The sequence below is a fragment of the Mesoplodon densirostris genome, chromosome 11, assembly GCF_025265405.1.
Source record: "Mesoplodon densirostris isolate mMesDen1 chromosome 11, mMesDen1 primary haplotype, whole genome shotgun sequence".
NCBI lineage: Eukaryota > Metazoa > Chordata > Mammalia > Artiodactyla > Ziphiidae > Mesoplodon > Mesoplodon densirostris.
In genome coordinates this window covers 67,244,795-67,458,004 of record NC_082671.1, presented here as the reverse complement: position 1 = coordinate 67,458,004, position 213,210 = coordinate 67,244,795, and the positions used below count along the sequence as shown (strand labels likewise).

Sequence of the window (213,210 nt, the reverse complement as noted above, 5' to 3'; positions counted from 1 at the left end):
ACAGGTTGTGGGGATTTTGGACGTTACATTAGTTTGCTCTAGCTGCTATAACAAAATAATACAGCATGGGTGGCTTAAACAACAGAAGTTTATTTTCTCACAGTTCTATAGACTAGAAGTTCAAGATCAAGGTTTTGGCTAATTTGGTTTCTAGTGAGAGCTCTCTTCCTGGCTTAGAGATGGTCACCTTTTCACTATGTCCTCACATGGCCTTCCCTCAATGCCTGCACATAAAGAGAGAGATAGGTCTTTCTCTCTTTCTCTTTTTATAAGGCCTCCACTCCTACTGGATTAGGGTGTCACCCTTATGACTTCATTTAAACTTAATTACCCCCTTAAAGGCCCTATCTCCAAATACAGTCACATTAGGGGTTAGGACTTCAACATCTGAATCTGGGGGACACAATTCAGTCCACAGAAGACATGGAGATGTCTTTTTGAGGGTCACCATTCAATCCATTACATGGATTGTTATGCAGCAATAGATAACTAATACAAATGTACCCAATTGTAATAATTTGCTTCTCTTTCTCCTTGACTAGTTCTAGTTCCTTGAGGACAGGGACTGTCTCTTGCTCACTTTTGAATCCTCTAGATCCTAGCAGAGTTCCTGGCTCCAAATTTTGTTGAAAAGAATACATAATTTGTTGACATTAAAAAAATAAACATAGAATAATGTTTAATTATATGGAAGATGTACATGATATATTTTTTCTGAGAAAAGTTTACACACCTTTGTATGTTGCTGTTGTAAAAAGGTATAGAAAAAGACTAGAAGAAAATATATCAAAATATTATTTTTTCTTCTATTTTCTTCACTGAACATATATTACTGCTATAATATAATTTATTGGTGTTGAATAAATGTTTGCTTATTTATTTTACATACTTATGTATATAATTCTGCATCTTTTGTACACTTAGCATTTTAACGAGGATTTTTCCATGTTAATATCTACTTTTCTCAAGAATCAGTTCGTAATACTCCATTAAAAATAAACCATTGTTTTCCTAATTATTTTGCCATGGAAAGCACTTTTTCTACTCCGTCACACTGCTTCTGAATGTAGAAAACATCTCTTGAACTTATCTCCTTTAACACTAACCGGTTGCTGGGCACTTTGGCGCTAATTAAATCCTTGTAGATAGACGGGTTTTGTTAATACACTTAACAACAAACTATTTTTTCTTCAGTATACCTTCTGCGCTCACAAAATCGCAAGTACTGTGCAGCCCTCTGTGAGACGATATTTTAAGGGGACCATCTTAGAATCTCTGAAAGAAAGGTGTCACCTTCGATTGTTTGAAAGGTGCCACGTAAATTTAAAATAATAGTGCTGATAGTTTTTCGATAAGAATCCCTGAGATCGTTTACTTTTTAAATACCACAAATAGATTGTTTCCTTTTCTTACTTTTTCCAGGCTAATAACAGAGTCTTTATAAATGCTTTTCAACCTTCCGCGTGGTAAAGACGAATTCCTGCAGGCTCCAAGAGCAAACAGCTTGGGGCTTAGAGGTACGCTCTTCCGACTCCTGCGGCGCGTCACCCACCCACAGGGGCCTCTGCTCTCCTGAGACTGACTGGCATTCGGTTCGCGCAGGCGCATTACCCTTCTCCCCACGCGCCCGCGTCGAGCTCTGTCAAGTGCGCTTGCGCGTGAACTACGCGGGAAAAGGTGCTGCCGTGGTAGAACGCGAGCGGAGAGATGGCTGTGAGGGAGCCAGCGGCAGGCCTTCCCGGGCCCGGGAGGGACGAAGAGGCGGCACTGCTCTTCGAGAGGGCCCATTACCGGCACGACCCGCGCTGGCTGCTGCCCGTGCCCCCACGCCTCTGCCTGGCCTGTGCGCTGGAGCTGCTGCCGGAGCCTAGCGTATCGGTGCGAACTGGCATTTACCTCACCAGCCGGGCGGGAGCAACTCCCTTCAACCCGACGCACCTTCCCCGAAACTAAGCCGGGCCCACCCGCCTCGTTAAATCTAGCCCCTAAACAGGCCCACCCCCTTACCGGCCACGGCGGCCTACCCCGCAGACCGCTCTGCATCCCCTTTCCAAAGGAGGCCCAGACCCTGGCTCTGCGCCTCGAGTGGGCCTACCCTGTCCGCACTAAACCCGGGGCTCCCAGGGCCCCCAGCCTAGACTCACTGGCACGCGTTCCCACCTTCCCTTAAGCCCTTCTCTCAGCTGCCATGCCCTGCCCTTTGCTGACCCTCTCTCCACTTCTCCAGGGTTTAACCTTCGCTCAGGCTCCCTCCCATTTGAGTCCCCGCTCAGCCTGAGGGCAAGGCGCGCGCACCCTGGGGGCTTATTCCTTCCCTTTCTGACTGTTCGAATGGGAGGAGGGGGGTCCTTGGGCTCCGTGGCGGCAGGACGAGTGGAAGTTACGGCAGAGCAGGAGTGGTGGGCTGAGGGGAAGAGCTTTCTGAGAGGCAGAGCTGGCTGAAGCGTGGGCTGCCTGTTCCTTCAATGCCTACCCACCTTCGCAGTGAGTTTTTTGTCCGTGGAGACCTCCAAGAAGAGTTTGGGAGATGACTGTTCTCTCAGAGTCACAGGGCTGGAATTGTTGCCGTGGGTGGGTGGGGGATGAGCTAGATCAGCGGTTCTCAAATTTTTGCTCTAGGGATGGCTTTACACTTTAAAAAAATTTTTTTAATTTATTTATTTTTGGCTGTGTTGGGTCTTCGTTGCTACCGGGCTTTCTCTAGTTGCGGCCAGCGGGGGCTACTCTTCGTCACAGTGCGCGGGCTTCTCATTGCGGTGGCTTCTCTTGTTGAGAGCACGGGCTCTAGGCACATGGGCTCAGTAGTTGTGGCATGTGGGCTTGGTAGTTGTGGCTCACGGCCTCTAGAGGACAGGCTCAGTCGTTGTGGCACACGGGCTTAGTTGCTCCGCGGCATGTGGGATCTTCCCCGACCAGGGATCGAACCTGTGTCCCCTGCATTGGCAGGCAGATTCTCAACCATTGTGCCATCAGGGAAGTCTGGCTTTACACTTTTTAGAAGTGTTGAGGACCCCCAAAGAGCTTTTGTTTATTTACTGTATTAAAAATAACAAAAGTTTAAAATATTCATTTAAAAATAATAGTAGGGCTTCCCTGGTGGTGCAGTGGTTGAAAATCCACCTGCCAATGCAGGGAGCACGGGTCCGATCCCTGGTCCCGGAAGATCCCACATGCTGTGAAGTAGCTAAGCCTGTGCGCCTCAACTAGTGAGCCTGTGTGTCACAACTACTGAAGCCCACATGCCTAGACCCTGTGCTCCACAACAAGAGAAGCCACCGCAATGAGAAGCCCGTGCACCGCAACAAAGACCCAACACAGACAAAAATAAATAAATAAATTTATAAAAATAATAGTCTATTACATATTAATATAATTCTTTTTATTTTGGCAAAATATAGGTATTGATTACATACAAATTGCTATTTTAGTGTACAGTTCTGTGGCATAAATAATTTAAAAAATAAAAATAACTATTTTCAAAACAAAAAAGAGTGCAAGGAATGTCTTTGTTTTACATTTTTGCAAATCTTTTTAATGTCTGGCTTAATAGAGGACAGCTGGGTTCTCATATATTTCTGCATTTTATCTGTTGTGACATGCCCCCTTTGAAAAATACTGTACACTTGTAAGAGAATAAGTGGAAAAGGCAAATAGCATCTTAGTATTATACAGAAATAATTTTGATCTTGTGGATCCCCTGAAAGTGTTTTGGGCACCCTCAGGGATCCAAAGACAATACTCTGAGAACCGCTGGGCTAGCTGGTAACATCTGCAGTATCACTGAGGCTAGAGTTCTGAGGCTGCCATTGTTGGACAGTGAGAGATAGAGATGAATAAGACAATGAGGTAGGGAAGAAAATAAGAGAACGCATTCCTGGGAATTTAGAAGGTGGACATATTTGTGGTCATGTGCTGTGTGGGTTAAGGAGTGAAATTAGGAAAGGTTCTTTAGAGGAGGAAGCATTTGAATTACGCTTGAGAAGATGGGTGAGATTTGGGCTAGAGGAACTGGCGGAGCTTTTTCCAGGAGGCAAGGATTAGCAAGGATGAGTTTGAGGAGGTAATCAGAATGTGTTTGAAGGGCAGTTGAGGGAGGTGAGATTGGAGAGCCAGGGTTGAGATCAGTTCCTTTAAGAGTTTGAATCCAAGCTAAGGAGCTTGGATTTAATCTGTCAGGTGAAGGAACGTCATGGAAATTTTTTGAGTAACTCATTTAGATCACTAGCTTAATGCATTATGTGGGAGGAATTGGTGAAGGAGAACAGGAGACTTACACAGTTTAGAGGCAATAAGAGATGCAACTTCTCCACCTTTTATTGAACACACTTTTCTTAGCTTCAGTTTTCACCAGTTGAAGGGGTGATGTAGTCAGTTGTACCCATGTTCCAGTTCTATCCTCGGTGCACACCCCTTTTTTGACCTAAGTTTTGCTATTGTCTTGAGTACTTTGCACAGCTGCTACCCAGTTCCCTGTATAGGGAGGTGAATTGAGTGTGAAGATTTATATCTACATTGAATGGAAGAATGAATTTTTCTCTACCTACCTCAGTGAGGCTCATGAATGGTCCCCAGTATCACTCTCGCAGACTGTGGAAAGAGCACTGACCTTGGACAACACCTGGTTGGATACTTAGATTTGAGTCCTTGGGAAGGTGTCTGAGCCTCAGTTTTCTCACCTCCAAAATGGCAATAATAATATCTGCTTTTGCTTGCTTTACCAACTCATTAGGCTTAAATGAGCTAGTCGACAAAAGAGTGATTTGTGAACAGTAAAGTGCTATGTAAATATACTTTATTAGGAACCTCCACTCTTGTATAATCCTTTGTATGAACACATGGATTCCTGTGTGTAAATGATGCCCTTTTTCATACTCCATAGTTCAGATGATTCTACCAGTATTATCTTGTAATTATATTTGGAAATTACACTTGTTTGGGTTCAGAATGGCTGAGACTTGGTTGCTATTGAATATTTTTCTTCATCTGCTCCAAGTTGGTGCGCAAGAAGCACGTGCTGTCCGGCTTCCGAGATGCTCTCATGAGGCATGCCTCGCTGGTCATGCAGCTGGTGGCTCAGGATCAGAGAGTCGGTATCCATTTCATAAACATGCTTTTCGGTGAGACTGAAAGGAAAACTTGGCATGAATTTTGCATGTATACCTTGTACATTTGCTTTTGGGGTCTTGGAGAAATGGTCTTGGAACCATAGTTTAAACTTTTTGCGATGTAACTGTTTAACTTACTAGTAAGTTGTTTTATCATAATAATGAAGAAATTGTCCCCTTTCTAAGATACACGATGGATTGTAAGTTAACTGGCTTTACCACAGCTCAGAGGTTAGTAAAAGTGTGAAGATGAATGTAAGAAATGTGTGATCTTTCAAAAAGTCCAGTCTCTGTGGTCTTTGAACAGGATTAGAAGTCAGATCTGGAGTCTGCTGATCTGAGTGTGACCCTGATTGAGTTACTTCTTCTCTTCTGTACCTTAGTTTCTTCATGTGTAAAATGAGATGGATTAAAAGGTCCCTTTTTTTTTTTTTTTTTTTTTTGCGGTACGAGGGCCTCTCACTGCTGTGGCCTCTCCCGCTGCGGAGCACAGGCTCCGGACGCGCAGGCTCAGCGGCCATGGCTCACGGGCCCAGCCACTCCGCGGCATGTGGGATCTTCCCGGACCGGGGCACTAACCCGCGTCCCCTGCATTGGCAGGCGGACTCTCAACCGCTGCGCCACCAGGGAAGCCCAAAAGGTCCCTTCTTTTAATACAATTATAATGTCCTATGGAATGAGCCCTTTTAGGGAGGAAGGGAGCTAACTTGAATTGGGTGCTTTTCTCTGCTGGAGGCTTTTCAGGCTTTTAACTGCCAGGACAGTCTTTTAAGGGAGAGAGGATGATCTCCAAGGCTCAGGAGGTCTTAGCTAACAGCTGGCAGAACTGGAATTTTACCCCAGGTCTGTTAGAGACTCCAGAACACACAGTTTTTGTGCTGTGCCATACTATTTTTATCCTTTTAAAGCCAGAGTGGGTTACTGAAAATCTGGGGTTTGGTGCTGAGGATAGAATTTAGCTGAGACATTGCTTAAAGCTGCTGTTAATCTTAGAATTCACAGTGTGCCTTTCTGGATGTGTTTCTCTTTTATCTGTTAACCATCCCCCTCTTACCTCCTGCTCCAAGGACTGTTATGCAGTGTGGAGGATGGGAGTATAACAGACCTCTGTATTGAAGGTAAGATTAAACTGTGTGTACCTAGCATTTGAAGCCAGGGATATTAGCCTGAATTGCAGCTTTGATTATTTGAGACCTTTATGAAATGTTCCATTTTAGAGACAGATAAAGAAAATTCAATTGTCAATCATTAATTCTGCATTTCTTTCTTGGGCACCTACTCTGTACCACGTACTGTATCAGACACTAGGGTTGTATCTGACATGGTCCCTATCCTCTAAGAGTTTACAATCTGGAAGAGAGATTGTCTGGTAAATAACAAGGGCTGATGAGTGCTGTTACAGAGACATGTACAAAACTGTTTTTATTACATTCATATTGGTTGGTTGGAAGTTGTCTGCACATAGGTGGTAGTTAAAGCTGTGGAAGTGCCTGGGTTTACCTATAAAGGACTCAAGAAGAAGGAAGACAAGAGCATTGGGATGAGAGGATTCTTTTCTTTTTTTTCCTTTTTATAATAAACTTATCCATTTCATTTTATGTTATTTTTGGCTGCGTTGGGTCTTCGCCACTGCGTGCAGCCTTCTCATTGTGGTGACCTCTCCCTTGCAGAGCATGGGCTCCAGGCACATGGGCCTCAGCAATTGAGGCACGCGGGATCAGCAGTTGTGGCACGCGGGCTCTAGAGCGCAGGCTCAGTAGCCGTGGCTTACGGGCTTAGTTGCTCCACAGCATGCAGGATCTTCCTGGACCAGGGTTCAAACCCATGTCCCCTGCATTGGCAGGCGGACTCCCATCCACTGCGTCACTAAGGAAGTCCCTGGGATGAGAGGATTCTTGCCGAAAGAGCAAGAGCTGTATCAGTTAGGATATAGTCATGAAACATAAACCACAGAAGTTATTTGAACAGAAAAAAAAAAACTTTAAAGAATTATTGACTAGGTAACTGAAGGCAAAAGTGAACCAAGTTTCACCGAGGTAGCAATTTTTTTTTTTTTTTTTTTTTGCTGTACGCGGGCCTCTCACTGCTGTGGCCTCTCCCGTTGCGGAGCACAGGCTCCGGACACACAGGCTCCGCGGCCATGGCTCGCGGGCCCAGCCGCTCCGCGGCATGTGGGATCTTCCGGGATCGGGGCACGAACCCGTGTCCCCTGCATCGGCAGGCGGACTCTCAACCACTGCGCCACCAGGGAAGCCCTGAGGTAGCAATTTTTGAAAACAGCTTCCACCCCTAGGGATAGGGAAAAAAAGGGAGAGGTTGGAATTATTAAGACTTACAAGTTTGGAGGAAGGACCCCATAAATGAAACACAGACCTCTGAGGAGAGGATGCTGCTTGGCTGCTGCTGGGTCCATGACTATCCAGACACGCAGTTAGCAACTGTAACTGCTAGCAGCTGTGACAGATAAGTCAATATGATCTGTATGTACTTTTGCCCATCTCTCAGTCTAGAGAATGTGGACAAACAGATGTACCCCTCGAAGGTCCGACGACTGGCAGGGGTGGGGAGATTTCCCTTCACCATTTTCCTCAAGGCCACTCTTGAGTGGGGCTATAATCCTAAAGCCATCTGCTCCTGGTTGGTACCAGCATAGCTTGCAGAACCCTCCTCAGATCCCAGGAACTTCACTGAGGTGGTGGATACTAGATGGAGATTGCAAAGCTAGAGGGAGAAGGACTTGCTCCTTCCTCACTGTTTCCTGTTTGCTTCCTGCCTTCCTGTTTCTGTGAGTGTTGTCCTCGAATGCTTCTTTACCCTGGAGGTGGCAGAGCCTTCCCTCAGCAGCAGCCAAATCTAGTCTGCAGCTTTCCCCAGACTTGTAGAGCCAGCCTCTTCTTTACTCCTCCTCAGAGACACCAGCAGAAGCATCACAAACAATTGTATAGAAGGGCGGGTTTGGGGTTGAGGGATAATATTATCGCCAATTATTGGCACAGGAACTAACTCCTAATTCTGTTTTCTTCATATATGAAGTAGCAAATTCTGAGGAAGGAAAAAGGTAGAAATAACCTTGGCTTCACAATAGACTTACCTGGGAAACTAAAAAAGTATCCAGATGCTTAGACTTTATCTAGAGATTCTGATTTAATTGGTCTGGGGTGGGACTTGGGTGTTAGTTTTTGTTTCTTTTTTTAAGCTTCCTAGGTGATTCTAATGTATAGCCTAGTTGTCTACCATTGATAAAAAAATAGTGAAGAATGGGGGAGATAGAAAAGACTAATGCCGATTAACACAAGCAAATGACTTTGATTAGAAGGACTATGAAAAGTGAACTCTGGGCCATGGGTTGTCTTCTGATTAGTAATGTTATTGTGTCTTCTCAGTCCTTATCCAGCTTACAACTCAGCTGAAGTTAGAGCAGACCATTCATTGCCTGCTGTATGAGTGTCACAAAGAGGTCAGTAAAGTAGCTGTTGGTTCTTGAGTACCCCTCAGAATCCTCAGATGTCAGAGCTGGGTCAACCTTTCTTTGGATAGATGGGGAGATTGAAATCTGGAGAGGAAAAGGGACTTGCCTGAGGTCACTGAGTCAGTGGCAGAGCCAGAGCTAGGGCCTGGGTCTTCTGCTCCGCTACTCTTTGTAGCTTCTTTCCTTCCCTTTTCCATCTCCCAAATGCTGCCTCCGTGTGCTGAAGTCCATTTTCTGGCATAATCATCCATGGCCATTCTCTGTATCCTCCTAAATATAATACAGATTTCCTTGATGAATTTATTAAGGAAATAAGTTCACTATGTTTTGGCTTAGTATTTTTGTTTGGTTTCTTTTGTACTGAAGGCATTTGCTTTTATCAGCATCTAAGGTAAACACTGAGAAGGTATATTTAACCTGCTTTCTTCAATGTAGTCATAGATATCAGTTAAACAGGCAGCTTCTGCATTGTGTTTAAGATTTAGGAATAATATCAGAGTCACTTTTTTTTTTGCAAAAGGAAGACAAATGCTCATTTAACACCATCAAGAGCAACATTTAATTAGAAATAATGTTAAATAATCATGTCATTATAATTACTCTGCATGTGGTTAATATGTGATTGAATTTATAATTATATATATCAACATTTATCATTATGATTATGCCACTTACCATTTTGAGCACTTTCTATATGCTAGGCACTATGTTGGTGCTTTACATGCACTATCTCATTTAGTCCTCCCAACAACCCTATGAAGTTGGTCCTATTATTAATTCCCACCAGAAGAGTTAAGAATCTTACTTAAGGTACTACATCTAGTCAGTAGAAAAGGTGAAATATGTACTATTGACTCTGCCTGTAAAGCATCAAGCATAGTACCTGACAAATAGAATGTTCAGTAATAGTAGCTATAATAATGATGACGATAATCAGTTTTTTTTGCAATGAACTGGAATTCCATCTTTATGACGTTCCCAAATTTCACCTCCCAGTTTCTGGCTCCATAGGAGGCAAAATATGCTAATTTTAATTTAGTTTAACAAACATGTACTGAGCTAGGTACTGAGGACACTGAGAGGAACTGACTCAGTCCCTTTCCTTCGGGGCTTCCCAGTCTAATAGGGGATATAGACACTTAGCTAAAGAGGCTGATTACTGACTGTGGTGAGAGACACATGCAGTACAGGGTTTGGTGTGGATAGGGCAAGATGAATTTTGGTGGGAGATCTGTCCTGATCCTAGTTTATAGAGCAGAATATGTTCACTGTCTGTAGCTGTGTAACATGCCCTCCATGCGAGGCAGCCTGGCCACCCTGACCCTTCTCGGCAAGTTGGTGGATGCGATCCCTGCTCTGGCAGACAAGCTTGTGATGGAGCACAGTGAGTGACCTCTGGGGAAGAGCTACCGCTACCCTTTCACCTGTTTTGATCACACTTCCATCTGGGTGGTCCATTCATTGTGTACATCTGGGAAGTCATTACTTTCCTTCTCGAGGCTTTAGTTTCCCCGTCTGCAAAATCTGCTCTATGTTGGCCAATTGGAAAAAAAGTGTTTCTCAACTCTTGTCTTGGGCTCCTTCAATTCATTTTTTTAACACAAAAGAATTAAGTACCTACTATGAGCCTTCCTTTCAGGTGGGAGGAAGAATTAATTCTGGACTATAGAAGCACTTTTTTTCTATCAGTAAAAGCAAATAAATATCTCACAGAGTATTTATCCAAGGGTAAATCACTTAACTTCTCTAAGCCTTGGTTTTCCCTTTTGATTAAGTTCCCAGAAATAAGGTATTGTGGGGCACTGTAGGGGATTACCATCACTATTCCATTCAGGGCAATAGTTTGGAGTGTCATCTAGCAGTTGACATTGTGAGGTTCCCCTGGCCCCTTGGTTGTTTTCTGGATAGGTGACCTGATGGAACATCTGCTGAGAGGTTTAGTATACCCCAGTGAGGGGGTGCAAGCTGCTGTCTGCTACCTTTATGGGAAGCTGTACTCCTCACCAGTTGCAGCTGAGATGCTTTTGGGCCATTTCCGGGAGAAACTGTGTCCTCTCTTCCTTTCCACCATGGATGGTGCCCAGACAAAGGAGCTGAAGATCAACTGCTTGGGTAAGACATGGGACTGGAGAGAAAAGAAAGCTTTTGAGGTTTTGCGTGAGGATTTGAGATATTGGCTCACTAGTGGTGGGGAGGTTTGCTGCTTTGCAAAGGATAGAAGCTGTGGGTTTGGGAGATAAGAGGCACAGACTGTGAAAGATGCCTAATGTTGGGTGTGGTATACTAAGAACGTCATCTTTGGAAGGAGAAGAGGAAGAAAAGTGGGACAGCAATTTTTTTGCCTCTGGTCTTTACTGCATGCCCTGGTGCATCCTGTACTTGCTGCCAAATTAATCTTCACACTGCATAGCTTGCATCCTGTCAGTCTCCTATTTGGAAAATCATCTATGGCTCCCTCTGGCCTCCAGAGTGAAGTCCAAGTTTCTCTGCTTGTTATTTGAAGCTCAGTGTACCCTTTCAGCCTCTCCTGTTACTTCCTTACATAAATACACGAGATCTATCAAATGCTTTTGAGCAGGGAGCTTTCGTATTTTGGATAGAGCAAATGGGCACTGTGATTGGTGACTGGATGAGGACCTGTTTCAGAGCAGGAGCTACAGGGAAAAGCATAGTCTGTGGGTAACAACAATTTCTTTTCACAGTTTGGGCCAAGAGCTCTGTTATGACTAGTTCAGCCACACATAGAGAGTGTTCATTCTGAGCCAGGCCCTGTTCTGGGCTCTGGGGTCATAAAGATGATCAAACCCAGGCTCTCATCTGTGGGAGTTCGTAGCCCAATGTGGAGGACAGATGTGGACAGAGTCCATTGTGGTACATGCTTTCATAGAGATTGCAAAGAAAAAGGTGGGATTCTATTCAGCATAGTACTTGAAGTTCCTAGCCAGAACAATTAGGCAAGAAAAAGAAATCAGAGACAGAAGTAAAGGAAGGAAGAAGTAAAATTGCCTCTGTTTTCAGATGACATTACCTTATATATAGAAACCCCTAAAAACTACACTAAAAATTGTTAAAACTAATAAATGAATTCAGTAAAATTGTAGGATACAAAATCACTTGTGTTTCTATACACTAGCTACAAATAATATGAAAAAGAAACTAAGAAAACAGTCCCATTTACAATAGCATTAAAAAGAATAAAATACTTAGGAATATCTATGGAGACATGAAGAAGTTTCTAGGGGATGTCGGAGGAGCTGCCTTGGGTGTATTCTGGGGCCTATGCCCCTCTTGCCTCACTTCCCAACCCCTTTGTTTTCTAGGTTTGCTGAGGCAGCTGTTGAAGTATGACCTCTTTGTGTCCATGATCATGAACAAATCTGCACTGGGGGAAAGTACTGAGAGTGTTGAGGGTCCACCAGGAGAGACCTCACTGCCTTTGGTGCTCAAAAAGGTAGTTGTCTTGTGATTCGTGGTCTCTGGGTTCAATAACAAGGGAACCTGAATGCTTTCTGGGCCTTTTTCCTTATCTACCACTCCTTCTATCCAGAATTTCCTAAGTATTTTCTTACTGGCCAAAACAATATGCTATTAGAAGGCTCAAAGTTGGTTTTCTTTCAGTCATGAAAGGATAAGTTAAAACCTGTGCCCAAGGTTTTAATTGGGAGCTGGCTGGTTATAGAGGCACCCTCTGCCTAGCACATACCAAAATTCTAGATTCCCAGAAAGAAAGTAGGGGTGGGTTCAGCATGAACTGCATTGCTTGTGCAAATAGTTCAGTCACAGTGAGCCACTTTTACCAGTTCTTGGAGGGTTGGGGACCCTCCTGAAATTCAACTTCCCAAACCCAGTGAGTGGCCAACCTTGCAGGCAGGACTTTCTAAGGATAACAGTCTCAGGCCTGCAATGTTAACTCTTTTCTGCACATTCTTTGAAGCAAGGCTCATAGTAGAACCTTCCCTTATGTCCCAGGCTTGTTGAAACATCAAAACCAGATGAGGGCTGTGGAAGTACTTTTGTCAGTGAAGGCCTGAGCCCTTCTTGGGGACGATGTTAGTGTTCTTTGAGTCCCATTGTGTTCTTTTGTTCTGTTTCTCTCCTGCTGCTGTTGACAGAGACTCCTTTCCATAACCTATAACCGCCCTCCCTGAGTACCACCCTTATGCCTGGCACCAGTAGTGTGTGAGGGGCTCAGAGACAAATCAGGCTCCTGCCCTGAGGCATTCAGGCTGCTTCCCTCTGGTCCTGTCAGTGGTGTGACTGTGACACATTTTGCTGCCTGTTTCTCCAGCTTCTCCTTTCCAGAGATGAGACTCTGCAGGTGGCCAGTGCCCACTGTATAACTGCAGTACTGGTCCACTCGCCAGCGAAGCACGCCCCAGCCTTCATCCATGCTGACATCCCAGGTAGGAGGCCCCTTCTAACTTTCTCCTCTGAGGACCCCAGAGTTGTGACTTGAGTAGCAGTAGCAGCAGTCTTGTTGGGAGTTCTTGGATATGCATACTGGAGGGAGGCTTGGTGGCCTGTTCATTGTATATGACAGACTCTAGGAAATAGGCCTCATGGAGTCTGAATCCTCTTGCTGCAGGTTTCTAATATGACCTTGAGCAGTTTGTTACTGAACTTTGTCATTAATTTGACCATCTAGGAATAAACACCTAGTGTGGGGGTGGTGGAAAGACCTGTGGACCAGGGAGGCAAAAGGAACTAATGTGTCTTGAAGGTTTGTTATGAGCCAGGAAATATGCCCTAAGGTGCACTGCAAATGTTGCCACATTTAGGTCCTCATCTTTGCCATTTTATGAATAAGGAAATTGAATTAGAGAAGGGAAATAACTGGTTTAAATCAGCAAGACTCGGCATTGGCAGAGAAGGGATACAAAATCAAGGCTGTCTGGCTCTAAAATCTCTTTTCTCTGTATCATGCTGCTGCCCATCCTGAGAATTAGGGGACCTGAGTTCCAGTCCTGCCTCTACCACCAACTGTTTCTCTCTAGGTCTCAGTTTCCCCATCTATTAAAAAGATAAGGTTAGATCATAAGTCTGAGGGCATTTTCCAGGTTTATCTGTAAATGAATGATCATGTCTCATCAAGAGGGTGTGTGAACAGATGAAGTGACAGGTGTGAGATGCCGAATAGATCCAAGGCCATAGCATTAGTTAAGGGATCATGATTATACAGTTGTCATTGATTGTTCTCTCCCTCTCTCCCTGGCCAGAGTTCCTCTTTGAGCATCTTTCCTCTTCCAGTGAAGTGCTTGTCTTGTCCAGCTACAACTGCTTGATACTTCTGGCAGAAGAGCCACTCTTCTTTTCCAAGTGCCACACGGTGTACGGTTGGTATTGTGGGTCCTGTACTAGCTCTGGCTCAGGTGGACAGCACTTTGAAGTTAGGTGGCAACAGCAGTGATGGGGGGCCAGCCTACACCTTGGAGCGGGGTGCTGGTCTGGTCATTTCCGTCACCCCAAACTCATTACCAGATTCCACATGCAAGCAGTGATATCCAAGCAGTTCTGTTCTTCATTGATTGGCAGTATATATGTTTAGCAAGAGAAGGGCCACTAAATGAATTCCTGTTGCACCTTAAGAGCAACTTTACTCAGCCTTGGATTCAGTCTTTTCCTGCGCCCCAGATATCTATCCATCTAGTTAGTCCCCAAGTTTTGCTGATTTATCCTTCCAAAGTTTTTTGAAACTGTCCCTTCTTCTTCTTTCCTGGTGATACCTTCCTTGTCTGGGACTTTTTATATCACATCTAGATTTTAGATTGGGCACATTTAGTTACTCATTTTATATTCTGTGTTCTTATTCTATGCCAGGCACCAGGCTGGAACATAGAGATACATATAATGTGGTCCCTGTCCTCTGGAAGGGGAGGGAGATATAAACAAGCTTATTAGGACTGTGCTAGAGGGGAGGTACAAGACGTGTAGGAGCTCAGGGGAGGCCCGTAGCTCTGCCTGAGTGGACCAGGGAAGGCTTCCTGGAGGAGTGGATGTCCTACCTTATTCTTTGAGGAGAAATAGGAGTGTGTGTAGTAGAGAAGGTGAAGCTCAGCCAGTAGGTATTGACTAAATACCTCGAATGCCAGGGTCATGCTATGGGTTGTGCTGGGTTTGGGGAGACAGAGATGAATCAGATAAGGGCCTTCCCTCAAAGATCTCACAGTCCCGTCCCATCAGCTTAACTTGTCAGGACTGCTCCATGAGGGCTGCTAGCAAATATGTGCTGTCCAGAGCCTCTCATCTCTCCTGGGAAGGCAGTAAAGAAACCAACAAGCCCTGATCCCCGGCCTCTGCCATGTCATTTTGTGGTAGGGATCGAGTCAGTGGTGAGGAGCCTACAGGGAATCCTGAGGATGAACAACACCGAGCTGCACAAGCAGGGCCTGCTGCTGTTTGCTCAGATCCTGACTCGGTGAGCAAAGTGGTGAAGCGTCAGGCCTGTAGGGGCCAGACTGGAGAAGGAAAGAAGTGAGGTATTTATTCCTGGTGGGGTGAGTGATAGGAGTTCACACACTCATTTCTCATTTACAATTTCTCAGGCAGCCAGAGGAGATCAAGCTGTTTACAAGCTCAGCCATGTGCAGAGATGCTGGCCGTGCCCTCCAAGAGGCAGTGAACAGCCCTGTGCTGGAGGTGGCTGCCGAGGCAGTGAAGGCCATTTCTGCCTTTCTGAGGTGAGAGACCCAGACAGGCTGAACTTTCCACCCCTCATGTACCGGAGGGCCTGTCAAGGCCAGAGCAGCTTCCAGGGGATACTTGTCCTTTAGGTCAGGGAAATTTCATTGAATTATTTCTTCCGCTGCTCTATTGACTCTGTTTTGTCTTCCTGGAACTGCCATTTGGATGTTGGGCATCCTGGATTGGTCATCTGATTTTCTTTGTTTTGTTCCTTTCTTTTCTTTGTCTGACAGTTTTTTATCTTTTTGTTATTATGTACTAGTTTCCAGGAGATTTTCTTGACTTTATCTTCAACCCTACTATTGAGTGTTTTATTTCTGCTTTCATATTTTTTATTTGGAAGAGTTCTTTCCAATTCTCTGCATGTTTTTTTTAAATAGGATTTTATTCTGTATTTATTATGTGGATGTAACTTTTTAAAACTAGGTCATTTGTTTTAGTCCAGACCTTGCCCCCACTTCCTTTCTACTAATTTTTCCTTCTGCCTAAAATACTCTTCCCTTAAATCTTTGCATGACTGGCCTCTTCCCATCATTCAGGTCTCATTCAGAGTGTCCTTCCCTAACTGACCCATTTGCCTATTACAGCACTTACCAGACACTTGACAGTTCTTGTTTATTCATTTGTTCTGTGTCTCCGCCACTATATAAGATAATCTTCAAGAGATAAGGGACCGTGTCATTTTTTTCACTGCTATATGCCTCACTCCTAATAGATACTCAGTATATGAATGATGTTAAAGTGGATGGTGAGACTAAGGGATCCTAGGGTCATGATGGGAAATCATTCTGTAGTAAAATGCTTGATATCTTGAAAAAACTAATGGAGGAAACCCATATTTATTTATATAGAAAATTTTACTTTGTTTCCACGTCCTCCCTTTTAAAAATCTAACAAAGTAATATATTTAAGTGATAAAAAATAAAATACGCACAAGGTTTATAATGAAAAGGAACAGCTCCCTGTCCCCACTTCCTAAAGGAAACTAATTTTAACTCATTTTGGTTTTAGTTCTGGTGATTTATCTCCCTAAATCTAAACAATATGCTTGTAATGCTATTTCTTTATTTGTCAATTTAGAACATTATTCATTGACTTGCCAATAAGAAAAACAAGACTTAGGTCACATTATTTTGTCTTCTCTACACTTCCTTGGCATTGTTGCTAGTTACTATTTTATGTTAATTTATGTTATGTTTTCAAACTTTTAAATAATATACTTAAAACTTGTGTTTCTTGTTCCCTCAACTTGAAGCAGTATCTCTTGATGCCCTACTTGGTTAGCTGATTATATTAGCACCCCAGCTCTTTCTTTCCCTTCTCCTCGTTACCGTCTACTTCTCAATGTCAGCTGTACCTTTAATTTTATTTATTTATTTATTTTAAAAGGAAGATCTGGGGGGTGAAATGTCCATTGGGGACTTTATTTTATTTTATAATTTTATAAATTTCTTTATTTATTTTTGGCTGCGTTGGGTCTTCGTTGCTGCACGCGGGCTTTCTCTAGTTGCAGTGCGCAGGCTTCTCGTGGTGGTGGTTTCTCTTGTTGCAGAGCATGGGCTTTAGGTGCGTGGGCTTCAGTGGTTGTGGCATGTGGGCTCAGTAGTTGTGGCACATGGACTCAGTAGTTGTGGCTTGTGGGCTCTAGAGTGCAGGCCCGGTAGTTGTGGTGCACGGGCTTAGGTGCTCCGCGGCACATGGGATCTTCCCGGACCAGGGCTGGAACCCGTGTCCCCTGCATTGGCAGGTGGATTCTTATCCACTGTGCCACCAGGGAAGTTCCCTATACCTTTAATTTTATATTGTAAAGTTTGTTAACATTTATAGTCTCTTCTGTAACTATATTTAAGTCTTTGTCAGTTGACTCTAGGTTGCTTCTAAAAATTGAATAAAAGAATAGCATTTACATTATAATGGCTTCAGTTTGTCTCTTTTCCCCTTTTGTCCTTTCCTGGATTTGAATCTCTAAATCTGGGGCATGAATCCCAACAAGGGTGAGATGAGTAAACCAACAGGGTAACAAAGGCATAGAGTAAGAGCCAGAGTCAATCAGAAGTTCCCATGCAGAGCTGGAAATCTCCCGGGAGGTCAGTGTTATGGGGGACTGGTAGCACCTTTGTCACCTTTCAAGCAGGAGGTAGTATTTGAGCTGTGCTACGAGGGATGAGAGAGATTTAGATTTGTGGAAGGACCAGGGTTGGCCAAAACATGTAGGTAGGAAAATTTAGGGATTACTGAGGGTACGGTAGCCAGTCTGGCCAGCAGGTTGTGTGAAGGGGAGTAGTACATGAAGAAGCCAGAAAGCTGGTTGGGTCAGAATTGTGGAGAGATGTGGGTAGGGGGCTGGTTATTAATCCTTAGATAATTTTACTTTTGACTTTAATTTTTCAGAATTTTTACTGAGGTGGTGCCTCTGAGGTGGAGTGGTTCAGAGGGTCTCTGGGGAGCACAACTGGAAGGAGGAATGAAGAGTGAGAACTGTTGAAAGAATTTAAAGATGGCAGAACCAGGGCTTGACAATCAATGTAGGATAGAAAGTTAGAGCTTCCAGAAATGAAGAGGGAAAGGGGAAATCAAGCCTTCACTATATACAATTAACGGAGTGCCTGTTAGAAGGCCCAGCAGATTGCTCTCAGTGTTCACATGTCAATCCCAAATTCCCAGTCTATCCCTCCCCCCACCCTTCCCCCTGGTAACCATAAGATTGTTCTCTGTGAGTCTGTTTTTCTGTTTTGTAAATAAGTTCATTTGTATCAGTTTTTTTTAGATTCCACATATAAGCGATATCATATGATATTTGTTTTTCTCTGTCTGACTTACTTCACTTAATATGATAATCTCCAGGTCTACCCATGCTGCTACAAATGGCATTGTTTCATTCTTCTTTTTTAAAAAATTTATTTATTTTATTTATTTATTTTTGGCTGCGTTGGGTCTTTGTTGCTGTGCGTGAGCTTTCTCTAGTTGAGACAAGTGGGGGCTACTCTTCGTTGCAGTGCGCGGACTTCTCATTGCGGTGGCTTCTCTTGTTGTGGAGCATGGGCTCTAGGCGCACGGGCTTCAGTAGTTGTGGCTCTCAGGCTCTAGGGCGCAGGCTCACTAGTTGTGGCACACAGGCTTAGTTGCTCTGCAGCATGTGGGATCTTCCCGGACCAGGGCTCGAACCCACGTCCCCTGCATTGGCAGGCGATTTCTTAACCACTGCACCACCAGGGAAGTCCCCTTTTTAGAGTTTTGACTCTTAGAAAGTTCTTCCTTATATTCCTTCAATAAGATCTGGGTCTTTGATAACGTTTACCTATTGATCCTGATTTTCCTCATCAAGGAAACAGAAAGCAAATTTGATCTGTCGTCCCCAAGACAGTTTATCACTTATTTGAGAACAGTGACCACCTTCTGTTCTAGATAGTACTTTTTTCACTGGGAGGCCCTTCTCAGTGAGAAAACCTTCTGTATCTTTAATAACAATAATAATAGTCTTAGCTGTCATTTATAAGGACTTACTATCTAGCAAACATCATGCTGAGTGCTTGGCATACATTATCCAATTTGATCCTTAGAATAATTCTATGAGGAGAGTTCTATTAACTTTCATTGACTAGATGAGGAAACTGAGGGCTAGAGCGGATGAGGAATGTGCACGAAGTCATGCAGCAGATAAATGTTGGAGCAAGGGTTTTTATCCGATCAGATCCTGGACCCGTGTTCTGATCTACCACCTGTCCCCCATTGCCTGAGAACCTGAGGGTACCTTAGAGTGCCCTTACCTCACCATAGGCCTACCTTTGTCTCTCTGGGTGCAGGAAGGATCATCAGAGTGCTCTACCTGTGCTGTACAAGGAGCTGCAGGCCTTGCTCAAAGCCATGCTGAGCCGGTGTGCAGACTTTTCCCAGACCCCGCTGAACTGGAGGCCCCTGGTCAGTGCACTGCAGCCTGCTTCTTCTGGAGATTATGCTGTAATGTGTTTTCGGAAGATAATTAGTACATTGCATTACCTTTATATGCCACTTTATAGGTTTTTCTCAGGCACACACACCTACAATGAGATGTTATTTTTTTTCCTAACTGCGGAACTGTGGGGCTTAATAATTGTTATCCTCATTATGAACCTGAAGTCGCAGGGGTTAAATAGTTTTTGTCTCAGGTCCAAAGCTAGCAAGGACCTGAGTTTGGATAGTAAATCCCAGGGTGTTTGTACCCAAGCCTACTACACACTTTGTCTTTTATATCATCCAAGCAGGTATGGTAAACATGCTCACAAAATTATTTAAGGCTGGATTTGCTATAATTTTAGAAAGAATCTGACCAATGTGCAGTGTGTCATAATTGTTGGCTTTTAATCGTCCATGGACTTAAAATATCAGAAGAAATACTATTAATGTGAGTGCTGATTATGTCTTTCAGGATTAACTTTGGAAACTAAGCTCTTCATGCCTGATGCGGTGGGGATTTTTGTGTGTTTTGGAGCAATAATATGGGCATTATAGCCAGTTAGGCTAATGTCCACAAGCCTGTGACAGTTTTCTGCGTATAACAGAACAAAAACCAGTCCTGTGCTTCACAGGGAGACAAGTGGTTAAGGTTTCCTCTTCTACCATTTTTTTAAAGGAGCTATTAGATGGCTGGATTTGTGAGGATGTACCTAAGATCCCCTGGAAATTGTTAGGTGTATGGGAATGCCAGACTCCAGTGTGAGAGGAAGAAGTCTGTAGTCCTCTAAGCAAAGACTAGAACACGGAGTAGGTACTTGACCAATAGGTTCCCCTCTTTCCTTCTCACCTCAGGGCCATGCCTCCAGTAGAGATTCGGAGAAGACCGTTCTTCGAAGAGGAAGGTTCCTCCTGAGCACTCTGGAGGGGTTTAGGAATGCCTGCAGGTGAGCGGCCCTCTGTGGTCTGATGAGGTAGTAGTGTGGAGGGTGGGTGTAGAAAGGAATCGGACAAAGGATGAAGCTCTGGAAGCAACACTTGATTTCTGATGCTTTGCTGCGTAGTGAGAGGACTTTGGCTGGGATGGAGGTTGGGGATGCGTGTGGGGTGTGGAATGGGTATGTGGAGGCGGTTTCTAAAGATTCCCTCCTGGCGAAGTTTTTGTTACTGTGCAATGAGGTTGTATCTCACTCCGCTTTGTCCCTCTTCCCAAGTAACCTAGTGCTATAGGTGTTCACTGAATGCTTGTTGGATTAATTCAGTTCACATTAACAAATATTTGTTGTATCTACTGTGTGCCAGGCCTGGTGCTAGATAGTGGGAGTAGAAAGGTAAGTCAGATTAGCTCCTACCCACAAGGAGCTCACAGTCTCTTGGGGAAGAGACAGTTTTGTTTATATGTGTGGAATTCATTACGTTGTCACAAACCTGGGGAAGGCATTCCAAGTAGAAAGAGAAGCATATGTAAAGGCAAAGAGATGTGAAACAGCAAACAGCATGGTGTGTTCAGGGAAGTACATGTAGTAGGGTGGATGAGTCATGTGTTATGGGAGAGAGGGTAGGGAGCACGAAGCTGAAGAGGTGACCAAAGACCAGGTTCTCCCTCACTGAGGTGTCTGGAATTTTCTCTAGATCTGCTGGTCGGGATACTTTCCCTGAGCCCTGAGCTCAGGTATCCCTCTAGGAGGATGCTTCTAACCTTTATGTTGCATAGGTAGTTGTAGATATACCCACACATTGATTTCTCAGGTTGGCTGTGGAATTCCAGAGCGAGCCTTCGGCCCAGGAGAATCCATTCACAGCTCCCAGTGCTGAGAAAGAAGACACCTTGGAGGCCTTCTCAGAATTTCTTCTCAGTGCCTGTGACTCCTTGTGTATCCCCATGGTGATGGTGGGTTTTCCTGAGCCTTGGACAGCATGAAGCTTGGGGAGGAGAAGAATGTGAGGGCAAGCCAGGCTGAGAGGCACGAGACAGTGACTCGACTACTCAGCTGGACCTTCTGAGAGTCGTAGCAGTGTTGTTCTTGCAGCCACTTTTCCTTTGGTTTTAAAATCACAGTACAGTGTTTGGTTGTAAATAATAGATTAATAGATGCCTCTTAAAAAGTAGAAAGCAGTAATAATAAAATAATAAATAGGTCATGTTTATGAAGTGATAAATGCCTTATATTCATAATTTAACCCTCCCAGTGACCCTGTGAAATAAGTCCTATCATTTCCCCCAGTTTAAAGATGAGGTTGTCATTTTTCTCTGGTTGTAAAGCAAGTATATGACAGTGCTGAGGTTTGAACCTATGTGTTTTTCTGCTTAGTAAAGAGTAGCAGTCATTGTCTGATCTAGGCTTCACTAAGGAGCACATATGTGAGTTCTGTAAAATGACAGGTGAGAGACCTGAAGAGAGCCCTGGGTTTGAGCTGACTTGAGATGGAGATAGTAGGAAGAGCGAGGTCCAGAGCTGTTGACTGCCCAGATGACCTTGGGTGAGTCTTGTCCTCTTTGAGGTTTGGACATCCTGTGAACCTGTGAGGAGCCACTGTTAGCTGGGAAAGGACACCTCCAGAATACCCACTGGGAACAGTAGGTGGCAGCAGGGGAGCATCCTCTGGTTCTGACAGGAGAAAGCCTCTTTTCCTTGAAGAAGCCTCTGAGGCAGCATGCCAGGGTCTTCAGGTGGGTAGCTCTCAGGAGCCCGGGATTGCTGCCCTGACTGGCTCGCACTAGCAGTAGCCCTTCCTCACCTGCTCTGCCTTCCTCCTAGATTTATGGAGCGTTAGAGCTAGATCTAGAGCTAGATCATAGAATTACTGTATTATTCTTGCTTTCTACTTTTCTGTATTTTACACATTTTCTTTAATGAGCTTGTATTACTTTTCTAGTGGAAAAAAACTTGGTTTGAAAACCAAATGAAAAGTATCTGTAAGAACCATGTCCCTGAGGCCCTCCCTATTTGCACACAGGGAACTGAAACAGCGAGAAGGGAGGGGTTGACTGACCCAAGGGCACACAGCGACTTTGTACAGAGCTTGAAATAGAACTCAAGTTTCTCTACTCTTAATCCGGAGCTCTGTCTACCATATCAGGCTGCCTCATGATTCTGTTCAATGATCACATGAAAAATAAACGTGAAGGAAGTTTGTAAACTAAATTATTATGTTAGAAGCATGAGCGTCACTCTGCATTGCAGTTTAGAAAGTGCCTTTTACACATGAGATATCATTTGTTTCTGGGAGGTAGGACTTGTTATTTCTGTTTTACTCTTTGGTAGAGGCCCAGAGAGGTAATGAATCTTGAACAATTTATTAAGTGGCAGAAGATGTAAGCCTTGGATGCAGGCTTGTGACTTCAGGTCCCCTAGCGTTTTTTGTGCCCTTGAAATGAAAGAATTTAGTCTCCCATTGCTAGATGATGCAGTTTTTGCTGATGCTGTTTCTTCTTCGGAGGCTCAGTCCTGGAGGACTGTGCTCTCCCTCTTGGTTCTTTGCAGAGGTACTCGGAACAGGCCACTCATCCAGCCTTGATGGAGGTTTTCCTCTCAGTTCTGCACAGCCTTTTTGTCATCGTCCCCCATATGAAGGAGAAATTCTCCAAGAAGCTTGGTAGGCAGCAGGCAAGTGTGGAAGTTGGGAGGGAGGCAGGCACCTTAGGCAGCTGCTCAGGGTACTTAAAGAGTGCATAACCTGTGGATGGGAGGCTTACGTATTCATTCAGAATCAACATCCACACTCTGCCTAGTGTTGAGTGGAAGGGTATATCATCCATCAATCAAAAGTCCTTAAAGGCAGTTCTCAAATGAATTGACACTTCTCTGAGAATGTCAAGAAGGTTCCAGTTCAGAGCCCACAACAGACCTCCTTCCCCTAATTATTCTCATACTCCACATTCCCTCAGACCTCACAAGATGTTTAGTGTCTCTGGCTCCTGAGCCCTGAATGACACAAGTATCCCCAGTCATTATGACAACTGAAAAATGTCCTATGTACTTGCAAGTGCCTTATAGAAGAGTGGTAGCACTCTGTGTGAAAGTGCTGTCTAACTATACTATACTGAAATGCCTTCCTAAAGTTGAACCCAAGTGGCTCTTGACTCCTTCATCCTTCTCCAGGTCTTCTTGCATGTATTTATTTTCTTCCCTCACTAGTCATTTTTTCTCTTCAAAATATAAACCTTCCTTTCCCACGTCTCCAGTTTTCATACTATAAATACCTCAATTGCAGAGTAAGCCCAGGAATCAGAGTCAGAGTCTCCTTTATCCTATTCAGAAAGTGGTAGTGATGGTGAGAATGGGAAGGGGAGATAGCCAAAAGCAGAAAAGGGAGTAGAGAGAATGGTAGTAATAATTAATAACTAACATTTATAATATTAAACTCTTACTATGTGTTAGATACTGTTTTAAGTGCTTTACATGTATTCATTCATTTAATTCTCAGAAAAGCTCTAAGGAGTGTGTACTATGATTATCCTCATTCTGCTGACGAGCACTTTGAAACTCAGGTTGGACAACTTGCCCAAGGTCACACAGGAAGTGGTGTGCCCAGGATTCAAACTCAGGGAATCTAATCTGGCTCTAGAGCCTGCTTTCTTAATCTTTATGCTATGCCTGCCCCTTATCATTATCATTTACTGTCTTGTCTTTTATTCCTGTCACATAGCATGCAGTGGGAAGTCTGCCATGGAGAGGTAGCCAGGGCTCAATCATGAAGGGCCTTGTTGACCAGGTTGGGAATTTGGACTTTATCTTGGGAGCATTGAGTCTTAAAGAAGGAGAGTGACAGGCTCAGATTGCTGTTTCAGAAAGATCCTTCTTGGAACAGTGCGGACCATGAGTTAGAGGGAGGCAAGATTGGAGGCAAGAAGTTCAGCCTCTTGCATTAACTCCGGTTGGTGTTAGGCACTAAGGTAGTATGTGTGTGGGGGTGGGTGGGCTGTGGTGGAATGATTGGATGTAGGGCATGAGGGAGAGGGAATAGTTTAGGGTAATGCCTTGGCTTCTGGCTGCCGTCTAGGTGGGTGGTGGTGTTTTTTATTGAGAGGAGGCTCCCTAGAGGAGGATCTGGTTTGGGAAGGCAGTAGAGGGTGTGATCAGTTTGGATCAGGGTACCTCTGAGATGCCTGTGAGATGTCCCAGTGGAGCTTTTAGGTAGGTAATTGACTAGGTCTGAAGTCATGGGAAACATCTTGTCTTAAATATAGTGTCACTTGAAAGAAAAACGCACAATGTAAGAGTTGTAAGTTAAGTTTTATTTGGGGACCTTGCTGAGGACTATAGCCCGGGAGACAGCCTCTCAGAGAGCTCTGAGGAACTGCTCCAAAGAGGTAAGCGGGAAGCCACAATATATATGAACTTTTTTGCTTGGAAAACATGTAGTCAATCATAAAAAGATTACTGCTAGTCACAAAAAATGGACATCTCAAGTTAATGATTTTAGTGCCTTTTTTTGTGTATGGGAAGATGCAAGAATCTGGGGTCATTTGAAATTTTTCCTTAGATAGCCATCTTAACTATCTAGGGGCCAGTATCTCCAAAGCACAGAATGTTTCCTGTTTTTCCCCATCCTGACTTCCTCTCAGGGTATACTGTTGGTGGGCTGAGCAACTGCATTGGCTAATGGCTTGATCCTTGTAGAATTGGAATAGCAGGCAGCATTTTTTTCTTTACAATAAATATAGAAGTTTTCATCATCCAGCCTTTCAATTATTCTTTAAACATTAATTGGGTACCTACTACATGAAAGGCACTGTCCTAGGGCAGAGGATGTAGCAGTGAACAAAACAGACCCCTGTCCTTGTGGGGCTGAGTCTCTAGTGGGGAGCAGGTGAGATTCCTCATGGTGAGTGTGTAAAATGAGATGATCAAAGGACCAAGACAAAATAAAGTACAATATTTAGTGGTCAGGAGGAACAGATTACTCCAAAGTCCACTGGTAAGGAATGGTTGGAGAGGTAGGAAGAAACCCAGAAGGGGATGACATTAGGGAAGCCAAGTGAAGAGAGTTTTGTAGATGAGGGAGTGGTCATGAGTGTCAGATGCATCCCAGAGGTCAAGTAAGACAAGGACTGAAAAATGTACATTGGACTTGGCATCATGTAGGCTGTTGGTGACCTTGGCCAGAGCAGTTGCTGTGAGTGGTTGGGTTGTAAGCCGACTGTAGTGAGTTGAGGAGTGAGTGCAAGGTGAGGCAGTAAAGACAAAATAGGCAAATCTTTCCATAAGTTTGGTGTAAGGGGGGAGGTGAGAATTGGGGGTGTAATTGGAAGGGGACATGGAGTTAGGAAGGATTTTACTACCCCCTAAGACTGGAAACACTTGTTCTGTTAGCAGTGTATACTAAGGAGCAGTAGAGAAATCCAGGGGTACTCAGCAGAGCAAGGTCCTTGGAAAGGAGAGGGGCCAGGATCCAGAGCTGGGGAGTTGAGGGGCATACCTTTTGCAGTTGTCTGTATATTTGATGTGGGATTTTGAGGGAGTTTCTGATTGATGGTCTGGGTCATCCTGGAGAGGTCCCTTGTCGCTGTTCAGAGGTATCTTTGTTCTCTCTAGGAAAAGAACAGAGTACAGGAAACCCTTAGGAAGCTATTCCATGTAGGAAGTGGGAGGAACTTCTAGGAGAGGGTAGGAGGCTGTGTGGAAGAGGGGAAAAAGTAGGACCTTTGTGATTAGCACATATGGGTTGTGTAATAAACATCCCTTGTTTATTGATATTGGGCAAATTAATTTTCTTATCTGCAGTGTCCTCAGCTAGAACATGGTGATAATAATGGGAGTGAAATGAGACAACGTATGTAGATTTCCTGAATGAGTGTACCTCTTAGTCATTGTGACAACTGACATATACTCCTTTCCTTCCCTTCATCTGCTCTTTCTGCTTGCCATACTTCAAGAGCCAAGAGAATCCAGTCTTGGGGTGCTGAATGAGTGCAGTTTCAGAAGTGTAGATCTCTGGTGGGGCAGTGGTGCAGAGCGCAAGGCATGTAGAGAAAGTGTGATTACAGGGAGATCTCTGGAGCCTGAAGCCAGGTAGAACAGGGTCAGGGCCCAAACTGCAAGAGAAAAGAGGGAAGCAGGCACCGCCAGCCAAGAGGGGGCAGAGACCTGAAGTCGGGGGTGGAGAAACTCTGGATCCCTGAGGGTCTGTACCACAAGGAACCCTTCCAGCAGGCAAACCGGGCGTTCCCCTGCTGAGGGAGCCATGGGTTAAACTGCTGTCCTGGAAAGTTGCTGTGAAACTCTGAGGGATTAATTCCCTACCAGAAGCCCTGCGATAGAATAAGATTATCCCCAGCCCTGGAGCTAGTGTAGTGGGAGCTCTTGTCAAGAATCCTGCTTTTACAGGGACCAAGGATGGACAGGACAGAGGTCAGTTTTTTTTTTTTTTTACATCTTTATTTGAGTATAATTGCTTTACAATGGTGTGTTAGTTTCTGCTTTAAACAAAGTGAATGAGTTATACATATACATATGTTCCCATATCTCTTCCCTCTTGCATCTCCCTCCCTCCCACCCTCCCTATCCCACCCATCTAGGTGGTCACAAAGCACCGAGCTGATCTCCCTGTGCTATGTGGCTGCTTCCCACTACCTATCTATTTTACGTTTGGTAGTGTATATATGTCCATGCCTCTCTCTCGCTTTGTCACAGCTTACCCTTCCCCCTCCCCATATCCTCAAGTCCATTCTCTAGTAGGTCTGTGTCTTTATTCCTGTCCTGCCCCTAGGTTCTTCATGACATTTTTTTTTCTTAAATTCCATATATATGTGTTAGCATATGGTATTTGTCTTTTTCTTTCTGACTTCACTCTGTATGACAGACTCTAGGTCTATCCACCTCATTACAAATAGCTCAATTTCATTTCTTTTTATGGCTGAGTAAGAGGTCAGTTTTGACAGAGAGCTGCATGGCAGGGCGGGGTGGGAGCAGGGAGACTAGGAGAGTCAGGCAGTGCAGGGGCCTGGGCCAGGGTCACCAGCTAATGCAGACTGTTCATCAGAAAGGAAGATGAAGTTTTATTCAGTACCTACTCTGAGCTAAGTATTTGTTAGATCTTCTATATTCATTTATTTTACTTAGTTTCACAACAACCTTTGAGGTATAGATATCAAAACTGAGTCTCAGAGAAGTTAAATAAGTGTTCCAGAGTCACATTTCTAGATAGTGATGGAGAAAATGTCAAACCCAGGTCTGTGTGACTCCAGAACTAGTACCACCCAGACTTGGGAGTCTCTGTAACAAGTCTAGTTTAAATTGTTCTCTGCTTTCTTCTCAATTCTCCCAAGCTGCCTCGTCCTTCATACAACTGATCCTGGAACTGAAGGCCAGGTTCTGCAGGGGCCTGAGGTATGTATGGTCCCAAGGGGACAAGTGTCCTTCTTGACTGGACAAGTGGAAATTTCTGATTGGTGTGGTTTAGTCATAGGACCTTGTGGGGGATTGACACAGTGTGGGAATTGCTCAGCAGCCGATGGTACGAGCTGGATGGGCTCCTGTATCTTTTACTTGTCTGGTTCTGATACGACTCTCATTCCATGTGATACTTGGATGGGCACCTGTAACATCAAAACTGGAAGGACTCTTAGAGATCATTTGTCTAACCCCTCATTTTACAAACAGGGAAACCAAGGCCCTCACAGGGTAGTCGATGCTGTGTCCATCAAGAGAGAGTCGTGTTCCAGTTGCTGCCAGCCCAGCAATTCCAGAGGAGAGACTCTCTTGTTCAAAGCAGAGAGGTTGCTGCCTCAGTCTGTCTCTTTAGGTTTCTAGGACAGCCTTCCGTGCCTTCCCATTTTTGATTTGCCACCTGTCTGCATTTACTCAGCAGATTCCACTTGTTACTGCCTGCAGTCCTCAAGGTGACCTCAGTGCAGCCTCTAGCTCTCCTTCCATATCTCCAAATAGAACACCAACATTCAGGAGGGAATACAGGGATCCACCTGGATTCAAAGTCACAGTTTTAGATGTTTGTAGTTCTCCTCAGCTACCCATTTTGGATTCAACAGCTTCCTCTTTTTCTAGTACTCCTCAGCCCTTTCCTGACCCAGGAGGACTTTTTTGTTTATATGTTTTATTTTATTTTATTTTTAAAATAAATTTATTTATTTTATTTTTGGCTGCGTTGGGTCTTCGTTGCTGCGCGCGGGCTTTCTCTAGTTGCGGCAAGCGGGGGCTACTCTTCGTTGCGGTGCGCGGGTTTCTCATGCGGTGGCTTCTCTTGTTGCGGAGCACGGGCTCTAGGTGCGTGGGCTTCACTAGTTGTGGCGCACGGGCTTAGTTGCTCCATGGCATGTGCGATCTTCCCAGACCAGGACTTAAACCTGTGTCCCCTGCATTGGCAGGCGGATTCTTAACCACTGCACCACCAGGGAAGCCCTATATGTTTTATTAAATTGGAGCTTAGTAGCCCTCCTTGATTTATTTTTTTCAGGAAATTTTTAGTGAATGCCTATATGGGCCAAGTGCCTAAGTTACATCTGTGGGCAGCAGGTTCCATATTTACTTTTCATAACTACCTCCAGACCTTCTCTACCAGGGCCATGGTTAGAATTTCACTGGGCTCTGGCACAAAGCAGTGGTGCCCCAGTACACGGCAGGGATAATGCTGTCCCAGCCAAAGTAGCAATGTCCTCTCTTGTTCTGTCTTCCTCTTCTCCCACTAAGTCACTCAGCCCTAAACCAGGTGTGTTCCAGTTTCCTCTACCACATGTGCATCAACCTCCTCTCAGCTCCAGAGAAGACAGGACCACCTTCCCAAGAAGGTAAGATGCTGTAGTTTGACCACTCATGAGGTCTGTGGTGGTCTTTTAGAGTCTGGATACCTTGCTGATTGGCTGGGTAGTGAGTCAGTACAGTAATAAGAAACCTTTGCTTGAAGCTACCCAGAGGAACCATGGAATCATGGAATGATGGAACTGTAGGCTGCTTCCTAGGGAGGTGAGATAATAAGTAAATCAGAAAACAGTGGAATCCAAGCCTCTGGGACCTTTAGACCGTAAGGGTTGAGAAGGACCCTAAAGCTCAACAAGTCCAGTTCCTCCCATGACCAACTTTTCTGCATTGTCCCTCATACCAGGCCTCTTGCTCTCTGCCTGTTACCTCCAGAGATCTTTGCTCAAAGTATCTTTTTTTTTAAACCTAATATGAGATTTTCCTAGTCTGTGTTTTCATGCAGAAGTGTATTTGTTGTAGAAATGGGGAAATGGCGAGTACTCTAGAATGTTAAAGTTAGAAGGTACTTTATTTATTTATTTTTGGCTGTGTTGGGTCTTCGTTTGTGTGCAAGGGCTTTCTCTAGTTGTGGCAAGCGGGGGCCACTCTTCATTGCGGTGCGCGGGCCTCTCACTATCGCAGCTTCTCTTGTTGCGGAGCATAGGCTCCAGACGTGCAGGCTCAGTAGTTGTGGCTCACGGGCCTAGTTGCTCTGCGGCATGTGGGATCTTCCCAGTCCAGGGCTCGAACCCGAGTCCCCTGCATCGGCAGGCACATTCTCAACCACTGTGCCACCAGGGAAGCCCTGCTCAAAATATTTTGAACAGCCTGTTTCATTTCTTCGTTCCTTCATTCAAGAAATATTTCTTGGGCATCTACTATGTGCCAGACTCTATTCAAGGAGCTGGTAATAGGGATACAAAGTCCTGTTCTAATGGAGTGGGAGAGGCAGGCAATAAACACATAGATATAATGTCAGGGGTGGATGGGTGCTATGAAAAAAAATAAAGCTAGGTGAAGGGATAGGCGGTGATGGAAGTAGGAGGTACACGTTAGATAGGGTTTTCATGAGGAGGTGAGGAGGTGGCATGTTGGCGGAGGTCTGAGTGAGGTCAAGGAGTCCCATGCACCATCTAGGTTGGTGGAGCAGCAGATGCAGGGCTGAGAGCTGGAGGTTTTCCCTTTTGCTGAGTATTAGTCGAGCTTCTGCAGCATGTCAGGAGGCCTAAGTGCAGCTGTGGATACGGTGATAATTACGATATGTTCTCTGCCCTAAGGAGTTCCTCTATCCTAGATGTCTCCCTCTTGCTATAACATAAAACAGTTTAATCATTGTTTTATTCATTCATTCAACAAATATCGTGCCTTCTTTGTGGGTGACATTTGCTGCTGGCTGTGTTTCCTCTTTGTACATTTATGAAGATGTTGTCTTCTCCCTACAGACTTCCCAAACCGCTCTGTTTCCTTTGTCTTTCTCAGACACTGTTCTGAGAGAGACAGAGCACAGGTGAGCATCTTCATTCCTTCTAGCACGGTGTGGCTCCTGGTTCTCTCACTGTACCAGCCACTCCTCTCTGCTCGGGGTCCAGCTCTCTGCCTCCTGTTCAGGTGTGGTCTGGCCTGCACAGAGAATGACATGATGACTTCCGCCATGGTGGCAGCCACATCACAACAGCCTCTAGTGTTCACCAGCACCAGCCCCTGCTGCAGGCAGCTCCCTCTCTTGTTGGAATAGGAGGGGCCCCACATGTCTGCCCCCTCAGACCCTGAGATCTTGTCATATCTCAGAGCACCAGGAACAGCAGCGACCTTACTTACATGCAGACTGCTTCTTTCTTTTATATATGGATGTGCGAGGCTCAAGGATATTAGTTTTGTTATTATCACAATGGTCATAGTGTGCTTTGGTGGAAAAGGCCCTAAGCTTAGAATTAGGAAACCTGACCTGACTCTGCTAGCACATCGCAGTGGGACATCCACTTGGCCGTAGGCCCACCGCACTGGCAGGATGGACCCTTTCATTTGACCTCTAACTTGGCCCCCTGCTTTCAGTCTCTCATCCTCCAGCCAGTCTTCACCGACTGCTAGAGGATCTATCCTTAACATCTCAACTACCCTGGGCTTTAGCCATTGTCTCCAAACATCAGTCTGTGGGGCACTGTCTGACAGTGATGGAGTTTTCTCTGGTCTATGGTGAAGTTTGGAAAATAAGGGTAATGTAGTGAATTTTCCATAAAGGTGATTTTATTCAAAATTTAAGCTCTGAGGTCCTTTTCTTTCATATTCTTTTGGTATTCAAATGTTCTTTCTTTTAAGAAACAAGTTTCATAAGAAACTTAGGAATCCATTCTCAGGATAAAATCCATATTCTCTACTCATCATTCAAGGTCTTTCACAGTCTAGCTACAAATTACATCACACAGTCCCAAACCCCTAACACGCCACATCTATTCACTGATGGGCCAGTCACACTGAACTCCTTGCTGCCCCTTATACACGACTTCCTCTTATGCCTCCAGGCTGCTGAACTCCTTGCTTCCTGGCTCAGGGAGTCTCTTCCCTCCTTTCTCTGCCTGTTTTCTCTTCACCCTCCACAGTTCCCTCCTCTTTGAGCTTGCCCTCCCCATCGCAGGTGGCTTGAGTCACTCTCTCTTCCATGCTTGAACATGGCACTGATCACATGTCCTGTAATTATCTGTCTCATTATCTGCTTTTTTCCCCACCAGCTGCCAGCTACTGGAGGTAGGGCCCATGTCTCACAGCCTGGCCTAGAGTAGCCACTCAAGTGAATGAATGTATCTGTGTCCTTCCACATGCTACCTTTAGTCTCTCCTGGTAGAGAAGAAGAGGAGACTGATTTCCTTTTATCCGGCATGTATCCTTGCTGCCCTGTGCAGTACTCTGTATGTAGTAGACACCCACGTGCTCATTACCTGCTCTCCCGTGTCCTTTGTGTGATTTTTCTCCTGCTTGTTCCCTCCCCAGAACTCTCTGCAGTGTCTGAGCTTCTGCAGCATGGGCTGCCCCAGATAAGCAGCAGGAGCCCTGAAAGCCTAGCTTTCCTGTCGGATTGCCAGTCTGTGGAGGGAGCCACTCGCCAGAAACAGTACTGCATCTTGCTCCTCTTCTACCTGGCCTACATTCACGAGGACAGGTCAGTGCTCAGAGCTGGTGGCTGACAGTTGGTTCTGGAAACTACATCTTTAGCCAAATTCAGTTGAATAAATGTTTACAGAGGCATCCTCTCCAAGCCTGGTGCTGGGCACTGGGGACACAGAGATAAGTGAGAAATGGCTTATATTCCTCAGGGGCTAACATTTTGGAGAGGGGGTTAAGACAGGTGGGTAGTCTGTCTAGAGACAGAGTCCTAGAATGCTAATGAGAGTTCCTTGATATCCCTGAGGGTGTTGTTCATGCACCAAAAAAATGTCAGTGGCTTACTTTGGTTTTAAGAATTACTATACAATTTTTTAAAATTTAAAATCAAAAGACTATTTTCTGTTAAGCTTTTAAAAAAATAATTTATTGAGGTAAAATTTACATAATTAAATTAACCATTTTAAAGTGAACAATTCAGTGGCATTTAATATATTCACAGTGTTGTGCAACCACCATCTCTATCTAGTTCCAAAATATTTCCGTCACTCCAAAGTAAAACCTCTTATCCATTAAGCAGTCACTACCCATTCCTTTTTCTGCTCCACTCCTGGCAACCAACAGTCTGTGTTCTGTCTCTATGGTTTTATCTATTCTGAACACTTCCTATAGATGTGGTCATAGAGTGTGTGACCTTTTGCACCTGGCTTCTTCCACTTAGCACAGTGTTTTCAAGATTCATCCAGTGAGCATGATGTTTGTAGCATGCATTGGTACTTTATTCTTTTTTTTATGGCTGAATAATATACCGTTGTATATATACACCACAATTTGTTTATTCCTTCATCCATGGCTGGACATTTGGGCTGTTTCCACCTTTTGGCTATTGTGAATAGTAATGCTGTGAATATGTGTATACATGTATTTGTTTGAGTACTTGTTTTTCTCTTCCTTTTCTGTATATACTAGGTGTAGAATTGAGGAGTCATATGGCAATACAATGTTTAACGTTTTGAGGAACTTCCAAATTGTCTTCCAGAGTAGCTGCAATCCTACCAGCAATATTTGAGGGTTCCAGTTTCTCCATATCCTTGTTAACACTTGTTGTCCATCTTTTTGATTATAGCCAGCCTAGCGATTATGAAGTGGTTTTTGCATTGTGGTTTTGATTAGCATTTCCCTAATGACTAATGATTTTGAACATCTTTTCATGTGCTTGTTGGCCATTTGTACGCCTTCTTTGGAGAAATTCAGATCTTTGACCCATTTTTTTTTTTTTTTTGCGGTATGCAGGCCTCTCACCGCTGTGACCTCTCCCGTTGCGGAGCACAGGCTCCGGACGCGCAGGCCCAGCGGCCATGGCTCACGGGCCCAGCCGCTCCGCGGCATGTGGGATATTCCCGGACTGGGGCACGAACCCATGTCCCCTGCATTGGCAGGCGGACTCTCAACCACTGCGCCACCAGGGAAGCCCCTGACCCATTTTTTTAACTGAGTTGTAAGAGTTCTTTATATGTTCTAGATACAAGTCCCTTATTAGATATATGATTTACAATTTTTTTCTCCCGTTCAGTTAGTTGTCTTTTAACTTTCTTGATGGCATCCTTTGAAGCACAGAGTTTTAAATTTTTATTAAATCTAATTTTAAAAATTTGGGGGGAGATGAAATGTCTGTTTTTTCTGTTGTCATTTATGCTTTTGGTGTTGATTCTAAGAAACCATTTTCTAACCCAAAGTCATGAAGATTTACTCCTATATTTTCTTCTATAGATATTTTCTTTCACAATTTAAGCTCTTACATATAGGTTTATGATCCGTTTTGATTTAACTTTTATGATGGTGTGAGGTAGGGGTCCAACTTCTTTTTTTTGCATGTGGCTTATACAGATGTTCTAGCGCCACTTGTTGAAAAGATTATTTTTCCCCCTTTGAATTGTCTTGACACCCTCACTGAACATCACTTAACCCATGTGATAGTTTAAAAGTTTTTTTCTGGACTTCCCTGGTAGCACAGTGGTTAAGAACTTGCCTGCCAATGCAGGGGACACAGGTTCGAGCCCTGGTCCGGAGAGCAACTAAGCCCATGCGCCACAACTACTGAGTCTGAGCTCTAGAGCCCGTGAGCCACAACTACTGAGCCTGTGCGCCACAACTACTGAAGCCCGCACACCTAGAGCCCCTGCTCCGCAGCAAGAGAAGCCACCACAATGAGAAGCCCATGCACTGTGATGAAGAGTAGCCCCCACTCTCCACCACTAGAGAAAGCCCCTGCACAGCAACGAAGACCCAACGCAGCCAAAAATAAATAAATAAATAAATAAATAAATGTATATATATATATATATATACATATATATATATATATAAAGTTTTTTTCTTATTTTAAAACTCGTGCTTATTGTAAAAACTCAAGAAAAATGATTGGCTATAACGTTAAAATAGTTCCCCATACACCTGCCAGAGTTAACTACTATTAGGTACCCTCCATGAACTCTTCTGTGTGTTAAAAAACACAAATATAGGGACTTCCCTGGTGGCACAGTGGTAAGAATCCACCTGCCAGTGAGGGGGGACGCGGGTTCGAGCTCCGGTCCGGGAAGATCCCTCGTGCCGCGGAGCAACCGAGCCTGTGCGCCACAGCTACCGAGCCTGCGCTCTAGAGCCTGCGAGCCACAGCTACTGAAGTCCGCGTGCCTAGAGCTCGTGCCCTGCAACAAGAGAAGCCACTGTATTGAGAAGCCCGCGCATCCCAACGAAGAGTAGCCCCCGCTCGCCACAACTAGAGAAAGCAACGAAGACCCAACGGAGCCAAAAATAATAATAAAACAAAACAAAACAAAACAAACACAAATATACTTTTTTTTTTTAATATACAGAATGGGATATAATACAAGGTCTTCAACTTGCTTTATAACTTAACAGTATATCTTGGACATCTTTCCATGCTACTACATGTACTAACAGGTCTACCTTATTCTTTTGGTAGCATAATATTTATATTATGGCTATTATCCATTTTCTTTTTAGTTTTTAAATGAACATTTTATTTTGGAGTAATTTTAGATTTACAGAAAAGTTACTCTTCACCCATTTTCTCCTAATACATAACTGTGGTACATTTATCAAACTAAGACAGTAACATTGGCACATTACTATTTATTCCAATGTTTTAAATTGTAAAATAAACATAAAATTTACCATCTTAACTATTTTTACTGTACAGTTCAGTAGTATTAAATACATTCATAATGTTGTGCTACCATTACCACTATCCGTCTCCAGCACTCTTTTCATTTTGCAAAACTGAGACTCTATACCCATTAAACAGTAAGTCCATTCCCCCCCTGCCCCCAGCCCCTGCAACCACCATTTTACTTTCTGTTCCTATGATTTTGACTATGCTAAGTACTAATTATAGTGGAATCATACAGTATTTGTCGTTTTGTGACTGGCTTATTTCACTTAGCATAATGTCTTAAGGTTCATCCAAGCTGTAGCACATGTCATAATTTCCCTCCTTTTTTGCACCGAATAATATTCCATTGTATATGTATATACCACATTTTGCTTATCCATTCATCTGTCGATAGAGACTTGGGTTGCTTCCTTTTATTATATATTGTCAATAATGCTGCTGTGAACATAGGTATACAAATATCTCCCTGAGTCCCTGCTTTCGATTATTTTTGAGTATATACCCAGAAGTGGAATTGCTAGATCATCTGGTCGTTCTATTTTTAATTTTTTGAGGAGATGTCATACTGTTTTCCACAGTGGCTGTACCATTTTACAGTCCCACCAGCAGTGCACAAGGGTTCCAATTTCTCCACATCCTCTCCAATACTTATTTTTGTTTTTGTTTTTGTTTTGATAGTAGCCATCCTAATGGATGTGAGGTTGTTATCTCATAGTTTTGATTTGCGTTTCCCTAATGATTAGTGATGTTGAGCATCTTTTCATGTGCTTATTGGCCATTTGTATATCTTCTTTGGAGAAATGTCTATTCAAATCTTTTGCTCATTTTTTAATCAGATTGTTTGAACTTTTTTGTTGTTGAGTTTTAGGAGTTCTCTATGTATTCTGGATACTAATTCCTTATTAGATATATGATTTGCAAATAATTTCTCCCATTCTGTGGGTTGCCTTTTACTCTGTTGGTAGTCTTTTGATGCACAAAATTTTTAAACTTTCATAAAGTCCAATTGTTTATTTTTTCTTTTATTGCCTATGCCGTTGGTGTCATAACCAAGGATTCATTGCCAAATTCAGTGTCAAGAAAGTTTTGCCTTATGTTTTTTTCTAAAAATTTTATAGTTTTAGGTCTTAAGTGTGGATCCATTTGGGGTTAATTTTTTTTAATATCGTGTTAGGTAAGAGTCTAACTTCATTCTGTTGTGTGTGGAAATCTGGTTTTCCCAGCACCATTTGTTGAAAAGACTGTCCTTTCCCCATTGAATGGTCTTGGCACCCTTGTTGAAAATCATTTGATGATATATGTGAAGGTACAATACTATTAACTAAGCTTTATTCAGATTTCACCAATTTTTCCTCTATTGTCCCTTTTCTGTTCTAGGACACAATCCAGGATACTGCATTGCATTTAGTATTACCTATTTAAAAATGTTTAATTTTGGGGGGTCTTAATCTGATAGGTGAGACATAGGGTAGAAAATTTAAAAGATATAAAAGGGTATATAGTGAAGTCAGTTTCCTCCTCATCCCCATCTCCCTTGCATGTACAAGTATAGGTGTCTCCCTCCCCAAGAAAGTAGCCCATTGAACACACAAATGTTTAATGATAAATACGAGAAGCGTGGACTGACTGCCAAAGCAGGGCCTCCTGAACCCCAGAAGCAGCATCCTTCTCTTTAACACTGCCAGTCCAGCTGCCTGATGCTTTACCTTCTAGGTGTGAGTGAGGAGTCTCTGACCTCTAATAGAGCCTTGCACAAAGCATAGAACTATGTGCTATGCATGTGTGATGATGCTTTGTTAAATATATACAACACACTCTTTGTGCAAGGTGTCATTAGATTGTGGACATGCTGGGACAGAAGGACAGTGGCTGAGGGAGGATGTGGCAGGGCAGGACAGCCATTTCTGCCTTTTTCACTCAGACTCTCCTTGGTTGACAGGTTTATCTCAGAGGCGGAGTTATTCGTGGCTGTGCGAAGCTTCCTCCTGTCTCTGCAGGACCAGGGTGAATGCCCTCCACTGGTGGTCTTCAGAGCTTCCATCTATCTACTTGCAATCTGCCAGGACAAAGACTGTGTGCTAGATGAGGTATGGACCAAAGTGCCTGGGGCTTTTCTTCCTCCTCCTGCACCTCTTTACATCATGGTTCCTTGGGAGACTATGATGATGTATATATAGAGAAGGTGGGTGGCAGAGAGAGAGAGTGTGTGTTGGGGGAGTGGGGGAAGATAGAGTGCTGATATATACATAGCCCTTGTAACTTAGCCAGTTCTCTCAACAGTACTGGGAGGCAGAGATTATTATTTCCATTTTATAGATAAGAAAATCAAGACTTAGGTTAAAGTATTGATAACTTTTGCTAGGTCACACAGTTAATTGATGGCGTAACCAGGACTCCAGCTCAGACTTGACCAACTCCCAAGGCTCTTTTCTTAGTACCACCTCTGGTTTATGCAGGAGGAAAGAGGTGTGAGGTGTCTCCAGGTAACAGTTTATCGAACAAAGTGTGTTGCCGGCACCCAGATCATTGTTAACCAGGCTGGTCTTGGATTGCTTTGAAGATGGTTATATGTTACAAGTTTTCTCTCTCTAGCTTCTTTATAAACTCTCAGGGGTGGAGGACTATGTCTGATTCATCACTGGATCTGTCACCTTTTCTACTGAAAATTGCTTTTATTCCTTAGATGTGGACTCTTCAACCTCAAATTAAGGATTCTCTTCCTTCAATGACTATTAATTTTGCCTTTTTAAAAAATTACTATTGGGGCTTCCCTGGTGGCGCAGTGGTTGAGAGTCCGCCTGCCGATGCAGGGGACACAGGTTCGTGCCCCGGTCTGGGAAAATCCCACATGCCGCGGAGCAGCTGGGCCCGTGAGCCATGGCCGCTGAGCCTGCGCGTCCGGAGCCTGTGCTCCGCAATGGGAGAGGCCACAACAGTGAGAGGCCCGCATACCGCAAAATAAATAAATAAATAAATAATAAATAAATAAAATAAATAAATAAAAAATAAAAAATTACTATTGGGGCAAATGTGACATGAGCAGACCTGGTTTAATTTGCATGGAATCAGGAAGGTATAGTAGAAGTGCAAGTGTTCTCAAGTAAGACAGATGTAGGTATATAATGTCCTATTGTCTCTCTTTTTGTGGTATTAGCAGCCATTGGTGATCATTCCCTAGATCCTTTAATTCATTAGGGATTGCAAAATATAATATCCTAATTCTGTCATTCTCTCTTTGTTTATTAACTGGACTATTTGTATAAAAAGAAACTTCTCTCACCAACTATTCAGTTACTCTCAATGGTAGATTGTATAGGAAGCATAGGGTGAATGTTTGATTCTTTCCCTTTAATTACCAGTTTTCAAAAAAAATGAGTTGGTTGCCTAGCACTCGCTAAAAGTGACCAAAGAGATTTTTTTAGTATCATTATGAGCTCATCAATTTAAAAATATTTGATGGTTTCAATCCACTATATTATCCTTTTGAGGATTAAGTCGTCCTATCTTTGGCCAGTGGGAGCCTATTCAAGGTTGCTCCTAAGTCCTTTTGATACAACCTTAGTAATCTTTGACAGAGTTTGAGTTTTCTTTTCTTTTTTTAAAATAAATTTATTTATTTATTATTTTTATTTTTGGCTGCTGCACACGGACTTTCTCTAGTTGTGGCGAACGGGGGCTACTCTCCATTGCGGTGCGCGGGCTTCTCGTTGCGGTGCTTCTCTTGTTGCCGAGCATGGCCTCTAGGTGTGCTGGCTTCAGTAGTTGTGGCATGTGGGCTCTGGAGTGCAGGCTCAGTAGTTGTGGTGCACAGGCTTAGTTGCTCCACAGCATGTGGGATCTTCCCGGACCAGGGCTCGAACCCATGTCCCCTGCATTGGCAGGCGGATTCTTAACCACTGCACCACCAGGGAAGCCTGAGTTTGAGTTTTCTAGTATCACAAGATGCTTCAGGCGTTCCTGCTTTCCCATCCTGTCTTGAGTCTACCCAGTTAGGCTTTCACTCTTACCATATCCCTGAAAATGCACTTGTCAAAGTCACCAATAACATACATGGCTAAAGCCAGTAGTCAGTATTTTAGTAATCATCTTACTTGACCTATCAACAGCATCTCTTTTCTTTGAAACACTGCTTTTACTTGGCATCTAGAATACCGGGTATTCCTAGTTTTCCTCCTACTTCTCTGGCAGTTATGTCTCAGTGTATTTTGCTGATTCTCTTTTATCGCCTTGACCTCTGAATGTTGTAGTACCTTAGGGCTCAGTCTGTGACTGCTTTTATTTTTTCTCTAAACTTACTGCTTTGATGATCTCATACAGTCTCATGGTTTAATTCATGGCTGGATTAAACAAGATCACTCTGGCCACTAGGACAATATAACAGAGGAGTACAAGGGTGAGGGTGCAGAAACCAGTTAGGAGGCTACAGCAATAATGTAGGCAAGAGATAGTGGAGTAGGTGGTGAAAATCTTCAGCTTCTGGGTATATTTTGAAGTTGGTGCCATAGGATCTCTTGATGGACCAGTGTGAAGTATGAGAATAAGAGAAAATAAAAGGATGTTTTCAAAGATTTTGGTTCTCATGAGGGTCAAAGAATTGTTGGACTGAAATACTAGAGGGAGTGAGCTGGAAAGATAGGAGGGGTGGTAGTAAAATGGGATGCTTGAAATTGGGATTATTTGGGAGGGTGCAGTTCTTCGTAATGACAAGGTCCAGATACTTGACCGTGGGAATGAATGGCTGAGGCAGGTAGAGGAGATTAGAAGGAGGAAGTAAGAGAATTTAGAGGCCAGGGTTTTCAAACTAGGGAAGTGGGAGTGAAAATAGCCTCCCTTGAGAGACTGTAGGCAAAAGAGGTTTTTGGCAGAGAATCAAAGCAGCAAGGTGAAGGGAATATTCAAAGAGGTACAGGACAAAGGGAATTTGCTGATAACTGTGAGTGAGTTCTAGAGGGCACGTGGAAGGGTTGTGGAGCTGTGTAAGAGTGGGAGATGGGATTTAAAGAGGGCATGTCCTGAGCCATATGGGGGTGACCTGAAATTTCTGGGCTTTCTGAGGTGACTGATGTAAACGGGGGAAAAGGACAGAATAGGAATAGTCCTGATGGCTTCAAGACTAATAATCATGGCAAGATTGGTTCTTGGGGGCCCTCTCTTCCCATCTACCAGTGGGTGTGGAGACTTAGAAGGTAGTTTATGGAGGAGCTCCAGATTTCCCCTCTTAGGTGTGAATCCATAAATGATATATAACATTGTTTTGCATTTAAAAATTCTTATATAAATATATAAATGGCAATATACAGTCACAACTTGTTTTTTTACTTCATTTTTGTTTTTCTATTTTTATTTATCCAGGTTTTTAAAATATTGTGGTAAAATACACAAACATAAAATTTACTATCTTAACCATTTTTAGTGTACAGTAATGGTATTATGTACATTAATATTGTTGTGCAACCATCTCACCACCATCTATCTCCAGAAATCTTTTCATCTTGCAAAACTGAAACTCTATACCCATTAAACAATAACTCCCCTATGTGCATTGACCACTTATCATGTGCCAGGTGCCATGTGGGTCCCTGTCAGGCTTGAGGTGAATCAAACAAACTCCCTGCCCTCAGGGAGCACCAGTTTGGCAAGAGAGACAAAAAGATCTCCTACAAGGCAGGGAACAGCTGCAGTGCTTCCTGGAGCTGGAGGACCATTGAGAGCTACGAAAGCACAAGGGGCAAGAGGTTGTGTCCGATTGTGGCATCAGAGAGGCTTCGTGGAGGAGATGGAGGTAGTGAAGGGAGAACTTTCAGGCTGAGAGCAAGATTTAAGATACAGAAGTGGGGAGTTACCCAGTCTATCCATCCAAGGAAGGAAGCCTAGTTTAGTGTAGCTTGGCTAGGTCATGTGGGAGAAAGAGTGGAAAGAAGCTGGGAGGTAGACCTAAGTCTTTAATAACATGCTCGAAAAGGAAATTAAGAAAACAGTTCCATTTACAGTAGCATTAAGAAATTAAATATGTAGGAATAAATTTAACAAAAGAAGTGCAAGGACTTGATCACTGAAACTCACAAAACATTATTGAAAGAATTTAAAGAATACATAACTAAATAGAAAGACAACCTGTGTTCACGAATCAGAAGACTTAATAGCCAGTTATAAGATAAATAAGTGCTGGGGATGTAATGTACAGCATGATGACTACAGCTAACAATGTTGTTTTGTATATTTGAAAGTTGCTAAGAAAGTAGATCTTAAAAGTTTTCATCACAAGGAAAAAACTTTTGTAATTATGTGAGGTGATGGATGTTGAGTAAACTTATTGTGGTAGTCATTTCACAATATATACATTTATCAGATCATTATGTTATACTCCTTAAACTTATACAATGTTATACATCAATTATATCTCCATAAAATTAGGAAAAAAGAAGACAATAGTGTTCGAATGGCAGTACTCCCCAAATTGATCTATAGATTCCACATAATCTTGATCAAAATCCCTGTTGCCTTCTCTTTTTTTTTTAAGATTTAATTTTATTAATTTTTGGCTGCGTTGGGTCTTTGTTGCTGCGCACAGGACTTCTCTAGTTGCAGCAGGCGGATTCTCATCCACTGCGCCACCAGGAGAGTCCCTGCCTTCTCTTTTTTTGTCCAGAAATAGACAAGTTGATCCTAAAATTTATATGGAAATGCAAGGGACCCCAAATAGCCAAAACAATCTTGAAAAAGAAGCACAGGGGCTTTCCTCGTGGCACAGTGGTTAAGAATCCGCCTGCCAATGCAGGGAACACGGGTTCGAGCCCTGGTCCAGGAAGATCCCACATGCCACAGAGCATCTAAGCCTGTGCGCCACAACTACTGAGCCTGCACTCTAGAGCCCGTGCGCCACAACTACTGAGCCTGCGTGCCACAACTGCTGAAGCCCGCACACCTAGAGCCCATGCTCCCTAACAAGAGAAGCCACTGCAGTGAGAAGCCCGTGCACCGCAACGAGGAGTAGCCGCCACTTGCTGCAACTAGAGAAAGCCCGCATGCAGCAACAAAGACCCAACACAGCCAAAAAAATTAATAAATTTAAAAAAAGCACAAGGTTGGAGGACTCACACTTCTTAATTTAAACTTACTACAAAAATAGAGTAATCAAGACAGTGTGGTTCTGGTATATGTCTAGGATAGACAACCAGATCAATGGAATAGAACTAAGAGTCCAAAAATAAACCCTTTTTTTTTTTTTTTTTTTTTTGCGGTACGCAGGCCTCTCACTGTTGTGGCCTCTCCCGTTGCGGAGCACAGGCTCCGGACGCGCAGGCTCAGTGGCCATGGCTCACGGGCCCAGCTGCTCCGCGGCGTGTGGGACCTTCCCAGACCGGGGTACAAACCCGTGTCCCCTGCATCAGCAGGTGGACTCTCAACCACTGCGCCACCAGGGAAGCCCAAACCCATATATTTTTTTTTTTTTTTTTTTTTTGCGGTATGCGGGCCTCTCACTGTTGTGGCCTCCCCCGTTGCGGAGCACAGGCTCCGGACGCGCAGGCTCAGCGGCCATGGCTCACGGGCCCAGCCGCTCCGCGGCACATGGGATCCTCCCAGACTGGGGCACGAACCCGTATCCCCTGCATCGGCAGGCGGACTCTCAACCACTTGCGCCACCAGGGAGGCCCCAAACCCATATATTTTTAAAAGGATGCCAAGACAATTCAGTGGGGAAAGAATAGCCTTTTTAATAAATGGTGTTGGGACAGCTGGATATCCACAAGCAACAGAATGAAGTTGGACCCTTACCTCATACCATACACAAAAAATAAATCAAAATAGATCAAAGACCCAAATGAAGAGTGAAAACTATAAACTATAAAATTCTTAGAATAACATGTTAAGGAATTTGAGCTTTGTAATATGTACAATGGGAAGAGATAGGTTTTTGAGGGTTAATAAATGATTCAGAACACCTGCCCTTTGCTTTCTCTGTGCCAGGCCCTATGCCAAGTGCACAGATTAATCTGCCACAGTCCCTGCCCTCAAACATCTCAAGTCTAGTGTGGGAGGTAGACAAGTACACGCTGACAATTATGATACACTGTGGTATCATTATAGAGCTGGGTTTCTCAGCCATGGCACTATTAACATTTTGCTCAGTATAACTCTTTTCTGTGGGAGGCTGTCCTGTGAATTATAGGGTATTTAGTGGGATCCTGCTCTCTCCTACTGGATGCCAGTAGCACTCTCCCAATCAAGACAATCAAAAATGTCTGTAAACATTTTAAAATGTCCCCTGAGGATCAAAATCACCCCCAGTTGAGGACCACTGTTATAAGGTAAGCACAGTGAGGTTTTCTTTTCTCTAGAGGGTGCTGGGATGAGCCAGTGTAGATATCCTGGAGCACTGAGAAGCCAGTACATTTTTCCCAGTTATGTCTTGGCTGTCTGTGTTTGTTGGGGATTGGGGTCTCTTGAGTCCTCTGCAAGGTGTATTTAGCCCCTTTCTTCTTTGCCTCCAGGCTGTGGTTGGCGCCATCAGAAAATTACTAGAGGGCATCTCGGACCTGCACCTAGTCTACACCCACCACCCCCTCCTGCTCAGGTTATTCCTGTTGTATCCAGAGCTGATGAGTAGGTTTGGGCACCGTGTCCTGGAACTTTGGTTCTCCTGGGAAGAGAGCATCTGTGAGGAGCTGGATGATGTCGCCTCTGCTGGGCAGCCCACCCTTCCTGCCAGCTTAGCAGCCCTGTTTCATGTGCTCAGAAGCAGCCCCAGCACCCTGCTCATTTTGCTAGTAGGTGACCACTTGCTCATTTCTACATTCAGAGATGGTGGGCCCTCTCTCTCTGGGAGCTGGTTTATTGAGGTCAGGAGGCACCTGCACCTGCTTCTGCCTGCCTCTGCACTTATCACTGTTTCCGTGTGAGTAGGAGGTGCTTTCGGCTGGCAGGTGCCTGGTTTCTGTAAGTCTACACCCTTTCTTAAGTCTGATGGAGGTCTGCTCACTGAGAGATATGTGCCTCTCTAATCCCCAGGGGATATACCTATGAAATGCTGACCTCAGTCACCATTCCCTGTCGCCTCTCTGTCTTCTCTTAAGCATATTCTGTTAACAAGGGTTTGATGTCATAGGGGACCCCTGGGGCACATAGATGAAGATGTCTGATAGCAGAGGGACTCAGCCTCTTTTCTACCATAACTCTCAGGATAATGTTACATGTGCAACACCCTCCCTTAGCCATACCCAGAATTTTTTTGTCATGAGTTTATTGCATATTCCAATGCTTTTTTTATGAAGTAAGACATTCCTATAATTTCTATCAGATACATCAGTTAGATAAGTAGGCTGCCTGCTGTCTGCAGTTTCTAACACACTGACTTTAATTCCATCTTTTTTTCCTCATTATTATAGAGATGACTGCTATAATTTATATATATATTTTAAAAAGGAAATTATTTACACATTTGACAATTTGTATTTAGTGACCAGTTACTAGTTTAAGGTCCCAAACTGAGCGCACTAGCATATGAGACACTCTCTTTAGAACCCCTGCCTTCAATGCCAGTTCACTTACTTGGCCCCCCACCCCTTAGTCCTGGAAGAATGACATAGCCCTTTAGAGAAGAGTGGGTGTTCCTTTGATATTCTTATCATCAACAAACATGATTCCCTGACTTTATTGGAGTGACTGTGGTGGAAATAACACCTGCATATTATATATCTCACATCCTTAGGTACCTACATCTGTCTGTATTCACATTCTCATGTACACACTCCCCACTCAGACTTAAATCTTCACCTTCTTCCCTGAGATCTGTCGTCTTGTGAATTCACACACGTGTTGGCTTGATAGGGGCCACATCCATGCTTTGGCTCAAATTCTTCCTTGGAGGAGGAAGAAAAGAGAAGAAGGAACGGGTTAAAAATAAACCATTAGTGCATAGGGAAAGAAGAAAAGATGGGATGCCAGGCAGAGTAGCAATGGACAGAGCTAAGGTACTGGATTTTCTTTGCCAGGTAATGTATTCAGGGTCAATTCCTCACACATAACAGGTACTTATAAATCTTTGCTGACCTGTTGAGTTAGGGGTCTGGACAGATCTAAGTCTCTCAAAAAAGAAAAATTCAGATCTTCTGAGAAAGGTACTAATCATGATATCTTATTTTTTTCTTTTTAAACAGATGAAGAAATAGGTTTAGAGAGATTTGTCCAAGGTCACAAGAGCTGAGATTAAAACCCAGATTTTGACTCCCTAATGTTCTTTCCAGTAAACTCAGCTAAATTCAGTGTTTCATCTAATGGGAGAGCTGTTTGTTTGAGCACTAGGGATATAGGGATGAATTTCACCTAGTCCCTGCCCCATGGGCCAGTGAGGGACTCAGACACAACAAACCACTAACAACTGGAAGATGAAGGCTTCTCTGAGCTTCGGTTTCCTCACATGCATAAGGGAGATAACATGGGGATAAATGAAAGAATATATAGGAACACTTGTGATATGCTATACACGGTAGACTATCATTCACTGATTATTGACTGACTCTGAACCAGATAAAGAATGTTAATCTCACAGAGGCTTATTGAATTGCCACGGTCCTATAGCTAATAAAGATCATGACCATGACTGGAGCCTAAATTAGTGAGTTTTTAACTAAATTAGATCCTAGAAACATCAGTGGTAAGAAAAAATAGCAAGGAACAGCTTTGTTGTTTGTTCATGTATATATAATTCCTACCATTTCTCCCCAGCTTCTAGCCGCAGGAGAGGAAAGAGTCTAAAAATATGTGTTGGTACCAATTTCTGTTTTTGATATGTGTAATAACAGGTGAAAACAAAGCTGTTAATTGCCACTCTTATCAATGGGTGGTCTTTCATGTAGGTTGTTTATATGTAAAAAACAGAAGCTCTGTTTGTTCCCTGCTTGGCCACATCCCTCTGGTTGGTCCAGTCACAGAGAGTTCTGGACAGCTCTGGACAGGAGAGACTTCGGAGTGGGCCATGCTCCACCCAGAGCCTTCCCAATGACCCATATGGTGGGGTGCACTCCTTCCCCTGGCATTCAGCATGGCTGCCAAATGCTAAGTAGCCCCCTTCCTTTTGCACTGTTAACATTTACTAACTCAGGTTTCTAAGGGACCAGCTCTGGCAGTCAGGCAGCCGTGTGCCAGCGAAGGAGCAGGAGTGGGAAACTGGTTTGGCTTTGGGCCCTGTGACCTTGGGCAAATCACATCTCATCTGGGCTTTAGCCTCATACTCTGTAAAGTAAAAAAGGTTGGTGGAAATGAACCTCTAGCCCTCTCGTTCTGAGATCCTCTCCTTCCAGAGATGTTTTCTCAGTCCCTACAAGGTGACAAACATGAAGCCAATCTCATCCCTGCCCTTCATTAAATCACAGTGTAGTAGAATTTACAATGCCACTGCTTTCTTGATAGGCAAACTACTTAATCTGTCCCAGTTTGCTCATTTGAAAAATCGGGATGCACCTACCTGGAAGAGTTATCATGAAGATACAGATAAGGTATAAACAAACATATAACTATAGTTTAAACACAGCACAGTACCTGACATTATCAGGCCCTAATTGAGTGATTGCTATTGATAATGTCAACAAAAATTAATAGTCAATCTAAGAAAGAAATGGAAAATTTTATTTGAGCCAACCTGAGGATTATAACCCAGGAGACAGTCTTTCAGAAAGCTCTGAGGGAAATTCCCTGGCGGTCCAGTGGTTAGGACTCTGTGCTTCCACTGCAGGGGGAAAGGGTTCGATCCCTAGTTGGAGAACTAAGGTCCTGCAAGCTACGTGGTGTGGCAAAAAGAAAAGGAAAGCTCTGAGGACTGTTCTGCCTGTAAGAGGTCAAAGCACAGTGATATAAGTTTTTGAGACAAATGGTTAAATGATGTGTTATTGACAGTTTACACAATCCAGATCTACATGTACAAAGCAAGTAGTGGGTCACAGGTCATCGTGGCTCCTTACAAGATTAGGAAGGAAATTATCCCCTAAAGAGTTGTGCAGTTGTGACCCTTGATGAGATTAAGAAAGAATGTTGTCTCCTAAGGAAGTCTGGTTAATGCAGATGCACAGTATACGCCAAAGGGGAGGGAGGAGGCCCAAACAAGTAGAAAAAAAATTTTGTTAATTTTTCTAATCTTGCCATAAAATATGAATTATTTCATCAATATTATAGTTGTTTCTCTGGCAGCTGCGGAGGTTTTTAAAGATCCAGGCCCAGACACCCCTGTGCTACCCAGTGATCAGCCCATCTGGATTTGTCTGGCCAGTTGCCCTGTAATCATCTCTCTCTGTGTGTCAGAAGCTGTCTTCCCTGGAAGGGGAGTCTGTGTGTAACCTTGGTTTCATGACACCCAGCCCTAACTGGCCTGTCCAATGGAATTGGCTTGTTTGAGCTGGAAAGTGCCAGGAGCTATCAGTAGGATAGCCTCTGGTGTGGCTTCTGCTGGCTTTGCCTTTAACATGTACTCATTAAAATAACTCTGAAAGCAAATAAAAAGCAATGTTCTTTCCCACCTTCTGAAACCAAGGCCTGTACACCTTGGGGCAGAAATAGCCAGATGCCATGGCAGAGACAGGGCCTGATCTGGTCCTTGCTTCCCTTCCTGTACCCTGAATCTATCCTAACTCATCCTCTGCCTGCCCTGTGACATCTCCATCCCCCACCCCCTTCTCCCTTAAGGCACACTCAGGTCCCCTGTTCTGAAATAACCTCTTCTTGACCCTGTAATTCCATTTACAAGAGAGAGGCATCCCGGAAAGTAGAAAGAGCTTTGGGCTTGGAGTTAGGAGACCCGTATTCAAATCCTAATTGTGCCACTTACTAGCTTACATGAACTTTGGTACATCATATAACCTCTCTGAGCCCTCATTTTCTCCTATTTAGGATAGACTTATTTGACAAGATGATGCATGGTAGGTGCTGAGTGAGTGCTTCTTTCCCCAGGTTCTGTGACACCATCATTTGGGGCCCTTCCCCAGCTCCTCTTTTATTCACTGTCCACCTGTCCCTAAGCATAATGCCCTCTGAGCTCTGGCTTCCTTCTCTCCTGCTCAGGACCTCATCTATTCCAGTCCAGTGGACACAGCCCGCAAGGTACTGATCGTCCTGAGGACCTTTTTGAGGAGGAATGAGGATGTCCAAGTGGGTGGTCTCATCCGAGGCCACTTCCTGCTGATCCTACAGCATCTGCTGGTGGAACATGGGTCCTCCCCATCAGAAGGTCAGTCTGCAGCTGCTGGGGGCATGTATTGACCTGAAGGTCAGACAGAAGTGGCATCTCTGCCCTGATGAGGTCTGCTCTAGGAGAGAGAATCAGAGTTTTCCATGCAAAAGAAAAGTCAGAACAGTGGGGCATCAAACTAGACTTTATCTCCTTCCTCTCATTGGAGAGTGGGTGCTCAACATATTTGGTTTGTGTGTGTGGTTTGAGTGTGCTTATGTTTAATGTCTGCATGGGTGAGAGTGTTTGATGTATGCATGCATGTCCCCACCCTGCCCAGCATGTGCTCGGAGCTGTTTGTCACAGGACTGGCAGCCTCCAGTTGGGAAGAAAAAAGGGGTAAATATTGGGGAGGTCAGGGAGGCAGCAGCAGCCAGCAGGGGCTGGGAAGGGGGTAGATCTGTGATGTATTGGAAGCTCCTGGTGAGATCCAAAAGGATGGTTTCTCAATCTGGAATGGGACTCCCTGGAGTCAAGGAAGCTTGATATTTGGTACAGTATGAAGACACTGAAATACTGGGATTGGTCTGTTTACGCTTAGAAAGTTGAATTTTTTAATTTCAAAGCAATTAAGAGGAAGTAGCTAGAGAGCTGTGACTCACTTGGTTCAGTTCTGATTGAGGACGGCGGTTTGGAGGTATGTTTAAGGGTATCTAGAAGAGCTGAGTCTTTCTTTTTCAGGGAAGGACAAGCCACAACTGACTAATAATAGTGTTTAAGAGCCATGAGATTTCTTGGAAGCACATAGTGGAATGACTCTGAGCACTGGATTGAGATTTGGGTTCAAGTCCTGGCCCTGGCCCTGCCGCTGTGGGGCCTTGGAGATGTCACTCAGCCTCTCTGGGCCTCAGTTTTCTTAACTGCAAAATAGGAATAAGAATCCCTACTTCACATGATTTTTAGGATGATTAAGTGAAATAATGAATTCCTGGTACCCAACCCAGAGCTGGCACTCAGTACGTCAGTTTCCCCTCTTCTAGATGAAGAAGGAAAAAGACAGGAAATAGGGGTAAATCCCAACAAACTATTTACTGCTTGTGGGTCATGGGTGCCTGTCTGACCTTAGGCTGATCTGATGGTCAATCCCCCTGACCAGCTCTCCTTGTTTCTCACAGCCTCGGGGAACCTGCCTTTGCTGCTGAGCCTCCTCTCCTTAGTGCAGCTGAGGAACGAGTCAGAGCAAGAACTGGACAGCATGGCCATGAAGCTCCTTCACCAAGGTGTTCTGGCTGCTTGGGACAGTGCCTGAGGGCCTGGGGCTTGGCGTGCTGTGGGTGTGCTCTCAGTGGTGCTGGCCTTGTTCCTTTCTTCCACCCTTTCATCTTTTTGGAAGAAGCTAGTGGGTCAGTCTACTCTTGTGGGCTTGTTGTTTTTTTTCTTTTTTGGAGGAGAGAGAGGTTTATTGCAGGGCCGTGCAAGGAGAACGGGGACTCATGCCCCCAGACCCTGAACTCCCCGAAGGGTTTCAGCAAAGCATTTTTAAAGGCAAGGTGAGGGAGGAGGGTTGCAGGGTATGCAATCAGCTCGTGCACAGTTCCTTGATTGGTTGATCTCCTGTGGGCTTCTTGATAAAGGACCTTACAGATCTTTCTCTGCTCATTCTCTGGGAATGTTTGGGAAAAAAAAAAAATCACTGTGACAAGCTCCAGAATCAGGAATGCCTAGGTTTGTTCTCAGCTTAGTCGCTAATTATGCAACCTTGGGCAGTCACCTAGCCTCTATGAGCCTTTGGTTCCTCATAGGTAAAATAATAGTGCATACCTGATTTAGGGTTGATACAAAAATAACCGTAGATGTAGAATGCCACAGGATGCTTGGCACAGAGTAGGCCTTCATTGGGTACAATCCATGTATCTTCATTTTTCCTGGCACAAGCTCAGTTTTCCACTTCACCCCACAGCTGACTCAGGATCTGATGATCCAGTCACAGTTCTCTAGGCCTCTTTTCTACCCATACTTCAAACCTCTCAGGACCTTTTATTGCTCATTAATGCGGTCACTAGTTCATAGGCAGTACCCTCAGGAAGATTTGTTGAGGCAAGGTTGAAATTAATAGGAGAAATGGTGTGTCTTCAGGACCTGTGGACTGTCAGGTCCTCTGGCCACAGGTGAGGATGGTTTTTTTCCCTGCCTGGAGTCCAAGGCTCCTCATGAGAAGATCAGTGTCCAGCTCAAAAAGAGCCTCCAGGCCTGACCTGGAGCTAGTCATCACCTGCCTATCTTATCAGGTTAAGGGTGATGCTCAGCTGGGAGGGAGGTCTGTGTGTGACAAAAACAGCCATCAAAAGGGCCTCTAAGGAATGGACTTGAGGACACAGGGAGGGGGAAGGGTAAGCTGGGACAAAGTGAGAGAGTGGCATGGACATATATACATTACCAAATGTAAAATAGATAGCTAGTAGGAAGCAGCCTCATAGCACAGGGAGATCAGCTTGGTGCTTTGTGACCACCTAGAGGGGTGGGATAGGGAGGATGGGAGGAAGATGCAAGAGGGAGGAGATATGGGGATATATGTATATGTATAGCTGATTCACTTTGTTATAAAGCAGAAACTAACACACCATTGTAAAGAATTATACTCCAGTAAAGATGTTTAAAAAAAAAAAGCAGTAATCTACTAAAAAAGAAAAAGGGCCTCTAGGGAATTCCCTGGTTGTCCAGTGGTTAGGGCTCTGCACTTCCATTGCAGGGGGCATGGATTTGATCCCTGGTTGGGGAACTAAGATCCCACAAGCCATACAGTGTGGTCAAATAAATAAATAGAAAGGACCTCTAACAGGGAGAAGTAACATGCTGAAACATACACATGAAATGAATATACATTTACGTATAACCCTTGAGTACTTTTATTTGAGAGCATTGAGGGTAGGGGACTGTAGTTCACAGGTGAGGGTATGGTTGGGGGGCCTGCTTGTCTGGTTGACCACAAGCCAGGTAAAGTCAAGTGTGCTGTGGCTGCCAAAAAAGTGAATGGTGGGGAAGACAGCAGAAGCAAGAAAAACTACATTCCTGCAGCCTGTGGATCAAATACATTCACAGAAAGATAGACAAGATGAAAAGGCCGAGGGCTATGTACCAGATGAAGGAACAAGATAAAACCCCAGAAAAACAACTAAATGAAGTGGAGATAGACACCCTTCCAGAAAAAGAATTCAGAATAATGATAGTGAAGATGATCCAGGACCTCAGAAAAAGAATGGAGGCAAAGGTCGAAAAGATGCAAGAAATGTTTAACAAAGACCTAGAAGAATTAAAGAACAAACAGAGATGAACAATACAATAACTGAAATGAAAACTACACTAGAAGGAATCAATAGCAGAATAACTGAGGCAGAAGAACGGATAAGTGACCTGGAAAACAGAATGGTGGAATTCACTGCCAGGGAACAGAATAAAGAAAAAAGAATGAAAAGAAATGAAGACAGCCTAAGAGACCTCTGGGACAACATTAAATGCAACAACATTCGCATTATAGGGGTCTCAGAAGGAGAAGAGAGAGAGGAAGGACCCAAGAAAATATTTGAAGAGATTATAGTCAAAAACTTCCCTAACATGGGAGAGGAAATAGCCACCCAAGTCCAGGAAGCACAGAGAGTCCCATACAGCATAAACCCAAGGAGAAACACGCCAAGAAACATAGTAATCAAATTGGCAAAAATTAAAGACAAAGAAAACTTACTGAAAGCAGCAAGGGAAAAATGACAAATAACATACAAGGGAACTCCCATAAGGTTAACAGCTGATTTCTCAGCAGAAACTCTACAAGCCAGAAGAGAGTGGCATGATATACTTAATAAAGTGATGAAAGGGAAGAACCTAAAAACAAGATTACTCTACCCAGCAAGGATCTCATTCAGATTTGATGGAGAAATCAAAAGCTTTACAGACAAGCAAAAGCTAAGAGAATTCAGCACCACCCAACCAGCTCTACAACAAATGCTAAAGGAACTTCTCTAAGTGGGAAACACAAGAGAAGAGAAGGACCTACAAAAACAAACCCAAAACAATTAAGAAAATAGTCATAGGAACATACATATTGATAATTACCTTAAACATTAATGGATTAAATACTCCAACCAAAAGACACAGGCTTGCTGAATGGATACAAAAACAAGACCCATATATATGCTGTCTACAAGAGACCCACTTCAGACCTAGGGACACATACAGACTGAAAGTGAGGGGATGGAAAAAGATATTCCATGCAAATGGAAATCAAAAGAAAGCTGGAGTAGCAATACTCATATCAGATAAAATAGACTTTAAAATAAAGAATGTTACAAGAGACAAGGAAGGACACTACTAATGATCAAGGGATCAATCCAAGAAGAAGATATAACAATTATATATGCACCCAACATAGGAGCACTTCAATACATAGGACGACTACTAACAGCTATAAAAGAGTAAATTAACCATAACACAATAATAGTGGGGGACTTTAACACCTCACACCAATGGACGGATCATCCAAAATGAAAATAAGGGAACAGAAGCTTTAAATGACACAATAGACCAGATAGATTTAATTGATATTTATAGGACATTCCATCCCAAAACAGCAGATTACACTTTCTTCTCAAGTGCACATGGAACACTCTCCAGGATAGATCACATCTTGGGTTATAAATCAAGCCTCAGTAAATTTAAGAAAAGTGAAATCATATCAAGCATCTTTTCTGACCACAACACTATGAGATTAGAAATCAGTTACAGGGAAAAAAACGTAAAAAACACAAACACATGGAGGCTAGACAATATGTTACTAAATAACGAAGAGATCACTGAAGATATCAAAGAGGAAATCAAAAAATACCTAGAGACAAATGACAGTGAAAACACTACAATCCAAAATCTATGGGATGCAGCAAAAGCAGTTCTAAGAGGGAAGTTTATAGCGAAAGAAGAACAAACAAAACCCAAAGTTAGCAGAAGGAAAGAAATCATAAAGATCAGAGCAGAAATAAATGAAATAGAAACAAAGAAAATAATAGCAAAGATCAATAAAACTAAAAGCTGGTTCTTTGAGAAGATAAACAAAATTGATAAACCATTAGCCAGACTCATCAAGAAAAAGAGGGAGAAGACTCAAATCAATAAAATTAGAAATGAAAAAGGAGAAGTTACAACAGACACCGCAGGATACAAAGCATCCTAAGAGACTACTACAAGCAACTCTATGCCAATAAAATGGACAACCTGGAAGAATTGGACAAATTCTCAGAAAGGTATAACCTTGCAAGACTGAACCAGGAAGAAATAGAAAATATGAACAGACCAATCACAAGTAATGAAATTGAAACTGTGATTAAAAATCTTCCAACAAACAAAAGTCCAGGACCAGATGGCTTCACAGGTGAATTCTATCAACCATTTAGAGGAGAGCTAACACCCATCCTTCTCAAACTCTTCCAAACAATTGCAGAGGAAGGAACACTCCCAAACTCATTCTGTGAGGCCACCATCACCCTGATACCAAAACCAGACAAAGATACGACAAAAAAAGAAAATTACAGACCAACATCACTGATGAATATAGATGCAAAAATCCTCAACAAAATACTAGCAAACAGAATCCAACAACACATTAAAAGGATCATAAACCATGATCAAGTGGGATTTATCCCAGGGATGCAAGGATTCTTCAGTATACGCAAATCAATCAATGTGATACACCATATTCACAAAATGAAGAATAAAAACCATATGATCATCTCAATAGATGCAGAAAAAGCTTTTGACAAAATTCAACACCATTTATGAAAAAACTCTCCAGAAAGTGGGCATAGAGGGAACCTACCTCAACATAATAAAGGCCATATATGACAAACCCACAGCAAACATCAGTCTCAATGGTGAAAAACTGAAAGCATTTCCTCTAAGATCAGGAAGAAAACAAGGATGTCCACTCTCACCACTATTATTCAACATAGTTTTGCAAGTCCTAGCCACAGCAATCAGAGAAGAAAAAGAAATAAAAGGAATACAAATTGGAAAAGAAGAAGTAAAACTGTCGCTGTTTGCAGATGACATGATACTATACATAGAGAATCCTAAAAATGCCACCAGAAAACTACTAGAGCTAATCAATGAATTTGGTAAAGTTGCAGGATACAAAATCAATGCACAGAAATCTCTTGCATTCCTATACATTAATGATGAAAAATCTGAAAGAGAAATTAAGGAAACACTCCCATTTACCATGGCAACAAAAAGAATAAAATACCTAGGAATAAACCTACCTAGGGAGACAAAAGACCTGTATGCAGAAAACTACGAGACACTGATGAAAGAAATTAAAGATGATACCAACAGATGGAGAGATACACCATGTTCTTGGATTGGAAGAATCAATATTGTGAAAATGACTATACTACCCAAAGCAATCTACAGATTCAATGCAATCCCTATCAAATTACTAATAGCATTTTTTACAGAACTAGAAGAAAAAATCTTAAAATTTGTATGGAGACACAAAAGACACCGAATAGCCAAAGCAGTCTTGAGGGGAAAAAATGGAGCTGGAGGAATCAGACTCCCTGACTTCAGACTATACTACAAAGCTACAGTAATCAAGACAATATGGTACTGGCACAAAAACAGAAACAGATCAATGGAACAAGATAGAAACCCCAGAGATAAACCCACGCACCTATGGTCAACTAATCTATGACAAAGGAGGCAAGGATATACAATGGAGAGAAGACAGTCTCTTCAGTAAGTGGTGCTAGGAAAACTGGACAGCTACATGTAAAAGAATGAAATTAGAACATTCCCTAACACCATACACAAAAATAAACTCAAAATGGATTCGAGACCTAAGGTAAGACCGGACACTATGAAACTCTTAGAGGAAAACATAGGAAGAACACTCTTTGACATAAATCACAGCAAGATCTTTTTTGATCCACCTCCTACAGCAATGGAAATAAAAGCAAAAATAAGCAAATGGGACCTAATGAAACTTCAAAGCTTTTGCACAGCAAAGGAAACCATAAACAAGACGAAAAGACAACCCTCAGAATGGGAGAAAATATTTGGAAGTGAATCAACAGACAAAGGATTAATCTTCAAAATATATAAACAGCTCATGCAGCTCAATATTAAAGAAACAAACAACCCAATCCAAAAATGGGCCAAAGACCTAAATAGACATTTCTCCAAAGAAGACCTACAGATGGCCAAGAGGCACATGAAAAGCTGCTCAACATCACTAATTATTAGAGAAATGCAAATCAAAACTACAATGAGGGGGCTTCCCTGGTGGTGCAGTGGTTGAGAATCTGCCTGCCAATGCAGGGGACACGGGTTCGAGCCCTGGTCTGGGGGGATCCCGCATGCCGCGGAGCGGCTGGGCCCGTGAGCCACAATTACTGAGCCTGCGCGTCTGGAGCCTGTGCTCCGCAACGGGAGAGGCCGTGATAGTCAGAGGCCCGCGCACCATTATGAGGAGTGGCCCCCACTTGCCGCAACTAGAGAAAGCCCTCGCACAGAAACGAAGACCCAACACAGCAAAAATAAACAAATAAATAAATTAATTAAAAAAAAAACTACAATGAGGTATCACCTCACACCAGTTAGAATGGGCATCATCAGAAAGTCTACAAACAACAAATGCTGGAGAGGGTGTGGAGAAAAGGGAACCCTCTTGCACTGTTGGTGGGAATGTAAATTGATAAAGCCACTGTGGAGAACAGTATGGAGGTTCCTTAAAAAACTGAAAATAGAACTACCATATGATCCAGCAATCCCACTACTGGGCATATACCCAGAGAAAACCATAATTCAAAAAGACACATGCACCCCAATGTTCATTGCAGTAGTATTTACAATAGCCAGGTCATGGAAGCACCCTAAATGCCCATCAACAGACGAATGGATAAATAAGTTGTGGTACATATATACAATGGAATATTACTCAGCCATAAAATGGAACGAAATTGGGTCATTTGTTGAGACATGGTTGGATCTAGAGACTGTCATACAGAGTGAAGTAAGTCAGAAAGAGGAAAACAAATATCGTGTATTAACGCTTGTATGTGGAACCTAGAAAAATGGTACAGATGAACTGGTTTGCAGGGCAGAAGTTGAGACAAATGTAGAGAACAAACATATGGACACCAAGGGGGGAAAGCCGCGGAGGGGTGGGAATGGTGGTGTGATGAATTGGGCGATTGGAATTGACATGTATACACTGATGTGTGTAAAATTGATGACCAATAAGAACCTGCTATATAAAAAAATAAAATTAAATTAAAAAATTAAAAAAAAGAAAAACTAATACTAAACTTTCTTTGGGTTATTTGTGTGGAAATATGTTAATATAAATGTTTCAGACATTACATGAAATTCCTAAAAATCTTATGTGTTCTGGTATAATAAGTCATAATTCTAGTTATTATTTTATAATGTATATCTCAGGGCTTCCCTGGTGGCACAGTGGTTGAGAGTCCGCTTGCCAATGCAGGGGACGCGGGTTCGTGCCCCAGTCCGGGAAGATCCCACATGCCACGGAGTGGCTGGGCCCGTGAGCCATGGCCGCTGAGCCTGCGCGTCTGGAGCCTGTGCTCCGCAACAGGAGAGGCCACAACAGTGAGAAGCCCGCGTACTGCAAAAAAAAAAAAAAAAAGTATATCTCCGAAATAACTAAATTTCCTTGTCAATTGCATTATTATGAACTTTCATCAAATCTTTAACCATGGTCATTTTTAAGTCTTCTGTCATTTATGACAGTTCTGGGTGTACTCTGATGCTTCTGCAAAAATGTTCCTACAAAAGGGTTCCATCTTCAAGGAATTCATGGAAAAGACTCTGACAAGGACAGGTTTCTGGTAACTGACTATACTGCTGAACTGAATGAATAAGCATTTTCAGAACTCTAATGGAAAACTGATGAATTCATAAAAGTGGTAACAAAAGACCAAGATGAAAAAAAATTAATTACATGGGACTGAGTGAACTGATGAGGATGATTATAATTTTTGTGACTTTCTGTTTGAATTTTTTTAAAAAAGGGAATGGAGTCTTAGGTAGGTTTCATATCTAGGATGATGGGGGGCAGGGGAACAAGGAGTGGTAATTCCCAAGAGGAAAGGGATGTGCTCTGTAGATGTCTACTCTACAGTGTAGTAACTGCTCACTGAGGGCTGGCAGAGCATGAAGAGGCGTTTAATCTTGCCGTGAGAGATTAAGGCTTCATGAGGGAGGTGAACTTTGAGCTGAATCTTAATTGCTGAATAGGAGGAAAGGAGTAAGCCAGATGGAGGTGATGTGAGAGAGAGAATACAGCAAGTTTAGGGAACTGCACGTTGACGGTTACAGAGCTCCCCTGTGAAGGTGGTGAGTGCCCTGTTGCTGGACGAATTCAGAGACTGGATCTTCTTTCTGCTGATGGTGGCAGGTTGGCCCATGTGTCCTCTGCAGACTTTCCAATCTGGAGTCTGTGCTGGCATGAGCGCTGTCATAGGATGCCTTTTGACCACCTACACTTGTGCAGTCTGTTCTAATGTGCAGCTGTGGGCTGCTTGCCTGATGTTTGTTCAGATAGAGGGTGTGAACATATCTTCGGGTTTGTCACTGTTTATTTCCATTGGCCCTAATATCAGGGGTGCTTAGTTTGTGCTTGGTCCCCAAGACTGACATCTGAAATTAGCCAGTTGAGGGCCACTAGCTGTAAGAAGTGTGAGTGCTGGTGTGTGCTAAAGCCATGGAGTGCTGAGCACTGGGGCTCCAGGGCACTCTCATCTCTTGCAGTGAGCAAGCTGTGTGGGAAATGCAGTCCCACTGACACGGACATCCTGCAGCCCTCCTTCAACTTCCTGTATTGGAGCCTTCATCAGACCACGCTGGGCAGTCAGAAAAGAGGTGCTGGGGCCCGGGCTGGCATAGTGAAGAGGAAGGGTGCTGGGCAGTGTCTATGGCCCTTGCTGCCCTCAGTTTTTCCATCTAAAAAAAATTGAAAAGGGTGTGTGTGGCTGGATCGGATGGTCTTAAGGTCCTTTCTGGTTCCAGTAACCTGTGGTTCCAAAATGAAACTTAGAGCCTTAAGCTGATCCTTTTGTTCATTCACCATGTGTGTGTGAAGAACCCATCAGGTGCTAACTAAACACCGCCTGCCCTGCCCAACCCTCTACAGCTGCTGCAGTGCTCTTGAGCAGCACGGCCCTGATAGAGCTTCTAGAGAAGATACTGGCCCTCACCTGGGCTGAGGAGGGCTCTCCCAGGACCCAGCTCCTCTCCTCCGCCTGGCTCCTCACTGCCTCCTTCTCTGCCCAGCAGCACGATGGCAACCTGCAGGTTAGTTTCTAACCCCTGTTGCTTTGGGGCACGGGTGGCACTCAAGGAGTGACAAGATCTTGAGTTCTGATCCCAGATCTGTGGCTTATTAGTTGTGTAACCTTGGCAAGGTATTTAACTCTCTGAGCTTCAGTTTCCTTGCCTACAAAACAGGGAAAAAACATTCAAGGCTGTTGTCAAGTTGGTTTACATTAATCTATTTAGCACACGTGGGTCACCTGCATGCCAGGCTGTATTCTAGGCACAGAGGAATAAAAAATGAATACAGTATATACCCCAGACTTGGGGAACTTGTGTTCTAATCTTTAAGCAAAGCCCTGAAAGGTAAGCAAGACTGTACCAGGCTAAAATAGTGGGGGAAGGGTGCTCCCGCCCAAGAGAATGATATGAGCACAGGCCTGAAGCTGCACAGATTTAAGACTTGGTATATATATTTGAAGAGTGGTGAGGTACTGCATGGCTGGAGTGTAGGGAATGGACTGTCAAACTGGACAAGAAGGCAGAATCCAGCCTGTGACCTTGAAGTTGTGGGTGGCAAGCTGTGAGTGCCATACTATGTAAGCAGTCATGTGACCGTTTGAGAAGGTGATGCAGGGAACAGGAGAGCCATGGACATATCCACAGAGCACCCCGTTTCCTCTCAGTCCCTCCCTCTTGTATGACCTTGTCATCCTAGTGCCCTGCATGAGCTTCTCTGTGGGCTGCTTCACATTCAGGTGTTTCCTCCCTAAGGCTGGCTGCCCCTAGTGGACAGAAACCATTTCCTAGCCTTTGAGGTATCCTCACACTGTGTCCAGCTCTGTGCCAATCTAATGCCAGGCACACACTCATTTGTGTAGAAGTGAAGTGAGTTTTCATGTTTGGCCTCTAGGGTTTCAGTAAGCTGTGGCACATCTACGCTATAGCAGATCCTCAGGTAGTTGCCAGTGGGGTTGATTTGGGACAGGAACCTCTCCTACTTTTCTATGTGTGGCTATTGGGCCCACCCCTACCCCTGCAGTCACCTGCCTGGATGGAAGCCTGCACCTTGTTGTTGGTTCTGCCCTGGCCCTCAGCTCATAACTAGCCAATTACGTAACTACCTGTACTCTAGGTCCTCCCCTCTGCCCTAGTTCAGGCCTGATCATTCATCCACACCATCAATATGGCCTATTCACAACCTTCTGGCCTCCAGCCTGTCCCTTGCTCCACCTCTCCTATCCCTGTGGCCACGGTCTGTCCACACTTACCCTCTGCTCACTGTCCTTCAGCAGCCTTTTTGTTCTCCTCATGGCTGCTGAGACCCTTCCTACCAGGCCCCTCTGCAGCCTTACTTTCTGCCATTCTACCCTTCTTTCCTGTCTTCTGACCAAGTGTTTGCTCTTCTCCCAGTCAACTGTGCTCTTTCACATCTCAGTACTTTTTTTGTTTGTTTTTGGTTGATTTTTAATAGCTGTTATTTTTAGGACAGTTTTAGATTTACAAAAAAATTGAGCAGATAGCACAGAGTTCCCATATAACCTCCACACACAGCTTCCTCTGTTTACATCTTAGATTAGTATGGCATCTCCATACCTTTATACAAGTTGGTTCTTCTGCCTGGAACCTGCCAATTCCACCAGCTAACAAGCATTTTTTTTTTTTTTTTTGGCTGTGTTGGGTCTTCGTTGCTGTGCGTGGGCTTTCTCTAGTTGCAGAGAGCGGGGGCTACTCTTCGTTGCGGTGGCTTCTCTCGTGGAGCACAGGCTCTAGGCGTGCGGGCTTCAGTAGTTGTGGCTCACAGGCTCTAGAGCGCAGGCTCAGTAGCTGTGGTGCACGGGCTTAGTTGCTCCGTGGCATGTGGGATCTTCCCATACCAGGGCTCGAACTCGTGTCCCCTGCATTGATAGGCGGAGTCTTAACCACTGTGCCACAAAGGAAGCCCTAACAAGCATTTTTGAGGAATTGCTTTGTGCCAAGCACTTGTAGATCCAAGTAGAGGAAAAGCTGCCTTCAGGCCGCTTATGTTCTGGGTAAGGAGAGCAGAGCAGACTCACAGCTTTGAACCTGTCACCCAAACTAACCCCTCAGTATGGTCATTGCTTTGACATTAAGGAGCACATTCACAATGCTGGTCCTCAGCTGTTCTTCACGATAGCTCTGGAGAGAGTGAAAGCAGGTGGCACTGTTCCCTTTCATAGGTGAAGGAAGTAAGGCAGGCTGAGAGAGGTGCAGTGCGGTGACTTGCCTACGGCCATACAGCTGGCAAGTGGCAGAGCCAGGCTTTTGATTCCAGGCCATTGGACTCCAGATCTGAGTTAGGTGGTTGGTGGGCTGAAGAGGAGACTGACCCACAGCTAAGGCTGGGAAAGACTCCCTGGTGCAGGAGCTCTCTGAGGATGGGGGAAACTTGGGAGAAGCAGGGTTCTCCAGGTCTGGGCTTGATTTTCCTCCTCAAGCTCCTGAATCCAGGATTGGTGTGGCTCACAAGACTCTGTGTGGCCTCCTCTGTCCTTCTGGATGCAGCGGGTATGTGTAGGGCGGGTAAAAGAGATATTGTAGCAGGTGGTTTTCTGCCCAAGCTCCCAGAATGTGGGGGTTATCCCTTTACCCTCTGCCCTGCCAGGTTCATCAGACACTGTCTGTGGAACTGGACCAAGTATTGAAGGCCCTCAGCTTTCCGAAGAAAAAGGCTGCGCTGCTCTCAGGTGTGGGACCAAGGGCCTCTAGCAGGAGAAGAAAAACCTTTCCCCTAGATTCTGAGATGAGACCACCCCACCCAGACCAGTCCACGGTCACCCCTTTATTATCCTCGTGGTCTTCCCCCTGTGACAGCGCTGGTGGGGAGGTGGGGAATGAGGCAAGAACTGGGTGTAAGGAGTTTGCTACTTTCAGCTGCCATCTTACGCTTCCTGCGGACAGCCCTGCAACAAAGCTTCTCCTCTGCCCTGATTGCTCTGCTGCCCTCAGGGGCCCAGCCACCGCCAGCCCCTGAGGACACTGTCCTGGCTCCACTGGGAACATCACAAGTGCTGTCCCTGGTCATCGGACTGCAGAACCTCCTGGTTCAGGTAAGGCCTTTGTGGAGTGGGACCCTGGCAGTGGAGCCTGCTTCTCCCAGGATGACAGCAGGAAGGGGTGGCTGCCTGTCAAGATCCTGGTATTCCCACTAAACCTAGTGAGAGGTTTGACTGGTTTTAAAGTTACAGTGACAGAAATGAAACTCAGATTGTCTCATAACTGAGAAGTCCAGGGGTCAAAACTGGCTTCAGGCACAGCTGGGATCCCAGAGGCTCAGACAGTGTCATCAGAACTCTGTCTCCATCTCTTGGCTCCACATTTCTCTGTCAGCTTTATTCTCATGGGATGGTAGGATGACCAGCAGCAGCTCCTGGCTTATGTCCTTCCAGCAGAAAGAAAGTTTCTTTTTCCTAGTAGTCTCCAGAATTGAGTCTCATTAGCCTGGCTTGGTAATGTGGCAGTCACTATGCCCAAAACATGGGATGCTGTGATTGACCGGGCTTTGGTGAGTGTCCTCTCTTGGAGGCTGGGGCATATGGTCAGCTCTCCCTAACTCACATGGACCAAACATAAGAGAGGAATGGTTCTGCAAGAGAAAACTGTCCTTAGAAGAAGGAGGAATGGATCCTGGACAAGCAAAAACAGTAGATGTCCACCTCAGAGCGGTTTGTGTTTTACAGCTTAGAGGATTCGTGGAGATCATTGTTTATCCAGCAGTCACATACTGTGAAGGGTGGTGGGGGCATGGAGATCGATCAGATTCCCGCCTTTGAGAACTTAACAGTTTCAGGGGGCGGTGGATGGTGCATGTGGATGAGGTGCTAACACAGTGGGCAGTGCTGGGTTGAAGGGAAGCACTGCACAGTGGGGGCACAGGACGTACATTACAGGCTGGTGTAGGGTGACTGTGAGGCTGGCTGTCAGAGAAGGCTTTCTGGGGGAGGTGCTTGAGCTGGGCTGGAGATATCAAGTGACTTGTCCTAGGTCCCCGAGGGTAGGGGGCATCAGAGATGGGATTGATCTTGATGGCAGCACAATTTCGTTCTCTGATATGGACTCATTCCCTGTCCTTGGCCCTCTGGCCCATTCCCACCCATGATTCCCTGAGACTTTCTTCTCTTTCAAGGAGCTTATTGTCTGCTATTTTCAAATATGAGCTGGTCACTGTAGGGTGACCAAGGCCTCAGACGTTTATGCTGTTTTAGTTAGACTTGGACTCTCTTTTCCTGCTCCTTAAAGCTTGCCCAAGACCGACGGTCACAGATCCACGTGGTCTGGTCTAATGGCAAGGCATCATGGGCAAGAAGAGGGAGGTGGGGGCAGCCAGCAAATGAGTGAGAGGAGTTGCAGAGACTTCCTCGGTGGAGGGGCGGGGCCTTGATTTGAGTGGTCTCCGCTGGCCGCCCAGATAATGACAGACATATTTGATATGGCTCTTGATGGTGGGAGATTACGTTCAAGGATTGATCCCAACTGGGCCTGTGCACAGGTTGGGGGAAGTGGGGAAATGTGAGGATGTAGAGAAGGCTCCTGAAGTGGGCCCTGTGCGGGCTGTGCGGATGCCAAGTCTTGTCCTGCCAGCACATCTATTCAAAGGCTCTGTGCTCTTCATGGATCAGACCTCTATCATGTATGGCACTTATCTCTCTCTGTTGTGAGTTCCCATTTTCATATCGATCTTCCCCAGGCTGTGAGCTCCTCAAAGGCAGGGACTGTGTCTGGTTAATCTTTGGGTCTCCTTCCCTTTGTGGGTTCAAATCCAGTTGGGAAATCACAAATCAAGTGAGAACCAAAGCATCAGCTTTATTGCTGATAAACACCATAGTAGAATGTAGCTGGGACTTAAGGTCAGAACGGGCTTTTTTTTAGTCTGAGATTTTTCAAACATACAGCAAAGACGAAAGAATTTTACAGTGAACACTCATATACCCACCATGTACATTCTACCATTAACATTTTACTATGCTTGCTTTATCATATCTTATCCAAAAGGATTTTTTAACTACCCTCCTTCCCTTGGGCCAGACCAGGAGCCCATAGGCAGGTAAATTGTGTTTGCATTTCCATAATGTCCATGTTGGACACTTAGCCAGCTGGCCAAGATCTTAAGAGTCTGAGTTCATGGGAGCATGACCTTTAATACCTTAGTCCTGCCCTGATGGCTCAGTAGGTGTGAAGCTAGCATCTCACTTGTTAGATAAGTCTCTCATTGGGTGAGGAGGAGCCAGTTAGAGGTGGGAGGAAGGGCAAATGCTTTCTCTCCAATGTTTCTGAAAGGGCTGAAGTTCCTGTTTTAATATTCAAAACATAGAGAGGGGGAAAATGATTCCTTTATACTCAATACCCAGCATAAAGCCTCCCACAGAATTGGCATTCAGTAATGTTTGTTGAGTGAGTGAATGAGGATGCAGAAATGAATATGATGCCGTTTCAGCCATTTAAGCACTCAAAAATTGTAGGAAACACAAGAAATTATAATTAATGGCAAAATGACCTATTATTTGAATCAAGGAAGGCTCCACAGGAGAGGTTGCATTTGAACTGGCTAATCTTGGGTACCTGGGAAAAGGGTGGAAGTGCCCACTGGTTAAGAGTTAATTTTATTATTTATTTATTTATTTTTTAAGAGTTAATTTTAGATTGGAGACGGAGAAAGGGCACAAGGCCTAGGATTTGTTTCTAGACCTGCCACCTACCACCCACCACCCAGGTGTCCTCAGGTCAAGTATTTTCTCTCTGGGCCTCAGTTTTCTCAGCTGTAAAATGAGGTTAGTGAATTAGCTCAACCACCTCAAACTGTAGGTCTTAAAGACCTTATGGATCCTGAGAAGGAGACTTAGGGGTTGTTAAAGACTGAGAGTGTTTCCCCTATTATACGTTTCACTAAGATATTCACCATTTAAAAAATATATATATAACAGAATTATTTTATTATAGGATCTTAGTAGAATCTTAAACAGTGGGAAGAATATTTATCCTATGATTTACCTGTATAGTATAAATACATAAATAAACAAGTCATTGCCTGGGATTAATTTCCAACTGATTTCTTTTTTTTTTTCCCTTTAGTATAGTCACCATTTTTTGAGTGTTAACTCTGAGCCAAGCACTGGTTAAACCCTCTTTATGCATTGCTCATCTTACCCTCTCAGACAGCCCAAGTAATCTTTTTATCCCCACTTAGCAAAATCAAGTAACCTTGGCCAGGATCACACAGATGGTAAGTGACCAAGCAAGGCTTCAAACCCGTCTGCCCCATACCTTAACCTCCAGGTTGCTGCCTTCCAAAGAATAGCATGAGGAGAGCATAGGATTTTTGTTGTTGTTGTTAGTTTTTACATTTTAAAAAATCAGTTTTATTGAGATATAACTTACATGCAATAAAATTCACTGATTTTAAATGTACAACTAGATGAGTTTTGACAAACATATACAGTTTTGTAAACACCACCACAATCCCGGTATAGATTTCCATCACCACAAAAAGTTCCCTTGGACCCCTGTTTAGTCAGTCCCTTCTCCCCATCCCTGACCCTTGGCAAACACTGATCTGCTTTCTGGCACTACAGTTTTACCATTTCTAGAATTCCATATAAATAAAATCATACAGTATGTGGTCTTATGTGTCTGTCTTCTTTCACTTAGCTTAATGCTTTTGAGATTCATTTATATTGTTGTGTTATCAGTACTTCATTTCTTTTTATTGGTGAGTAGTAGGCCCTTATGTGGCTATTCCACAATTTGTTGATCCACTCACCTACCAATAGATACTTGGGACTTCAAGATTTTTGGCTATCATGAATAAAGACTGAAGTACAAGTCTTTGTGAATATCCATTTTTATTTCTCTTAGATAAATGCCTAGGAGTGGGATTGGTGGGTCAAATGACATATTAGTTTTCTATTGCTGTGTAACTACATATCACAAATGTAATGGCTTAACACAACACCCATTTTATTATCTGACAATTCTCTACGTCAGAAGTCTGGGTGGGCTCGACCAGGTTCTTTGCTTAGGGTCTCACAAAGCTGAAATCAAGGTATTGGTCAGGCTGGGTGCTTATTTGGGAGAGCTGGGAAAGAATCCACTTCATCCTCCTGTTGGGGGTGGGTGGGTCTTTCAGCTCTTTAAGGCTACACACATTTTTTCTCACACAGCCCCTCCATCTTCAAACCAGCAATGCATGTTGAGTCCCTCTCACACTTCTGGACTCTCTGGTTCTTCTTCTGCTACCAGCCAGAGAAAGCTCTGCTTTTAAAGGACTGGTGTAATTAGATTGGGCCCACCCAAACAATCTCCCTTTTGCCATGTAATGTAACCTAATCACAGGAGTAACATCTGGGAGCAAAGGTCATTGGACCATCTTAAAATTCTGCCTACCACATATGGTAAGTGTATGTTTAACTTTATAAGAAACCATCAGACTGGGACTTCCCTGGTGGCACAGTGGTTGGGAATCCTCCTGCCAATACAGGGGACACGATCCTTGGTCCGGGAAGAACCACATGCCACGGAGCAACAGAGCCTGTCACCACAGCTGCTGAGCCTGAGCTCTAGAGCCCGTGAGCCACAACTATTGAGCCCGCGTGCCACAGCTACTGAAGCCTGTGAGCCTAGAGCCCGTGCTCCATAACAAGAGAAGCCACCACAATGAGAAACCTGTGCACCACAATGAGGAGTGGCCTGTGCTCGCCGCAACTGGCGAAAGCCCGTGTGCAGCAACAATGACCGAACACAGCCAAATAAATAAATTAATTAATTAATTAAAAAAAAAAAAGAAGCCATCAGACTGTTTTCCAAAGTGGCTGTACCATTTTTCCTTCCCATCAGGAGTGCATGAGAGTTCCAGTTGCTTCACATTCTTGCCAACACTTGGTACTGTCAGTCAGTTTTAGCTGTTGATGAGTGTGTAGTGGTATCTCAAGATGGTTTTAATTTGCATCTCCCTAACCCTAAGTTCTTTTCTTATGCTTATTAGAGCATAAAATTTTGTTTGATGAAAGGTTCTGCTGCTTTACAAAAAGATTTACATGCATTGGCTTAGATAAACTGTGTGGCTCTTACAGAATCTGTAATCTGTGAATCTCTTAATGGGGCCCAGGGCCCATCCTTTTTTGAAGCAAAACAGTCTCTCAAATGTAGGTAAATCATCAGTATAAGCACCGTGCTTTGTGTGTGGGTGAGAGATGAAACCAACAAACATTTCTTGATTATCTACAGAGCCACAATCCCAAATCTGAAATTCTGAAATCTAAATTGTTTTGAAAACCAAATGTTTTTTTCTTGGTTGGCACCAAAATCCACTGGTAGCAAAACCGGACGCGAACTTCTGTGGGGTTTTTGTTTTTGTTGTTTTCTTGCAGAAGGACCCTCTGTTGTCCCACGCTTGTGTCGGCTGCCTGGAGGCCTTGCTTGACTACCTGCATGCCCGGAGTCCAGACGTCGGTAGAAACTCTCCCCATTCTCTGATGTTCCCATGGGGGAGATTGGACGGGGCCAGCACCTGCCACCCTCCCACCCCAGACTCCCATCCTCTGTTCTGTGATTCACACTCATTTTTTTTGGCCGAGCCATGTGGCTTGCAGGATCTCAGTTCCTCAACCAGGGATTGAACCCAGGCCATGGCAGTGAAAGCCCAGAATCCTAACCACTAGGCCACCAGGGAGCTCCCTGATTCACACTCATTTTGTTTAATTCTTTTAACAATACTGCAAGGGCACTGCCATGCCCATCATACAGATGAGGACGCTGAGGTTCAGGGAGGTTAAGCAACTTGCCCCAACCAAGGTCACATAGCTCTTAAGTGGCAGAGCTCTTCCTGTTGCCTGCCTCCCACCATAGTGGGATATGTGGTCTCCCTGTGCCAGGCAGCATGGGTGGATAGAAGCCCAGGAGAAAGAAACGCCCTGGGGTCAGCTTGTCCGATGCCCTGCCTTTGCTGATCAACCCTTTTTTGAGCCAATAGGAGAAAGTTTTCTTTAGCAATGTTCCAAGGCCTTTGGAAAAGCAGCATTAACAACACACGGTTGACTGGTGTTTCCCATAGCACTCCATGTGGCCTCCCAGCCCTGGAATCGGTTTTTGCTATTTACCCTCCTGGATGCTGGAGAGAATTCCTTCCTCAGAGCTGAGATCTTGAGGCTCATGACCCTGGTAAGTGCAGAAAGGATGGTCCTGTGGTCTGAAGAATGTCATCCTCCAAGAAGGTAGAGGGGCTGGATGAGCCTTCACCCTACAAGAAGCCTGCCTAGAGAATTCCTCTGAATGTCCACATCTCCTCTGCCCAGACTACCCAGACATTCTTTCTCATTCACTCATGAAACACTGACCAGGCCTGCCCACCACCTGCCAGATCCTGTGCTGGGTACCAAAGATGTCAGTGAGCCAAATGTTCTGCCTTAAAGGCCCCTCTGTCTAGAGAATGAGATAGACCAGGAAATTAACAGTTAAAATATGATGTTATTAATGGAAGAGTAGAAGATAATGCTAAGTGCCTAGAAAATGGTAAGTGCCCACTGAATAAACAAGGCAGCAAGCCTGTGAATGATAGTGAAGTGGATCAATGAATAAATCAATGGTTGGTGTAGGAACCCAGAGAAGAGTAATTGCTTCTGCCAGAGCTGTGAGGGAGAAGTGAGTACGAATATAGTAAGCACCCAGTTAATGCCTGTATTTCTTTAATAAAATGAAAGCATTGAGCAGGGAAGGTAACATTTTAGCTGAGGCTTGAAGGATTAATAGGCAAAGAGAAGGAAAAGTATTGCAGGTACAGTATTGAAGTGAGAACAGCACGTATATGAGAATGTGGTGTGTCTGGGTAACCACACGTAGTCTAGTGTGAGGGTCAGGGTAGGAGTGGCGGGACTGAAGGGGTCAGCAGAACAAACTCTCAGGGTCTTGCAATCCTCCGCATTACCTCACTCTCCTGTGACACAACCCCACCCCTGCCTACCAACACTGAGCTCTTGAAGGCAGAGTTCTGTGGGCTTCAGATCCATGCCCCCAGCCCAATGCTGAGCCTGACAGGGCACAGCAAATATCTGTGAATGAAGGAGATGCCGAATCACCACATGTTTGGGGCTTCTCTCCCTGGGCCAGTTTGTGCGGTTCCGGAGCAGCAGCATCCTCTCTCGTGAAGAGGTGGGCCATGTTCTGCAAGGTGCAGCTTTGGCTGACCTCTCTACCCTCTCCAGCACCACCCTCCAGGCTCTGCGTGGCTTCTTCCTGCAGGTGGGTGGAAAGGGGATGCTATTTAGCCACTGTGAGGCCAGACCCTCTGTACCATCTTCCCTGTGGAGGTGGGGAGCTCTAGCCACAGCAGCCAACGGGAGGTCAGGAGTACAGGGGGTGGAGGGTAGAGAGGGCCTCTATGGAGTGGGCACTGAGAAAGCCTGTCTTCCCTACCCTCTTCTCCCCGCCAGGTCCAGAGCATGGGCCTCCTGGCTGATCATAGCATGGCCCAGACCCTGCAGGCCTCCTTGGAGGGTCTTTCCCCCAGGGCCTCCAAGGCCCAGCCGCCCCTACAGGACATGATGTATCCTTTCTTGCAACTGGGAGCTTTGGCCTGGGCAGGGTCACCCAGGCAATGGGAAGCTATAGGGTCATGCTTCAGGACAGAGAGTTGCACTGTCTTATAAGGCAAGCAGCGGTCAGTGAGAATAATTAACAGTGGTAGCAATGACAATGACTTGCTGTTTATTAAGTTCCTACCGAGGGCCAGTCATGTTACATGCACTGTATCTAATCCTCACAGTAGCTAGGAGAGTTAACACAGTTGTAACTTAGCTCAGAGAGGTTAAATGACGTGCCCAGAATCACACAGTGATAGCATTAGGATTTGACCCCAGACATGACCATCTCCAAAATCATATCACCAAACTCAGAAGGGAGCTAGTCCTTCCCCAGGAGCTTTGGAGAACGTTGCCCAAGCCCGGTTGGCACAGACGCTGCCCTAAGCACAACATGGTGGGGGAGGGTGCTGGGTGACTGGCACGTCCCTGAGAAAGCCTGGGGCTGTGGGCAGTGCTCAATGGCCCTCTGAGGGGTTGTTGTGGTGCTCCAGAGACACTGGTCTGGAGGTGTGTGTGTGGCCTCCCTGGCTCTCCTCCTAACCCTTTCCATGGAACGTTCCCTGATGTATAGCAACTACCTAGCCCAGGTGTTCAGGTCCCAGTTTTAGAATCCATCCCACTCTTCTCAGGTGCACCTCTGCTCTTGTCTGTTTTTCCCTTTTTGGGCCCTGGAAGTGTGGTTCTCCCATGGCTGGCCCCACCTCTCTGCTGTTCTCCTCTCATGTTTGCTGCCAGCTGCCTGGGAGGAGCGGCTGTATCCCTGGCCCACATCAGAGACTGATCTCAGGACCTGAAGGCCCAGAAACAGAACTGAGACCTGGAGAAGACAAAGTCAGGGCACACTGGTTTGGGGGAAATGGATGACAACTGCAGCCGTGCATCTGGAGCCATTTACTCCATTGTTAAAATAAAATCAGGAAATAGTGATATACTCACATGCCTGTGTGGGCTCTCCAAAAACATTTCACTTCGCACTTACCTTGGCTCCCTCCAGCTGGTTCCTCAGCCAGGATGGATGGCCTCCTCAGGGAGAGAGGGGAAGGGATTTGTTCTGCTAACACCAGCTGGTTACCTCAGTTGAAGACATCAGTTAGGCCATCCTTGGGGCAGAAGGGGCAGAGAAAGGTCATGTGTTTGGTGCTGCTGTGGTCCAAGTGCTCTGGGAAGTACTTTACCTGCTGCTTCACCTCAGGTGAAAGTGGAGAGAGGTACAATTTCCAGGCAAGGAAGGTGAGCACAAAACCTTCTCAGCCTTCTTAGCTGAGGGAAACTGCCCCAGCTCAGCTCTTCCCTGGCTAAAGTAGGTCCCCTGTGTTCCTTTCTCTCCCGGCCCTCCTCAGAGCGTGTATTTGTGCACACACGTGTGCAGTTCTTTCAATGTCTGCCCTCCACAACTGCCCGCGCGTGTTCTGAGCTCAGCTCACCAGGGCCTTTAACTCCCTTCCCGCCTGTCTGCCAGGGCCCCGGTGCCTGTAATTGGCTAGCCCTTGGGTCTGGCTGGACTGACCCTACGCAAAACTGGGCTGAACTCCGTCCTAATGATAGGACAGGGAAGGACCCCACGAAATTGGGTTAGAACTTGGTGGATCCGAGGGGCGAGCTGGGTATGCCCCAACTCTGCACTGCACGTTACCTAAAAAAGTGTTAGCCACGACCCACTAAACTGATCTTGACAACTGCAGTTTAAAAAACACTCAGCTGGTACCTCCCTGGTGGTCCAGTGTCTAAGACTCCCTGCTCCCAATGCAGGGCGCCGGGGTTTGATCCCTGGTCAGGAAAGTAGATTCTCACATGCAACTAAAGATCCCGCGCGCCGCAGCTAAGACCCGGTGCAGCCAAATAAATATTTAAAAAAACTCAAAACACTCAGCTAACGAAACAGTTTCGGGGAGGGCGCTGGGGAGGCCGCCCGGCCGGCAGGGGTCAGGGCCTCATTATTGCTGACGCGTCCTTTACTATGGACACACACCGCAGGCTATTTCCTCCAACTCGACCTTAACGCGGCAAGTGCGCAAGCCGCCACGCAGGGTGAGCGGGAGAGAACTCCCACGGCCCTCGGGCAGGGCTAGCGCCGGAGCCTATTGGGCGGGGCCGGAAGTTAGGTCAAGGAGCGGCAGTCGCGGCCCGCGATCTTTGGGTAGGGGCGGCGCTCGGCAGTTCCTGCGTGGCTGCTCTGGGACACTGTGAGGTTCTGTGCCTCTGCCGGTCGTCTGCGGACCCTCGAGGCGAGGTGCACGCTGACTCCTGTCCGCCCGCCCGCCCGGCCTGGTAGGTGGGGGCGGGGGCGCCGGGCGGCAGGCTCTCGTGGTGGTGGGGGGGCGGGGGAGGGACCGAGGGCCCAGAACTGGCTGCACAGGATGGGGGTTGGGATTCGCGGACCCGGACTCCTCTCCTCATTACAAAGACTTTCTCTTCCCGGAGCTCTAAAGGCTAGGGGCAGCGACCCTGGTCTCCGAGCCTGGGTTGCCGGCTCAGGATCCACCACCAAGCCACCTCTGCAGAATGGCCTCGGAGTCGCACGCCCAGCCGGGAAGAGCTCTGGGGACTCCTGGGGCAGGGAGCGGGATTGAGAGGCGGATAAGTGGGAGTAACAGTAGAGACAGCGGGATCTGCCCCACGCAGTCCGCTTTTTCGGCTTTCTTTTCCCACTTCTTCCTGCTTCAGTCATTACCGGCTGTCTGATTTCCCCTGGCCCCAAGTTCTGCCTTAACCAGTGTTTGGTTCCCTTGAGTCTGGAGTGACGGTGGAAGGTAAGGGTTCTGGGTGAGCTTGAACTATTTCTTCCCATTCTCTAGGCTTCAGTTGTCTCATCAGCGTGGGGCGGGGGCGGTCCTCTGGTTGATCTGTGTGGGGTCTCACTGTCAATAACTGAGCATCTCTAGGGCACACCTAGGTGTCCTAATAGAACAGTGGCCAGCTCTGAGGTAGCCTGTGCACATTAAGACTCTTGGTTTAGCCTGAGAATCCATGAGTGACTTTGGGCAGTCCCCTCATTTTTCTGTGCTTTGGTCTCCACGTTGGTAAAATTGGGCAGCTATCATCTGAGTAGAGGCTGCCTCTGACTACTGTATTTAATACTGCACTTTGCTGACTCCCTCTCATCTTTCTATGCTTGTTTTACAACTTTATTGGTTGTCTCTTAACCCTACTAGGGATGAAAGTACCAGTGTGCAGGGAATTTTGTTTGTCCCTGCCGTATTCCCGGCTCTAGAACAGTGCTTAGAACATGACAGGTACTCAGTAGGTAATTGGGAAATGTTGCCTAGATAGGAACAGGTGTTGCTTGTGGTGCCTATGGTTCCTAAGAGAATAACAGCCGTCTTATCCCAAGACTGTCTTGCCTCCTTTCCCACCCTGCACCCCTTCTTCCTATCTGTTGACAGAAGTCAGGAAAGGTGGGAAACCCCAGACGTTTCACATCTCTGACTGCCTGGGCCTCCTGAGAGGCCAGGATGGGGAATTGAGAGGCAGTGATATTGACCAGGCCCTCCTTCCTCAGGCACAGTGCCTCACCTAGCCTTCTGTCTCTGCAACAGGGAGATGACTTCCTTATCCGCATTTTGCAATGAGGAAGATGGAGCTCAGAGAGGCTGAGCAATTTGCCCGAGGTCCCGAAGTCAGGCTGAGGCAGAGCCAGAGCTCCAGTGCAGGGTTCCAGGCGTTGATCCCTGTTTTCTAAGCATCCCTGCCTTGCTGACTTTATCTTTCTCCCTCCCTCCTATCATCCCATGTCTTTATTTTGTGTCCGTTGGTCACTGGCCCTGGGCTAGGAACTGGGGCTCCAGGGCTTCCCAAAGCTGGGTTTTTGGTATTTGGAGGCTGTGTCATTATCAGGGGAAGTTGTTGTTCAACTCACTTTCTGTTTCCTATAACACCCAGCTCTGGGTCTCACTTTCTTTCTCTGGGTTACTCCCCTAGCTCCAGAGTCTTGGATATGGACCTTCTTCAGTTCCTGGCCTTCCTCTCTGTCCTGCTACTGTCTGGGACAGGAGTCACAGACACCCTGAGGACCTCCCTGGACCCAAGCCTGGAGATCTGTATCCTTTGGGGTTGGAGGTGTTTTTGAGGGGCCTATAAATGAGGTTTCTCTATACCCACAACCCCTTGGGAGATTCCAGGGATGGAGCAGACCCCCCTAATAGGAACAGTGGAGAAAAAGTAAGGTGCTCTAACCAGACTTGGTCAAGTCCTGTTCTGAACCTCAGTTTCCCCATATGTTAAATTGAGAAGGCAAGGCATATATCTCAGAGCCATGAGGATTCTTGAGGATTGTACATGTGCTTCTTTCTTTTTGGGTGAGACCCTGGCCAGAGACCAAGCCCTGGCATACTGGGCTGCCTACCCAAGGGCTGGGTCTTGAAAGAATAGAAACTCATAGAGAAGGGTGGGGGGCACCCCAGGCAGAGTGTACAGTGTGAGCAGAGGGGCGGAGGTTCTGGGAGCAGTGAGTGGCTGTGGGAAACTGGGGAAAGGCCACGGGGAGGGGAGGACAGGAGCCAGGTCCTGAGGGTTGTATTCAGGTTGTCGGGTGTGGAATCCTCAGTGAAGTGGATGAATGATACGTTTGCAGGATTTATATGTTTCTCAGAGAGTGTATTCATTCCCTGGGGAGTCCCAGGCATGCACATCTACGCCCCTGGCAGAGACTTGCTGGCCACGGTGGGCCCTCTCGATCGGGACCACTGGATTATCCAGGCAGGAGAACTGGTGCCAGTTCCTTAACTTAATGCTGCTCAGACAAGAAGATGTTTGAGGTGAAGCGGAGGGAGCAGCTGTTGGCGCTGAAAAACCTAGCACAGCTGAATGATGTCCACCAGCAGTACAAGATCCTTGACGTCATGCTCAAGGGGCTCTTTAAGGTGCATGCAGGCAGGGGGCAGCTCATGACAGGCCTGGTCTTTGATCTGGGCACTGATGGATGCGTAGGAGTTCCCCAAGGGGATGGTGTTCAATGAGGGGGAAGCACATGCACAGAAGATTTTTTTATATATATAATTAATTTATTTTTATTATTTATTTATTTATTTTGGGGTATGTTGGGTCTTCGTTGCTATGCGTGGGCTTTCTCTAGTTGCAGCAAGCAGAGGCTGCTCTTCATTGCAGTGCACAGGCTTCTCATTGCGGTGGCTTCTCTTGTTGCGGAGCACAGGCTCTAGAGCGCAGGCTTCAGTAGTTGTGGCACGCGGGCTCAGTAGTTGTGGCTCGTGGGCTCTAGAGCGCAGGCTTAGTAGTTGTGGCGCACGGGCTTAGTTGCTCCACGGCATGTGGGATCTTCCCGGACCAGGGCTCGAACCCGTGTCCGCTGCATTGGCAGGCAGATTCTTAACCACTGCGCCAGCAGGGAAGCCCCTCACAGAAGATTTGAAGTAGGGTTGAAGTAAATGGGGCTGGGGCCGGTCTGGGAAGACCTTTTCAAAGCCACTCAGCCCAGGTGGGGTTCCCTCAGGTGCTGGAGGACTCCCGGACAGTGCTCATTGCTGCAGATGTGCTCCCAGATGGGCCCTTCCCCCAGGACGAGAAACTGAAGGATGGTATGGTCTTCCCAATCTCTCCCTCTCCTCTTCCCCCCTCCATCCTTGATCTTCTCTAGCTGCTCCTTCCCTCTTGTTCTTGTCACTCTTTTTTCTCTCTCTGGAAGTACCCTCTTGTGGCACCTTCCAAGGAGTCTCTTTGGGTAGTTGGGCACTTAGTATATGATTCTCCGAGTGTTTCTCGGCTCGTTTCAGAGCCAGTTTCTGTGTCCCTGACACAGATATATTCTGTCGTGTGGTTTGGTGTTTGAGACGGGGGAACTAGGGAGGAGCCTTTGCCCACTTCCACTCCAGAAATCCTTGCCTTCACTACCCTGACCCTCCTGGTAGAGATGGCAAGGGTTGTTCCCATTTATAGGAGAAAAAACTGAGGCCTGTTGAAGTGACTGGCCCATGGGAGCAGTTACCATCACTCTTTACTACTGTTCTAAAAGCCTCAACTCCCTTAAATCCTTTTTGAGACAAGGTGAGACCAACATAGATAAATAAAAGAATATTTTTAATCCCTTCATCTCCTCTTCCAAGAATTTCTCTTCATTGGTAATTTCTCCCCATTAACTGGTTACAGTTCTAACAGTAGAGTTTGTTAGGTCGCACTGTCTGAGACAAGACCGAAGGAGCTTTTACATACTGAATGTTGGGCATGTTACAAATATCATCTCTAATCTCCACAGTAACTGAGGAAGGCACTATTACCTCCAGTTTCCACATGAAAGAGGACAGGTGGTTTGCCTGGCTCTTACCTGTAAACCAAGCGAACTCCTGAGTTCTTTGCAGTTCAAGATTGTTCTGAAGCCCAGGGGTCCCTGCCCCACTTGTCTCAGACCCAACCTGGCATATCTTTGTAGGAGTCTGCTTATCTCTGTGTGGCCTGGCCAGTGCTGGTGAGCGCTGCCTGAGCCTTATCTATAGGGGTCACTCAAACAGGGGCTGCCACCAGGGCTGGGTGTGTAGTTACTATTCTTCATGCTAGCCTGGGTCGGGGGACCTGCCACCATAATGGACACTAAACTCATTCTAAACTGATTTGTTGACTAGAGGAAGGATATTGGTGGGAAAACTGACCAAATTCAAATTAGGTCTGTGGATTGATTAATAGTATTGTATCAATGTTAATTTCCTGGTTTAGATAGTTGTGCAATGGTTATATAATATGATAACATGAGAGGAAGCCCAGTGAAGGAATTTTGAGGTGTATTATGTAAGTCTAAAATTATTTCAAAATAAGAACATAAGCATTTAAAATAAAATTGGGCATACACTAAAAAGAAAACAAACCCTGATGTGTTCCCTGGCCATCCTAACAGAACTGACCCCTCACAGACACTGTAGTTGTGTTAACACGAGGGCCCATCTCTGGACATTAGGACACCAAGTTGGGGAGGTTAGGCCCAGTGAAGCCTCATGGGATGCATATTCCTCCATGTGCAAAATGACACCCACCTCTCTGGTCCCCATGGTAAATGAGTCTTCTGGGCTGTGAGATACAGGGGAAAGAGCATGTCCTTTGGAGTCAGACAGCCCTAGGTTTGCAGCCCGGGTTTGCTACTCACAAGCCGTCAGCTTCAGTTTCCCGTGTGAGAAATGGGAATAGCAGACATGTCTCCCTCTAAAGGTGGTTTTGATGATTCAGTGACCTGGTAGACACAAAGCCCTTAGCATGCACTGTACATGTGGTCAGCAGCCTGTGGGCCTCAGACACCGTTCCCCTTCTCTGATTAGTGGGCTTGCCTCTGTTCTCTGGAGGGTGCGTAGGGCTGGCCAGGAGGGCTGTAGAAGGGCATCTCCCCTGGCCACTCATCAGGGTCCTTTCACCAGCTTTCTCCCAAGTGGTGGAGAACACGGCCTTCTTCGGTGATGTGGTGCTGCGCTTCCCAAGGATCGTGCACCACTGCTTTGACCACAACTCCAACTGGAACCTCCTCATCCGCTGGGGCATCAGCTTCTGCAACCAGTCGGGCGTCTTTGACCAGGGCCCCCACTCGCCCATCCTCAGCCTGGTAAGGACTAGGGTGGAGGAGGTCCGGGAGCCCTCTGTCTGGTGGTACTCTGTGAGCCACGCATCTGCCTTTAGTGAGGCCTGAATGTCAGCCCTTGGTTGTGTTTTCTGTGATAAGCCTTGGGCCACCTTGAGGTGCCCTTTCATGGGGTTCTATGCTGACCTGGGTCCCTAGGGGTCACCACCTGCCCCACATCTGTTCAGGCCTCGGAGGGAGTGGCCCTTGGGTGAGCAGGAGGCAGGAGAAGGCAGAGGATGACTAGCTTTTCCTCATCTGCAGATGGCCCAGGAGCTGGGAATCAGCGAGAAAGACTCTGACTTCCAGAACCCATTTAAAGTAGACCACACAGAGGTGAGCTGCTGGGACCTGTGGCCATGTCTGCTTGGCCTCTGCTGAGCCCTGGGAGGCCAGGGCCTGCAGGGGCTGGGGCACCTAGAATGGAGTGTGAGGGCTTTGGACTTGGAGCCAGAAGTGCCTGGGTCTGGGCCTGAGTATCACTCGCCCACTGGTACCTTCGGGCAAGCTGCTGGCCCTGTCTTAGCCTCAGCTCCCTGTCTGTCCATGCGGTGTGGACCTCAGCTGTGAGGGCCAGTCAGAGGCTATGAACACATCCATCCCAGTGCACGGTAGGCACTGTTCCCATCAGGCGAATGTCAGGGAAGCCATGGGAGGTCAGGCCATGCTTCTCTGCCCTTGAGCCTGTGAGCACCCAGCCAGGCTTCTGTCCCACATTCCTGCACATGTTCTCCTCCTAGGGGCTGAGGTGGGCTCTGAGAGCTGGAGGCTGCAGGGGAAGCACGACAGATACGGACACACAGTAGAGGGGAGGAAGAGATCAGAGGTGGCAGGGCAGGGCCTGGGCGGCAGGGAGGAAGGGCCAGAGCACTGTACTCCTCAAATCGCAGGCTCTCCTCAGGTGTAGGGAGGGACCTCTGAAGGTTTAGGATTTTGCTGCTGTTTCATGGATGCTGACAGGTTAGAGACATCAGAGTTTATTGCAGCAAAAGCAGTTGCTGTTGGCCTGGTCATGTGGGTTTCCTGTACTCCCCAAGTCCCAGGAGGGTGACACAGAGGGGCCCAGGCAAATGCCATGCATGCAGTGGGTTTGCATCAAGTCTAGGAGCACCAAGCTTGGGAAATTCACCACCTTTATAATGAACAGAAGCAAACCATGTCTTTGCAGGCAGACATCACCTCATCCTTCATGGTTGCTTTCTGCAAACACAACCTGAGAAATGGCCCAGGTACAGACTTGTCCGGTGTACCAGCAAGAATGTGCAGGGCGATAGAGATCACCTCCCCACAGTCCATCCATCAGCCCTACGTGTCTTGGCTTAACTCACATTTCTACGTGAATGTCCTATTCCATGATTAATCTGATCAGTAGAGACTAGGACCACATTTGTTCAGCTGTCAGACTGCTGTCAGTAGGACTCTAAGCAGCAGGATGAGGCCACGCACAGTGTTGATCTCAACCATGTGCTCCAGGGTCCTGGACTTAGCCAGCTCTGATAAGGCCTGGGGGGGCGGGGGCAGTAGGTCTTACATTCGAAAATCAACATGCGGTCGAAGACCAATCTATCATCTGTTACCACCCATACAAGGGTTTAGACTGAGCTGCCGATCTTTGATGTCATTGCCAGTGATTACAGGGGCCAATAGATAGACCCAAAGCAACGCTCATCCCCAGTGGAGAGGCCTTCTGTGGCCCACTGTCTCCTACATGTTACCACTTGATTTGGGTCACCATTGCATTGTTTGGCTGAGCCCTGGAGGCAGTGTTGCTGCTGAGTTGCAGTCTCAGTTGCCCTACATGGCATAACCAGGGTCGCTCAGGGATCAGGAGAAGCAGATGGATTTGTATGTCAGATTGAAGCAAGGTTGTACTGGTCTGTGTGTCTGCACAGGGTTACTCTGGGAGCTGCCTTTGATGGTATCAGGCACAGCAGAATAGTTCAGGACTGACTGCGTCTATGTGAATTTTCCTGTCACGTGGTTGAGAATGACACACTGGACAGCTAGTCTGACTCTCAACTGCAGCTGCCGCTTGGCTTGGGTGGACCCTAGGATTGTTTTGCCAGGCGGCAGTGCTGGATCTAAAGGACAAAGAGGATTAATTGTTCCACACACCTCCTGGGGTCCAAGGCACTCCCTCCCCAGATTATTGGTACAAAATCAACATGTCACATCCCAGGACCTATAATTTCACTTTTCTCCAATTATTCCCTACTTTAACTTAGACTTTTTGTTCAGAAGGGTCATATGTGAGTGGGACAAGGGCGTTTTTGCAAGATTTCTGCAGACACATATCTCCCATCTTGGCCCACATGGGCCACTACAGGGAGACTTGGCAAGGAGCGTACTCAACCAAGTGGTCATTATTCTTTTTTTTTTTTTTTTTTGGCCGTGCCACGCAGCATGCAGGATCTTAGTTCCCCGACCAGGGATCGAACCCGTGCCCCCTGCAGTGGAAGCGTGGAGTCTTAACCACTGGACCGCCAGGGAAAGTCCCCCAAGTGGTCATTATTCTAATGATTTTGGGCCGTACTGTTCCAACCAGGGACTCTAGGTAGCTGAACCAGAAATACAGAGTCCTCTGCTTTGTGTCAGTCTAAGGTGGTGAGTGTATTGCCACATTTAGTACAATGATGCATGTAGGTGGCAGTGCCAGTCAACTAGGCTGTTTAGGCTTGATCAGCCTTTTGATTCTAGTTGGTCTCATCAGAGAATTGGCTATGAGCATCTAAGCGAGTGACCCAGACTGTCCCATGGTCAACCACAGTTTGTTTCCACAGCTCATGGCCCCCAAGAGGGATGGCCATCTTTGATCTGCCTGTTTGTAGCCTGCTCATCTGGCAGACCAGATGGCTAGGACACTGACAACAGTCAGTAAGAATACAACATGCCTGGTCACTAGGAATATTGTCTAGGCAAGAGTGACAGCTTTTAATTCAGATTGTTGTCTTATTAGCCTTTATGGCAGTTGGTCTTCCAGTGTCATTCCTGGGGCTAGATGGCTGCTGCTGCCCATGGTCACCTGTGCCGAGGGTTCCCAAAGCCGCCCCAAGGTTGATGATTCGCTAGAAAGACTCACAGGACTCAGTGTGTACTTGTACTCGAGGCTATGATTTATTACAGTGAAAGGATCCACAGTAAAATCAGCAAAGGGAAAATGCTCCTTGGGTGAAGTCTAAGGGAAACCAGACACAAGCTTCCACGAGTCTCGCCCAGTGAAGTGACACAGGACACGATTTATTCCCCCAGCAACAGGTTATAAAAATACATGTGAAAAGTTGTCTATCAGGAGAGCCTGTTGAAGACTCAGTGCCCAGAGTTTTTACTGGGAACTGGTCATGTAGGCACCCTCTGCCTAGCACATACCAAATTCCAGACTCCAGAAGGAAAGTGGGTGTTTAGAATAAACCACATTTTTGCACAGTTTAGGTGCAGTGAGCCACTCTTATCAGTTAGGGTGATGGGAATCCCTCCCAGAAACCAAGTTCCTAGACACCAGCCAAGGACCAGCCTTGGAAACAAACCTTCTAAAAGATAGCAGTGAGGCCAGCTATGTTAACTCTTCTGCACAGCACCATCAGCTCTTAATTTAGGTGAATAATCAGAGGACAGGCCTGAGTGTTCAGAGGAACCTCTGACTCGAGGGCCCTGTTGAACTAGTGGCTTTGCTTCAGGTGACAGAGTGGGGGATATGGTTTTCCACACTAGCGTAGCTGCCTTCCCTTCATGTAAAACCAAGATGACACATCCTTCAAGGTTGCTTGCTGCAGTCACAACCCTGATAAATGGCCTGGGTAAGAACAGTCAGGGCTGGGTTCTTGGTATACGTGGAAAAAACATGCAGGGATGCTCAAGGCCATGGCAGATTGCCTTTCCCAATGAGGGGCCTCCCACGGAGATGCTTTTTTTGCTGTGTCACTGGCCCTCCTTGCCCTGCAGATCGTGAATGCCTCTCACACACGAGGAGGGTGAGAGCATGGGGCACTGAGACAATGGGCTCCAGGATAGATGTAATTTAGCTTCATCATAATGTGCTCTGCTTGGGCATACCTCAGAAGCAACATACTTTCCTTACTTTTATTGGCTGGGGACGGTCCCAAGATTTTACTCACTTTTTGGTATCCCGTGTGGACCTGTCCACCAGCAACAGCCCAGGTTTGCTCCGCTCACCTTGGATATTCTCTCCATACCAGTGGGTGTTCCGGGAGTCCCCTCCTACTACATACCCATCACTAGAGCCAACTTGTATCAGGCTTCGTGCTGGCCATGTCCCAGTCCAGAGGGAGCTGGCCCTCTCCCTGCTCTGAAGATGCTCACCGTCTGTTAGGGAAGGTAGCAGAGAAACACAGTCCCAATCTAGCACGAACTCTGTACCAGTGCAAGAGGGAAGGACCCATGCGAGGGAGCCTATGGAAGTAGGGGGTGGAGGCTCTGGGATAAGTAAGGAGTGCGGGGTTGACCAGCTCAGGGAAGACCTTCCCAGGCAGAGGGACCAGCTTGCACAAAGGCTCAGAGGCATAGCACATGCACTTGTTCAACGTTTAGTGAGCATCTACTGAATCCTAGCCACTAGAGAAGCGTTCTAGCTCTGCCCTCCTGGGAATGGCATTCTAGTTGGAGGAGATAGACAGTCAATAAAAAATATATGATAGGTGGTGATAAGGGCTACGGAGAAAAAAAGCAGAGGAACGTGGTTAAGGAATTCCAGGGATAACATGGGAATACAGTTGCTATTTCACATGACTCGGACACAGAAGGTTCTTACTGCAAAGACGTGAAACAGCAAGGGAGCCAGCTCTGTCTCTGGGGGAAGAACATTCCAGGCTGAAAGAGCAGCAAGTGCAAAGGCCCTGAATTGGAAGCATATTTGGAAGGGTGGGGAGTGTGAGAGGGGGTGAGGTCAGAGTTGTAGGTCAGAGCACAGGACCCTTGCATGTCTTCTCAAGGGCTTTGGCTCCAAGACACATAGGAGCAGGGTGAGGGTCTCTGACTTATCCTTTTAAAGGATCAGCCTGGCTGCTGTGTGGAGAATAGTGACGGGGACCAGGGAGGAGATGGATACCGGTAAGGAGGATGCTGTGCTTGTCTATTTGGGAGTTAATGGTGGCTTGAACCAGGGTGACAACAATGGTGCTGGTGAGGAATGGTGAGATTTTGGTTCTGTTTTGAAGGCAGAGCCAATAAGATTCACTAAGGAAGCAGATCTGGAGTGAAAGAGCTGCATTAAGGATGACTCGACGATTTTTTACCTGAGTGTGTGGAAGAATGGGGCTGCCGTTTCTAAAATGGGCAGACTGGTGGGACAAGGTCGAGGGCTGGATCGGGGATCAAGACCTCGTTTCTGGACCTGATGGGCATGTGAATGAAGATGTCAAGGAGGCAACTGGGTATATGACTGGATTTCAGGGGAGAGCTTAAAGCTAGAGCTGCAAATGTGAGAGTAGCAGAGGGGTAGGGCAGATATAGCAGTGGTCTGAGGCCTGAGGCCTGAGATGTGCCTGCACTTAGAGACGGGAGAATGAGGAGGAGCTAGCAGAGCACCCAGGACGGATCAGTGAGTGCTAGTGTAGCAAACCCAAGAGGGAATAATTTCCCAGAGGCCATGTGAGGAAAGTGACACGAAGGAGGAAGTGATCTTCCTGTCAGGTGCTGCTGGAGGGTCAAGGAAGATGAGGCTGAGAATCAGCCACTGGATTTAGCAGCATGGAGACATGCCATCAGAGATCTCAGTAAAAGCTGTTTTGGTTGAGTGGTGGGGACAAAAGACTGAGTTTGGAGAAAATGAGAGGAAAGGAAGTGGACGCATCCCGTCAAGTACAGGTGACGCTTTTGAAGAGGGTTTTTTTTTTTTTTTTTTTATGTTTCAGGTGTACAGCATAGTGATTCAGTTTTTTTTTTTTAATTTAATTTATTTTTATTTTTGGCTGTGTTGGGTCTTTGTTGCTGCACGCAGGCTTTCTCTCGTTGCGGCGAGCAGGGGCTACGCTTGGTTGCACAGGCTTCTCACGGCGGTGGCTTCTCTTGTTGCGGAGCACGGGCTCTAGCCATGCGGGCTTCAGTAGTTGGGGCTCACGGGCTTAGTTGTTCCATGGCATGTGGGATCTTCCTGGACCAGGGCTCGAACCTGCGTCCCCTGCATTGGCAGGTGGATTCTTAACCACTGCGCCACCAGGGAAGCCTGTGATTCAGTATTTTTACAGACTATACTCCATTAAAAGTTATTACAAGATGATAGCTATAATTCCCGATGTTGTACATTATATCCTTGTCGCTTATGATAAAGGTTTTGTTTTCAGGGGGAGCAGATCAACGGGAGACTAGCTGGAGGAGGGTGTGGGTTCCAGGGGAGAGTTTAGTGTGATGGGAGAGACTACAGCACGTTTGCATGTTGATGGGACCCCCCCCCCCAACCTATTAGGAAGAACAATGGTGTAGGGGTAGGAGAGTTGCTGGAGCCTCATCCCTGAGGAAGGGAGGGGGGAGAGGAGAGCTAGTGCCTGGGGGGAGGCATGGCCTAGCCTGGAAGAGCAGTGTGGGCACAGCAGCAAGTGGGTTGGTGGGTATGGTGGTGGGAGCTTGTGGAAGTTGTCTTCTGAGTGTTTCCATTCTTTTTGGAACAGGAAGCAAGGTCAGGGGCTGCGAGTGAGGAGGGGAGGAGTGATGGAGGTTCGAGGAGAAGGTGTGTCTAGGAGAGCAGGAGAGTGAGTAGACCAGGGGAACATTCTGGATTGTCAGGCAGCACGAAGGGTCCACTCGAGGTTAGCATCAGAATTTAAAGTAGGCATTAGCCAGACCTAGCGGGGAGGAGATCCAGGAAAGGGATAGGCGTTGTTTCTCTTCCTCTTCTGACCCACCTAGCTGGGGCTGGTGGGGCCAGGATCTCTTGACTTGTCCTTCCCCAAGCCAGAGCCAAGAGTGTGGAGTCATCTGTGGCTTGAGGGGTCTCCCAGCTCCTCCTTCCTCCCAAGAGGATCAGAATTAACTTGTAGGGATAGGAGGCAGAGTGTGATAGGGAAAGCACTGGTCAGGGAAGTGGGAGGCCTGGCGGCTAGCCCCAGTTGGGACTAGCTGTGTGACCTGAGCAGATCACTTACCCTCTCTGGGCTGCACTTCTCTGACTTCACCCCATCTTCCAGACTTGTGGTTCAGTCTAACATGGTAGGTGGATTACTCCACAAGGTGGAGCCCCTAATTTGTTTTTAATGTCTACCTTGATCACATATTTATCAGATTTATCGTATGAACAAATAAAATGGATGTATTTCACAACAAAGTTACATGAGTTTTGGGTACTATTGTATCTCATATTCTAACGTGATTCATTCATTCATTTAAAAAATACATGCTAAGTGCCATCTATAAGCCCGGCAGGCCCTGCACTGGGGGCTTGTGGCTCAGTGAGCAGCGTCCGACACGATCTGCCTGTCCTCGTGGAGAGTGTGGTCCAGTGGGGGCAACAGGCATGAAGCAGGCGGTCACAGAGGCAGGTGATGGCAGGGGAGAAGCACTGAGAAGGAAACAGAGGAGGCAGCCCCAGCCGGGAGCCAGGGCAGGTCCCCAAGGACAGTGACAGCTGAGCTGGAGCTAATGTGGCAGAGGGGGTGGGGACTGGGAAGAGCCACAGCACATGCAGAGACCTGGAAGTGGGAGCGAAGGAACCCAGGGACCAGAAGTGAGGGAGGAGGAGAGGGGGGCAGGGTGGACCTGCAGATGCAGCTGTGTGGAACCTTGTCCTGAGAGTAATGGCGAGTCGTGGAAGGGTTTAAGCAGGAGTCAGCTAACTGAAAAGTAGCTAACTGCAGTGAGGAGAATGGTTTGAGAGGGGCCAAAGAGGGTGTGGAGAGACCCTGGGAGATGCCCAGATTTATCAGGAGGGCGGTGGGGGAGGTGATGGGGGTACCAGTAGGATAGGCGAGACGGAGAGAAGTAGACGGGTTTGAGACTTAGGGGGTACAATGGGCCAGGCCTTGGCAAGGGACTGTGAGGGGTAGGGGTGGGGGTGGGGGGAATGCTTGGTCTCTGCCCTGCTTGCCTCGACTGGGTTGTGGGGCACTGCTGTTCATGAGGACAGAGACTCTGGAAGGGGACTGGGTTTGGGGGAGATGGAGCCGTGCTGGGTTTGGGGCATGTTTGCACATTAGTGGAGGTGTCAGACAGGCATTTAGATAGGGAGATGCATGTTTGAGTGGTAACTGACCATAGGGGTGGAACGGAAGCCCTGGGATCAGATGAGCCAGTCTGGAGAGTGGGGGAAGAAGAGCAGAGGGCCTGGGGATGACCCCAGCTGAAGTCCTCATCCTCCTCCTACCCAGCTCGCCCCGTGTTTCCATCTCCTCCCTGGGTTCCACCGTGCATCCACTGTGGAAGCCACGAGTCTGGGCACCACTGTTGTCGACTTTCCACCTCTTTCAGGCTCTGACGGTTTAACCTCTGGCCCACCTGCTTCCCGTACACTCCCTTGCCTAGACGTTGCAACTTGTTCGCAAGCGGCAGGACCCCTGTTGTCTTACTCTTGCCGGCTGCCGTCTCCTCCTCAGGGTTCTGGGGGTCTGTGGTGGTCTTCGGCTCTCAGCCCCTTCACCCTGAGTGGAGTCTTTTTGTTGTTTCTCGGATGCGCCATGCAGGTCCGGCACCTGTCCCTCTGCTTGGAATGTCCTCTTCCCTCGTCCTGTTTGCTTGGCAGGCTCCTGCTTATCTTCCAAGGCCCGCTCAGCAGTTTCCCCAAAGCCCATGTAGCTATCTCCATGTCTGCGGACTGCCCGAGGGCAGGGCCTGTGTCTGAGTGACCTTCCTGTCCCCACAGCAGCCTAGCTCAGAGGGAGCTCTTTGCTGCCAGCAGACTTAATCAGACCACTCTGCTCTTCCCCTCAGTTCATCACCAGCACTGACCCTTTCCAGAAGGCCCTGAGAGGAGAGGAGAAACGCCGGAAGAAAGAGGAGAAGCGGAAGGAGATCCGAAAAGGCCCTCGGATCTCAAGATCCCAGTCCGAGTTATAGCCCTGGAGCAGCCCAGGGCTCAAGGGGCCAGGAGGAGGCCAGTCGGGAGGAAGAGGAGAACGCAGCGGTATGACTGGTGGTGAGAGCTGGCCCCTGTGAGAGGGGAGGCCGAGTTTGCTCAGCCCCCTGGAGCCGGCTCTGAGCCGCAGCTGAAGGGACTGGGCTGCAGAGGGCTGCATTTCTTCCCAGGGACCTCCCTGGAGGGGTGCCAAGGGAGCCTTCAGAGGGCGCTATGCTGCAAACCTAACCCTGTAGAGACGCTGGGGGGAGCAGGAGGGATCCTGGGCTGGACTCTCCCGCTGGGTTAGGACCGCCGGCCGGCTGGCTGCTGCCCTTCCTGGTGAGGCGGTAGAACTAGGCTCTGAGCCATGTGTGGAGGTGTCATGCCTGGTGCTGGCCCCACAGTGTCACTGAGTTGCCTGGCACAGTTGTCCCCTGCAGAGACAATAAAAGCCAGCAAATGCTCTGGGCTAGCAGGTTGGTTTGGGCCCCAGGGAGCTGTGAGCTGTGAGAGGGGCCTGGGTCGGGGGATAGGGGGCCCTCAGATGTAGAGACCACCTTAGAGGATATTCCTCCTCCTCAGAGGAGCCTCAAGCCGTGGCGGGGCAGCAAAGCAGGGGCTTGGCTTTGACCTCCAGCTCCCTTCTCAGCACTGTCATGGACAAGGGATCAGTGTTGAGAAGGGACCAGAAGTATCCTGGGAGGGTGTTTAGCCCCAGACAGCCTTGGAGCAGCATGATCTCTGTCCTCAGCTATCCAGGGAAGTCATTGAGCAGGCTCGGGGAAGAATCAACTTGTCCTCTCTGGCAGCGCAGGGAGACCGTAGCCTGCGGGCGGGGGCTCTTGGGGGACAGGCTGCAGCTCTGCAGGAGGCTGTGCTTTGTAATGGTAGGGCTGCTCCAAGCTGGATTGATCAGACAGCAAGCTCCCTGTGTCAGGAGGTGTGTAAGAAAGGACCAGGGCCATGGAGCAGGGAAGCTGCAGAGGGAGTTAGGCCCTGAGTGGGCAGCCGCCCTTGTCATATCCCTTCCAGGCAGAAAAGGGAGGGGCTCTGGGGGGAATTCTAGCTCTGTCTCTTTGACTTTGCCAAGCCAGGGGAGAGACACACAACTATCCCCAACCCTCTACCACTAACAGTGCCCAAGGGAGACGCAGGGTCTTAGCCCATCAGACTTGCTGAGTGACCCTGGCCCACCCCTTCCCTGTGCTGTGGCTTCATTGGTGTAATGAATTTGATAATGTCTGAACCCTCTGGCCAGCCCTAAACTGCTTCTCTGAGGTTGGGACCTGGCTTCTCAGTGACAAGAGCCCTTCTCTGATGGTTCTTCGGTCGTCCTGTAGATTTGCTGAGCACCCACTATATGCACAGCCAAAGAGAGGAGCCCAGTCTTAACTTGTGTTCACCTCTGTCCCATTTAGCATCTTTGTCCTCCTGGGTTCTTCCTTCTACACCTTCACTTCTCACCATCTTGATTGATCCCTTCCTCTCCACCCTCCAGTGGGCCCAAGTTTTCCCATCTGACACCTTCAAAGGTACAAACAGAACCACTCTGCTCTCCTCCCTGGGCAGCTCCAGCTGGGAGCTGTGGGAACAGCTGCAGAGTGGGAGGCACTGTGCCCATTTACCTGACCTCCTGGTACTCAGGTAGCCCTCTGCAGAGGGTTACTGAGGCTCTGGGACGGGAAGGCGTTGGACCAAAGTGAAAGTGAGTCATATGGTATGCCAGCAGACAGTCACCCCCCACTGTGGGGAGCCCTGTGAGAGCCACTGAATGGTGGAGTTGCAGGTGGCACTGTCCAGCTCAGTGCCTGGTCCAGAGCAGGGCAGCAGGGTTTTTGGTTTTCTGTTTCAGGGTGAGACTAGTATAATCTATACCAACCCTCCTGCATGTAAACAATGAAAAGAACTTGTCTTTTTCCCCCCCAAGTAAGGTACTTTATTTATTATGTTATACATGTTAATTATAAAAAGTAATTTAAGTAATACTGAAATACCAAGAAGAAAGTAAAATTCACCCTAAATCCCACCATTCCCATAACCATCACTGACACTCAGCTCTTGGGTCTTCCATCCTTTTTGTCCTTCATGTGACACACAGATCACGTGTAACTTTTCAGTTACAGTAGCTACCTTGTATGGGCACTGTGTGTCAGGACTTATTCTAAGTGCTGGCTTGCATCAGCTCCTTCTGCCTCGGGGCCTTTGTCCATGTTTTGTGTTCCCCTAGCTATGCCAGATGCAGTTCTCTCCTCATAATTTTAGGTTTTGTCTTAAATATCAATGCCTGTTTTCTTCACCAGACTGGAAGCTCTCAGAGGGCAGGAACTGTCTCTTTGCCTGCCACAGAAATGTTCAATAAATATTGTCAAATGAGTGTGCAGATGATCTCACTTAATCTTCACCACTACAAGGGTGCACTGTTTCCCCCGTTTTAGAGATGAAAAAACTGAGGGGAAAAAAAAAGTTATTTAACCAGCCCAAAGTCACACGGTTTGTAAGTGAATCCACATGGCTGCCTCCACCCAGCCTTTGAACTCTTAAGTCTTGACCACAAAGCAACTGGTACCTCTCACAGACTAGCAGGAAACATAATGTTTCCTTTAAACAATATATCGGGGAAGTCTTTGTCAACAGGTATATTCATCAGGTCCTTATTGGGCTTCCCAGCTTTTCCCAGTTACAGCGGACTCTGATGAGCTCCTTTGAGGGCACACTTCTCTGAGCACTCATACGTTTATTCCTTAGTATAAATTCCTAGAAACCTGCACAGTTGTTTACATCGTGACCAACTGCAACACTGGAAGTGCGGTGGCTGAAGGAGTGGGAATCCGTGGGTGGGTTGCGCCTCAGAATCCCTGCGGAACTTTGTCAAGATGTGCTCGGAACCCACCTCAGAATGTCTGTGGTGGTTCCGGGCACTGGCATTATTTTAAAGGACTGCAGGAGATTCTGAGGTACCCGGGGTGAGGCAGCTGGAGTAAGCGCGTGGTCGCGGCAGTTGCAAGGGCGCAGGGTTTGTAAAATACGCTCCGTACTTGGGCAGTTCGCGAGCCTCGGTAGCCACCTTTGTAAGGGGCTTGGGAGAAACGCGACGTGAACGATCTCCATACTCCTCCGGGCCCCAGTGCTGGGGTCCAGTTTTAATTCTACCCGCCTCCCAAGTGGGCTGGGGGGCGGGGGCTAGGGTGGGGGAGAGACAGCTGGGACAATGACGTAATGTGCTCAAGGCTCACTCTGGGGGCGCCCACCGGGCGGGGGAGGTGGAAGGTGTTAACCCTTCATTCCCCAGCGGGTGGATGGAGTAGCTTGTGGAGCCGAACCAACAGAAAAGGGAGCGGTTCCTTTAAACTACGGGAAGGAGGTTGGGCTGAGGACCTGGAGGCTTCTCTTCGCATTCGCTAAGAGGCCGCCAGGGGAGGGGCCTCGATATGCAAATCTGAGCTGCTGATCGTTGACGCGCCATCACCCCACGCGCCGCTTCGCGCGCCTATTGGCCAGGACAAGCCTGGTCCCATTGACAACAAACAAGGGGGCGCGCGCGGCCTGGGGGCGGGGCCACAGAGGGCGCGGGTTGGGGCGGGGCAATCCCGCCCCGCCCCGCCCGCGCGGCGCAAACATGGCGGAGGCTGGCACCGGCCGGTGAGGCGGTAGGGTGTCATGGGCGGTGACGGCGGCACCGCCCCCGCGTCTCCCTGAGCGGGACGGCAGGGGTTCCTCTGCACCGAGCCGGGCGATGGACGGGAGCGGAGAGCTGGGGGGTCTGGAGACCATGGAGACGCTCACGGAACTGGGCGACGAGCTGACCCTGGGGGACATCGACGGTGAGTGGTGGGTGGGTGGGTGGGAGTGCGGGGGCGTGCGGGGAGGAAGGGGTTACGGCGGCGCGCGCGGGTGCGCGTGCGCCCACCCCCCGGCAGCCCCGTCTCGCGCGGGAAGACCCGGCAGGCGCGGTCGACCCGGCTGTCCCCATCCCTTCCGGGCGCTGTGGGTTTGAGCCCCGCCCGGCCGTTCCGCTCGGGCAGGCCGCGGGATCTGCTTAGGGGCGGCTCGTGTCCGGAAGCACGGCGAGGGTTGTGGGGCCGGGAACGCGGAGCCGGGGGCGTCGCGGGGCCCTGGCGGGAGCAGCCAGAGGAGAGCGCGCGGCCGCTGCCTCCTTCGCGCTCCTACACGCGCGGTGCGAGGTCACGCTTGCCCGCCCAGTGGCTCCGCGTCGCACCTGTCACTCCACTCCCGGCCGCGTGGGCGGCTTTGGGATTCCCCGGGCCGGGACCCCAGGCTCTGCGCCCTCACCCCTGGTCTTCTCGGGGTTGAAACAGGGCCGAGTCTCCTGGCGCCTGGGAAAACTTTGGGCAGCGAGCGGCTGCAGAAGCAAGTTGCTGATGAAGCGAGCGGTGGCGGCGGAGTGTGGACGCATCTCTCCGGGATAGACACCCGGGCGCTCCTGCTGTCGCGCTGCAAAGGGAGTTGAGCAGCAGGAATTTTGAGTTGTGGCCCCTCGGGGACAGGCTGGGGAGCGGGTGGCCTTTGTTCCGGCGACCTTAACAGCGGAGAGGAAGAGCTGGTAGGAGCACAGGGATCATTTTGTGATCACGGAACCCAAGGTTTGGAGAGGGTCAGCGACTTGCCCAAGGTCACCCAGCTGGTTACGGAGCACAGTTCCTGGGCCAGTGTTGGTGTCGCTGCTCCATCAAGTTTTCACCTGCTCCTTGGGGGCGAGGAGTCCAGTGAATAGGTTAGTCATCATAATAATAACTCTGAATAGGTGGGCTCTTCTGATATTCTAGGCCCCAAACGCTTAAATTGTTTGACTTATTCCTTACTACAGTCCCTTGAGATAGATACTCTTTTTGCTCCCATTTTACAGGAGAGTGAGGCCTGAAGATGTTAACTTGTTTAAGGTCACTCATTTTAGATTGTCCAGAACCCATACTCTTAATCAGTAACTCAGGTGCGTTGTGCTCTTGAGTTTACAAAGTGCTTTCATGTCCAAGATCTCACTACAGCCTTGCAGGCAGGTATGATGACTACAGTCTGATTATACAGATGAGGAAACCGAGGCAGCAGAAGATTCTCTTCCAGGGGAAGAGATAGTGGCAACAGCTAATTGGAAAGAATCCGTTTCCCATTTTGCTTCTGTAACATTTCACCCCTTGGCCTGACTTTGCTTTCTGATTTTGGTCATCCAGGCAGTGTGGTAAGACCCTTAAATGACGCCCCAAGTCTAACTACAGACTTTTCCACTGAATGCTCAGAAATACAGAAATGTGTTGACAAATGGGGGAGGGAGGTTCTTGGAACTTAAGGGCAGCTAATGTGTTTTTAGTACTTACGTGCCAGGCACCGTGTTAAGCAGTCATTGCACATTAATGTTCTCAATCCTTAACAAGTTCCATCAGGTAGAGACTGCTTGTTATACTACATTCATCCCCTCTTCATAGATCCTGAAACTGAGGCTCAAGGCAGTTCATTAACTTACCCAAGGTTACACAGCCAGTAAGGAGCATGTCCAAAGCTGCCTACTAGCAACCTCACAGAAAGAAATTCATGTGCATTCCAAAACTGATTCTTATTTGTCTTAATTTGTAATGTGTTAAAGTACCTGGTGGTTAAGTATTAACCTTATCCCTATAGATTTCTGAGTAATATGTATGTTGTGGAAACTACCACAGTGGTTCCGTGGCTTCACAGGGCTCCATATTAGATTTGGGGGAAAATGGCTCCCTGTCTTCACTGGTCAACAAGTACTCAAGTGCGAGCTGTAGGAACATGAAAAGATAGGAAAGATAGAATTTTATGGCTTTGTGGAGCTTGAGATGAATAATAATAAAACTGTAGTGCTGAGTATAGAACAGCGCACAGCTATGCAGAGCAGTTAGTGAAAGTAAGCGTGGAGGGAGCTTGATAAAGGCTGGCTTACCAGGAAGACCACACCAAGGAGATGGCCCTGGACCTGGGTCTTAGAGGAAAGAAGGGTTGGGTGGGCTGAAGGCCAGTGGTCTGCAGGTACAAATATCCCTGAAAACTTACCCATCCATCTCCCTCCAGAACGTCAGCCCCATGAAGGCCAGGGCCTTCATTTTGTTTCTTTCACATAGAATTAAATATTTGTGGGATGCCTGAATGGATCCAGGGACCTTGAGCTAGGCAGGATTCTAAGTTACACTCGACTCAGCCCTTGGTGTTGGGTTAGGTCAGAGCTGGCCAGCCCAGATTCTTCTAGGAGCTGGTTGGGTGAGGAAGAAGAGACGCTGTAGGTAGTGGGGGAGAGAGGGTATGTCCCACCTCGAGAGCGCATGCCAGCCTCTAGGAGGCAGCCATGTGGGTGTGAGCTGATGATCCTAAGAGGGTGATGGGATGGGGATAAGAAGTGGCCATTGTGCAAGGTGCTGGATGTGACAGGACATGGCCTCAGTGAAACTGGGCCCTGAAGGCAGAGCAGAGGTGGAATTCTAAGATCCCATTAAGGCTTTGACCCTGGGCATTGAGAGGGCTCAGAAGCCAGCAGGAAGAGCTGGTTTGGGGAGGTGATGAAAATTTGTCTTAAATGGACTGAAATTGAGGTGTTAGTAGGAAATGGGAGGCAGATAGGAGAAGGTTAAAACCGGGGATGGAGATTGAGGACTAGTCACCCACCCATATTGATGAGTTGAGTATAGAGGTGAGAGGAGAAGATGGAACCGGAGGGCAAATCAGGTGAGGGAAACGTAATAACCTAAGGGGAAGTGAGCTTTTTGAGGAGCAGTTAGTGGATGATATAGACAGTGCTGCAGAAGACAGCAAGGGTGACAAGGCCGTGAAAGGGCTCATGGGACTTGGCAATTAGGAGATCCACCTTTGACACAGCAGTCAGATGAGGTGGTCCAAGGCCAGGTAAACCAGAACGAAGTCAGGAGTGAGTGGGTGGTGGACAAGTAGAGGCAGCTGTTCTCCGTGGAGAAGGTTCAAGAAACTTTTCGGTGAGCTAATTTACTTTCTGTCCTCATGGATTTGCCTATTCTGAACATTTCATATAAATGCAGTCATACAATATGTGGCCTTCTTCACTTAGCATAACGTTGAGGTTCATCCGTGTTGTAGCACGGTGTTCCCTTATATGGATACACCATGTTTTGTTTATCCATTCATCAGTTGTTGGACATTTAGGTTGTTTCCACTTTTTGGCTATTATAAATGAAGCTGCTGTGAGCATTCGGGTACAGGTTTTTCTATGGACATATGTTTTCTTTTCTCTTGGGTAGATACTCTACGGTTTTTGTTGCTGTTTGTTTTTTCCTAGCGCTCATAGTAGCCCCATTTATTCACTTGCTTACTTTCCATGTTCCCGTAACTAATGCAGCCTTAAATCTTGTGACAGAAACTCAGTTTGGTGGTCAGTTCCTTTTATCGCCCTTGTTGGTGTCTCTCCTGGAGCCTTCCCTCTTTTGGCCCCATCTGATGCTTGTCTAGGTCTGCTGTTTCGCACTTATCCTGGGTCTACCCTTAACCATCACCTGGGGTCGGGGGCGATGTTGAAGGCCTTGTTCCCTAGTTCTTGTTTTTTTTTTACTCCCTTGTTTTGTTGGAGCACATCCTCCAGTAGCTTCCTAAGGAAGTGTACTTTAGAGGTAAATTTGGGGGGCTTTACCTCTCTAAAAATATCTTTATTCTGACGTCTCCAATTTGATAGTTTGGGTGGGTTTAGAATTTTAGGTTGAAGGCATTGCCTCATTGTTTTCTAGCTTCCAGTAGTTGAGAAATCTGATACCATTTTGATTCCTGACCCTCTGTGTGTGACATGTTTTCTCTGAAAACTTGTGGGCTCTTTTCTTTGTCCTTGGTGCTCTGAACTCCACGATGATGTCCACTGATGGGCTGGGCTGTCAGTCACTGTCCCTGCTTGGTGGGCTCTGAAGGGCTCACAAAGTCAGATACCTACATTCATGCAGTCCTCCTGCTGGTAGCCCACCCTGTACCCTAGGCTGCAGAGTAACTTGCTGTTCCTGAGCCTTTGGGTGGCACCGTCTTGGGCCTCTGCTGGCTTCTCCCGGCAGTCAGTTCCATCTGGCACTGGGGAGGCGCTCTGTAAAGGTGTGTCTAACGCAGAAAGGAAGGCGCTTCAGGTTGAGGCGTTGGGTGGGCCCCTAGTCGAGGTGTCCATATCACTGGGAAGATTGGAGTGGCCAGCCTGTGTCGGGGAAGGTGTGGCCAGCACACCGCTGGCAGGAAGGCGAGGAGACGGGTAGAAACTGGCTTCATGTTTCTCCAGTGAGTCATACTTCGGAAAAACTGCTCAGTGAGGTGAAGCAGAGATCTACTTTTTACCCCTTTTTGAAGATGTAAGCTTTCTCTTGACACTAGAATATATATCACTGTTGCTAGTGTTTGGCTTGAAAGAGGTGCTGCTGCTCTTAGCTTATGTATTATCTACCAGTTATTAGCGCCTGGCCTCATCCGGTTCCATTTCGTGGGATGCATCCTCTAGGGTTGCTCAGACCACTGAACCAGTCTCCTGGGGTTTCTCCTTCTTCCTGGGTCTGTTTGGTGTCGCCCTTGACAAACATTGTTGCATTCACACCCGGGCCTTTGGTCCAATGTTCTTGAGCGCTGCCTACCTCTCATGTCAGTCTTTTCTGTCATTCTCATACTCAGCTCAGGTCTTGGCATTTTTTCTTGGCATTTTTTCAAAAGTGTATTTTTGCGCCTATATCGAATAGATCTTTTCTTTCCTCAATTTCACAATTTAAAAAAGAAGTTCTTAAGCAACTTTATTCACACGGCGCTCCCTGAATATCCAGTTGTCTACCCTGCTGGATTCTTGTCTGAACTTTATTAACGTGCACATGAAATGTTACAGCATTTTCACTTACAGGTTGCTGTATGTTGAAACAGTTGAGGTATAATTGCCTGTGATCCAGTGTAATTCATCTGAGGGGGCAAATACCTATCCACGTCCCTGTGGAACATTTGCATCATTGGCAGTTTTTCCCTAACATAAGTACTGTTGCCCTGAACACAGACAAGCAGATCACTTTGGAGTTAGTTCGTCGGTGCGTGTTTCTCGTCAAGGACTCTTCAAGTGAAGAGCTGGGTGACATCTCTGACACACCGCCAGCTGTAGCCCTTTTCCTTTTTTAAAGCTTTCCCAGTGTTACACAGTACTGCGGTCATTGGAACTTACCACCTGGAAAATACTTTAATTTTTTCAAAAAGGTGATACATTCATATGGCAAAATAAAACGTACGAAAGGGTACTGTGAAAAGTCTTGCCCCCAGCCCTGTCACCCTCTGCTTAGGGCCCACAACCCCAAGTTATTAATTTTTTAGTTTCTTTTACATCCTTCAAAACTTAATGCAAATAGAAGCAAATAACAAGTATGGATTTTCATTTTTGCCCCCCTTTTTATTTTTCACAAATAGCATGCTATAAGCTGTGTTCTTCTGCAGCTTACCCTTTTTTTTTTTTTCACTTAACAATGTATCTTAGAGATCTTTCCAGTCTTTTTCACTGCTGCATGGTTTTCCGTTGTATGGATGCACTGTAATTAATTCATCCAGTCCCTTTTTGATGGACATTTGAGGGTGTTTCCAGTCTCACTATGAAAAACAGGCTGTGGCGAATAGCTGTGTAAATTCATCATTTCACACATGTACAGGTGTTGGAGCAGGATAAATGACCAGAAGTGGGTTTGCTGTGTCAGGGTGGGGTGATGATATCTACACCATAGGTGCTGTAAGAGTCAAATGAGATAAAACATATGAAAGGAAGGGGCAGGAACTAACATTCTCTTCTGGCTCATTTGTGGTTTTGATAGATCCTGTCAAACTGCCCTCCGCACTGGATGTACCAGTTTACTCCCCCACCAGTGTGGAGGAGAGGGCCTGTCCTTCTCAGCTTCCGGCTAGAGTCTGGAACTCTAGTCCCTTATTCTGCCTGTCTCTTTGCCACATGTGTGCCAGTTAAGGGCTCATGCTGCCCCAGCCCTCCAACAATGCACACGTACAGACCCCTCTGTCCTGGCCTCCTGGTTCCTATACTTGAGACCACTGGACAGTCAGTGGGCAGCAGCCAACTTTCTGAGCAATCCCTTCCTGTGCCTCTGATGTTCCCTTTGCTTGCCCAGGACCCTAGTGGGCGCGACTGTTTTACTCCTCTGCTGCCTTTGGTCTCTTGCAATGATCCTTTGTCTGGTTTGCTTGCTCTCCATACTTTTAAAATTGCTCCTGAAGGTACAGCAGCAGTTCCTTATTTTCAGCCCTCTGCCTTGGGGGACTTGAAAAATGACTTCTTGCTTTACATTGTTTCAGTGGGACTCTCTTCTGTCTGGGTTCCTTTTCTTGGTGTCTTGGTGGCAGCCCTTGCTGCCCCAGAATTTCAGTGCATCCTCCATCCAAGCCTAAAAATTCTTTGGGGCTCTCCATTCCTGTAAATAGTGTTCTGGAAGTTGCTTCCTTTCATTCTAATTCTCTTCAGACCACCTTTCACCAACATCTGCAGACGTTTTAGGAAATGCCCTTTTGTTATGAATAGCCTCATTTCTCACAATACTTTTCTTTGAACTTTTAAAAGTCAATTGTGGTAGTTTTTCTGAGCTAGTTGGGTGGGCTTTCTGTGATTATTTGTTGGGCAGGACTGAAATTGACTTGTGATTGCTGTTTTCCATTGTGTGATTCTTCTTACAGACATATACTGTATTTGATAATGAATATGGGACCGTTTCATCTTGATCCTACAGGTTTACTGTCATTTATCCTGAGGTGCATCAGTTCTCTAGGTGAAGGTGACTGTCTTATTCTTTATTAATTACTGACTGTCTCTGCAGTCACCGCTACTTTTCCATCCTTCATCAGGTTTTGAAATCACACTGTAGGCAGCACCCGCTGCGTGCCCAGTACCGTGTCTGGTTAGACCTGCAGTTAAGACCCTTACAGAGGGCCTGTTTTGTGCTGGGCTCTGGGTACAGCAGTAGCAGTGTAAGCAAGGTCCCTATCCTCGCACAGTGTGTATGGCCCTTTACCTACATTGTCTTTTGCTCTTAATTTTTTCTTCAAGTCCACGGTGTGTTACAGATGAAGAAACTGAGACCCAGATCACAACTAGTAAGTCATAAAATGGTGACCTCGGTCCACACGAGTCCAACTCCAAAACCCATGTACTTTTCCTCTACTCCGTGCCAAATCCCCATCTGATGTAGCGGGCTTCAGAGTTGTGAACACAAGGTGGAGTGGTGGGCTGAGGCTGGAGAGACCCAGGATCCTCTGCTCAGGTACACATTCAGACCACATGTGTTTATCAGGAAGGGTCTGCCCTGTGCTGGGCACTTCAAGTGACTTCCCCTGGGTCCTGCAGCACTTCTCTAAGCCTTAGTTTCTGCTGTGGGGTGGGGAGTGGGGATGTCTGCATCACAGGTGTTGTAAGACTTGAGTGAGCTACAGCACATAAAAGGAAGAGGGCAGAAAATAACATTCTCTTTGACTCTGAGAATGAATGAGGAACTACAATTTGCAAGTTGACTCTTAGGACCAAAGGCCCTTTTTTAGAATACAGTTTTGGAATGTTTGTTCTTTTCCTTTTGAAAGGGCTTTCGTCGGGTGGTAGATGGGGCACAAAGGAGCAGTCACAGAACAGGGTAAAGTGTTCCACTTCTGGACCACAAGCCTCGAGGGTTAAACTTTGTTGACATGATGGAATTTTTTAAAGAGTAGCAGATCCCAGAGCCTGGGCCTCAAAGTAAGGCTCTCTGGGGAACCTGTGTTTAGAAACTAATCCTAAACCATTGAAGGGCTTGGAAACTGGAAAACAGAACTCTTTCTGCATCTCTCAGGCCTTTGGAATTGCTAATGAATACATGTCTAAATGCCCCTTACAATCTGGCTTCTGCATCTGGTCTGTTGGGTTCAGGGTCTAGTTTGGAACAGTGATGAAATTCCTCCAGCTGCTGAACCAGATGTGGAACTGCCTTGTTAAACTGGTGTCTTCTTGGCTCAGGCCCTCACCATCCCATAGCAACAAGTGGAAATAATGCTTCTTCCTAAGTGTGAACATTCCTACGAGGCCTTACACTTTACAGAAGTCCTTCTGATACATTTGTCTTCCTAACAGTGCTGTGAGGCGCTTGATTTTTATATCCATTTATATCCATTTTGCAGATGAAGACATAGAGACAGATAAAATGATTTGCCCAAGGTTTACTGGGCTCATGAAGTGGAGTCAGGAGCTGAACTTGGGCCTTCTGACATGGGCTCCTGTACTCTTCCCTGCCCTGTGGGAATGAGGTAGGAGATGCTCTGACTCAGGAAGCCTGTCTAGGAGCACCTGTTTTGGTCAGAAGTTGTTTTAAAATTTAATTTAAAAAATTTTGTTCATTCCAGTTCAGCGTGAGTATCCACTACATTCGCAGTACATCACTAGACTCTGGGGTATTAGAGATGAATGAAACAGTCCCAACTTTCACGGAGCTGACATCTAAGCAGCCAGTCAGAATACAAAGCAAAATGCAGAAGAGGCCAGAACAGAGAAATAAACTCCAAGTTTTTGGAGCACTAAGGAAGGGAAGTAGGAAAATCTTCACAGAGACTTTGGCATTTGAGCTGAGTTGTGAAGGGTGAGTGAACAGCATATTAGAAAGGAGAATTTGGAAAGGCAAGATGTTCATTTTGACAGAGCTGGACCAAAGTTGGGAATAATTTGTCATGTTCTGGGCATATGTGATTCAGTGTGGCCATAGTACAGTGTAGAACAGAGGGTCTCAAACTTTAATATGCCTAAGAGCCCCACCAGGGTACAGACACTTTGAAAGGCTTGACCACCGTGCTCAGGTGATTTGCAGGCTATACTCTTGATGACTGTTGTTTGTTGTCTTCCTCAAACACAGCTTTGATCAGGTCCCTCTCCTGCTTCAGTGTATCCTGTGTCAGTCAGGAGGCTTGGTGGTAAGCAGTGGAAGCGACCTCTGGCTAGCTCAAACAGAAAAGGAGTTTATTGGAAGCATGGTGCATGGACTGATCAGAAAACCTGGAGAGTCAGACTTGGAACATGGGCTGGAGCCAAGGGCAGCTCAGCAGCAGAGTCCAGCTGAGGATAGCCTGGAGCAACCTGTTTAGGACTGCGCTGCCTCAGTGACCTCTGCTTTGTCTCTGCTTCCTGGGGTCATTCCTGCAAGAGTCATGTTCCTGGTGGGATCATGCATTCATCAGAGCCGACTGGCAGGAAGCCTTACCACCAAGACCACCCAGTGGGCATTCTCCAAAAGGAAGATCAGGGTGCTGATGGGAGGGTCGGGTTGAAGGATGACAGACAAAACAAAAGTCACAGATGTCCTCTCTGTTTTCTGTGCTGTGCCGTAGGGCGCCGTTAAGGCCTTTCACAACTTAAGTGTAAGCGGCTCCACCTCTCCGCTCTGTTCCCCGTGCTGTCCGCTGTACCTCCTTCCAGGACATTTCCTGGTGCTGTGGTTTTGCTCAGATTGTTTCCTTTGCCTGTAATACGTGTCCCTCTCTCTAACTCATTAAAGTCTCTTCACCCTTCTAGGCTCCACTTTCACTGCCTGCCAGGATGGGTCAGTCCTCTCTCTCTGCCCTCTGATAGCCCTTTCTTTGTAAGGCACCTGTCTGTTCTCGCCCTTGTCATAGTTTGTGGAGTTGGTTGGATTTCTCCGTCTTCCCTGTGAGGATGGGGGGTGGGAAGGGAAACAACACTTCGGAGCCCTTCTTCTATGCTGGGTCCCACTCCCGGCACTGCAGTGCACAGTTGTATGCGCGTGCTGGGTGGCTGTTTGTAGCATGATTTAATAACCTGCTTTGCAAGTAGTATTTTTGTCCTTAGTCTGAGGGAGATTTGGGGGTGTGGTAATGAATGGAAGGGTACGTTGGTGAGTCGTTGGGGGTCTTTCACTTTTGCCTGAGTGCTTTAAGGACTGAAAAAGGTTGAGATCCCCAGCTCTGGAGACTCTACCCGCAGGAGGACAGTTCAGGTGAAGAAGTGGCTTTTGCCAGACTTTGTGGACACTCGGTCACCTGGCATTGTGCGCCGCCAGGCCCTCGAACAGGATTGTGTGGGAGCGCTCCCTGGAGTCTTAATCTCTGTCTGTTGCTCAACTTTTAGTCTCCTGTTCCGGGAGAGTGAAAGAGAGGACAGTGCGATGCGGGTGGGAGCAGACGAAGAGCTGGGCGCTGCAGCACACCTGGGGTGACACTCCTTCCCTTGCCCGCCGGGGGTGTTCGTTCTCATTCGAGAACCGGGCTCTTACTGAGCATCTGTCTGATGCCAGGCTCTGTCTGGTGACGTCTATGCAATAATAGAAACGAAGCATCTGTCCAGTATGGTGGCTAAGCGCTTGACTCTAAATCCCAGCTCTGCCACCTGCTGACTGCGTGACATTAGACAAGTTACTTGGTTGAGAATCTGCCTGCTCATGCAGGGGACATGGGTTCGAGCCCTGGTCCAGGAAGATCCCACATGCCGCGGAGCAACTAGGCCCGTGAACCACAACTACTGAGCCTGCGCGTCTGGAGCCTGTGCTCCGCAACGAGAGGCCGCGATAGTGAGAGGCCCGTGCACCGCGATGAAGAGTGGCCCCCGCTTGCCACAACTAGAGAAAGCCCTCACACAGAAACGAAGACCCGACGCAGCAAAAATAAATAAATTAATTAATAAGCTCCTACCCCCAACATCTAAAAACAAACAAAAAAACTATTAAAAGAAAAAGTCCTGAGTTTAAAAAAAAAAAAAAAAAGACAAGTTACTTTAGCTCTCTGTGCCTCATCTTCCTTGTGTGTCAAGTGGAGGTGATAATGGCATCCATCTCAGTGTTGTGGAGATTAAGTGATGAAATCTGTGTGAAGTGCTTCATGTAATTGCTGACACATGGTAAGAGCTCAGGAAACATGAACGATTACTATTTTTTTTATTACTGCTAGTAATTGGCTTGAGTTTTTTCTTAATTGTTGTTCTCAAAGTCTGTTCTTGACCTCTTTCTAAAAGCAAGCATTTCAAAGCAATAAATGGAATAAGATGGACAGCCTTTCAAACGGGGAGTGTCAACAAATCTGATGCCTTTAATTTGGTGTTGGGTAAGGGCTGGAGGCCTGGGTTCCCGGCCAGGACACAGGATGGGACTGTCGCATGAGTGGGGACATTCTAGAGCCCAGTTGCTGTGAGGTGGGGCAGCCCCAGGGGTAGAGGGACTCCTGAGAGGAAGCCCCCCAGTGTGCTTGTTGGGGCGACTTCTGGAGCAGGGTGCCTGCAAAAAGAGCACCGGGCCTGGGCGAGGAGGGAGGAGGCTCCTGCCCCAGCCTCCCGCTCGCTGACTCACCTGCCTCGCACCCCGTCTTTGGACTTGGACTTGGACTTGTTTCTTCCTGTGTAACAAGCCCCACCACCATCACCACTTTCAGGCACTTCTGTGCCAGGCACTGTTCTAAGTGCTGTGCACAGAGTAACTCATTTAAAAGAGTGCTTGAAGCTACCTCACGGGGTGATTTGAATTGTATACCACGATGTGTGGAACTGCTAGCAAGGTGTTAAAAGCAGAAACAACTGGGGACTTCCCCGGCGGTCCGGTGGTTAAGACTCCGTCCTTCTAATACACGGGGCTCAGGTTCAATCCCTAGTCAGGGAACTAAGATCCCGCATGCCATGTGGCACGACTTACAACTGGGTGACACTGCTAATGAAGTTCTTTTCTAGTAAAGAAAAAGAAATCACATTTAAACTTTGTCTATAAATACACCCATACTCACACACAAACATGAGATAAATCACAGTAAAAATCAACAACAGAAGCTTTTTAAGCAACATACTCCCAACAGGGTCCTCTTGCGTCACGTGCCGTTTTTCATCCCAACCCTCAGTAGCTGGCCCTGGCAAGTGTTTACACGGGGCTTCTTTGCCAGAACATGTGCCTCTTGAAGGTGTTCAGTTTTGTGTCTGGCACACGGTAGGCTAAGTTAATGTTTGTTGAATGCATGTCTTAAGGGATGTGTCTTCATTGATTTGTTATTTATTTGAAGAAAGAGAGGTGTTCTAGAAAGGAGCATCTCGTCAAGGCAGAGGGTCTCATTTGGAGAATAATTTAATAATTTGGGAGGAAGGTATACTTGCGAAATGCAGTCAGGCAAAAACCTCTCTCCTCTCCTCCCCCGTGAGTCAGTTACATGGGTGTTGCCCTGAGATGAATCTTCTTCCATTAACATTGAACTTCATATTGAGAGTAATGAGATGGATTACATTAAGTGCCCCCCTCCACACACAGCCAGATTCCCCGTACTTTACTGTCACTCCAGGTCTGTCTTGCATCTTTCTCCCAAGTTGTAAAATCCAAGAAATATTTGTTTTGTAGGGGGAAATAGAGTGCATAGAGGGGAGACTCAGACAAACCTAAATAAGATATAAATTCAGATCTCAGCTCAGCCACTTTGTAGCTTACGTGAGAGGCTTGTGAAAGTAGTTTATCTTCTCTGAACCTTCTTTTCCTCACTTGTAAAGTAGAATAATACTAGCATCTGGGTTTGTGTAAAGTACTAAGTAGGTATCAGTGGTAGCTACTATCATGTTCACATAGAATTAATATGAAATTAATTTTAGTCATAACCACCTTCTGTGCATTTAAATAAAATATGAACTATAAATTTGATTTCTAATCAGAAAATAAGTTTTATTAGCTTTGTCACTGAGTTGTTTTTGCTTTTAAACATCAGTAATCTGACCATTGGCTTTTATTCAGAGGTTAAATTGGAATCTAACGTGGAGATGTCCCTTTTTCAAATGTTATGATAAAAAAGAAACTATGAAAAAGTCAAGTACATTTTATTATGTGCTGGACATATTTCTGTATATTAATATGCATCCATTGGAGTTTGGATTATTCCCATATTTATAAGTAAAGAAGCAGTCTCAGGGAGAGTAATGAATTTTCCAAAGGCAGCACAACAATGACATTACTAGATTCACAACCCAGTGCTGCTGATTCCACAGCCAGTTCTCTTTGAATTTAAACTTGGGAATCCCCATGCTGTTTGGCCTTCCAGTTAAGTCTTGGTTTACCTTTTTGACCTCCTGCTTTTCTACTTTAATATGATTCTTTGCCATACTTCCTTCACACAGTCCCTAAGAGGTAGGTGGCCTGTTTCCCAGTTTTCATATATAACCAGAACTTTTAATTGATTTTCAGAAGAGTCTCTTCCGCAGTTGATGAAGTTATCCTAGTTTTTGTTTTAGCTACTTTGATATTCTCCTCTCAAGTCAGAATTCAGCCCTAAGTTTTGGTTCAGAATGAGTCTTAATGAGCTCATGATGTCTGGGGACTCGGGGCAGGTCAGCAGCCCCTGTACAAACCAGAGTGAGCAGCTGCTAAGCCGCAGGGCTCCCCTTCCTAGAGCATTCTTGGACAACTCGCTGTGGCCTTTCCTTCTTTAATAAGGAGAAAGACCAAGTTCATTATCATGAGCTGCAGATCCCTTCATGATTTGGTCCTGACTGCCTGCCCAGCCTGGTGCACTCCAGCTGCCCATCATGCTGCTCAGGCCTGCAAGCCTTGGCTTATGGGTGTCCCTGGGCCTGGAATTCACCTTGCATCCCGATCCGCCTTCAGTCCAGCTTCTTCAGGAAGCTGCTCGACCTGCTGGAGTCAGTGGTTTTCTTGTATCCCCTCTGTCCTCCTCGTCTGCTGTGACAGTCACCACAGACCAGATTTGTCACTTTCACAAACTCCTTGTGGCCAAGGGGTGTTTTATCATCTCTGTGGGTCAGCACACAGTAGGTGTTCAACACATTTAAAACCTCTTGTATTTACATACCTACTTCACCAAAAGTGGAAGCTTTGCAGAAATTGCATAAATTTGTCCAGATTTTCCAGGGTAATCCAAATTTCAAAAATATCTTGTCCCATTGTGAGGTGGTGTCCCTTTCAGTTTTGGTTCAGAAAGCATGTTTGCCATTTTTATAGATTGCATGAAGGTTGCATTTGAGGGCATCTCAGTGAATCGATGCCAATTTTTTTTTTTTTTTTTTTTTTTTTTTTTTTTTTTTTTTTTTGCTGTACGCGGGCCTCTCACTGTTGTGGCTTCTCCTGTTGCGGAGCACAGGCTCTGGACGCGCAGGCTCAGCGGCCATGGCTCACGGGCCCAGCCGCTCCGCGGCATGTGGGATCTTCCCGGACCAGGGCACGAACCCGCTTCCCCTTCATCAGCAGGCGGACTCTCAACCACTGCACCACTAGGGAAGCCCGATGCCAATTTTTTAAACTACCAGAGTGCTTAGTGCCTGGAGAGGTACAGGGGAGTGGAAGATTTTGTCTAGGTGCTTGTAGAACACAAGATATAAGAAAAGCATTAAAAGGCTTCCCTGGTGGCACACTGGTTGAGAATCCGCCTGCCAAGGCAGGGGACACGCGTTCGAGCCCTGCTCTGGGAAGATCCCACATGCCACGGAGCAACTAAGCCCGTGCGCCACAACTACTGAGCCTGCGCTCTAGAGCCCACAAGCCATAACTACTGAGCCCACGTGCCGCAACTACTGAAGCCTGCTTGCCTAGAGCCCGTGCTCTGCCACAAGAGAAGCCACCACAATGAGAAGCCCGTGCACCACAACGAAGAGTAACCCCCGCTCTCGCAACTAGAGGAAGCCCGCGTGCAGCAACGAAGACACAATGCAGCCAAAAATAAATAAATTAATTAATAAATTTAAAAAAAAGAAAAGCATTAAAAAAACATATCTTACTGTATGTAATATGGCAAAATAAAAATTTTTAAGGTTAAAAACATACTCTTATACTAATATATCATCAGCACATACCAAAGATTTATTAACATTATTGAGAAAACCAGCAGGATGACCAGGCTGGAGTCAAGGGGAATGCAAGAAACTGATATGTACATAGTTGGAAAGAGATAAGATTGCACATTTAGATGCATAACTGGTTAATGTCCTACAGGGCAATAAAAACAAAGCTTTCAAGGTTATTTTTTTTTACCAGAGAGAAATCACTTGCAACTTGTTTATTTTCTACATGAGAACATCTAATTTTACAGATTGTGTGCCTAATCAGTAGTAAATAGGAAGTCAGACAACTTTATGTTTCCGTAGAGCATCAGATGACCTTTAAAGCATTGTCTAAACCAGAGTTTAGATAATGCTCTGGTATGACTTTAAAGAGAACTGTACTTTCTTTTTTTTTTTGGCTGTGTTGGGTCTTAATTGCTGTGCTGGGGCTTCCTCTAGTTGCGGCGAGCGGGGGCTACTCTTGGTTGCGGTGCACGGGCTTCTCATTGCGGTGGCTTCTCTTGTTGTGGAGCACGGGCTCTAGGCGCGTGGGCTTCAGTAGTTGTGGTTCACGGGCTTAGTTGCTCCGCAACATGTGGGATCTTCCCGGACCAGGGCTTGAACCCGTGTCCCCTCCATTGGCAGACGGATCCTTAACCACTGTGCCACCAGGGGAGCCCAGAACTGTACTTTTTTTAATTTCCCACATTTTCAAGTTTTAGACTTTTTTTTTTAACAAATAAATCACAGTTGGGTTCAAGAGCTAAAAGATGGCTGGATCTGAGGTAGAAAAGAGTCCTTGGTGAAAGAAATTGTAAGTCATTTTGAAATGGAATTGTGCAGTTAAAGGAAGAGGGCTGTAAGAAGCAGAAAGGGTAAGGCACCCCTCCCCCACCCCGCAAAGGCCTGTGCCAAAAAGGAAGGGAGTGGGTATTTTTCCAGGCTGGATGATGAGCTAAGGTGAGTGGGAAGTGAAATCCCCTGGAGTAGGAGGGAGCTATTGGTAGGAAGCTATGAAGCTCATGTTCAAGAAGTTTGATTTGCTTTGAAAGACTATTGGACCAACAAGATACTCAAAGAAGACGATTGTCACTGGGTTGAAGGCTGCGGTTGAAATCAAGGCAGGGTATGGAAGTGGAGCAAAGAGATAACAACTCTGTGACACTACGGAAGGAGTCCTGCCAGGGATTCATAGCGAACTCACGGCAGCGGAAAGAAGAAGAAAGAGCAATTGAAGGTAGTGCGGAAGGTCACTCTCTTCTGATTGAAACTCAAGAGCTGGCCCGGGTCTCCTGCTGTGTCGGACCAGAGAAGCCAGGACCGGCCAGCTGAGCTGGGGCCCTCTGGGGCTGCCCCTGATACCCAGCCTGGGCGGGTGGCGAGAGAGCCAGACAGAGCAGACCAGAGGCCATTTGAGAATGACTTGGCTTCTCTTTGTGTTTTCTTTTTCTCTTAATTTTCAAATATTTTATTTTATTATGTAATACTTGATATGTGCAAAGGAATATATGACACATTTGTGTGTGTTGTGGAGCACAAGCATTTAAGAACCCCACCTCCCCACCCAATTTCCCTTTGTGGTTTCTTTGCCAGTCAAAAGAGTTCAGTCATCCCTCGCTTAAAATATAGGATGCCCAGGTCCCTAGTTTGTCATCCTGTGTCATTCGGTGCCTCCTTCAGACTCCCTTTCCCCAAGATGGTGACCCAGAATTCCCTTGAAGTACACAATTCTGTCCCTGTGCTCTGAGCTTCTTACCAAATGGATGTGCCTCCTGGTGTTTGAGTGGAACAATTTTAAGGCAGCAGTTTGCCTGCTGTAACTGTCCCTCTGTTCCTTCTGTTATTGCTTGCATTTCAGGGCTTCTAGGTTGAAGGGTGTGGTTGACAGCCCAGCTCCTTACCTGCCCCTCTGGGTGACTTGAATGGGGATAACTGATGTTTTAGGTCCTGGGAAAGCAGTGGTGATCACAAACAGCAAAATGGTGGAAAAAGGAAGAGTTATCTTACTATTGACCCTCAGGCTTGATATGGGTCTGCATTTTATTTTATTATTTTTAATTTTAAGATTCTTTAATTATTAGAAAAAAATCATCCTAGGAGGGGGAGACAGGATCGTCAGCTTGAAAGCAGGATACTTGTTGCTCAAGAAGGATTCTTGCTGGGTATTAGATTTGTGTTTACCTCCCTATCCCCCACTGGTTATGGTCCATCTCACTCCCAACAGCCTTACACATCACACACCATGCTTCTGTGTTCTTAGGTTTGTTGGGCAGACCTAATGTGAAAAGATGAAATGAACAAAAGTAACTGAAGAAAGTTTAGGTCGATATCCTTATGATCTTTGGGTTAGAAACCATGTAATTTTACTGCACAGGACTGAAATTGTTCTGCTGTAATGCAACATACACATTCCTAAAAATTACCGCACTATGCAAAATTACACAGTAAAAACCACAGGGCTTATGGGGAAAGTGGGGTTAGAGTCATAACACTCAAAAACTTCATAGGTGGGCTTCCCTGGTGGCGCAGTGGTTGAGAGTCCACCTGCCGATGCAGGGGACACGGGTTCGTGCCCCGGTCCAGGAGGATCCCACATGCCACGGAGCGGCTGGGCCCATGAGCCATGGCCGCTGAGCCTGCGCGTCCGGAGCCTGTGCTCCGCAACGGGAGAGGCCACAACAGTGAGAGGCCCTCGTACCGCAAAAAAAAGACAAAAAAAATACAACTTCATAGGTGACCAGAAAAGAGAGAGAAAAAATAAGTAGGCATTCTAAAAAAAAAAATAAGGAGGTACAAACTACCATGTATAAAATAAATAAACTACAAGGATATATTTATTTTACAGCACAGGGACTATAGCCAATATTTTATAATAACTTTAAATAGAGTATAATCTATAAAGATTTTGAATCACTGTGTTGTACATCTGAAACTAACATTGTAAATCAACTATAGTCCAATAAAAAAATTAAAATTAAATGGTAAAAATAAATAAAAAAATAAGATAGGACCCCCTAAACAGCACAGATGTTAAGTGGCTAAGAAATGTATAACTACCACAATAAATGTAGCACTCTACCTTAAAAAAGACCTGAGGTTTGCTTGTGGAAGTGGGCGTTGGAAGGTTACAGCTCGCAAGTTATTGTGAAGTGATGGAAGGAAGGCTTTCTGAAGTCGGATGGAAATTTCTGACCCCAGATGTGGAGGGATATAGCTCATAACGCATACAGGTGATCTGACAAGCTGATGGATGTTTGAAGTGTGTGCATTTTTTGTTTTCCTGTGTGTCTCATTTCAGCTGGGTATGGTTTTTTGCGTTTTTTAGTGTTTCTTTCATGCATAAGTAAACACGAAATTTATGTTATGCCCAAATTATTCCCTAATATATCCAATGCGTTGGAACAAATCTGAATTTTCCAAAAAAAAAAGTCAAAGCAAAACTAACTGTCAGAAACCACTGTGTATAACATGTACTAGCTAATACTAAGTGCCAGGCACTGTGCTGTAGATTCCATGTGAATTATCTCTCAACAACATGACGAGTTAGATATAATTGTTAGCCACATTTTATAGGTGAGAAAACCGTGGCTCAGAGAGGTAAAACTTGGCCCAGGTTACAGCGCTAGGCCGGGGTAGCTCTCAGTGAGTATGCCATTCTCTTTCCTGAGCAAAAAAAAACAAAACAACAACAACAAAAAAAAACCCCAACAAAGTGGGGCAAATATTTGAAAATATATAAGAGCGAGCAAATATCCATAATATATGAAAGTTTTAAAAATCACTAAAAAGAGACAAATAGCCCAGTAGAAAAATGAACAGAGGTCAAGAGCAGGCAATTTACAAAGAAGGAATACAAATGGCCAATAAAATGGGGGTTGACGTTTGACCTCATTTAATACGCATTCATGTAAATTAGAACAGTTAGATGTTGTTTTTACCCACTATCAAATGGATAGAAATATTGGGTTGGCCAAGAAGTTCGTTCGAGTTTTTCCATAAGACGTTACAGAAAAACTTGAATTTTTTGGCCAGCCCATTAAATGCGGGGAAACACTGGCAAGTGTATAGATTGTTGTAACCTTTCCAAAGTATATATACCTGTCATTTGACCCAGCCATCTAATTTCTAGAAATTTATCCTAAGAAAATAATCAGATAAATGGGAAAAGATGCTTGTTCAAAGATTTTTGTCAGAGTTGTTAATAATGCTGAAAAGATGAAAGCACTCATCCATCATCACTAAGTGGTTAAAGTCTGGTGCATTAATATAATACAGTACAATGTATTGTTCCCAAAGGGAGCAGGGACAAAATAGCATCTTCAGCATGATCCCATTTTTATAAAACCATCCTACACATGTGCACACTTGTGTTTGCAAGCAAGCCTTGTATAGGAAGAAGTCTAGAAGGATACACATCAAAACACTGGCGGTAGATGTCTCAGGGTGGTGGAATTGCTGGATGATTTTTTTTTTTTTTTTTTTTTTTTGGCTGTGTTGGGTCTTTGTTGCTGCACGCGGACTTTCTCTAGTTGCGGGGAGTGGGGGCGACTCTTCTTTGCGGTGTGCGGGCTTCTCATTGCGGTGGCTTCTCTTGTTGGGAGCACGGGCTCTAGGCGCGTGGACTTCAGTAGTTGTGGCACACGGGCTCAGTAGTTGCAGCACACAGGCTCAGTTGCTCCGTGGCAGGTGGTATCTTCCCAGACCAGGGCTCAAACCCGTGTCCCCTGCATGGGCAGGCAGATTCTCAACCACTACACCACCAGGAAAGCCTTGCTGGATGATTTTTATTTTTTACTTTTTCATTTAACTTTTTCTAAATTTTTTGGTAGCGAATGTTACTTTTATCATTTAAAAAAGAAAATTATTTTAAAACATTGTCTAACACAAGATCCATAATAAATTCAAAATATAAGAATAAATGACTTCTGTAAAAGTAGTTCTTCTAGCACCTAACAGGGCTAGGTAACAAATACCCATTGAAAGAATTTTTGACTGACTGCAGTTTGGAGACAACGTTACCCCATTTGGGGCTTCCGATTCTTTATTCTTGACCAGAATTAATCTGACCAGATTTCGAGTTACCTCATTCTGAGGTAGATGCCACTAGACTGAGCCAGACACAGTGGCTTATGTTAGGTCACTCTAGGTCACGAGCTCTGTAAAGTACAAGTGAACTTGGGGTCTCCTTGGATGAAGCCTGAGACTGTCAGGCACAGGTGACAGCCGGAGCCTCTAATTTTGGTTACGTGATCAAAACCCAGATATAGTTTCTTGGGGCCCAGCCTACTTTATCAAGCAACTTAAATCTTAGTTTATGAAGCAGCTAAACACAGGAATGTGGCTTGGTGGGGGAGGGTGGTTGACAGGAGCACCCCCTCGAGGTGAGCTGGGGTTTGCAGGCCCGGGTGGCCGACCCAGCTCCAAGGAGGCCCGTGTCTGGCCTTCCATGTCTAGCCAAACTTCATCATTTTCAAACCTCCATAAAAACTGCCTTCTCCCAGGCCTCCTTCTCTAGGTTTCATGGCTCTCTGCGGACACGAGAGCCTGTGTGTCCGTAGCACACGAATGATTGAATGATGGGAGCAGGGAAAAGCCAGGAGCCGTGGGGAGCTCCCGAGGTGTAGCCTCCAGGTACAGGGCAGATCTGCGCCTGGGTGGGCCTCCTTCCACTTACCGGGGACTCCCCTTCTCTGTCACTGCAGACCAGACGGGTCCCCGGGAGGCCCAGCGTGCCTGCTGCCGCAGTGGCTCAAAGAACCTCTTCGTTACTTCTTCCTTCAAATGCTCAGTCTTAACGGCTCCTCTGTGCCCCTCAGCCCCGTGCCCATCTGCCTGGCTGGAGATAGCTCCCAGGAGCTCCTCATGTGTTGGTCGAAAAGGATTTTTTTTTAAATTGAAGCAGTCGCATTCCATCTGCCTACACACACTTAACCTGCTTTGTGAACTAAGCTTTGTGACCTCTGTACATTACTTCACCAGCCAGCCCATGTCTCCCCGACAAAAGGTTCTAGAGAGCACTCGACAGGATAAGTGGGGCCGAGTGCCTGTTTAGTGGGGCGTCAGAAGCACCACTGATAGGGACCTTTGTAAGGGTCTGCCCCCACCAAGCACTTTGCATCAATTTTCTTATTAATCCTCACCACAAAGAAGCCAAGTGAGTCTTCTTGTGGCAGCCTCCTGGAAGGAAACGGGGGTGTAGAAAGAAGTGACTTGCCCACGTTCACACAGCTGATTAGATGGGCCCTTTGAGACCCACCTAGTCCCAAAGCCTGTGCCCATCTACCCTCTGGCCTCTTTTGCCCTCCTTAGCTTTCCATGGCTTAGAACAATCAGCCAGGGAGTGATGTTCTTTTGGCTCACAAAGTAGTCCTCTGTGTTGATTCCCCAGAGTCAGGATTTTATGGGAGTTCTGGAAAGCTCAACGAATTATTAGGTTTCTCTTAATTTCTTAAAGCATTTTATAATATTGTGTTGTGCTTGGAATGTGTCAGCACCAAGTTGTGTTTTGTTTAAATTTTGTGCTGAGTTTGAGGGTATTTCTTAGTTTAATCATGTACAAGGAATTGGAATTTGTTGGTACAGGTTACAATATCTGTGGCATTCTGCCCATTTCTCCCTCCCACAGATGACAGGCTGAGTGGGGACAGAGCAGAGTGTCGAGGTGTTGGTAAATAACACCACTGTGTAGTCATTTAATCTTGTGAGATGCGGTTTTGCCAGCAGGTTGGACTGACTGAACACTGAGCATGCTGAGCTGCTAAGCTCCAGTTATCCTGTGTGGAGGTCATGCTGGAAACCCCTGGTAGCTTTCTGCTTGCCTAACATAAGACTCATTATAGCCCAGATTCTTCCCCCTCACACGCACAGACACACACACACACACACACACACACAGAGACACACACACACACACACACACACACTGCTAGAAACCTGGGAGGGACTTGCTGGTGGAGGTTTGACGAATGAATGGAGATAGTGTTTGGGGGCTTTGTTTTTCGTTTTTGTTTGTTTTTTCTTTTTGGTGACCAAATCAGAGCATCCTGCAGCCTTGAGGGTTTTGAGAGGAGGGTGCCAGAGTTTAGGAGCAAGCAGTAGCTTTTTGGGAATGTGTTGGAGAGGAAAGGGGAGAGAATGTGGACAGGGTAGAGAATTGTAGATCTGAACATAACCGGGTCAAAGTTGAGGCCCCAGACTCCTAATGGGGAGCCAGCCCTATGGGGAGGAAGGAGTCATGAGAGGTGAGTTGTTAGTCATGGATTAAGTTCGATTTGGGTAAACCATTGGGAGGATGAAGCAGGGGAAGAGGCCCTCTGGGCTGGGAATTTAGGGGTCCCGGGTACTTGGAGTGTGATCTGTCAATAGAAGGCGGCATGCTGTCCAGCGGACACATCCCCTTGGCTCCAAGGGCTCCTTGTCCAGAGGAAAGGCGCACAGCCAGGTGGGTCCAGGGCCCGGGCTGTTCTGCCCTGACCTTCTGACAGTGAAGGCACTGGTGTGCAGTCGAAGAAGGCGAGGCTGGGAGGCAGAGAACTGGTTCTAATCCTTGCTGTGCCCTGATGAGCTGGTGACCTTGGCCGAGTTATTTCCCTGTCCTGGACTTCGTGTATGATCTTTCCATCCATTCCACCTCTAAAGTTCCATGACCTGGAGGCCACCAACTTCATCATCCCCGGGTGTTCCTGAGGGTACCAGCAGTGCCCAGGGATATGCCCATCTTGGAGAGAAGGCCCAGAGTCTGCCTGTGGTGAGGAGAGTTGGGGTCTGGGGACTCCCCTGTCATGGGGAGCAGTGCTGAGATTGGAGGTGGCCTCACAGCGCAAGGCTGCTGAGCTCCAAAGACTCAGGACAGCGACTACCCCAACCGTAAAACGCGACCAGCCGTATCCTCCAAGAGGGACATTCACCCAGCACAGAGGTAGCTCCTGTTAGGCCTGGTACAGACAATGAGGAAAGTGGGTAGAACAAGCCTGGAGGTGGTGAGGAGGGAGAAGAACATCAAGCAAGTGAAGTCCTGTCCCACTCCCCACATGAGAGAGGGACGACCCATCTCTGCAGTGTCTTGGGGAAGCTATTGGATTTTCATGCCTCCGTTTCTTAAGCAAATTTGAAAGTTAATAGGTATTTTGGTTGGCAGCAGAGTTACTCCTTTCCATTTGCTCACAGAGATGCTCCAGTTTGTCAGCAATCAAGTGGGAGAGTTCCCTGACTTGTTCTCAGAGCAGCTGTGCAGCTCCTTCCCTGGCGGCGGTGGAAGTGGCAACAGTGGCAGCAGCAATGGCGGCGGCGGCGGTGGCGGAGCCGGAGCCGGGGACCCCTCAGTGCAGCGGTCCTTCAGCCAGGGCCCGTTACCTTCCTTCTCGCCCTCGGCTACCTCCCCCCAGGCTCCAGCCCTACAAGTCAAGGCTCCCCCGACCGCAGTTCCCCCTCCGCCAAGGACAGCTCCCGTCCTTCAGCCCCGCCCCCAGCCCCAGCCCCAGCCTCCAGCTCAGCTGCAGCAGCAGACAGTAATGATCACCCCGACATTCAGCACCGCTCCCCAGACGAGGATCATCCAGCAGCCTCTGATATACCAGAATGCAGCTACCAGCTTTCAAGGTGACTCAGAACTCAAACGTGATAACGATCGGTTGGTTCAGAAGTGTTTGTGCCAGTTTGCAGACACTTCCGAGGTGGACTGTAAATAGTTCTGTCCTCTCTGGGGATGACACAGCCTATCAACTTGGCCCTGTCTGAATGAGGTTTCGGTAGCTGGCCGTAACCATAGTGGTGTAGGAACACATTCAGTCTCTTCAAATACCTTAATGTCTACTGTGCCTGTTTTAAGGATGCGTGGTCAAAGACTCCAACGGGCACAGTAGCCACGGGGCTGTCCTGGTAACTAGAGGTGGGGGCTTGAATAAAATTAGTCTTGAAACTCACCCAGGCACCAGGAAGATCTCAGCACCTGTAGGTTGAGAACCATTCATCCAGGAGACATCTCCTGAGCATCCACTGCAGAGAAGAGTACACCTTTTAACATAGGTGCCGTGACTCCGAGTGGCAGGCCTCACAGTAGGCCCTCGGTGTGTGCTGAGTGAATGAGTGACTTTCTGTGTTGTGCTGTGTCCCGGCACCTTTTCATCAGATTGCTCTCTGACCCTGTGGGGACCCCTGGGTGGGATTAGTATTGCTCTACTAATTTCAAAGGATCTGACAGGTCTTTAATGGGCTTCAAGGGTTTAGGGGCTGGGGGGAGGCCACAAAGCAAAAACCTGAGACCGTCATCCCAAAGTGCACCTTCCCTTCATTTTATGAGAGGAAATGAAGCCCCAGGGAGTTGGTTCTCAACACCTGTTAACTCCCTTGCTGGGTGCAGTCACTTGCTGATTAGCTTCCCTCACCTCCACCCCAGCATCGGAGTAATGAAATAATTTGTACTCGTTCCTCAGAAATTGACGCAGCCCTTATGGGATGTTCTTGTCATCTAGACCAGCTTGTAAATGGCTGTGCACATCTGCTTCAGCAACAGGTGGGGAGTTGGGATCGTTAGGAGGCACTCCAACCTCGGTTGTTGCCACAGCTACGGTGACATAATGCATTCTTCGTCCACGTGACTTTTTTTCTCCTCTTCTCCCAAGTCCTTCAGCCTCAAGTCCAAAGCCTAGTGACATCCTCCCAGGTGCAGCCGGTCACCATCCAGCAGCAGGTGCAGACGGTGCAGGCCCAGCGGGTGCTGACGCAGACAGCCAATGGCACGCTGCAGACCCTCGCCCCGGCCACGGTGCAGACGGTTGCTGCGCCCCAGGTGCAGCAGGTCCCGGTAGGTGGCCGACAAGAATTCAGGGAGGCCCTGGTTGGGGCTCTTGGCCAGCCTGTAGTTGAAGATGTGGTCTGCATGCTAAGCAGGGCCAGCGGAGTGTGAGGGAGCAGCTTGCAGGGCAGGTAGGGGCACCTGGACCTCACGAGGCACCCGTGAGACCTGGCAGAGAAGACGTCTGCAGATGCACGCCGGCACCCGCCTAAACTCAGTAAATGCTGGTGTATTCACTCATTTACACATGTAATGGGTATAAAACTGAAAAGAAATGTGCCAGAATGTTCTTAAGCCGTGTATCATAGTGGACTGTATTTCTAACTAATGAAGTAAGTTAGCTTTAAAAAAGCAATCCAGGGGCTTCCCTGGTGGCGCAGTGGTTGAGAGTCCGCCTGCCGATGTAGGGGACACGGGTTCGTGTCCCGGTCCGGGAAGATCCCACATGCCACGGAGCGGCTGGGTCCGTGAGCCATGGCCGCTGAGCCTGTGCGTCCGGAGCCTGTGCTCCACAACGGGAGAGGCCACAGCAGTGAGAGGCCCGCGTACCGAAAAAAAACCAAAAAAAAGCAATCCAGGTTTACCATTTTTGCTTCCCAGCCGTTTTCCTCACATTCCAAAGTTTGTCCACAATCAGGTCTCTCTCCCTTCCACTGTCCACCCGAGCCATGCTTGCTCTGCCCCCGCTAGGCCGCTGGCACTGCTCTCCTCAAAGCCTTTCAGCCTTCCAACCCAGAACCCTCTTTAGCTGTACGCCTTCTCCCCGGCAACCCAGTAATCAAGCTACATTCTCAGTTTTATGAAAATTTTACTTTCTCATTCTTTTCTGGAGGGTCTATGCAGGAAGAAGTAATGCAAAATAGAGGAGTAATGCTACCTTCCTTTTCCTTTTCTTCCTTTTCCATCCAGGTCCTGGTACAGCCTCAGATCATCAAGACAGATTCCCTTGTTTTGACCACACTGAAGACAGATGGCAGCCCTGTGATGGCCGCAGTCCAGAACCCAGCCCTCACTGCCCTCACCACCCCCATCCAGACAGCTGCCCTTCAAGTTCCGGTAAGAGCTGCCCCCCACCCCACCCCTGCTTCTTGGGGGTTTTAGGCCTCAGAGATGGTAACGAAGCCTCCAGATACTGAATAGATGCGGCAGCTCTATGCAGTGTGTCAGTCAGATTGCAAAATTACCCCATTTTAGTTTTTTTTTCCCCTTAAGAAGTACCAGCACTGAGTGTAATGTGGGAGTACTAGGGTTTATGAGGGGCAAGAGAGGAACAGCGGAGGAGCCCCAGTTTCTGGGCAACAGCTCCACACAGGACCATCTGCCTTTTAGGTCCTACTGATGGAGGTTTAGCTTCTGAAGGACCCTAGGTCCCCCAGGCAGGGAGGGGCTCCAAGGTGGGGGACATGAAAGGCACCCATACTTCAGCTGTAGGGTCTTGGCTACTGTCTCGTCTTGTGGCAAGAGCCTGAGAGAAAAAAGGGATCAAAATTCAAAAGCAAGCCTTACTCATAAAAGCCAAGAACTAGAAAGAACCCAACTATCCATCCAAAAAGAACTATTGATACATACAACTACGTGGCTAAACCTCAAAAATAGTACACTGAGCAAGAGATGCTTATCACAAAAGAGTTCATGCTGATGATTCCATTTATACAGAGTTCAAGAAGATGGTGCTAGGAGTCAGAGCAGTGATTACTGCTCTGGGGGAAGGGGCATGAGGGAACTTTCTAAGGGGATAGAAATGGTCTGTGTCTTGGTCAGGGTTACCTTGGTTACACACATTGTGTACGTACGTCACAATTCCATTAAGCTGTACACTTAAAATGTGTGCTTTTTACTATGTGTGAATTATTTCTTGATGACTAATGAAGTTAAGAAGCCTTTTCTGTGTTCATTGGCCACTTGGATATTGAGGCCATTTGTTGAAGAAAATAAAACTAAAAGTAGTGAAAACAGAAACAAAGAGCAGGAAAAGTAGATTTGAGGGGAAAACAAGGGGAAGCCTCTCTAGTTGGTCTGTTTAATAAAATGGCTCTCATTGTCACTTCTGCCTTGAGCTTTTTGATGGGCAAATCATACAAGGAAATACAGTAAGTTAACTTCACCATCATGTGAGAGGAAAATACGTGTCATACACCAGGAGAAAGTTTTGTGGTTGATGCATTATATGCGAGCTCAGAGGTGGCTAATGGGTCGACAGCAAAGCAGGAATCATATGACGTGTTTCTGGCATCCCTACATCAAAGGTTGGTGTTTATCCACATTAATGCTGTTGTGGCACATGACTAATCAACAGTGATTCTGAAAGGGGCATAGTACCTGAGGTACCATGGCTCCTAAGGCTTCTGGACTCAATTAACCCAGGAAGGGTGTCAGGCTATACAAAGCGTTTTCAGGTGATGCCACGTGGCCAGGGCCAGTGGGTTTGTGTTGCGAGGTTGCTTTATTCAGACTAACCAAGTGGTCATTCTGCCCTTGTGTCTGTTCTAGACCCTGGTGGGCAGCAATGGGACCATTCTGACCACAATGCCTGTGATGATGGGACAAGAGAAAGTGCCCATTAAGCAGGTACCTGGGGGAGTCAAGCAGCTCGAGCCCCCCAAGGAAGGAGAAAGGAGGACGACACACAACATCATTGAGAAGCGGTATCGCTCCTCCATCAATGACAAAATCATTGAGCTGAAGGACCTGGTCATGGGGACAGATGCCAAGGTAGGTGCCAAGCAAAGTGGTATTTCATGCCTCATCATCTCTCCTCTATCTGTCTTTGCTGCAGGAATTTAGGGAAGACCCAGGCCCAGGCTGAGTGAATGCAAGAATAGTTAAAGGTGCTCTCTTACTAAAGCCTCTTGGTGTTTTGAAATTCCAGGATTATAAAACATTAACTGTCGGGTGTTGGTAAGGCAGTGGCCTGCCTGGACCTTTGAGTCTGCTCTGCAGTGGTGGTGGCCACCGCCCCCCCCACCACTACCACCACCGTGTCGCAGACACCTGCTGCTCACTGATGGCCAGGAACACAGCCATGTGTACATCTGAGGCAGCTGATGGCATTTTGGGCATATGCTTAATTGTATTCAGGGATGGCTAATAATATTTTAACCTTTTAGGGAGGAGGAAAAATGGAGATTGGATCTTTGACAAAGAACAAATAGAGTATATTGGTTTTTCATAAATTTCTGGTGTTTCAATGAATGTATCTTTTGGCTTTGGCACATAGGAGATTTTTTTTTACCTGTTATCTGTTTATCTTTACCTCAATTTTGAAAGAAAATATAATTTTCCTTGTAGCCTACAAATCTGAAAGGTACTAATATACCTTTACTTAAGATAACCAGCCAAGAGTACTCTGGTTTTTTGTTTGTCATTTGTTTTCCTTAAAGTTTGTTTTGATGCTAGGATTATCATAGGATAAAATGTGTGATGGCCAGAGGCTAAACTCTTTCCACATATTAGTTCATTTAATCCTCATGGCAAGCCTATGACTCATATACCATCATTATTCCTATTTCACAGAGGAGGAAAGTGAGGTTCAGAGATGTTGAGTAACTTGTCCTGGGTTGCACAGCTAAGTAGTGGGAGAGTCAGCATCTGAACTCAGCACCTCCCACTCCAGAGCCTGAGCTCTGGGCCTCTGCTCTCTTCACTGTGCAAGCTGGTCTGATGCCACCGTGTTTTTCACCCGTCTTCCTTCCCAGATGCACAAGTCTGGCGTTCTGAGGAAGGCCATTGACTACATCAAATACTTGCAGCAGGTCAATCATAAACTGCGCCAGGAGAACATGGTGCTGAAACTGGCAAATCAGAAGAACAGTAAGTGTGCTTGTTGAGAAAAGGGTTTCAGACTTTCCGGTTATAGTAGAAGTCCTGTGCTGGGCACCGGGGAGGGTCCACTGATGTGTACAAGGTGCCTTCAGGGGTGAAGCATGAGCAGGGGCTGTGCATCCCTCACCTAGCCCAGCTCCAGCCCAGGTGGGGTGCTGTAAAATGGACCGTTTGCCAGGTAGGGTTTTCTTTACAGAGCTCTTGAAGGGCATTGACCTAGGCAGCCTGGTGGACAATGACGTGGACCTGAAGATTGATGACTTCAATCAGAATGTCCTTCTGATGTCGCCTCCGGCCTCCGACTCAGGATCCCAGGCAGGCTTCTCCCCCTACTCCATCGACTCTGAGCCAGGAAGCCCTCTATTGGATGATGCAAAGGTAATGAGCTTTTGAAATCCCCTGACCCCTGGAATCTCTCCCATCTCCCCGAAGTTAATAGTGGGGAGGTTGCAGACAGCGGTCCAGGTCAGGCGTTCAGAGGCCCTGGGCTGGAGAGGAACGAGAATTCTGTGAAATTAGCCGCGTACTGGAGAATAAAGAAAAAGAAAGCTGACTGTATGGGGATACAACCTCCGGTTTTACTGGTCCTTGCTGAAAGGGCCCATCAGAGGGGAATAATGGCCAAATCCAGCATGGGAACACACAGCGGCTGTCATGCGGAGCTAGGAGTTGCTGGAGGCGCCTCATCGCTTCCCTCGCCCATAACGAGCCTGGCAAGACCACTTTGTGAGGTTGATCAGTTGGGTTAGGATGAGGCTGCCTCTGGGTCCTCTTCAGGAAATGATTACAGTTTGCAGTCTTAACAGATAACATTCCTACCAAGGGCCTTTAATTGTGGAAGAAAGCCCCTGGCAATTCTTGTTTAATGGAATTCGTTAAAAGAGGCTCAAGCCTAATGATCTTCCCAGGAACCTGTGGAGACCACTGGGGTCTGTGCTGTATTTTGACATTGGCAGTTTCTGGCTTCAAAAGCACAGAGTTCCCTTCTAGCGTAAGTTGTTTTTTTAAAATTTATTTATTTTATTTGTTTATTTTTGGCTGCGTTGGGTCTTCATTGCTATGCGAGGTCCTTCTCCAGTTGCGGCGAGTGGGGGCCACTCCTCGTCGCGGTGCACGGGCCCCCCACCACAGTGGCTTCTTTTGTTGTGGAGCGCAGGCTCTAGAGCGCAGGCTCAGTAGTTGTGGCGCACGGGCCCAGTTGCTCCTCGGCATATGCTATCTTCCCGGACCAGGGCTCGAACCTGGGTCCCCTTCACTGGCAGGCGGATTCCCAACCACTGTGCCACCAGGGAAGCCCCTAGCATAAGTTTTTGATCAGACCGTTTATTGTATCATGTACTTAATTTTATTAAGGAAGCTCTATTTTTGAAATATTTTATAAATGTGATTCTGCTTCGTTAACAAAAGGCCACATGTCATATACGTTGAATTAGATAGGTGTCTGAATCCTCAGAAGAAATTTTCAAATGGTTTAAAAATACTGAAAACGAGTTGTGTGGGAAGTACACCCTGGGAGTCAGCGGAGATCTGGTTCCAGTCTCCCTCCCTCCTTAGGCTCCCTGGGCAGGCAGGGCCTCTGCCTCCAGTTCTCCCTCTGTAAAACTGGGGAGAAAACAAAACAATGTTGTGGTTTTAGAATAGGCAAGCTTCTGGGAATTCCCTGGCAGTCCAGTGGTTAGGACTTCGTACTTTCACTGCTGAGGGCCCGGGTTCAATCCCTGGTTGGGGCACTAAGATCCTATTAGCTGTGTGGTGCGGCTAAAAAAAAAAAGAATAAGCAAGCTTCTGTAAATAGGTTCATACTAAAGTATGGTCTTTAATCAACTTTGAGGTGTAATTTATATGTGATACAATACACCTATTTTACTGTAACGTGCAGTATGATGAGTTTTAACAAACGTATACGCTTATGTAACTCATAGTAATCAAGATATAGAGTAAAAAGCTGAAAGCGTTTCTTCCAAGATCAGGAACAAGGCAAGGATGCCCACTCTCACCACTTTTATTCTACATAGAATTGGAAGTCCTAGCCACAGTGATCAGACAAGAAAAAGAAATAAAAGGAATCCAAGTTGGAAAGGAAGAAGTAAAACTGTCACTGTTGGGCTTCTCTGGTGGCATAGTGGTTGGGAGTCCTCCTGCCAATGCAGGGGACACGGTTTCGATCCCTGGTCCGGGAAGATCCCACGTGCCACGGAGCAGCTAAACCCGTGTGCCACAACTACTGAGCCTGCCCTTCAGAGCCCGCAAGCCACAACTGCTGAGCCCGTGTGCCACAACTACTGAAGCCCGCGCACCTAGAGCCCGTGCTCCGCAACAAGAGAAGCCACCGTGATGAGAAGCCCGCTCACCGCAACAAAGAGTAGCCCCCACTTGCTGCAACTAGAGAAAGACCACACGCAGCAACAAGGACCCAGTGCAGCCAAAAATAAACAAACAAACAAACAAAACACTGTCACTGTTTGCAGATGACATGATACTATATATAGGAAATTCTAAAGACACCTTCAAAAAACTATTAGAACTAATAAATAAATTCAGTAAGTTTGCAGGATACAAAATTAATATACAGAAATCTGTTACATTTCTATACAGTAACAACGAAGTATCAGAAAGAGAAATGAAGGAAAGCAATCCCATTTACAATTGCATCGAAAAGAATAAAATGCCTAGGAATAAATCTAACCAAGTAGGTAAAAGACCTGTACTGGAAAAACTATAAGACATTGATGAAAGAAATTGATGACAACACAAACAGATGGAAAGGTATATCGTGCTCATGGGTTGGAAGAATTAATACTGTTAAAATGACCATATTCCTCAAGGCAACCTACAGATTCAGTGCAATTCCTGTCAAAATACCAAAGACATTTTTCACAGAACTAGAACAAATAATTCTAAAATTTATGTGGAAACACAAAGGACCCCAAATAGCCAAAACAATCTTGAGAAAGAACAACGGAGCTGAAGGTAGCACATTCCCTGATTTCAAACTACAGTAATCAAAACAATGTGGTACTGGCACAAAAACAGACACAGATCAATGGAACAGAATAGAGAGCCTAGAAACAAACCCATACTTAAATGGTCAGTTAATCTATGACAAAGGAGGCAAGAATATACAAAGGGGAAATGACAGCTTCTTCAATAAATGGTGCTGGGAAAACTGGACAGCTACATGCAGAAGAATCAACTGGACTACTTTCTCACACCATCTACAAAAATAAACTCAAAATGGATCAAAGACTTAAATGTAAGACCTGAAACCATAAGACTCCCAGAAGAAAACACAGGCGGTATGCTCTTTGTTATCGGCCTTAGCAATTTTTAAAAATTAATTAATTAATTTTAATTAATTTATTTTTGGCTGCGTTGGGTCTTTGTTGTTGCGTGCGTGGGCTTTCTCTAGTTGCAGCGAGCGAGGGCTACTCTTTGTCGCGGTGCATGGGCTTCTCATCACCGTGGCTTCTCTTGTTGCGGAGCACGGGCTCTAGGCACACGGGCTTCAGTAGTTGTGGCACACAGGCTCAGCAGTTGTGGTTTGCAGGCTCTGGAGTACAGGTTCGGTAGTTGCGGCGCACAGACTTCATTGCTGTGCAGCATGTGGGATCTTCCCGGACTGGGGCTCGAACCCATGTCCCCTGCATTGGCAGGTGGATTCTTAACCACTGCACCACCAGGAAAATCCGGTCTTAGCAATTTTGGGTGAGCTATGTCTCCTCAGGCAAGGGGAACAAAACCAAAAATAAACAAATGGGACTACATCAAATTAAAAAGCTTTTGCATTGGGACTTCCCTGGTGGTCCAGTGGTAAAGAATCTGCCTTCCAGTGCAGGAGACATGGGTTCGATCCCTGGTCGGAGAACTAAGATCCCACATGCCACTGGGCAACTAAGCCTGTGCGCCACAACTACTGAGCCCACGCATCTCAACTAGAGAGCTTGCATGCCACAAACTACAAAACCCGTGTGCTCTGGAGCCCACACGCCACAACTACAGAGCCCAAATGCTCTGGAACCTGCGCCCCACAACTAGAGAGAGAAAAACCCGCCTGCCACAACTAGAGAGAAGCCCACACGCCACAGTGGAGAGCCTGCGCACCACAAAAAAAAGATTCTGCATGCCACAACTAAGACCTAACACAGCTAAAAATAAAAATAAATTAAGAAAAAAAAAAGTAGGGCCTCCCTGGTGGCGCAGTGGTTGAGAGTCCGCCTGCCGATGCAGGGGATACGGGTTCGTGCCCCGGTCTGGGAGGATCCCATATGCCGCGGAGCGGCTGGGCCCGTGAGCCATGGCCGCTGGGCCTGCGCGTCCGGAGCCTGTGCTCCGCAACGGGGGAGGCCACAACAGTGAGAGGCCCGCGTACCGAAAAAAAAAAAAAAAAAAAAAAAAAAAAAGAAAAAAAAAAGTAGACGGATGTAACCCTAAAAAAAAAAACAAAAGAAAAACCTTTTGCACAGCAAAGGAAACTACCAACAAAACTAAAAGGCTACCTATATAATGGAAGAAGATATTTGCAAACAATATATCTAATAAGGGGTTAGTATCCAAAATTTTCAAAGAACTCGTACAAGTAAACATCAGAAAACTCCCCAAACAAACAACAATTTAAAAATGGGCAGAAGACATGAATAGACATTTTTTCAAGACATACAAATGGCCAATAGGCACATGAAAAGATGCTCAACATCAGGAATTCCCTGGTGGTCCAGTGGTCAGGACTCCGAGCTTCCATTGTAGGGGTCATGGGTTCGATCCCTTGTCAGGGGACTAGATCCTGCATGCCACAGCTAAGATTTCTCATGCCGCAACTAAAAAGATCCCACATGTAGCAACGAAGATCCTGCATGCCACAACTAAGACCCGGCACAGCCAAAGAAATAAATATTTAAAAAAAAAAGATATATGCACCCCTGTGTTCGTTGCAGCATTATTTACAATAGCCAATAGCCAAGGTAAGGAAACAACCTGAGTGCCCAGAAATAGATGAATGGATAAAGGAGATGTAGTATATATGCAATGAAATATTAGCCATAAGAAAAGAGTGAAATCTTGCCATTTGTGACAATGTGGATGGACCTAGAGGGTATTATGCTAAGTGTAATAAAAGAGACAGAGAATGATAGGTGTTGGTGAGGATGTGGAGAAAAGGGGACCCTCATGCACTATTGGTGGAAATGAAAATTGATGCAGCCACTATGGAAAACAGTAGGAAGTTTCCTCAAAAAATTTGAAATAGAACTACCATCCAATCCAGCAGTTCCACCTCTGGGTATTTTTCTGAAAGAAAACAAAAGCACTAATTCAAAAAGTAATGTTCTCCCTTACGTTTATTGCAGCATTATTTACAATAGCCCAAGAGTTGGAAGCAACCTAAGTGCCCACAGATAGATGAGTAGATAAAGAAGATGTGGTATATATATATATATATATATATATATAGTAATGTTACTCAGCTGTAAAAAAGAATGAGATGTTGTCACACCATGTATGACCCTAGAGGGTGCTATGCTAAGTGAAATGAGTCAGACAAAGACAAATACATAGGATTTCACTTATATGTGGAATCTAAAAAACAAAACAAATGGACGAACACAACAAAACGAAACAGACTGGTAGATACAGAGAACAAATGGGTGATTGCCAGAGGGGAGGGAGTTGGGAGGGTGAGTGAAATAGGTGAGGGAGGTTAAGAGATACTACAAACTAAAAAAAAAATTTTTTTAAAAAGATACTACAAACTTCCAGTTACAAAATAAATGTCACAAGGGTGAAATATACAACATGGGGAATATAGTCATTAATATCATAGTGCTTTTGTATGGTGACAGATGGTAACTAGACTTGTCATGGAGCTGATGTAATGTATGAAAATATCAAGTCACTCTGTTGTGTACCTCGAACCAACATAGTGTTGTAGGGCAATTATACTTCAATTAAAAAATAACAATAGAGAATTCCCTGGAGGTCCAGTGGTTGGGACTCTACTTTTTCACTGCTGAGGGCCCGGGTTTGATCCCTGGTCAGGGAACTAAGATCTTATCAGCTGTGTGGTGCAGCCAAAACAAAACAAAACAAAAAACAATAAATGGGGCTTCCCTGGTGGCGCAGTAGTTAAGAGTCCACCTGCCAGTGCAGCGGACACAGGTTCAAGCCCTGGTCCAGGAAGATCCCACATGCCACGGAGCAACTAAACCCGTGCACCACAACTACTGAGCCTGTGCTCTAGAGCCCGGGAGCCACAACTACTGAGCCCACATGCTGCAACTACTGAAGCTTGCATGCCTAGAGCCCATACTCCGCAACAAGAGAAGCCACCACATGAGAAGCCTGCGCACCGCAAGGAAGAGCAGCCCCCGCTCACTGCAACTAGAGAAAGCCCGCACACATCAACAAAGACCCAACGCAGCCAAAAATAAATAAAATAAAAATAAATAAATTTATAAAAAAACAAAACAGAATGATAAATGAATAAATCTTTCTAGTTTAGAACAAAATGATTTAGAACATTTTTATCTCCCATGAACTTACACCTTTGCAGGAAGTGCACACACGTCTCTCCAGCCTGAGACAACTTCTGATCTGCCTTCTGTCACTTTAGATTAGCTTGCCTGTTGTGGAATTACACAGAAACAGAATCCTGCAGAGGGTTCTCTTTTGTGATGGAGCTCTGTTGTAAAAGCAGAGCTCATGTTCCTCTGGTCTTTAGAAAATGTTCTTCTCCCAGGTGGCAAGAGGGCAAGTGCTTTATTCCCATCTGACTTAATGGTCTTGAATTTAAATCTCACAATCTGATTCCGATATGTATAAAAGTAAAATGCTATAAAAATCCACGCAGTACTCGTTCTGACCTTGCAGCCCCCTGTTTTGAAGGTCAAAGATGAGCCAGACTCTCCTCCTGTAGCACTTGGCATGGTGGACCGCTCGCGAATCCTACTGTGTGTCCTCACCTTCCTGTGCCTCTCCTTTAACCCCCTGACCGCGCTGCTGCAATGGGGAGGGGCCCACGACTCGGACCAGCATCCACACTCAGGCTCTGGCCGCAGCATGCTGTCTCTCGAGTCAGGTAGGTGGAAGGCCCCTCGTGCCACCCGGGCCTGAGTGGGCTGCTGTGGCAGGAGAAGGCCCTGCATGCAGCCACTCGGCTTGTCCGCCAGGTCCCAAAGGGCTTTTGTAGGGGGCCCCCACCTGCTTGCTTCTGGTAGGGACTGGCATAAGTCGCCTTTCGGAAGTAACAGGGCAAACCCAAGTTCAGTCAGAAAGAGCAAAACAAGTCAGGGCCCTGCACTGCCGTAGTTGGGGGTTTGAGTGTGTGGCTGTTTGAAGGAGGATGTGGTCTTCTTACTGCCTGAGTCATTAAACCAGTGGCCTAACCCTGCCTTGGCTAACAGATTATTGTGGCATCCTGCCCCATAGTGACAAGGGCTACAGGCTTCCTAGTTAGGCTGTAGAACTGTGCTAAATTTGCTATAGTGTGGATTGAGGTGCATGTATTATTCCTCCCCTATGCACTTCGACATTGTTACTAAACGAAGCAACTGCATTTGTTCCAAAAATGAGGTGGGAGGCTCTTTGCTGTCACAGGGAGGGGTCAGTCAGGTGCCCTGCAGTCTCCCAGTGCTGCTTCAGGAGGCGCTTCCCCACGGGCTCAGCTGAGACGCTCCTCCTTAGGTTCTGGGGGCTGGTTTGACTGGATGATGCCAACGCTCCTCTTGTGGCTGGTGAACGGTGTGATCGTCCTGAGCGTCTTTGTGAAGCTGCTGGTCCACGGGGAGCCAGTGATCCGGCCGCATTCGCGCTCCTCAGTCACCTTCTGGAGGCACCGGAAGCAGGCAGACCTGGCCCTGGCCCGGGTGAGTCCTGCCGCCTGCCTTTCCCCTTCCTCCCCCAGGCTCGGCCCATAACACAGCAACTTATTCCAACACCCCAGCGTATAAAAATACCCCGGGGGCAAGAGGAGGAGGGGACCCTCCCTCCAACAGTTACAGGGCAGTGGAGGAGAGGGCACCTAGGCAGAAGGGATTCCACGGACATGAGCTGATCTCTAGTCTGTAATATGACGGGAGAGTAAAGTGCTCTGGGAGTCTGGGGTGTGAGCAGAGTGGTCAAGAGCAGGAAGGCCCTTCCAAGGGGAGAGGATGGCAGGAATAGGTGGGCTTCTGGGGGACTGGCAAGTAGATGGGTATGTCTGGAGTGTAGGATATGTCGGGGGAGACGAGGGCTGAGGCTGGTAGTGTAGCTAGGGCCCAAGTTGGAGACGTATTTGACTAGTAACTGATTTGAGGTTTTTGTCCCAGTTCTCTGGAGAACCAGGAAGGTTTTTGAGCAGGAAAATTCGCTGAAAGTCCTCTTTAGAAATCAACAAAGGAGTTTATGGGAAGGATTCTGGGGCAAACTCACGGCACGGAAGGAAGCGTTAAACACCCGTGTCTCGGGAGGAACAAGGACCAGTCCAGCCCTCGGCAGCAGGTAGCCATGGGCTTGCTCTCCCCGCCTGCCAGCTGCAGAGCCCACAAGAGAGAATTTGGCCAGCCAGTCCGTCAGTGGACCTGTCAGCCGTGTCCAGTGCTGCGGCTACTGGAATATAGATGTGGTTGTTGGCGCTACCCCTAACGCAGGATGACACGTACCCCTAGACGTTTATCCTAGAGACAGGTTCAGGGCTGTGTTTTACGAACGTCATTCTGGTGGCTGTATGAAGGGTGAGTTGGAGGAGGGAGACACAAGATGCATGGAAGCAAGTGAGGGTGCTCTTAGAAGAGGCTGGGTGAGAGGTGACAAGGACCTGGAAATTGAAAGGAAAGGCATGAATTCAAGAAATACTTGAGATGTGAAATGGAAGGAAAGTAGCAGTGACAGTGACTCAGAGATGGGGGAGGCTGGAAGCTGTGGTGGGCTCCGTCTAACCGTGTTGCTTGGAAGTGCTGTGAGAGGGCCCTGAGGGTGAGAAGCTTCCTGACCAGGAGGCAGGCCGTGGGGGCCAAGACGGGTCGGGACCAGGGTGTGTTGGAAGCTGTGCGTCTGCCAGGGGAGGGTGCTCAAGGGCGAGTTGGATTGATGAGTTGGAAGAGACAAGAGCCAAAGCCCGAGCCTTGGAAACAGCCAGCCTTCCTGGGAAAGACGGGGAAGAGGAGCCAGGAGACACAGAGAAAGGCCCACCTCCTTTGGAATCTGTAAACACAGGTGCTTCTCCTGGCTGGAAGGATGGCAGCACCACCTCAGAGACTGTCATCCTCAGAGCACTGGCATCCACTCTCCCCTTGTAAGGATCCTCTTTTCTGTAATGGTGCAGGAAGGAAAGTACAGGTATCATACCCACTGCGTGATGGGAAAGGAGAAGAGCGTTTACTCCCGTTTCTCAAGACTGTGTCGCCTCCAGTAATGAGAAAAACAGAGAAAAAGGCCTTCAATACAGGGCAGTAGACTCCCCGCTAGACCCTCTCAGGTCGGCAGAGAGTTGTTCAGATCCTTGGTTAGAGTAGTTTAGCTGTGTATTTGCCTAAAACTGTGGTTCTCAAACGTCAGCAGACATTAGGATCACCCGGAGGCCCCGACCCAAGAGGCTCTGATTCAGTAGGTCGGTGGGGGAGGGTTAGGGTTGGGCACCAAGAATTCACATTTCTCACAAGATTCCCAGAAACCAGTAGCATCTAACAAGATGCTACTGCTCTCTGGGAACCACACTTTGAGAACCTAAAAGCCTAAAAGATCACATCGTTCATCATCTAGATCCATGTCATCACCTTATGTATGAAAGCTACGGTGGGAAATTCTGAGTAGTATTTGCTTGAAGATATAACACAGTACCATCCCAATTTAGTAAAAAGGCTGGGAGGAAATGTCAGCAGTCATTCTTTCTGGGGGATAAGATTACAGGTGATTTATTTTTACTTTTTTATAGCTTTCTAAATTTTCACAGATTTTCTTCAGTGAGTATGTATTACTCTGATAATCTGGAGGGGTGAAGAGAGAGTAAGAGTTTTTGTTAAAGCAAAACAAAAAGGCCACATCAAGACCAGTGAACATTACACCTTCTTGCTTCTTGCCAGGGGGATTTTGCAGCTGCCGCTGCAAACCTGCAAACCTGCCTGTCGGTGTTGGGCCGGGCACTGCCCACCTCCCGCCTGGACCTGGCCTGCAGCCTCTCCTGGAACGTGATCCGCTACAGCCTACAAAAGCTGCGCCTGGTGCGCTGGCTGCTCAAGAAGGTCTTCCAGCACCGGCGGGCCACCCTGGCCACCGCCGCAGGCTTTGAGGAGGAAGCTAAGACCAGCGCCCGGGATGCAGCCCTGGCCTATCACAGGCTGCACCAGCTGCACATCACAGGTGAGGGCTGCCACCACAGCCTGTCTTGCCTCGAAGTGCCCCCATGCCATTGCTCCACCCTGGCGCAGTTTGCCAGTTTTCTGCCCCAGCTGAATGACGTCCCCTTCACACTACCCGTTTAGGATGGTTAGACAAATAGCCACGGCAGTAAAGATTGCAGTTCATCAATTTAAGACACACATTTTTCACATTAACATCTCTACGCTTGGCTTTGTCCTCTACACAGTGAATGTCATGGTTGAGTTGGCAGTGTTTTTTCCTTGGTGGTACTTAAAATTGATGGCATCTTAGATTCAGTGAAATATGATCATTTATTTCATTCAACGAACTCCTGCTCTAATAGAGAAGCAGGCAGGTCAGCAAGTGAATTACAGTTCAGTGCGGTAGAGGTAGCAGAAGAATTGGATTTCAGTTCAGGGGAAGGGGTCCTTGTTGGGGAGGGTTTCAGGAAAGGCTTTCTGGAAAGTCTCGGCTTTGCATGAAAGGATGCGTGGAGTTCACCAGCTCTGCAGAAGGGGAGGTGCCTTCCAGGCAGAGGGATGCATGTTCCCAAGGAGGAACCCCACTTGGGTGGCTCTGGAGGAGAATACTTCAGTGGTCCCCAAGGTGGCTGTGCAAGGGGAGAGGGATGGGAGCCAGCGCAGTGGAGGAAATGACGTCCTCAGGTCTGTGCTTCTGAGGTCGAGAAGATTCGCTCCTGCCAAGAGGACAGGACAGAGAGAAAGGAGAAAGTGGGGTTGACAGGCCTCGGGGACTCATTGGACGGGAAGGGTAAGGAAAGGAGCTAGCTAAGATGGTTCCCTAGTTTCTTGCTTGAGCGTTTGGGTGAACACTGTTGCCACCAGCAAAGGTGAGGAAAACGAGAGGAAGAGCAGTTTTCTAGGGAGGAGGTGAGAAGTTCCGCTTGGGACACTTGCCTGTGAGACACTGAGGGGAAATGATGCAGTGGTGGGGGCCACGCTGGATCTGTAGGCCAAGGAAAGGAGCTGGGTCTTTGGCCTGCAGGTGAGAATGAAAACCATGGGTGCTGATGAGAGGGCTTGTGGTGAAGGGGGTCCCCTCGAGGGCATGTGGAAGGAGACTCGCATGGAAGGGGCAGGCCCGGGACAAGGAGTCGGGCGGAGGCTGCCTGAGAGGTGGTCAGGCAGGAGAGGCCAAGATGCTTGGTGTAGGGGGAGCAAAGTCACAGGGTTCAAGAAGGGAAGTTGCTGCTGGGCCATCGATAAGGTGAGGGCAGAGAGCAGCAGTGGGATGTGGTAACAGGAAGGCAATAGAAGGCCCTGGTGGCTGAGGGAGCTTCAGCCCAGGCCCCAGGGGAAGTGGAGATGAGACACTGGGGCCAGCTGTGGGGTGTGAACACCTGGGGCCTTCGTAGAGTTCTAGCAGAGGGCCATTTGCAGACCTACCCTGCTTCTCTGTCCCATCAGTGTGCCCGGGCCCAGGGGGAAGGAACCAGCTCCATCCCAGGTCTCTAATCTGGAGGCTGCATCTGTTCAGGAGAATTCCAGCTGGGATGGGTCCCATCACTCATTCTGCCCACGTTCACTGGGCACTCTGTGGGCCTGGCCGTGCACAAGGCACCAAGAGGACAGAGGTAACTTAAGAGGTGACACGGTCCCCACACTGCCCTCCGCCTTCCTTCCCTGCAAAGGAGAAAGCCCAGTCGGTGGTGCCTCCCAGGGGAGACCAACGCCTAATGCCTGTGCAGAATGAAGTCTGGGGGCTGATAAAAGACCAGAGAGGCTGGGTGGGGTCGGGAGGCCTGGCTGGGCCACCCCTGAGGCTCAGCAAAGCGAGGCGCCTGCTTGCCTTGGTCACCTCCCTGCGCTGTGGTGAGGACTGAAGCAGGCAGCAGCGTGAAAGCCTCAGAGCCTCGATGGGCCCCGGGGCCTGAGCAAGGGCACTCTGGTCCCCGAGTTCAGGGCCACTGCAGATGAGCTGTACAGCCCTCACGGGAGGGTTAATAAGCCTCTCCTGGCCTTCCATCTCCACCCCATGATGTGTCCACTGTCACGGTTCAGTTGTGTGTCACGTCCCCCCCTTAGAAGGGTGTGCGCTTATATACTGTGGGGTCTTGTTGAATGAAAATAAATTCACATCAGTTTGTTCTTGGGTTTTTGTCTTTTTTTTTTTTTTTTTGCGGTACGCGGGCCTCTCACCACTGTGGCCTGTCCCGTTGCGGAGCACAGGCTCCGGACGCGCAGGCTCAGCGGCCATGGCTCACGGGCCCAGCTGCTCCACGGTATGTGGGATCCTCCCGGACCGGGGCACGAACCCGTGTCCCCTGCATCGGCAGGCGGACTCTCAACCACTGCGCCACCAGGGAAGCCCCGTCTTTAATTTTTTTTTTTTTTTTTTTTTTTTTCTGTACGTGGGCCTCTCACTGTTGTGGCCTCTCCCTTTGCGGAGCACAGGCTCCAGACGCGCAGGCCCAGCGGCCATGGCTCGCGGGCCCAGACGCTCCCGCTCCGCGGCATGTGGGATCCTCCCAGACCGGGGCACGAACCCGCGTCCCCTGCATCAGCAGGCGGACTCTCAACCGCTGCGCCACCAGGGAAGCCCCCCGTCTTTAATTTTTATAACCTTTCTTGCAACATTTGGAGACACAGGATTGTGTTAGCAGGACGTGGCCATGCTGTTGATGCCGTTTTGGAAAGCGTTGCAGTTCTCACCTCTGAGTCCTGTTCACCGGCCTGCAGTCACAGCCACTCCCCATTACACAGGGCTAGGGCTGTGGGCCAGGCCTGTGACCTGTGTTTTCTCTTGTCCCCAACAACCTGTGAGGCAGAAAGGAGCACACCGCTACTAAGTCACAGAGCCTGGCACCCCATCCAGGACCGTCTGATCACCGAGCTCACAGGCTTTCTCCTCTGGTTCTGCTATTGCTCTGATTGTGCTTGAGAAAGCAGGAAAAAGCTTGGGTTGAGGGAATCTGTCAACAGTCGTTGTCCGTTTCTGCCGCCATAGGCAAGCTTCCTGTGGGGTCCGCCTGTTCAGATGTACACATGGCTTTGTGCGCTGTGAACCTGGCTGAATGTGCAGAGGAGAAAATCCCCCCGAGCACGCTGGTCGAGATCCATCTCACGGCCGCCATGGGGCTCAAGACCCAGTGTGGAGGCAAGCTGGGCTTCCTGGCGGTAAGTGTCCTTCAGTTCCCTTCTGTGGACCTTTGCTGAGTGCCTTTCCCAGCCAGGAGCCAAGATGTGAACATAGGTGTGCCCCCCACCCACCCCACCCCCCCACCCCCCGGCCGCGGCCGACCACCTAGAGGGGTAGACATTCATTCAGTGGGTCATTCCACAAATAGTTAGGGCAGTGAACACAACAGATGAAATTCCTCCCTTACAAGTGTAACAAGGCATTTTAGTGCCCTGAGGTGAGAAGATTGATTCAGTGATAAGAGCGACCTGTATTCAGGGGTTAATATATGACTCTTCTGCTTGGAATCTTCTGGTTGTGTCTCCTGGTTCTTTTATTCACTCAGAAGTATTCTATTTGGTACCTTGTGTTGATCACGGCACTGTGGGTCGGTCCAGAAGTGGAAAACAATGTCTGTCTTGTGAGGAGCTCAGGTCAGATTCTGGGTTGGGAACTGGGGTTTCAGGCGCCTCCAGTGAGCCTGACACAGGACCAGCCTCAGGAATTCACAGCTGGATAATTCACAGCCCTTGTTACCAGCCAGTTCCCAGCCTCTGCTGACCTCAGGCTTCCTCTTACTGCAGCAGACATAGGCACGTTTCATTCAATGTCTACTTTGGGTAGGCTGACGAACACATCCGCTGTTCCGGAAAAGAATGATCACATCCCCCCCGCCCCACCGTCCGTTTCCACATCTCATTAATAACGCTGATGAGCTGAGAATGAGCAGGAACGTGCCCTGTGGTGACACTGATACGTTTCTTGAAGTGTGTCACCGTAATCTGGGTGATGAAGGGCACAGGAGAGCCCAGTGTACTTTCTGTGTCTCAACCCTGTTTCCAAGACCCAAATAAGACGTTCATTCAGCAAACGTGACTGAGTCCCTGCTCTAGGCCAGGCACTTCCCAGGGAGGACGTGCAGTGGCCAGAAGGACATTCGCCCCGCCTGGGGGAGCACATGGTCTGTCAGGGAAACCAGACCAGGACCAGGCCTTCGGGGCAGTAGATGAGTGTGAGGGTGGGGCTAATCTGGCTGCCCAGAGAGCACACTGGGCTCCCGACCCCATCTTAGAGGAAGTCAAGATGGGCTTTCTGGGCAAAGTGAATCTAGGCTGAGAGCAGTCCTAGTGCTCTGGGCCAATGTCGTTACATTTGTAACTTCTCTGCCCCCCAGAAGTATTTTGAAGGCATTAATTTTATGGAAATACAACATACATACAGGAAAATATGCACATTTTAACTTAACAGCTATTTTCACAAAGTGAACTTACGCATGTAAACAACCACCCAGATCAAGAAGTGGTACATTCCCATCACCCCCAAAGCCTCCTGCAGGCCTTCACTCAAGCTGCCCCCCACAGAGGTAACCATCATTCTGATTTCTGTCACCGTAATTTAACCCACCTGTTGTTTGTTGCTCCTATAAACCTTTTATTGAAGTACAATATACATGTAGAAAAGTACACAAATTATAAATACACAGGTCAGGGACTTCCCTGGTGGTCCAGTGGCTAGGACTCTGCGCTCCCAATGCAGGGGGGCCCGGGTTTGATTCCTGGTCAGGGAACTAGATCCCACACGCCGCAACTAAAAAAGATCCCACATGCTGCAACTAAAGATCCCGCATGCCGCAACTAAAGATCCCGCATGCCGCAATGAAGATCCTGTGTGCCGCAACTAAGTACTTATTTGGCACAGCCAAATAACTAATAAATAAATAAGAAAATATTTAAAAAATAATATTAATAAATAAGTAAATAAATAAATACACAGGTCAGTGACTTCACAAAATGAACACACTCTTATAACCAGCAGACAGATCAAGAAACAGAACATGACCAAGATCCCAGAAGCCCACCTTGGGCCCCTTGCAGTCAGCAAACTGCCCCTCCCCTCAAGCCCTCCAGCCAGGTGACCACCATCCCCATGAAGGGAGAGTCACACATATGTCCTGACAGATTCCCTCAACCCAGACATATGTCTGGCTGTCTTCGCTCAGTGTCATGTGTAAGGTTCATTTATGTTGCATGTACTTACAGATTGCCCATTCTCATTACGTTATAGCTGTCCATTGTATGACTAGACGCTTATAAATGGACTTTTGGGTTGTTTCCTGTTTTTGGTTATTGTGAATAGTGCTGCTGTGAACATCCCTGTTCATCTTTCAGTGAACATGTGGCTGCGTTTCTGGGATGACACTGCTAGGTCAGAGGGTATGCACATGTTCAGCTTCAGTAGACACTGCCTGACAGTTTTCCAAAGTGGATGTACCAATTTTCACCTCACCAACAGTGGAAAGAGTTCCAGTTCTGCACCCTCACCAACCACGTGACCGTGTTGTTTTTTTAGCCCTGCTGGTGGTATCTCATAGTTTTCATTTGCAATTCCCAGGTGATGAAAGATGTTGAGCACCTTTTCATTGGCCATTTGGATAGTTTGTTGGCCATTTGGACAGTCTCTTTTGTGAAAACCGTGTTCAAGTCTTTTACCTGTTTTTTATTTGTGACGTCTTTCTTTCTGTTGGTTTGAGGAGTTCTTTATTCTGGCTACGATCCTTTGTTGGATATGTGCTTTGCATATATCGTTTCTCTCTGTGACTTGCCTGTTCTCTCTCTCAGTGGTGTTGATTGATGAGCACAAGTTCTTTTTTCTTTTTGGCTGTGTTGGGTCTTTGTTGCTGTGCGCGGGCTTTCTCTAGTTGCGGTGAGCAGGGTCTACTCTCTTCGTTGCGGTGCACAGGCTTCTCATTGCGGTGGCTTCTCGTTGTGGAGCATGGGCTCTAGGTGCGTGGGCTTCAGTAGTTGTGGCACGAGGGCTCAGTAGCTGTGGCTCACGGGCTCTAGTGCGCAGGCTCAGTAGTTGTGGCGCACGGGCTTAGTTGCTCCGCGGCATGTGGGATCTTCCCGGACCAGGGCTCACATGCCTGTCCCCTGCATTGGCAGGCAGATTCTTAACCACTGCACCACCAGAGAAGTCCGAGCATAAGTTCTTAATGTTCGTGAAATCCAGATTATTCGTCTTTTCCTTAGCAATTAGACATTTTATGTCCTGTTTAATATATCTTTATTCTACCCCAATGTCATGAAGATACTCTATGGTATCTGCTGGTCACTTTATTTTCAAATGTTCACACATAGGTATGTAATCCACTTGGAACTGATTTTTGTATGAGTTGGAGGTAGGGGTGCAAGATCGACTTTTTTTCATATGTATTATCTCCCAACCCCAGAATCTGTTGTTAAAATGACTGCCCTTTCCGCACTGCACCCAGGGGCACCTTTTGCGTAAATTAAATGTCCACGTGTGATGAGTCTCCTTCTGGACGCTCTAGTCAGTTCCATTGCACCAACACCACACACCCCTAATGGCCAAGCCCTCGAATACGTCTTGATATCTGGAAGGGTCAGTCCTCTGGCTTTAGTGACTAGTGTTTGCTCTTTACCTTGCCATATACATTTTAGGATCATCCCAGAAATCCCAGAAATCCCACTGGGGTTTTGATTGTCTTTGTTGCTAAGACACAGCTGTTCTTTAATGGGCTACTCAGCCCATTTGAGGAAGGCATGTGTGTAACAGCTGAGGATCAGAAAAATGGTTCCCTAATGAGTGTCCCCCCACCCCAAAAATATTGGGTATGCCTAACAAGCAGTGAGCAGTTTAATGTGCATTTCCTCAGTTTTCTTCCTGCACGTCAGAACATATATGCATTATAATTTATTTAATGTGATCATATCAGAAACCCTGTTTTGCCACTTGCTTTTTTCAACCAGATTATAAGTCTTGGGACTCTTTCCTTGTTGCCTCCTATTCCACAGAGGTACTTGCCGCTCCAGCATGTATAAATACTGTCCTTGATGGAGCCAGTGTGCCGCTGCTAGATGTTTGAGTTGTTTCCAGCATTTGCAGTTAGAAACAGTGCTGCAGGGAGTACCCTCACCCGCTTGTACAATACCTCTTCAGGTTAAGTGTAGAGGTGGTGATGCTGGGTCAAAGAGCATCAATATTTGGAAAATCAGTGGTATCGCCAAGTGTGCATTTTCAGTAAGGTGGGAAAAGGAGAAGAACCAGTCTCTAGGAAAGTAGCTGCCCCTCTCATCTGTTTGCTTCTCTTGGAAGGGGAATGAGAGACCCAGATAGTACTTTCTTAAATAGGAAGAAGCTTTGAATTTGGTGGAATGTATTTAGCCAGCAAATGAGTCAGGCATTGGGGGTCACGCAGAGGGCTGGCCTCCGTGAAAGTGGTGTAGACCAGAGGTTGCCAAGCTTTCTTGGTTCACGGCACCCTTTGTGCCTCAGTAAGTTTTTCATGGTTTCCTTGGGCTAAAGGAAATACCTAACAGTTCTGTTTGTTAATTAGGTGCAAACATCTTAATAGATATTTGTCTTAACAACTTAGTGGCCACTTGGAAAAATAATACACAAAACTGAAGGAAGAAATAATGTTTGAGTTCTATTCTTAATAACCATAGATACTTACTAATGGGATGTGTGTGCCTGCTGCATGTGCCTTCTCAGACTTTGAAATCAGGCTGGACGCCACCACCTTCACTTCCTGTCCCACACCAGCTTTCACGCCGCACTTGCTTTTTATTACAACAGCCTCCAAAAACTCAGCTTCCCAAAGATGATACTACCCAGAGGACGGTCATGCAGTCTCACATTGAGACCGAACTGCCTCCATCTAGCAGTTTACATGGTGTCCGATTCATGTTGAGCATTGCTGTGTTTCCCCCCAAAGTGTGAAATATCCAGTGGCACCCCTGTGAGTTTGCTGCGGTGCTTTGGGGTGCCTTCGCACACAATTTGAGAACCACCGAGTCGGACTGGAGTGGGACGACGTAACCTGGAGTTGGAACTGGCGCAGGGGAACAGGGTGGCCCTCAGGATCCAAACAGTTCTGAGTCTCCTGCCACAGCCACTCAATTCAGCAATTAGCAGATGAGTTATGGCAGTGAGGTTGCTCCTCAGCCCCAGCTTGAGTGAATTCTGGTGTCTGTAAAATTTAGGAAAATGATCATGGGGTGGTAATACCAAGAAAATTAAAAGAGCAACAGAAGTGGGCTTCCCCAGTGGCGCAATGGTTAAGAATCCGCCTGCCAATGCAGGGGACACGGGTTCAAGCCCTGGTCCAGGAAGATCCCACATGCCGTGGAGCAACTAAGCCCGTGCGCCACAACTACTGAGCCTGCTCTCTAGAGCCCATGAGCCACAACTACTGAGCCCGCGTGCCACAACTACTGAAGCCTGTGCACCTAGAGCCTGTGCTCTGCAATAAGAGAGGTGACCGCAATGAGAAGCCTGCACACCACAATGAAGAGTAGCCCCTGCTCGCCGCAACTAGAGAGGAAGCCCACACACAGCAACAAAGACCCAACGCAGCCATAAATAAATAAATGAATTTATTTTAAAAAATGAGCAACAGAAGTTATTTTCTCAGTTTCCCTTCTAGAAGCCATACCGTGGATGACTATCCCAGGATTTATATTTCTTATTAATTCAAACCACTAAACTGGAGCTCCCTCTCCTGCTGAGATGTGTTATAACTAAAGTTTTTCTTTTCTAAGAGTTAAGCTTAAAAATGTATTTTAATGATTTTCTAAATCGCTTCTCTGGGTTCCTCTTGCAATATCACCTAACCAGGCTTTGTTTCTGCTTCTGTTGGTGATGCTTGGGCCCTTCTTAGGGATCAGTGGTCCTAGATTTCCCCTGGAGCAGCCATCAGGCTCCTTTGCTTATCAGGTATGTGCTCGCTGGGGGCAACCGTTAGGAGGTTCGCAGTCTTCAAAGGGCCTGGAATTACCACCAAACCACCCCCAACCTCTGTCGCCTTCAGGCTCCTCAGCTGCTGTTCTCTGACCATTGCAGTTACAAGCTCACATCCAGTGAGGGCTTTGTTGAGGGTCAGGAGAAGGTCATAGAATTCTCTACGTTTGCTCTCCAGTCCCCTTTTTAAAGTATGGTGGTCAGCAAAGAGGAGGAAAGGCCATTAGTGCTGCCGGCCCTGTGATTAGAGATTTAAGTGACATGCCCCTCCTGGTCCTGTGAGTGCCGTGATAACATTAGAGAACAGTTTGGCCGGGTCCTTTTCTTCTGGATTTAGGCAGCTGTCTCCAGGTTCCCCCGAGAAAGCCAGCCTCCTTGGTCCATGTTTCTTGAGTGGTACTTTGGCAGAGCTATTTCTGACCCTGGCCTTCAAGTCTTCTGAGGCCAGCACATTAGCTGATGGCTGCTCAGAGCCCAGTAAAGGTCAGAACCATCAGACTGAACCAGACAAGGAGGTGGCTACCTTCATTGTGGAGGTGAGGGCTGCAGTGTGAAGGTTGAGGTCCACTGCCTGGCCCAGCAGCCTCTCCTCCTCTGGGCTCCCTGCATCTCATGCTTCTCTCTCCCTCCATCCTTCTCTGCTGAGCTTCTCATTCAGATTGGCCTGTATCGAGTGGGGTTTTTTTTTTGTTTGTTTGTTTGTTTTTTGCAGTACGCGGGCCTCTCACTGTTGTGGCCTCTCCCGTTGCGGAGCACAGGCTCCGGACGCGCAGGCTTAGCAGCCATGGCTCACGGGCCCAGCTGCTCCGCGGCATGTGGGATCTTCCCGGACCGGGGCATGAACCCGTGTCCCCTGCATCGGCAGGCGGACTCTAAACCACTGCGCCACCAGGGAAGCCCTCGAGTGGTTTTTATGGGTTGGAAAACATGGGTTTTAGAATAAAGATATCCTTACTCAAAAAATGACACAATTTCTGAAAACATGGATAGACAGCATCGTCCCTACAATTCTTATTCCTGGGGCCCTGGAGTGATGTTATCCTGTGGGCAGAAGAGGGGAAACTGGGGCACTGGCTCTTTGAATTGTCCAGCAAAGAGGCTTTCAGGTCTTTTCCTCACTAGACCGGTGTTCACGTCAAGGACTCATCCAGGGATGGCAGGGGGTTCTCTTTAGGGGGCTGGATGAGTCTCAGGGCTGCCCTTTCACTCCAGTGCTTTCTAGAGTGACAGTGATGGTAAATAACAGTCACTGACCAGTTGCTGGGTGCCTGTTCTAAACTCTTCACACTCAGAGGTAAAAGAGATGAAAATTAGTCAAAGCAGAATACGGTTTTGCCTTAAAAATACTCTGAAAGATATGTAATTAAAATGACAGATGAGAAAAAGTCCTAGGATCCAGGGAGCCACCTGGCTGGGGTGCAGCGCCATTGACGGGGCTGAGGGCTAAAGTGCCGCGAGGGGCCTGGGAGAGCCCTCCTCAGCTCTGCAGTTGAATGCCAGCACAGCCCAGAACAAGATTTGAGTCGGGTTAGACAGACCCAGCAGGACAGGGTGCAGCCAGGCCCCCGTGGGTGCCTTGAGGCCCCACCCCTGTCCAGCTGGAGCTTGTACACGGTCATCGAGCCCGGCAGGCTCCGCCGGGGCCATGGCCCTGGTTTCAGTGAGGGTATTTCCTTCCAGGTATGTGAGTGCCCCGTCCCTCCTGCTGACCTCCCTTCCCCAGTCTGCCTCCACCATGTTGGTGCAGCCAGCGTTCTGCCACCCTGCTGTCACCGTGGTCCTTGTCCTTCCACAGAGCTACTTCCTCAATCGCGCCCAGAGCCTGTGTGGCCCCGAGCGCAGCGCTGTTCCCGACTCGCTGCGCTGGCTCTGCCACCCACTGGGCCAGAAGTTTTTCATGGAGCGGAGCTGGTCCGTGAAGTCAGCTGCCAAGGAGAGTCTGTACTGTGCCCAGAGGAACCCAGGTGAGAGCACCTGCGCAGCTTTGAGAGCCACCGGTACTGCAGGGTGGCTACACTCCAGACACATGGGGACACAGGATGCCTCAGCCATGTTTTCCTTAAACTCAGGGAGGTCATGAGCCTGGTCAGCAGCTAAGCTGGGTTTGCAGCTCGCCTCTCTCTGACATGCAGAGCCCGTGGTCCTGACATCAGTCACACCGCCACACGTTACTAATGGTGATTGAGCACCAGCTGGAATCTTGCCCTTGTTCTGGGCGCTTTGGAGACTCAGAGGATGTGTGGAGTTGCTGTTTGCTGGCCCCAATCTCCCGCTCCCCCTGGAAGGCAGACAGACATAGACGGAGCAGTTAGGGAACAACAGGCGACAGACGGTCATCAAGTGCTTAGAGTGGTGGCAGGGACAGGGCTCCAGGCGTCGGGAGGAGATGCTGGCTTGCTGTCCCCGGTGTCTGACAATGATTGGAGTCCCCTCGCCCGGCCTCGGAGCAGGAGAGGCTGTTCGGGTTGGCTCAGACTTGAGCAGCCGTGGCTTTCTGCTTTCTGCGCTTTTCCTCTCTCTGAACTGGGAGTCTGGGGCGAGTCAGACATGTCCTGCAGGTACAGGGGTGTGTGTCAAACATTTTGTGGGGGAGGGAGGTTCCACCGTGGTTTCTTTTCAGTAACTTTATGGCTCAAAGGAAGAGTGATGTGCAACACCAGAAAGTAAGGATGAAAGCAGAAGCGATCGTAAATCTCAGCTGCGTCGCCAGGCTGCTCTGTGTGCGCCCTGGACTGCCCTGGCTCTCTCACCTCTGGTGGCTCTGGCTCTAGGCCTTCTCGCCCAGAATGTGTTCATAAGTGTCCTGCCTCCCCGTTCTTGTCAAATTGAAACCCACACGGCTGTGGCGTGTGAGTGAGGGGAAGGCTGGTGACGCCCTGCTTTGGGCCTGCCAGCTGGGGGGCCTGTCAGTGACAGCTGTCACAAGCATTGCAAGGCTTCTTGTTTAATAGGCTCAACCAGACAATTGCTGGCCACAGGCCCCACACAAAGGCTCTGGTAAGCGGGAGCGGGGTTTCCCTAATCCCGCCAGGCGGCAGCCGGCGCCACCATCCCCTCTGCTGGCTGCCCTCCTGAGCCACAGGAGAGGAGGCAGTCCCTGAGACGTGCACAGGTGTACTGTCCACCTTCCCACCTCCTGTCTTCTGACAAGGCTTGTGGCCGCCACACGGCTCCCAACCTTGAACGGAAGCACTGGCCGTTACACCAGGAGGCACAGCACTCCTCACACGCCCCCCGGAGCCAGTCCAGGACCCGCGTAGTCTTGGGCTTGCCAACCCTCCCAGCCCGCATCCCCACCTTCTGGCTGTTTAACAAGCAGTTCTGGGGTCTGTTGAGGACGTTTGGCCCCATTCGGAGGGGTTAGCTGCTCCTTGGGCTCCTCTCCCCACCCTCTATTTTCTCTGTAAGGCAGAATGAGCCCATAAGTGAGACCCACTTACCCCTCCTCCTGGCTTCCTCCTCTTCTTCAGCTGACCCCATCGCCCAGGTGCACCAGGCCTTCTGCAGGAACCTGCTGGAGCGAGCGGTGGAGTCCTTGGTGAAACCTCAGGCCAAGAAGAAAGCTGCAGACCCTGAAGAGGAGAGCAGGTGCTGACCCCAGGAGGGGCCCCCGCCTCGGGCTGCCTGCCCGGGAAGTGCAGAGGCGGCCGTGAGGCCTAGAAGGAAACAAGCCCTAGTGTAGGGTCAAGAGGGAAATCCAGTGATCCCTTCATGTTTATTGCTTGAACCTGGCAGCCCCATGAGAGCCCTCTGTGGGCTCTGACCTGGCCCCTTTGCCTCTTACTGCCAGACCAAGTGTATTACTTTCCACCTTTTTCTCCTTTTTACCCATCCCTTCACCAAGTGGAGTCAGTTCTTGGAGCAGTCAGGGATTTGATTCTTTTGCTTTGCTCTTTGCCAGGGGAAGGGTGGCCTGTGGAGGGTGTGGAATGGAACGTGGGGAGCTCGGCAGGAGGCAGGCGCTCGGGCCCAGACACCTTGTGGGACCCCGACCTGTGTTGAGTGTGTCAGTGTCTTATTCTTACAGAGTTATTGAGCGCAGTCTTTCCTTCACAGAGTCAGACCTGAGAGGCAGACGGGCCAGGGTCACTCTGGTTCACGGGCCAGGTCCTGACTGGAGTGCACCTGAGCGGAGAGGGGAGGGCGGTCCTACCTGGGAGGTCAGAACACCTCTGGGCAGAGACGACAGTTGAATTGGGTCTTGAAGGGCGAGGGATGCAAGAGAAAGCTGGCTCTCCCGGCAGAGGGGAGAGTGTCAGGACTGGTGTCAGGGCAGCCTGGGGAGAGTGTGAGTGGTGTGAGAGGCAGAGCTCGGGGCGCCGGACGAAGTGGGTCTCAGAGCTGGGGGCTGACCAGCCAGGCCGTGAGCGTGGTCCTTGTGTACATTCTGATGTGTGTGGGACCCTTTCTTTTCTTTCTAGTGAATTCTCCAGTGCTCTGGAGTACCTGAAACTACTTAATTCTTTTGTGGACTCTGTGGGGATTGTGACCGCCCCCTTCTCCAGCAGCTGCGTGCTCAAGTCAGCCCTTGGTAAGCATCTTGTGGGGCAGCTCCGCAGGCCTCAGGTTGCTTGATTCAGTCCTTCACAGCCCTTGTGTCCCAGGGTCCAGGGTTAGTTATGAGTCTGCACTCGAGAATCTTCTCTGGATCTGAGGTGTGTATCTGCAACCCCCTTGTAGCCCTCATGCACAGTTCCCCCGTGCTGGACAGTGTTTTGGGGGCAGGAGATCATGATTCTCCTAGAAGTGTGACAACGAGTGAGTCGGTGTCCTCCCTGGGCCCTGGATGGGTGGGGCAGGTCAGGAATTCTCCCAAACGCTCAGAACGGGCAGCAAGTGGTCCCGGCACCGGGAGCTGGGGAGGGGCTCACCTTTCAATACACAGTGGTCCCCGGGGCTGCTCTTGGGTCTGACACTCTGCCAAAGAGGTCTTTCATCCAGGCATCTATATTGCCACAGTACCCATCGCCTTGGGTGGCACAGCACAATCAGCGACTGAATTGGCACCAGGACATTCTTTGCTTCTGTCTCTAAACTGCCATCTGGGTGATGGCACACGAGCTGTCACCTCTTGCGCTTCTGAGGCTGCTGGGGGACAGCGATGTGGAGCTCCCTTCTGGCCACTCTCCCTAGAGAGAGAAGGATCCCAGAGAAGCAGCCGCCCTGTCATGACCACTGACCTCGTGGCCTGTCTTTATTTCAGAGTTTAGAAAAGAACATATTCTTAGGCCTTTCATCATACAGGTCCACTGAGAAAACTTAGCCTCAGAGAGGAAAACACTAAAAAGATTCTAACCTGAGCCTGTTACTACAAATACTTTGGAAACACCACTTTTCACAACTGTTGGAAGTTTAGGTTGTTTCCAGCTTTTTATTTAAAAATAACATCACAGTGAACATCTTCGTTGAGACTTTTTTCTCTATTTAGGCCAATTTCTTTGTGATGGATTGCCAAAAAAAATGGGATTACTAGGTTAATAGGAGTGAACATTTTTAAGGCTGTTAATACAGATTGCCAAATGTGTTCTGAGATGGTGCTGGTTGGTGCTCCCACCAGAATCGTGTGAGAGGGCAGCCCACAGGCCCCAGCCCGTCGCCAGGAGGGAGAGATGGCACGAACGATGGGAACCCGGTGTAGCCAGCAGGCTCTGGTTTCTGTGGGTGCTGGAGCAGCATTTGGTTCTGTTCACCTCTAGGTCCAGACGTTGTCTGTCGGTGGTGGACGTCCGCGATCACCATGGCCATCAGCTGGCTCCAGGGAGATGATGCAGCTGTGCGTGCTCACTTTACCGAAGTGGAGCGTGTTCCCAGGGCCCTGGAGGTGACAGAGTGCGTAGCCCCCCTTGACCACTTGCTTGCTTCTCTCCAGGGGAGTCCCCAGCGCCAGCTGTGCCGGGCTCACTGGGTGAGCGGGAGGGAGCAGGTCTGGGTGGCCATCTGGGTGGAGGGTCAGGCAGCCTGGGGACTACGTGACAGATGGAGAGATGAAGTGAGGGGGTGAGGGCACATCTGTCCGTGTGTGTCGCCCCAGCAGCGGTCAGCGCTGCTTCCGGGCCTCCTTGCACAGGCTGACGGGCAGGGAGAGCCGGCAGCCCCCAGCGTCTTCAGAAGCTCCCGGTGGAGCCAGGCAGGGGGCTGATGGCTTACAGCCAGCACCGGCTTGTGAGGGCCCGAGGATCCTTCTCTCACATGCCAGCACTGCATCCAGTTTCCTCTCCGCCGCCCTCCACCCCGCCACCAGCGCTATCGCTAAAAAGGCCTTTAGCACAAGGCATCACTGGAGAGCTTCTGGCAGTCCTCCTGGGGGACTCATGCCTGATTCTTGGGGGCATTTGGCCCATAGTGACAAGCAGCCTGCCGATATCCTGGCTGCTTCTGACTGGATCTGAGTGTCCCTGACATCTTCTGCCATTCGAGAGAAATTGTAAAATGCTCCGAGACAGAAAGGCCTCACTGCGTCTTTCCTCAGAGCCAAGGCTGAGCAGATGCTTAACCAGGAGAGCGGGAGGGGGCTGAGGAAAGCAGGCTGAGGCGGGTTCCCTGAAGTCGGTCTGACACTCCAAGTTCATTGAAGTAACCCATTTTTAAGCACCCCGACCAGTGAGCAACCACCCTGTGTGTGTTTTCTCCCAGCCAACGCACCTGAGGGAACTGAGGGTCGGCGGGTAAATCATCTAAAGCCACCTCACTTCTAAGAACAGAGCCCCAGTGTGCAGCTAAGACCCCCAGCAGGCGTTCCTTCCCCCGAACTCAGTCACTCCGGGGTCCCTTTGCTCTTCAGGGATGATGATGCTGTGGGACCCCCTCCCCCAATCCCAGCCTCCCCACTGTCTCCCTGACCTGCTCTATGAAACGAGGCTAAGTTTCTCCAGAGAGTTGAACACCTGGCTTCTGGGGCAATGGCCGTTAGAGAACAGGTGCAGATAATGGGACCAGTACTGTATGTCACCACAGGTAGCAGCGAGTGGTATCGTGGCTACTCTACAGATGAGGAAACTGAGGCACCGATTGTTTGAATGACCATCTTAGGCGGCTTCTTAGTGGCAGTCCTGGTGGTTGAGCCTGCGTCTCTGATCCCTTCCTGTCGGCCACGAGCCGCATTCTGGGTCTCCTGTACCCCTTCCATGATTCCGTCATTCCTTCTGCGAATACTTAGCCGAGAGCGTCCTCGGTGTCGGCTGCTTTCTAGGCTCTGGGAGGCGGCAGTGAACAGGACAGCAAGTTATAGCCGTAAGTGAATAGACGTGGCCGTCCTGCTCGGCGCCTTCCTGTAGGAGCTGTTGCCTTTGCCTGTGCCTGTGCCAGGCCAGTCTCGGCTCCTGTGAAGCAGCCGGCGCATCGCTGGGAGGGGTTCCGGGCCAGAGGCCGGTCAGCCTCCGGGAGTTCGCACAGCGCCTGGTGAGGGAAGGAGGCGCATAACTGGGGGCGCCAGGGGGCCTGACCCGGGGGGCAGCCAGAGGAGGCTTGTAGGGGGCAGGACAGGAGAAGGCGGACCAGAGGGCCGGGCAGGTGGAACAAGTCTCAGGAGACAAGTGGGAAATGGTGAGAAAGGGTATTCCAGGCAGAGGCACCCACGTCAGCAGAGGCAAGGAGTGAGGAGGGGAGAGGGGATAAGTTGCCTGGAGCCTGGAGCAGGGTCAGAGGCAGACGGGAGGCAGGGCCACGGCCAGGCTGAGAAGGGCCTTGTTTAGAGCTTGCTCTCCCTCTGCTCTCCTCACTTCCTCCTCCAGCCGTGCTCATTCATGGATATTCTCACATGTGTCAGACACTCAGGGCCTTTGCATATGCTGCTTCTCTGCCTGGAACCCTTCTTCCTAGAAATCCACACTCCTGCTTCCCCGGTTCCTTCAGGAGTTCCCTCAGGTCCCTTCTGCGCGAGTGTCACCTTTCCAGAGAGGACGTTCTTGACTATGCTTTATAAAATGCCACCCCCTTCCTCTGCTTGACTTTCCTTCATGGCACGGGCACCACCTGGCATTACGCAGTCAGCATCTAATGCATTTACTATCCGACTCCTTCACTAGGAAATGAACGCCGTCAACCTTCCTTGAATGAGGAAGGTGCTTAGGGGTGGGAAGCCTCCCTCACTCAGAGCTGGCATTTCCGTTCTGGAGCTGGGGATCTGGAACCATTATGGCAGCATTTGGTTTAACAGACAGACCCACGTGTCACAGCAGCAGTCGTCTCCGGCTTGGGCTCCCCCTTCATTCTCCGCAGGCGACGTGCACTGACCTCCTGCCTCTCGCCTCTCTCACCGCCCAGGAGCCCCCTGGTGAAGGCCGTCTTCCACACCTGCAGAGCTATGCACGCCTCACTCTCCGGGAAGGCGGACGGGCAGCAGAGTTCCTTCTGCCACTGCGAGAGGGCCAGTGGCCACCTGTGGAGCAGCCTCAACGTCAGTGGGGCCGCCTGCGACCCAGCCCTCAGCCATGTGAGTGGGGGCTTCTCTGGCCCCTCGGGGAGGTGCTCAGCTCTGCTGGGTAAGAGCGCTCTGACCGGCCTTGAGCCCACCCAGCCCATGAGGCTGTGCGAAAGACAGACCAGGCAAGCAGCCCCCTTTCCCAGAGCATAGCCTGTGGGTCCAGCTGGGTTTCCTTTCAGTACTTGGACGAGCATGTTCCCACCAGAGTCCTGGGTCCTGCGGGCCCACAGCTTGGTCAGCCCCAGGCGAACCTCAGCTGGCCAGGGCTCTGCATTTGCTCCAGGCAGCTTGCCTGACTCCCCAGGCCCCCACGGGCCCCCGCCCCCTCGCATGCACATCCTGAGCCAGCTGAGTGTCCTGGGCACCCCCGTGGCTGGCTTCACACCCTCGAGCGGGCAGCTGTGGTGCATTGTAGTTGCATTGCATGTTCTGGCGGTACCCATGCAATGTTTCCACAGTGCATCACAGAGGCCTGCCCAGCCCTCGAGAGACTTCCAGCCAGGCCTCGTCAGAGGGCTCTGCTCTCCCTCTTGGGTCACAAGGCAGGGCCATCCGGGAGAGGGGAGGGGCGTGCACGCAGCTGAAGGTGAAGCATCATCTGTTCACAGGGAGGAGTGTGGTTTCGCTCCAGAAAGGGAGACAGGTGTGTCCTGGAGGGCCCAGCTCTGAGCCCCTCACTGGGGTTTGCTCTGGCACTTCTGGCTGGAGGTCATCAGTGGCCCCGGACCCTGGGGTGAACCCAGGACAGCAGCCAGCCCTACAGGACAGGCAGTGTGCCTACAGGGCCCAAGACCAAAGGCTCGAGGGGGAGCCACAGCTCGCTTTGTGCGATTCCTCTGCTGGTGTCCAGTACTGTTTATCTTCATGAGAGAACTAGACTGTCTCAGCTTAGTTTGGGGAAGGAGAGAGAGGCTGCGGGCACCCTTGGGATTGGGGTTCCTGTGTGGGAGAATGGGCCTAGAAGAAGGGAACTCCACAGAAGCTGGCCTCCCCCGGGGGCAGAATTCAGCCCCAGGCTGCTACCCCACCTCTTAGAAGTGCCACCTATGAGGAGAAAGACCTCATCCATGTCCCCCCCCCAAAGCTGTCAGCAGCCAAAAAACACTGTGGCCAAGGGTCAGGCAACGTGCAGGTTCAAGGCAGGGTCCGGGGTCCGGGGCAGCACTGTGAGCTCCCCAGGTCCAGCACCCTGGAGAAGGGGAAAGCCAGACTGGACAAGATGAGGAATGGCCTGGGGGAGTCCGTCAGAGCCTGAGGGCCGCATGTGATCCATCTCGAGAAGCCCTGCTCCCTGGTGCTGAGGGTCCTCTGGAGCAAGGCAGGTGGCCTGGCCTTGTTGGTGCCTGGCGGCATCTGTGCTTATGGGCGCCAGTGTGGGCTGAGGCCAGTGCTTCTGAGGCCGGGCGTGGTGCCTCCACGCAGTGCTCTCGTGTGACGCTCGCTGCAGCCCTGAGGTGCCCGTTTTGTGGGTGAGGAAACTGAGGCTCAGAGGTTTGGTCATATGTCAGGGTAGATCTGGGTCAGTGGATCCAAACCCAAGCATTCAGCTGCTCTGTGGCTCTGCCTTCTTGGGCTCCTGTCTCCCCGACTCCAGAGGCCACTTGGGCCGGGCCTTGGTTGCCCTCTGTTGAAGCGAGCCTCTTCCCCCTGGTCCTCCATCTCCAGGCTGTGCTGCCACTTCAGGCTTTTGGATTCCACTGGAAGGATGGGGCCGAGGCACCTTTTGAGTATCTCAGCCTCCCAGCCAGCCATGGGAGGACTCCTGTGAGGTGGGAGGGACCTGCGGCTTCCTATTAGACCCGTGACGGTTATTCCTGTCCTCGCCACTTGTGTCCCCTCACGAGCCTGCAGCCTCTCTCTGAGCCTTGGCTTCCTCACCCGCAAGATGGGAGAACAGATCTACCGCCTGGGGCCGTGGAAAGGACTAGATGCCGTGAGCTTAAGTTCACTCTCCAGCTGTTCTCTTGCTCCCTGTGGGGTGTTTTCCAGGCTCCCCCGTCTGGGGCTCCACCCTTTGTCCCGGAGCTGCCGGGTGTCAGGCGGGAGAGGGCCTGGTGGGTGCCGGGATCCTTGTCCCAGGAATCGGCCAGTCACCTGTCTCCTCCTTCATGGCCCACCCTGCAGGTGGTCCAGCTGCTGACCTGTGACCTGCTCCTGTCGCTGCGGACAGCACTCTGGCAGAAACAAGCAGGAGCCAGCCAGGCCCTGGGTGAGACCTACCACGCATCGGGCGCTGAGCTGGCTGGCTTCCAGCGGGACCTGGGCAGTCTGCGCAGGCTGGCACATAGCTTCCGCCCGGCGTATCGCAAGGTGAGGCCCGGCCTGCTGCCGGGGGAGGGCAGAACCCAGCACAGCACTGGCCTGGGGTCGTGGAGTCGGCCTCCTGAGGTCAGCTGAGCTGTCAGGCACTGGGCTGGGTGCCATGTATCCCTTTGTTTGGCTCATGTTGGTGGAGTACTTGCTGTGTGCCCAGCCCTGGAGTGTGGTGGTGAGCAGGCCACACAGCTGCAGACAGAGGACAACACAGATTGTGCCTCACCAGTTAAACTCAGGAATGGGGGGCTCTGGGGGCAGTGGGAGCAAGAAGGGGCTCCCAGCCTGAGCGGAGAGGGGCGGGAAGGCCCCGAGGAAGCTCTCTACTCTGGCTTTCGTAATTGGTGTCAGAGCAGCAGAATGCCCCTAGACATGCCTTTCATTGTTTTTCTGAGCCACTGGGGGCTTTGGTTCTGCTGCCCGACGCCCCACGTAACATCCCCTTGGCGATGGCTACACGGTCTGAGATAAGCCCTGAGGGCAGATGTGTAACTGGGCTTACTGGACGCAAATCATTTCACTGTTTGGTTTATTTTTATTGCTAATTAGGATAATATACTCAGCATGTTCTCGCCGCCTGAATTATTTTCCAGAAATTCAAGTGAGAAGGCCAGAAGTGTGGGGAGGGAAGGGTGCGAAAAAGAAGGGCTCAGGGTGAGGTCGCCCCACCCCAGGGTGCTATGGGGCCCTCGCAGGGTTACGCTGTGGCCCCTGTATGCAGCGAGCCAGGACAGACACGGCAGATGGACTACAGTCATGTGAGAGCCACCCCCCTCGCCGTGGAGAAGAGGAAGTGTGCCCCAGGCACTGTGGCCCCCATCAGAGGCCTCCTCAGAAAAGACTGCCACCTGCCCAAGCCCTTCACCGCCTCCCCCGGTGCCTCCAGGGCAGCACTCCTCACACACTGAGATGTTAAGGTGTAAAAGAACCTTGAGATGTTAAGAAATTAGAGACCTAGGCCTGGCCGCCCCATCCCCAGTGACTCATATTACAGAAGAGCTGCAGACTTCCACCTGGAAACCTCTGGACTCTGTTCCTTTCTGAAGAAACGGGAGGTGCCAGCGCAGCCATCCCCCTGCCCCCTCCTGTCCCTGCCTCACCTCTGTCCTGTTTTCGAGCTGGAGGCAGCCTCCGGCGAAGTGCGGGTCCCCCCAGGCTACTTGTCCTCCAACCCCAGAGGGTGCTTTGGCGCTCCCGGTCAGCCGTAGAGGAAGCAGCCCTTGGCCTCTTCCTCAGCTCGCCGCCGTCTTGCTCCTGCCCCACCAGGTGGCCTGTGCTGTGTTCCCCTTTCCTGCCTGGCTTGTGTCGGGTGAGAGTGAGGACGAGAGAGGTTGCTTTCAAGGGGTGAGCAGGGCAGGGTGTTGTGGAGAGGAGAAGGGGTGCCGTCGGGTGGCGGACGAGATGCTGCAGGGAGAGAGACCTACTGGGGCACAGACAGGTGAGGACCCCCGGCTTGTGTCCCCCTGCACCTCCCAGGTGTTCCTGCATGAAGCCACCGTGCGTCTGATGGCGGGGGCCAGCCCCACCCGTACCCATCAGCTGCTGGAGCACAGCCTGCGACGGCGCACCGCTCAGAACGCCAAGCACGGTGAGCCCCCCAGCACCCGGCGCCAAGGCCTGGGTGGGCCCTGCCTGGGGAGGGGCGGGGAAATGGGGGAGGAGCCCAGCCCTGCCCTGCCCTCAGCATCTGCAGGGTTCTCAGAGGCAGCGCGAGAACCCAGGAAACCCGAGGCTTGATTTCGTGGGTGCCGGGGGAGGGTCCGTGAGGTGCTGTGGGGCTTGGACGGCCTTGGTCGCCTTGTCACGGGTCCAGCCCCGAGTGAGGAGGGGACGGCTGCGGCGTCGCCCCACTGTGGGAGCCGCTGATGGGCCACACCTCGGCCCCGCCTCGGAGTAATAGCCTGCGGCCCCAGCGGGTTCAGCTCATATCCTCTGTGAACTAGGAAGGGCACTGGAACCTCCCTTGCTTGGGGGGCGTGAGGATTAAATAAACCAGCTCACACCGAGCCCTGGGAACAGCACCTGCGTCCTGGCGGGCTCTCATCTCAGCGAGTGCGTGTCTCCTCATTCCCACAGGAGAGGTGGACGCCTGGCCCGGCCAGCGAGAGCGGGCCACCGCCATCCTGCTGGCCTGCCGCCACCTGCCCCTCTCCTTCCTCTCCTCCCCGGGCCAGCGGGCGGTGCTGCTGGCCGAGGCCGCCCGCACCCTGGAGAAGGTGGGCGACCGGCGCTCGTGCAGCGACTGCCAGCAGATGATTGTCAAGCTGGGGGGCGGCACTGCCATCGCTGCCTCCTGACCCCCGGGCTCTGCCCGCCTCGGCCACCACTTCCCTCTGTCCGTGTTCCTCTCCCTCCTCCTCTGCCTCCCAGTCTCCCTCCTCCCTCTGAGAGCTGTGGGATGAGCCGTGGCTTCTGAGCTGTCACCTGCCAAGGCTTTTGGACAACCTCAGGCTAGTGGGCCCCTTGGGCAGAGCCCCTTAAAGCTGCTGTGGATCGATGCCCACAGTCCAGGCCCTAGTGGGCCTGAGAGAGGAAAGTCAGGGCGGGGCGGGAATGGGGGGCACCCTGACTTGGAAGCAGCAGGGGGAGCTCCCAAGCTGCCCGGCCCCACCTCCCGCCCTCCCAAGACACTCTCTCCTGTGAACATCTCTCCCTGCCTTTTCCTGCTTCCTTGTTTTTTATCAGGCTTTCCCTCTGGGGGACTTAGGTCTCTGGGCACCAGAGCGCTTCACCCTTGGCACTGTGCCCAGCACGCCCCCCTTTTTATACGAATGTTTTTATATCAGTGTGCTTGGGGTTGCTGTGATGCAGGGCTAAGTTGCTGTGGCATCTTTCTTTCTCTCCCTGGGTCTGTGTCCCCTCCCCTGTGCCTAACAAAGCCAGTCCATTGTTTTCTCTTTACTACACAGGACAGCCAGGGAAGGAGGGAGCCCAGCCCTTGGGAGGTGGGTGGGAGGTAGGGGGCAGACCTGGGGATGGATGAAATAGTGTCGGCATAATTTTTTAATTTTTTAAAAAATAAACTGTATCTTATTTAAGTGTCCTGTTCCTTCCCACTCCTCCGCCCCCTGGGATGTCAGCCCAACCTTGGGTTAGTCCCAGGGGGGTGGGAAAGATGAAGCCACCCATTAAGGACAGGGGACCAGGGGTCTTCAGTATGGGTTCTCAGCTCCCTGTCATCCCAACTCCTACCTCCGTAGTCTGTTTTTATCCCTAATTCTTGACCTGAAAATAAGCCAGGGTGGAAGGGACCAGACCCCAACCCCTCCCCAGTGACAAGCCCCTTTTCAGGGTGGGCACAGTGTTGCCCAAGGTGGGCACTAGGAATGAAGCCCCCTTCCTTGAGGGGGGTCCTGGAAGGAAAAGTGGTCCCACTTTTCTGGATCCCTTGGCTTGGTGCCTACCCGGAGGCCATTTCTCCTGGGACCTGAGGGCTGCCTGGTATCCCGGGGCCTGCTGGGAGGCTGAGAGGGGCTGCCCTCCCTCTCTCCCTCCCTGTGCTTCTCACCCGCTCAGGCTGGTTGGGGCAGAAAGTGGGCCGGGACCCCAGCACAGATGGGGGTACACACAGCAGGGAGGGGCTCCTCTGATGCCAAGTGCAGGCTGGAACAGCTTGGACCTCACCCACTTTTTCTCTCCTGCCCACCCCCGCCACTGTAATTTATGGCCCCTGCCCACTGGGTGAGCCAGCCTTTGTGTCATGTGTATATACTGTGCCTTTTCTCATTCTTGTTTAGGGGGTGGGGGGTGCTTTTTCACTGAACAGGGGGATACACCTATGGCTTCCTTGATGTGGAATCATTCACTGTGTCCTGGATGTAGGTTATTGAATAAACACAGATTGGTACCACCCAGCGTGAGGCGTGTGAGGGTCTGTGGCACGACCGCTGTGGTGACTGCATGGCTCGGCCTCCAGTGGGTCAGAGACTGAGGATAGCCACTCTGCCAAGAGGCCCCGGGGGGCTTCAATCTGACTGACCTTCCTTGCCTGCCCATGCACCTGGCCCCTTCCTCCCAGTGCTGGCTGCCTGGCACACACTCCAGGGCTGGGACAGACCTGGGATAAAAGGGGTATTGGTGGTGTTGCTGGGGTCAGAGGTCACTGTATACAGGACACAGAGCTGGCTGTTTAGGGGACAGCAGAGTTTTTTGGGATTTGGGGTGCTAAGCCCTTCTGTGTTCACCCCTCAGAGAGGAACCTCTCCCCTATTGCGTGGGCCGCACCTTGGTCTCCCCATCTCCCGGGAGGCAGTGAGCTTCTGAGGATGTGGCCTGCCAGTCACATCCAAGTCCAGCTCCTGTACTTGCCAGCTGGGTCCCCTTGCGGTTGGTGGGGGGTGCGCATCACCTCAGCTTCCACTTCCATGTGTGCAGAATGGGGATGACAGTCTCTGCGTTTGACCAAGTCCCCATAGGCTGTTGGCCAGTTTGAGTGACACAGCATACATGAAGTGCCAGTTTATGGTGAGGGCCTAGTGAGGCTGGTGAGGGGCCGGACCACAGGGAGCGCGGGGATGGGGGAGTGCTGGGCCCTGTGGGGAGGCGGGGTCAGCAGTGCCACGTCGGGATAAGCCTGGGGGCTGAAGTGCATGGTCCGTGACCTGGCCCGGCTGAGAAATGGGCCAAGTCCCTTCAGCTCTCGAAGCCACTCCGTTCTCTGAAGGGCAGTCACAGCAGACCACACCGTCCCACGGGCCAGAGCAGCCCAGGGTGGGGCTGGCAGCTGTAGCTGGTCCTTGTCCACAGTTACTACAGCAGCGTTTTCAGTGAAGGCCTGGCCCCCTGGGATGTAGATCCAGGGCCCTTGGGACTGAGAATGAACCAAGAGGTCATGCCCACCTCCCAGCATAGCCTAGCCAGGGCCTATGTCACCAGGGTGGGTGGCCATGGGTGGCTGATACGTGCCCAGGAACCCAGTCCTTTTGTGAGTCTCTGCAGGATCCATGGCTCAGCCCCCCTCCCCCTCCCCCAGCCGTATCTGTACGGCTGCAGGATAGTCCCGGGGGCAACCCCATCCTGGGTTGAGGGTGTGAGGGCTGCCTCCCCTGTAAGCCATGGGGGTCCTCACTGCAGGCATGACCATGGGCTTTGGGCTCTGTTCTGCCCTCGGGCTTCTGGGCCTTGGTTTCCTCAACGGATGGAAGAAACAGCAAGGTGGACCCTCCTACGGCTGAAGAGCTGGTGGGTTTGGCGGCCTCAGGGCAGCCCAGCCAGCAGGAGGAAGGCCTGAGACTGCCTGTACGCTGGGCGCAAGGACCCCTCTGCCAACACACAACCTTCCCTCCCCGACACCGCCTGCTGCTGCCATCCCACCACCAGATTCACAGTGGTTGCAGACTACAGAAGAGTCCTCAACTGGAGTCAGTTGGGTGACCTTGGCAAGTTACTTAGGTCTCAGGACCTCAGTTTCCTCTTCTGTAAAGCCACACACCTATGGGGCTTTTGTGAGGATTAAATGGAAGAAATAGCAGCAAATGGTGGCCATTGTTATTAAAACAGTATACCAGTGCCTAGGATACACACGAGGGAAACTTTGTTGAGGTCACACAATGGGGTCACACACATAACCCAGCCCTCAATCTCCCCACCTGTGCCTGGCACAGACAAATCTGATGCACGCAGGCTGTTGGCAATGCCCTGGGCCATGGCCAGGTGCTGAGCCTGCCTGGCAGGAAGGGGGAGAGCTGGCAGTGCCAAGCATGAGTGGGGTGAGCACGCTGGTGGGGGCACTGCCAAGGCTCTGGGTCCAGCATCCCCATCCCCGTTTTCCCCTAGAGCAGCCACCAAGATTAGGCTCCCCCATCCTGAGTACCAGCTGTCTACTCGGCCCACAGCCCACAGCCATCAGGGGGGTGGCCCTGGGCCAGGCTGGCCAAGTGGCCAACAGCCCAGGGGCCGGCCCAGGGCCAGAAAATGTCAATGAGAATCAGCCAACTCAAGCTGTAGAGCAGGTGACCGGCTGGAGGGGGCTCACCTCCATTAAGGGGCATGGACCCTCAGGAGCCCACCAGCCCTCTCCCCTGTGCCCAGCCTCAAGATGGCTGGGGCCTAACTGCGCCCTCTCCCGTGGCTCCTACTGGTGTGGACATTAAGCCTGGCATTCAGCCCTGACCACCCTCTCCAGCTGCTTCTCCCTGGCTCCCAGAACCCTTGCCCACCGGCTTCCAGGAGCAGTCCTCTGCTATTGCACATGCTGTGCCCTCTGCTGGCACTGCCGTCTGTCCCGTCAATGACCAGTGCCTCCGCCATCAGCGCCTCGCAGAGCCAAGCTGGGGCTCCTTTATTCTCAGGGGTGGTAGTCACAGAAAAGGGTTTATTTACACAAGGAACCCGGGCCCTAAGGACCCCAGGACGGAACCACTGGCTTTACCCAAGTGGGCCTCTTAGCCCTGCAGGCTCCGAGGCTCCCAGTCCAGTGGGCAGGCAGAAGGGCTGGCCTTCATGGCCAGCACCCCTCCTTCCGGTAGCCTGGGCCCCCCGATCAAGCCCATGGCGAGTCCCCCAGGCAGAAGACGGCTCCTGGCGATGCGGTGCCTCAGAAACAGCGGCCCCTTCTTCACACGGTGACCTCGGCTTTGCTGTTGGTGCTCAGGTGCCGAGGTCCGCGGCTGGCGCGGCCATAAAGGCCAGGGGGCTGCGGGCTGAAGGCCTCGGGCAGCTTCTCCACGCTGAACTGGCGCCGGGGTGCGTCGCCGGGCCTCCGGGGCGCTGAGGAGGTATGAGCTGCCAGGTGGCCGCGGGGGGCGGGCTGGGCCGGGCGGCTGGCCGTCCAGGCCTTGTAGTGGCCCGATGGGGTGGGGCCGGCGGGGGGCGCGTAGGGCGGCGGGGCCCAGGGGCAGGCGTCGAGCAGTGCAGGCAAGTCCTCGGGGGGCCTCCGGGCTCGCGCCGGGAGGGTCGGCGCGGCAGCTTCAGTCGCGGGAAAACGCTGGTAGAAGTCCCGCGGGGAGGCCTCTGCGGGGACAGATGGGCGTGGGTCGGGGCGTGGTCAGGCCCCGGGGGCGGGGCCTCAGCGCCTCCAGGCTGGGACAGTCCGCAGGGTCCTGGGTCTCAGCCCCACCGGGGAGGGGTAGGGCGGGGACAGGCCGATGGCGACTAGGGCTTCCTAGGCCCGGGACTCCAGATTCGGCGACGGGGTCCCGGACAGGCGGCCTGATCGGGGGTGGGGTACAGCCGAGGCGTGGCAGCCGATTGGCGTAGGCGCGATGCGGAAGCTGGGAACTTGGCCCGGCGCTCTGGGCACAAACCTGGCCACTCACCTGCGGCCTTGAGCGCGGCTGCCTTGAGGGTGGCGTACTTGGCGTAGTCCGGCTGCCTCGTCAGGCTGCCGCCGCCCTGCAGCCGCGGGGTCCGCGGGGGGCCCGCTGTCGCTGAAGCCAGGGGCACGTTGATGGGGCGTTTCTTGTCTGGATGGGGGAGGGAGGAGATGAGACTCGGCCCGCTGACCGGAGGTCACCCTGCCCCTGGGCTACCACCTCTTCGCAGCCCACCCCCCAGCTACGATTCAATGAGAGCTTGTGAGATGACTTAGGAACTTACGCCTTCGAGGCTGAGAGCAGAGCCTGACTCTTGAAGACAGACTCTCCAGTGCCTGGGACAGGGCCTGGCTCAGAATAACGGGAGTAACAGCAGCCAGCCCTGAGCGGGCGCTCATCTAACCAAAGACTTGCCAGCATGTTCCATTTGAGCCTGGCACTGAGGCCCAGGACCTGCTTCTCCCAGAGATGAAGAGAATGTTTGAGGATTGGAACCCATGCTGGGGGGAGGGGAGGTGCTGTCAAGCCTGCCTCACCAGCAGGAGTCCAAGAGGGAGGCACCAGCCTGAAGGAAGAGGCCCACAGGAGGCCACAGACTTGGGCCAGTCGGACCCCAGGGCACTGAGCCAGAGCCTAGAACCAGGCAGACCCCAGAGCCTGAGCTGGGGATCCCCGAATCTAGAACCTTCCTCACAGAGTCCCTGAGGCTAGACGTTGCAGGACCCGTCGAGGGACCCTGGCCAACAAGAGGAGCTGACTAGCTTGCCCACTGCCCACTCACACACCTGCAGAGGCAGGCGGCTCACTTCTTGGGAAACAGCTCACAGCCTCAGCACACCCCTTCCCCTGCTCCCAGGCCCTCCTCAGACAAGGGTGGCTCGGCTCTGTAGATCAACAAACGCCCTCCCACTAGTCTACACACCTGTGCTCTTGTGGAGGGAGCCCCGGGGGAGGCCATCGCCCATCTGCACCTGGACACAGCTACCCAGAGGTGGGTCCAGAGGTGGAGGCAGTGGCTCCTGGGGGCCAGGCTGCTTCAGAAGTTCTGTCAGTGTCCTGCGGGGAAAGAGTGGTGACAAGCAGCCCTCCACGCCTCCTGCTTCCCCATCAGCCAGGTCTGGTCTATCAAAGGCCAGCCCCGGCCATCGCTTCTCACTGTGTGGCCCTGGGCAGCTCTTTCAACCCCTCTGGCCTCCCTTCTCTCCTGTGATTGACCTCATACATCCAGTTTCCCCTCCCAGGCACGACCTGTAGCCTCCACATGGCCAGTTCTCAGAGTAGGTCAGGAAACCAATGGGGTCACCAGGGCCACCTTATTTTCCAAAGGCTCCCCTCCTCCCCTTTCTGGAGTCCACTCCCCAAGACCCTCCATGTTGAGCCTCCTCTCCCAACACAATCTCTGTGAGTGTATCAGGCTCTTGGACTTTGTTTGTGCCACTCCCTCTGGCATCAATTACTTTCCTCTATCTCCTCCGGGAAAACTCCTACTCATTCTTCAAACCCCACCAGAACACTTCCTCTACCAGGAAGCCTTTCTACCCACCTACCTAACGCCCCTCCTGCAGCAGGGGCTTCTGCTGAGTTCTGGGACAGAGCTGCCAGCACAAGCACGGAGGACAGACGAATGAGGGGAAGTAGGAACCAGGAGAGCCTGCAGTGGCAGCCCCGCACCAAAGGCTGTGTGACCTTGGGCAGCCGCCTCCCTGGCTACCAGGACACCCAGCCCCCACCCAGCTGTGACGGAATCCGACTGAGCCTTCCCCACAGACAGCCAGACCCAGCCTTCAGCCCAGCTGCCTTCAGAGCCCAGAACCCATGATTTTCTCCTAGCTTGGTCTCTCCCTCCTGGAGCTGGGGCCTCAGATGACTGATTCATGAAGAAGCACACTGGAGGTGGGACACCTGGGGTGGGCGCAGTTTGCCTGCAATGTGGCAGGGTCTGAAAGTCTCCTAGTGCCTGCCTGAGTTGACCTTCATGCCCTGCCCACTCCTCAGCTGCCCACACCTGTGGTCTCATCTCTGAGCAAGCCGTCACCAACCAGCCCTCCCAAACACCTGAGCAATTTTCATGCCTCTGAACCTTTGCAAAAACTTTCTCCAAAGACAGACTCCGACTCCTCACCAAACCCTCTGAGAAGCCTTCCCTGACCATCAACCTCAACACAGCAGAATTAAGGGTGCGACTTGAGGGGAGGGCAGGGGTTCAGAGCATACCCACACACGAACTCAAGTTAGACTCCAGGTCTCTCCAGATAAGAAGCAGGAGTCAGGGCACACAGGACCCTAAAGCCCAGAAAGAGGAAGGCACTGGCCTGGGCCTCACAGCACATCAGGGGTGGTCCAGCTCTTCCTGAAGCATTACTAGACCTGTTTCCCGGTCCCCTGAGGATGAAGTGGGTTCCAGTGAATGAGTCACTAGGCTTCCCCAACCACCCCCACTATACCATCATGGCCCTCAGTTCCTGCTGCCCCACTCTGGTCAAGAACAGGCCCTGTCCTCTCCCCCTCACCCAGCATAAGGCTCCAAGCTCAGGAAGTCCAGGCTCTGCTTCTGAAGCATCCAGGACCCAGGCTGAGAGCCACCACATTGCACATCACGGATGCAGCACAGTAGCTGAGGCCAGGGTTCCAGGCCCAGCTCTGCCCTACAGCTGTCTTGGAGCTGGTGGACTAAGTGGTCTGGGGGACAAGGGATGCCGTGCAGTGCCAAGGAAGCCCTCTTGCCCTTGAGGTCTAGGAGTGGGGAAGCATCCACACCTAGCCCACCCAGGCATGGGGGCCTCTCTCCACTGTCACTACTAAATAGCAGCCTGTCGTACACCATGTCAGCGGCCCACACATCCAAGGAAGCAGGGACCTGGGTGAGCAAGTGAGGAGGGTGCAGGGCCCAGGATAGGGGGTTGTCTGGGGGCATGTGAGTGTCTCGGGGGCAGGGGGGGCATGGGTGAGGCTTCCAGGGTCAGGACACAGAATCCCAGAGCCCCTATCCCAGCTGAGGAAGAGAACCTGGGTCCTGTGGCCCCCACTTCACATGAAACTCAGAACTCAGCTAACACCTGTCTAGGCCTCACCAAAAACAAATCGTACCCCGCCACATACACACTTCAGGTCCGCTTCTACACAGGGGGATACCCTGACCCTGCCTGGGGCGCTGAGTGGGGTGAGTGGGGAGGCCTTCTAAAAACCCTGGGGAAATAAGGTCAGGCCTGAGTCACAGCTATGCGGGGTGGAAGGGGAGGAGGGAGGGAAAGTGGGGGGAGAGCCAAGAGAGCTATAGAAAATGTCCCTTCCCTGGGGTCCCACGCCTCCACCCTGCCCTAGTGGGGCTCGGGCCCCAGGTCCCCTCCCCTAGGCGCGGATCCAAAGCGGTATCAGCTGTCTCCCTCCGTGAAGTGGGGGTGGGGGGAGAGAGAAACCTGGAGACAGAGCAGGGAGGGAAAACCTGGAGGAGGGGGCTGCTGAGAGGACCAGAGTTTCGGAGAAGGGCGGGAAGGATGAAGGATCGCGAGGGGGCGCCCACCTGGCAGGCCACCTGTCCCTAGGCTGGGAGGGGATCCCGGGCCCCGGCCGGCGCGCTCTCACCTGGTCACGGTGCGCCGCGCGCGCGGGCTGTGCGCCCTCTCCAGGCCCAGGCGCGCCCCGATGCCGGCCAGCACGAACAGGGCGGCGACGCCGCACACCGCGTAGACGACCGTGTGGCTGCGTTCGCGGCCCGGGTCCCGGGGCACCGTGGTGTCGCGGGCACGCGCGGGAGGCCGGCCAGTCTGAACCCAGGCCGGCGTGTCGTAGTTGGAGCAGCGGCTCTGGTCAAGGCGCCGCGGCCCGTCGTGGCAGCAGAAGCGGTAGCCGCACGTGCCGCAGCAGAAGTTGTAGGCGCCCGAGCTGCAGTTGAAGGGCGGGTCCCACTGCCCCATCACGTCGTAGTAGCCGCGGCAGCGGTCGCCCCCGGCCGGGGCCGCCGTGCCAGGCGCTGCCGGTTCCTGCTCCTCGGGGGACCCCGCGCCGCCCGACGGCGGCCGCGCCAGCAGCAGAGCCAGCCCGAGCGCGAGCCCGAGCGCCGGCGGGCCGCGGCCTCCGCGCAGCCCCCGCGCCCAGGCCCGCTCCATCGGGCCCGCGCCTTCGGCTACAGCACCCGGCGCATGGCGGCGCGCCGCGCTCCGGGCCCGCTCGCCCGCGCCCGCAGGGATCAAGCCCGCCCTGCCGTCCTGGCGCTGGCTCCCGGCGGACACCTCCTCGGTCGTCAGCCTCCTGAGAGGACCCCAGACCCGGGTGGGCTCGCGGCGCCGCGCCTCCGGTGGGCGCGTCCTGCGCCGAGCCTCACCTCGGACCCGAGCCAGCCAGTCCGCGCCCTGGGACTCCTCCCGGGCAGGGCGGCGGGTCCTCGCCTGCGCTCGGTCCCGGCCTCTCCGCGGCCCGGCGGGTGTGCGGATCTGGGGCCTAGCGGGGGCGGCGGGCCGCCGGGCACGGCTGCCTTCCCGCCGCCCGCTCCGCGCTGCCCGCGCTCTGGCTGCGGCTCCGGCTCCGCGCGGCCTCGGGCGGGCGGGGGAGGGAGAGAGCGGGGGGAAGGGGGGCAGGCGGGAGGGAGGCAGAGCCGGGGAGGAGCGCGGCCGAGGCGACGGGAGGGAGGGGGCGCGGCAGGGCCCGCACAGCCTGGGTGCCCCACCAGGGACCCTCCCCGAAGGCCTCCCCCAAACATTCCCTGGAACTGGCGCTCCAGAGGGTTCAGCTCAAGGCTCGCGGAACTGTTACTTCGGACATTACGCCCGCCGCGGGAGCGCTTCTGTTCACAGGTGCGGGGACTGAAGGGACCCAGCAGCCCCAGAGAGTCGTTGCTGCCCACCCGCCTTCCTTCCCGTCCGCTCCATCAGTTCCGATCGAGACAGAGGTGTGACTTGAGGCAGGGAATGTTAAATGGGAAGGAAACTCCCAGCAGAGCCGCAGCAGAGGGCCAAGTATGGGTCCCCTCCGCGCCACCTAGGGAGGAGCTTTAACCCCGGGACGCACACCCTGGTCCAAGAACTTCTCAGGCGCCGGACTGGGGTCCTGGGGTGACCCCACGCCTATGGGCGATGGACCTGGCCTGGTCGGCGCCCTCCTGGGATCTCTGCGCCACCCCAGGTGTGAAAGGGAGGAGATTGGTTTAGCCCCTGCCTTGGATGAGGACAGCAGGGCGTCGCCTGGGGGCAGAGCCATGGGCAGACCCTTTTCCCTGGTCCCCACAGGATGCTCAGGTCCTTTCTCAAGCCCGGGGGAAGAGGGTGAGGGGCAGGTATGGAACCTACTCGGAGCACTACTCGGTTGTGTTTTTGAAGTTGGTTTTAATTGGAGAATATGACCCGAGCCCGGGTGCCTTGCTTTTCTCTGCCTGTTTCTCATTTTAACATCAAAAACTGCCCGTTCTGGGGGGCATGGATCAATACGGGGCCTCCCACTGTCTAGATGGGAGCATCAGGAGGGCAAGGGCTGCATGGGCCACTTCCCCGGTGTTCCCACACAGCGCAGGCCTCTGCCGTATTTGCTGAATGAATGAAGTGAAGTGACTCTAGTCTCTAGTTTCAGATAAAGAATTTGGGCTCCTAGGGTCCTTCCTGCTCCCCCTTGCATCCTCTCTTCACTCAGCAACTGGGATCAGCTTATAAAAATGGAGGAGGTGGAGGGAGGAAGAGGGAGAAGGATTTACATTTAAAGGAGGATCAAGTTTTCTGCTGATGAGATGAGGGGCTGACAGGCTAATTTCAGGGCTAAAACGGGAAGGCGGGTGACCTCCCTGTAATGCCCTCCCCCATCAGCGTGATTCCTTGTGCCCTGGCCAGAGACAGCCTGCTCCTCCCCCCTCCCCCCACGAACGTGCCCAGCCCAGAAGACCCTACCCCATTAAAAGACTTTATTACCATTTTAGAGAGAAAAGAAAATAGATGAGCAAAGGGATAAAATGAAATTGCCTTAATCCCATCACCAGGGACAACTGATCCTTTACATACTGTTTTGTAACTGGTTTTTAGTTTTCTTTTTGCTGTCAAACTTTCATATTATTATTCTGTTTATTTATATATTATAACTATATTTTCTGGTGCATCCTTTTCTGCTTTCTTAGCTGGTATTCCTAGACATGGAAACCATGGCACAAACTGTCCAGTTTGTATCAGTGCCCCCGTCACACACTGCCAAGCAGTCCTCTGTGTTACTGGGTCTTGGAAGGTGACTGTTTCTCCCCTGCTTTCCCACCCTATTGCTGGGCACTAGGTTTAAAGAGGCTTGTCACTGCCCCCTGGGACTGTGGCTTCTTCCCAGGTAGGATCACCCTACTGGGCCCAGAACAAGTCTGGCAGTGCTTTCCTCCCTGGGCCCCTCTCTTGCCCCCACTGTCCTGGCATCACTGGGTGCTCTGCTCAGCTTCCACCCCAAGTTGACTGCAATCAGGAGATATAGATATATATCTATATATATCTCCATTTATCCAATGAAGGAGCTGGCTTTTAGCTGCCCCCTCCACTGTGCCCCCAAGGGATTGATGTCCAACCTCCAACTCCTCCCCACATCCATCCTCCCCATCTCAGTCTTGTTCAGTGGTCAGCCAGGAACAACAGATGCCCACATCTACCAGGTCTGTGCCAGGCACTCCATGCCCTCTCCATGTGAACACATAGCCTTGCAGTGGGGGAAGCAGGAGAGGGCAAATGCAAAGACAGACCACAGCTAACTGGCTGAGCCCTGGGGTCTGGCCATTCATTCAGCTGACTTGCCCATGTGCTGGGCAAGGGGATCTAGAGAGGGGGCAGTCCAGCTAAGGGGGGATCCCTTTGCCCAGGCTGCCCTCCCTGGACCCTGGGGTCTCTCTCCAAAGCAAGGCACCAGAGCACCAGCCCCTCATCTCCACTGCCTGCTGTCCCCAAGCCTGTGTCACCAAAAATCACCCATTGATCCAGGCTTAAAATAACCCCTGGCATCTGCAGCGAGCCCCATGTGGCGGGCAGAGGAGCCGTGTCTCTGTTCATGAAGGGAACCCGCCCCGCCCCCAGCTCCGAAAGCTGGCAGCTGGAGTGTGCGGGTGTCGGAGTGTGCTCACGAATGTGAGTGAGAGTGTGCATGTCTGGTGCTGGCACGGCTATGAGAGCCTTCCCTGCATGTGGACACGTGTGTACATGTGTATGTCAGTGTGGATATGCCTTTGAATACGTGTTCTTCCCTCACTGTTGAGTTCTCGCCTGGTGTCCAGCTCTGGCTGGGCAGGGCTCAGGGTCCTGAGAGGAGAGGTTGTGGACATTAAGGAAAACCTGTCCTGGGCCTCAGTGTCCTGATTTTAGGTGGTAGGTCACCAGTCTGCCCAGCCCTCCTAGAGAGAAACCCAAGACCCAGGGAGAAGAAATGACTTGCTGTGACTGGCACACAGCCTGGAAGGGCTGGGGTATGGCCTGGAACCTGCACTGTGAGCCCCAAACCTACCTTCTGGCCAGTTTAGTACAAACAGAGAGAGCAGCTGGAGGACCCCAGCCCAGAGGCCAGGCAAGTGTTCCTACCCACTGGCAGCACACCCAGTGCCTGACTAACGCCTGACACGACAACTCCTCCATAAGCCCCCAGGCCTTCCAACAGGTTGTTTCTTCCTGGAAGGCCTTTCCAGCCCCTCACACTGAGAGCTCCTATTTATTCTTCATTTTGTAACCAGACTAATGTGGGTTAGAATTCCTGCTCTAGTAAGACCAGTCGACCTTTCTAGGCCTCAGTTTTCTCATCTGCAAGATGGGCTGCTAGCTCCTCTTTGGCAGGGCTGCAGGGAGAAGCCAATGGGTCTCTGGATGAAAAACATCCAGGAACATGCAGCCTTTTGGGAGCCCCCGCCACAGCGGTGCTGAGAAGATTGTGATTGCCACTGTTGGTGCCATCCACAAGCCTCAAAGGCCTCATTCCTAAGCCCATCCTGCTTCTATTTTGTCCATGGTGGAGGGTTACACAAGAAGCAGAGTTTCTAGGGGACTATGTACTCCCTGCTAGTGCAGATGCGAAGCCAGTACCGGGAGGGGGTTCTGGAGGGGAGGGCCCGAGGCTCCTTTGTCTCCATGAGAGGCAGCTCGTGACTCAGGCTCCAGCTGCCTGTGGGAGGGAGGGGACCCCCGGGCTCCTGAGGTCGCGAGGGAGCGGGGGTTCGGGGTGGTGGTGCTGGGAACTGGAGCTCAGCTTCCCTTCTTAATTCCGCATCACCCAATGAAGGTGCATATCCGGAGCTGCCCACCAAGACCATAGCGCGGCAACAGACCCAGAGAGGACTGTGCTCGGCAGAGGCCATACAGCGCCTCCACCCGGGACAGGTGCTCCCTGACCCACTAGCCTGCCCATTCCTAGGACACACCTCCGAGGTCAGCTCCGAGCCCGGAGCCGGAGGGCGGGGGACGGAGTGGGGGAGGCCACCTCTCCCCAGAGTCGGGGCCGTGCCCTGCATTTGGACCCCTCCTGGCTCGGGCCGCGGTCCTCGGGCCTCGCTTGAGGATGGGGACCCCGCGTGAGCGCGGTGGTCCAGAGTTTAGAGAGGCTATAGTTGGTCTCGATGTCTCCGCTCATTTGTGGCCTCCCTTTTTCCCTGCGGGTGGGCCTTGAACCCTCCCCTTCCACATGCTCCTGACCCCGCCCCTTTCCTGCTACCTGGAGGCTCAGGGTTCCTCAGCCCCACCTCTCCTGACCCCGCCCTCGCCGCGCCTATAGCCCTGGCCCCACCCTCCCCATCCCACAGGCCTGCCTTCCGGTGCCTGAAGGCTGGCGGTCAAAGTGCCACCCGTCTCGCTGACCGCAGGAGCCGCCGAGATAGACTTTCACCTGCCCTGGAGTCGCTGGCACCATCCTAGATCCATGCAGGATGCCCGGGGCTGGTCCTCAGAGTCTCTGCAGCTCAGGGGAGTGAGGAGATGCTCAGAGGCCCGCTGGGCCCCGGGACCCCTGCAGAGTCCCCGAAAGAGCATGGGCTGGAACACAGGCATGGGTGTCCTCCTGGCTTCTCCTCGACTCTCCATGTGACCTTGGTCAGTGGTTCCTACCCCCCAACCCCCCCTTCCCCACCCCCAGGTCAGGATCAGGCAGCTGGGGAGCTGGCTCAGATTGGAGAGAGGTCAGATTTCTGTTCTGGGTGAGGGAGAATTTGGCCTGAGCCACCACCAATAGAGCAAAGTGGAGTGAGCTCCCACCTTGTGCCCAGAGAAGGGCCAGAGGGGTCTGGTGGCCTCTCAGAGGTGACAGAAAGGGTGAGACCAAATGATGGGGCTGGAGGAGCACTGGGTACCCTGAGGTGGGTGCCCCTGTGTGCCATGGGGCAGAATCACAGGGAAGGTTCTGACAGCCTCACCTGGCACTCAGGGGCCACAGTGCCCAAGTCTTCAGCCCCTCCTCCTGCCCCCTCTTCTCTGCACCTTTGCACACAGTTCCTTGGGCTAAGAATGCCCTTTCTCTGCTCTGTTCCAGCAGGAAAACTCCACAGAACTCAGGGCATACCTCCTACTCTCCAAAGCACTCTAAATGCTAAGTTAGTCACCCCCCCTCCCTGGGACTTCTCCAGTGGTGCCGTAGTTAAGAATCTCCCTGCAGGGGACACGGGTACGAGCCCTGGTCCGGGAACATCCCACATGCCGCAGAGCAACTAAGCCCCTGCACCACAACTACTGAGCCTGCGCTCTAGAGCCCGTGAGCCACAACTACTGAGCCCATGTGCCACAACTACTGAAGCCCATGCACCTAGAGCCCGTGCTTCACAACGAGAAGCCACCGCAATGAGAAGCCCGCGCACTGCAAGAAGGAGTAGCCCCCGCTCGCCGCAACTAGAGAAAGCCCGCGTGCAGCAACGAAGACCCAATGCAGCCAAAAATAAATAAATAAATAAATAAATAAATAAATAAATAAATAAATAAATAAATTTATATATATATAAAAAAATTAGTCACTCCCCCGCTTGGGGCATTCCCTGGCTCTGGCGGGGATCACCCTGTCCTGTCATTGTGTCCAGCTCTGTCTCTCCCACTGGAATAGGACCTAATGGCAGGGTCTGAGGCTGACCTCCGGGCACTGACCAGAATGGTCCTGGCACAAAGCAGGCGTGCTGGGATCTGGTGTGATCAACGGTGCAGTAAATAGATGAGCGATGGGAGTGGTAACTCCTGAGACCAGAGCCTCAGGCCAGCTCTGGGAAACTCACTTCCCAGAGGGAATTTCTAAGGGTTGGGGGCCCTGGGCAGAAAGGTGTCTGCATTCCAGGGAAGGAAGTAGAGGCACTTCTGAGGTGGAGACCATACTTTCCACATGACCTCTTTAATCTTGGACAACTGGTTGGTCCCCAGGCTCCGTTTTGAATATGGGAGATAGGCCCAAAGAGATGCCACAGCTTCTAAAGGCAAGGGCCATGTGGGGCCATCCTTCCTGAGACAGAGGGAGGTTAGGGGTCATGTCCTTCCTCCCTGGCCTCACCAGCTGGGCCTCCCCACCCCCAGCCTGAGCCGGGAGCTAGGGCTGCCAGGGCAGGAAGTGAGAAGTGCCTGCAGGAAGCCCCAGGAGGAACTGAGACTTCAGCCAACCCCGCCCCCCTGCCCCGTGGGGCCCTGGGGACCTCGGGGACACCTGACCCTCCATCAGGAAAAAACTGTCCAGAAACAGGCTAGTGGGAGGCGACCTACTTCCCTCAGTTCCCATCCCAACAAGCAGCTCTCCCAGTCTATCGTGGATCCCTCTTACTGCAGAAAGAGACCAGTTGGGGAGGGAAATCTTTGAGTAGTGATAGAAACAAGGAGTAAAGCCTGGAGTCAACGCCTGGAGTCTGCTGCTCCCCAGGAGAGCACATGGGCCAGGGAATTTCTGGACAGGTAAGCGCCCGGGTGTAGCCCAGCTCCACCGCTGCTTATTGTATCTTGGGCCAGATCCCTTCACCTCTCTGGGCCTCTTCTTCCCTATCTGCAAAATGCGCCATATCATTCCTGCTCATGGATGTGAACTGGTCCAGATTTTCAGGAAAGCAATTTGACCAACAGGGGTCTTAAAAAAGGTCAAGGCCTTTTTAAAGCAATGACTCTCCTTCTGGGAAAGAGACTCAGTTTCCTTACCTGTAAAATGGGGGTGGGGGAGTGAGGACCCTCTACGTTGCCTTCCCAGTCCTACTCGGAGGGCCACAGGCCACGAGGACAACTTTGCCTCCAACGCCCCACCACCATTTTTCAGAAAAGGAAACTGAGACTGGACTAGGGGTTCACTGGGGACACGTTGGTGCCAGAGGTTTGCGTGTCTGGACCCCAGGGGTGTTCACACACTTGTTTCGCCTCCAGGGTCCACCCCCTGGCTCTGGTAGAAAAGGTGGGGTGAGACGGATGGCCGAGAACAGCTCAGACTCCCCCAACCCGGAGATGGAGGGAAGTGGAAAGCTGGGCCCATTCTGGGCCTGCTCCCCACCCTCCTGCCTATGCCCGCACACTGACCTCACCTCAGCCACCTGGTGGCCTGGGGGCAGGGAGGGGGCATCTGAGACGGGTTTGGGAGGAAGAGGAAGAGACTTAGATGTGGTAGTCCAGGTTCTGGGGCTCCAAATACTGCTGGCCGCTGACTATCTTCTGAGCTGGGAAAGGGGTGGGCAGGAAAGACAGGTGTCTGCTGGGCAGCTCTGATGGGCAGAAGGCAACTGATGCATGGAACAGAACATGGTCAAGATGGGAATTCCCTGGCGGTCCAGTGGTTTGGACTCCTAGCTCTCACTGCCGAGGGCCTGGGCTCAATCCCTGGTTAGGGAACTAAGATCTCATAAGCTGCTCAGCATGGCAAAGAAAAAACAACAAAAAAAGAACATGGTCAAGAACCTACAAGTGGGACAAAATGGTACTCAGAATCCCATCTGCTGATTCCCAGTCCATCGCCCCTTCCCAGGGTGCTAAGCTGTGACAAATTCCAAGGACACTGTCCAGGGTGGAGTCCAGGTCAGGAGGTTCTAACCCTGTGTCCCTGTGTAGGAGGGTCGGCAGGAGAGTCAGCGGCTGACTGAGTGCACAGGATGGTCCAGAACTGGAAGAGAGGGTCTCAGCTCCAGGCCCCAGGGCAAGGGGCACCACTGTCAGAGGAACAGTTCCACTGGGGTGGTGGGTAACCACAGGGGCTGGCACAGAGCGGCCAAGTGACCCAAGCACTTGGGGAGGACAGGCCACAAAGAGAAGGACGCTCAAGGGACATCAGGTCCAGCTGGTTCAAGGCCAGAGGCCTGCCCTGGCCTCCTAACAAAGGAGTCTCTTGCAGGTCCTGGGCCCTGCCCTGTGTACAGCCCAGTGTGCCCTGGAGACAGCTGGGATTCCAGGTGGTCTCTGATGGAGATGCCTGTCAGTGTGCCTTCAGTGTGAATCTGCAGTCCAGCTCCAGAGGCTGTAGACTTCCTCCCAAGGGAAGAGAGGGCTTCCTCCCAAGGAAAGGGAGGGCTACAGCCTGGGGCTCTGGAAGCTGCCACCAGGGTGAAAATGGCATCATAGGTCCTAGCAGATTGGGCCAAGCTCAGGGGTGACCCTAGGACACAGATACCGAAGAATCAGCACAATTCAGGCTATTTCTTAAAATCATCTTGTACTAAATCCCAGAGAAAACAGGTCAGTTGGTTACTCATTGCTTCCATTTGTATCAGTTTAAAAGCGGGACAGCTCTGAGAGCAAGTATTAAAAAAATACAACACCCAGCTACAAATTAAGTATCCACCCACTTGATCACTTTCCTAGATTCATTCTGGTTTATGGTGGCTTCCCCATGCTTAAAAAAACCCTCCTACAGAGTACACCAACCGCTCGAAAGCACAGAGCTCAGCCACGACCTTTGAGGGCTGCCATAGATGGTATGATTTTAAGCCAAATGCTAACATGCCATACGATGCCATGCAATCTGAACCCTGTGGTCTGCGGTGCCTGTGGTTCTGCAGGGTTAGCCGGGGAGCAGCATGGCTCCCAGAAAAGGGACGGGTGAGAGCTGGGGTGAAGAACCGAATTCAATCTCCAAGCTCCTGGCTGATGGCCCACAGGAAGGGCAGGGACCACCTCCTGCCCCCTCCGTCGCTACGGTTGCTCGGGGCCAGCCGTCTTAGTGGTCACCAGCTCAGTGGAACCCAGCTCTGTGGCTGGCACAGGGACGCTGTGGGCAGGTGGGGTGGTAGCTGGGTCTTCACTGGGCGGAAGCCAGGTGGGAGCTGTGGCATCCAGGGTTCCCAGGGAGAGGATGTTGTCACTGTCCAGGGGCTCTGGGGAGGTGGGAGGGGAATGCAGGGTCAGGATTGGGTCACAGCCTTCCCCCATCCCTGTTCCGGAAGCCTCCCTGGAGGAACAGCCCTCTGACTTATGAGAGAGAAGTCAGTTGATGAAGCCCCACTGTCGGGATTGGGGAGGGTGGCACATGATCAGCCCTCAGGACAGGAAGTGCTGAGAGCGCTGGCAAAATGGGAGAGGGAGAGGAGGGATGGGAACCAGTCTGGCTGTCCAGAGAGAGAGGGCAGGACAGACCCCCTCCCTCGACCGGGCTCCCCAGCCTTGTGTCTCTTCCTCACACGAGTCTGGGACGCCAGAGCTGTGTCCCTCGCCTGGACCGGGGTCTGGGACAGGACTATTTCTCCCTGCTCAGCCTGAGATCCTCAGAGCGCACTCTTTGCCCCCTCTGTCAGCATCACCCCCTAGAGCCCTGCCTCCGCTTCAGACCTCCCCCACGCCTTTACCCTGCCCCTGCCCCTCAAGGGCCATGTCTCCCCTCCGACGGCCCCCAGCCCTCTCGGTTCCCCTAGACGCGGAACTTACCATCCTGGTCTCCGTCTGGGGCCTCCAGAGCCTCTGGGGCAGCCGCCGCACCGGGCCGCCGCCGTCGGCGCCTCCAGCTCACCAGGCCCAGCAGGACCAGGGCCAGCGCCAGGCCCAGCAGCGCGGGGGCACCGAAGAGCAGCGCCGGGAGCGGCAGCGCGGCCTCGGCCTCGGCGGTGGCCCCCGGGCCCACCGACTCCTGCGGCTGCAGCGCCGTCCCGGGCGCCAGGCTGCTCGGGCCGCCTGCTGGAGGGGACGGGCAGGCAGAGCACGGGGCAGAGGGGAGAGACGAGCGTGGAGGGGGAGGGTTGGAGGGAGGCGAGGCTGGGCCGCGGAGGGGAGGGACAGCCGGACGGGGCAGGGCAGGGGGAGGGGGAGAGAGGGGGCCGTGAGGGCCACGCGGCGATGGCTGGTCCCCATCCAGGCCCCAGCCCACAGGCCCCCCTCCTCGCCCGTTAACGCGATGCCCCCCTATGTCCTGGGACAGGTGGGGGTCATGCCTGCGACTCTGGTAGGGCGGGGGCCTCCTGGCAGAACCCTCCCTCCCCTTTCAGGGCCGCCCTGCGTGCCAGTCAATCAGCGCGGCTCAACTCTTACCCGGTCTAGGCTCTGTCGTCCGGAGGAGACTGCAGGCCACACATTTGCGAACCAGCGGGTCGAAGCACTGGGTCTGCAGGCACTGCGGGGTGGCTGGCCTGTCTCTGCCCCTCAGGTCCCTCACCCCTCGCTTCATGCTGCCAAAGCCCATGCCTGTCTGCCTACCCCGCTGGGACTGAGTCTGGCCTCTGCTGCCCCGTGGGGAGGAAACCGGGCGGGGCCACCACCCACCCCGCCCTCCTGCCTGCTGGAGTGGGACCAGGTGGGGCCACTCTTAGCCAGGGCCCCGGCACCCCAGACCTTCTATCTGTGGTTTCTCCATTCAACCATCACCCCCAGACAACCGCTGGGCGGGCCCTCTGCTGGGCACTGAGATGAGGCTGGGGCTCAAACCAGGGCCTGCCCTTGGGGAGCAGAGGATGGATCCCTTAATCGGGACACAGACCTCTGGGTGGCCTCCTCTGTCCTGCTCCCCAAGGCCAACCCAGAGTCCTAGACCATGCTCACCAGGCATCTCCCCCCTACCTGCCTCCTCCGGGGAGCCCTCCTGTCCTTCTCAGGCAGAGCTGCTCGGTTCATCAAACACATCCTGAGTGGCCACACTGTACCAGGCCCCAGACGACTCCCACACTGGAGGTGGTGATGGGGGAGACAATGCCTCACGGCAGCGGCATCAATGAAGATGATCTCCACGGCGGGGACAGGAAAGCTTTGTGCAGGAGATGATGAGAAGGTGTTTGCTAGGTGGAATGAGGTCTAGGGGAGCGCCCAGTGTGAGCAAGGGCCTAAATATGAAGGCCAGGGAGTACTGGGACCAGAGGCCCTTGACTGAGAGAAGCTGGGACTCTGGCTGGAAAGGCCCTGGGGAGCCATGAAGGGCTTTAAGCAAGGCGTGTCATAGTCAGATTTGCCTGACTATGGTTAGCGAGGAAACACTGGCTGGAGTAGAGGGCACAGACGGGGTAGGTCCAGGGACAGCTCGGTCTCCAGATCCTAAGCAGGAGCGACACTCAGATCAACAGATGAACAGACAGACGAACAGACCAACGCCCAGTAGGCAGGAGGCAGCTCACCCACCCCACTCCTTTTTCTCAGGGCTGTGTGTCCAGGCTTGCTCTCCTCTGTGTCTCACCGAGGCCCCTCCTGTCTGTCTCTACTCCCTGGTGTTTAGGGCAGACCCACCTGTCTCTCACCTGTGTCTCTCAGACTGAGTCTCAGACAGACACACAAGCCCCCTCGACCTTCCTGGACATATGCTGCCCCCTCCCTGGGGGCAGGGGCTGGCAGAGAGCCTCAGCATGGAGCACGGACTTAGAGCCTCAGGGTGGGCCATACCAGACCCCTAAGCACAGAGGAAGGTGCACAGGAAGGTGCACCCCTGGAGGTGCACAGAGGAAAGAGTAACGGTCCCGGGGGCAGGGAGGGGGCTGAGGGGTAGGAGGAGATCTTTAGCCATTCAAGGGGGAGGGAAACCTTCCAGGCAGAGAGAGGGGATGGGCAAGGCCAGAAGCACAGAGAGGGGCAAGGGGAAGTTTGCTCTGGGAACAGGCATGGCCACTGCCTCAGGGGGAGGCTGCAGATGGGCAGGGCCAGGCCTCAAGCCACAGGCCAGGGGCAGTGAGGGGCCCCAGGAGGTGTTTGAGTTGGGGAGAGATTCTCTGAGCTTTGCCTTAGAAGGGACCCTCTCCCCGGCTGCTGTGGAGTCGGAGACTGGACAAAGTGGGCAGAGCTGGCACCATGGAGGCTGGCACCATAGCCTAGGGCCAGGGAACGAGCCAGAGCTGTTTAGGAGGAAAGAGGGATGCCATGGAGTGAGGGGAGCAAGGCTGGCCCCCAGGTTTCTGGCTCCGGGGACCCTAGGACTCACACAGAACCCTGAGTTGGCCGGCCTTGGGGAGCCCTGGCCCACTGCCTCTCCGTCCCCTACCCACGGGCCAGCAACTCCGTGGCAGGAAGGTGTAGGCGGTGGGGCAACTGCAAAGGAGAAGTGGGTCTGGGGCGGTGGGTGTGGGTGTGAGAGTGGGTGTGTGGTGAGGGGGTGGGGAACCCAGAGCTGGAGAGGAGTCAGGGCAGGGAAGGCCCTCCTATGGGGCAGAGGGGCGGCGGCGAGGCTGGAAGACTGCGCCCCGATCCCCGCCCCATCGCCATCGCTACGGATGCTGTTATGACATGTTACCCTAAGGACTGCAGGGCCCTTACTTGCATCAGGCATCTCTTTTAACCCAGTGGAGGGGGCTGGGTCTCGGGAGCCTGGAGGGGGAACCTATCCCTGGGTGAGGGTGGAGCCAGGTCTGGGGTCGTTTACTTGAGCCATCACTGCAGGGGCTGCCCCGGCCTCTGTCTCATATCTCCGTGACTGCTCTGACTCTGGGGGAGAGTTGGGACACTGCTGGTCGTGGACCCTGCGCAGGACACGTGTCGATGGAGCGTGCGGGCACCCGGCTCCAGACAAACCTTTTCACTCGCGCCTCCTAAACAGGGAAGCGGGAGGCCTCGAATCTCTGGACGACTTAGGAGTTGTTAAGAAGAGAAATTTCACCATCAGACCAACGTGGTAAAAAGTTATTCCTCAACGTATTCTTGTTTTTTTTCTCACATAGCTCTTAAGTCAATTAATTTTTAAAATTCGTCTTCTACGTCACTTTTTAACTATGAGATGTGAGCAAGAGAGAAGAGTTAAGGTTTCTAAAATCAATGTGGTTCAAGCAAAGTTCCCTTGTTCTTTCGATAGTTTTTACTTTAAATAATTTGGTATCATCACCTCAATGCATGTTAAAGCAGAAAATGAGGGACTTGGTTGCTGAAAAACCCTTCGAATTGAATCTATCAGTGTTCTCAAATTTTCATTCTTTGATGAGTTTTTTTAAAAAGACGATTAATTTGAGTCTGTCAGGGAAAAGGGAGTCTCCCTTGATCTGTATCCCTAAAATGCCCCCCCCAATTCCCTCCCCATGGTTCTGATACAGGTGTTATCATCATGTAAGTTTTTCAGATGGGGAAATAGGGCCTCTGAGAGGCAAAGGGATGACCCAGCACGTTCGAGGTGGCCTGGATGGGGCCTGTGTCCAGCCGACTACGAAGTGTGGCCTGTGCCTTTCGTGCCTCAAGGACAGGACTGGGGAAGTGAGGAAACTCTGCCTGTTGGACAAGCTCAGTGTCATGGTGGGGGCAGTCCCCATGGACAGAGAGACCCAGCCCCCCAGATCTGGATGTGAAAGTGCTCTGAGACCCAGGATGCATGTATTCTGTACTTAAAAATTAGTTTTATTTGTCATTTTGTGAGTAATATCTGAACACAGTCTCATGAAAAAACCCTCAAACAATACAGAAGTCTATGAGTAAGAAGGGGCATTTCCCTGCTGCCCCCAAGAGGGAGTCTTTTTTCACTTTGGAGTCTTTCATCCCAGTCTTATTTTTATGCCTTTAAATTCTCGTGTACGTGCAAAGAGAAAAACAGGTTTTGTGTTTCACAGAGGGGCCATGTGGTATGGGTTGTTCTGCTGGCCTTTCCCATCCCTGGGCCCGTCCTGAGTGCTGCGCTGGCTCTCTTGCTCCATCTTTTGTTTTTTTCTTGGATGGACCCGGGCCCTTGGCGGTGAGACCGCAGAGCCCTAACCACTGGACCGTCAGGGAAGTCCCTCTCGCTCCGTCTTATTTTGTCACAGCGGCTGAAGCCCCCAGAGTAGTGATTCCCTTTGCCTTTCTCGTGCATTAGCTCTGACATACAGCACACTGCCAGGAAGTGCCCCTCACCGGGGAGGGGGAAGGAGGCAATGTTGGGCCTCTGGGTGAGGAGGAGAGGGTGGGAGAGGCAGGGAGATCAGTACAGATCCTGGTGAGGCCAGAGAGACCCCGGGGCCCCTCTCCCCCTGAACCCAAGTTATACAAGGGCAGGTCGTGCCTGTCCATGAAGCAGTTAGGAAATCCTCGCCCAGGCTCTTCCAGGCCCTTCTCTGCCTCAAGCCCCCAGTCTCCCTGCACACAATCACACACAGACACGTGCCGTCCAGGGGTTCCTGGCCAGAGCAGCCCCGGCAGTTCTCTCAGCCTGGCCCTAGGCTGGGGTACGCGGGCCCTCCATGGGAGGTCAGAAAGGAGACCCGGCCCTTTAGCTTCACGGCCACAGGGATGAGAGTCCCCACCTCCTGGGGTCAGGCCTGCAGGTGTGTAAGGTGGACAGAGGCAGTGAGGCTAGGGTGGGGTGGGGAGAGGAACAGGGAACTCCCCAGCGGTCATCCCTCCGCAGGCGCCATTCAGGGCACCACACAGGAGGGACAAGGCCACTGGTTCGGGGCCTCCTGGGGGCATTTGGCCCCTGTGTGACGCACAGGCCGACTCCGCATGCAGACACCAGGTATTTACTGAGACCTGCTATGAGTCCGGCACTGTTCTAGGTTCTGGGGGGACAGCAGGGAACCACAGAGACAAAACGCCAACAGTAAAAGCACATAGTGGGTGAGGAGGTGAGAAGTGCTGGGGAGAAAACTTCAGGACCGAAGGGTGGCAGGGAGGGCCAGAGACTTGGGAAAGGCCCGGTGAGACCTCGGAACAGGGGGACAGAGGTGCGAGTGACCCCAGAAGGTGTCTGGGGAGGAGCAGGCAAGGCCCAGGGACCGGCACAGCAACCAGGAAGGTGGCAGCGTGCACACTCACCACCTGCTTGGCCCTGTGCCCTGCGTGTCACCTGAATCCCTTGCCTCAATCCTGTGGGGGGAGGTGGAATTGTGATTCTTACTTTGCAAAGAACAGAGCAAGCCCAGAAGGAAAAGGGATGAACCAGGCAGCCCCTCGGCCCCTGAGCCCTCCCACCGCTGCTCCCATGATACAACATCTGGGGGTCGATGACACTGGGGGGTGGGGTCAGGTCCGGCACAGAAGAGGACCAAGTTCTGGGCAACCCCTCTGAGCCTGGCCTGGCAGGGCTGTTATGCAGTCAGACCAAGCCTCTAGCAAATGCTAGCTCCCAGAACCCCCCAGGGAAGGCTGCCTCCTGCCCAGGTCAGGGGCCCTGGGCATTGCCCACCCCCTCTCCCTCCCAGAGCTGGTCCTCAGGGACCCCCCGTCCATAGGGTCACACTCAAGCAGGACTCACAGATTTGGGACGTGCAGAGCCCACCACACTGTCTCCCTCAGCCTCTCCAAGTGTCTGTGAGAAGTCCTTTCATAATGATTCTCTGCTCGGCCCCAGGGGAGACTGACGGATGGCAGGCTGGGGTGGGGGGGGGCAGTGTTTAAGTCAGCAGGCACCTTCTGGAAAGGGCCCCTTTGTGCTGGCCTGGCACCAGGTGTGAGGGGGGCCTTGACCTCAAGAACCTCCTGCGCTCACCTTGCCCACCGCTTCCCTGCACCCAACCACCCAACCCTCGGGGCCACCATCTGTGGAGGGCCTGGAGGGTATGCATGCGGCTGCTGCGGTGTCAGGCACTTCAGTTTCTCTGAGCTCACGAGAACCTCAGCAGGCCGTGGGGCTCAGGGATGGGAAGTAAGCCGCCCCAGGTCACACTGCAGGTTGGCCGCAGACCCCAAGTCAATGGGACTCAAAGGCCAGGTCCTTTCCCACTGCATCACTTCCCCTCTGTGGCCAGGCTGCCCCTGCCTCTGCTCGCTGAGGGGTGGAGACACAGGTGCCATGCTGCGGAGCCCCCTCCCTGCAGGGAGGCCTTGTCTCCTGGGCAGAACCGGGCCTGAATGCTTGGGTCTGGGCCGCCTCCTACGGAGAATGTGAGCTCCTTGGGCCTGGGCTCCAGGGCTGCCCACAACCAGGTGGCCTGAGGACACAAAAGAACCTGTGACCCTGAACAAGCCCAGCCCCTCTGACAGCCTGGATGCCTCATCCACACGGCAGGGGCCCAAACGCCCCACTCCCTCCTCTGTGCTCTCAGAGAGCCTGGACCGGGCAGCTCCCAGGCCCAACAGAAGGGCATCCCTTCCGGGAGCCTTGGGCTGCCCACCCACTCGGACCTGCTGCCCAGGGGTCCATGCCAACCCTCAATAACTGCCTCAAACATGACCACCCTGTGACCATGGCCAGCCCCAGAAGTCTTCCATTTGCTTGGAGTTTCATGTTTAAAATAACAGCTTCTGATTCTCAGTCCTCACAACCGGCTGGAAAAAAGGCATCAATTAGCCTGACCCCATTCTACAGATGAGGAAACTGAGGCACATCGACGATAAGTGACCTGCCTGAGATGGGGAGATCAGTAAGAAGCCAAGTGCAGCCTCTCCCGTCTCCCTCCACAGCACCAAGCGCCAATTCTGGGCACCACGGGGGCATAAAGGCTGGTCTTCCGTCACTTCCCTCGGTCAAACTGTCTCCTGGACAATGTTGCTGGCCCCTACTCCCCGGCTGGGGGCAGTGGGCCTGAGGGTGGCCGGCAGCCGTTTAGGGGTTGGTCAGCTCTGCTGTGAGGCAGAGGCGGCCTCTGGGTTCCAGGGCCCCACACCAAGCTCGCTGGAGCGGACAGCAGTGACAGCATCGCGCTCCCGGCTCCCAGGTCCTCGGCTGGAGAACGTGACGCCATTTCTCCTTAAATGGCACCAGGTGGCGAAGCAAACGTGGCACAGGGACGAGAGAGAGAGAGAGAGAGAGAGAGAGAGAGAGAGAGAGAGAGAGAGAGCGAGCCTCACGCTGGCTGGGGGTGGGGGCGGGTGTATGGGGAGGACCCCACCTGTCTCCAGGCAAAATGACAAGCCCAGAAGAGGCAGGCGGACTGTGCCCACACCGCTGCACTCTCCTGCTTGGACACCATGCTCCACCCCCCAAAGGCCTCCCCCCACCACCAAAGCCCTGCAAAGCCCCGCCCTTTGTGGCCTAGGCTCCTGAGGGGCTGAAAAAGGGGCCTTCTGGACCTCTGCTGATCCTGCCCATCCAGGCAGATACACCGCCCACCTTTACTGCCAGCCGCTTCCTTCAAGCCAGACCCACCCCAACCTCAGCACAGAAGCTGGCTTCCCTTCCCAAATGCTGGGAGTCCTTGGGCGATCCTTGTGCCCCAGGCCTGCTGGAGCCTGAGGCTTGCACCATCCTCCTCCTGCGGTCCACTGGGCCCCTAGCTTGCTCTCCGCCCTCCCCTCTGTGAAGCCTCCCCCTGTGCTAATGGGAGACTGCCCTTCCAAACGGCTGCTTTCTCTGGCTCAAGGCCTGTGTGTCCACCATTTCTGTGTTCTCAGCTCAGGGCCTGCCCAGCAGAGATACCCAAACCTTTGTTCAACGATTAGGTGCCTAAGAGAACAAACAGAGAGAACAAGCAGAGAATTGGGGCCAGAGGTTGTCTCTGCCTCCGATTAGCTGTGCAACTGTGGATAAGCCTCTGATGACAACGGTCTCAGTTTCATTAACTGAAATGGGGAAACACTGTCAACCTCACAGGTCTGCAGGGAGGGTGGCAGGAGCGACTGTGTGAGAAGGGTTCTGTAAAGTGTGAAGCTCTGCAAAGGTCGGGTGGGTGACATCTGGGACCTGAACCGGAGTCTCCACAGCTGGCAGCTGAGGTTCTCGGCGGGCTGAGGGGGCTCCCTGGAAGACAGCCAGGCATCTGCAAACCTTACCGAGCACCCACGAGGGGTCGGGCGCTGGGCCAGGTCTGGAAGGAACCCAAGGAGAGGAAGGCGGGCCCTACCCTTATGACGCCTGCACTGAGTTTCAGGTTGGCCCATCCTTCAGTGGAGAGCATGAGCTGCGGCTGCCACAGTGACGTCAAAGCAGAGGCCCTGCAGTGCTGGCACCGTCCAAGGCATCAAGCAGGGCCAGTCGGTCCTGAGGCCTGAGGATGGAGGACAGGCCGGGGCACAAGCAGGGGGGCGTTGGGAGGGCGCTGTCACGCTCCCAGGTAGCCAGGACCTGGCTCTCTTCCTGAGGCCTCTCCCACCAGGCCTCCTCTTCACCCCCAAGTTCTCCCATGCGTGCCCAGCCAGCCATAGGGGAGCAGCCGGAGCCCAGATCTGGCTGCCAGGGTTTCTGGATTCTAATCCCGGCATTTCCACAAATTCTAATGAGACCCAAAGGAGAAGGAAAGCAATGATCATGGCACAATCTCTTGCTGCCAACCCAGAAAGCAGCCCTCAGTCAGATCCTCACTGAATTCTCACAACCATAAGACTTCACAGTGTAATTCCTGGATGTACACCAGTTTTTGAACTTAGCTCTGTGTGATTTCAAATAATAGTTCAAATAACTGTTCATTGAGTGCTTACCTGGCACTGTGTAAGCATTAACACGTTTATTATGAAATACATCAAGCACTCAAAGAAGCGCAAGAGTAATACAACCTCAGGCGCTTCACCTCCACCATTTCATACAATCCTCACAACGCAGCAGGGTAGGTGGAACAACCTCCATTTCATACTTGGGAAAACTGAGGCCCCAAGAGGCAACAACCAGGTCCTATAACCAGGCATGGCGAGGCCAGGATGCGGAGTCAGACTGGGCTCACAGAGTCCAAGCTCCCCCTACCCGACTCCTAATTGCTCTGAGTCAGTTCGCTCATCTGCAAAATCAGAGTGGTGGACGAAACCAGTGATTTTCAAACTTTTTTTAGCCATGGACCTTTTGTTCAGTTGAAGTCTTAAGTGGAGAGAGAACACGTCAGATGGACGAAGACCTGGGGCTCTGCTGGAGTGAGCGTGGGAGGGGGAGGGGGGCTGGAGTCCCACCAGCTGGGCTCCCTCCCCACCCCCTGGACTTTGGGCCCTGAGGGAACTGCCTGCTGACCCCGGCCTGTCAGGCCCCAGCAACAGTGACTGTTTACTGAGCCGGGCCCCAAGCCCTGGGGAGGGGCAGCCCGGGGGCTGGTGGCCCTCACAGGTCCTCCAGGGAGGGGTTCTCAGAGCTCTGCAGCAGGGACAGCAGGTTCAGGGCCGAGACGCTGGGCACATGGCCGGCGCAGATCTGCAGCATGCGGACCAGGCGCTGCGCCATGGTGGCTCGAAAGTCTTCTATCTGCAGAGGAAGAGCAGAGAACAGCGGTGAGGGGCCTGCTCCCCTCACGTGGAGCAGCTCCGCGGGCTGCCCAGGGGGGCGGGGTGCTGAGATGTGGGGACAGCTCAGGGAACCGCTGCCCGGCATGGCCACGCCCTTGTCTGTGCCACACCTCGCCGAGCCGTTTCCAACCACCTTAGTTTACTGAATCCTTCAAACACCCTCCAGGGATACCAGAGAGGATGACCCCTGCTCCAGAAGACATGAAGGCTCAGCAAGCTGGGCTGGCGAGGTTAGGTCAACTGTCCAGAGGCACACAGTTAGTGACTGCAGAGCTGGGATGTGAATCAGGGCTAGTCCCAACCAATTCTGGGGTAGAGTGGGCCCCAAAGGCTTCCTTACCTGGGATCTGTCTGAGAAAGAGGCTCACAGGGGTAGGAAGGAGGGGTGGGTAGAGAATGGCCCTTTCCGAGGACAGGGAGGCACCATCAACAGACGGTTCCTATATCAGGGCCTCTGAAAGGCTGGTAAGCCCAGAGGAGCTGTGGGATTAGGCAGGGGCAACAAGACTGTCCCAGGGCCTGGCATCAGATGGTGTGGGCAGATGAGGTGCTCATTATAAATGCTGAAGAATAAACAGTGATGCTCACATGTTCTCCCCTGACCAACAGGTGGTCTCAGATGCATCCCCCCCTTCCCCTGTTCCCTCTCTAACTGGGGAAAGGGTGCCACCATCCACCCAGTCACCCAAGCTAGTGACCAGGCATCCCCACATCCTCCACCATGTGCCACCCATGACGTCCTGGGTTTTAAATCCAGAGGCGACGTCAGTCCTCATCACACTGGCCTCATTCGCCCTGAGTCTCCTCTCAGCAGAATCTGACACAGCTGCGCCCTCCCCTTGACAGGTCTTTTCCACCTGGCTCCCAGGACCCCACCCTCCGAGGCTTCTCCTCTCACCTCACAGGCCGCTCCCTCCTCTGGGTGACTTCTAACTGCTGGGGGTCCCAGGGCTTGGCCTTTGCATCTCTTTCCCCCACACTCGGTCCCCAGGTGACCTCATCCAGCTCTGTGACCTTCAAACCATCTAACTGCTGAGGATGCCCAAACTGCATCTCCAGACCTTTCCTCTGAGTGTTAGACACACGTGTGCCGCTGCGGCTTGGTTTCTGTGTAGACATCTAACAGACTCCTCAGTCTTAGTGTGTCCAAGACGGAGTTCCTGGGAGTCCCTGCAAACTGCAGTCGCCCCCCATCTCAGCCACAGGCAACTCCATCCTTCCAGCTGCTCAGGCTGAAAACTCCAGAGTCGACCTTGACTCTTCTTCCTCTTCTGTCTCACATCCAGGCCATCAGCACATCTGTCGGGCCTGCCCTGGAAACACCCAGCATCACAGACCATCTCATCTCCCTCTTCCCCAGACACCACTGAGCCCAGGCCACTCTTAACTCTTCCAGACACAGTCCCCAGGCCCATCTCCTTCTTTTTGCCCCTGTCTCCCTTCAGTCCACTCTCCTCCCAAGAGCTGCAGGGACCCACTTAAAACCCGAGTCAGGCTGTGTCCCACCCCCCGCCAGCCCACACTTTGCATTGCTCCAGTCTAACCCAGAGTGAAAGCCACCACCTGTTCTACGACCCACAAAGCCCCATGGTCACTCTGACTCGTCTCCCACAGCTCTGCTCCAGCCACCCATGCCTCCCTGTGGACCTTGAACACAGCAGGCAAGTTCCAAACTCAGGGCCTTTGCACTTGCTGTTTCTCCAACCTAGTGGGCCTTTCCACCAGGAGGCTCCACGGAGCCTTCCTTCAAGTCTTTACTTAAAGGTCATTTTTTTTAGTGAGCCCCTTCAACCCCTATGTAAATCTTGCCACTTTACCACCACCTGACAAGTCACATCCATTCTCTAACACGCCATACGTTCTACTTCCTCACTTTGTTTCCTCCACTAGAACAGAATTGGGAGTTTTAAAACTGTTCTGCTCTATGCTGCTTCCCTAGTGCCTAGAACAATGCTTGGTGCACTGTAGGTTATGTAAGAAATACTTGTTTTATTTTTTTTACAAATTTAATCAGTTATACATATGTTCCCATATCCCTTCCCTTTTGCGTCTCCCTCCCACCCTCCCTATCCCACCCCTCCAGGCAGTCACAAAGCACCGAGCTGATCTCCCTGTGCTATGCGGCTGCTTCCCACTAGCTATCTACCTTACGTTTGGTAGTGTATATATGTCCATGCCGCTCTTTTGCTTTGTCACAGCTTACCCTTCCCCCTCCCCATATCCTCAAGTCCATTCTCTAGTAGGTCTGTGTCTTTATTCCTGTCTTACCCCTATGTTCTTCATGACATTTTTTTTCTTAAATTCCATATATATGTGTCAGCATACAGTATTTTGTCTTTCTCTTTCTGACTTACTTCACTCTGTATGACAGACTCTAGGTCCATCCACCTCATTACAAATAGCTCAATTTCGTTTCTTTTTATGGCTGAGTAATATTCCATTGTATATATGTGCCACATCTTCTTTATCCATTCATCCGATGATGGACACTTAGGTTGTTTCCATCTCCGGGCTATTGTAAATAGGGCTGCTATGAACATTTTGGTACATGACTCTTTTTGGATTATGGTTTTCTCAGGGTATATGTCTAGTAGTGGGATTGCTGGGTCATATGGTAGTTCTATTTGTAGTTTTTTAAGGAACCTCCATACCGTTCCCCATAGTGGCTGTACCAATTCACATTCCCACCAGCAGTGCAAGAGTGTTCCCTTTTTTCCACACCCTCTCCAGCATTTATTGTTTCTAGATTTTTTGATGATGGCCATTCTGACTGGTGTGAGATGATATCTCATTGTAGTTTTGATTTGCATTTCTCTAATGAGTAAAGATGTTGAGCATCCTTTCATGTGTTTGTTGGCAGTCTGTATATCTTCTTTGGAGAAATGTCTATTTAGGTCTTCTGCCCATTTTTGGATTGGGTTGTTTGTTTTTTTGTTATTGAGCTGCATGAGCTGCTTATAAATTTTGGAGATTAATCCTTTGTCAGTTGCTTCATTTGCAAATATTTTCTCCCATTCTGAGGGTTGTCTTTTGGTCTTGTTTATGGTTTCCTTTGCTGTGCAAAAGCTTTGAAGTTTCATTAGGTCCCATGTGTTTATTTTTGTCTTTATTTCCATTTCTCTAGGAGGTGGGTCCAAAAGGATCTTGCTGTGATTTATGTCATAGAGTGTTCTGCCTATGTTTTCCTCTAAGAGTTTGATAGTGTCTGGCCTTACATTTAGGTCTTTAATCCATTTTGAGCTTATTTTTGTGTATGGTGTTAGGGAATGATCTAATCTCATACTTTTACATGTCCCTGTCTAGTTTTCCCAGCACCACTTATTGAAGAGACTGTCCTTTCTCCACTGTATATTCCTGCCTCCTTTATCAAAGATAAGGTGACCATATGTGCATGGGTTTATCTCTGGGCTTTCTATCCTGTTCCATTGATCTATCTTTCTGTTTTTGTGCCAGTACCATACTGTCTTGATTACTGTAGCTTTGTAGTATAGTCTGAAGTCAGGGAGCCTGATTCCTCCAGCTCCATTTTTCGTTCTCAAGATTGCTTTGGCTATTCGGGGTCTTTTGTGTTTCCATACAAATTGTGAAATTTTTTGTTCTAGTTCTGTGAAAAATGCCAGTGGTAGTTTGATAGGGATTGCATTGAATCTGTAGATTGCTTTGGGTAGTAGAGTCATTTTCACAATGTTGATTCTTCCAATCCAAGAACATGGTACATCTCTCCATCTATTTGTATCATCTTTATATATATATTTAATTAATGTATTTATTTTGGCTGCATTGGGTCTTCGTTGCTGTGAGCGGGCTTTCTCTAGTTGTGGCGAGCGGGGGCTACTCTTCATTGTGGTGCACGGGCTTCTCATTGTGGTGGCTTCTCTTGTTGCAAAGCATGGGCTCTAGGCACGTGGGCTTCAGTAGTTGTGGCTCGTGGGCTTCAGTAGTTGTGGCACGCGGGCTTCAATAGCTGTGGCTCACGGGCTCTAGAGTGCAGGCTCAGTAGTTGTGGCACATGGGCTTAGTTGTTCCGCGGCACATGGGATCTTCCCGGACCAGGGCTCGAACCCGTGTCTGCTGCATTGGCAGGCGGGGTCTTAACCACTGTGCCACCAGGGAAGTCCAGAAATACTTGCTGAGTAAGTCCTCTGCGTTCTGTGGCCTCTGCCTCTGAACTGTCCTCCAAACTGCTGCTGCTCTCACTCGGACTCCACAGTCCACTTCCCGCAGCAGCCTCGTCCCGAGGCCTCCTGCCTGTGGCCAGGCCTCCTCCCATCCACACATCATACTCCAGAGACGTGACCCCCAAATCCCACTTCTGACCCTACCATGACCGCCCCGTCACCTACAGGAAGGAATGGCTGAATTCCACTGCCAGGCTTCCAAAGCTCTGCAAATCCTTCTGCTGCTGTGTATGTTACATGTTGGTCTATTTTGCTTGATTCTGAGAGGCAGGGCCAATGTCTGAGGCATTTGTGTTCTCAGGGACCAGCACAGGGCCCGATCAGCGGAGCTGGGAAATAATTTCACTGGGCAAATCCCACACCTCCCTGGTGTTTCCTCATATGTAAAACAGGGCTAATAATTCCTGCCACGCAAAGGCCTCAGAACATGGTGAGGCTCCAAGTCGATTAAGCGGAGGAGTGTGCCCCGAACAGGACAACAGCGGTGCGAGGAGTGCTGACCGTCCAAACACTGGGGGCTTTGTATGAGAGAACGCCAGGACTAGGTTCTCATCAGGGCTGCTGCTGGCTGGAAATAGAAAGTCGGCCACTGAGAAGTTCTCAGGCTAGAGGACAACCCAGGACCTGGAACAGCCTGCCACCTAGTGACCACACACAGAACGGCAGCCCCACACGCACCTCTGCTGTGGAGCGAAGATGGCGATTCCCCTCCAGAGCCAACAGAAGGCAGGCTGTGTGCGTGCGTGCGTGTGTGTGTATGTGTGTGTGTGTGTGTGTGTTGGGGGGTGGGTCGACTTGTTCAAAGCCACACAGTCAGCCCGTTAAGACAAGAAAGAGACAGCTGCACGCCAACCTGGCTCTTCCGCTGACTTCCTAGCTGTGTGACCGTGAGCACGTCTCGCCTCTCCTGTTGTGAGGAAAGCCTGCAGGGACAGGCCCCTCAGGGGTGCCCCGGGCCTCAGGTCCTACCTGTGAGATCAGAGCGTCGGTCTAGTGGGGGTTCTTAAAATAGTCATCAAATGTGAAACACAAACCTGGACATCCTAACTGATGCACTGAATGAGATCTAGGGCAGGTCTAATGACTTCTGCAGTCAGAGGCGTAATGAGATCTGCCCCAATCCCCGGGGACGTGGCAACGTCCGCTGCTTCTATTGCTAACAGTCACAGGTTCTGCTAATACTACCGACATCTCTTGCCTACATTCACAATGATAAATTTCTCTTAGAGGTTAGTGAAAACAAGAAGTAATTTTTTTTCTCGTCCAGGTCTGCAAATCCCCTGAATTCTTCTCCCTTCCGACCAGAGGGGTCCACAGACCCCAGAGTAAGAACCCTTGGTGATGAGGGACCACATACTGACTCAGTTCCCTCTTACGACATCACTTTGCTTTTGGGAAAAGGTGCAAGACCCAGAACAGAGCAGAAACACAATCTTTGAAACGAATTTCAAAACCAACTGAGCAGGTCTGGAATGCAGCCCAGGGGCAGCCCAGGCCCTGGGAGCCCAGAGGCAGCCGCATCAACTCCTGCTGAGGACCCTTTAGCAAAAAGTCATCAGGTTCCGAACCGCACAGAGAGAGGCTGAAGAGCAAAACTCAACCGCAAAATAGAAATCTGCTGTGCTAACCCCACAATGAGCATTCACCTCGTGAGTAACACCAACAGAAGCAAGTCAGGGCAGAACTAATATATGTATCCATCCAACCACCTACCAACCTACCCAGCCTCCCCTTCTGCTGCCTGCTAGACCCCCTGCCCCAGGCTGGGACCAGACAAGGTCTGCAATCCAGGGATGTAAGGGGCACACTGGGCACCTTCACTGCTGGTTAATGAGGCAGACAAGATGCCTGGCCTCACAGCACTTAACCCCAGGGAAGTAAGATATTAACATGAACCCACAGGTACATACACAAGACTTAGTTACGAGTAGAGAGAACGACGCAAAAGCAGGAGGTAATGGCGCCTGGTGTACGAGCAGAACTCAAGATGTACATGGAGCATCACCCTACTTTACATGTAGGAACCCAAGGCTCACGGTGACCCACCCAAGGACAACCAGCAGAAGAGCCAGGATTCAAACGAGGATCTTGTCTCCACATCGGGATCCCCTTCACCAGGGTACTCAGCGAGCCTCCAAGAAGCACCCCTACCACGGCCACTGTGTGCCGACTGCTCCATCCCTCAACCCGCGTGCTCGGGGTCCTCACCTCCAGGTCACAGAAGAGCAGGGGGCTCCGGTAGGTGTGGGCCAGCTTCATGATGGTGTTCCGGTGAATGCTGCAGTGGCTCTCCCGCCCAGCTGCAAAGAAGCCACGGCCTGTAATCTCTACCTTCCTGGCTGTAATCTAGGAAGCACTGGGCCAAGTAGTTCATTTCCCCTCTCTGGGCCTCAGCTTCTTACTAGTCAGTGGGGTGACAATCCTGTTCTACCTTCTTTTCAGGGCAGTCAAGATCATCAAATCAGAAAATAGGCTGAAGGGGCTTGGATAGAGTGCACATCTATGAAATGAGGTTAGTGACAACCCCTACCCTGCTGAGTTACTGTAGAGATTCAGTGAATGAATACACAGAAGTGACCTGGTGTTCATTTATCCACCAATGCTTACTGAGAATAATCTGTGCCACTCCCGTCCTGCAAGGAGCTCTCAGTGCAGCTGGCGGGGCAGACACACCATTAGTGTAGGTAGAAGTGTTAGGAGTCTCTGACAGAGGCATGTGTGGGATGGATACCCTGAGGGCCCAGATTGCAGGGCTGGTCAGGTCCCCCAGGAGGCAGAAAATAGGGGTTAGCGAGATAAAGAAGAGGAAAAAGTATTTGAGAGAAGCCACATGGTACAATCATTAAAGGCATGGGCTCTGGAATATGACTCTCTAGGTGTGAATCTCTGCTCTACCACTGTTCAGCTGCGGGGCCTTGGGCAAGTTACCTAACCTCGTGACCAGTTTCCTCCACTGCAAAACAGAGAAAATAGTACCTACTACAGTAGTACCTGTTGTGAAGATTAAGTAATATAGAAACAAAGCACTTAGGACCGTGTCTGGTCTATTGTGAGTGCTTGATATAGGGTAGCTATTATTATTTCCACTGTTAATATTACCAAGTCTCAGAGAACTATAAGCTGAGCCAAAGAAGGGAAGAGTAATAGGAGATAAGACAGGAAGGCAGGGGCCAAACTGCAAAATAGTTTGTGCCTTTACAGGAGTTTGGATTTTACTCTGAAAGCCACAGACAGCCAGCCACTAGGCACCTCTAAGCCATTATCTCAGAGGAATTGACTTGGTAGACTGATCAGCTCAGATTTTATAAAGACTGACAACATCAGATTCCAAAATGCATGTGTTTTCCATCACCCAGGCTGCCTTTGCAAGGAGTCCACCACAGGCCCAGCCACAGCCTGCCCTGGGTTGGCGAGGGAGGGGGTGAGCTGCGGGGGGAGGGATGCACTTACCGCCTGTGGCGAGGAAGCTCACCTTCCCCAGGAAGAAGGTGGCATCCACATGGTGCAGGGATTCCTCGACATTCTGGAGGCTGCAGTGGCCAGGGCGAGAGAACAAAGCAGAGGACAAACCTCACAACAGAGAGAGCAGAAGCCGCTCCGCCTCTGATCCCAGAGAGGCCAGAGAACGAGAGGAGGGTGACAGGAAACAGCCCTAGAGGAATACTTTGTCCTTTCATATCTTTAAACTACATTTTTTGGGGGAATTCTATTTATTTTTTTATACAGCAGGTTCTTATTAGTCATCCATTTTACACACATCACTGTATACATGTCAATCCCAATCTCCCAATTCATCTCACCACCCCCCTCCCCCCCCCGCCACTTTCCCCCCTTGGTGTCCATACATCTGTTCTTTACATCTGTGTGTCTATTTCTGCCCTGCAAACCGGTTCATCTGTACCATTTTTCCAGATTCCACATATATGTGTTAATATACAATATTTGTTTCTCTCTTTCTGACTTACTTCACTCTGTATGACAGTCTCTAGATTCATCCATGTCTCCACAAATGACCCAATTTCATCCCCTTTTATGGCTGAGTAATATTCCATTGCATATATGTACCACATCTTCTTTATCCATTCATCTGTCGATGGGCATTTAGGTTGCTTCCATGACCTGGCTATTGTAAATAGTGCTGCAATGAACATTGTGGTACATGTCTCTTTTTGAGTTATGGTTTCTTCAGGGTATATGCCCAGTAGTGGGATTGCTGGGTCATATGGTAGTTCTTTTTTTGGCTACTCTACGCGGCTTGTGGGATCTTAGGTCCCCGACCAGGGATGAACCTGGGCCCTCGGCAGTGAGAGCGTGGAGTCCTAACCACTGGACCGCCAGGGAATTTCCCAAACTACTTTTAATTACAAAGTGACTCAAGTTCGTAATATAAACAAACAGTAAATACGGGTGTATAAGTAAAAAGTAAAAGTCTCCGTTGCCAGCACCACCTTCAGTTTCAACTCCCCAGAGATAACTGTTGCTGACAGTTGGGGGTGTAATTCTTCTGGAATATTTTTCATATGCAAATACGGACAGTGATACGTACAAGCATCCAGTTGGGTCTAACTGGGTTCAACAACTCTGTTACATTCTTTGGAATGACCACACAGTACCACAAACTACTTTCCCTGTGATGGACATTTAAACGGTCTCCAGTTGTTCACCGTTACGAAAGATGCTGCATGAATTTTCTTTCCCACAGGTCCTTACATATCCAAGCAAACGTTTCTGTAGGACAGATGCTAGAAGTGGAATGGCTGGGTCACAGTATGTGTCTTTTTTAAGTGTAGATAAGTATTGCTGAATTGCTTTCCAATAAGATTACAGCGATTTTAAGTCATATCAATCATATGAAAACACTCTTTTCCTCTAAGCAATGGCACCCTGACCTTCTGGGTTGAGGCTTTCATTCACTTGTGTCCAGGGAGTGATGAAGGAACCTGTTGCCTCCTGGCCAAAAAGCCATCTCAAAGGTCAGGCTTCAGCCTGAATGAACACAGCCTGAGGCCAACAGCAAGAGCGGCCCTGCCCCTAAGTCTGGCTATGAAGCAGGATCTCTCCAAAGACTTGGGCCAGTGTCCCTTCTGGTGAACAGAGAGATCTCACCCAAAGACAACAGATCTGCTGAGCCAGGGCCCTCTGGCAACCATGGCAGATCTCAGCCCCCCCTGGGCCTAAGTCACCGCTGACTGGTTCCAACTGGTCCGGTAGTGCGGTCTGGACTTGGTCCTGATGCTACATGTATCTGGTGTCTCTAGCCCATTGGATTCCCAGATTCCCTTGATCCCTACCACAGGCCCAGGTGTCTGCCTTGGTTTCTGTGCTGGACCCTGTGTCCTGCTCTTAGCCAGCTGTCCCCCAGGAGGGAGAGGGCACACCTTTCTTCTGTACTCCCTAGGCTGGCTGCAGTCCCGTCCCCAGGGTTGCCAGCACCACAGGGAGACCGGATCAGGCCACCAACATCAACACCACCCATGCTGCCACTGCCACGGCCCCACGCTAGACTGGCTCTGATGCTGCAGAGGCCTTGACAGTCCTCTGAACACACTATGCTCCTCCTGCCCTTTACATTAACCCTCCGCCTGGAACATTCTGCTCACTTTCATCTTTCCCTGGCTAATTTCTCGTCATCTCTCAGGTGTCTATTTAAATGTCACTTCCACCGGGAAGTCTAGCCTGACCTAAGTCCTGAGAGTCAGAGGTCTTGTTTGGGTTCTCACAGCCCCATGCTTCCTTCTTTTTACAGTACCCATCGCAGGTACTGTAACTGTCTGTTCAAAAGTCTAGCCTCCTCCCCTAATGGACCTTGAGGACAGGGTTCTGTTTCATTCATGTCTGTGCCTGCTGTCAGGGATACACAGTAGGCCTCAGAGAGCCAGATGACAGACGGCACTGCTGGCATTTATCAGTGCCTTTTAAACATCTTGCATTGGCCACTGGCCCCCCCCCCACCATCTAAGTTCACCCCAGGCAGCCTCTCCTTGTCTCCTCTCCTTCCCATCATAAGTGAGGCCACTGTCCCAGCACATCCCTGTGCCAGGTCTACCTGAGCCTGGCAGCCTCCATCCTCTGGCTCTCACCTGTGTTTGCTGTGAAGGTTGACCACGAACACAATCAAGTCAATTCGGGGCCGATTCACATTGGAGGGCAGAGGGAGGGACTTTGCCAAGTGGCTGAAAAACAAGAAATTGCAGGACTAAATACGTACCCACATCACAATGACTGTTCACATGCCGCCCGTCACAGGGAAGAGGCTGTCAAGAGCTCCTCTCCTATTCACCTGAAGCAAGACTTTTCAGGTGAGCACAGGGGCAGGGCAGAGCTGGTCCTATCCAGGTGACTCCTGATCTACTCTCCCTGCCAGAAAGTTTAGTAACTGCCTTGGCAAGAGGGAGTTTTGGATATAAGATGGCATGAGGCTAGACATCTACACTGCATGCTGGGAGGGAGACCAGGCTCAGAAGCGGGGGAGCATGCTGGACTGTGAAGTTTAGGTGTTAAGATTGAAGCTCTTTGGAGTAAGACAGAAGTGGCCCCAAATCCCAGGGCTGCCGATTGTCAGCTATGTGACCTTGGGCAAGTCACCCTCATCATTCTTGTCTGGACTTGGTCTCAGATTGTCAAATACCCACCAGAAGGGTTTTTTTTTTTTTTTTTTTTTTTTTTTTTTTTTTTTTTTTTTTTTGCGGTATGCGGGCCTCTCACTGTTGTGGCCTCCCCCGTTGCGGAGCACAGGCTCCGGACGCGCAGGCTCCGGATGCGCAGGCTCAGCGGCCATGGCTCACGGGCCCAGCCGCTCCGCGGCATATGGGATCCTCCCAGACCGGGGCACGAACCCGTATCCCCTGCATCGGCAGGCGGACTCTCAACCACTTGCGCCACCAGGGAGGCCCCAGAAGGGTTTTTTTGAATCCTCTACTTCTGCCCATTTCCACATATTACTATTACTCATCTGCCCCCCACCCCTCAGCTTATAATTTAAGAATACCAAAAAGTATACAAAACACAAAAGTTAAAAAAGAAACACATACTCCTAAAAGTTCAGTTACCTAGATATAACTACTAGTAACATTAGAACATTTTTCTAAACATCTCTCCATGTACACAATGTATACACATTCAGACACTAGAATACAGTAGATGTAATTGAAAAATAGGAGGGAGTTCCCTGGCAGTCCAGTGGTTAGGATGTAGCGCTTTCACTGCCATGGCCCAGGTTCAATCCCTGGTCGGGGAACTAAGAACCTGCAAGGGGCATGGTGCGGCCAAAAAATAAAAAATAAAAATAAATAAAAATAGGATAATAGTATTAATTTTATCTGAATTTAGGGGAAGCAAAATAACTAAAGTAGAACTGAAAAAAAAGATGAACTTTGGATAAATTATTTTTTAATCACAAGAAATTATTTCCTCAAAGAACCCAATTAAAAAAAGATTATGGAATAAATGAGTAAGTTGGTATCATTTTTAACAGTTTTAATTTTACCTATATGGGATTGATTCTCTATTACTAAGAAAAGTGAGAAAATAAGCATTCTTATAATCTACCTTACCATTTGGACAAAACTTACAAATGTACATTTATATTGCTATTATTAATGGTATTATTATATACATTTATATTTTGCTCTAACCATAACTTCGGACCTCAGCTAGTGAAGTTGCCACTCTAGAACATGAGAGAGACAAAGGGTACTGAGGAAGGTCTCTCACTGGCAATTAAATGCTTCAGCAATAAAGAGACAATCATTTTTGCTCACAATTCATTGGCCAGAAGTAGTCACATGGCTCCATGTAACCACAAAAGGTCAAACCTGGTTCCTGCCAAATACTACAAATGCAGAGAGCCGAAAATACTTGACAAAAGAATGAACAGATGACCATATGGGTGATTTGCTTCTCCTGCCTAAAAGTCTGAGAATTATTTACTTCAGAAGTAAATAATTGTCCATTTTTCCTGGAACAAGATATATGTACCCTTTTTAATGGACAAATTCAACCCTTCACTCATTCCAGGGAAGTCTTCTTCTATTACACTTCAAACACTTTTGCTGTAATTTTCTCAAACCTTTCTTCTTTGTAAATAATTAAGTCTTTAACCACATCTACTCTGATCCTTGCTGTTTCTATGTATTTATTAGATAGATCTCATATGGTATTATTTTTCACCTTTTTTGTCCTTAGCTCTGCAACCTCCCTTTTCCTCTCATTCTGCTGTGTTATTATTTGGTCTTTGAACGCTCCTTTTAAAAATTCATGTTCCTATTAAATTTCTCAATGGCACAAAGCACTCAAAAAGGAGCTTTCTTCCCTTTTTCCCAGAGTGGGTTCTTCATCAGATTTTTTGCATGTCATGTGACTCTCTTTTTTGCCAATGGTTTCCGTCTTGCTTAATGAAGGCAATTTTGTCCACATTTTCCATTTACTCTGATGCTAATTAAATTAATTTTTTTGACTTTTTTTTTTTTTTTGGCCTTGCCCCATGGCATTCGGGATCTTAGTTCCTGGACCAGGGATCAAACCCATGCCCCCTGCAGCAAAAGCGCAAAGTCCCAACCACTGGACCACCAGGGAAGTCCCAAATTAATTTTTTTTTATCCTTTCCAATTTCTGAGCTATGGGTTTGAGATTATTGGTTATTGTGTTTGGTGTTCTACAGCCAAAGAGCCTGGCAAGATAGGTAGAGCACAGATGGACATATGAACAATCTTTATTTTGAGGGAAAGATTATGTTGAAGCAGAATGATCCAAATCTAGAGGGTATTTCCTCTGTGGGAATTGGAAATGCCCCATACTAGGTAGAATAGGGGAACATAATCTTTCTATCAGGGAGAATGACACCCACATGTATTCAGTCACTTGACTCCTGCCAGCAGCTGTTTCTACTCCCTCTCAGTTAGAAAAAGGAAAACAAAATATACTTTAGTTACTTTTTCTCCAAATTTGGGGGTTATCTGAGCATGTACTCTGTGCCAAGTACTGCTCAAGGCACTGGGGATTCACCAGTGAGCAAAAGTCAAAGTCCCTGCCCTCAAGGGGCTGACCTTGGGGTCCCTAGGGGTGGCAGACTGGAAACAAGTAAAGAAACATGTAAACTTCTTATAGTGACAAGTGTTAGAGGAAAATAGAAAAACTGTGTGACAGTGATGGAGGATGCCTTTGGACGGGGACAGATCACGCGTTAGAACAGAGTCTCCGAGGGGTTGATCAACCGGCTCCACCTGTGCCCGCCTCTCTGGTGATCCCTCTACCGCCAACCCCGCCCTCCCTTGCGCCCAGGCCAGCGATCGGACACCCCCAGCATAAGGCTACTTACACCTTCAGTTCCGATGTGCAATCCTCCTTGAGCATCGCATCGGCCAGCTGCTGCAGAAGAGCATCCTCCGTGCCCACCAGCTGCCCAGAGAGAGAAAGCGACCGACTGATACCTGGACACAGCAGTCCCGCTGGAGGGCCCGGACGGCCGCGAACCCAAGATTCCGGCTCCAGTGCGCGAGGCACCCTTTTACCGAGAGGGCTCCGGCAGAGGGCCCGAGGTTTGCACCCTCTCCGGTCCTGTCCGGAAAGCACTCACTACCTCCCCGGACCCTTCCTGGAAAGGCCTCATCTCTCCCGGAGGTCCGACCCCTCTACGCGGGAAAACCAAGTTTTGGGCACCCGGTAACCCGCCCTGCGCGCGGTCGCCCCACCCAGCCGCCCCACCAATCAGAAACTGCGCACTTATTGGTGGGGACGTCCCTCAGCCTCAGAAGGGCGGCTACTCCGATTGGTTCAGAGTGTGGCTCTCCGGCCTACCACACCCCAGCCAGAATAGCCCACGCCAGCACCTCAGAGAGAGCAGGGGACTTGGCGGCTGAGGGACAACCTGGGAAGAAAGGCGGGCGGGAGAATCTGGGATGCTGACGCCTACCAAGATGGTGGCCGTGTTCAGGCCAGGCAGTTTGTCCAGCGGCCGCAACACCGACATCCCAGGGACAGGCCGAACCGCCGCTCTTGCGATGCGCGCCGCGCTTTCAAACCACCCTGTGGCCCACCCCTTGTGAGTAATCGCGGGTCACGTGACAGTTCCTGGGCGGGACTTCGTGGGGGGCGGAGCAGGGCCTTCTTAAAGGAACCACTACCGCCTTTTCCGAGGGGAGGTTCCACCGCGGGCTCTAGGCACATAGGGTGCTGCCTGCGGGACAAGACTTTTATTTCACGACTGGGAGAAAGAAGATATTCAGTGATTCAGTTATTCATTTTCATTCATTCGTGCTCATTCAAGTGCTCTTGATTCCTTCCAAATCTGTCCCTCACACATCCCCACCTCAATTGACTCCGTCCTTGCAGCTGCTCAGAACAAAATCTTGGGTCATTCTTGGCTTCTCTTCCCCGCACTTCACAATCAATCCGTAAGCAAGCCTGTGGGTTCTATTCTTAAAATGCAAGAAGCCGACCATTGCTCACCACCTCCACCCCACCACCAGGAGAAGCCACTCTCCTCTCTCACCAGGTCTACTGTAAGAGCCTTCTCACTGGCTCCCTGCTTCCACCCTGGTCTCCAGGGCTACTGGCTATTCTCCACACAGCAATCGGAGTCATCCTTTAAAAAGAGAAATCAGAGCAGGCCACTTCTCTGGTCAAAACCCATCGATAGTTCTCTGCTCACTCAGGTACATTGCAAATGCCGTACAGGGCCTTTGAGGCTCTGTGGGTTCTGGCCCCTGACAGTCTCTCTGGCCTCATCTTCTGCCCTTTTCCCTCTAAAACGGCTCTAGGACCCCTGGCCCCGTGGTTCCCTCTGGCTGAAATGCTCTCCTCCCCAATAGTCAAGTGGCTTGTTTCCTCACTTTATTCATGTTTCTGCTGCAATGTCACCTCATCAGAGGGGGCTTTCTTAACGACCCTATCTAAAATAGCAAGCCCTCCCAAAATCCCTCTCTCCCCTCTTCTGCTCAGTTTTCTCAATAGCACTTCACATATTGACTAGAACTGGGCAGCACCTGAGATTTTACAAACTAATAAACTGTTACTGTTTATTACTGTTTAGTAATAGTCTGTTACCTTTTCATGGATGCTGCAGAAGACATGAAACTCCTGGGTAAGGGACAAAGGACATTATTACTCAAGGTAAAAGCAGTAGCTGTGGCTTTACCTTTGTGTCATTTTCCCCACGTCCCGCAAGCCCTGCAAAGGGCCCACCCATCATGTTTGCCTCTACACCTCGTGGATGACATTATAGGAGAGGAACACAGAGGTTAGAAATTCACCACTTTTATAGTGAGTGGTAGGCATGCCTATCCTTTTCCCGGTTGCTTGCTTTTCCTGTTCTTTTTCCAACCCTCAAGGTTGCTTGCTGCAAAAACACACCCTTAGAAATGGCCTGGGTAAAGAGCTTTCAGAGCCTTGCTTTCTTGGCATGCCCAGCAAGAACCTGCAGGGACTCAGAGCCTATAGCAGATTGCTTCTCCCAACAGTTATATAATTATCTGCTCATTGTCTGTCTCTCCAACTAGAGCATAAGATACATGAGGGCAAAGATTTTGTCAGTTTGTATGTCCAGCACTTTAAAAAGTGTCTGGTACATAGTAGTTGCTCAAGAAATATTTGTTGAATGAATGAATTGATTTACATCCATTTGTTTATTCTCAGCAGTGATTCATTCATTCATTTCCTAGGGCAGACCCAATGCCCCACCCTGGGAACACAGATGAATCAGACATTACTGACCAACTCAGTGTGATGGAGGAGTAGGACTGTGATCTCACAGTGTGTTCATTACTGTGACATCTGGGAGAAAAGAGGCATACTTCCTGTCTAACCTAAATTCTTCTCACTGAGAACCAAACTAGTTATACCTTGCTTAGAAAGAGCAGGAAGTACATGGCTTCAGGGAGCCCCTGCCCCAGCACAGATGGTGCTTTGATTCCCCATGGCACGGGGCATGGAGGGGACTCCCTGACAGTCAGGTAATAGTAAGTACTAGGAAAATAAAGGTGGGCTAGGGGATAGAACGTGATGGGTAGGAGGAGGTACTTTAGGTCAGGGGAGGCCTATCTAAGAAGGTGATGTTTGGGCAGATGTCTGCATGCGGTGAGAGAGGAGCCAATTAAATATAGTGAAAGGGGGTTCCCTGGTGGCACAGTGGTTGAGAGTCCACCTGCCGATGCAGGGGACACGGGTTCGTGCCCCGGTCTGGGAGGATCCCACATGCCGCAGAGCGGCTGGGCCCGTGAGCCATGGCCGCTGAGCCTGTGCGTCTGGAGCCTGTGCTCCGCAACGGGAGAGGCCACAACAGTGAGAGGCCCGCGTACCGAAAAAAAAAAAAAAATATATATATATATATATATATTTTTTATATATATATATATATATAGTGAAGAAGGGAGGGTGGGAGGAGACACAAGAGGGAGGGGTTATGGGGATATATGTATACATATAGCTGATTCACTTTGTTATACAGCAGACACTAACACACCATTGTAAAGCAATTATACTCCAATAAAGATGTTAAAAAAACAATAAAATGGAAAAAAATAAAAATGCTAAATAAATAAATAAATATAGTGAAGAAGAGGATTCAGGAAGAAGGAGCAGCAAGTAATAAGAGCCCGAGTGGGGACAGATACACCAGAAGTACAACTACATGTGGAACAACTCCTACAGAACACCTACTGTACGCTGGCAGAAGACCTCAGACCTCCCAAAAGGCAAGAAACTCCCCACGTACCTGGGTAGGGCAAAGCGGAGAGATTCCCGCACAGAGGATCGGTGCCGACCGGCACTCACCAGCCCGAGAGGCTTGTCTGCTCTCCCGCCGGGGCGGGCGGCGCTGGGAGCTGAGGCTCGGGCTTCAGTTGGAGCGCAGGGAGATGACTGGGGTTGGCGGCGTGAACACAGCCTGAAGGGGCTAATGCGCCACAGCTAGCCGGGAGGGAGTCCGGGAAAAAGTTTGGACCTGCCGAAGAGGCAAGAGACTTTTTCTTCCCTCTTTGTTTCCTGGTGCGCGAGGAGAGGGAATCAAGAGCGCTGCTTGGAGGAGCTCCAGAGATGGGCGCGAGCCGCGGCTGAAAGCGCGGACCCTAGAGACGGGCGTGGGACGCTGGGGCTGCTGCCGCCGCCGCGAGGCCTGTGTGCGAGCGCAGGTCACTGTCCACGCCCCCCTTCCGGGGAGCCTGTGAAGCCCGTCACTGCCGGGGTCCCGGGATCCAGGGACGGGTTCCCTGAGAGAACGCACGGCGCGCCTTGGGCTGGTGCAACGTCACGCCGGCCTCTGCCGCTGCAGGCTCCACCCACACTCCGTGCCCCTCCCTGCCCCCCGGCCTGAGTGAGCCAGAGTCCCCGAAGAGGCTGCTCCTTTAACCCTGTCCTGTCTGAGCGAAGAACAGACGCCCTCCGGCGACCTACACGGAGAGGTGGGGCCAAATTCAAAGCTGAGACCTGGGAGCTGTGAGAACAAAGAAGAGAAAGGGAAATCTCTCCCAGCAGCCTCAGAAGCAGCGGATTAAAGCTCCACAATCAACTTGATGTACCCTGCATCTGTGGAATATGTGAATAGACAACGAATCATCCCAAATTGAGGAGCCAGGAGTCAGTGCTGTGCCTCCGAGGTGGGAGAGCCAACTTCAGGACACTGGTCCACAAGAGACCTCCCAGCTCCACATAGTATCAAACGGCGAAAATCTTCCAGAGATCTCCATCTCAACACCAGCACCCAGCTTCACTCAACGACCAGCAAGCTACAGTGCAGGACACCCTATGCCAAACAACTAGCAAGACAGGAACACAATGCCACCCATTAGCAGAGAGGCTGCCTAAAATCATAAAAAGTCCACAGACACCCCAAAATACACCACCAGACGTGGACCTGTCCACCAGAAAGACAAGATCCAGCCTCATCCACCAGAACACAGGCACTAGTCCCCTCCACCAGGAAGCCTACACAACCCACTGAACCAACCTTAGCCACTGGGGACAGACACCAAAAACAACGGGAACTACAAACCTGCAGCCTGCAAAAAGGAGACCCCAAACACAGTAAGATAAGCAAAATGAGAAGACAGAAAAACACACAGCAGGAGAAGGAGCAAGATAAAAACCCACCAGACCTAATAAATGAAGAGGAAATAGTCAGTCTACCTGAAAAAGAATTCAGAATAATAATAGTAAAGATGATCCAAGATTCTATTTCCAAGATCCATAATCTTGGAAATAAAATAGACAAAATGCAAGAAACAGTTAACAAGGACCTAGAAGAACTAAAGATGAATCAAGCATCGATTAAAAACACAATGAATGAAATGAAAAATACTCTAGATGGGATCAATAGCAGAATAACTGAGGCAGAAGAATGGATAAGTGAGGTGGAAGATAAAATAGTGGAAATAACTGCTTCAGAGCAAAATAAAGAAAAAAGAATGAAAAGAACAGAGGACAGTCTCAGAGACCTCTGGGACAACATTAAACACACCAACATTCGAATTATAGGGGTTCCAGAAGAAGAAGAGAAAAAGAAAGGGACTGAGAAAATATTTGAAGAGATTATAGTTGAAAACTTCCCTAATATAGGAATTACTTAATCAAGTCCAGGAGGCACAGAGAGTCCCATACAGAATAAATCCAAGGAGAAATACACCAAGACACATATTAATCAAACTGTCAAAAATTAAACACAAAGAAATCATATTAAAAGCAGCAAGGGAAAAACAACAAATAACACACAAGGGAATCCCCATCAGGTTAACAGCTGATCTCTCAGCAGAAACTCTACAAGCCAGAAGGGAGTGGCAGGACATAATTAAAGTGATGAAGGAGAAAAACCTGCAACCAAGACTACTCTACCCAGCAAGGATCTCATTCAGATTTGATGGAGAAATTAAAACCTTTACAGACAAGCAAAAGCTGAGGGAGTTCAGCACCACCAAACCAACTTTACAACAAATGCTAAAGGAACTTCTCTAGGCAAGAAACACAACAGAAGGAAAATACCTACAATAATGAACCCAAAACGATTAAGGAAATGGGAATAGGAACATACATATCAATAATTACCTTAAATGTAAATGGACTAAATGCTCCCACCAAAAGACACAGATTGGCTGAATGGATACAAAAACAAGACCCATATATATGCTGTCTACAAGAGACCCACTTCAGACCTAGAGACACATACAGATTGAAAGTAAGGGGATGGAAAAAGATATTCCATGCAAATGGAAATCAAAAGAAAGCTGGAGTAGCAATTCTTATATCAGACAAAATAGACTTTAAAATAAAGACTATTAGAAGAGACAAAGAAGGACACTACATAATGATAAAGGGACCGATCCAAGAAGAAGATATAACAATTGTAAATATTTATGCACCCAACATAGGAGCACCTCAATACATAAGGCAAATACTAACAGCCATAAAAGGGGAAATTGACAGTAACACACTCATAGTAGGGGACTTTAACACCCCACTTTCACCAATGGACAGATCATCCAAAATGAAAATAAATAAGGAAACACAAGCTTTAAATGATACATTAAACATGATGGATTTAATTGATATTTATAGGACATTCCATCCAAAAACAACAGAATACACATTTTTCTCAAGTGCTCATGGAACATTCTCCAGGATAGATCATATCTTGGGTCACAAATCAAGCCTTGATAAATTTAAGAAAATTGAAATTGTATCAAGTATCTTTTCCGACCACAATGCTATGAGACTAGATATCAATTACAGGAAAAGATCTGTAAAAAATACAAACACATGGAGGCTAAACAATACACTACTCAATAACGAAGTGATCACTGAAGAAATCAAAGAGGAAATAAAAAAATACCTAGAAACAAATGACAATGGAGACACGATGACCCAAAACCTATGGGACGCAGCAAAAGCAGTTCTAAGGGGGAAGTTTATAGCAATACAATCCCACCTTAAGAAACAGGAAACATCTCAAGTAAACAACCTGACCCTGCACCTAAAGCAATTAGAGAAAGAAGAACAAAAAACCCCCAAAGTTAGCAGAAGGAAAGAAATCATAAAGATCAGATCAGAAATAAATGAAAAAGAAATGAAGGAAACGATAGCAAAGTTCAATAAAATTAAAAGCTGGTTCTCTGAGAAGATAAACAAAATTGATAAACCATTAGCCAGACTCATCAAGAAAAAAAGGGAGAAGACTCGGGCTTCCCTGGTGGCGCAGTGGTTGAGAGTCTGCCTGCCGATGCAGGGGACACGGGTTCGTGCCCCGGTCCGGGAAGATCCCACATGCCACGGAGCAGCTGGGTCTGTGAGCCATGGCCCTTGAGCCTGCGTGTCTGGAGCCTGTGCTCCGCAACGGGAGAGGCCACAACAGTGAGAGGCCCACGTACCACCAAAAAAAAAAAAAAGGGAGAAGACTCAAATCAATAGAATTAGAAATGAAAAAGGAGAAGTAACAACTGACACTGCAGAAATACAAAAGATCATGAGAGATCACTACAAGAAACTCTATGCCAATAAAATGGACAACCTGGAAGAAATGGACAAATTCTTAGAAATGCACAACCTGCCAAGACTGAATCAGGAAGAAATAGAAAATATGAATAGACCAATCACAAGCACTGAAATTGAAACTGTGATTTAAAATCTTCCAACAAACAAAAGCCCAGGACCAGATGGCTTCACAGGCGAATTCTATCGAACATTTAGAGAAGAGCTAACACCTATCCTTCTCAAACTCTTCCAAAATATAGTAGAGGGAGGAGCACTCCCAAACTCATTCTACGAGGCCACCATCACCTTGATACCAAAACCAGGCAAGGATGTCACAAAGAAAGAAAACTACAGGCCAATATCACTGATGAACATAGATGCAAAAATCCTCAACAAAATACTAGCAAACAGAATCCAACAGCACATTAAAAGGATCATACACCATGATCAAGTGGGGTTTATTCCAGGAATGCAAGGATTCTTCAATATATGCAAATCAATCAACGTGATACACCATATTAACAAATTGAAGAAGAAAAACCATATGATCATCTCAATAGATACAGAGAAAGCTTTCGACAAAATTCAACACCCATTTATGATAAAAACCCTGCAGAAAGTAGGCATAGAGGGAACTTTCCTCAACATAATAAAAGCCATATATGACAAACCCACAGCCAACATCGTCCTCAATGGTGAAAAACTGAAACCATTTCCACTAAGATCAGGAACAAGACAAGGCTGCCCACTCTCACCACTCTTATTCAACTTAGTTTTGGAAGTTTTAGCCACAGCAATCAGAGAAGAAAAGGAAATAAAAGGAATCCAAATTGGAAAAGAAGAAGTAAAGCTGTCACTGTTTGCAGATGACATGATACTATACATAGAGAATCCTAAAGATGCTACCAGAAAACTACTAGAGCTAATCAATGAATTTGGTAAAGTAGCAGGATACAAAATTAATGCACAGAAATCTCTGGCATTCTTGTACACTAATGATGAAAAATCTGAAAGTGAAATCAAGGAAACACTCCCATTTACCATTGCAACAAAAAGAATAAAATATCTAGGAATAAACCTACCTAAGGAGACAAAAGACCTGTATGCAGAAAATTATAAGACACTGATGAAAGAAATTAAAGATGATACAAATAGATGGAGAGATATACCATGCTCCTGGATTGGAAGAATCAATATTGTGAAAATGACTCTACTACCCAAAGCAATCTACAGATTCAATGCAATCCCTATCAAACTACCACTGGCATTTTTCACAGAACTAGAACAAAAAATTTCAAAATTTGTTTGGAAAAACAAAAGACCCCGAATAGCCAAAGCAATCTTGAGAATGAAAAATGGAGCTGGAGGAATCAGGCTCCCTGACTTCAGACTATACTACAAAGCTACAGTAATCAAGACAGTGTGGTACTGGCACAAAAACAGAAAGATAGATCAATGGAACAGGATAAAGCCCAGAGATAAACCCACGCACATATGGTCAACTTATCTTTGCTAAAGGAGGCAGGAATGTACAGTGGAGAAAGGACAGCCTCTTCAATAAGTGGTGCTGGGAAAACTAGACAGGGACATGTAAAAGTATGAGATTAGATCATTCCCTAACACCATACACAAAAATAAGCTCAAAATGGATTAAAGACCTAAATGTAAGGCCAGACACTATCAAACTCTTAGAGGAAAACATAGGCAGAACACTCTATAACATAAATCACAGCAAGATCCTTTTGGACCCACCTCTTAGAGAAATGGAAATAAAAACAAAGATAAACAAATGGGACCTAATGAAACTTCAAAGCTTTTGCACAGCAAAGGAAACCATAAACAAGACCAAAAAAGAACCCTCAGAATGGGAGAAAATATTTGCAAATGAAGCAACTGACAAAGGATTAATCTCCAAAATTTATAAGCAGCTCATGCAGCTCAATAGCAAAAAAACAAACAACCCAATCCAAAAATGGGCAGAAGACTTAAATAGGCATTTCTCCAAAGAAGATATACAGACTGCCAACAAACACATGAAAGAATGCTCAACATCATTAATCATTAGAGAAATGCAAATCAAAACTACAATGAGATATCATCTCACACCAGTCAGAATGGCCATCATCAAGAAATGTAGAAACAATAAATGCTGGAGAGGGTGTGGAAAAAAGGGAACACTCTTGCACTGCTGGTGGGAATGTGAATTGGTACAGCCACTATGGGGAACAGTATGGAGGTTCCTTAAAAAACTACAAATAGAACTACCATATGACCCAGCAATCCCACTACTAGACATATACCCTGAGAAAACCATAATTCAAAAAGAGACATGTACCAAAATGTTCATTGCAGCTCTATTCACAATAGCCTGGAGATGGAAACAACCTAAGTGTCCATCATCAGATAAATGGATAAAGAAGATGTGGCACATATATACAATGGAATATTACTCAGCCATAAAAAGAAACGAAACTGAGCTATTTGTAATGAGGTGGATAGACCTAGAGTCTGTCATACAGAGTGAAGTAACTCAGAAAGAGAAAGACAAATACCGTATGCTAACACATATATATGGAATTTAAGGGAAAAAAAATGTCATGAAGAACCTAGGGGTAAAACAGGAATAAAGACACAGACCTACTTGAGAATGGACTTGAGGATATGGGGAGGGGGAAGGGTAAGCTGTGACAAAGCGAAAGAGAGGCATGGACATATATACAGTACCAAACGTAAGGTAGATAGCTAGTGGGAAGCAGCCGCATAGCACAGGGAGATCAGCTCGGTGCTTTGTGACTGCCTGGAGGGATGGGATAGGGAGGGTGAGAGGGAGGGAGATGCAAGAGGGAAGGGATGGGGGAACAGATGTATATGTATGACTGATTCACTTTGTTATAAAGCAGAAACTAATAAAAAGAAAAAAGAAAAAGAAAAAGCAACAGTAGACACACTAAAAAAAAAAAAAAAAAAAAAAGACCCCGAGTGGGGAGCATTCCTGACACTTCTGAGAAGCAGCAAGGAGGCCAGTGGCTGAAGCAGGTGGGGTGAGGAGTGCAGGAGATGAAGCTAGAGAGGTGATGGAGGGCCAGGTGACTGAGGCCCTTAGAGAGTCAAGGAAAGACCTTGGACCCTGCTCAGCACAGTCCAGGAGGGGCTGAGCTGAGGCCCATTCAATCAACCTGTGCTGAGTGCCTGCCTTGGGCCAGGCCTGGTGCTGGACACTGTGACCCAGGCACAGAGGTCTCAGTGGTGGACGGACAGATAACAACCACCGAAGGCAGCACAGTGGGTGACAGCCAGCACGGGAAGCAGCTGGAGCCCAGATGAAGGTGCATTAAGGCTCCCTGGGGGGCCCCCATTACACTTTGCTGGGGAGGTGACTGTTGGCTGAGGGGTCAGGTGAGTTGGTGCTTGTCCCATAGGTAGTGCAATAGAAAATAGTTGAGTGTAAGACCCATACTGTGATGAAGTGTAGAGATTGGCAGGAAGCCCAGACCCAGGCCTGGAGGTTCTTGTATCATCAACACCCAGAACTTGCAGGGCCATCAGAGACCCTCTGGGCCAGTGTTTTTCAGACTGACTTCTGCAAAACCCTGGGGAGATGCCTCAGGGGCACCGTGAGGGGCAGGGGAGAAGCTGAGTACGTTGGGCCCAGAAACCCCACCCCACCATTTAGCAGAAGCAGCTCTGGCTTCATCTCTATTACATATTGAGCTTCCCATAAACCTTTTTGTGAATAAAGAATCACGTGGCTAAAACAATATCTAAGGGCTGCTGATCACTTTTTAAAATAAATTTATTTATTTATTTTTGGCTGCGTTGGGTCTTCGTTGCTGCGTGAGGGCTTTCTCTAGTTGCAGCGAGTGGGGGCTATTCTTCATTGTGCTGCGCGGGCTTCTCATTGCGGTGGCTTCCCTTGTTGCGGAGCACAGGCTCTAGTCGCGCGGGCTTCAGTAGTTGTGGCACGTGGGCCCAGTAGTTGTGGTTCGAGGGCTCTAGAGCATAGGCTCAGTAGTTGTGGCGCACGGGCTTAGTTGCTCCACGGCATGTGGGATCTTCCAGGACCAGGGATCGAACCCGTGTCCCCTGCACTGACAGGCAGATTCTTAACCACTGCGCCACCAGGGAAGTCCCCTGTTTATCACTTTTAAAAACAGATTTATTAAGGTGTAATTGACACATAATAAGCTACACATATTTAAGGTGTACAATTTGGTAAGTTTTGATATAAATATACACCCAGGAAGCCACCACCACAATCAATTTATAATGAACGTATCCATTACCTCCAAAAGTTTCTCTGTGCCCCTTTCATCCTCCCCCACCTCCTCTCTGCCCTCCCACTCCAAACTGTTCAACGGCACTTTGCCAGCTTTGCTCATCATAGTTCAATACTGGAAATGCCCCAACTGTCCTTCAGTGGTGAACAGATAAGCTGTGGTACATTGGTAAGGCAACATTGTCAGTGCAGAGAAAAGCACTGTGCTAAGCAACAGAAGTCAGACACAAAGGAGCATATACCATAAGATTCCATTTATGTGAATTGCAAATACAGGAAAAACTAATCTATGGTGACAGAAATCAGATCAGTGGGTGCCTTTGGAAGGCGGTAATGACTGGCAAGAGACAGGAGGGAACTGTATGGGATGATGAAAATATCCTAGACATGGTCTGGGTGGCAGCTGCAAAGGTGCATACACAGGTAAACATTCATCACTTAAGGTTTGTATTTTACTGTATGTACCTTAGATCTTAATAAAAATCTCTCTGGAAACTCAAACTCACTCCCCTTGGCCCACATATGCTGGAGAGGACACTCCCAGGACTCCCAGATGGTCCCACAGATGGCAGGGTGTCTGTGGGGTGGGAGACCCAGAGACCCAAAGCCATTTTACCCATAGCCTTTGCCACCTGCCCGTCCTCGGTTTCTGGGAATGGACTCCCCAGGGAGATGGTTCCTTGAAGGCTCTTCCCCACCCTGTGGGCCTCTGGGGCTACTCTCTCCTCCTGCGACGATAACCACTGCTGTTTATGGAATGCTCACTGGGCCTCTGAAACTTTGCAAACACTCTGTCTCTAGCATAGGAGGGAGGACCCAGGCTTGGGAGGTGGACCCTCACCTCCAGCCCACCCCCGCACACGTCCTGGCTTTGTCACTGAGAAGCTGAGTGACCTTGAAGAAGGAGAGGGTAAGCAGCTTCATGTCTCTGAGACGAAGCTGCCTCAACCCCAAAGTGGGCTTCAACAACTAACCAGCTGGAGGACCAGATGAAGTGATGCGGGGCCCAGTCCTGGCCTGGTGGGGAGGGCTCCATGGCCGGGAGCCACGACTATATCAGGCTGTATCCCAGCCAGGGGGCCTCCGGGGCTGGTGAGGCAGAACCAGGAGGGCAGCCCCTGCGAGCGCGCCTGCAGCCCAGGCTAGGGCTCCGACCCTGGCACTGAGACTCTTGCCATGTGACCTTGGATGACCAATAAATGATTTAACATAAATATATAAAGCACTGAAAGTAGTGTCTGGCGTATGGTAAATGCTACATTGGACCAATGTGTCCAGAATCTCAGTCTTGGTTCTTCCGTCTATAACACATGACCCTCATTGGCTCTACTGGTCATTGCTTCTGTGTCCTACCCACGTGTCAGGGACCCAAATCTCTCCCTACCCTCAAATGGCAAGTCTCCAAATCCTCCTAGTTATCTTGGTAGGGGCCACTTCCTCTCTAGGTCTAGTAGCCGTGGGGTCCAGCAGCCTGCTGGGTGGCTCCCACTTGTCCCGAATTTATCCAACCCTGCTCTGCCTGTCACCTCTGTACCATGTGCACAGTGCAAGGGATCCTGAAGAGAAGGCTGGTTGCCAGGGCAACAGAGGATAAAGCCCTTGCTCTGCCAGGCTGCTGATTGGCTAAGGCAGGTCCCACCTCCCGCTATCCTGAGGGTGGGGGGCAGAGAGAAGGGTCTCCAATGGGCAGGGAGAGGTACAGGCTGCCGGAGCTAGCCCAGGACTGCCCCCTCCTGGCCCAGTCGGAGCCCCTGGGTCTGAGAAACTCTGTCTCCCGTAGGGGGCGTTGGCCTCGCCCTTTCTCTGCTTCCAGCACCCGGGGCGGCTGCAGATGGCAGCATCTCTGGGAACAGCAGCTGCGACTGAGTCCATGGGCCGACGCTGAGCTGCTTAGGCCGAGGCTGTGCGCTCAGCCCGGAGCCCCCGGAACAGGCATCTGCAGGGCATGAGGTGGGTCTGCGGGCACGGGGGTCGGGGTGGAGGATTGAGTGGTGCTTGGGAGGCAGGGAGAGGGGCTCTGCAACCCTCACACTGTCCTGGATGGGACTTTAGCTGGAATGGGGGCTAGAAAATTCCTTATAGATCATCTGATAGCCCCTGCCCCCATCCCGTCACTGTGCAGGGAACCCTGGAAGTTCAGAGAGGGTGAGGAGGGGCCCAAGGTCACACAGAAGGCCAGTGAATGTTTTGCTTCAGCTAAGCCAGTCCTCTGAGAAGCCAGGAGAAGGTCTGGGATCCTCAGTTGCCCCAGAATGCCTGGGATTTTGTTCACAGGGCTGGAGAGGTTGGGAGACCCTGAACACTGCTCCGCAGGCCCACAGCATTGCAGCTGAAATGGCTTCTGCTCTGCCCAAGTCCCCCATTCTCGTGTTTAAGCTCAGAGGAGGCTGGGGTCCTGGGTGGGGCCAGGGGAGGGGGCACGAATCACTTGGCCTCAGTCAGGCTAGTTTGGAGCAGCCTTTCTGCTTGTAGGTCCCCTTCTCCACCTCCCCCGAAACCCAGGCCACACCAACCAATTCTTAACCCTCTCTTTGGCTCTACAGAAGGGCAGATGGTTAGGAAGACACTGCCCTAACCCTGACTTTGGGTCATTAGCACACTCTTCATTTTATTTCTCCATGAGGAGAATAGGGCACCTTGAGACACTGTGTTTCAGAACAGCCAGTGGGGACCCTGGAAGGCAGGGGAGGGGCTCTGGGTGGATGCAGGACTGGGAAGCAGCATCTCTCCCTCCCCTGGGGTCACAGCCCACCTCGTAGACCCACCTGGCAGTAGAGGGACAAGAGGAGCTGGAGCTTGGAGACAGAGGTCTGAAAAGCTGGAGCTTCTCTTCAGCCTGCCCTGGAGGTCATTCCATCCATCCCTTTTCTCCCCTCCCTAGAAGACAAGGTGGGCCTTTGCTCATTTCATTCCATTCAGGTATTTTCCCCATCAAACCTCAGGACATCACTGGTGGGTTGGAGTCCAGCTCTGTCACTTCTCAATTGGGCAACTCAGGGCAAGTTAGTGAACTTCTCTGGGCCTCAGTTTCTTCATCTGTAAAATGTGGACAGTAACACCTACCCCATAGGCCTTTTGTAAGGTCTGTCACTGCATTCTGACTGTGGTCTCCCTGCCTGACAGGCAGAAGTGGGGCTTCTCACCTTACCCCTTTCTCACTCCTCAGGAAGGGTCTGAGGGTGGGTTAAATAGGCCCTGATTTATTCCATTTCTGGAAGAGATAACCTGTGGTGTGGCTTTTGAAGTATGTATAGGAGTTTGCCACATGAACATGAATGCAAAGGACATTCCAAGGAAAATGAAAGCATATGCAAAGATGTAGACTGTATAACATGCAGATGCACATAGGTGATTGACAAGTGGTTCCCTGTGATGGCACATAGTGTGGGAGATGAGGCTGGCAAGGTTGGCAGAGAGCAGATGTGGGCATCTTTGAGCCATTCTAAAGAGTCTGGGTGTATGTAAAACTTGTGAAGCACCTTAAACCTGCTAGCTTCCACTTTCCTGCTTTCCCTACCTCTGGTACACTGGAAATAACAATAGCTGGTATTCACTGAGTGCCGATTCTGCACCAAGCAGCATGATGCTAAATGCTCCTTAGGCATTGTCTCGTTAAACATTCACAGAGACCCTAAGAAGTGGGTCCTACTTCTATGCCCATTTCCCAGATAAGGAAACTGAGGCCCAGAGACTAAGAACAAACTACTATGTAGCACTTGGTAAGCGCCAGGCACTGGTTCTGAGCATTTTACGTAAATTAACTCTTTTAACAGTCACAACAGCCCTATGACCTAGATACTGTTTTCACTCCCATTTTACGGATGTGAAAACCAATGTCCAAGTCTTTTGGGGCTGGCACCTGTTTCCATACTCTTCTAATTATAAAATGAGGCATGGGCCTGAATTCGGGAGCCTGTGCAGAGCCTGTTGATATCAACCAGGTCCCCTAGGGATGGGCGGTTGTTCACCATGCTTTCACTAAGCCACACCTAGCCAGGATGCACGGGTGGCTGGGGACCCACTCATCTGTGAGGGGCCTAGCAAGTGGCAGCCTCTGCAAATGCACAGTCAGAGCCGGGAGGGGCAGCTCAGAGGAGGCATGGCCCAAGCTGTCCTTTACTGAGTGCTCTGAGGGGTCAGTCACCTCACTGAATCCCCACAAGGCTCTGTTAGCGTACCCTTCTGCAGGGGACAATGCTGAGGCCCAGAGAGGTTAAGCAACTTGCCTGAGGGCACACATACTGTTGAGGGACTAAGCCAGGGCCAGCCCTCAGCTATAAGCTTCCTTGTAGAAGGGCGAGTAGGAGCTGGGTGGGCCCCTGTGGTCGGGGCAGCTGTGTGCTTGGTCAGGGGGCCGGGGCTGCTGAGTCACTGCCCTTCACCCTCCAGGGTCTCCGTCTTCCCAGCCGTAAGGTGAAGCTCTGACCTCCTGGCTCTGCGAAGCTTGCGGGTCCCCCTCTGGGAGGGTGGGTGGGATAAGCAGCCTCTCTGCTGGTTCTCACCGACCGTGTCTCAGCAGCCAAGGCCTCCGCGATGCCGCACTTCCTGGACTGGTTCGTGCCTGTTTACCTGTTCATCTCTGTCCTCATCCTGGTGGGCTTCGGCGCCTGCATCTACTACTTCGAGCCCGGTTTGCAGGAAGCGCACAAGTGGCGCATGCAGCGCCCCCTGGTGGACCGTGACCTCCGCAAGACACTGATGGTTCGCGACAACCTGGCCTTCGGGGGCCCCGAGGTCTGAGTTGACCGGCTCTCTTGGCGGTGGGGGGCGGGCACCGGGTGCCCTCTCCCGTCCCGCCCGGCCTGGAGACCCCGGGCCAGAGGGAGGAGAACCCCTGGTCCTCCAGGCTCTCCCTCGCAGCCTGGCTCCTCCCAGGAGGAGGGACTCTGGGAGGACCCTGGCTGTGGGGAAATGGGGCACCTGGTTGCCTTGAGATGTCGCTGCTGATGGCCCAGGGCTTGCTCTCCAGGTTAAGCCAGCTTATCCCACACCTGCCCTCCCTAGCTCCGGGGATGCCCCATGGCCCCCCAGTGCCTTTATGCTGCCCAGCACTCCTGCCCCTCCACCCGGTGTCAGGCATGGCTGCCCCTGCCTGTCCTGAGCCTTCAGATCTCCCAATTCCCTACCAGATCCTCGGTGACACTCAGCTCCCCGCTCCAGCCAGTGGTATCGACCCTACAGCTTCATGGGCCAGGCTTCAAAGCTGACCCAAGGAAAGGGCCCCCTTTGGAGGGATGTCAGCTTAGCCCAGCCCAGTCCTACCACTCTGGACCCAGGCTTGGCATGGATGAGTGTGTGTGGTGGGGTGTGCAAGGGGCGAGGCCATAGAGGAAGGAGGTGTGTGTGTGTGTCTGTGTGTGATAGAGAGAGAGAACGTTTGGGGGCAGGTGTGCGGAGGGGAGGAGAAGCATGTTTGTGTGAGAGGGAGGGGGGCCCCCAGGCAGGATGGGAGGTGATGGGGATGGGGTGAGCTTTGTGGGCAGTGTGGGGACCACCAGCAGTTCCCACCCCCCTCCCTCGGCTGGACTTCCCTATCCCTTCCCTTTCCCAAGGCTGAGACCGCTGGCAGGAGCCCCTGCCCTCCCCTCTGGGTCCTGCACTGCACCAGGGGCCCCAAGCCCACCCTGGAGCCCTCCTTCTCTGTGGAGCACCACTGCCTCCTTTTTGGACATAGATTGGCAACCTGCTCACTCCCCTCCTTTGGGGCGTCCATCTTAATTTATCTCAATAATAAAGACTCCATGACTATCTTTGCAGGACTGTCTCCTTTCCTAACAGTAGGATCATGTCTATCATCTCACTGGGTCCTCATAAAAAACATGATAGTTCAATATCCCCCCATTTGGGGGATGGGAACACTGACTCTCCAAGAGGAAAGAGCAGTTTCTCAGCAGTGGCACTATTGACTTTTGGGACCAGATCATTCTTTGGGTGGTAGGGTGATGAGCATATCTGGGTTCCACCCACTAGAAACCAGTAGCACTTGGGCCCTCCCCCCTAACTAACTGGATTCCCTGGGGTAGAGAACCAGTTAGGATATAAATTCAGGCACAGAGATGCAAAACAGCAGGGCCTTAAACCAAATAGAACGTTTTTCTTTCTCACGGTACAGTTCGTAGGGAGGCTGTCCAGAGCTGACCTGGTGGACAGTTCCATGCAGTGTTCGGGGACCTGAGTTGCTCCTCTCTTGCTACAGGGCTGCTGTCCTGGTTAGTGCCATCCGAGGGGGCTCTTCAGCGTCCCGAGGAGCAGGGTGGAGGGAGGGTGGCAGGGGCCACTTGCCCTTTTGAGGGACACTCCTGCTGGCTGGACCTCTTACTTCCCTTTACACCTCACCGGTCAATACATAGTCACGTGGCTACTCCTAGCTGCAAGGGAGGCTGGGAAGAGCTGGGTGGCTGTGTGTCCATTTAAAAAGTCTCCCTCTCGGGGGCTTCCCTGGTGGCACAGTGGTTGAGAGTCGCCTGCCGATGCAGGGGACACGGGTTCGTGCCCCGGTCTGGGAAGATCCCACATGCCACGGAGCAGTTGGGCCCGTGAGCCATGGCCGCTCAGCCTGAGCGTCTGGAGCCTGTGCTCCGCAGCAGGAGAGGCCACAACAGTGAGAGGCCCGCGTACCGCAAAAAAAAAAAAAAAGTCCCCCTCCTTACATATAGCTGATTCACTTTGTTGTACAGCAGAAACTAACACAACATTGCAAAGCAACTCTACTCCAATAAAGATATTAAAAAAAAAAGAAAAAAGTCCCCCCCACCTTGAAAGGGGGAGAACACATGGAGGCAGCTGCCATTCCATTTTCATAGGGACTTGCCAAGGCAACAGGGCAACAGGCTGAGGTTTGAACCAGACGTCCTGACCCCAGACCCGGGCTCGCTCTTGCACACACCCCATCTTAGGAGTCAGAGACAGCAAAAGCTGCCTTCTCTCATCTCGAGGGGTGAGGCTGCCCTTCCTCCCTGGGGCAAACCCAGCAATTGCAGGGGGCTGTGTTGCAGAGCCAGGTTAGGGTGAGGCAAGAGGGCCCCCTCATTCAGTTCTCGGCACCTCTCTTGCCTCACCCTAGGCCCAGCCCTGTTGTTTCTGAGTCTCACAGCCCTGACCTCTGACCCAGCAGAGCATTTTGCAGCTCACAGAGATTCCGCCCCCCCCACCCCACCCACCAGGCAACTTCCCCACCACACTACCACCCAGGACTCTTGCAGGCACAAGAGACCAAACTGAAAACAGCCGCAATAATAAGGTTTGGTTCTGGACTCAGGCTCAGCTGAACCCTGGAGCTCAAGGATGTCACTGGGTCACTCCAGCTCTCCATCCTTCTCTCTCTCCATCTTGTTAAGCCCTGTGGGCTTCCTTCAGGTGGATTTTCTCCACGTGGTACAAAGGTGCCCTGGCAGTCCCAGGCTCACGCAGCCCTTGTGCCTTGACTTCAGGAGAGAGCACTCATCTGTTCCTGCAAAACCTCAGGGGGGGCTTCCCTGGTGGTGCGGTGGTTAAGAGTCCGCCTGCCGATGCAGGGGACATGGGTTCGTGCCCCGGTCCGTGAGGATCCCGCATGCCGCGGAGCGGCTGGGCCCGTGAGCCATGGCCGCTGGGCCTGTGCCTCTGGAGCCTGTGCACCGCAATGGGAGAGGCCACAGCAGTGAGAGGCCCGCGTACCGCAAAACAAAACAAAACAAAACAAAACAAAACCCTCAGGGGGTGGGCTCCTGTCAGCCCCCAAGGCTTACGAGCTTAGGGGATGGGGGTGCCTTGATTGCCAGGCAGCTCTGGCACCCACCCCAGCAGCCAGGGGTGGAGTTGGCTCTACTGATCACATGGTCTGAGGGGGTGGGGGTAGGTTGCAGCTGTTACCTAAAGGAAGGGAAGGGATGCTGGGCAAAAACCCAGAGGGATTGAGGACACTGCTTTTCGGAAGAGGAAACAAGCATGGAGAGAAATGACCCACCCGGGGTGACCCAGGGGGTTACTAGCACCTGGGTTTGGGACTGGGAGTCTGGGGTGGGGAGGGTGGACAGGAACACTCAGAATTTGGTGAGCATGTGAATCGGTGCTCTGAGTATGGACTTCCAGGGCAGGCACGGTGTGGCGGAGGTAGGTGAGCAGGTGAGTGGGATCTGTAAGGACCCATTGGAGGGCAGGGCCCTTCCAGTGCCTTACAGATCACCCCACACAAGAATGGGGGTAACCAGCACCACCCACTGGGTAGCCAGTCCCACACTGCCTCAGTTTCTCTGGCAGTGCCAGCCCCAATGTATTTTGAGCTCCCTTCCCTGAGGGGATGAACTTCTTTCATTATGAAGGGGAAGTTATCACAAAGACTCTGGAGTGTTCCGGCCCCGTAGGACAGGAAAGTAGCAGGGACTCAGGACAACTAGAACCAGCCACTCAGACCCCCTTAGAATTCTTTCTCAGACTCTTTTTTTTTTTGGCCGCACCAAGTGTCCTGTGAGATCCTAGTTCCATGACCAGGGATTGAACATGTGCCCCCTGCAGTGGAAGCGTGGAATCTTAACCATTGGACTGCCAGGGAAGGCCCCTCAAACCTTTTTTATTTTGTGGTACGCGGGCCTCTCACTGTCGCAGCCTCTCCCGATGCGGAGCACAGGCTCCGGACGCGCAGGCTCAGCGGCCATGGCTCACGGGCCTAGCCACTCCGTGGCATGTGGGATCCTCCCGGACTGGGGCACAAACCCGTGTCCCCTGCATCAGCAGGCAGACTCTCAACCACTGTGCCACCAGGGAAGCCCTCAAACCATTTTTTATTCCTGCTTCTGTATACCTACTTCACTAACCAACCCCGATTCCCCCCATCATGGAAAATGTAGCAGCCAACTGCTGGCAACTTTTATGTCTTACAGCTCCAGCCAGTGGAGAGAGAGTTACCCTGTCCCTCTCTCTGGCTGCAAGCACAAATATCTCAGGGGTGGGATTCATGGCTCATCCTAGGTCAGGCACCCATTTTAAACTCATCACCCAAGGCTGGGGCAGGGTCCTCTGTGTGGTCCAGCTTGGGTCAGGGCCCATCTGGACCAGTCAACATGACCTGAGCACAGGTCATCTCAGAACCTGACGCTGAGTCCTACTGTCAGGTCTCTTGTGATATTATGGAAGGAAGGCAGGGTTCAGAAGAAATGATGAAAACTGCTCCCCCGCCCCTAGCTTGAACACACCAGACAGTCCCTATTGGAGATGTATTCAGCTTAACTGGATGAGCCAGGGAAGGCCTCAGACTAGATCTGGCCAGCAGCCAAGTTTGGTTTGTCCAACACAGTGCTTTGAAAAGATGCAATTTTTTTTTTTTTTCCTGCACCATGCAGCTGGCAGGATCTTAGTTCCCTGACCAGGGATCGAACCCAGGTCCTGGGAGTGAAAGCACCAAGCCCAAACCACTGGACCGCCAGGGAATTCCTGAAAAATGCAAATTAATTGGCAACATTTATAAGTCAGGAGATTTCACATAAAAATCTTTTTCTGACTCCTCTTTAAAAATAAAAATTCTGGCCATACTGGGTCTAAAGTGTGAAGGTGTTCAAGGTTACCAGCTTCACAGCCTCAGCAGGGAGGATGTTGACTGTGACACTACCTGAGGCCTGGGCAGTGGCCAGT

At 49.6% G+C, this 213,210-nt stretch overlaps 7 protein-coding genes and 1 long non-coding RNA gene across 11 annotated transcripts; 4 read left to right on the top strand and 4 right to left on the bottom strand.

Moving 5' to 3' along the window:
- The first annotated feature begins 1,707 nt into the window (after positions 1-1,707).
- On the top strand, positions 1,708-70,018 carry MEI1 (meiotic double-stranded break formation protein 1). Its single transcript, XM_060112425.1, has 31 exons — positions 1,708-1,878; positions 4,994-5,117; positions 6,173-6,223; positions 8,489-8,562; positions 9,853-9,958; positions 10,483-10,686; positions 11,895-12,025; positions 12,863-12,977; positions 13,791-13,907; positions 14,890-14,989; positions 15,117-15,251; positions 19,059-19,173; positions 20,041-20,132; positions 20,935-21,076; positions 22,671-22,782; positions 27,458-27,518; positions 28,836-28,933; positions 31,869-32,037; positions 37,115-37,262; positions 43,668-43,943; positions 48,226-48,391; positions 49,507-49,611; positions 58,145-58,255; positions 58,527-58,687; positions 61,272-61,353; positions 61,541-61,716; positions 67,030-67,111; positions 67,713-67,819; positions 68,765-68,896; positions 69,088-69,200; positions 69,973-70,018. The coding sequence occupies exons 1-31, from the start codon at positions 1,708-1,710 to the stop codon at positions 70,016-70,018; spliced, it is 3,822 nt and encodes a 1,273-aa protein (XP_059968408.1).
- On the bottom strand, positions 66,316-71,314 carry LOC132498592 (uncharacterized). Its single transcript, XR_009533780.1, has 3 exons — positions 70,943-71,314; positions 70,217-70,337; positions 66,316-68,890 (listed from the first exon to the last, which is right to left on the bottom strand). It is a non-coding gene; the product is annotated as an uncharacterized LOC132498592 (long non-coding RNA).
- On the top strand, positions 71,230-88,155 carry CCDC134 (coiled-coil domain containing 134). Of its 4 annotated transcripts, none has more exons than XM_060112428.1 (8): positions 71,230-71,505; positions 73,156-73,274; positions 73,975-74,096; positions 74,684-74,768; positions 76,587-76,768; positions 77,048-77,119; positions 77,952-78,012; positions 85,655-85,756. In XM_060112428.1, exons 2-8 carry the CDS (start codon positions 73,172-73,174, stop codon positions 85,669-85,671), a joined length of 642 nt encoding a protein of 213 aa, XP_059968411.1. In that variant the 5' UTR covers positions 71,230-71,505; positions 73,156-73,171; the 3' UTR covers positions 85,672-85,756. The 4 variants fall into 4 exon arrangements, with proteins under 4 accessions (XP_059968411.1, XP_059968412.1, XP_059968410.1 ...); XM_060112427.1 differs by lacking the exon at positions 77,952-78,012 and adding an exon at positions 71,902-71,987 and having other exon boundaries at positions 71,251-71,505; positions 85,655-88,155; XM_060112426.1 differs by lacking the exon at positions 77,952-78,012 and having other exon boundaries at positions 71,256-71,505; positions 85,655-88,155.
- A 1,225-nt stretch (positions 88,156-89,380) lies between these two features.
- SREBF2 (sterol regulatory element binding transcription factor 2) lies at positions 89,381-151,949 on the top strand. The gene is made up of 19 exons (XM_060114245.1): positions 89,381-89,602; positions 112,684-113,115; positions 114,138-114,319; positions 115,220-115,366; positions 116,801-117,022; positions 118,006-118,120; positions 118,329-118,510; positions 125,009-125,201; positions 125,807-125,988; positions 128,185-128,461; positions 131,429-131,598; positions 139,158-139,326; positions 140,833-140,950; positions 141,784-141,893; positions 143,059-143,191; positions 145,625-145,793; positions 147,909-148,094; positions 149,574-149,685; positions 150,174-151,949. Exons 1-19 carry the CDS (start codon positions 89,515-89,517, stop codon positions 150,392-150,394), a joined length of 3,408 nt encoding a protein of 1,135 aa, XP_059970228.1. The 5' UTR covers positions 89,381-89,514; the 3' UTR covers positions 150,395-151,949.
- A 2,334-nt stretch (positions 151,950-154,283) lies between these two features.
- SHISA8 (shisa family member 8) lies at positions 154,284-159,456 on the bottom strand. The gene is made up of 4 exons (XM_060113861.1): positions 158,933-159,456; positions 156,273-156,406; positions 155,354-155,500; positions 154,284-155,048 (listed from the first exon to the last, which is right to left on the bottom strand). The coding sequence occupies exons 1-4, from the start codon at positions 159,454-159,456 to the stop codon at positions 154,654-154,656; spliced, it is 1,200 nt and encodes a 399-aa protein (XP_059969844.1). The 3' UTR covers positions 154,284-154,653.
- An 8,937-nt stretch (positions 159,457-168,393) lies between these two features.
- On the bottom strand, positions 168,394-169,870 carry TNFRSF13C (TNF receptor superfamily member 13C). The gene is made up of 3 exons (XM_060114260.1): positions 169,720-169,870; positions 169,123-169,446; positions 168,394-168,575 (listed from the first exon to the last, which is right to left on the bottom strand). Exons 1-3 carry the CDS (start codon positions 169,868-169,870, stop codon positions 168,394-168,396), a joined length of 657 nt encoding a protein of 218 aa, XP_059970243.1.
- Positions 169,871-177,896: 8,026 nt separating this feature from the next.
- On the bottom strand, positions 177,897-192,905 carry CENPM (centromere protein M). The gene is made up of 6 exons (XM_060113670.1): positions 192,787-192,905; positions 192,193-192,272; positions 188,957-189,049; positions 186,327-186,406; positions 185,085-185,176; positions 177,897-178,657 (listed from the first exon to the last, which is right to left on the bottom strand). The coding sequence occupies exons 1-6, from the start codon at positions 192,841-192,843 to the stop codon at positions 178,517-178,519; spliced, it is 543 nt and encodes a 180-aa protein (XP_059969653.1). The 5' UTR covers positions 192,844-192,905; the 3' UTR covers positions 177,897-178,516.
- Positions 192,906-208,137: 15,232 nt separating this feature from the next.
- On the top strand, positions 208,138-208,344 carry SMIM45 (small integral membrane protein 45). Its single transcript, XM_060113193.1, has one exon. It carries the CDS (start codon positions 208,138-208,140, stop codon positions 208,342-208,344), a length of 207 nt encoding a protein of 68 aa, XP_059969176.1.
- The last annotated feature ends 4,866 nt before the right edge of the window (positions 208,345-213,210 follow it).

Excerpts from the sequence above, each read along its gene's own strand:
- CENPM (XM_060113670.1), bottom strand. The coding sequence starts at position 192,843 with ATGTCGGTGTTGCGGCCGCTGGACAAACTGCCTGGCCTGAACACGGCC. Across the intron at positions 185,177-186,326 it reads GAGCTTCCTCGCCACAGGCG|CTGGGCGGGAGAGCCACTGC; the intron begins GTAAGTGCATCC and ends GCTTCTTTGCAG. Across the intron at positions 178,658-185,084 it reads TGCTCTTCTGTGACCTGGAG|ATAGAAGACTTTCGAGCCAC; the intron begins GTGAGGACCCCG and ends CTTCCTCTGCAG.
- SREBF2 (XM_060114245.1), top strand. The coding sequence starts at position 89,515 with ATGGACGGGAGCGGAGAGCTGGGGGGTCTGGAGACCATGGAGACGCTC. Across the intron at positions 114,320-115,219 it reads CCCAGGTGCAGCAGGTCCCG|GTCCTGGTACAGCCTCAGAT; the intron begins GTAGGTGGCCGA and ends TTTTCCATCCAG. Across the intron at positions 139,327-140,832 it reads CTGTGCCCAGAGGAACCCAG|CTGACCCCATCGCCCAGGTG; the intron begins GTGAGAGCACCT and ends CCTCTTCTTCAG.
- TNFRSF13C (XM_060114260.1), bottom strand. The coding sequence starts at position 169,870 with ATGGGCTTTGGCAGCATGAAGCGAGGGGTGAGGGACCTGAGGGGCAGA. Across the intron at positions 169,447-169,719 it reads GACGACAGAGCCTAGACCGG|CCTCGCCTCCCTCCAACCCT; the intron begins GTAAGAGTTGAG and ends TCCGCGGCCCAG. Across the intron at positions 168,576-169,122 it reads CCCAGACGGAGACCAGGATG|AGCCCCTGGACAGTGACAAC; the intron begins GTAAGTTCCGCG and ends CCACCTCCCCAG.
- SHISA8 (XM_060113861.1), bottom strand. The coding sequence starts at position 159,456 with ATGGAGCGGGCCTGGGCGCGGGGGCTGCGCGGAGGCCGCGGCCCGCCG. Across the intron at positions 156,407-158,932 it reads GCGCGGCGCACCGTGACCAG|GACACTGACAGAACTTCTGA; the intron begins GTGAGAGCGCGC and ends CTTTCCCCGCAG. Across the intron at positions 155,501-156,272 it reads CTCCCTCCACAAGAGCACAG|ACAAGAAACGCCCCATCAAC; the intron begins GTGTGTAGACTA and ends TCCCCCATCCAG.
- MEI1 (XM_060112425.1), top strand. The coding sequence starts at position 1,708 with ATGGCTGTGAGGGAGCCAGCGGCAGGCCTTCCCGGGCCCGGGAGGGAC. Across the intron at positions 6,224-8,488 it reads AACAGACCTCTGTATTGAAG|TCCTTATCCAGCTTACAACT; the intron begins GTAAGATTAAAC and ends GTGTCTTCTCAG. Across the intron at positions 22,783-27,457 it reads GAAATTCTCCAAGAAGCTTG|CTGCCTCGTCCTTCATACAA; the intron begins GTAGGCAGCAGG and ends AATTCTCCCAAG.
- CCDC134 (XM_060112427.1), top strand. The coding sequence starts at position 73,172 with ATGGACCTTCTTCAGTTCCTGGCCTTCCTCTCTGTCCTGCTACTGTCT. Across the intron at positions 74,769-76,586 it reads GGACGAGAAACTGAAGGATG|CTTTCTCCCAAGTGGTGGAG; the intron begins GTATGGTCTTCC and ends TCCTTTCACCAG. Across the intron at positions 77,120-85,654 it reads TTAAAGTAGACCACACAGAG|TTCATCACCAGCACTGACCC; the intron begins GTGAGCTGCTGG and ends TCTTCCCCTCAG.
- SMIM45 (XM_060113193.1), top strand. The coding sequence starts at position 208,138 with ATGCCGCACTTCCTGGACTGGTTCGTGCCTGTTTACCTGTTCATCTCT.